This window comes from Oncorhynchus mykiss, chromosome 7 (assembly GCF_013265735.2).
Source record: "Oncorhynchus mykiss isolate Arlee chromosome 7, USDA_OmykA_1.1, whole genome shotgun sequence".
NCBI classification, from domain to species: domain Eukaryota; kingdom Metazoa; phylum Chordata; class Actinopteri; order Salmoniformes; family Salmonidae; genus Oncorhynchus; species Oncorhynchus mykiss.
Window position 1 is genome coordinate 72,231,005 of NC_048571.1, and position 278,415 is coordinate 72,509,419.

Consider the following 278,415-nt stretch of genomic DNA (forward strand, 5'->3'; position numbering starts at 1 on the left):
GCTCCACCACTGCTATGGTCATTGTCAATGTGGTTCCCTGGACCACAACTCGACCAACAATCACCACCACCATCAAGATAACTCACCATGTTGACAATATTTTTATCCAGCAAGTATAAGTGAGTAGTGCCGGGTTCCCCGAACTTGGTCCTTGGGACCACAAAGGCGTGCACCTTCTGGTTTGTTCCCTAACACTACACAACTTGTTAAAATGATCCAAGTTTGATTGATTAGTTGATTATTTTAATCAGCTGTGTAGTGCTAGGTCAAAAACCAAAACATGCACCTCTTGGGTTCTGAAGACCAAGTTTGGGGAACCCTGCCCTGTCGAAAAAATACTTTACATAATGAGCTCACCTACATCGAGGTCAACATAGAACTGGGTTGTTTCTGGCTCCACTTGTAATCCTGTAACCGACCAGAAGGGGGCAGTATTGGTCTGTGGCTTTTGATTGTGGTTACCATAGTAACCAGCGCACCGTTTTCATTCACACCCACAGCTACACAGGAACTGTAGACTGGGTCATGTTCATTCACCTGAGTCACTTGAGAGTAGCTGGGGCAAAATGGTGTTGTGGAAAATGGTAAAGGAGGGGAGTGGACACACACAACGGAGTATGAAAGAGAAGAGAAGAAAATAGTAGAGAAGAGAGAACAGTTGAGACACAGGGGACAGTAAGGCTGTACTGAAGACACTATAAGAGACGGCTGCCACTCGGACCGATATCATTGACGTCCAGAACAGAGACTGTGATGGTTGCCTTGGAACTGACCATGTGGACGACGGGGTTACAGGTCACCGCCAATAGACAGGTCTGACTCAAAGAGGGGCAGGACTCCATGACCACATTAGGTGGTTTTGATGATGTCCCTGTCCCTGGATTCACAGAATCTAGTTCAATCCAGTACAGGCTTAACTGAATGACAACAGAGACTAAATGTAATATTGAGTTTGATTGAATAGTTTGGGGTATGGCCCCATCTCCGAGGAATGCTCATCAGAGCCAGATGTGGATGACAGGTTGCTGGGCAGCTGGTGTCACTATTTCCGCCGAAGTCGGTTCCTCTCCTGTGTTCGGCGGTCGACGTCACCAATCTTCTAGCAATCGGCGATCCACCTTTCATTTTCCATTTGTTTTGTCCTGTTTTCACGCACACCTGGTTTACATTCCCTCATTACTTGATGTGCATATAACCCTCTGTTCCCCCTATGTCTGTGTGTGGAATTGTTTGTTGTAAATTGTTTGTGCACTTCAGACTGGTTTGCGACGGGTTATTTCAACCCGTATTTTGTTGTTCTGGGTGCAGTTTGTATTGCCTCATTAAACTGCTCCGGGAGTTACCCATTTCTGCTCTCCTGCGCCTGACTTCCCTACAGACAGTTACGCACCTCTTACAGCTGGCATCGAAAAAAATTATTTGATGAAACATTGAATATGTTTTTTACTGCTATAGCCCATAGAAACGCTTTGAATAACACATTCACAAACAGACAGTCAAAAAATGTATAATAAGGAAAAAGGTCCTATATCTGAGAGATATAAGAGAAATATAAGAAAAATATTTGTTTTTTGTTTGGCCACGTTATTTTTAGCACATTTTACCCCATATTTTACAGCCTAGTACTGGTTACCGTTAGACAAATTAGAGCAGATCATTATTCATGTTCCTGAGAGTCTACCCTTTCGATATTGGTGACATATTAGCTCCAACGGTTCAGTCTGGACAGCCTGTTTTGTGGAAGACCTCTTTGAAATGAGGACGTCCGCGAGAGAGAGTTCAGACACAGCTTTTGGATGTCATAGAGCTAAACAATCGACACTGTCGTGTTCGCGAGAGTCTCCCCTTTCAATATTGGGGCGGCAGGGTAGCCTAGTGGTTAGAGCGTTGGACTAGTAACCGGAAGGTTGCGAGTTCAAACCCCCGAGCTGACAAGGTACAAATCTGTCGTTCTGCCCCTGAACAGGCAGTTAACCCACTGTTCCCAGGCCGTCATTGAAAATAAGAATTTGTTCTTAACTGACTTGCCTGGTTAAATAAAGGTAAAATAAAAAATAAAAAAAATAAAAAATAAATAAAAAAATATTGGTGACATATTAGTTTGTAGCTCACACTTTTCAGGTTTTAAAGACGATTTCATGACAATTTTCCTGTCCTGATGCTCTCATGTGTCGAAAAAGGACGCTTTCACAAATCTCATGTTATTGGAATAGGCGCAAACTTTATATCGGCGGAGAAAGAGGATTGATCTGCATCCATTACAAGATAAAGTTATGTCAATCTCTAGCCTTAACACACGGGGAGCTATTCAATATTCAAAATATCCACTCTAGGGGGTGTGATATGTTACTGTGATGAGCCATTCAGACCAGCCTTCCTGATTGAACTTTTGCAAACTACATGACCCTGACTATCAACACTCAATGGAAAGTAATAGTTCAAATTACAACTGGATTTGATGTTGTTGACCCTGCATGATGTGTTCTTAACGTTGATATTCTGTACTGTTATAGAGTGGCCACATTGCACAGGATTAAATGACTAATAAAAAGGAGGGGTAGGACATGCTTACCTTATTTCACTCAGTAACATCACGTGTGGACAGAAGTAAGGTTGTCACTCTGGTTGATGGTAAAGCCGTAAGGTGTAGTTGGAAGGACTATGTAGTCGTATGTCAGCACAGACATTTGACACAACATGAACACTTGTGACCAAAGAGAATGGCCCACTATTCTCCTGGATAGAAATGAACTGGCGTCGCTTCCTAGAAGGAAAGAAGATGGGGAAATCGGGAGGCAGCAATGGAATGATAGATTAATTGGGGCGGCAGGTAGCCAGTGTTTAGAGTGTTGGACTAGTAACCGAAAGGTTGCAAGATCGAATCCTCGAGCTGACAAGGTAAAAATCTGTTGTTCTGGCCCTGAACAAGGCAGTTAACCCACTGTTCCCCAGTAGGCCATCATTGATTTGCCTAAAATAAAGTAGGCCATCATTGACTTGGTCAAATAAAATGAGAGATTGCCATGACTAATGCAGGCACTTGTCTCTTGATCTCCATTTCTCTGATATCAGCAGTATGTTGTATTCACAACTTTCACTAGATTAGTGAAAGACAAAAGAACACTTGCTCTCTCCCTAGATATGGTTCCTGCACAAACACAGGGCCCTGTGGCATTAACAGTCAAAAACAGGTTTGTTTGAGCTATGACAGAGACAATTGATCCAACCCAACCTCAGGTTTTGTATTGGATTTACTGTACTGTAAAATAATCAGTAACCAGGAAAATGTAGCTCAGTTGCAGTTGAGAAACCACAGTTGGAAACAGACTTTCTTTCATTTGAAAATGACAATGTTTATCAACACTGGCTTTTGAACTGTAGAATGAAAGAAAACACATCGAACACACCTCCATCCTCAGCAGACACAGATCTTTCCACTGGCTGTCTTGACTGTCCTGCCTAGACAGTGACAAGCCAACACAGCCTCTATGAGTAAAGCCCTGTCTTATCAGAACAGTCTCTTAAAAATGTCTGGGATCTGTGAATTGTTTCTCTTAACTCACTGAGCCTCTCTCCTAATCCTTCTGTCTCTGTTCACCTAAAGCACAGGCAGATGAAAACTACCAAGTGAAGGCTGTTGTAAAGTCAATTAAACTTACATGCAAGTAGAGTTGCAAAGCTACCTATAATTTAGCAAATTTACCAGAATTGTTGGTAATTTAGTTAATCTATGGTAATTTAGATTTGAATAACATAACAAAAATGTGTATTCATATATATATATAGTATTCCTTTTTATATCTGTGTCCATATTGTCCATTAGTTTCTTGTGGACGCGCAGGAACCTATAGAGCCGGCTGAGGCGCGGCAGCCTGGCGAGCTGGCTGAGGTGCTGGGAGCCTGGCGAGCCGGTTGAGGCGCGGGGAGCCTGGCCAGCCGGTTGTGGCCTGGAAGCATGACGATCCTGCCGAGGCAGGCATCTCCGGTTGCTTCGGCAGCGGCACATGGAACTGACGTCACCAGTAAAAAAAAAAAGTATAAGATCCCTGTTGCTTCCCCTTGGTGAGGCGTTGTTCTGTAACATTTGCGCTAATAATCGGAACGCAAGCATAGGGAGTGAATTTAATAAATAAACAAGCATGGAACAAAACAAGAAACACAAGTAGCGTACAGACATGAAACATACAAACAGAACCAATAACGCCTGAGGAAAGAACCAAAGGGAGTGACAGATATAGGGGAGGTAATCAGAAAGGTGATGGAGTCCAGGTGAGTCTCAAGAGGCGCAGGTGCGCGTGACTATGGTGGTAGGTGTGAGTAATGATGACACAACTGGCGACGTCGAGCGGGAGTAAACGTGACAGTGGTAATCTGAAGTAACCAAAAAGGCAACTAGATGTCATCTGACAAAATCCCCCTTCCCATAACGTAAAAGTTACCAAAATTCTGTTAGTTTACTGGAAATACTCTATACCCTCCCTTCGCAACCCTACCGCCATGTTAGCACACTGCAGCAGCAGCCTAAAATCATTCAGCACTATGGATAGCTCTTAACCACTGCAATGTTCATTCAATGCTCCAAAGAGCTTAGCAGTGCTTTGTGTTTCTTTCTTTGAAGACACTGTGGTGAACAGTGAGTGGTTGTTGTTGGCAACCATTTCAGTCAGGCAGTCATTCAGGCAGTCAGTCAGGCAGTCATTCAGGCAGTCAGTCAGGCAATCAGTCAGTCTGGCAGGCAGTCACACCTGCTCCCTCTCTGGCACTCAAGGGCGCCAGGCTGCCCATCATTATGCACACCTGTCACCATAATTACGCGCATGATTGCCCCTTCTATATCTGTCTGTTCCTCAGTTTGTTCCCCGTGTCAGCATTATTGTTGTTGTGTTTTCCCCTGTCCAGACGCTGCACTTGTTTGTTTCTTGTCCATTGTTTATTAAATGTTCACTCCCTGTATTTGCTTCTCGTCTCCCAGCGCCTGTCCTCACACAGTCAGTCAGGCAGGCAGAGAGCAAGGAAATACAGTACAGTGGATGACAAATAAATAACTAGGAGAGATTCTTGATTTTCTCTTTATTATTTTTCCTGATTGGAAAGAAATTGCAGGGTCAATATTTTCATTAATCACATTACATGACATGATTCACCAAAATGTTACTCTATCTGTTTACAGGAATACACTGAATAGAACACAAGGTTTCACAATGGATACACAACTGACGTTTCGCCCATTGCACTTACAACAGTGAATGACTTGAGTTAGACTTTTTCTGGATTTTTTTTGTTGCATTTTCAATTAGCTCTTTCCTCTTATTTCAATCTCTTTTTAAAAAATGGATCATTTCTCATCAACTTTGAAACCTCCCGATAGAATGACAATAGAATGCCTGGATAAACTTTTACCATGTAGGTATTTCTCCTTGTTTTACAAACACAATATGTATAGAAACTCTACACAGACCGAATATGTATCTGAATACAAGTTTATTCCAATGTTGCCAACAGTCAATACGAGCCAGCCAGATACACTATGCTTATTTCATCATTATATTCATAATCATGATATTTAATTAGAATAAATATTATTTTATACACAAAAGCACAAAAGTTGGCAGCAAGTACGGTGTGGGAATGCACAAGACGACCGTACTATGAACTCAAACGCTGTACAGAAGAATCCATCTGTATTTACAGTGAGAATGTGTGTTTGTGTGTCTGTCTGTCTGTCTGTCCATTTGGACAGCTACAGTCAGTGAAGGCTGTCTGGTCTCATGCTTCTCTTATCGACCACAACGTCTCCATAAAGATGGTGAGCTCGCAGCTATCTATACCAAGGTCCCTCTTTGGATTCATCCTGCACTCTCATTTATATTATTACCGTGAGATAACACATTTGTTTTACCTCTCCTTGAAATCAATAACACATATGCTATTGGTGTTACATTTCTGTCTTTACATACCAGTCAGGCTTGTGCTTTAATTATAACATGCCCTGATTGGATGAGTGATTGACTTGGGCTCAGCAGAATGTTGTGTTTCTCTGACCTGATTGACAGTACCCTCTAGATTCCCTCTAGACTAGCCTTGGATATGGAAGGTTCAGTGGTCCACTGATTGAGTTCTAGACTGTTCATTTAAGGGCGAATCCTAATTTCAACTTAAAATGCAATGCATGACTAAGTGGAGGTTAGGATTTCTCCCATTTGTTCCTACAACTACTAATGATACCTTGATGTTGTTCTTTGTATGCAACTTTTAGTGGCTTCAAAGCACATCAAGTTGTTTCCCTCATAATCTATTACTACATGATGCCATTCCTAATGCAGAGAGGCATAAGGAACCATTCTATTTGTTGTACAGTCTGATCAACCAATCAGAAACCTGAAATGAATCCTCCACCCTTCAGGTTATACACTGACAGCCGATGCGCACACTGACTGACATTTTATAATGAGAATTCCTGACCAACCGCCTCACAGGTTTGTATAGCAGCACGGACTGGACAGCTGAACACGCCATGGCAGTGGGGCCCTGGTCAAGCTACACACACACCAGGATTGAATGAGAGCATACAAACAGCCGGACAAAGCCAAGCAAATCATGCTTCAAGCATTAAGATGGACATTCATGACTGACAGTCTACACAGTCAACCCTTTGGCAACAAGTCCCCCCATATGGGGAGTAATGGGGTACTATAAAACATGCCACGAAAATAAGTCTACATTCAATAGTTAAATATTCAGATCCATAAATACAATTAGCAAAGTACAAATATGTTCAGAACGGTTTTCGATGTCTTTCAGTTCACAATGTTGTTGGATTCTAGTGAGTAACATTGGTCATTATGGTATTAAACTTTGTTTTTCGTCTGTTCCAGTTTCAAAATGAATCATTGCATAGAACATTTGAAATGATGATTGCTTCCAGCCACTCCTGCATGTGTGTGTGTTTGCTTGATTGCATGTATGTCTCTGTGTGAGTAAGTGTAAACATAGAGATTTAGGTGTGTATGTGTAGTTGTGCAACTCTCTCAGACATATTGCTGATGTTTATCAACATGTTTCAGATATTCCCATCCATGAATTTAAACAACATTAACACCAATGTGCTGTATATCATTTTATGCATGCTATTGCTTTTAAATCAACCAGAAATTTATTCAAATGTAAGATAATAAATAAGAAAACAATAGACCATAAAATATAAATAGATTTACCAAACAAAAACATAAAACATAAAAACAGAAGTCACATGAATATAAATTAATAAAAACACAAATGAATAATTTACATTATCAGTGTTCTCGATAGATGTATGTGCATACAAAAGTATACAGTTGTGCAAAACGAAATGAAGAAAGGTATGACATGGACGTTTCAAAACATATGAGGTATACAAGTAAAAAATATGTACCGAATAAGGCTCTTCTTTTCAGAATAATATCAGGCAAAAATGATAAGAAATGAAACAAGATGAAAATACTTTTTATATATAAAAAAAATAAATCCCAAGGTGCTCTGGGATTGACAAGTGATGGCTTTGCGATGGCTAAAAGACAGCCATGGTCACGCTTGCTTGCGTTCCATCTGGTCCTCTCTCCTGTGTGGATCTCACACTCTATTGGTGGGCACACTGGTAGCTTCTCCTCTCTTTATCCTACTCGTCTATTAATGTCTGGTGAACCCTCTTCTGGACGTAGTGGTGAAAAAGTGTTAAGAAGGTATGGGTTTCTTTTTTTATTATTATTGTGCGTGCATTCCAGTGTCCACATGTACATGTTGCATTCTGTAGACATCATATCATCACAACATGTGGAGGAGAAATAAAAACACATTCAAAGAAAGGGTCATCGTTCCCTGGAATGTAGAGATCATAGAAACCAAGCATTCAAGTGGTTCATAACCAGGGCATTGTTTGTTTGTTTGTCTGTCGCCGTTTGTTTGTCTTGCCTTGCCTTCTCCAGTGTAGTAGTTAGTGTCATAGTTGGCAGAGGTCTCTTTGGTACTAGTAAAACCTATGAGCTGTGTATCTATCTCCCTCCTCCACTGTGTTATAATGGTGATGGTGTTATAAGGCCCTCTGACCACAAAAGTGTGGAGTCGGGAATGATTCTGGTCAGATGTGGACTCCTCTGAGTCTGCATTACAAATGCCACCCTATTCCCTATATAGTGCACTACTTTTGACCAGATGTGACATTTCCTTCTACATTGGCTCCCATATGGCCTTGTCTTAGAATCACAGAACCACAGCAAGTGATGGGAGAGCTCTGATGAAACTCAGTGTGCTCTCCAAGATGAAAGAGATTTAGGTGAAGAAGCAGCATCCTCCGCTGTTGTCCTTCTGAGCTGAGCGATGCGGAAGCCAAGCCTACGGTGTGTGACAGCTCCCTGTTCTGTTCCTGGATCAGGTGTTATTTCTCTCAGTAAGCAGAGAGACAAACAGGGAGGTGAGACAGACAGGATTGTATCTTCATTCTCTCTTCGCTCTCTGTCTCATTCACTCTCCTACGGGAGCTGTGAGGTAGGCTCTCGTTGGCATTCTGCTGGTGCATCTGAAAACATGAAGTCAAAGTTTAGTGTCTCTCACCTAGAGATAATTTTTACTGAATTTTGGGAAAACCTGGGGATTTTGGGAAAGTTACCGGAATTTTAAAACCCTACGAGATCAATATACACAGAATTTATACGGTATGTGTTGCATTAGGATCCAATGTCACAGACATTTGAATAATATGACAAAGAGGCAAAATACAGTACACAGAGACAGACTGTAAAATGTGTGCATTATTGTCTCATAGATTTCGGGACATGATTACACCTACAGAGGGAAGAGGAGAGCTGTAGTACTGTACTGCTTGAGGGATAACTACCTACATGTGCACACACACCTACACACAGAGACACAAGGACACACATACACACACAATTCCATTCTCATTCCTTACACATGGCTCAGCAGAGCAGAATCCCCTAGAGAGAGAAGGAGAAAGAGACAGGGATAGAGAGCGAGAAATAGAAATAGAGTGATAAAAAGAAAGATATATTGAGAGAGAGAGAGAGAGAGAGAGAGAGAGAGAGAGAGAGAGAGAGAGAAAAGAACCACTGAGCCAGAGATTATGCACCCTGGAGGGTTACCCAGTGGCCAACACCCTAGTGCCAGGCTGTAATTACCATGGGAACCAATCCCACACCCTTATCCCAGTGAATTCTGTGAAAATTCTCTATAATAAATGTTTTCTTTAAAAAAGTAATATTGATATGAGATCAATGTAGTACAGCATCTACACTTTGAAAGCTCTGCATTTTAAAATAGGGCTATAAATACAATTGACTGTACTGTAGCTAATTTACTGAGTTCTGTAACCTTCTCGTCACAGACTAGATACACTATACTTCCTGTGACTGTATAGTAATAGGCCACATCCACCACGAGCCGACACCTCATTAAAACAGACCACATCCCCTATCTAAGACCTCACAACGGTCCCAAAATGGCCACGGTGAGTGCTTCCAGTGTCACTATGTCCCAAGCCCCTCCACCAGGGCGGTGGCAGCCAATCAGAGCCCTGCTGGGATTGTCAGTAATCCTCAGGGCTGAGTAGGCTTACCTGTTGGTCAGAGAGGCACTGAGAAGGTTTTATCTCTAGATCCCTGCACTGGATCTCTCACTCCTACCACACACATCCCCTAACCCCCTTCACACACGCTAGAGATGTGAGGAACCCGGCGTCATGGCCTATGATATCAAACCAAGAGTCAACCCAACCTAGGCAGACCCTATAATAACTGCACTAGCACAATGACAGACAGAGGAGTGTTCAAGGGAGAAAGCGGGGCCCAAATAGTATCATGTGATAGTCATGATGTGTTTTAAATGGGGTCCCAATAAAAATGCATTCAAATCTGTTGTGTTTAGAAAACAATTTAACTATGCTGCTTTCTGTGTTAGCCCATTCTACAATGTAATGAGGGATTTTTTATAGTGTAATGAGTCATCATTCTGTGGGCCCCAGTTTGTGCGTGCGTGCGCGTGTGTGTGTGCATGTAATCCCACGGCTAGTCTGCTTATCCATTGGCTAATTAAATTTTTTCTCCCCAATTTCATGGTATCCAATTGGTAGTAGTTACAGTCTTGTCTCATTGCTGCAACTCCCGTACGGACTCGGGAGAGGCGAAGATCGAAAGCCGTCCTCCGAAGCACAACCCAACCTAGCCGCACTACTTTTTGACACAACGCACATCCAACCCGGAAGCCAGCCGCACCAATGTGTTGGAGGAAACACTGTACACCTGGTGACTAGTCAGCGTGCACCGCGCCCGGCCCGCCACAGGAGTTTCTAGTGCGCGATGAGACAAGGAGATCCCTACCGGCCAAACCCTCCCTAACCAGGACGACGCTGGGCCAATTGTGCGTCGCCCCATGCACCTCTGGTGGCACAGCGATGCAGTGCCTTAGACCACTGCGCCACCCGGGAGGCCCTCCATAGGCTACTCATGCTTCTACATGATGCAGACATGGATCTATATTAATCTATGCAAATATCCATCTGCTACAACGCTTCATCCATTCATCCACCGCAGTGTGGGGCTGTTGCCCAAATGGCACCCTATTCCCTACCTAGAGCACCATTTAGGGAATAGGGTGCCATTGAAGATGCAACCTCTGTATCCTTAACTGCATTAAACTTAACTATTGATGATAGTATTAATGCTTTGAGGGGTGAGCATTTAACTTCGAAAAAGATGAACGCTATTTAAATATTTAATCTACACTCATATACATCATGAAAATATGAAGAGTAAAGTGCAGATTATCACAAATATGGTCAACATTTTTCTCCAAAGACAAGACACACCGCCCCAATGTGTAAAGACATGTATTTATTTCATGAGATACTCACTGATGCACTCAGGTACCCTCCTCCTCCTTCTCCGCTTCATTGTGATAGTGAAATGTATAAAATGGCGAAAACAGTTTCATAGATTTTTCTAGTACAAAGCCTCCAATCCCCCTCCATCGCAACTCCTCATACCCTGCAAGACAAACACAAGCTTCCCCTCACACCTGGGACATCCACAACACACAAACAAAGTGTCAACTACTTAAACCTTACATCTATGAAAAATCACAAAGAAATCCATTGCATTTACCCTCCTTTCTTCCATTCACCAAAATGAAGTGAACTTCTTCCCGAGGCCAGAAATAGCTGTGTAAAAGAAATAGAGAATAGATGGGGTGAAAGGGAAAAAATATTTAGTACAGTATAGAAAGTTAGGACATTAGTCATTTTCACAGAATATCATATTTAGTACAGTGTAGAATGTTAGGACATTAGTCATTTTCACAGAATATCATATTTAGTACAGTATAGAAAGTTAATACATTAGTACTTTTCACAGAATATTGTGTAGAAGGGGTGTATATAAAATAAAGGGTCCATTTTGTATTATGTTCTATCACTAAGAAAGAACATCAACGACTGTCTCACACACACACCCCATACAGAAGAAAAGTAATTGTTAAACAGTAATTCCTTCCACATCAGACTCTGTATGTGTCCCAAATGGCACCCTACTCCCTATATGGTGCACTTCTTTTGATCAGGATCCATAGGTAGTGCCCTATATGGAAATAAGGTGCCATTCCCAGTGTTCAGGTTCTCAGGGCTTTACCATCTCCCAGTTTCCCCGCCTGTTCAGCTGCGCCTCCAGCCCCTCCCAGGATATTGGTGAGAACATTGACGCCCTCTGCTGGGGGCTGGCCTGCCACTGCACTGCCGATCCCACCAGGCCGGTTACCTATCCCTCCAGGGGGGGTTGCTTTAGAGCCTGCAGAGGAACAACAACCGCACTATCAGATGGCACTGTTTGGGTAGTATATACTTTTCTGTTTGAGTAGTATGTCATGTCTGTTTGGGTAGCATGTTGGTCTCTGTTTAGGTAGTATGTCATTCTCTGTTTAGGTAGCATGTCATGTCTGTTTTGGTTGCATGTCATTCTCTGTTTGGGTAGCATGTCATTCTCTGTTTTGGTAGTATGTCATGTCTGTTTGGGTAGCATGTCATTCTCTGTTTTGGTAGTATGTCATGTCTGTTTGGGTAGCATGTCATTCTCTGTTTTGGTAGTATGTCATTCTCAGTTTGGGTAGCATGTCATTCTCTGTTTTGGTAGTATGTCATGTCGGTTTGGGTAGCATGTTATTCTCTGTTTATGTAGCATGTCATTCTCTGATTGGGTAGCATGTCATTCTCTGATTGGGTAGCATGTCATTCTCTGTTTGGATAGCATGTCATTCTCTGTTTGGGTAGCATGTCATGTCTGTTTGGGTAGCATGTCATTCTCTGTTTAGGTAGCATGTCATTCTCTGTTTTGGTAGTATGTCATTCTCTGTTTAGGTAGCATGTCATTTTCTGTTTGGGTAGCATGTCATTTCTGTTTGGGTAGCATGTCATTCTCTGTTTTGGTAGTAGGTCATGTCGGTTTGGTAGCATGTCATTCTCTGTTTGGGTAGAATGTCATTCACTGTTTTGGTAGTATGTCATGTCTGTTTGGGTAGCATGTCATTCTCTGTTTGGGTAGCATGCCATTCTCTGTTTTGGTAGTATGTCATGTCGGTTTGGTAGCATGTCATTCTCTGTTTGGGTAGCATGCCATTCTCTGTTTGGGTGGCATGTCATTCTCTGTTTGGGTAGCATGCCATTCTCTGTTTAGGTAGCATGTCATTCTCTGTTTTAGTAGTATGTCTTTCTTTGTTTGGGTAGCATGTTGTTCTCTGTTTGGGTAGCATGGAATTCTCTGTTTGGGTAGCATGTCATTCTCTGTTTTAGTAGTATGTCTTTCTTTGTTTGGGTAGCACGTCGTTCTCTGTTTTGGTAGTATGTCATGTCTGTTTGGGTAGCATGTCATTCTCTGTATGGGTAGTATGTCATGTCTGTTTTGGTAGCATGCCATTCTCTGTTTAGGTAGTATGTCATGTCTGTTTGGGTAGTATGTCATGTCTGTTTGGGTAGCATGTCATTCTCTGTTTGGGTAGCATGTCATTCTCTGTTTGGGTAGCATGTCATTCTCTGTTTGGGTAGTATGTCATGTTTGTTTGGGTAGCATGTCATTCTCTGTTTTGGTAGTATGTCATATCTGTTTGGGTAGCATGTCATTCTCTGTTTGGGTACCATGCCATTCTCTGTTTGGGTAGCATGTCATTCTCTGTTTGGGTAGCATGTCATTCTTTGTTTGGGTAGCATGTCATTCTCTGTTTAAGTAGCATGTCATTCTCTGTTTTGGTAGAATGTCATGTCTGTTTGGGTAGCATGTCATTCTCTGTTTTGGTAGTATGTCATGTCTGTTTGGGTAGCATGTCATTCTCTGTTTGGGTTGCATGCCATTCTCTGTTTGGGTAGCATGTCATTCTCTGTTTGGGTAGCATGTCATTCTTTGTTTGGGTAGCATGTCATTCTCTGTTTGGGTAGCATGCCATTCTCTGTTTGGGTAGCATGTCATTCTCTGTTTGGGTAGCATGTCATTCTCTGTTTTGGTAGTAGTTCATGTCGGTTTGGTAGCATGTCATTCTCTGTTTGGGTAGCATGTCATTCTCTGTTTTGGTAGAATGTCATGTCTGTTTGGGTAGCATGTCATTCTCTGTTTTGGTAGTATGTCATGTCTGTTTGGGTAGCATGTCATTCTCTGTTTGGGTAGCATGCCATTCTCTGTTTGGGTAGCATGTCATTCTCTGTTTGGGTAGCATGTCATTCTTTGTTTGGGTAGCATGTCATTCTCTGTTTGGGTAGCATGTTGTTCTCTGTTTGGGTAGCATGTCATTCTCTGTTTGGGTAGCATGTCATTCTCTGTTTGGGTAGCATGTCATTCTCTGTTTTGGTAGTAGGTCATGTCGGTTTGGTAGCATGTCATTCTCTGTTTTGGTAGTATGTCATGTCTATTTGGGTAGCATGTCATTCTCTGTTTTGGTAGAATGTCATGTCTGTTTAGGTAGCATGTCATTCTCTGTTTTGGTAGTATGTCATGTCTGTTTGGGTAGCATGTCATTCTCTGTTTGGGTAGCATGCCATTCTCTGTTTGGGTAGCATGTCATTCTCTGTTTGGGTAGCATGTAATTTCTGTTTGGGTAGCATGTCATTCTCTGTTTGGGTAGCATGTCATTTCTGTTTTGGTAGAATGTCATGTCTGTTTGGGTAGCATGTCATTCTCTGTTTTGGTAGTATGTCATGTCTGTTTGGGTAGCATGTCATTCTCTGTTTGGGTAGCATGCCATTCTCTGTTTGGGTAGCATGTCATTCTCTGTTTGGGTAGCATGTCATTCTTTGTTTGGGTAGCATGTCATTCTCTGTTTGGGTAGCATGCCATTCTCTGTTTTGGTAGAATGTCATGTCTGTTTGGGTAGCATGTCATTCTCTGTTTTGGTAGTATGTCATGTCTGTTTGGGTAGCATGTCATTCTCTGTTTGGGTAGCATGCCATTCTCTGTTTGGGTAGCATGTCATTCTCTGTTTGGGTAGCATGTCATTCTTTGTTTGGGTAGCATGTCATTCTCTGTTTGGGTAGCATGTTGTTCTCTGTTTGGGTAGCATGTCGTTCTCTGTTTGGGTAGCATGTCATTCTCTGTTTTGGTAGTAGGTCATGTCGGTTTGGTAGCATGTCATTCTCTGTTTTGGTAGTATGTCATGTCTATTTGGGTAGCATGTCATTCTCTGTTTGGGTAGCATGTCATTCTCTGTTTGGGTAGCATGTCATTCTCTGTTTTGGTAGAATGTCATGTCTGTTTAGGTAGCATGTCATTCTCTGTTTTGGTAGTATGTCATGTCTGTTTGGGTAGCATGTCATTCTCTGTTTGGGTAGCATGCCATTCTCTGTTTGGGTACCATGTCATTTCTGTTTGGGGTAGAATGTCATTCTCTGTTTTGGTAGAATGTCATGTCTGTTTAGGTAGCATGTCATTCTCTGTTTTGGTAGTATGTCATGTCTGTTTGGGTAGCATGTAATTTCTGTTTGGGTAGCATGTCATTCTCTGTTTGGGTAGCATGTCATTTCTGTTTGGGGTAGAATGTCATTCTCTGTTTTGGTAGTATGTCATGTCGGTTTGGTAGCATGTCATTCTCTGTTTAGGTAGCATGTCATTTCCTGTTTGGGTAGCATGTCATTCTCTGTTTTAGTAGTATGTCATTCTTTGTTTGGGTAGCATGTCATTCTCTGTTTGGGTAGCATGTTGTTCTCTGTTTGGGTAGCATGTCATTCTCTGTTTGGGTAGCATGTCATTCTCTGTTTGGGTAGCATGTCATTCTCTGTTTGGGTAGTATGTCTTGTTTGTTTGGGTAGCATGTCATTCTCTGTTTTGGTAGAATGTCATGTCTGTTTAGGTAGCATGTCATTCTCTGTTTTGGTAGTATGTCATGTCTGTTTGGGTAGCATGTCATTCTCTGTTTGGGTAGCATGCCATTCTCTGTTTGGGTACCATGTCATTTCTGTTTGGGGTAGAATGTCATTCTCTGTTTTGGTAGAATGTCATGTCTGTTTAGGTAGCATGTCATTCTCTGTTTTGGTAGTATGTCATGTCTGTTTGGGTAGCATGTAATTTCTGTTTGGGTAGCATGTCATTCTCTGTTTGGGTAGCATGTCATTTCTGTTTGGGGTAGAATGTCATTCTCTGTTTTGGTAGTATGTCATGTCGGTTTGGTAGCATGTCATTCTCTGTTTAGGTAGCATGTCATTTCCTGTTTGGGTAGCATGTCATTCTCTGTTTTAGTAGTATGTCATTCTTTGTTTGGGTAGCATGTCATTCTCTGTTTGGGTAGCATGTTGTTCTCTGTTTGGGTAGCATGTCATTCTCTGTTTGGGTAGCATGTCATTCTCTGTTTGGGTAGCATGTCATTCTCTGTTTGGGTAGTATGTCTTGTTTGTTTGGGTAGCATGTCATTCTCTGTTTTGGTAGTATGTCATGTCTGTTTGGGTAGGGGTAGCATGTCATTCTCTGTTTTGGTAGTATGTCATGTCGGTTTGGTAGCATGTCATTCTCTGTTTAGGTAGCATGTCATTTTCTGTTTGGGTAGCATGTCATTCTCTGTTTTAGTAGCATGTCATTCTCTGTTTAGGTAGCATGTCATTTTCTGTTTGGGTAGCATGTCATTCTCTGTTTTAGTAGTATATCATTCTTTGTTTGGGTAGCATGTCATTCTATGTTTGGGTAGCATGTCATTCTCTGTTTGGGTAGCATGTCATTCTCTGTTTGGGTAGTATGTCATGTTTGTTTGGGTAGCATGTCATTCTCTGTTTTGGTAGTATGTCATGTCTGTTTGGGTAGGGGTAGCATGTCATTCTCTGTTTTGGTAGTATGTCATGTCTGTTTGGGTAGCATGTCATTCTCTGTTTTGGTAGTATGTCATTCTCTGTTTAGGTAGCATGTAATTTTCTGTTTGGGTAGCATGTCATTCTCTGTTTGGGTAGCATGTCATTCTCTGTTTTGGTAGTATGTCATGTCTATTTGGGTAGCATGTCATTCTCTGTTTAGGTAGCATGTCATTTTCTGTTTGTGTAGCATGTCATTCTCTGTTTGGGTAGCATGTCATTCTCTGTTTGGGTAGCATGTCATTCTCTGTCTGGGTAGCATGTCATGTCTATTTGGGTAGCATGTCATTCTCTGTTTAGGTAGTATGTCATGTCTGTTTGGGTAGCATGTCATTCTCTGTTTGGGTAGCATGTCATTCTCTGTTTGGGTAGCATGTCATTCTCTGTTTTGGTAGAATGTCATGTCTGTTTAGGTAGCATGTCATTCTCTGTTTTGGTAGTATGTCATGTCTGTTTGGGTAGCATGTCATTCTCTGTTTGGGTAGCATGCCATTCTCTGTTTGGGTAGCATGTCATTCTCTGTTTGGGTAGCATGTCATTTCTGTTTGGGTAGCATGTCATTCTCTGTTTGGGTAGCATGTCATTTCTGTTTGGGTAGAATGTCATTCTCTGTTTTGGTAGTATGTCATGTCGGTTTGGTAGCATGTCATTCTCTGTTTTAGTAGTATGTCATTCTTTGTTTGGGTAGCATGTCATTCTCTGTTTGGGTAGCATGTTGTTCTCTGTTTGGGTAGCATGTCATTCTCTGTTTGGGTAGCATGTCATTCTCTGTTTGGGTAGTATGTCATGTTTGTTTGGGTAGCATGTCATTCTCTGTTTTGGTAGTATGTCATGTCTGTTTGGGTAGGGGTAGCATGTCATTCTCTGTTTTGGTAGTATGTCATGTCTGTTTGGGTAGCATGTCACTCTCTGTTTTGGTAGTATGTAATTCTCTGTTTAGGTAGCATGTCATTTTCTGTTTGGGTAGCATGTCATTTCTGTTTGGGTAGCATGCCATTCTCTGTTTAGGTAGTATGTCATGTCGGTTTGGTAGCATGTCATTCTCTGTTTGGGTAGCATGTCATTCTCTGTTTTGGTAGAATGTCATGTCTGTTTAGGTAGCATGTCATTCTCTGTTTTGGTAGTATGTCATGTCTGTTTGGGTAGCATGTCATTCTCTGTTTGGGTAGCATGCCATTCTCTGTTTGGGTAGCATGTTATTCTCTGTTTGGGTAGCATGTCATTCTCTGTTTGGGTAGCATGTCATTTCTGTTTGGGTAGCATGTCATTCTCTGTTTTGGTAGTATGTCATGTCAGTTTGGTAGCATGTCATTCTCTGTTTAGGTAGCATGTCATTTTCTGTTTGGGTAGCATGTCATTCTCTGTTTTAGTAGTATGTCATTCTTTGTTTGGGTAGCATGTCATTCTCTGTTTGGGTAGCATGTTGTTCTCTGTTTGGGTAGCATGTCATTCTCTGTTTGGGTAGCATGTCATTCTCTGTTTTGGTAGAAGGTCATGTCGGTTTGGTAGCATGTCATTCTCTGTTTGGGTAGCATGTCATTCTCTGTTTTGGTAGTATGTCATGTCTGTTTCGGTAGCATGTCATTCTCTGTTTGGGTAGCATGTCATTCTCTGTTTGGGTAGCATGTCATTCTCTGTTTTGGTAGAATGTCATGTCTGTTTAGGTAGCATGTCATTCTCTGTTTTGGTAGTATGTCATGTCTGTTTGGGTAGTATGTCATGTCTGTTTTGGTAGTATGTCATTCTCTGTTTGGGTAGCATGTCATTCTCTGTTTGGGTAGCATGTGATTCTCTGTTTTGGTAGTATGTCATGTCTGTTTGGGTAGCATGTCATTCTCTGTTTTGGTAGTATGTCATGTCTGTTTGGGTAGCATGTCATTCTCTGTTTGGGTAGTATGTCATGTCTGTTTGGGTAGTATGTCATGTCTGTTTTGGTAGTATGTCATTCTCTGTTTGGGTAGCATGTCATTCTCTGTTTGGGTAGCATGTGATTCTCTGTTTTGGTAGTATGTCATGTCTGTTTGGGTAGCATGTCATTCTCTGTTTTGGTAGTATGTAATGTCTGTTTGGGTAGCATGTCATTCTCTGTTTGGGTAGTATGTCATGTCTGTTTTGGTAGCATGCCATTCTCTGTTTAGGTAGTATGTCATGTCTGTTTGGGTAGTATGTCATGTCTGTTTTGGTAGTATGTCATGTCTGTTTGGGTAGCATGTCATTCTCTGTTTGGGTTTGAGAGAGTCTAAAGACAGTAATGTATTAATGCAGTGTTAGATTGCGAGGGAGGTGTCAGTCTCACCGATGCCTGTGAGGGGTGGTGTAGCTGTCTTGGGCGGCTGTGCTGCTGCTGCCCCCCCAATCGTTGCTGCAGGTTTCATCCCCCCAATAGCTGCTGCAGGTGTGGCAGAAGTCACCTTTTGCAGAACAGAAAGAGTGGGGAACAAAATTGTTACGGTCCAGCTGTTCACCAATATCATGACGTTGGCCTGGGGGGTAGGTTTATGACAGTCATAAATACCTCTTCCCCCCTGTTTCCTCTCTCTACCCTACTGAGGTTACATTTGCAAAACCTTTGGTTGGTTAACATAGAGATTCTGGGAACATCAGAAGGTGGGGGGGGGGGGGGGGAAATTAACTTTATTTTGGTAATCCGACCAATGGAACATATGCGGTGGTACTAAATTAATATGATGTCAGTTCGGTTGTCATCTGAGACATTCTCATCAATGATAAGATGACAAACTCTACAGTGGAAAGTCTACACATCAGAGTTATCGGATTCACATGGAATTGTTGTTCAATTTAAATGTTTGAATATGAAATTATTCGTGATGAGATGAAATGTGATTTTAGCTTCTAAAATGTGAGATTTGAGTTTTCATAAGATTGAGCAGAGCCCTATCAGTGGCCCGCCCCTGTGAAGGGACATGGGCTATATAACTTTTCAAACACGCCCTCCTCTCCCTTCCTATATAAGCCCTTGACGACAATATAACCTCCTGTTCCGAAGATGTAGGACGACGGTCCTATGTCAGAATGGTTCAGATAATAACTATAGAACGAAGCCAACATCAGCGTGAGCTTTGGTTGCGAATGGTATGAACTTTGAACTCTTATTCATTACAGAAGTGATACCTCCTAGCCGTTGAGTTAGCAACAGCAGATGCAACGAGGGTTAGGAAGGAACAGACAGAGTATCCCGTCTATCACCCAACGACTTTACTCAAACGTATCCAATTGACAACCAGAGACATTCTTCAAAGGACTCGGTTTGGCAACACGGCCTTCCATCTACCACCAACCTACCGAAGCGCAGCTCAGAGTAAATATTTATTGCATTTTCCTTTTCCAAATGGGCAGTAATTTAGAATGCATCAGATACTGTATTTACGATAGCACAGCTTCTCCCTGTGTCCCTCAGTCTTCCCGCTCTTTCACTCAAACCCAGCCCTTTTCCTTTGTGTAACAAGCTGTCATATCTGTTCCGCCCGCTAGGGACGTTTTCCTTTATGACGAAATTTGTAATCAAGTTATGATTTAATAATGTGTATGTGTAATTCTGTGTGATTAGTTAGGTATTTAGTAAATAAATAATTCAACCCAATTTTGTATTGCTGATTCAAATTGTTAGCCAGGGTTTGTGCAGATAACCAAGAATTTACAACTTTAATATTGACTGCTATTGATGTAAAATATTACTAGGTCTTTAAGAGTTTATTCGGAAGATAACAGCTCTATAAATATTATTTTGTGGTGCCCGACTCTCTAGTTAATTACATTTACATGATTAGCTCAATCAGGTAATATTAATTACGGCGAAATTATTTTATAGAATAGCATGTCATATCACTTAATCCGGCATAACCAAAGACACGACACCAAGAAGTGACAAATAAGAGGGGAAAATTACATGGGCCCAGTAATTTCATGAGTATTGCCAGGATACACAATTCAACTTATCTTGAAATACCAAACCCATCTCAGGTGTACTCACGGCTGTGGTTGTTGGCTGGCCTGCGGTAGGTCCGGCTGGCTGCCGGCCTTGTGCCGGAGTCTGGCCAGGTTTAGCCTGCTGTTGTGCCGGCCCTGGTCCTGCTATGGGTCCTGGGCCTGCAGTGACTGGAGTGGCCTGAGGGCCCCCGGCTATGGTCTGGGAAGGCTGGCTCTGCTGTGGAGGCTGCTGCTGCTGGGTACGTTGCTGCTGCTGGGCCGGTTGGCCCCCGTCTGGCCCCTGGGTTCCAGGCTGTCTGCCTGACAGGGGCTGTTGCTGCTGCCCGCCTGGACCCCCCTGGGGCTGTTGCTGCTGCCTGCCTGGACCCCCCTGGGGCTGTTGCTGCTGCCCGCCTGGACCCCCCTGGAGCTGTTGCTGCTGCCCGCCTGGACTCCCCTGAGGCTGTTGCTGCTGCCCGCCTGGACCCCCCTGGGGCTGTTGCTGCTGCCCGCCTGGACCACCCTGGGGCTGTTGGTGCTGCCCGCCTGGACCACCCTGGGGCTGTTGGTGCTGCCCGCCTGGACCCCCCTGGGGCTGTTGGTGCTGCCCGCCTGGACCACCCTGGGTCTGTTGCCCCAGACCCTGCTTGGCCCCTGCAGAAGGAACCCCTTCCTGTCTCCTGGAGGACGAGCCTAGCGGCTTCTGACCCCTGCCACTGGTGCCCTCGCGGTGGTGGCCGGAGGCCGGGTCACGAGAGGAGTAGTCTCCAGAGTCCCGGTAGCCATCCCGGGAGGAGCGTGGTTCCGAGCCTCCCCTCTTCTGGGTGGAGGAGGATCCACGGCCCTCAGAGCGGGTGGATTGGTCTTTGGGGTGTGTTCTGGAGGAGCGGCTGGACGTCCGAGGCTCCTCGCCGGAGTGGCGGGAAGAGGAGTGCCTCCCCGAGCTGCCGCCGCTGCTGCCTTGGTGACCACGGTGGTCGCGGGATGATGAGGTGGACGAGGGGTGGCGAGGTTGGTTGTTGTACTCGTTCTGAGGCCACAGGTCCTGTTCTTCGGGAGGCTCATCATAGTCATGATAGGTGTGCTTCACGTTGGCGCCGGTCTGTTGTCTACCAGTGGAGATGTGCCCTGCGCTCCCATGGTGTCTGGAGCGGTTGGAGCGAGCCTCCCTTGGCTTCTCAAACCAGTCCGTCTCCTCCTGACCCAGATGATAGGCTTTTTGAACAACAAAGATTATCATCAGTCAGTTTACTTTTGCTTTATGATGTGTAGAGAGGAAAAGGAGAGAGAGACATACAGTCTGAACTGAAGCCACGCAGACGAAAGACAAAAAGACGGGCCCAAAGTCTCAAAAACATGGAAAGTCTTTCAGAGTCAAACAAAAAACAGCAAACAACAAAATCACAAAAAAGAAAAATGTTTCAGCAGGCAAAATGAAAAAAAGAAAAACAGGCATATGCGGTTTCATGCATTGGGCACAACATTCACAGTCACAAAACAGAAGAAGCCATCATGCTACTCTGAAGAATCTTGGCATGCATACTCTTTCCAGCAGACAGAAAGACAGAGGAAGTCAGGCAGTTAGTGGCATTCAGCACCAGTTACCTTCACTGTCCGACACAGCAGCGTGCTGATCGTCTACGAGATATGGGTCATCTGGCTTGTACACGTGGCTCCTGGGCAGGTCCTTCATGTGGTGGTCCTGGACATCCGGCAGGGAGTGGCTGGAGCCATACTGGTTCCTCACGTCATGGGGGTCCACTGGTACCCCTGTGCCACCTCGTCCGACCCCCACAGGCTTCCCCACGGGGCTGAGGGGGCTCTCCTCCTCTGAGTTATGGGTGCGCAGTCCGGGCCGTCCGCCACCGCCTCTCTGAGACCGCTCCATGGCTTCCCTCTCGTAGGACTTGCTCCTGGAGGAGTCCCTGGAGCAGATCTTGTCCATGCCATAACCAGTAGACCGGGACCTCCCCGAGCCGTACATCCGGTCCTCCTCTTCCAGGGCTTCCCGGCTTCCCGGGTGGCCACCATAGTACTTCCGCTGGTCGTAGCCGCTCTTCTTCACCCCGGACCGAGACACCACAGTGCAGCTGCCGCCGGTGGAGGTGGTCATGGTGTAAGAGGCCAGGTCGGACTCCACGTCCCGTGCCTCCTCGATGGGGGAGAACTTGGAGATCTTCTGCTCCATACCCTGCTTTCTGTGCTTGCTGCGCTTACCGGAGGAGACAACTGCGGGAGCCAGGTTCTTGGATGGGTGTTTCTGGGTCCCCGGGCGTGTTGTGCTGGGGTGTTTATTATAGTCGTCATAGTAATAAGAAGATCCCCCACCACCTATAGTGGTGCTGGTCCGGGGGTCCACAGAGCCTTGCTGGTGGTAGCCTGTGGTGCCTGCAGACATGTACGGGTCCACAGGCTCATTGCCATACCCAGTTTGGTGCACAGGGCCATTCTCACCATAGCGTCCTGCAACAGGATGTCCCAGAACGTCAACAGACGAGCCTGTGTTCTCTTTGGTCAGCTCGCTGATGTCGTCGATCATGACATAGTTCCTGGGGATGTTCTGCTCAAGGTTTGCGGTGTAGAGGCCGTCTGCAGCGTAGGACGACGTGGGGCTATCCACACCGTGTGTCAGGACTGGCTCCGGGGGGCGGTACTGCCCATAGGCATTGGGCATGGTGTTGGAGGCATAGACTGAGCCAAATCCGGTGTCTGGAGCTGATGTGGCCACCGACACAGCAGGGTTACTGATCACCTCGTAGTTGGTGGGCAACTTCTGTTCCAGGTCAGCCAAGGAGGTCTGATGAGGCCTCTGGTGGACCGTGAGTATCTCAGCCTGCAGCAGGAAGGACATGCCCTGGCCAGAATATGTTCTCTGGCCTGGGTAGGGGTGGTTCTGGCCCGGGATAGAGGGGGTGGGAGGCTGGAAACCCTGGTGGCCATGCTGCTGCATGCCCAGGTCTGTTGGGTAGGAAGTCTGGCCGTAGCCCCCATGGGCTGGGAAGCTTGGCTGAGTCTGGTAGCCTGGGCCTTGGGGTGGGTGGGGCTGGAAGGTGCCTGGCTGGGGCTGGGAGGCTATAGGGTATTGAGGGGGCTGGAAACCGATCTGTTGGTAAGCAGCGGTTGGCTGCTGTGTGGGCGTGGGCTGGCTCTGTGGGTACTGATAGGCCATGTAGGAGGAGGTGGGCGGGTACTGGGAGGCTGGGCCGAGGTCGTTGGGGAACTGGCTCAGCGGCGCCGTGCTGGGCCTCGTCAGCAGACCATTACCGTTGAACGTTCCCGTGGCCGCCACCATCCTCAGGTTATTGAGCTCGGTGTCTGACATGTAGTCGCGGGCGTCGCCCATGCAGCGCATGTAGGCCAGCTCCCTCCTCTCCCTCTCCTTCACCAGGGTCTCCTTGCGCTGATGGATGCCTAGTTCCAGGTACCGCAGCTTGGCGTCAATCTCCTTCTCCTCGTCCTCTAGCTCCTGCTGCTGCTTGCGGAGCTTGGTGGACTCTTGCTCCACGGCCTTCAGCTCGCTCAGCAGGCCGGCCTTGGTGACCCCCTGGGCAGGCCTGGGCAGCACCCTCTGGGGCTGCATCCCCGGGGAGCTGCTGTACATGTGGGACATGGCTGGGGTGACGATGGGGAGAGAGCTCTCCTCTGGAGGTGGGCTGGGTAGGGTCCTCTTCACCTTTCTCATCAGAGAGTTCTGCTGCTGCTGCAGGGTGGCCATCTGGAGAGAGAGGCAGAGAAACACCATCAGGATAACACTCACATAACATTGAACAGAATGCCTGCATGGAAATCAGACTAACTGCACTAAAGAAGATTCTAGTCCAGTCCCCTATTCTTCTCATTACACATTGATTCCCCTATTCTAATCAATATACCTTGATTCCCCTAATCTAATCAATATACCTTGATTCCCCTATTCTAATCATTACACCTTGATTCCCATATTCTAATCATTATACCTTGATACTTTGTCATTTCTATAGCTTAATTCAGAAAATGGCAATGTTATAGACTAATTTAGCATCAATGTAGCCCTTTCCTGCAATAAAATGACCTAGTGGCCTCATGCGTGGAATGTTATCAATATTTGTCATAATTTCATAATTAATAAACATTATTTAAAAAAACAGTTTTTGTTATATTTCAGTCTGCTGTGATGTATATAAAGTGTAATTTTGGGATGTAAACTCAAAATTGAATACATTTCTCTATTCTGACATGGTACAGATGTCTTCTTTAATTGAAGCCTATTGCCATGTGTGAGGTGTATACTTTAGTTTCAGTAGATTTGTTTATGACTACCAAGAAAACTCTGTGACCCTGATTTAGCTCACTGCAGTAAAATTAAGGTAAAATGTATAAATTATATGTTTAGATTTGTGTGGGTCCATTCAACAATACTTTCGTCATAAATAATATGTTTGTTATTAAAATGTACTCTGCAAAAGATGAGTGCTACAATCAGGAAGAATGATGTCTAAGTGAGAGAGAATGGGCAACTTGGGAGCAATTCTCAGCATAAATAATTCACATGAATCATTTTTAGAGCATTAGAAGATTCTAATCATAACATAGTCATACACGTTATCATAAAAAAAATAAAAAAACGTCCTTCATCCTGATCACTTATCTAGAAAACGTATGCCAACAACAAACTAAGAGTAATGATAAACATTCAAACATGGCTAGATTTCTTCTTTCTACTTACAGTTTAGGAGTTGTGTAGACCCATAGTGAATGTATTAAGTATCCGTGAGAATGTCATTTTATAAAAATGTTGATGTATGGCCAGCACAAATAAAACAAGAAATATATGTAAAAATCCTCTTATGATTCCTATGTGTGCCTGTTCATCGGGCAACCCTCACACTGAGTACATCTGACTTTACTTTGAACAGCTGCTAACATGCCGGAAGACAGCAGGGCTGTACCAGGATGCCTCCACATTATGTCTCCCCCTGGCATTTCTAAGGGCTTTGCCAGATATAGCAGGGAAAGAATAAAGGAGAAAGAAAGAAAGGAAGGGGGTGTGTTTACGCGTGTGTGTATGTGTGTGTGCGTGTACGTGTGCGTGTGTGTGTGTGTGTGTGTGAGAGAGAGAAGAGACGAAGAGAAAAAGCAGACTGAAAAGGCAAAGGAGAAAAAAGAAAGGGATATCAAAGAAAGCTATGGAGTGAGAAAAAGAGAGGATGGTATAATGGAGTAGAGGGAAAGCTTGCCTAGTGCCTAGCATGGACAGCTGCTCTCCTGAGAACATTCTGTCTCGTCCTTCGATGCCAAACCCTGTGTGATGCATCTGTGATCTCACACAAGACTAACTAGTCTATTCAGTATCAAACTCTCTTCAGTACGCACTTTCTCTGCTCTCTACTGTATATAGCATAGTCATGAAAAAAATTCTCCTGTCTTGTTCTTTCCTTAATAACTTACACTAACTATTTATTTTCATATCAGGTCACATTATGATTTACTCTTTGTTAATGTTAAAGTTATTGAAGTGAAAGAGAAACAGTAAAAATGTAACTTATTACATACCTGACTGTTGGAGATGGCCTGCTGATGGTAAGGGGAGAACCTGTTCTTGGCAGGGTCTTCTGAGGTGGGGCTGAGGGGTTTGGGGTCCGACATGGAGCGCTGCACACTCTTGATAGGTCTGGGGAGGCTCTGGTGACGCTGAGGAGACTCTGCAGTGAAAGCTTTCTGCTGGGGCGTGACGTGCGCCTTGTTGAGCTTCTCCTGGGAGGCGAAGGTGGTTTCCAGCATCCGGTGGGGCGACAGCGGGGACACAGGGGAGTACAGCACCTGGGGAGACTTGGGAGGCTGGCGAGACGGGGACTCGTTCTGCTGCTGGCTTTGGTAGATGATTTCCAGAGGGTCGGGTTTCCTCCTCTCAAACTTAGCCACCCCTTGGGGAGGAGGTGGGGTGGAGCCCACCATCTGCATAGAGGTGGAATATGGGCTGATGGTGGTGGGGACGCTGAGCTGAGGGGCCACCACCCCCTGAGACTGGGCCTCCGGTTCTGTCTGACAGGCCAAGCTCTCACCCGTATGGGTTCTCTCTGGGGCAGAGATGTAGTGAAGCAGCTCCACCTTATTTGTCTCAGCCGCAGTGATGTGGATTGCAGGTGAGATCCTGCCCAACTGGTCGGCCTCAGTCTGGCATGAGGAGTCGTTGGTGGTCTGAATGGCTATGCTGGAGGAGGACACTTTGGCGGTTCCATCGGATTTGACCTCGCCGCTAGAGTCTGAATGTTTGGATAAGCGTGATCTCCTGCGCCTAACCGGTTGCTCCCAAGCTGCCTGATCCTCGTCGTCTGTCTGGACGCTGCAGTCGGCGATCCGCCTGGTTCTCCTGCCCCTGCGGTTCATGTACCTGTCCTCACCCTCTTCATCGTCCGTCTGCACGCAGCTATCTGCAATCCTCCTCACCAGCTCCTCCTCCGATCCATCCCTAAGACGAGGCATAGAGTTTTGCTTCTTCATGATCCTGGACCCCAACTGATTCTCACTGTTTTTCAAGGACATCTCAGAGGCAGAGCTTGGTATGGGCCTTGGGGTCACCATTGCTTGGACCACCTGCCCTTCCATGTGGGGTTGCCAGAACTGTACACTTTGGCCGTCCTGTTGAATCACCCTACCACTCTGGTCACAGATGATGAAACCTTGAGGAGTTCCTCCTCCTCCTCCTCCTCCTCCGACTACTACCCCTTGTATGGCACCTTGAGGGGTTATTCCTCCGACTACTACCCCTTGTATGGCACCTTGAGTGGAAGTGGCTGCAGCAGATGCTGCTGCAGATGCAGCGGCTGCTGCGGCCGCAGCTGATGCCTCCACCACTGCAGTCTTCTGCCTCTTCTGCTCCTCCAACTGCTGCTGGAGCTGCTGCTGTAGCGACTGGATCTGGTCCAGTTGCATCCTCTGCTGGGATAGCTGTTCCCTCTGCATGACCAGCTGGGTCTCCCTCTCTGATTGTTGCTGATGCATAACATGCTGTTTGATGGTCTGCAGCTCCTGAATCTCGCGCTGCACCAGCATTTGTTCTTTCTCCCTGTGCCTCTGGAGCTCCATGCGGTCTCGCTCTAGTTCCTCATGCAGGCGCATCTGCCGAAGTTTCTCCAGCTCCACACGCTCTCGCTCCATCTGCAGCATCTGCTCCTGTTGCTGTCTCAAACGCTCCTCTATCTTTTCCAGCTCTGGGTCGACCGAAGTGGTGATGGTGGTGCTGGCTGCTGCAGTAGAAGCAATCTGGCGAATGGTCTGCAGATGGGGCTGCACTAGAGCCTGTGAAGCAGGCTGAGTTATAGGCTGGGACTGGGTTTGAGTCAGAAATGAAGCTTGAGTTTGAGTTGCTATTTGTTGTTGCATTTGAGATTGCATTTGTTGCTGTATTTGGGACTGTATTTGTTGCTGTATTTGGGACTGTATTTGTTGCTGCATTTGGACTTGCATTTGAGTTTGAGTATGGGGGTGTGTCGTAACATTCTGCGCTTGGATTTGAGTTTGGGGGGTCTGTTGGTTTGCAGGGACTACTGCAGACTGAATTGGCATTGCAGTAGTTTGTCCACCCATATGAGAAATTGGCTGGGCCAGTGGTAAGGTTGCAGCCGTGTGCACAGAGACGGCTGCAGAAGGCTTCCCAAGGTAGACAGGAGCTTCTTGGGTGGAGGTGCTCGTGGCAGGTACACTTCCAGGAACACCAGCCGTTGTAGTGAACTGGTTGGGAGGAGGGTAACCGTAATGTCCCTGTGTGGACAGAGGCATCTTTGGGGTCATATGAGGCAACCTGGTGAGGCTCGCCAGTGGTACAGCGGTCACGCCTGCAGGGTAAGATCGGTATATTCCTTGTGGCATAGGTTGCAGAACAGAGGAGGGCTGGGTGGTTATTGGCAAAGTAGAGGCTATTGGGGTGTTGATGGTGGAATATGTCATACCGTCAGCTCCTCTCATTGCAGATGGATATAAAGCCCGTATGCTTGCTTGTCTGGCATTGATCAGATTGGTTAGGGCTTGGCCGTGTGCTGTGGGCCTCCCATCAGGGCCATAGAGTAGGTTGGCTCGGATTGATGCTAAGCTTTGCTGTAGGTTGAGCCTGGCTGCAGGCCCTGCTCCAATTCCAGAACCATACTGCATCATCTCAGGGTTGCTGTACCGTTGACCGAACTGGTCCATAGAGTTCAGAGCTGCACACATTCGGCTGATCTCCCTGGCAGTGGTGGCACTATACTGTGCCAGGTTGGCGTCCGGGAAACCTGCCTGACCATAGCCATAGTCTTGGTTGATGTTGGACATGGAGCCATACCTTCGCAGAGGCAAGGGAGGACCTGCAACATCTCCTTGATGACTTAAGTCTGTGTAGGATCCGTATTGTGCACCCATGCCAAGATATCCTCCTTCGTAGGCCTGATTCATGGTGCTCAGATCCACTGCCAGGTCCCCAGGGTCAGTCCTCTGATAGTACTGAATACCTGTATTAGACAGGTTGGTGTCAGACATGGATGGTTGAAGCCTGCCTCCAAGGGGTATAGGGTATAGAGGAACTCCCTGCATCGGTTTACGCTCCTCTGGTGCTCCTTGCATGCTTGCTGCCTGGTAGCCATTATTACCAGGTGGTGGTTGTTGTTGTTGTTGTGGCTGTTGTTGTTGTTTCTGCTGGCCTACACTGTAGTGTGGGGCAGGGGGTGGAAGAGTGACTTGGGAAGATTCAGTGGTAGAATTTTTCTGAGTTAAGTTACCTGCACAGCTACCAGCAAAGGGTAGCTTGTAAACAACGTCACAACAAGCCACTTGGTTCTCTGGTTTCTGTATCTGTCCACCAGTGAGATCCAGGACCTGGGGAGGAGGAGGGTCTTTGACCAGCTGAGTCACAGTGGTCATCTGAGACGCATTGCTATCTTCCAGTTGGACCATCATGACATGGGGCTTTCCCGTAGACAGGTTCATAACTGTGGGCTTGTTCTTCAACTCCAAGGCAAGCCCACTCTGACCATAGTCATGATGATTGTTAGAGGGAGGTAGAACTATAGACGCTGGCTGGGGAGGCATGGGAGATACTCTAGGAATCACACTGACCACAGGCTGGGCACTTCCACTGCTCGTCTGGCTAACCACCAGGTCTTTCTTCAGCAACAGTGGCTGGACCTGGTTCGCTAGGTTATAGCGAGCAAAGGAAGACTGCTGGTGCTGCTGGAGCTGCTGCTCGAGGAGCTGTTGTTGCTGTAGGAGCTTCTGCTGCTGCATCTGGAGCTGCTGCTGCTGGATGCCCAGATCCTCCAGACACGCATCAATCTTAGGAATGGACGGGTCAGTAATGGGTGGCTTAGTTTGTGTAAGACACATTGCTGACCCAACGCCTTGCCCCAGATCCATACGGTTCAGCAGGGGATCTCCGTAAATCACTGGATGCCCCTTCGGCTGAGATATAAACATGGAGGCTGCCACGGTGACGCTGACTGTTGTTGGAGTGGACGCCGAAACGTGCGGCTGCTCTTGTGCATTCAGGTTCACGGCAGCATTCAGTGGCTGCACCGATTTGTGATGGTTGTGGGGTTGTTCAGCATCGAGGGAATACCTTCTTGTATCAGTTGCCAGAGATGTTAGATCCATGCCTTGGTCTGTCATGATGATTGGGGCGGCCTTCATTGGTGCTCTCAGGTCCACTACTGATGCAGGTCTAGTCAGACGCATTTGCATTTGGCCCTGCTCTACGACCCTAGAGGTACCTGGGACATTGGAAATCCTACATAGGGAGATATTTTCCATTGATATTGACCCACGACTGTATGTGGTAGCTGTGGTTGTCATTGTCATGCTTATATCAATATTAACCCTCTCTGCATTTTGGGGCCTCTGTAAACCATGTTGAGGGGATTGTTGCGATAGATGCATTTGTGGGGAAGTTGGAGAGCTTGTTGAAGGAATATATTGCTGATACATGGGTTGACGGATAGCCTGTGTTGGCGAGGACAGGGGAGAAGTGGAGGAGTTTACAGTCAGAGGCCTGGCAGGACTGGTGGTGGTCTTAGAGCCCAGCGTTATCCCCATTACTGGTGAGTCGGAGGAGGACTCTTGTCTTGCAAGGCATGGCGATGCTGTTCTTCGAGGCATCTGGGCTCCATGTTGTTGCGGTGGTACTGGGGAGGTTGCACCACCAGCGCCAGGCTGAGAATCTTGTGGGGACACCCCAGGCCCTGTAGGTCGTAGGGACAGGGAATGAGTGGGACTCTGTGAGGGAGAGGGGGAAGGGGAAACAGGAGGACTGGGGCCTTTGAAATAGGAGAAGAGGGAGGATGCGATGGAGGGTGCTCCAGAGTCAGGAGGAGGCGCCCCCTGTGCTGGTCCCTGAGGACCTGGTCTTCCAGCCACTGGGGGGATAACACCCCCTATTTTGGCAGTCTGCGTCCTCATCCGGTCTTGGGTTTCTTTCGATAGATGCTGTGTCACACTGATTCCTGGTGGGACCCCTTTTCCAGCCCCACATGGGTCGTTTGGGGAGAAGGAAACAGGTGCAGAGATTTGTGTGGGGCTGGAGCCAGGGGTTAGAGGTGCTCCAGTGCCTAGATGATGTTTGCTGCTAGGCTGAGGTGCTCCAGCCGGTTGCCTTTGCGGACTTCCTTGTTGTTGGCCTGGCCTTCCTGGCTGTCTCTGCTGCAGCATCTCTGCTTTCCTCATCATTTCTTCATACACCTCCTCTGCACTTTTCAGTGTCTTGTCCAACGGTGAAGTGGCAGTATGTTTTTCAGTGGGGGAGTAGAGAGACATGAAGGTGGGTAGGTTGTGGTGGCTTCCTGACTTGTAGAGCTTGGAGCTCATCATTTCAAAGCTCTCTGCCTCTGAGTCCATGGAAGGGGAATACTCTGAGCAGGAGGATCTGTGGAGCTCCTCCATCTCCGCTGCCTGTCTCAACTCCTCTGTCGGGGAGGCATCCTCGATGGGCGAGAGGTTGCTGGGGGGAGTCTTGGATCTCTCTCTACGTCTCTGGGCCCTTAGCTCCTCTTTGTCCCTCTTGGTTTTCCTGGCTGTACTGCGGATCCTCTGCAGGTCCAGATCTCTCATCTTCTCCTGCTCTCTCAGAAGCTCCTCTTCTTCTCTCAGCTCATCTTCCTCGGATGAGTCCTCGATGGTGGGCAGGAGTGGGCCGTGGGAGCGGTGGCGAGCCTTCCTCTGCTGCTTGGCTTCCTCCAGTCTCTGCCTGCGGCTGGGGCTGCTGTCACTGTCATCCTCCATGGAGGACAAGGAGGTAGGGGACGTGCCAGATGTGTAACTGGGAGTTGTGGCAGGAAGGGTGGATGAATACTCCCCCCTCGACCGCTCCTCTGGTGATCCAGTCAGACTCTCCATCTCCAGCTCTGGCTCTCTGAGGTCATGCTCTGAGTTGTTCAGCTCAATGGTCTTAAACCGCCGCAGGCCTCCTTGGGAAGCCATCATACCTTCATCTTCTTCGTCATCTACCCCCTTGGTGTCCTCCTCAAAACTACTGGAATGGTGGGTGAGGCTGCGTCGTTTCTCCTTCCCCAAATCCTTTTTGTTTTTTGTTTTCTGGTAGCCGTACCCTTCCTCCTCCTCCATCTCGTCCTCGTCAGCGCTCATTTCTATGATCTTCCTCCTCATGAACTCCTCATCTGTCATTTCTTTATGGGACTTCTTCTGCCTGGGCGGTAAGGGGGACAGACCACTCTCGCTGCTGTCCTCCACATAGTCGTGGCGCAGCTTGGAGCTGAGATCGTCCGACACCTCCCCGTCAGAGTTGTTCTCCCCGCCCTGGTCTGTAGCGGTCTTGGACCTGGACTCCAGCAGTGGCCGCATGGAGCTCTCTAGCTTAGTGATCTCAGAGGGGCTGGAGAGGCTACGTTCACTCAGCTTTAACCCCGGATCCTCACGGATATGGCCTGTGATCTCGCCCACGGAGCCGGAGATCCCATCTGAGGAGTATCCCGTGTCACTGAGGCTCTGCGTGCTGGACTTGTTGGAATCCTAAAGGAAAGAGAGAAACAAGAGAGACAAGTCAGAGGCCAGTATTAGCATCAGTCAGTCCTGTTGCCCCCTGACTGAAATAATTCTGTAGCAAAAAGTCTATTACAGGCAACAGTGCACCCTTTCTTTCCTATCGTTTCACCTACTCATCGGCAGAGTTACTTTTATTTCACAGATGATAGGGGTTGGAATAAAAGCACTGGAGTTTATACAGGCTGTATTACTATTCTGGCAAGACATGAGAATAATTACATTGAAAATAATTCAGTCATCAAAGCACAGGCAAATACAGTTGAAGTTGGACGTTTACATACACTTAGGTTGCAGTCATTAAAACTTGTTTTTCAACAACTCCATAAATTTCTTGTAAACAAACTATAGTTTTGGTAAGTCGGTTAGGACATCTACTTTGTGCATGACACAAGTAATTTTTCCAACAATTTTTTACAGACTATTTATTATTTCACTGTATCACAATTCCAGTGGGTCAGAAGTTTACATACACTAAGTTGACTGGGCCTTTAAAGAGCTTGGAAAATTCCAGAAAATAATGTCATGGTTTTAGAAGTTTCTGATAGGCTAATTGACATCATTTGAGTCAATTGGAGGTGTACCTGTGGATGTATTTCAAGGCCTACCTTCAAACTCAATGCCTTTTTGCTTGACATCATGGGAAAATCAAAAGAAATCAGCCAAGAACTCATAAAAAAATTGTAGACCTCCACAAGTCTGGTTCATCCTTGCGAGCAATTCCCAAACACCTGAAGGTACCACATTCATCTGTACAAACAATAGTACGCAAGTACAAACACCATGGGACCACACAGCGGTCATACCGCTCAGGAAGGAGACGCATTCTGTCTCCTATAGATTAACAAACTTTGGTGCGAAAAGTGCAAATCAATCCCAGAACAACAGCAAAAGACTTTGTGAAGATGCTGGAGGAAACAGGTACAAAAGTATCTATATCCACAGTAAAACGAGTCCTATATCGACATAACCTGAAAGGCCGCTCATTAAGGAAGAAGCCACTGCTCCAAAACCACCATAAAAAATCCAGACTACAGTTTGCAACTGCACATTTTTGGAGAAATGTCCTCTGGTCAGATGAAACAAAAATAGAACTGTTTGGCCATAATGACCATCGTAATGTTTGGAGGTAAAGGGGGAGGCTTGGAAGCTGAAGAACACCATCCCAACCGTGAAGCACGGAGTGGCAGCATCATGTTGTGGGGATGCTTTGCTGCTGAAGGGACTGGTGCACGTCACAAAATAGATGGCATCATGAGGCAGGAAAATTATGTGGACATATTTAAGCAACATCTCAAAACATCAGTCAGGAAGTCAATGCTTGGTCACAAATGGGTCTTCCAAATGGACAATGACCCCAAGCATACTTCCAAAGTTGTGGCAAAATGGCTTAAGGACAACAAAGTCAAGGTATTAGAGTGGCCATCACAAAGCCCTGACCTCAATCCTATAGAAGATTTGTGGGCAGAACTGAAAAAGAGTGTGTGAGCAAGGAGGTCTACAAACCTGACTCAGTTACACCAGCTCTGTCAGGAGGAATGGGCCAAATTCACCCAACTTATTGTGGGAAGCTTGTGGAAAGCTACCTGAAACGTTTGACCCAAGTTAAATAATTTAAAGGCAATGCTACTAAATACTAATTGAGTGTATGTAAACTTCTGACCAAATAGTAGAGTGATTTTTTCCCCCCAGCTTTTATTTATTTCATCACAGTGGAATGTGATGAAAGAAATAAAAGCTGAAAAAAAAAAATCGCTCTACTATTATTCTGACATTTCACATTCTTAAAATAAAGTGGTGATCCTAACTGACCTAAGACAGGTAATTTTTACTACGATTAAATGTCAGGAATTGCAAAAAACTGAGTTTCAATGTATTTGGCTTAGGTGTATGTAAACTTCTGACTTCAACTATATATAACAGAAAATGTAATTAACGTTATTAAAGCTCATGCAACTATAACAGATAATGTAATGAACGTTATTAAAGCACAGGCAACAATTAGACAATGAAATGCACACAAATATGACTATAAAAAGGTTAAGATAAAAAGTGACTAAAACAACAAAACGAAAAACAACAAGAAAACGGCAAGAAAAACCATGATATTTTGGTTACATGCTCGTATAATTAAATGTGCAATGAAATCTCTGCCATTGTTGAAGAATGATGAATGATGGTAAAAAATAAACAAGCTGATCAAAATATAATGATTTGGTTAAAAAAAACTGCATTGCATGTTAGCTAATAACACTGATTAGTCCTGATTACAATATCAGAAAAGGATGACTATAATTTTTATTTTATTTGACCTTTATTTAACTAGGCAAGTCAGTTAAGAACAAATTCTTATTTTCAATGACGGCCTAGGAACAGTGGGTTAACTGCCTGTTCAGGGGCAGAACGACAGATTTGTACCTTGTCAGCTCGGGGATATGAACTTGCAACCTTTCGGTTACTAGTCCAACGCTCTAACCACTAGGCGGATAATACAGGTAATGCAGATCATACAGGCTTAACATTATGATTGAACTAATAAAAACATGAAGAAAAGATACCAAAGGTGATGCATGGTAAACGGCTGATGCTTGGGGATAGAGATGACAAGGAGAAGGGGGATGAGAATGATATAATGATATGCTATAATGATCATAGTGATGATGACGGTGACAACGATGACGAGTATGACGATTACTAAAATGAGGTAAATTAAATTCCGGTGGTAAATCAAGAAGAATTACGGTGGTGAAGATGCTGAAGTTGAAAAGTTGCAGGGAGCTCACGTCATGGTGTTTTGACTTCTGTGAATCTTCAACGAGTTTCTTCTTTTCATCATGTGATGTGGTGATGGCTTCAGGTGCTCCCTTCTTGGGTGAGGCTTTGGCTTCATTTTCCTTATGAGCTTTGGGGACGACTTTAGCTTTATCCTGGCCCTGCTGCTGTTTACCGGCCTGCTTGTTGGGTTTAGGTTGAGTTGGTGCACTCTTAGTAGGAGAGGGTGCACCCTTGGTAGGGGTGGATGCAAATTTAACAGGGGAGGGCTGGGCAGAACCCTTGCTCTGGGCAGTGAGTCCTGTCTGTTTGTCAGAGGAGGGTGTGCCCTTAGCAGGGGTGTATGCTGTTTTAGCAGAGGACAGTGCACCCTTGGCTGGGGAGGGCTGGGCAGTACCCTTGCTCTGGGCAGTGGGTCCTATCTGTTTGGCAGGGGAGGGTGTACCCTTAGCAGGGGTGGATGCTGTTTTAGTGGGGGAGGGTGCACCCTTGGCAGGGGAGTGCGCACTCTTACCTGGGAAGGGTTGTACCTTGGCAGGGGAGGGTTGGGCAGGCCCCTTGCTCTGTTTGGCAGGGGAGAAAGGAGGGCCACTTACTTGGGCACCCAGTGGTTTTTGTTGCTGTTGAGGATCAGTGGGCCATAGCCCTGCCTGCTGATTGGGCCCTTTCTGCTGAGGCTGTTGTTGATTGGCTGGGGCTGAGTGCCGTGGGGATCCCATTGGCTGAGGAACAGGAAGTGGAGCATCTCCCAGGGCCCCAGACAAAGCTCTCTGGGTCTGGCAGTTCAGGCAGAGCCATTCTTTATTCTGAAACACAGATAGAACAAAAAGAGGCCTTTAGAAAACTGCAAGGTACAGGATTGTATCAAAACAAACATTGTCGGTTGACTGCAAACTGAAGATTATTCTATAATGATCATTCAAAAAGGGACAATAACAATGTCAGTCAAAGAACATTTACAATCAAGAAACAATTAATAAAACATAAAGTCAGGAAGGAACATTCAACAAACAGCCCCACACATACCACAGTGACACATAATGTGGTAGAAGTGGGATGGTGGGAGCTGAGAAGAGGTGCCTTACTTGTCTGCTTGAGTAACATTAAGATAAGACAGGACAGGAATAGTACTACCGTTGTCTGCACTACTGCGGTCTGCACTACCGCTGCGCTCACAGCAACACTTAAAAATTAAGCATGTCCTCTTAACTGAAATAATATAAAAACACAACTCTCCAATAAATCAGCTGTCTCGTAGAAGGTTTAAGCCGCTAATTTACACCAACGCCACGTCCCAAATAGCACCCTATTCCCTATACAGTGCACTATATAGGGAATACAGTGGCATTTCGGACACCACTACTTTTCTTTCATCTGGAACAGTCATTCGGATTCCCATGTAAAATAGACTTTAGAGTGACCCATAATATATATATATCACCCATAATATTTTTGGAGGATAGGAATACTCAACATTTTTGAAAAATATATTTTTCTCTCATGGCTAACTACCAGAAAGTTTTAAAAGATAGGCTGAGTGGGAGAGAAGCTTATATTCATGAGCTTGCCTTGACTGACAGCTCTTTGTCAAGCAACTTGAATGCAGCGAGCAGTGTTGCAGTAAAATCATCTCAAGCTAATTTGGTGATACACAAAGCAATGATGTCCATTTTTTAAAATACATTTCCCGTTTAGCATGTCTCTTGTGATGCGGGTCACAGCAGCAGTGATGGATGTGTTGACAGGAGAACTGCGTCAGAGTTTTGGATGACCCTTCACCCTATTTTGTTCCATGCTGGCTGAAGACCTAGCTAGCCAGTAATTAGTTACCAGACACAGATGAAGACCTAGCTAGCCAGTAATTAGTTAACACCAGACACAGATGAAGACCTAGCTAGCCAGTAATTAGTTAACACCAGACACAGATGAAGACCTAGCTAGTCAGTAATTCGTTAACACCAGACACAGATGAAGACCTAGCTAGCCAGTAATTAGTTAACACCAGACACAGATGAAGACCTAGCTAGCCAGTAATTAGTTAACACTAGACACAGATGAAAAGGGAAACATAAGTATCTTTGCCAAAGATGAATAGTGTAAACTATTATATTTGCTGACACCCTACAGTCAAATTTTGGCACCAGTAGAGTAGCTACACAAAATATACAAATGTATGTGGAAATTAGTGGATTCAGCTACTTCAGCCACACCCTTTGCTGTATAAAATCAAGCACACAGCAATGAAATTTCCAGAGACAAACATTGGCAGTAGAATGGCCTGACTGAAGAGTTCAGTGACTTTCAACGTGGCACCGTCATAGGATGCCACCTTTCCAACAAGTCAGTTCGTCACATTTCTGCCCTGCTAGAGCTGCCCGGGTCAACTGTAAGTGCTATTATTGTGAAGAGGAAATGTCTAGGAGCAACAACAGCTCAGCCGTGAAGTGGTATGCCACACCATCTCACAGAACGGGACTTCTGAGTGCTGAAGCATGTAGCGCGTAAAAATTGTCTGTCCTCAGTTGCAACACTCACTACCGAGTTCCAAACTGCCTCTGGAAGCAACGTCAGCACAATAACTATTTGTTGGGAGCTTCATGAAATGGATTGGCCAAGCAGTCGCACACAAGCCGTAGAGCAGTGGAAACGCGTTCTCTGGAGTGATGAATCACGCTTCACCATCTGGCAGTCCGATGGACGAATCTGGGTTTGGCGGATGCCAGGAAAACGCTACCTGCCCCAATGCATGATGCCAACTGTAAATTTAGTGTAGGAGGAATAATGGTTTGGGCTGTGACCCTTAGTTCCAGTAAAGGGAAATCTTAACGCTAAATCATATAATGACATTCTAGATGATTTTGTGCTTCCAAATTTGTGGTAACAGTTTGGGGAAGGCCCTTTCCTGTTTCAGCATGACTATCCCCCTGTCTACAAAGCAAGGTCCATACAGAAATGTTTTTTTGACATCAGTGTGGAATAACTTGAATGGCCTGCACAGAGCCCTGACCTCAACCCCATTGAACACCTTTGGGATGGATTAGAACGCAGACTGCAAGCCAGGCCTAATTGCCCAACATTAGTGCCAGACCTAACAAATGCTCTTGTGGGTGAATGGACACAAGTACCAGCAAGCGATGTTCCAACATCTAGTGGAGAGCCTTCACAGAAGAGTGGAGGTTGTTATAGCAGCAAAGGGGGGACAAACTCCATATTAATGCCCATGATTTTGGAATGAGATGTTCGACGAGCAGGTGTCAACATACACTACATGACCAAAAGTATCTAGCTATATAAACCATGCCCCACTGCAAACATGCCTTCTCTGATGTTTGTAAGAAGGTGGTACTTATTAAAATTAGAGTTAGGGTGATGTCACCCGATACCATTAATAATCTCACCTCATTAATCCAAGTGTTTGAAAAGGGGTGAGGGACCAGTACCTTTTGATCAACATTTCTCAATGTAGAAGCAAGTGTCATTTTTCATAGTTAGATCTGGTTTCATCCAAATATCCTCCAATTTCATGAAAACATGATTTTGGCTGTTCGTGTTCAGGATCTGAACTAGGTTTGAATATTTTCCTGGTATTTTACAAATGTTCCATCTCGAGAATAAATCCCTTTTCTCTCGGGTAACCCGGTATTTCCCGCCAAAACCAAAACCTGTAGTGTCGTTCAAAGGCATCATAAAGCATATAAATATGTCTGGATTTGATTAGAGCTTTGATCAGCATGAAAATTCCAACCTGATGCTACCTGAACCTGATGAGCCCTACATTGACATTTAATGAGCCCAAGCCAGAATGATTGACGTTATCCGATAGGCCTACATATATGATATGCTGCACATTACCCACAACAGAAAAACATAAAAGCCCGTAGATGTAGCTAGCTATATGCTCTCTTGGGTAAATAAACTAGCTCCATCCAGTAGGCTAATCTTGTTGCGTGTGAACTGTATTACTGTACTGTGGTAATGTGGTATTAACGTCATTACCTATACACGCCACCAGGGGGTGTATGACTTGAGTACCGAGGGGCATTCTCTTATTATTTCACCTTTATTTAACCAGGTAGTCCAGTTGAGAACAAGTTCTCATTTACAACTGCGACCTGGCCAAGATAAAGCAAAGCAGTTCGACACATACAACAACACAGAGTTACACATGGAATAAACAAACGTACGGTCAATAACGCAATAGAAAAGTATATATACAGTATGTGCAAATGAAGTAAGATTAGGGAGGTAAGGAAATAGGCCAAAGTGGCGAAATAATTACAATTTAGCAATTAAACACTGGTGTCATTGCTAGAGTATTGAAATGCACTCAAATACACACGTTGAGTGCAGCTGCGACTGCCTGCCTGTTACACCATGCTCAAGGGTTAGTAGTAAAGTAATCGGTGTATAAAGAGCTGCTCCCTCACGCCTTTCAAAGCATTAATAGTTCCATGGGAAGGCACCTAGGGAGTGCTTAGGCAAGAGGCATGCGGGTATACATAACCCGTTGTATTTACTATCTATACACTCTAGGCAAGACCTGGGCGGACCACCCCCCTATATTTTGGTTGGTGCACCAGGTGGTCCTAAGGTAGGTAGGAGAGGGGGCTTTGACATTTTACTTTCTTTGCTTTGGTTCCGTCCAGACCCTTTTCCCCAACATTACCGTGTGACGGAATAAATTCCATGTGAACGGTACCCATCTCTTCCTTTGTCATCCTTACTCGCATCTACAGTCCCATACCTCTTTCATTCCACGGGGAGTGGAGTTATAGCAGGGTGTTGCGTTCCCTCTTCCTAGCGGCGTACGTAACGTTGATAACAGGAAATCCGATAGGCTAAAACACAGGCAGTGACTAGGCAAAGGTGTCGTTTGTGAGGCAGGCAAAACGATCATACACGAGAGGCTTAGATCACAAGGGGGAAACCCGCGCTCCGAATAGACGTGTCACAAAACAAGCAATACTTCGCAAAGAACTGAACTAGTGTGTGATAATGACATACAGGTGTGTGAACAGGTCATTGTTCACACAATGTTATGTGTTTGAGAGCGTGAGCTGCATTCAGGAGATCTATCTACGTGTTTGAGAGTGAGTTGGAAGCAGACGTTACAAGCACAGGTGATTGCGTATTGCGCAAGAGACAGGCTATACATTAGATGCTTATTATGCATAACCCATCAATTAGCTAAATATAAGGCTAATACTGCATTAAATGTATGCCTATATACTTTACGTATCAATCTAGAAGAGTTGATGGAGTGCTCGCGCGTGTACTGATTCAAAGCAACAATATTCGAGTGCTAGGCAGTAGTGTAAAGTAGCTATTTCGGGTATTTGTACTTTTAATATTTGACTACTTTTACTTCACTACTGTACATTCCTTAAGAAAATATTGTATTTTTTACTCCATACATGTGACACCCAAAAGTAGGCTACTTGTTACATTTTGAAATTAGCAGGATAGGAAAATAGTCATTCACGCACTTATCAACCGAACATCCCTGGTCATCCTTACGGCCTCTGATCAGGCAGACTCACTAAACACAAATGCTTTGTTTGTAAATTATGTCTGAGTGTTGACGTGTGCTCCTGGCTTTCAGTAAATAAAAACATTTAAATGGTGCCATCTGGTTTGCTTAATATAAGGAATTTGAAATTATTTATTTTTACTGTTGATTAAGTCTATTTTAAACCAAATACTAGACTTTTACTGGGTGACGTTGTCATTTTCTATTATAGTATCTTTACTTTTACTCAAGTATGACAGTTGGGCACTTTTCCAACACTGGTGATAGGACGTTTTAATACTCTGCAGCTGCAATAAAATAATACATATCTTTACAATTAAAAAAACAAGTTGATCCCCGAAACCCAGATGGAGACGGTCAAATTAGACGCGCATTCGGTCTTTATATTACGTTAGCATAGGCTATGCTGCATAAAATGTAGGCCTACCTGTCACAAGAAAAAAAAGTTACCATGATGAGAAGTCTACATGCATTGTGAACTGCGCTCAATACTGAGATGGGGTGTCTGTCCCCACCCTGAGTGTGGATTCATCATGCAGAGGCCGTAGGGCAACCATATTTAGACATCGTATATCATTTTACAGTTACATTTCACGCCATGCTGTTCAAATACATTTATTATAATTTACAGGTTTCTCGCAATTATTTATCCTGGAAAAGGGGAGTGGTTTTGGGTGGGAAATCCTAGTAAATCTTGGTAACAGGTTCCCTCCTTTCAACACTAATCTGAATTTCTTCCGAGTGTGATAATTTGCCTCAGATTAAAACCGACAGGCAAGGTAGCCTAGTGGTTAGAGCATTGGACTACTGGAAGGTTGCAAGTTCAAAACCCCCAGCTGACAAGGTACAAATCTAGAGCGTTGGACTAGTAACCGGAAGGTTGCAAGTTCAAACCCCCCAGCTGACAAGGTACAAATCTGTCGTTCTGCCCCTGAACAGGCAGTTAACCCACTGTTCCTAGGCCGTCATTGAAAATTAGAATTTGTTTTTAACTGACTTGCCTAGTTAAATAAAGGTAACATACGCTCAACAAAAATGTTCCTTCCTACATTTTGAACCAAATATCTATGACCTTTAAAGTCGGATTAGGTATTTCAAGCATGGCAGTAGCTGCAGTGTGGCCCTTGACAGGATAGGTCAGAGCTGGCTAAAGGACACAGTCAAACCCCTGTAGTTGTACATTTCAAAAGGCTGTCTAAATCAAGTCTTTCATCTGTATGAGAAGGCTTAATCACCAGACATTGTTAAGCGCTTTGAAGCACATGAGATGACGCCACTGTATGAATACAAATCAGTACTATTGTTAATAGTGGTGAGACACAGAGACCCAACTGCAAGTAGTTCCACAGTCAACTGTTCAGATGTAATCCTTCATGGAGCAGATGACACTCATCAACAGAGTTACACACAGACTGTCACCCCTCACATTCAATCAACAAAAGGTACATACAAAATGAAACCCTATCCCTATATAATGTACTACTTTTGACAGGATTCTTATAGGCCCTGGTCAAAAGTAGTTCACTATAGACAATTTCGGATGTAACCCGAGAGTTAGACACAGGCACTCATCCCTCACATTCATACTTCCCACCACAGATTATGTCAACACTCGTTCTGAGAAAAAGGGTGTAAACCTATCGAAGACAATATTAGCAGAAACACATTCCATTTCAGATCAATGGAGCTGATCAATGAGACGGATCTGAAGTTTCCATATTAGGACAGCCTCAGTCTTAGCAGTTGTTTTATTCTCCGACCAATGGAAAATAAAAATGCTTCTATTACCGGTTATGAGAATTGAAAAGGGACATGGTGGCACCATGTTTGTAGCCCAGGGCCTGCATTCAAATGGTCTCAGAGTAGAAACGCTGATCTAGGATCAAGCCTAGATCAGACCTAGACATGGAGAAATGGTGTCTGTGTACTGTAGCCGTCATGTCTTCACTCACAAAGGCAATAATATAACCCGATAAACACCTCTATAAACAATTACCATCTGTACCATAAATCATATCCTGTATATGGTGTCCATAGGAAGACATCATCCTTTATTGTTATGCCTTCTTTAACCTCTGAGGAGGAAATGAAGACTACAACAATATATTACAAAACCATCCCACAGCATAAAGCTCATAAAGGAGAGCACAACACAGGTGTTAATAACGTCATAGAGGACATCTCTGCTACAGTACGCTTCCATAATTCATTGCAGAACATTTTAGATTACATTATTTCACCACCGCTAGATTACATTATTGTAAACTCATTTGAAAAGCATCTTCTTTTTAGAATGTAATATAAAATGCATTCGGTTTTTGGTTACATTGGTTACATTTCAAGAATTCAGTGTGTAGTAGCAGCATGAGAAAAAACAACCTGCTGAATATGTCTGCAACTATAATATGGCAATACAACTCAACAAAAAGTGAGCTACTCTTCTTGTAATGTCTTTAAGCCTGAACTAGTCTCACTCAATTGGTCAGCTGCTCAATTAAATTCTGGGTCCATACGTGTTAAGAGAAAAGATGAAGAGATGCTAGAACAAGAAGTGGAAATGGAATGAGGAGCTCTACCCTATCTCTTTGCAAGCTACGGGCCGGGCGAATGTCCCATCCCCTTCAGAAATTCGAAAGACGCTAACACCTGCAAAATCGTAGTTATTTCAAATAACCAGTGACAAAAAACTCAAACATCAGAATTACTGCTGCTTGTTATCCCACGCATCCCATTCCAATCCCAAAATATTCTATGCTACCAGTTTTGTTTACGTAGAACTGTCCACCTTTCCAAGGAGTCAGTTCGTCAAATTTCTGCCCTGCTGGAGCTGCCCTGGTCAACTGTAAGTGCTGTTATTGTGAAGTGGAAACGTCTAGGAGCAACAACGTCTCAGTCGCCAAGTGGTAGGCCACACAAGCTCACAGAACGGGATCGCCGAGAGCTGAAGTGCGTAGCTCGTAAAAATCATCTGTCCTCAGTTGCAACACTCTACAGAGTTCCAAACTGCCTCTTGAAGCAACGTCAGCATAAGAACTGTTTGTCGGGAGCTTCATGACTTGGGTTTCCATGGGCGAGCAGTCACACACAAGCCTAAGATCACCATGCGCAATGCCAAGTATCAGCTGGATTGGTGTATAGCTCACCACCATTGGGATCTGGAGCAGTGGAAATGCATTCTCTGGAGTGATGAATCACGCATCACCACCTGGCAGTCCTGGATTTGGCGGATGCCAGGAGAACGCTACCTGTCCAAATGCATACTGCCAACTGTAAATTTTGGTGGAGGAGGAATAATTGTCTGCGGCTGTTTTTCATGCTTTGGTCTAGGTCCCTTCGTTCCAGTGAAGGGAAATCTTTACTCTACAGCATACATTGACATTCTAGACAATTCTGTGCTCCCAACTTTGTGGCAACAGATTGGGGAAAGCCCTTTCCTGTTTCAGCATGACTACCCCCCTGTCCACAAAGCGAGGTCCATGCAGAAATAGTTTGTTGAGATGTGGAAGAACTTGACTGGCCTACATAGAGCCCCGACCTCAACCCCATCGAACGCCTTTGGGATGAATTGGAACGCAGACTGCGAGCCAGACCTAATCGCCCAACATCAGTGCTCAACCTCACAAATGCTCTTGTGGCTGAATGGAAGCAAGTCCCCGCAGCACTGTTCCAACATCTAGTGGAAAGCCTTAGGCTGTTATAGCAACAAAGGGGGGACCAACTCCATATTATTGCCCATTAAATTTTTGAAAGAGATTCGACGAGCAGATTTATTATCCATTTGCTCTGGTGGTGAGAGCTACATTTAGCTAGCATAGCAAATATAAAATAAAATGTTATTTGTCACATGCACCAAATACAACAGGTATTCACAATGAAATGCTTACTTACAAGCCCTTAACCAACAATGCAGTTCAAGAAATAGTTAAGATTTTTTTAAACTAAATTAACAAAGTCAAAAAAAATGTCAAAAGTAACATAATAAAATAACAATAATGAGGCAATATACAGAGGCTATATACAGGGCTACTGGTACTGATTGGTCGAGGTAATTTGTACATGGTAGCGGTAAAGTGACTATGCTTAGATATCTAAGGACCTATCATGGTCCAAACACACCAACAGTCGTTAAGAGGGCATGACAATACATTTTCCCCTCAGGAGCTTAAAAAGATTTTGTATGGGCCCTCAGATCCTTAAAGTTCTACAGCTGCACCATTGAGAGCAGCTTGACTTGCTGCATCACCGCTTGGTATGGCAACTGCTTGGCATTCGATCGCAAGGCACTACAGAGGGTAGTAGGTATGACCCTGTACATCACTAGAGATGAGCTCCCTGCCATCCAGGAACTCCATACTAGGAGTTGTCAGGGGAAGACCCTAAAAATTGTCAAAGACTCCAGCCACCCAAGACATAGAATGTTCTCTCTGCTACCGCACAGCAAGCGGTACCGGAGCACCAAGTCTGCGACCAAAAGGCTCCTAAACAGCAGCCATAACACTGCTGAACAGTTAATCAAATGGTTACCTGGAATATTTGCATTGACCCCTTTTTTTTGCACTGACTCTCTTGCACTGTTGGGGAAATGTTAGATTACAGGTTAGATATTACTGCACTGTCGGAACTAGAAGCACAAGCATTTCGCTACTCTCGCATTAACATCTGCTAACCATGTGTATGTGACCAATAACATGTGATTTGGCTCTATCCACACTCACTGGACTCTACCCACACACTCACACATACTAAATCAACACTCCAACACGCACATACACACACACACACACTGCATACGCTCACACACACACACACACACAAAACATACAGGCACAGTTTCACACTCTGTTTACTATCTATCCTGATTGCCTAGCCACTTCTGCATGTACATATTACCTCAATCACCTCAACTACCTCGTACCCTTGCACATTGACTTGGTACCGGTACTCCTTGTATATAGCCTCGTTATTGTTATTTTATTGTGTTACTATGTCCTTTTTTTATAAAAAATATTGAAAAAATTGTAAATTGTCTTACTTTTAACTCGGAAAAGGGCTCGTGAGTAGGCATTTCACAGTAAAGTCTACAGCTGTTGTATTCCACGCATGTGACAAATGTAATTAAATTCGATTTCAACAAAATATAAACAATGTGTGAGGATTAGCTAATCCTGTTTCAGCATAGAAATGACAAGCCACATGTACAAGCGCATTGGACATGCCCACGAGGCCAACACTGATCACATCATATAGTATGTCTGCTTTGCATGCCATAAATAAGCTCAAATCCACTGTAAGCAATGGAACCAAAAGGGTAGAACACAGATAGCAGAGGCAAGAGAAAAATACCCTGACCGGGCAAGGACGCACACCCTAAACAAATTACACTTGAAGGTAGCATGCCAACCACTAGAGGACAGTGAGTGTCGCAGAATGAAACAAAAAGATGCTTACGGTACTCAAATATTGATAAATTCATGATAGACAGGAGACACTACTTAGACTTAGGGGGGATGACATCACATCACAGTGGCTACTAGAACTCACCTTCAGCTCACCGGTGCTACAGTCACACCCCTTTCACCACCTTCTACGCCACCGACAGTATAACTCAGCCGCCGAGTGGGTGATTTGAGTCAGTTTAGCAGAATGAAATACCCCAAAAAACAGTTCTGTGGGTGCTAGATTGACTCAGTTCACACAGTCTGCTCTGCTGGCTGCTGAGGTTTATATGGAGAAGGAGGAGGTCAGTGAGTGTAGCAGAAGGGTGAGTGTGTTGAGGTTGATGCAGAGAATGAGGTCAGTGAGTAGCAGAGGGGTGAGTGTTTAGCTCATGTGAGCTAGTTGACAGGTGAGTGCTAGGCTCTTTCTCAATTCATCCTTCCTCGATTGCTGTGATCTCCTTCTCAAAACCCATTGGAGAAGAAGGTTAGAGGGGAGGGACCTTTAACCTTCTCCTCCAATACAGTTGTGATACAATACAGGTGAGGAGATAGGATGTGAGTAATCAAGGAAAGACAAAGTGAGACAAAGCCCTAGTAGCCATCGTGTGGTGATGTCACCCACCCTGAAACATAAATTACTGTTATCCTAGCCCAACCAAGATCATGGTTTTTGTATCAGCTTCAAATCTGTGCAATATCATCAGACAAAATGAGAGTGACAACTAAATAAAACAGACAAACAGGGAATGTTCAATGACCAAAAAATACACTAAACTTAAAAATGCAAAAATCTCTCAATTTTCCTGGTTGCTAAAATTCTAATAGTTCACATAATTTCAGTTTATGTGACAAAACAAGCAGTCATTGTGTACAGAATCATTGTGCCATCTAAACTTAAACTGGAAAAATATTTGTATTTTCAGTTGTTGGAAGCTGGTGTACAACACCAAAAGTAAAAGATGCAAAACAAAACTTAAGAACGGGAAGCATAGAAATAGCTTACATAGAACAGATCTACCACCTCTTAGACTTGCTTTCAATGAGAATGACAGATTCTCAGGATTCTCAGAATGACAGAAACACACATTTCTACGTGAATTTGGTTGGTTTGCCCCAAAAATGTACATATTGTCACGCCCTGACCTTAGAGAGCTTTTTATGTCTCTATTTTTGGTTTGGTCCGGGTGTGTTTTGGGTGGGCATTCTATGTTCTTTTTTCTATGTTTTTTATTACTTTGTTTTGGCCGGGTATGGTTCTCAATCAGGGACAGCTGACTATCGTTGTCTCTGACTGGGAACCATACTTAGGTAGCTTTTTCCCACCTATGTTTTGTGGGTGGTTGTTTTCTGTTTAGTGGTTTCTGCACCTGACAGGACTGTTTCGGTTTGCACTTTGTTCCAGTGTTCAGTTAAATAAAAAGCCATGAACACTTACCACGCCGATTCCTCCTCTTCAGACGACACACATATTGTAGCTTTAAATTCTAAGAATCAACACTTTATTTAATATCATACAAAGAACACTTATGTATATGGTTAGTTAGTTTAGACATCAATCTTACTCCAAAACAAGAGATTATTGAATATTTAAATGAATACAAATAGATGTCTAATACAAATAATAAGCAGATTGTCAGTGCTGGGCTGGAACAGAAACTTGCACACCCAGTAGCTAGATTTCTAGGAGCAAGGTTGGCCATGCATGTTCTAGGTCTATGCATTGTTACTTTTACCAGTATTGTTGTATTCCTACAACCAATTCGAACAGGAAACCAATAGCCTATATAACCAATTGGAGAGACCATATACCCTCCAGTCTCTCCAGGACTTGGGTCTTTCTTTGGGACCTTCATCCGCAGACAGGGTTTAGTAGCTTTCACAGGTCTCTGGATCTGAGGTTTGGAAACATAACATTTAGACCAGGACTTGCTTCATTATTCTCAAGTGATATAACATTTGATATTTCGTTGCAATTGTGTTTCTGTATTGTCATAGTTCTCTCTTTGGGACTGGAAATCTGTTCATTAGCTAGCTATCATAACTACTAGCGAGTTGGCTAACATTGTTATTTTTAGGTACCGTTTATGTCATAAAATAAAAAACAAATATTAATATTGTCATATTTGATTTTATGACATAAACGGTACCAAATATGAATATTTGTTTTTGATTTTATGACATAAACGGTACCTTGATCTGCTAAAAATAAATAATAGCTAGCTAGCTGACGTTACCTAAAATAGATGGTTAACTTGATAAACAACTTACCCGTGTGCTACAAAACATCCTGGCGTCGCCATCTCCTGCTGCTAAAGTTACTATCCATGCAGGCAATGCAGCCTGCTGCGATGCTTCTTTGGGAAAACTATCAACTTTCCTTTTCAAAAATAGAGCTGTCCCCGTTCGTAAGGACCATCCCACCCACGAATACAATGGTTAAAATGCTTGACCTTGAGAAAACAACTATATTAAGTTAACTAGCTTAGCTAACTTGCTGTTTACAGCCGCGACAGAACAGCTGTTGTTCACAAACACACCAGAAGAACTTTGGGGTTCCAGGGTTTACGTCCACTCCTCCTCAAAAAAATCATTAGAGTAGTGGTGTAAAGTACTTAAGTAGTACTTTAAAGTATTTTTACTTAAGTACTTTTTTGGTTATCTGTACTTTATTTATATATTTGACACCATTTATTTTTACTTCACACATTCCTAAAGAAAATAATGTACTTTTGACTCCATACATTTTCCATGATACCCAAAAGTACTTGTTACATTTTGAATGACGCAAGCAGTAAAATTTGATTTAAAAAACAGATAAAAAAAACACCTTATGAAGAGCGGGACTGTGAAGCAACACAAACATTGGCACAGACACATGCATACACACATGCACACACATACTGTACATACGATAACATACGCACTATACATACACATGGATTTAGTAATGTACATATGTGGTGGTGGTAGAGTAGGGGCCTGAGGGCACACAGTGTGTTGTGAATATATTGTAATGTTTTAAAATTGTATAAACTGCCTTCATTTGGCAGAAGCTAATGGGGATCCATAATAAATACAAATGTTTAGCACGACAGGAAAATGGTTAAATTCCCACACTTATCAAGAAAACATCCCTAGTCATCTCTACTGCCTCTGATCTGGCAGAGTCACTAAACACAAATGCTTAATTTGTAAATTAAATCTGAATGTTGGAGTGTGCCCCTGGCTATCCGTTAATAAATTAAAAAACACAGAAATTGTTCCGTCTTTTTTGCTTAAAATAAGGAATTTTAAATGATTAAATACTTTTACATTTGACACTTAAGTATATTTATAGAGTTAAGAAATAGAGTTAAGAAAATATTTACTAAATAAACTAAGGTGATAAAATAATTAAAGATGTAATAAAAAAGTAACACCAGGAAATTACATAACAATAACGAGGCTATATACAGGGGTTACTGGTACAGAGTCAATGTGTGGGGGGTACAGGTTAGTGGAGGTAATTTGTAAAGGGACTATGCATAGATAATAAACAGCGAGTAGCAGCCGAGTAAAAATAATTTAAATAGTCCAGGTAGCCATTTGATTAATTGTTCAGCAGTCTTATGGCTTGGGGGTAGAAGCTGTTAAGGAGACTTTTAGTCCTAGATTTGGCGCTCCGGTACCGGTAGCAGAGAGAACTGTCTATGATTTGGGTGACTGGACTCTTTGACAATTTTTTGGGCCTTCCTCTGACACCACCCAGTCTATAGGATGGCAGGAAGCTTGGCCACAGTGATGTACTGGGCCGTATGCACTACCCTCTGGAGCGCCTTACGATCAGATGCTGAGCAGTTGCTATACCAGGCGATGATGCAACCTCTGCTGCGCCGATCCTCAACACAGGGGCCCCACAAGGATGTGTGCTCAGCCCCCTCCTGTACTCCCTGTTCACCCATGACTGAGTGGCCACACACGTCTCCAACTCAATCATCAAGTTCGCTGACGACACAACAGTGGTAGGCCTGATTACTAATCATGACGAGACAGCCTACAGGGAGGAGGTGAGAGCTCTGGCGGAGATGTGCCAGGAAAATAAACTCTCCTCCAACGTCAACAAAATAAATGAGCTGATAGTGGACTACAGGAGACAGCAGAGAGAGTGCGCCCCCATGCACGTCAATGGGGCCACAGTGGAGAAGGTCAAAAGCTCTTCACACAGACAGTGTGGTGTAGAATGCGCAACAGTGCCTCTTTAACCTCAGGATGCTGACAGAATTCGTCTTGGCCCCTAAGACCCTCACAAACTTCTACAGATGCACCATTGAGAGCATTGGCCTGTATCACCGCCTGGTACAGCAATTGTACCATCCGCTACCGCAGGGCTCTCCAGAGGGTGGTGCGGTCATCCAAATGCTTCATCGCGGGCACACTGGCTGCCCTACAGGACATCTACAGCACCACGTGTCATATGAAGGCCAAGAAGATCATCAAGGACCCCAGCCACCCGAGCCACGGCCTGTTCACCCAGATACCATTTAGAAAGGAGGAGACAGTACAGAGGCATCAAAGCTGGGACCGAGGGACTGATAAACAGCTTCTATCTCCAGGCCATCAGACTGTTAAACAGTCATCACTAGCCAGCCTCCGGCCAGTACACTATCCAGGACTGTAGACACTGTCACTAACCGGCTACCACCGTGTACTCTACCCTGCACCTCAGATACGGCTTTTCCCTATGTACATAGTCATTGAAGACTGGTCACTTTAATACTGTTTACATACTGTTTTACCCACCTTATTTTTATATACTGTATTGTAGTCAAGGCTCACCCTATATAACTACTACTGGACACACCTTTCTATTCATATACTGTCCATACTGTCTGCAGTGCATTTGGAAAGTATTCAGACCCCTTGACCTTTTCCACATTTTGTTACATTACAGCGTTAATCTAAAATGGATGAAATATTTTTCTTATCAATCTACACACAATATCCCCTAATGACAAAGCAGAAACAGGTTTTTAGAAAAGTGTGCAAATTTATTTTAAAAACTAAAACAGAAATACCTAATTTACATAAGTATTCAGACCCTTTGTTATGAGACTCGAAATTGAGCTCAGGTGCATCCTGTTTCCATTGATCATCCTTCAGATTTTTATACAACTTGATTGGAGTACACCTGTGGTAAATTCAATTGATTGGACATAATTTGGAAAGGCACACACCTGTCTATATAAGGTCCCACAGTTGACAGTGAATGTCAGAGCAAAAACCAAGGTCGAAGGAATTGTCCATAGAGCTCAGAGACAGGATTGTGTCGAGTGACAGTCTGTGGAAGGGTACCAAAAAATGTCTGCAGCATTGAAGGTCCCCAAGAAAACAGTGGCCTCCATCAGTTTTACATGGAAGAATACTCACACCTGTGTTAACGAGAGAATCACTGACATGATGTCAGCTGGTCCTTTTGAGGAAGGGCTGAAATTCAGTAGAAATGTTTTTTGGGGATTCAGTTCATTTGCAAGGCAAAGAAGGACTTTGCAATTAATTGTCACGCCCTGACCTTAGAGATCTTTTTATTCTCTATGTTTGGTTGGTCAGGGTGTGACTTGGGTGGGAAACTCTATGTTCTTTATTTCTATGTTTTGGCTGGGTATGGTTCTCAATCAGTGTCACGACTTCTGCCGAAGTTGGTCCCTCTCCTTGTTTGGGCGGCGTTCGGCGGTTGTCACGCCCTGGTCGAAGTATTTTGTGTTTATCTTCATTTATTTGGTCAGGCCAGGGTGTGGCATGGGTTTTTGTATGTGGTGTGTTGGTATTGGGATTGTAGCTTAGTGGGTGTTCTAGTTATGTCTATGGTTGTCTGAAGTGGTTCTCAATCAGAGGCAGGTGTTTATCGTTGTCTCTGATTGGGAACCATATTTAGGCAGCCATATTCTTTGAGTGTTTCGTGGGTGATTGTCCTTAGTGTCCTTGTAACTGTCGTGTTAGTTTGCACCAGTTTAGGCTGTTTCGGTTTTCACGTTACGTTTGTAGTTTTTGTATTGATTCGTGTTTACGTTGTTTTATTAAACATGAATCTCAATAGCCACGCCACATTTTGGTCCGACTCTCCTTCTACCGAAGAAAGCCGTTACAGCGGTCGACGTCACCGGCTTTCCAGTCACCACCGATCCATGTTTCATTTTCGTTTTGTTTTGTCTTATTCATACACAACTGGTTTCCATTCTATTAATTAATGTTCCTTATTTAACCCTCTGGTTTCCCTCTCTGTTTTGTGTGTTATTGTTTGTCATGTGGGTTCGTTCTTTTGTGCTGTGGAATATTGTGTTTTCCTTGTTGGAACATTACTTATATTTTGAGTAAATTCTGATTATTACTCATATCTGTGTCCTGCACCTGACTCCACATCTTTCCATCTTTCCATTCACCCAACAACCTCACAATCAGGGACAGCTGTCTATTGTTGTCTCTGATTGGGAATCATACTTAGGCAGCCTGTTGTGCCACCTTAGTTTTGTGGGATGTTGTTTTTATACAGCTCTGTGTAGCCAACCGAACGTTACATTCGTTTTCCTTTTGTTGTTTTTTAGGTGTTCATTCTTAATAAAGACAAAATGTACGCCTACCACGCTGCACCTTGGTCCGACCATTTCGACGAGCGTAACATTAATTGCAACTCATTTGATCACTCTTCATAACATTCTGGAGTATGTGCAAATTGCCATCATACAAACTGAGGCAGCGGACTTTGAAAAATGTTATATTTGTGTCATTCTCAACACTTTTGGCCACGACTGTATATACATATAAAAGTATTTAGTCAGCCACCAATTGTGCAAGTTCTCCTCCTTAAAAAGATGAGAGAGGCCTGTAATTTTCATCATAGGTACACTTCAACTTTGACAGACAAAATGAAAAAAGAAAATCCAGAAAATCACATTGTTGGATTTTTAATGAATTTATTTGCAAATTATGGTGGAAAATAAGTATTTGGTCAATAACAAAAGTTTATCTCAATACCTTGTTATACACCCTTTGTTGGCAATGATAGAGGTCAAACGTTTTCTGTAAGTCTTCACAAGGTTTTCCTACACTGTTGCTGGTATTTTGGCCCATTCCTCCATGCAGATCTCCTCTAGAGCAGTGATGTTTTGGGGCTGTTGCTGGGCAACACAGACTTTCAACTCCCTCCAAAGTTTTTCTATGGGGTTGAGATCTGGAGACTGGCTAGGCCACTCCAAGACCTTGAAATGCTTCTTACGAAGCCACTCCTTCGTTGCCCGGGTGGTGTGTTTGGGTTCATTGTCATGCTGAAAGACCCAGCCACGTTTCATCTTCAATGCCCTTGCTGAATGAAGGAGGTTTTCACTCAAAATCTCACAATACATGACCCCATTCATTCTTTCCTTTGCACGGATCAGTCGTCCTGGTCCCTTTGCAGATGTTTCCACCCCCATGCTTCACAGTAGGTATGGTGTTCTTTGGATGCAACTCATCATTCTTTGTCCTCCAAACACGACAAGTGACAAACAAGACAAAGTTCTATTTTGGTTTCATCTGACCATGTGACATTCTCCCAATCTTCTTCTGGATCATCCAAATGCTCTCTAGCAAACTTCAGACGGGCCTGGACATGTACTGGCTTAAGCAGGGGGACACGTCTGGCACTGCAGGATTTGAGACCCTGGCAGCGTAGTGTGTTACTGATGGTAGGCTTTGTTACTTTGGTCCCAGCTCTCTGCAGGTCATTCACTAGGTCCCCCCGTGTGGTTCTGGGATTTTTTCTCACCATTCTTGTGATCATTTTGACCCCACGGGGTGAGATCTTGCGTGGAGCCCCAGATCGAGGGAGATTATCAGTGGTCTTGTATGTCTTCCATTTCCTAATAATTGCTCCCACAGTTGATTTCTTCAAACCTATTACCTATTGCAGATTCAGTCTTCCCAGCCTGGTGCAGGTCTACAATTTTGTCCTTTGACAGCTCTTTGGTCTTGGCCATAGTGGAGTTTGGAGTGTGACTGTTTGAGGTTGTGGACAGGTGTCTTTTATACTGATAACAAGTTCAAACAGGTGCCATTAATACAGGTAACATGGAGGACAGAGGAGCCTCTTAAAGAAGAAGTTACAAATTAAAAATCCTACAATGTGATTTTCTGGATTTTTTTTTCTCATTTTGTCTGCCTCTCTCATCTTTTTAAGTGGGAGAACTTGCACACTTGGTGGATGACTAACTACTTTTTTGCCCCACTGTATATATTTTATTTATTTTATTTCACCTTTATTTAACCAGGTAGGCAAGTTGAGAACTCATTTACAATTGCGACCTGGCCAAGATAAAGCAAAGCAGTTCGACACATACAACAACACAGAGTTACACATGGAGTAAAACAAACATACAGTCAATAATACAGTAGAAAATAAGTCTATATACGAAGTGAGCAAATGAGGTGAGATAAGGGAGGTAAAAGTTTTTAAAAAAGGCCATGGTGGCGAAGTAAATACAATATAGCAAGTAAAACACTGGAATGGTAGATTTGCAGTGGAAGAATGTGCAAAGTAGAAATACAAATAATGGGGTGCAAAGGAGCAAAATACATAAATAAATACAGTAGGGGAAGAGGTAGTTGTTTGGGCTAAATTATAGATGGGCTATGTACAGGTGCAGTAATCTGTGAGCTGCTCTGACAGCTGGTGCTTAAAGCTAGTGAGGGAGATAAGTGTTTCCAGTTTCAGAGATTTTTTAAGTTCGTTCCAGTCATTGGTGGGTGCTGCTATGGTGACCAACGAGCTGAGATAAGGGGGGACTTTACCTAGCAGGGTCTTGTAGATGACCTGGAGCCAGTGGGTTTGGCGACGAGTATGAAGCGAGGGCCAGCCAACGAGAGTGTACAGGTCGCAGTGGTGGGTAGTATATGGGGCTTTGGTGACAAAACGGATGGCACTATGATTGACTGCATCCAATTCATTGAGTAGGGTATTGGAGGCTATTTTGTAAATGACATCACCAAAGTCGAGGATTGGTAGGATGGTCAGTTTTACGAGGGTATGTTTGGCAGCATGAGTGAAGGACGCTTTGTTGTGAAATAGGAAGCCAATTCTAGATTTAACTTTGGATTGGAGATGTTTGATGTGAGTCTGGAAGACGAGTTTACAGTCTAACCAGTTACCTAGGTATTTGTAGTTGTCCACATATTCTAAGTCAGAACCGCCCAGAGTAGTGATGCTGGACGGGCGGGCAGGTGCAGGCAGCGATCAGTTGAAGAGCATGCATTTAGTTTTACTTGTATTCAAGAGCAGTTGGAGGCCACGGAAGGAGAGTTGAATGGCATTGAAGCTCGTCTGGAGGGTTGTTAACACAATGTCCAAAGAAGGGCCAGAAGTATACAGAATGGTGTTGTATGCGTAGAGGTGGATCAGAGATTCACCCGCAGCAAGAGCGACATCATTGATGTATACAGAGAAGAGAGTCGGCCCAAGAATTTAACCCTGTGGCACCCCCATAGAGACTGCCAGAGGCCCGGACAACAGGCCTCCGATTTGACACACTGAACTCTATCAGAGAAGTAGTTGGTGAACCAGGCGAGGCAATCATTTGAGAAACCAAGGAAATCGAGTCTGCCGATGAGGATGTGGTGATTGACAGAGTCGAAAGCCTTGGCCAGGTCAATGAATACGGCTGCACAGTATTGTTTCTTATCAATGGCGGTTAAGATATCGTTTAGGACCTTGAGCGTGGCTGAGGTGCACACATGACCAGCTCTGATACCAGATTGCATAGCGGAGAAGGTGCAGTGGGATTCGAAATGGTCGGTAATTTGTGTGTTAACTTGGCTTTCGAAGACCTTATAAAGGCAGGGTAGGATAGACATAGGTCGGTAGCAGTTTGGGTCTAGAGTGTCCCCCCCTTTGAAGAGGGGGATGACCACAGCTGCTTTCCAATCTTTGGGAATCTCAGATGACAGGAAAGAGAGGTTGAACATGCTAGTAATAGGGGTTGCAACAATTTCGGCAGATAATTTTAGAAAGAAAGGGTCCAGATTGTCTATCCCGGCTGATTTGTAGGGGTCCAGATTTTGCAGCTCTTTCAGAACATCAGCTGACTGGATTTAGGAGAATGAGAAATGGGGAAGGCTTGGGAGAGTTGCAGTGGGGAGTACAGTAAAGTTGACCGGGGTAGGGGTAACCAGGTGGAAAGCATGGCCAGCCGTAGAAAAATGCTTATTGAAATGTTCACTTATAGTGGATTTATCGGTGGTGACAGAGTTTCCTATCCTCAGTGCAGTGGACAGCTAGGAGGAGGTGTTCTTATTCTCCATGGACTTTTCAACAATAGGCACCAAGCCTGAACAATCAACACATCCAAACACAGAGTCTGCATCCGAAAAGGCATCATATTCCCTCTGTACACTTTGAAAAAAGGGTTATTTGGCTGCCCCCATAGGACGGTATTTTCCAACCCTGGTCCCTGAGTACCCCCAACAGTACACATTTTTATTGTAACCCTGGACAAGCACACCTGATTCAAATAATCATCAAGCCCTCAATGAGTTGAATGAGGTGTGTTTGTCAAGGGCTACATGAAACTGTGTACTGTTGGTACTTGAGGACCAGGGTTGGGAAACATTGCCATAGGATAACTATTTTTGGTTCCAGGTAGAACTCAATAGCAAGGGAGCGTGGAGCATGGCATGGAAACAGACGAAACGCACTTTGTTTTTCTCTCCCTCAAGTGCTTTACTGAGGAGCTAAATATAAACAGGTGCAGCCAGGGCTCTCAGAACTAACCATCTGTGCAGTTTGCTTGTACATGGAAAAAGCTCAATGAGATGGAATATGTGGAATATGATCTGAGTGTGTGTGCGTGTTTGTTGCGTTTGTGTGGGTGTGTGTTGGTGTGGATCTGTGTTTGGTTTGTCTTGGTGTGGGTGTGTGTTGGGTTTATGTTGGTGTGGGTTGGGTTGGGCTTGTGTTGGTGTGGGCTGGGTTTGTGTGGGTGTGTGTTGGATTTGTATGGGTGTGTGTTGGGTTTGTGTTGGTGTGTGTTGGGTTTGTGTGGGTGTGTGTTGGGTTGGTGTGTGTTGGGTTTGTGTGAGTGCGTGTGGGATTTGTGTTGGTGTGTGTTGGGTTTGTGTTGTGTTGGTGTGTGTTGGGTTTGTGTGGGTGTGTGCTGGGTTTGTGTGGGTGTGTGTTGGATTTGTATGGGTGTGTGTTGGGTTTGTGTTGGTGTGTGTTGGGTTGGTGTGGGTGTGTGTTGGGTTTGTGTGGGTGTGTGTTGGATTTGTATGGGTGTGTGTTGGGTTTGTGTTGGTGTGTGTTGGGTTTGTGTTGTGTTGGTGTGTGTTGGGTTTGTGTTGTGTTGGTGTGTGTTGGGTTTGTGTGAGTGCGTGCGTGTGGGATTTGTGTTGGTGTGTGTTGGGTTTGTGTTGTGTTGGTGTGTGTTGGGTTTGTGTTGTGTTGGTGTGTGTTGGGTTTGTGTGAGTGCGTGCGTGTGGGATTTGTGTTGGTGTGTGTTGGGTTTGTGTTGTGTTGGTGTGTGTTGGGTTTGTGTTGTGTTGGTGTGTGTTGGGTTTGTGTGAGTGCGTGCGTGTGGGATTTGTGTTGGTGTGTGTTGGGTTTGTGTTGTGTTGGTGTGTGTTGGGTTTGTGTTGTGTTGGTGTGTGTTGGGTTTGTGGGAGGAGGAAGTAGACAGAAAAAAGGGGAGAGTAAAAAGACAAACAATTTCCATATTTTGTATAATATTATAACCTCAAGGGCCCACACGCATACTGTCAGACGAACCCAGACATGCATATTCATTAAACCATCCTAACACAGTAACAAAGCACACACACACGCAATCATACATAGTCCCCCCCCCCCCACCCCCACTGTCACACAGACATCTGGAGGAGTTGGCCTGAAGAGGGAGAGCGATAGAGGCAAACATCACACAGGCCCTGGTCCCTGTGGACTCCTATGTCAGCTGGAAGACCCCATCCATTAACTACAGGCGTATCACTGGCTGACACCCAAACAGCAGGAAGATGTTAATGTAAATGCTAATAAGGGAATGCTATTAAGAATTTCTGGAGCTCGCTTCCTGTCACACGTTTGTGCTGCCCAACATGCCCCTCTCGTGTTCCTTTACTGATTCGGTGTAATGTCACTGTGTGGGAAAGAGAGATATGAGAGAGAGGGGGTGGGGGTTAAAGAGAGAGAGGGAGAGAGGGAATGGAGATTTCAAGAGAGAGAGAGAGAGGGAAGGAGGAGAGAGAGAGAAGTGGATAAAGCGAGAGAGAGAGAGAGAGAGAGAGAGAGAGAGAGAGAGAGAGAGGAGGATAGAGAGAAACCAGAAGACTGGGAAGGAATAATTATTCATGTGGAGTGCTTTGGCTAAAGCCTTTTGAGGGCATGGCAGATTTACGCCCCCTTTGGAGAAATTGGGTACCCCTAGTAAACTGAAAAAAAAAATATCAAAAATTGCTAATATATGCATATAATAATTATTATTGGATAGAAAACACTCTAAAGCTTCTAAAACCGTTGGAATTATGTCTGTAAGTATAGCAGAACTCACAGGGCATGCATTCTTCCAAACTAGTTTTTGTGGCCATGAAAGTTGGAGCAACTTTGACGTCATGGCCCCCACCCTTCCCGACCACTTATGGATCTGGGGACACTTTCCATCTCTTCCACTAGATGTCCTCTTTCTTTAGAGCGTTCAATCGTTCAAATCGCGCGAGAATTGGCCCTATAGGAGTGATTGGAGTAAGTGTCGCGATAAAAAAACCTGTGCGTTAGGGCGCGAATTGGTCACAGCCATTCCTTTGTTCCAGCACTCCTGGGAAGAGCAAACGATGCCCGGTTGAATTGAAGTTTGTTTTGCACGTCTAAAACATCATAAAGCTTGCTTCTGCACTTAGTTTGACCTGTTTAGTCGACATATAATGTGTAATTTTGAAGTTTTGATGCGCAACTTATCCGGACCGGAGGACGTTTTGGGTGCATTTCAGCTGATGTTATTAGCAGTAGCTAATACAAAGACGCAAGACTTGAAACCAAACGATGTATTGGGTAAGTATGAACCCTTCCAGAACATTCTGAACGAAGACCATCGAAGGTAAGGGAATATTTATGCTTAAATCTGTGTTTCTGTTGACTCCAACATTACGTGGAAATGTAGCTTGGAACTGAGCGCTGTCTCAGCATATGAAATAGTGTGCGATTTCTGTAACGTTAAAAATAAATCTAACACAGAGGTTGCATAAAGAAGCAGTGTATCTTTCTAACTATATGTAGAACATGTATATTTAGCCAAAGTTTATGATGTCTATTTACGTTATCTTGCCGAGCTACCTAGATTTCCTGCGGGCATTTTTGAGTAATTTCTGAACATGAGTACACTGTAAATGGACATTTATGGATATATATGGAAGATTTTCAAAAGGTTAGTGAGCGATTTATTTTTTAATCCTGCTTTTATAATTTTATATTTTCTGGGACAAAATGGCTGCCGCTTGTCTTTGTTTCGGTGGTGGTCTAATATAAATGTGTGGTGTGTTTTCGCCGTAAAACATTTTAAAAATCTGACATGCTGGGTAGATGAACAAGGTGTTTATCTTTCATTTGAGCTATTGGACTTGTTAATGTGTGGAGGTTAAATATTTCTAAGAATATTTTTGCGTTCCATGCGCCACCGTTTGAGCTGAACGGGGGGGAGGGTGTTCCTCCAGAGGAACTCCTGGCATCAACAGGTAGCAGCCACCCCCATCTCTCTCGCTCTCTCTCTCTCGCTTACTCTCTCTCTCTCTCTCTCTCTCTCGCTTACTCTCTCTCTCTCTTGCTTACTTTCTCTCTCTCTCTATCTCTCTCTCTCTCTCTCTCTGTGTCTCTTTCTATCCCCATACTCTCTCTCTCTCTCGCTCTCTCTCTATTCCCTTCTCTCTTTCTCTCTCTACCCCCTTGTCCTCTTTCTCTATCCATTTCATTCAATTCAAAGGGGGCTTTATTGGCATGGGAAACATATGTTTACATTGCCACAGCAAGTGAAATAGATAATAAACGAGTGAAATAAACAATCAGTAATTGTTTATTATTTATTTCACTTGCTTTGGCAATGTGTTTCCCATGCCAATAAAGCCCTTTGAATTTTATTGAATTAAATGTTCATAGGAATAGAGATATTTCAAATGTCATATTATGGCTTTGTAAAGTGTTGTAACGATGTGCAAATAGTTAAACTACAGAAGGGAAAATAAATAAACATAAATATAGGTTGTTTTTACAATGGTGTTTGTTCTTCACTGGTTTTCCTATTCTTGTGGCAACAATCAAAATTGAATTTGTTTTATAATTCTTTGTGGTTCTGTGTAATCTGATGGAAATATGTGTCTTTAATATAATCATACATTTGGAAAGGGTTTAGGAAGTGCAGCTCAGTTTCCACCTCATTTTGTGGGCAGTGTGCACATCGCCTGTCTTCTCCCAATAGCAAGGCTATGCTCACTGAGTGGCACGTCACTCCCACTCCCCCTCTCCGGTGCTCGCCGGCCCTGGCCCTGTGTACCCCGAGCCAGACTGAAGGCCCTGCGGTGGACGAGTGGTTCCGGTGAGTAGAGGAGGTTTGGAAAGCTGCCCACGTGAGGCTCCAACAGAAGGAGCAGGTGGACCACCACTGCAGTGAGGCACCCGTGTTCCATCCTGGTGATCATGTCTGGCTCTCCACCAGGAACCTCCCGCTCCGCCTGCCCTGACGAAAGCTGAGCCCCCAGTTTGTGGGGCATTCAAAGTCCTCCGGAGGGTCAATGAAGTAACTTACTAATTACAGCTCCCCACTAACTACCGGATCTCAACACTCTTTTCACCTCAGGCCGGTGGTTCCTGGTCCCCTGCCGGATGCCGTCCCACACGACACCCCTCCGTCTACTGTACTTCCGGTCCCCCTCACCGGCGCTCGATGTCGCCAGTCTACTAACCACCAGTCCTGGCAACCAATCATTACACACACCTGGCAACCTTCATTAGGCACACCTGGACTTCATCACTTCCCTGATTACTCTCTCTTTATCTAGCACTCCCTTGTTATCACCCATCAGACAGTATTGTTTCTGTGTTCATGTTTAGACGCCATTCTTATTTGTGTATTCACTCTATGTTAGTTCTTAATAAACTCTCCAACTGCACCTGCTTCCTGACTCCCTGCGTCTTTGTTACACTGAGTCTGTACATAGTCAAAGCTTTCCTTCAATTTGGGTCAGTCACAGTGGTCAGGTATTCTGCCACTGTGTACTCTCTGTTTAGGGCCAAATAGCATTCCAGTGTAGTCTGTTTTTTGGTTGATTCTTTTCAATGTCTAAAGCAATTATCTTATTGATTTCTCATGATTTGGTTGGGTCTTATCGTGTTGCTGTCCTGGGGCCCTGTGGGGTCTGTTTGTGTTTGTGAACAGAGCTCCAGGACCAGCTTGCTTAGGGGACTCTTTTCTAGGATAATCTCTCTCTGTAGGTGATGGCTTTGTTATGGAAGGTTTGGGAATCGCTTCCTTTTAGGAGGTTGTAGAATATAATGGCTCTTTTCTGGATTTTGATAATTATCAGGTATCATCCTAATTCTGCTCTGCATGCATTATTTGGTGTTTTAAGTTGTACACAAAGGATGTTTTTGCAGAATGGGTTCTATAACAGAAATTCAAGTATTTTTAGCCAGATCCTAATTGCGATGTCGAATTTTATGTTAATTTTAATGGCGTAGAAGGTCCTCCTTGCCTTGTCTCTCAGATTGTTCAACACTTTGTGGAAGTTACCTGAGGTGCTGATGTTTAGGGCGAGGTAGGTATCATTTTTTTGTGTGCTCTATGGCAACGGTGTCTAGATGGAATTTGTATTTGTGGTCCTGGCAACTGGACCTTTTCTGGAACACCATTATTTTTGTCTTACTGAAATGTATGTCAGGGCCCAGATCTGACAGAATCTGTTCAGAAGATCTAGGTGCTGCTGTAGGCCCTTCTTTGTTGGGGACAGAAGCACAAGATCATCGGCAACCAGTAGACAGATTCTAGTAGATTCTAGTAGTGTGAGACTGGGTGCTGCAGACTGTTCTAGTTCCATTGCCAATTTGTTGATATATATATAAACTCAGCAAAAAAAAGAAACGTCGTCTCACTGTCAACTGCGTTTATTTTCAGAAAACTTAACAAAAAATAAATATGTGTATGAACATAGCAAGTATCAACAACTGAGACATAAACTGAACAAGATTCACAGACATGTGACTAACAGAAATTGAATAATGTGTCCCTGAACAAAGGGGGGGTCAAAATCATAAGTAACAGTCAGTATCTGGTGTGGCCACCAGCTGCATTAAGTACCCCAGTGCATCTCCTCCTCATGGACTGCACCAGATTTGCCAGTTCTTGCTGTGAGATGTTACTCCACTCTTCCACCAAGGCACCTGCAAGTTTCCAGACATTTCTGGGGGGAATGGCCCTAGCCCTCACCCTCCGATCCAACAGGTCCCAGACGTGCTCAATGGGATTGAGATCCGTGCTCTTCGCTGACCATGGCAGAACACTGACATTCCTGTCTTGCAGGAAATCACACACAGAACGAGCAGTATGGCTGGTGGCATTGTCATGCTGGAGGGTCATGTCAGGAGGAGCCTGCAGGAAGGGTACCACATGAGGGAGAGGGATGTCTTCCCTGTAACGCACAGCATTGAGATTAACTGCAATGACAACAAGCTCAGTCCGATGATGCTGTGACACACCGCCCCAGACCATGACGGACCCTCCACCTCCAAATCGGTCTCGCTCCAGAGTACAGGCCTCTGTGTAATGCTCATTCCTTCAATGATAAACGTGAATCTGACCATCGCACCTGGTGAGACAAAACCGCAACTCATCAGTGAAAAGCACTTTTTGCCAGTCCTATCTGGTCCAGCAACGGTGGGTTTATGCCCATAGGCGAAGTTGTTGCCAGTGATGTCTGATGAGAACCTGCCTTACAACAGGCCTACAAGCCCTCAGTCCAGCCTCTCTCAGCCTATTGCAGACAGTCTGAGCACTGATGGAGGGATTGTGCATTCCTGGTGTAACTCGGGCAGTTGTTGTTGCCATCCTGTACCTGTCCCGCAGGTGTGATGTCATTTGTAATTTATTGCCCTGGCCACATCTGCAGTCCTCATGCCTCCTTGCAGCATGCAAGCAGATGAGCAGGGACCCTGGGCATCTTTCTTTTGCTATTTTTCAGAGTCAGTAGAAAGGCCTCTTTAGTGTCCTAAGTTTTCATAACTGTGACCTTAATTGCTTACCGTCTATAAGCTGTTATTGTCTTAACGACCGTTCCACAGGTGCATGTTCATTAATTGTTTATGGTTCATTGAACAAGCATGAGAAACAGTGTTTAAACCCTTTACAATGAAGATCTGTGAAGTTAGGTAGGGGTGGTATACAGAAGATAGTCCTTTTTGGTAAAAGACCAAGTCCATATTATGGCAAGAACAGCTCAAATAAGCAAAGAGAAACGACAGTCCATCATTACTTTAACACATGAAGGTCAGTCAGAGCTTTGAAAGTTTATTCAAGTGCAGTCGCAAAAACCATCAAGAACTACAATGAAACTGGCTCTCATGAGGACCGCCACAGGAAAGGAAGACACAGAGTTACCTCTGCTGCAGAGGATAAGTTCATTAGAGTTAAACTGCACCTCAGATTGCAGCCCAAATTCTTCACAGAGTTCAAGTAACAGACACATCTCAACATCAACTGTTCAGAGGAGACTGTGTGAATCAGGCCTTTATGGTCGAATTGCTGCAAAGAAACCACTACTAAAGGACACCAATAAGAAGAGAGAATTGCTTTGTCCAAGAAACACCAGCAAAGGACATTAGACCAGTGAAATCTGTCCTGTGGTCTGATGAGTTCAAATTTGAGATTTTTGGTTCCAACCTGCGTGTCTTTGTGAGACGCAGTGTAGATGAATGGATGATCTCTGCATGTGTGGTTCCCACCGTGAAGTATGGAGGAGGTGTGATGGTGTGTGGGTGCTTTGATGGTGACCCTGTCGGTGATTTATTTAGAATTCAAGGCACAGTTAACCAGCACGGCTACCACAGCATTCTGCAGCGATACGCCATCCCATTTGCACCTAGTGGGACTATCATTTGTTTTTCAACAGGACAATGACCCAAAGCACACCTCCAGGCTGTGTAAGGGCTATTTGACCAAGAAGGAGAGTGATGGAGTGCTGCATCAGATGACCTGGCCTCCACAATCACCTGACCTCAACCTAATTGAGATGGTTTGGGATGAGTTGGACAGCAGAGTGAAGGAAAAGCAGAAAGTCTGGATAAGACTAACACTAGCCAGCAACAACCTCATAATGTAAGCAAGAGAAGGATGATTATAAAGTCAGTAATGTAAGGATAACAATAGGTCACTAGGTAACTTCTCCCATAGGATAGGATGCTTTGTTGCTACAGAAAGTCTGTGTCAGTGAATAATGGCCTTCCTTTACAGAACGAAGCGGCAAACTGAGACAAACACACACACGCACAAACTCCCTAGTATCTCTCTCTTTCTCTGGTGTGAGATGGGTCAGGTAGGTCACTCACTACCGTCCTCTTTTCCCATTGTCTCCAAAACACGCAGGCACACACACACACACACACACACACACACACACAAAAGCCCCTACCCCAAACACACACACACACTATTCACACCTCCATAGACAGAGCAGAATAACACAGATGGTGCTGTCTGTCAGTCATACTGGGTGTTAGATCCACTTCAAAGAACAACACAGGCAGTCCTAGGCAGCCCCTCTCTACATACATTCCACCAGTTCACAAAGCATGATGACAACTGACTGACTGACTGACTCAGGAATGTATCAAGAGTCATCAGACACATTTGTGTTGTTTGATAAGTAGCTTCTCCGGGGCTATTCAACAGATCCATCCCGTTATTACTTTAGCCCTTTGATCAATTCTGAACATTAATAAAATATCTGCACATAAATCCCTGACAAAATTCGACGTTCAGTGCAAATTGACAGATACTATAGTGGATGTCTGTAGTGTGGTTTCTAACGTTTTGTTCGCTTTTTTTAGTGCCTATGTGGCATGTTGATAATTGTTTCTACACATGAAATTGACTCTGGCGTCTGAACAGTTTAAGCTACAAAATATTATAACCCTTCTGTTTTCCCCTCTCATGCTCACAAGGACTAGTTAGAAGGGAGGTTGACAAAAACACACCTAATGACAGGGAAATTAATTTGAAGCAAACTTCCTTCAGAATGGAATTTGGCATTACCTGATTAGACATAACTTTTTGTTTTATATTGAGATGCTTAGTTTTCAGATAATTTTAAAATGACATAATTACTTTAAAGAAGCTGGTTGTTTAAATAAATAAAATAATAATGGCGAGCGAGCATTGCGCCTTTTCCAGAGTGTCAACAACAGAAGTTGAATGATGTATGAAGTGCTATTAAAGACAATAGGGAAGGAGTAGACTACAGAAGGCTATAGGAGTAGAGTACAGGGCTGTAGGAGCAGAGTACAGAGGGCTATAGGAGTAGAGTACAGAGGGCTATAAGAGTTGAGTACAGAAGGCTACAGGAGTAGAGTACAGAAGGCTATGGGAGAAGAGTACAGAAGGCTATAGGAGTAGAGTACAGTAGGCTATAGGAGTAGAGTACAGAGGGCTATAGGAGTAGAGTACAGAAGGCCATAGGAGTAGAGTACAGAAGGCTATAGGAGTGGAGTACAGTACAGAGGGCTATAGGAGTAGAGTACAGCAGGCTACAGGAAAATAGTATAGAAGGCTATAGGAGTAGAGTACAGAGGGTTATATGAGTAGAGTACAGAGGGCTATAGGAGTAGAGTACATAAGGCTATAGGAGTAGAGTACAGAGGGTTATAGGAGTAGAGTACAGAGGGCTATAGGAGTAGAGTACAGAGGGTTATAGGAGTAGAGTACAGAGGGCTATAGGAGTAGAGTACAGAAGGCTATAGGAGTAGAGTACATAAGGCTATAGGAGTAGAGTACAGAGGGTTATAGGAGTAGAGTACAGAGGGCTATAGGAGTAGAGTACAGAGGGTTATAGGAGTAGAGTACAGAGGGCTATAGGAGTAGAGTACAGAAGGCTATAGGAGTAGAGTACAGGGGTTATAGGAGTAGAGTACAGAGGGCTATAGGAGTAGAGTACAGAAGGCTATAGGAGTAGGGTACAGAAGGCTGTAGGAGTAGAGTACAGAAGGCTATAGGAAAATAGTACAGTAGGCTATAGGAGTAGAGTACAGAGGGTTATAGGAGTAGAGTACAGAGGGTTATAGGAGTAGAGTACAGAAGGCTAGTAGAGTACAGAGGGCTATAGGAGGAGGCTATAGGAGAAGGCTATAGGAGTAGAGTACAGAAGCCTATAGGAGAAGGCTATAGGAGTTTTAACACCTGTCACCTATGGAGGGAGCCAGAGACAACACTTTCTCATCTGAATCATAGACAGGGAAATGGAAGCAGGCAGGCAGAGTGCAGACTGGGAAGTACACACACCCATAACACCAACACACAAACATGAATGAACAGACACAAGCATACACAAAGACACACACACAGATGATCACAAATACACATACACAAATCATTACAGACAGCCACATACGCATGCACACATTCACACACATCATCACTGCATTGCTTGTCGACACATTCTCACATAGAAAGAAACAAACAAACTTGGACACAAACACTGGGATATACAGCCTCATTACACACCTGGGACGGTGACACACCTGGGACAGTCACACACCTGGGACGGTGACACACCTGGGACAGTCACACACCTAGGACAGTCACACACCTAGGACAGTCACACACCTGAGATAGTCACACACCTGGAATGGTGACACACCTGGGACAGTGACACACCTGGGACAGTGACATACCTGGGACAGTCACACACCTGGGACAGTGACACACCTGGGACAGTGACACACCTGGGACAGTGACACACCTGGGACAGTGACACACCTGGGACAGTGACATACCTGAGATAGTCACACACCTGGGACAGTGACACACCTGGGACAGTGACATACCTGAGATAGTCACACACCTGGAATGGTGACACACCTGGGACGGTGACACACCTGGGACAGTGACACACCTGGGACAGTGACACACCTGGGACAGTGACACACCTGGGACAGTCACACACCTGGGACAGTGACACACCTGGGACAGTGACACACCTGGGACAGTGACACACCTGGGACAGTGACATACCTGGGACAGTCACACACCTGGGACAGGTGCACTATACTGTGTAGGGAATAGGGTGCCATTAGGGAACATCCAGGCTACTGTACTCCTGGGAGATAACCAGTTCCCAGCAGGACCTTCTCTCCCACATGCTCTCTACTGGGCGTTGGGACACACACTGGGACCATGAAATGTCAGCCACCATTAAATGTCACAACACAGTGGTGGCCCAGTGGCCAGGAATATCTCAGGTGCTCATTATCAATATGTATCATCTCTCTCTCTCTTTTCACACCTCTGGCCCTGCTCCTCATATCTTTCCGTCACTTGTCACTCACAAAATCACTACCGTGGCAGCTAAAAATCACCACTGAAACAGCTTTGTTCCTGATTCATCTGTACAGAGACTGGGGCTGTCCTGACATGGACACCGTACTCATGAGTACAATAGGCCCTCTATAAAGAGTAGCTCTGAGAGGAGGACAAAGCGTTGGTGTGCCTACCAAATGGAACCCTATTTCCCATATCAGGGGCCAAGGTCAAAAGTAGTGTATTACACCATTTGGGACGCACCCTTGGTCAGAGGACCACGTCTGACCCTTCCTGTCCTAACCTACACCGTTAAAGCAACAACAGCTGAGATGGAGTACCTAGTGTATGATGATGAGTAAACAAGAAAGATGGAGGTCATAATTAATGCACAGCGTAGTAGCTGGCCAGGATAATGATGCTGCTCAGCAGAGGAGAAACATCCAGCTGAGAATGAATGGTTGAAGAGTGAAGGTTAGTGTGGCCCAGTGTCACTGTTAATTATTAACATCAGCAGAGCAGGGGACCCCACTGCCAGCCAGGTGACAATGGGGTTAGCCTGAGGTGACTAGGGAAATGTGTCTAACACACACACACTTGGATGTAAGCGTACACACACATGGGCGAACGAACACGCACACACACACACACACACACACACACACACACACACACACAGACAGAGAGCGGGCTCAGCAAACAGAGAGATCCTATCACTACTCTTTCATCACCATAGTAGTAATAGTAGTAGTAGTAGTATTAATAGTAGTAATAGTAGTAGTAGTAGCAGTATTAATAGTAGTAGTAGTATTAATAGTCGTACTAGTAGCAGTAGTAGTAGTAGTATTAATAGTAGTAATACTAGTAACAGTAGTAATAGTAGTAGTATTAATAGTAGTAATAGTAATGCAGTAGAAGTAGTAGTAACAGTAATAGTAGTAGTAGTAATAATAGTAGTAGCAGTAGTAATAATAGTAATAGTAGTAGTAGTCAAAGTAATAGTAGTAGTAGTAGTAGTAGTAGTAGTAGTATTAATAGTAGTAGTAGTAACAGTATTAACTGTAATAATATTAGTGTCAATAGGGGCGGCAGCGTAGCCTAGTGGTTGGACTAGTAACCTAAAGGTTGCAAGTTCAAATCCCCGAGCTGACAAGGTACTAGCTGACAAGGTACAAATCTGTCGTTCTGCCCCTAGTTCCTAGTGCCTTGTTCAAATAAGAATTTGTTCTTAACTGACTTGCCTAGTTAAATAAAGGTAAAATAAATAAGTAATAGTAGTAATATTAGTAATACAAATAAGAGTAGTAAGAGTATTAATAGTAGCAAAATAAGTCAACGTAGTAATAGTAGTAGTATTAATAGAAGTAACAGTAGTGGTAGTAGTAGTAGCATTAATAGTAGTAGTAGTAGTAATAGAAGTAAGTAATAGTGGGATTAGTATTAATAGTAGTAATAGAAATAATAATAGTAATATAGGTAGTTGTAATGATAGTAGTAATAGCAGTACTATTAATAGTAGTAATAGTATTAATAGTTGTAAGGATTGTAGTATTAATAGTAGTAACATTGGTAATAGTAGTAGTATTAATAGTGGTAATAAACGTAATAGTAGTAGTATTAAGAGTAGTAATATACGTAGTAATAGTAGTAATATTAATAGTAGCAATGGTAGTAGTGTTAATAGTAGTAATAGTAGTGGTAGTAATAGTAGTAGTATAGCAGTAATAGTAGTAGTACTAATAGTAGTAATGGTAATAGTAGTTGTAGTCGTAGTATAAGTAATAGTAGTAGTAGTAATAGTAATGCAGTAGTAGAAGTAACAGTAGTAGTAGTAGTAATAATAGTAATAGTGGTAGAATAGTAATAATAACAATAATAATAATAGTAGTAGTAGAAGTAGCAGTAGTAGTCAGTAACACCCTTACAGCACACCTGTGTGTGTGAGAGAGAGAGAGAGAGAGAGAGAGAGAGAGAGAGAGAGAGAGAGAGAGAGAGAGAGAGAGAGAGAGAGAGAGAGAGAGAGAGAGAGAGAGAGAGAGAGAGAGAGAGAGAGAGAGAGAGAGAGAGAGAGAGAGAGAGAGAGAGAGAGAGAGAGAGAGAGAGAGAGAGACAAGGCAAGAAGGGCATTCTATGCCATCAAAAGGAACATAAATTTCAACATACCAATTAGGATTTGGCTAAAAATACTTGAATCAGTCATAGAGCCCATTGCCCTTTATAGTTGTGAGGTCTGGGGTCCGCTCACCAACCAAGACTTCACAAGATGGGACAAACACCAAATTGAGACTCTGCACGCAGAATTCTGCAAAAATATCCTTTGTGTACAACGTAAGACACCAAATAATGCATGCAGAGCAGAATTAGGCCGATACCCACTAATTATCAAAATCCAGAAAAGAGACGTTAAATTCTATAACCACCTAAAAGGAAGCGATTCCCAAACCTTCCACAACAAAGCCATCACCTACAGAGAGATGAACCTGGAGAAGAGTCCCCTAAGCAAGCTGGTCCTGGGGCTCTGTTCACAAACAAAAACACACCCTACAGAGCCCCAGGACAGCAGCACAATTAGACCCAACCAAATCATGAGAAAACAAAAAGATAATTACTTGACACATTGGAAAGAATTAACAAAAAAACAGAGCTAACTAGAATGCAATTTGGCCCTACACAGAGAGTACACAGCGGCAGAATACCTGACCACTGTGACTGACCCAAAATTAAGGAAAGCTTTGACTATGTACAGACTCAGTGAGCATAGCCTTGCTATTGAGAAAGGCCGCCGTAGGCAGACATGGCTCTCAAGAGAAGACAGGCTATGTGCACACTGCCCACAAAATGAGGTGGAAACTGAGCTGCACTTCCTAACCTCCTGCCCAATGTATGACCATATTAGAGAGACATATTTCCCTCAGATTACACAGATCCACAAAGAATTCGAAAACAAATCCAATTTTGAAAAACTCCCATATCTACTGGGTGAAATTCCACAGTGTGCCATCACAGCAGCAAGATTTGTGACCTGTTGCCACGAGAAAAGGGCAACCAGTGAAGAACACACACCATTGTAAATACAACCCATGGTGCCTCGGTTGGTGGAGCATGGTGGCTCGGTTGGTAGAGCATGGTGGCTCAGTTGGTAGAGCATGGTGCCTCAGTTGGTAGAGCATGGTGGCTCAGTTGGTAGAGCTTGGTGGCTCAGTTGGTAGAGCATGGTACCTCAGTTGGTAGAGCATGGTGGCTCAGTTGGTAGAGCTTGGTGGCTCAGTTGGTAGAGCATGGTGGCTCAGTTGGTAGAGCTTGGTGGCTCAGTTGGTAGAGCTTGGTGGCTCAGTTGGTAGAGCATGGTGGCTCAGTTGGTAGAGCTTGGTGGCTCAGTTGGTAGAGCATGGTGGCTCAGTTGGTAGAGCATGGTGGCTCAGTTGGTAGAGCATGGTGCCTCAGTTGGTAGAGCATGGTGGCTCAGTTGGTAGAGCTTGGTGGCTCAGTTGGTAGAGCATAATGGCTCAGTTGGTAGAGCATGGTGGCTCAGTTAGTAGAGCATGGTGGCTCAGTTGTTAGAGCATGGTGCTTGCAGTGCCAGGGTTGTGGATTAGATTCCCACTGGGACCACCCATAAGAACATGTATGCACACACTACTATTATTCACTTTGGATAAAAGTGTCTGCTGAATGGTATTAATCATTTAGCATTGTAAATGCATGGTGTTAATGTGCCTGTGTTGTAAACAAAGGAAAGTGTTCATTAACCATCTCCATTAGGGAAATGCAGCAGGAGTACTGTGCACAAACAACTCAATTACTCAGGTGTTTAGGGTGGGGGATCATCTGACAGCACTTCCTGTTTCTCCACTAACCAGGGTGATTGATGGAATGGAAGAAGGAATATTACGATGGTTACATAAGTGTTTACTGTATCATTCCCAATCTGGAGAGATCATATGTCAGCAAGGCAGGCCCATATTCACAAAGTATCTTAAAGTAGGAGTTCTGTTCTAAGATTACATGGACAGGGGGACCTGATCCTAGGGGACCTGATCCTAGATCAGCGCTCAGTTTTATGAATACAGACCCTGAGCAGACCCTCCTCAAATAAGGTTTTCGTGGACACAAACTCTCCATGGATCAACATTTATCTAATGTTTGCTCATCTGATGTTAGCTAACGTTAGCTGTCAGACTTATTAGCAAGCTCATTTTCACACCATAAACTCAGTTAAACTCGCCATGAACTGCTCTTCAACCGACCACTGCCCGCACCTGCCCGCCCGTCCAGCATCACTACTCTGGACGGCTCTGACTTAGAATATGTGGATAACTACAAATACCTAGGTGTCTGGTTAGACTGTAAACTTTCCTTCCAGACTCACATCAAACATCTCCAATCCAAAGTTAAATCTAGAATTGGCTTCCTATTTCGCAACAAAGCATCCTTCACTCATGCTGCCAAACATAAAACTGACCATCCTACCGATCCTCGGCTTTGGCGATGTCATTTACAAAATAGCCTCCAACACTCTACTCAACAAAAAGGATACAGTCTATCACAGTGCCATCCGTTTTGTCACCAAAGCCCCATATACTACCCACCACTGCGACCTGTACTCTCTCGTTGGCTGGCCCTCGCTTCACTCTCGTCGCCAAACCCACTGGCTCCAGGTCATCTACAAGTCTCTGCTAGGAAAAGCCCCGCCTTATCTCAGCTCACTGGTCACCATAACAGCACACACTCGTAGCATGCCCTCCAGCAACTTTAGCCGCCTTTCCTTCCAGTTCTCTGCTTCCAATGACTGGAACGAACTTCAAAAATCACTGGAGCTGAAGACTCATATCTCCCTCACCTGCTTTAAGCACCAGCTGTCAGAGCAGCTCACAGATCACTGCACCTGAACATAGCCAATCTGTAAACAGCCCACCCAACTACCTCATCCCCATACTGTATTTCTTTATTTATTTTACTCCTTTGCATTCCAGTATCTCTACTTGCACATTCATCTTCGGCACATCTACCATTCCAGTGTTTAATTGCTATATTGTAATTAATTCACCACCATGGCCTATTTATTTTCTTAAAACTTCTTATGGCTGGGGGCAGTATTGAGTAGCTTGGATGAATAAGGTGCCCAGAGGTGCCCAGAGTACACTGCCTGCGACTCAGTCCCAGAAGCTAAGATATGCATGTTATTAGTATATTTGGATAGAAAACACTCTGAAGTTTCTAAAACTGTTTGAATGATGTCTGTGAGTATAACAGAACTGAGGAAAAATCCAACCAGGAAGTGGGAAATCTGAGGTTTGTAGTTTTTCAACTCATTCCCTATTGAAGATACAGTGGGATATTGGTCATGTTGCACTTCCTATGGCTTCCACTAGATACCTTATTTGATGCTTCTACTGTGAAGAAGGGGGGAATGAGAGGGGAATGAGTCAGAGGTCTGCCAGAGAGCCACGAGCTGGTGACACTCGTTCATGTGAGAGCGAGCTCTGTTCCATTGCATTTCTACAGACAAAGGAATTCTCCGGTTGGAACATTATTGAAGATTTATGTTAAAAACATCCCAAAGATTGATTCTATACATCGTTTGACATGTTTCTACGGACGATAACGGAACCTTTTGACTTGTCGTCTGCTCGTCTGCTCGCGCGTCATGAATTTGGATTACTGGGCTGATCTCGCTAACAAAAAGGAGGTATTTGGACATAAATTATGAACTTTATCGAACAAATCAAACTTTTATTGTGGAACTGGGATTCCTGGAAGTGCATTCTGATGAAGATCATCAAAGGTAAGTGAATATTTATAATGCCATTTCTGACTTATGTTGACTACACAACATGGTGGATAGCTGTTTGGCTTGTTTTTGTCTCTGAGAGCTTTCCTCAGATTATTGCATGGTTTGCTTTTTTGAAATCTGACACAGCGGTTGCATTAAGGAGAAGTTTATCTAAAGTTCCATGTATAACACTTGTATTTTCATCAACATTTATGATGAGTATTTCTGTAAATTGATATGGCTCTCTGCAAAATCTCCGGATGTTTTTGGAACTACTGAACATAACGCGACGATGTATACTGAGATTTTTGGATATAAATATGAACTTTATCGAACAAAACATACATGTATGGTGTAACATGAAGTCCTATGATTGTCATCTGATGAAGATCATCAAAGGTTAGTGATTCATTTATCTCTATTTCTGCTTTTTGTGACTCCTCTCTTTGGCTGGAAAAATGGCTGTGTTTTTCTGTGAATAGGCACTCACCTAACATAATTGTTTGTGGTGCTCTCGACGTAAAGCCTATTTGAAATCGGACACGGTGGTGGGATTAACAAGAAGTGTATCTTTAAAATGGTGTAAAATACTTGTATGTTTGAGGAATTTTTATTATGAGATTTATGTTGTTTGAATTTGGAGACCTGCACTTTCACTGTCTGTTGTCCTATTGATCCCGTTAGCGGGATCTCAGCCATAAGAACTCCCTTATCTTACCTCATTTGCACTCACTGTCTATAGACTTTTTGTTTTCTTTTTTTCTACTGTATTATTGACTGTATGTCTTGTTTATTCCATGTGTAACTCTGTGTTGTTGTATATGTCGAACTGCTATGCTTTATCTTGGCCATGTCGCAGTTGCAAATGAGAACTTGTTCTCAACTAGCCTACCTGGTTAAATAAAGGTGAAATAAATAAAATAAAATAAACATTATTTGCTGTAACTAGTAAGTTGGTTGTCTCTTCTGTCTTCAGTCGCGTGGTGCGCTGCATTCTGTTGTTATGTAAACGATTGGCTGAGCCTTGGATACAGCAGCCAGTATTGCTGCAAACAAGCATCACTCGTTCGCTTACAGCCGGTAGTCATCTTTTCTCATTTGATCTACACGGATCACGTAGGTCACCTATTTTGGATTCAAAATGGTGAATTTCGCCGGAAGGTGACTAGTTTACATCCCTGGAGGAGTGGTGCCAACTAGGAGCTGGCCTGTTTCCACTAGCTGCCCATTTAAAAAATGAACAGTAATCATGACACTCACAGAAGTTCCAAAAAAATAAAGGCATTCTATATACAGTGTTGTAACAATGTGCAAATAGTTGAAGTACAAAAGGGAAAATAAACATAAATAGGGGTTGTATTTACAATGGTGTTTGTTCTTCACTTGTTGTCCTTTTCTTGTGTCAAAAGTTCACAAATCTTGCTGCTGTGATTGCACACTATTGCACACTCAAGGTAATGCTCATAGAGTGTCTTATGATAAGCTGTAGACCACACTATCTACCAAGAGAGTTCTCATCTATATTATTCGTAACCGTCTCTTTACCACCAAAGACCGATGCTGGCACTAAGACCGCTCTCAACCAACTCTATAAGGCCATAAGCAAACAAAAAAATGCTCACCCAGAAGCGATGCTCCTAGTGTCCGGGGACTTTAATGCAGGCAAACATAAATCAGTTTTACCACATTTTTACCCGTATGTGCAACCAGAGAAAAAAAACTCTAGACCACCTTTATTACACACACAGAGATGCAAACAAAGCTCTCCCCCGCCCTCCATCTGGCAAATCTGACCATAATTATATCCTCCTGATTCCTGCTTACAAGCAAAAACTAAAGCAGAAAGTGCCAATTGACTCGCTCAATACGGAAGTGGTCAGATGATGCGGATCATACGCTACAGGACTGTTTCACAGACTGGAATATGTTCTGGTGTTCCTCCAATGGCATTGAGGAGTATAACACCTCAGTCATTGGCTTCATCAATAAGTGCATCAATGATGTCGTCCCCACAGTGACCGTGGGTACATATCCCAACCAGAAGCCATGGATTACAGACAACATCCGCATCGAGCTAAAGGCTAGAGCTGCCGCTTTCAAGGAGCGGGACACTAATCCGGACACCTATAAAAAATCCCACTATGCCCTCAGACGAACCATCAAACAAGCAAAGCGTCAATACTGGATTAAGATTGAATCCTACTACACTGGCTCTGACGCTCGTCGGATGTGGCGGCACTTGAAAACTATTATGGACGACAAAGGGAAACCCAGACGCGAGCTGACCAGTGACGCGAGCCTACCAGACGAGCTAAATGCCTTTTATGCTCGCTTCGAGGCAACCAACACTATGTGTGATGGCGCTGACAGAGATAGTCGCTTCGCTTCTGGTCCTTAGGAAACTATGCAGTTATTTGTTTTTTATGTATTATTTCTACATTGATAGGCCAGAAAAACTCAAGAACTATTGGATATAAAAGCAATATCAAATTACCAACATTACGACCAGGAATACGTATTTCCCGAAGCGGATCCTTTGTTCAGGCCTCCACCCTGGACATGGGATCTTATCCCAGAGGCCGACCCAAAACAACATGGTTGCCGCTGGAGAGGCAGACGGAGTGCCCTACCGGTCAGACTCAGAAGGCGAACACACCATCCACCACTCCCGAGCATATTACTCGCCAATTTCCAATCTCTAGATAACAAGGTGGACAAAATTTTAGCCTAGTGGTTAGAGCGTTGGACTAGTAACCGGAAGGTTGCAAGTTCAAACCACTGAGCTGACAAGGTACAAATCTGTTGTTCTGCCCCTGAACAGGCAGTTAACCCACTGTTCCTCGGCTGTTATTGAAAATAAGAATTTGTTCTTAACTGACTTGTCTAGAGGTAAAGGTAAAAATAAAGCCCTTGGTTCACTCCAGACCTGAATGCCCTTGACCAGCACAAAAACATCCTGTGGTGGACTGTACTAGCATTGAATAGTCCCTGCGATATGCAACTTGTCAGGGAAGTCAAGAACCAATACATGCAGTCAGTTAGGAAAGCAAAGGCAGAAAATTGGTATCCTGTAGCTCTAACTCAAAAAAGTTTTAGGACACTGTAAAGTCCAGGCTAGGAAACACCACCGATAAATCCATGATAATCGAGAATTCCAATAAGAGTTTTTCTATGGCTGGTCATGCTTTCCTTCTGGCTACCCGAACCCCGGCCAACAGCTCCGCACCCCCGCAGCTACTTTCCCAAGCCTCCCAGCTTCTGCTTCACCTAAATCCAGATAGCAGATGTTCTGAAAGCACTGCAAAACTTGGACCCGTACAAATCAGCTGGGCTAGACAATCTGGACACTCTCTTTCTAAAATGATCCGCCGCTATGGTTGCAACCCCTATTACCAGTCTGTTCAACCTCTCTTTCGTATCGTCCGAGATCCCTAAACATTGGAAAGCTGCCGCAGTCATCCCACTCTTGAAAGAGGGTGACACTCTAGACCCAAACTGTTACAGACCTATAGCCATCCTGACCTGCTTTTCTAAAGTCTTCGAAAGCCAAGTTAATAAACAGATCACTGACCATTGTGAATCTCACCGTAACCTTCTCCGGTTTCCGAGCTGGTCATGGGTGCACCTCAGCCACGCTTAAGATACTAAACAATATCATTACCACCATCGATAAAAGACAGTACTGTGCAGCCGTCTTCATTGACCTGGCCAAGGCTTTCGACTCTGTCAATCACCGTATTCTTATCGGCAGACTCAACAGCCTTGGTTTCTCAAATGACTACCTCGCCTGGTTCACCAACTACTTCTCAGATAGAGTTCAGTGTGTCAAATCGGAGGGCCTGTTATCCGGACCTCTGGCAGTCTCTAAGGGGGTATCACATGGTTCAATTCTCGGGCCGACTCTTTTCTCTGTAAATAGCAACGATGTCGCTCTTGCTGCGGGTTATTCCCTGATCCACCTCTATGCAGACGACACCATTCTGTATACATCTAGCCCTTCTTTGGACACTGTGTTAACAAACCTCCAAACAAGATTCAATGCCATTCAAAACTTCTCCTGTGGCCTCCAACTGCTCTTAAACACCAGTAAAACTAAATGCATGCTTTTCAACCGATCGCTGCCCGCACCCACCTGCACGACTTGCATCAATAGTCTGGACAGTTCTGACGTCTGGCTAGACTGTAAACTCTCCTCTCAGACTCATATTAAACATCTCCAATCCAAAATGAAAATCTAGAATCGGCTTCCAATTTCGCAACAATTTGCTTACCGCCCCAATAGGTCCACTGACAATGCAATCGCCGTCACACTGTAAACGGACCTATCCCATCTGGACAAGAGGAATACTTATGTAAAAATGCTGTTCATTGACTACAGCTCAGCATTTAACACCATAGTACCCTCCAAAATCGTCATTAAGCTCGAGACCCTGGGTCTCAACCCCGCCCTGTGCAACTGGGTCCTGGACTTTCTGACGGGCAGCCCCCAGGTGGTAAAGGTAGGAAACAACATCTCCACCCCACTGATCCTCAACATCGAGGCCCACAAGGGTGCGTTCTTCTGTACTCCCTGTTCACCCATGACTGCGTGGCCATGCACACTTCCAACTCAATCATCAAGTTTGCAGACGGCACTACAGTGGTAGGCTTGATTACCAACAATGACGAGACTGCCTACAGGGAGGAGGTGAGGGGCCTGGGAGTGTGGTGTCAGGAAAACAACCTCTCACTCAATGTCAACAAAACAAAGGAGATGATCATGTACTTCAGGAAACAGCAGAGGGAGCACCCCCACATTTGTGTATATAAGGCAGTTGTAAATTTGTTAGATTACTTGTTAGATATTACTGCATTGTCGGAACTAGAAGCACAAGCATTTCGCTACACAAGCAAAAACGTAGGCTAACCATTTGTATGTGACCAATAAAATTTGATTTGATTTGATTTGACGCATGCACGAGAGCACCAGCTGTTGATGATGATTGTCTGATAATGCTCTCGATAGCTGATGTGAGCAAGACCTTACAAACAGGTCAACATTCACAAAGCCGCGGGGCCAGATGGATTACCAGGACGTGTACTCAAGCATGCGTGGACCAACTGGTAAGTGTCTTCACTGACATTTTCAACCTCTCCCTGACTGTGTCTATAATGCCTACATGTTTCAAGCAGACCACCATAGTCTCTGTGTCCAAGGAACCGAAGGTAACCTGCCTAAATGATTACTGCCACGTAGCACTCACGTCGGTAGCCATGAAAAGCTTTGAAAGGCATCAATAGCATCCTTCTGGATACCCTAGACCCACTCCAATTCGCATACTGCACCAACAGATACACAGATGATGCAATCTCAATTACACTCTACACTGCCCTTTCCTTCATGGACAAAAGGAACACCTATGTGAGAATGCTGTTCATTGACTTCAACTCAGTGTTCAACATCATAGTGCCCACGAAGCTCATCACTAAGCTAAGGATCCTGGGACAAAACACCTCCCTCTGCAACTGGATCCTGGACTTCCTGACGGGCCGCCCCCATGTGGTAAGGGTAGGAAACAACACATCTGCCACGCTGATCCTCAACACTGGGGCCCCTCAGGGGTGTGTACTTAGTCCCCTCCTGTACTCCCTGTTCACCCACGACTGCGTGGCCAAACACAACTCCAACACCATCATTAAGTTTGCTGAAGACACAAGAGTGGTAGGCCTGATCACCGACAATGATGAGACAGCTTATAGGGAGGAGGTCAGAGAACTGGCAGTGTGGTGCCAGGTCAACAACCTCTCCCTCAATGTGAGCAAGACAAAGGAGCTGTTCGTGGATTACAGGAAAAGGCGGGACAAACAGGCCCCCATTATCATCAACAGGGTGTCCACATCACCAACGATCTATCATGGTCCAAACACACCAAGACATTTGCAAAGAGGGCACAACAAAACCTTTTCCCTCTCAGGAGACTGAAAAGATTTGTCAATGGTCCCCAGTTCCTCAAAAAGGTCTACAGATGCACCATCGAGAGCATCCTTACTGGTTGCATCACCGCCTGGTATGGAAACTGCATGGCATCTGACCATATGGCGCTACACAAGGTAGTGCGTTCTGCCCAGTACATCACTGGGCCAAGCTTCCTGCAATCCAGGACGTATATAATAGGTAGGGTCAGGTGAAAGCCCATAAAATTGTCAGAGACTCCAGTCACCCAAGACATAGACTGTTTTCTCTGCTACTGCACGGCAAGTGGGACCGGAGCGCCAAGTCTAGGACCAAAAAGCTCCTTAAACTTCTTAAGGTATAGGGGGCAGCATTTTCACTTTTGGATAAATAGCGTGCCCAATTTCAACTTCCTGCTACTCATGCCAAGAATATAAGATATGCATATTATTAGTAGATTTGGATAGAAAACACACTGAAGTTTGAATCATGTCTGTGAGTATAACAGAACTTATGTAGCAGGCAAAACCCAGAGGACTAACCGTTCAGAATTTTTGTTGTTGTTGAGGTCTCTGTCTGTTCAGTGAGTTCTCATTGGGAAACAATATTTCTTAGGCACTTATTTTCAGTTCCTACCGCTTCCATTGGATGTCACCAGTCTTTGGAGTTTGGTTGAGGTTATTCCTTTGTGCAATGAAGAAGTACGGCCATCCTGGAAAAGGGTATCGCTGTTGAGAGTTGGCCAAGACTTGAAAAGTAGCGTTAGTTTCCTCTCGTCCTCTATTGAAAACAGATAGACCCTTCTTCAATTTGATCAATTATTAACGTTTAAAAATATCTAGTTGTATTACAAAAGTATTTTGAAATGTTTTGGCAAAGTTTACAGGTAACTTTTGAAATATTTTAGTAGTGACTTTGCGCAAATTGGAAGCTGTTTTGTTCTGGATCAAACGTGCCAAATAAATATACAAAATACATTTTGTACATATATGGACGGAATTAATCGAACAAAATGACCAAACATCCGAAGATCATCAAAGGTAAGCGATTAATTTTACTGCCTTTCTGACTTCCGTGACCAATCTACTTGGCTGCTAGCTGTTTGTAATGTTTTGTCTGCTGAGAGAGATGTCCTTACATAAACGCTTGGTATGCTTTTGCCAAAAAGCTTTTTTGAAATCTGACACGCCAGGTGGATTAACAACAAGCTACGCTGTGTTTTACTATATTGCACTTGTGATTTCATGAAAATTAAATATTTTTAGTAATTTAATTTTAATTTGGCGCTCTGCAATTCAGTGGATGTTGACGAAAATGATCCCGCTAACGGGAAGGGTGAATCAAGAAGTTTTTAAGTTTGGATCAGTCCCAGTGTCACGCCCTGACCATAAAGAGCTTTTTATTTTCTATGTTGGTTAGGTCGGGGTGTGACTAGGGTGGGTCATCTAGGTAATTATATTTCTATGTTGGCCTGGTATGGTTCCCAATCAGAGGCAGCTGTTTATCGTTGTCTCTGATTGGGGATCATATTTAGGCAGCCATTTCCCCTTTGTGGGATCTTGACTATGTATAGTTTCCTGTGAGCACTATAGCAGCTTCACATTTCGTTTAGCATTTATTGTTTTCTTTGAGTTTCACTTCATAATAAAGAGGATGGAACCATACCACGCTGCATCTTGCTCCACTCATTGTAACGATCGTGACACCCAGGACCATCTTGCTTAGGGGACTCTTCTTCAGGTTCATCTCTCTGTAGGTGATGGATTTGTTATGGAAGGTTTGGGAATCCCTTTCTTTTAGGTGGTTGTAGAATTTAACGGCTCTTTTCTGGATTTTGATCATTAGCAGATATCGGCCTAATTCTGTTCTGCAAGCATTATTTGGTGTTTTATGTTGTACTCAGGATATTTTTGCAGAATTCTGCATGCAGAGCCTCAATTTGGTGTTTGTCCAATTTTGTGAATTCTTAGTTGGTGAGCAGAACTCACAACCATAAAGGGCAATGGGTTTTTATAACTGATTCAAGTATTTTTCATCAGATCCTAATTGGTATGTCAAATTGTATGTTCGTTTGATGGCAAGAAGGCCCTCCTTCCCTTGTTTCTAAGATTGTTCAACACTTTGTGGAAGTTTCCTGTGGTGCTGATGTTTAGGCTGAGGTAGGTATAGTTTTTTTGTGTGCTCTAGGGCAACGGTGTCTAGATGGAATTTGCATTTGTGGTCCTGCCAACTGGACCTTTTTTGGAACACCATTATTTTTGGCTTACTGATATTTACTGTCAAGGCCGAGGTCTGACAGAATCTGTGCAGAAGATCTAAGTGCTGCTGGAGGCCCTCCTTGGTTGGGGAAAGAAGCACCAGATCATCAGCAAACAGTAGACAGATTCTAGTAGTGTGAGGGTGGGTGCTGCAGACTGTTCTAGTGACCTCGCAAATTCATTCATATATATGTTGAAGAGGGTGTGGCTTAAGCTGATTCCCTGGTTCACCAAACGGCCCTGTGGAAAGAAATGTGTGTTTTTTGCCACACTTGTTGTTTGTGTACATGGATTTTATAATGTCATATGTTTTTCCCCCAACACCACTTTCTATCTATTTGTATAGCAGACCCTTATGCCAAATTGAGTCAAAAGCTTTTTGGAAATCAACAAAGAATGAGAAGACTTTGCCTTCGTTTTGTTTTGTTCTTTGTCAATTGGGGTGTGCAGGGTGAATACGTGGTCTGTCGTACGGTAATTGATAACTCTCGTGCTGTTGTTTGTTTAGTGTTTTCCATTTTCCCAGAAATGGTTAGTCTATGGATTCTTCAATTACATTGAGCTGATTTCTGACGTGCTGTTCCTTCTTTTTCCATAGTGTATTTCTGTTTTAGTGATTCACCATAGTGAAGGTGATGCTCAGGTTTTCTGGGTCTCCATGTTTTTGGTTGGACAAGCTTCTCCATTTCTTTCTTAGGTTTTTGCATTCTTCCTCAAACCATTTGTCATTGTTGATCATTTTCTTAGGTTTTCTCCTTGAAACATTTCAATTTACCTAATTGTTTTTTGGTAGATTTCCACACTACTTTCCTTCCATCTATAGTATTTCTTAATATTATTACATTCCTTTGACTTTGATGCCTCATGATTGAGTATTGCTTTGTTTAAGTAGACTGAGCTTTTGCTGTGGTCTGATAGGGGTGTCAGTGGGCTGACTGTGAATGCTCTGAGAGACTCTGGCTTGAAGTGAGTGATAAAGTCGTCTACAGTACTACTGCCAAGAGATGAGCTATAGGTTTACCTACCGTAGGAGTCCCCTTGAAGCCTACTATTGACTATGTACATACCCAGCGTGCGACAGAGCTGCAGGAGTTGTGACCCGTTTTTGTTGGTTATGTTGTCATAGTTATGCCTAGGGAGGCATATGGAGGAGGGAATGCTGTCACCTCCAGGTAGGTGTTTGTCCCCCTGTGTGCTGAGGGTGTCGGGTTCTTGTGCAGTTCTGGCATTTATGTCGCCACAGACTAGTACATGTCCCTGGGCCTGGAAATTATTGATTTCCCCCTCCGGGATGGAGAAGCTGTCTTCATTAAAGTATGGGGATTCTAGTGAGGGAATATAGGTAGCAAACAGGAGGCCATTTTTCTATGAGATCATTTCCTTTTGAATTTCTATCCAAATGTAAAATGTCCATGTTTTGATTAATTTAATAGAGTGAGGTCTATACCAAATTAGCATACCCCCTGAGTCTCTTCCCTGTTTCAAACCTGGTAGTTTGGTGGAAGGAACTACCAGCTATCTGTAACCTAGAGGGCAACCAGTGGGTACATCTGCTCTATATCATGTTTCTTGTAGGATGACAATGTCTGTATTTCTGAGTTCTTTGGTGAAGTCCAGGTTCCTGCTCTTTAGGCACATGACCTCAGCCCATGGATATTCCAGGATGAGATAGTGAAGGCTTTGTGCCCCATAAAGTGTCCAATGTTGTTAGTCATGTGGTTTGGCCTTAGACCAATTAGTGTGAGCAGAGCCTACTGAGCATCTGGTACATGCCGTTGGCTTGGGCTAGTGTAAGAGAGGGGATTGGGCCTGTTTGCCTGCTCACGGCCTGGGCGTATGTGTGACTTTCATGTTGAGGTCCTGTTTGCGGGAGTGGGGGGCATGGGCTGGGCAGGAGGGGCATAGGTTTGATCTGAGGGGGCCTATATGGGGTGTGGGCATGGTTGGTTTGAGGGGGTATTGATTGGTGGGGTGTGGATGTGACTGGTGTTGCTGTGGTCTGGATGTAGGTCCTCTCAGCGTGGGTCCTTTATGTGTAGGTCTGGGAGAGTGTACGGCTGGTCTGGGCGGGGTGTCTGTTGATCTGTTGCTCCTGTGTGAGGTGTTGGGGCTGCGGTTGAGGGCGATGTCCTTTACGGTCCTGGCGAAGGTGGGCACTGCTGCCTTGTAGAGGTGGACCTGGTCGTAAAGGCTATTCAAGTCCAGGGTGGAGTAGTGGGCCAGGTAAATATTTGTTTTTGTGGCACAGTCACGGAAAATACTTGCGCTTATCTGCTGAATGGTAGCAGGGTGGAAGTCTTTCCGTGGTATCAGGGGGACGATAACCATTTGTGCGTTGGGGGAAAAAATAAGAAGCTTTTTCAATCACTCCTTTTAGTGCTGTGGCCACCCTTTCCTGCTGTGCTCTCAGGTCGTTTGTGCCTGTGAGTATTATTATGTGGCTGGGTGACCCTAGTTTATCCTCAGACAGAAGGTCTAGGGCGCATGTTTGGGAAAACGTTTACTTGTATATATTTCCCATTTGAGTCCATAAGGAGTACAATCTGTGTGGCTTGTGTATGTCCTCAGTGGGTGTTAGGGGGTTGTCAGGAGGGCTGTCAGGGTGGCATACAGGGGGAGTGCTCAGAGAGGGTGGGATCCCCTGAGCTTGGGGTTTTTCATTTTGTCTGTCCTGCTTTGATGTCGAGGCTATGGTCAGGGTCTTGAGTGGACTGTTCTGCTGTGGTGTCGAGACTTTGGTTAGGGTCTGAGGTGGACTGTTCTGCTGTGGTTTCGAGACTTTGGTCAGGATCTGAGGTGGGCTGTTCTGCTGGCTTCTCTGCGGGGGTGGCCAGCTCTCTAATGGGTTGTTCTCTGTCACATGTCATCTTTCTCACCTTCTCCTCCAGCACTCTCACCTTCTCCTCTAGTGCTCTGTTCTTCCCCTGCTCCTGCTCTTTCTCCTGTTGATGTGGTCTCACCACAGTCCAGTGCAGACATGTTTCTCTCCACCTTCAGCTCTAGTTGAGAGGGTGTTGTTGTGCTGGACTATTTTTTTTGTGCTGGAGTGTGTTCACCTGCTGTTCTCTCTCTCTCTCTCTGTTTTTCGTTCTCTCATTAGACTACAACATAGATTAATACTGCTCACGTGCTCAAACACACACACACACACAGAACACACCCATATTGTACCACTCAGTTGCTTGCCAAGATCCTACATTTAGATTTTTGTTTCTATTTCATGCTCTTAGTATTAAGGTTAATCTGTCAAGTCTGCTAATTTTCAGGGAGTATTTTGAGGATGAATTACAGGGTTTATTTCCCCCCTGCCACAGAGCCAGGCAGCACACACAGACACAAACGCAGGTCAGCACAGATTAGTGATGGGGACATCTCACATGTCTCGTGTTCCGGATTACTCTGAAATATGTCAGTACCTATAATGAATGAATTAAATAGATTTCCTTCCAAAAAATATATATAATTAGGGATGTTAAAAAGCAGCTTTTCTCTTTGACCCTGCCTGGCCTGTTAGGAAACAATGGCATGGCGTGGGCGTATATCAGTCAAAAACTGCTGATTTGCCAGCTCAGCCAATGCATGCGTGCATGCACTTGGATATACAAATTAGGCACCAACTCCATGTGGGGCAGGGCTGCATGTACTGGCTAACAGGCTTGCTTTGTTTTACCTATTAGGCAGCTTAATTAACCAAGTCAAATAGTGTGGATGGATTCAGAATTTGGAAACGCATTAACTACTAGGGCACTTTACTATAACAGCAATAAATACGGACTGACTATTTTGCAAACCTGAGTCGTTTCTGTCCATTGCTTTGTCACTATTCCTGATATTGTTATAGCTAGGTAACTAGCTAGCTAGCTGTGATTGCTAGCAGCTAAGCAAACTACTGCTGCTACCTATATCAGTCAACAACAGCTAACTAGGTTTCCACTGGACATCTAACTTTTAGCTACAAACCACAGGATTTGAAAAAGAAGTGACTGGTGAGAGTGTTGGATAGGTTATGTCCTTTTTGCTAACACCAGCTGTGGATTGCGTGCCTTGCTAGCTACCTTGTGTGTTACAGTGCCTTGCGAAAGTATTTGGCCCCCTTGAACTTTGCGACCTTTTGCCACATTTCAGGCTTCAAACATAAAGATATAAAACTGTATTTTTTGTGAAGAATCAACAACAAGTGGGACACAATCATGAAGTGGAACAACATTTATTGGATATTTCAAACTTTTTTAACAAATCAAAAACTGAAAAATTGGGCGTGCAAAATTATTCAGCCCCCTTAAGTTAATACTGTGTAGCGCCACCTTTTGCTGCGATTACAGCTGTAAGTCGCTTGGGGTATGTCTCTATCAGTTTTGCACATCGAGAGACTGAAATTTTTTCCCATTCCTCCTTGCAAAACAGCTCGAGCTCAGTGAGGTTGGATGGAGAGCATTTGTGAACAGCAGTTTTCAGTTCTTTCCACAGATTCTCGATTGGATTCAGGTCTGGACTTTGACTTGGCCATTCTAACACCTGGATATGTTTATTTTTGAACCATTCCATTGTAGATTTTGCTTTATGTTTTGGATCATTGTCTTGTTGGAAGACAAATCTCCGTCCCAGTCTCAGGTCTTTTGCAGACTCCATCAGGTTTTCTTCCAGAATGGTCCTGTATTTGGCTCCATCCATCTTCCCATCAATTTTAACCATCTTCCCTGTCCCTGCTGAAGAAAAGCAGGCCCAAACCATGATGCTGCCACCACCATGTTTGACAGTGGGGATGGTGTGTGTTCAGGGTGATGAGCTGTGTTGCTTTTAGGCCAAACATAAAGTTTTGCATTGTTGCCAAAAAGTTCAATTTTGGTTTCATCTGACCAGAGCACCTTCTTCCACATGTTTGGTGTGTCTCTCAGGTGGCTTGTGGCAAACTTTAAACGACACTTTTTATGGATATCTTTAAGAAATGGCTTTCTTCTTGCCACTCTTCCATAAAGGCCAGATTTGTGCAATATACGACTGATTGTTGTCCTATGGACAGAGTCTCCCACCTCAGCTGTAGATCTCTGCAGTTCATCCAGAGTGATCATGGGCCTCTTGGCTGCATCTCTGATCAGTCTTCTCCTTGTATGAGCTGAAAGTTTAGAGGGACGGCCAGGTCTTGGTAGATTTGCAGTGGTCTGATACTCCTTCCATTTCAATATTATCGCTTGCACAGTGCTCCTTGGGATGTTTTTTTGTATGGGAAATCTTTTTGTATCCAAATCCGGCTTTAAACTTCTTCACAACAGTATCTCGGACCTGCCTGGTGTGTTCCTTGTTCTTCATGATGCTCTCTGCGCTTTTAACGGACCTCTGAGACTATCACAGTGCAGGTGCATTTATACGGAGACTTGATTACACACAGGTGGATTGTATTTATCATCATTAGTCATTTAGGTCAACATTGGATCATTCAGAGATCCTCACTGAACTTCTGGAGAGAGTTTGCTGCACTGAAAGTAAAGGGGCTGAATAATTTTGCACGCCCAATTTTTCAGTTTTTGATTTGTTAAAAAAGTTTGAAATATCCAATAAATGTCGTTCCACTTCATGATTGTGTCCCACTTGTTGTTGATTCTTCACAAAAAAAATACAGTTTTATATCTTTATGTTTGAAGCCTGAAATGTGGCAAAAGGTCGCAAAGTTCAAGGGGGCCGAATACTTTCGTAAGGCACTGTATGTGCACTTCGGAGCCTGTGTCTCCCGTAGTCTCCACCCACCCAGAGAATAAAAAATACAAAATAGGAAAAAGCTGCTGGACCAATGACATGCGGGTCTGTCTCAGCCAAAGAGAATGATGTCATGTTCCAAATTCATTTCAAGCATTTTTGTTATGTGGACATCTGCTCATCAAAAATCATGGGCATTAATATAGAGTTGGTCCCCCATTTGCTGCTATAACAGTCTCCACTCTTCTGGGAAGGCTTTCCACGAGATGTTGGAACATTGATGAGGGGACATGCTACCATTCAGCCACAATAGCATTAGTGAGGTCGGCACTGATGTTGGCCGATTATGCATGGCTCGCAGTTGGCGTTCTAATTCATCCAAAAGGTGTTATGATGGGGTTGAGGTCAGGGCTCTGTGCAGGCCAGTCAAGTTCTTCAACACCGATATCGACAAACCATTTCTGTATGGACCTTGCTTTGTGCCTGGGGGCATTGTCATGCTGAAACAGGAAAGGGCCTTCCCCAAACTGTTGCCACAAAGTTGGAAGCGTAAAGATTTCCCTGAACCTGAGGGGCCTAGCCCGAACCATGAAAAACAGCCCCAGACCATTATTCCTCATCCACCAAACTTTACAGTTGGAACTATGTTTTGGGGCAGGTAGCGTTCTCCTGGCATTCACCAAACACAGATTCATCTGTCGGACTGCCAGATGGTGAAGCGTGATTTATCACTTCAGAGAACGTGTTTCCACTGCTCCAGAGTCCAATGGCAGCAAGCTTTACACCACTCTAGCCGAAGCTTGGCATTGTGGATGGGGATCATAGGCTTGGCCAATGAAACCGATTTCATTAAACTCCCAACGAACAGTTTTTGTGCAGATGTTGCTGTCAACATGTCAATACCTCTCACAAAGACAAGTAGTGATGCAGTCAATCTCTCCTCTACTTTGAGCCAGGAGAAATTGACATGCATATCATTGATGTTAGCTCTCTGTGTACATTTATGGGCCAGCCTTGCTGCTTGGTTCTGGGCCAACTATAATTTGCCTATGTCCCTCTTTGTGGCACTTGACCACCTGACTGGGCAGTAGTCCAGGTGCAACAAAACTATGGCCTGTAAGACTTGTTTTGTTGATAGCGATGTCAAGAAAGCAGAGAAGCACTTTATTACGGACAGACCTCTTCCCACTCGGGATCCCGAGTGGCGCAGCGGTCTAAGGCACTGCATCTCAGTGATTGAGGCATCACTACAGACACACCGGCCGTGATTGGGAGTCCCATAGGGCGGTGCACAATTGGCCCAGTGTCGTCCGTGTTTGGCCGGTGTAGACCATCATTGTAAATAAGAATTGGTTTTTAACTGACTTGCCTAGTTAAATAAAGGTTGCATCAATATGTTTTGACAATGCAGCTTACAATCCAGGGTTTAAGACTACAAAAAGCTATCAGTTTATTTCAAGTAATAATTTTAACTACAAAAATCTATAGGACAAGTAGTGTAAATCAAATTCAGTCATCAAGGCAGGACCCACTAATTTCATTCATAGTGGCAAATAACAAATGCCACATTATCCCTGTTAATAGGGTGGCAGGTAGCCTAGTGGTTAGAGCGTTGGGCCAGTTTCCGAAAAGTTTTTGGATTGAATCCCCGAGCTGACAAGGTAAAAATCTGTTGTTCTGGCCCTGAACTGTTCCACGGTAGGCTGTCATTGTAAATAAGAATTTATTTTTAACTGACTTGCCTAGTTAAATAAAGATTTTTAAGAAGAATAGTTGGAGTAGGATGATTGCAGAGCACCCTGCCTCAGACTGCCAGGATGTTATTTTATAGCTCACAAACTATATCGCTGTGATGATTTATTTTATTCATTCTTGTCACTCGCTTTTGTCTCCCATGATCTATTCAGCTGTGAGGAGAACCATCCTACTTCAGTTTGAACTCGCCCTGCCGTTACGATATAGACATTGGGACCAGATATGCATTTGCCTGTTGTCTTTTCTTTCTGGGTTCTGTCTTACACAGTGTAGAGTTGAAGAACACCCACTACAGATACATGTGCTTGTTTGAGCATCTTTATCCATTATTGCCTCTCAATTTTGTCTCCCATGATCTATTCAGAAAGTCATGCCGTTCGAGCCAGCCCTGCCGTCACTATTTAGACCAGGGATGGGTAACTTTGGTAGGGGTGGGGGACCAGTGCAACCTGTCATTCAGGGCAGGTGGGGCTCCCAACATTTTTACCCAAAAATACATTGGTGTGAGTATAACAAAGACTCTCAAAGACACTGCTTGACATTCATAATAAAATGTTTGACAACTTGTTGCCAGCACTTTTACATGTGATGATGTTCTCAGAAGGGAGTGATGTCTCTCAACAATGAGAGCAAACTCAAGGGTCTGCGACCAAAATGGCACCATATTCCCTATATAGTGCACTACTTTTGACCAGGGCCCATAGGGTAGTGCACTATGTAGGGAACAGGTTGCCATACCCTAGTAAAGTCAGAGGTCTATAGGAAGATATCAAGGAGATGTATTCATCTGACTGAACATTGGATAAAGAGAGTGCGGTATTAACAAAAGTCCTGTGGTCAGTATAAAACACTAAAACACATTTAACACACCGAGACAGAAAGACATCAATCTCTCAGCAACATTCCACTAATTAATAGAGCAGTACTGTAACGATTGTCGTTAGTGGAAGAAGGTGAGGACCAAGGTGCAGCGTTGTACGTGTTCGCCATTTTATTAAATATAACTGAACACTAGATAACACTAGATAACAAAGTAACAAACGGCACAACCGAAACAGCTCCGTCAGGTGTAACACCCACACTAAACAGAAAATAACTACCCACAACCTATAATGGGAAAACAGTCTGCCTAAGTATGGTTCTCAATCAGAGACAACGACAGACAGCTGTCCCTGACTGAGAACCATACCCGGCCAAAAACAAAGAAATACAAAAACATAGAAAAAAGAACATAGAACGCCCACCCTAGTCACACCCTGGCCTAACCAAAATAGAGAATAAAAAGCCTCTCTATGGCCAGGGCGTGACAAGTACACATTAGATCCACAACAGTAATCTAAGAAAAGACTGATGTTCTGACCTTCCCAGATACATGGACTAAGTGGACTGAATGGAAAAACTGGCTTCAATTTAGATATGAAGAGCCAGAATGGTGGTCCTTCGGGCTAATCTACTGTAATATCCTAGATCCAGGGCCTTGGGACTGACACAAGAGGCAAAGGGAGTTCTGAATGCTCTAATTAGAACTAACATGTGGGCTATTCGAGCCAACTGCATCCAAGATGGTGGCTCTGTTGGTTTGAGGGAGATGTGCTCATAACCAATATTAGCTGTGAGATCAGATTGGACACAGGGGACCTGTGTGAGGGGTCAAAGCCTGTGATCCAGGAAGCTAACAGCAGGTACCAAAATACAGCACTCCTCAGCGGGCAAAACGTGTCAAAATCAGTTTTTTCAGTTTCTGGTTGTGTTAGAAAAAAGGATTCCAAAAGGGCTCATCGGCTGTCCCCATAGGAAAACCCTTTTTGATTTCAGGGTTCCATGTAGAATCCTTGTGTAAAGGGTTGTACATGGAACTAAAAATAATTATTCAAAGGGTTCTCCTATGGGGACAGCCGAATAATAATGTTAGGTTCTAGATAGCACATTTTGTTCCAAGAGTGTAATGACATAATTCTAACCATTTTCGACCAGTTCTGACTGCTGGGTCTGTCCTGCTGGCATTGATGCATCATCAGTCCTGTAGCTACAGCGGTATCTCTATTAAACCTGCACCAAAAAAAGCCCTGTGATCTCACTAATCACTATTAATATTTAATCTTCCTCTAAAAAAAAAGCATGCAGAACCCAAGCCTTCAAACAGAAGAGCAGGCTTAGCGACATCGCCTACCTGAGGGAGCACACTGAATGGGTTGCGTAAGGTGTTATGAAATGTAATGTAATGTAGTATTTTACACGGTTTATAACTGCATTGTGTTGCTGGACCCCAGGAAAAATAGCTGCTGCCTTGGCAGGAACTAATGGGGATCCATAATATGTACAAATTCCTCCATCTTTCTAAACCTAGATTGAATATTACAGTAAGAGAGACAAAACGACTTGACAATACTTAAAGTCACACAATGATGTATTGTCAATGTTCCGGTCCAGCCCTCTGAACACTGAGACACTGCCAGCATCCCAAATGGCACCCTATTCCCTATATAGGGCACTACCTTTGACCCACAGCCCTATAGCCGTGGTCTAAATTAGTGTACTATAAAGGGAATAGGGTGCCATTGGGACAAATCCTCTAGCCCTGTGAAGACAAAAAGGCCTCACAATAATAAAGAATGATTGACTTATACTCCTGTCCTAGGACTGAGCTCTGTGGTCTCCCTCTGTCCCACTGTGGGAGAGATGCACTGCAAATGGAGCTGTAGTGCTCCTACTAATGGAAGTTGTCGGTGATACAGTAGGCCAGTAGACCAGTACTTCTGGTTGAGTGATGCTATAGAGTGCTCTGGACTCACAGCAAGGATTAAAGGGTTTTACATCCCATCTGTATCTCTCTCTCTCTCTCTCTGCACACTCTTGCTCATCTCCTCCTTTCTCTCTATAATAATGCTAGCGTTAGTGGGTGAACAGTTGGGGAAGAGTGCAGATGAGGCGGATGAAATGATGTGAAGAGACAAGGGGACCTAACGGAGGGGTGGGGGGAGGGCTCTGACAGTGGGAAGATACACAGCATGGCCAGGGGCCGCTGGAGCTTGTTAGCACAGCCACCAGGCCTTGCCAATGATGAGTTGTGAAGATGTGATTAAGCCAACGCCGAGATTCCTTATAGGCTCCCGAACCTTCTTCAGATAGATAGATAGAGAGAGGGAGAGAGAGGCTGTCGAAGGCAGACCTGGCTCTCAAGAGAAGACAGGCTATGTACACAAGCACATAAGCACATGTACATAAGGCTATGTACATAAGCAAACATCCCCTCCAGCATTCCCACCACATCCACAGACCCCTGTCCCCGAATACTGTTCTTTCGTGTCTTCCAAATTGCTAATGCCCCTGACACAAAGTTAAGCAAGAGAACTACACCATTTCAACTAAACGTGTACTTTGGCCCAAATATAAACTCTTGGGAAGAGAAAACCTCTCCCATAGCTGAGAACCAACTAGTGATCAGGTCAATCATCCAGACCAACCAGATGCATGTTGGTGGCTATGGCTCCATGTATTATCCTCCATTTAAAGTCAGCTGTCCTCTTTTCAATAGGCAGTTCATATAAACACAGCCAACAGCCTTTTGGGGAGGCACCTGGACCAAACACACCCACCCACCTCGTCGATTTGACCCCTTCCAGGGAAGCAGCACGGGACACTTTTACACAGATTTTGTAATGGTCTTCTTTCTCATGGCCTTGAACTCCTCCAGCTCCGGGTAGGAAAGCAGCATCCCCATGTCCTCCTCGAATGCCCCCGCCGCAGCACTAACCTTCAGTGCAGGGAACACATAATCCAGACCCTCCGTCCACCGATCAGAATTGGAAGTGTCAGTGAAGTAATGGCAAGAAATCGCAGAACCGCCTAGACCTTCCTGAGTAGACGAGATGATCGGATCCCTGCTCTTTCTCCCAGCTCCTCCAACGATCTGCTCCTGCTCCGCATCAGATGACCTAGCTTGGTACACTCCACACCTAACAGGCATGAACGTAGGCTGGCTGAACCCATAGCAACCTTAATCCAATGTTGTCCAGACCAGAAGAAATTGACAAGGGTCCTCTGAAGCTCTCTTATCAGACCCTGTGGCTGTAAAATCATTAGTCTGTGCCACAGGGTAGAGGCGGCTAGATTATTGGCTACCAGCACCCTGGGGACACCTGGGGTAGCATCCATTTCCACCTTGACAATCTGGCACACACTTTCTCCACTACACCCTGCCAGTACTTTTTCTGAAAGACATTGGAGCCTAGAAAACTCCCCAAAGTCTCCATCCCATCTCTGCCCCACTGATTCCCCGATGGTAACCGTGGAGCAGGCCCTTTCTGAAGCTGACCTGCCCACAGCGATTCACTCTTTTTCCAATTGACTCTAACTGAGGGAGGCCCCCTCACACCTTTAAAGTGTTTGAGAGAGCCTTAACATCTTCACCCCCTGTAATAAAAACTGTCACGTCATCTACATTTGCCGACAGTGCTCTCGTGGGATCCTTCATTACCCCTGGCACAGAGAAACCAGTACGCCTCGCTCTTAAAAAACAAAGCATTGGTTCAATTGCCAGACTATATATCTGTCCTGAAATTGGGCATCCCTGCCTGACACCCCTTTGGACGGGGATAGGGCAACTCAAACCACACCCCACCTTCACCATACATGTAGCTCATGTTTTGAACAAGTACTGGTTGTCCACATGGTCAAAAGCCTTCTCCTGATCCAAAGAAAGTAAACCCACATTCACATCAGACAGTTTACAAATGTCTGAAACATCTCTTATTAGAAACAAGTTATCAACAATGGAGCGGTCAGGTACACAGTAAGACTTGTCCTTATGGACCAACAGCCCCATATATTATTTTAACCTGTTTGAGAGACACTTAGATATAATTTTATATTCTGCACACAGCAATGCAACAGGTCAGACTTTTTTTAACCTCTTGAAGCTAGGGGGCACTATTTTTATGTTTGGAAAAATAACGTTCCCAAAGTAAACGGCCTATTTCTCAGGACCAGATGCTAGAATATGCATATAATTGACAGATTAGGATAGAAAACACTCCAAAGTTTCCAGAACTGTCAAAATATTGTCTGTGAGTATAACATAACTGATATTGCAGGCGAAACCCTGAGAAAAATCAAACCAAGAAGTGGCTTCTATTTTGAAAACTCCATATTCCATAGCCCCCCATTGCTCCATTTAAAGGGATATCAACCAGATTCCTTTTCCTATCGCTTCCTCAAGGTGTCAACAGTCTTCAGACATACACTGCTCAAAAAAATAAAGGGAACACTAAAATAACACATCCTACATCTGAATGAATGAAATATTCTTATTAAATACCTTTTTCATTACACAGTTGAATGTGCTGACAACAAAATCACACAAAAATTATCAATGGAAATCAAATTTACCAACCCATGGAGGTCTGGATTTTGAGTCACACTCAAAATTAAAGTGGAAAACCACACTACAGGCTGATCCAACTTTGATTTAAAACAAGTCAAAATGAGGCTCAGTAGTGTATGACCTCCCTACAACGCCTGGGCATGCTCCTGATGAGGTGGCGGATGGTCTCCTGAGGGATCTCCTCCCAGACCTGAACTAAAGCATCCGCCAACTCCTGGACAGTCTGTGGTGCAACGTGGCGTTGGTGGATGGAGCGAGACATGATGTCCCAGATGTGCTCAATTGGATTCAGGTCTGGGGAACGGGCGGGCCAGTCCATAGCATCAATGCCTTCCTCTTGCAGGAACTGCTGGCACAATCCAGCCACATGAGGTCTAGTATTGTCTTGCATTAGGAGGAACCCAGGGCCAACCGCACCAGCATATGGTCTCACAAGGGGTCTAAGGATCTCATCTCGGTACCTAATGGCAGTCAGGCTACCTCTGGCGAGCACATGGAGGGCTGTGCGGCCCCCCAAAGAAATGCCACCCCACACCATGACTGACCCACCGCCAAACCGGTCATGCTGGAGGATGTTGCAGGCAGCAGAACGTTCTCCACGGTGTCTCCAGACTCTGTCACGTCTGTCACGTGCTCAGTGTGAACCTGCTTTCATCTGTGAAGAGCACAGGGCACCAGTGGCGAATTTTCCAATCTTGGTGTTCTCTGGCAAATGTCAAACGTCCTGCACGGTGTTGGGCTGTAAGCACAACCCCCACCTGTGGACATCGGGCCCTCATACCACCCTCATGGAGTCTGTTTCTGACCGTTTGAGCAGACACATGCACATTTGTGGCCTGCTGGAGGTCATTTTGCAGGGCTCTGGCAGTGCTCCTCCTTGCACAAAGGCGGAGGTAGCGGTCCTGCTGCTGGGTTGTTGCCCTCCTACGGCATCCTCCACATCTCCTGATGTACTGGCCTGTCTCCTGGTAGCGCCTCCATGCTCTGGACACTACGCTGACAGACACAGCAAACCTTCTTGCCACAGCTCGCATTGATGTGCCATCCTGGATGAGCTGCACTACCTGAGCCACTTGTGTGGGTTGTAGACTCCGTCTCATGCTACCACTAGATTGAAAGTACCGCCAGCATTCAAAAGTGACCAAAACATCAGCCAGGAAGCATAGCAACTGAGAAGTGGTCTGAGGTCTCCACCTGCAGAACCACTCCTTTATTGGGGGTGTCTTGCTAATTGCCTATAATTTCCACCTGTTGTCTATTCCATTTGCACAACAGCATGTAAAATGTATTGTCAATCAGTGTTGCTTCCTAAGTGGACAGTTTGATTTCACAGAAGTGTGATTGACTTGGAGTTACATTGTGTTGTTTAAGTGTTCCCTTTATTTTTTTGAGCAGTGTAGTTTCAGGCTTTTATTTAGAAAAATGAGCCAGAACGGTAACATCACGTCAAGTGGTCACATGAGTTTTGCTCGCACAACAGAATTTAGACAGCTATTGTTTTTCCCTTTCCTACTGTGAAAGACATTTGCGGTTGAAATATTATCGATTATATACACTGCTCAAAAAAATAAAGGGAACACTTAAACAACACAATGTAACTCCAAGTCAATCACACTTCTGTGAAATCAAACTGTCCACGTAGGAAGCAACACTGATTGACAATACATTTCACATGCTGTTGTCCCTCCCTCCCTCCCTCCCTCCCTCCCTCCCTCCCTCCCTCCCTCCCTCCCTCCCTCCCTCCCTCCCTCCCTCCCTCCCTGTCTGTCTGTCTGTCTGTCTGTCTGTCTGTCTGTCTGTCTGTCTGTCTGTCTGCCTCCCAACACTAATGCCTCAGAGCAGAGTGGGGGGATGGTGTTTATGCTACTCCAAAACCAGAAAACATCTGTGCTGGGTGCCATATTAATCCACACAGGAAGCTGTCAAAGCTGTTTGACACCTCCACTTCCTGTTGTCACCTCCACTTCAAATCACCTTTGGAACAGAGGCGGGCAGGATTACGTAAAGAAAAAACTAAATGGATTTAAGGTGACTGGTTGAAATGGACCAAACATAATAAAATGTATCACCGTGCTGTTGGAACCACCTTAATTATTCATGTACTGTTTGTCCAGAATACTACACAAACACACAGTGCCGCCACAATCTGACTCACTCATCAGACAAATTCATTGTTTCAGCATTGTAGCCCTGCTTAATCATTTTACAAGGCTTACTCTAAACAGTATTCTCAGATGACATGTATTTTTGTGGGTGGATCTTTACAATAGTTTGTTGAGGTTAAGCACCATGCTCAAGGGGATAGCAATATTCCCTTAACACGGATTACACCATCAACACCCTGGCCTATTAGGTCACTCTTCATCAGGGCTTTCTAACCCTGTTACTGGAGAGCTATCATCCTGTAGGTTTTCACTACAACCCTTACCTAGAACACCTGATTCTAATGATTAGCTGGTTTATAAGATTAATCAGGTCAGTTACAACTGGACGGTAGCTCTCCAGGATCAGGGTTGTAGTGAAAACCTACAGGAGGGTAACTCTCCGGGAACAGGATTGGAGAGAAAACCTACAGGATGGTAGCTCTCCAGGATCAGGGTTGTAGTGAAAACCTGCAGGAGGGTAGCTCTCCAGGAACAGGGTTGGAGAGAAAACCTACAGGAGGGTAGCTCTCCAGGAACAGGGTTGGAGAGAAAACCTATAGGAGGGTAGCTCTCCAGGAACAGGGTTAGAGAGAAAACCTACAGGAGGGTAGCTCTCCAGAAACAGGGTTGGAGAGAAAACCTACAGGAGGGTAGCTCTCCAGGAACAGGTTTTGAGTGAAAACCTACAGGAGGGTAGCTCTACAGGAACAGGGTTAGAGAGAAAACCTACAGGAGGGTAGCTCTCCAGGAACAGGGTTAGAGAGAAAACCTACAGGAGGGTAACTCTCCAGGAACAGGTTTTGAGTGAAAACCTACAGGAGGGTAGCTCTACAGGAACAGGGCTGTAGTGAAAACCTACAGGAGGGTAGCTATCCAGGAACAGGGTTGGAGAGAAAACCTACAGGAGGGTGGCTCTCCAGGAACAGGGTTGGAGAGAAAACCTACAGGAGGGTGGCTCTCCGGGAACAGGGTTGGAGTGAAAACCTACAGGAGGGTAGCTCTCCAGGAACAGGGCTGGAGTGAAAACCTACAGGAGGGTAGCTCTCCAGGAACAGGTTTGGAGTGAAAACCTACAGGAGAGTAGCTCTCCGGGAACAGGGTTGGAGTGAAAACCTACAGGAGGTTAGCTCTCCAGGAACAGGGCTGGAGTGAAAACCTACAGGAGGGTAGCTCTCCAGGAACAGGTTTGGAGTGAAAACCTACAGGAGGGTAGCTCTCCAGGAACAGGTTTGGAGTGAAAACCTACAGGATGGTAGCTCTCCCGGAACAGGGTTGGAGAGCCCTGCTCTACATCATCCTCCTCATTGCCCTTTCTCTTCCAATTCATCTCTCTCTCTCTCTACCCCCATCCCTCTCTCTTCCCCCCATTTCAGTGAAACATGGAAAGAGGAGAGGACTGGAGATTATATTCCCTAGACACCAAACGGAAGAAGACGGACCGAAACGGGGAGGGACTACCTGAACTTGTCCAATAAGAAACTGTAATTTTAGTTGCAAAACATTTTGCTACGTTGTGCACTAATGAACACAACCCAGGCCAGGGACCATCCTGTTTTTTTACAGTGTACTAGACCAAGGACTTGAAATAGAAGACCGCATTTCCACAGGATGTCCATGGGATGTGCGCGTTGCGGTCAGTATTTTTCATGCTGCTGGTGGAAGTGGCTGGTCAGACAGACAAATTTGTGATGAAAATATTTTTTGTAGCATCGCAGAGTATTTGGAAACAGTCGTCTTTCAGATTTGAATGTGTTAGACCTACTGTATTCACAGCAGATCTTTGGGACATTATTCACACTCTCAGAATTCGCTGCTACAAGTTCAGTAGCCGACCTCTCCTCTCCTAGTTGGGCATGCAGATCAAATGTGCCTAGTGTATGTGTGGTCTCAATGAAATAAAGTAGGCAGCCTATGCATGGGCAGAGAAGCACGTGACAATTACCTTTCCAAGGAAATCAAATGAAATATGATTACACTATAGTTTACTACAGTGTCTGTAAATAAATAGTGATAATGAGAAGAAGTGGAGGGCGCTCAACCAACGTGAGTCGGGTTGCAATCAAAATGTTTTATCATTGAAAAGGATAGGCACAACGCGCACATAGGCGAGTGAATGTTGCGCCTTTTCATTTTCAATAAATATTGATTACCCTTTCATTTGTCTCTAACTGCAAATCGTTCTCCTAAAAGGTAGGCTATATCCTATATGCAAAGCGTTGCTCAAGAGAAACACCCAAGTGTCCACTCTCATCATTCTTGCTACTTCAAGTTCAGCAGCCATACATGGAGATCAGGTGCGCATGTGGTCGCAATTAAAGAGAATATGCTCGGCCATGGTTTTCCAAACCCTACTTCTTAAGTTATTTTTGTGGATTTTGATGTTGCCTATAGGGCTCAAAATTGCTGGGAACATGGCTGGTTGGGTTTGGGACCAGAGAGTTGGACAGAAAGCCAAGCGGGTGTGGGTGGGTGCGGTATGAAAAGCTGAAGCTGCAGGTGCAGGCGGGTGCGGTATGAAGAAATCTGTCCCGCACAGACTTCTACCATGTAATGTTATTAATGGTGTATAGTTAAGATGTAAGCTAATAACAGCGCTGATGAAATATGTTTCCAATAATGTTATCGGTGTTTGTCCCAAATGGCACCATGGGCTCTGGACAAAAGTAGTGTACTATTTAGGGAATGGGGTGCCATTCTGGATGCCGGCTGGGTTTTATCACAACAGGAGAGTTATGCATGCCAGCAAGGCCTATGATCCCAGAGGGGAGATAGTATGACTTCATGCTCATCTTTATCAATTGGCACAGCAGAACCAGGAAGGTGAGCTCTCTGTGGGACCTGCTATGACGACAGCACAGCCTGCTCGTGTTCTTTGTGTGTGTGTGTGTGTGTGTGTGTGTGTGTGTGTATGTGTGTGTGTGTGTGTGTGTGTGTGTGTGTGTGTGTGTGTGTGTGTGTGTGTGTGAGTGTGTTCTTTGTGTGTGTGTGTCGTTGTGTATGTGTGTGCATGCACGCATGTGTGTGTTGGTGACGGTGTGTGCATATGTGTACGTGTGTGTGCCTCACGGGAATGATGGAAACACACTATATCATCACCCCCCCCACCCCCTCTTCACCTCCCCCCACCCCTTCCCCCCTACTTCCTATGCGAGAGGCCAGGCAGGCTGGGCACAGTGTGGCAGGCCTGGATGGATGGTGCCATGGTGCCGGCAGCCATCTGGCTCAGCATGGGCCTCCTGAGCAAGAGAGCCTAGCTAGTACCAACACTGAGGCAGTAACACTTCCCCATCCCCCATTTTTTCGGGATGTTCCACTATTGTTCCAGCATGCCCCCCCCCCCCCATTGTTCTGGGATGTTCCACTATTGTTCCAGCATGCTCCCCCATTGTTCTGGGATGTTCCACTATTGTTCCAGCATGCTCCCCATTGTTCCGGGATGTCCCACTATTGTTCCAGCATGCTCTCCCATTGTTCTGGGATGTCCCACTATTGTTCCAGCATGCTCCCCCATTGTTCTGGGATGTTCCACTATTGTTCCAGCATGCTCCCCATTGTTCCGACATGTTCCACTATTGTTTCCTTTGTATGCTACCCAGTGACATCACAGCAGCCACTTGACTGCATCCCAAATGACACCCTATATAGTGCAACACTTTTGATCAGAGCCCCTAAAGCAGTGCACTTAATAGGAAATAGGCTCCAGGCTTTTTTCCTTGGTCTTTTCTTTCAATGTGTCACGTTCTGACCTTTGTTCTTTTGTTATGTCTTTGTTTTAGTATGGTCAGGGCGTGAGTTGGGTGGGTTGTCTATGTTAGTTTTTCTATGATTTGCTATTTCTGTGTTTGGCCAGGTAGAGTTCTCAATCAGAGGCAGCTGTTGTCCCTGATTGAGAACCATATTTAGGTAGCCTGTTTTCTATTGTGTTTCGTGGGTGATTGTTTTCTGTTGTGTGTCTGCACCAGCCAGAACTGGTTTCGGTTGTCACTTTATTGTTTTTGGTCAGTGTTCAAGTTCTTTATTAAAAGATATGGACACATACCATGTTACATCTTGGTCCTCTTCTTCCACCAACAACGGCCATTACACAATGGCTATTGTCTATGGTGGCTTTTCTCCCACTTCTAATGGAGACTCTTCGGGTAGGAGTGTGTTGGGTGAATATGTAAAACAAAAAAAGTACAGGTGTTTCTGCAGGAGATGCATAGTGATGTGGTGAATGAAGTCGATTGGTGGAAAGGGGCAAATGTGTTGAGCCATGGGACAAATTTTAGTGCAGGGGTGGAGGTGTTTTTTGTACAAGGTCTGTTCTGTTAAAAATGTGCTCCTTAAAGGAGGTGTGTAGGGGTAGGCTGCTTGTAGTAAAAGCAGAAATTAATAACATGGGTTTTGACTTTATATATGTGTATGCGCCTAACACAGGGAGAGAGAGGGGGGTTCTATATGGGTGTCTTAGACAGGAACTCTCACAGGTAGCGCCCGAGGAGAGGCTGGTGGTCAGCGGGGACTGGAACTATACAATGGATTTTACGAAAGACAGAAATGGGGCAGAGCCTCATTCAGGGTCAGTGGGAGTGAAGGGACATCATTAATCAGTTTGAACTAGTGGATGTTTGGAGAACTAGATATCCTGACAAGAGACAGTATACATGGGTGAAGGTATTTGGGGCTAGGGTGAGTGCAGCTCAACACATGACAGTATACATGGGTGAAGGTATTTGGGGCTAGGGTGAGTGCAGCCCAACACAAGACAGTATACATGGGTGAAGGTACTTGGGGCTAGGGTGAGTGCAGCCCGGCTAGATCGGTTTTACATGTCCAGGAATCAGAGCAATAGGCTGCTGGGCGCTACCATTCTCCTCAGAATGTAGGCCAGTCTGGCCAGTCTGGTGAGATGGGGAATTAGACGAGGATGCCCTCTATCGGGGCAGTTATATACACCAGGCATTGAGCCTTTTTTGGGCCTGCTACGCAGGAGACTACAGGGAGTATACTGGACGGGCATGGGTGTGTTGACAGGCATAGCAGTGTCAGCGTATGCAGATGAGGTTTCTGTGATGGTCAGGGATGGGCAGGATATGCAGGCACAAGAGACTAGTCTGAAGGTGTACAAGGGAGCTTCGTCAGCTAAATTAAACTGGGGCAAGAACAAAGCTCTAGAATGTGGGGCATGGGGGGGCTCTGCTTCCAGCGGGTTTGCAGTGGGGTTGTGAAGGGCTTAACAATTTGGGGGTGTACCAGGGCTCGGAGAGGTGGGTCAGGAAGAACTGGGAGTGGCTGTCACAGGCAGTGGTGTCAAGACTGGCCAGGTGGAGGTGGCTCCTGTCCCAAGTCTCATATAGAGGGAGGGTGCTGATAATCAACAAGCTGGTGGCATCTTCCCTGTGGCATAAACTGGCTGTCCTCAACCGCTCCGCCGGTCTGCTCACAGACCTGCAACAAAAGCTGGTGGACTTTTTTTGGTCGGGCCATCACTGGCTGAGGGCGGCAGTGTTGTACATCTCCGTTCACGAAGGAGGACAGGGCCTGGTGGAACTGGAGAGCAGGATGGCTGATTTCCGACTAAAGGCGGTGCAGAGACTGCTGTACCATACTGATGTCGGCTGGAGGGAACCAGCATGCACGCTGCTGAGGAGAGCTGGCGGATTAGGGTTGGACCGGCAGCTGTTCCTCATGAAGCTGGAGAGGCTGAGTACAGCAGGCCTCTCTGATTTTTACTATGCAGTGCTGAGGGCTTGGCAGCTGCTAAGGCCCACAGGAGAAGGGGGTGTGGAGCCTGGGCTGTAGGTGTGGGAGGAGCCTATCTTCCACAATCCAGCCATCCCTTTGAGATTGGTTCAGTAGGCCACCCTGCAGAGGCGACTGATGGCAGCGGGTTTACTAAGGCTGGGTGACCTGCGACTGCTGGGTGGAAAACCTCGGAAGTCCTGGCACGACAAACAGGAATAACGTCTCTTAGGCTGCTGAAGATATTCCTGGAGGAGGTCCAGGAGGCACTGTCTGAGCCGATAAGGGGGGTGTTTGAGCAGCCAAAGGGGGAGGGGACACCAATGTTTCCGCCACTGCAGGTGAAGGCAGAGATTGGGGACTGGCAAGGGGGTCTGGAGGATTTGTTAGATTTTAACACTCTGACCCTGGGGGAGTTTGAGGGGGTGGGAGGTAAAGCCCTCTACAACCTCTGCATTAAGGTGAGGAACATTAGGAGCCTAACAGGAGTGAAGGCACATCAGTGCCAGGGGGTATGTTGGGCGGAGAGTATGGTGAGTTTTAGATGGAGGGGGCTCTACAAACTCCCAGTACCAAAGAGGTCAGGGGACCTCCAGTGGAGGATTCTACATGGAGTCCTGGCCACTAACAGCTGGTTGGCAAGGGTTGAACTGGGAGTCGTAGAAGTGGTGAGGTTTTGGTTATTTTGATGTGTGGTGTTGTTTTGTATCGTGGTGTAGAGGGCAAGGTGAGTATGGTACATATATACATATATGCAGTACTGCAGTACAGGAGGTTTTCTGGTGTCTTGTTTTAAGGGGGGGGGGTAGTGAGATTCTAATGAAATGAGAATGTTTCATTAAAGAAAGACAAAAAGTCAAAAGTCTCTCTCGCTCTCGTCTACACCTACTAGACCATTCAAATTTGCTCTATCACAGCTGGGCACTCCTGTGTGTTTTGGAGAGGGAGAGAGAGGGAGCGATAAAGGAAGAAAAATAAAGAGAGGGAGCAAAATAGGAAGAGAGAGTGAGAGAGAGGGAGGGAAGGAGAAAGAAAAAGAGAGAGAGGGAGCAAAATAAGAAGAAAGAGAGTGTGAGAGAGGGAGCGAAAGAGAAAGAAAAACAGAGAGTGGGAGCAAAATAAGAAGAAAGAGAGAGTGATACATGTGCCTCCTGTGTCTATGTGAAACAAAAATGGCAATTGAGTGAATGTGTGTTACATTGTGTGTTACATTGTGTGTGTGTGTGTGTGTGTGTGTGTGTGTGTGTGAGCAGTAGGATATTGTCGTCGGTTCCTGGCATTCCCAGACCCTTTTACACAGCCATAATCCCTGGACTACAAGAGGCAAATCAATCCGGCGGGCAAAGGGGCAGTAATCCCTGGTTCAGTCAGCCTTCCAGGCTGCAGCCAATGATCATACTAGCATACCACTTTACAATGCATGTTTATAACATTGTTTAAGTCAGTAGTGTTCTAGACAGGTGCGGATATTGGAATATGGCTATTGTCTACAGCCAGTCTGGACAGGGTCTCTACCTGGAAGGGCCACTCAGGGGCCTTGATGGGACATGGAGAGAAACAGAGGAGCCCTGACAAAGGAGCTCATTAAGTCAAGGTGTTCTGTGCTCTTCATTTACTCTGCAGCTACCTAACAGTGTTCGTACACAATTTTGCGTAACCACGGCATTCAAACGAGGTTGCAATAAAAACTAATGGGACTGTAGCAACTGTGTTGGCATCAAAATCCGGGGTGTGAACTACGCTCTATTCAAGCGTTGATGGACCAACAGTATTTGAGAAAAGATCAAAAAACGGACCCCTCTGATGCTGTACGTTTCATCTTGATTTGCTCTGTCTACATTTTACTTTCACATTAGGCTGGTGGTCTGATATGTAGGAAGACGGGCTCACCGCAGTGGATGAAATGGAATGGATGGAAAGGTATCAAACACATCAATCATGGTTTCGATGTGTTTGATACCATTATTTTTATTTCATTCCAGCCATTGCCACGAGCCCCTCCTCCAACATATCTGCCCACCAGCCACCACTGATATTAAAACTGGTTTCATCTCCAAGCAGAATGGATAGGAGTAGTTCTTAAATAGCAGTGTTAGCCCAGCCCCATAGGTTACCTTGCAAACAGTCTATCTAATGGTCCGAGATGGACAGAAATAGAGATAGTGACCTGCAGGGAGTGTCATCACACATAATTTGACTAAGTCGTCATAGCTACAGATACAAAACCCCAAGCACTCTTGTCATTGGTTGAAATACATCATATGCCCCATGATCACTGTGCACCCAACACACCAGGGGAGATGTTGAAAGAAACCAAAATAAATTCCTTGACGCTAGTGAAACTGCATCTCACACACACACGCACACGCACACGCACGCACACACACACACACACACACACACACACACACACACACACACACAGGCCTTGTGTGACACCAGGGATCAAACACAGCACTCTCCCTGCTCCACATTTCATACACTATTAATAATGTTCTCCGTGCCTAAATTATTGATTAGTTAAATTTTCTATTCCTCTCTCTGCACTTTGTGTACTGTTCTATGAAGGATCTAGTCCCCTCACTAACGACCCACTCAGGGCACATTTCTCGGTGCCATTTTCGGATGGACCCATGTCTAAAGTTGTGCAGACACACACACCCCCACCCCCCCTCCCACACACACGGTCAAACACACATACCCACCACCAACTCCTAGCAGACCCAGATGTAAATTAGACAGTGTGCTCACACATCAGTAGAAAAACTATCCTATTTACAACCAGAAGGACAATGAGATATTTATCTCTAATCTACTCTGAAAAGCAACATGGGGGAAGTAACACACACACACACACACACACAGACATCGTATTCACTAGAGACCTGCAGGAATCCCACAGCTCTGATGGATGTGAATCACCCAGGCTACTGTAACATTACATCCCTCTCTCTCTCATACTCATTATCTGACTCTCACTTTATTTCTCTCTCCCTCCATCTCTCACTTTTATGCTGTATCTCTCTGTCACTTTCTCTCTCCCCCCCTTCTTTCCATCTCACTTTCATGTTCTCTCTCCCCCCCTTTCTCTCCATCTCACTTTCATGTTCTCTCTCCCCCCCTTTCTCTCCATCTCACTTTCATGTTCTCTCTCCCCCCCTTTCTCTCCATCTCACTTTCATGTTCTCTCTCCCCCCCTTTCTCCCCATCTCACTTTCATGTTCTCTCTCACATTGCTTTCTCTCTCCCCCCTTTCTCTCCATCTCCCTTTCATGTTCTCTCTCCCCCCCTTTCTCTCCATCTCACTTTCATGTTCTCTCTCACATTGCTTTCTCTCTCCCCCCTTTCTCTCCATCTCACTTTCATGTTCTCTCTCCCCCCTTTCTCTCCATCTCACTTTCATGTTCTCTCTCCCATTGCTTCCTCTCCCTCTCTTCTCAGCAAACTGTACAGATGAAAATGGAAGCTGAGCCTTCATTTGATATACGGTATGGCACAGTCTGTCTATTCAAAGGCAATGTATTATGCATTATGGTTCTCATGGCCTAAGAGGCATTGTGATTCCATAAATAATACCACATTTTCTACCCTAAAGATTTCCTGGTTTTTCATCAAAAACCATGGTCACATAATTCCTTTCCCCTCTGTTATTTGTACAGTCAACTCAGCCAATACATGCAGTAGCTCCTAGCTAAAACACAGATAGGCCCACACATAGGGTTAGCAAAAGTACTGCACTATATAGTAAATAGGGTGCCATTTGGAATGCACATTATGTGCCTGTCCAGGGCTATAATCACTGGCCCCTATCCTAGATCCACACACAAACCTTCCATTGACATCATGTATTATTTACATGAAACTATGGGTTTACGTGCCCATCTCAACTTAAGTGCTGAACGTGGATTGGCTAGCGGAGCTGTTCGGTGGGGGGTGCTGAATGTGGATTGGCTAGCGGAGCTGTTGGGTGGGTGGTGCTGAATGTTGATAGGCTAGCGAAGCTGTTCGGTGGGTGGTGCTGAATGTGGATTGGCTAGCGGAGCTATTGGGTGGGTGGTGCTGAATGTGGATTGGCTAGCGGAGCTATTGGGTGGGTGGTGCTGAATGTGGATAGGCTAGCGGAGCTGTTAGGTGGGTGGTGCTGAATGTGGATAGGCTAGCGGAGCTGTTCGGTGGGTGGTGCTGAATGTGGATTGGCTAGCGGAGCTATTGGGTGGGTGGTGCTGAATGTGGATTGGCTAGCGGGAGCTGTCCAGGGGGTTGCTGCTGAATACACTCAGAAACACCCTGCCAGGAGAGAAAGGGTGATAGCTACACCTAGGCTCACACTTCTGGTCATAAATAACCCCACGGTAGCATGGACCTCCTTTCCCCCTCTCCACTTCTGGTTCTCTCCTCCTTTCCCTATGCATTAGGCCAATTAGAGCAGCTCACAACCACACCCACAAGAGGGGGGGGGGTACTTCAATACAGGCATTGTAATGTGGTGTTTCACTATAGAGCCAGAACAAGAAACCTAGTATGTGGATGCAGGCTTCACACTGCTGTCCGTCCATAGAGTTAAACAACTACAGTGCAGCTCCTTCTGAGATTGAAACAAGTCCTGCTGAGACTGGGGCTGTCCTAATATGGACACCATACACACAACACACCAGCGAGACATCTCATCACATCACTCTAAAACTTCCTGCTCTCTTTGGACATCTCATAAAACTCTTTGGTAGCTTGGCTCATTCCGCTGCGTCTGTATCCATCCAAGCATGAAAGCAACGCCTGACAAACGATAGCGCTGTGTTTCCATAGCAATCTATCCATCTATGAATGGCCTGTGTCACTGCTGGTGACAGCCAGATGCCGAGGAAGACAAGGCAGGCCAATTAAAAGCCCAACACCAGCCACCAACCCTGTTGTTACTGCCATCATTCAATTGGGCCTGATTTGCATAATTAAGCTGGGTGATTGGCCTGAAAACCTAACAAGAGTCTGTTCTAACCAGCAGTGTTAAGTACCATTGGAGAGAATAAAGGGGTAACTCACACTGACCTGTGGATCCCCACAGGAGAGCATCAGAACATATTTCATTATGACACATTGATATTAATGAATGAGTCATCTTTTAATCAGGAAGGATCAACCCCAATTTAGGTTGTATTGGCCATGTCTGTATCCCTAATGGGATACTATTCCCCATGGGCCCTGGTCAAAAGTAGTGAACTACAGTACATAATGAATTTGGTGCCATTTGAGATGCAGCTAAATCTCTCTGTTCACCACAGGAGGGACTGCTGTGATACTAACAGGTGAGATCAGTCATAGGGCTTCACTTCTGGAGCGAGACAAACTGGTGAGATCAGTCATAGGGGTTCACTTCTGGAGCGAGACAAACTGGTGAGATCAGTCATAGGGGTTCACTTCTGGAGTGAGACAAACTGGTGAGATCAGTCACAGGACATTCTGGAGTGACACCAACTGGTGAGATCAGTCATAGGGGTTCACTTCTGGAGCGACCCTAACTGGTGAGATCAGTCACAGGACATTCTGGAGCCACTCAATCCCACCTGATTACTGAAGACAAACAGAAAGACAGACAGACAGGAAGCAGCATATATTTTTTTGTACCTTTATTTAACTAGGCAAGTCAGTTAAGAACAAATTCTTATTTTCAATGACGGCCTAGGAACAGTGGGTTAACTGCCTGTTCAGGGGCAGAACGACAGATTTGTACCTTGTCAGCTCGGGGGTTTGAGCTTGCAACCTTCCGGTTGCTAGTCCAACACTCGGCTACCCTGCCTCCCCGGCAGGAGCATGCAGAGTGGTGTGCTGGCTGCCAACCCCTGGACCAGAGCAGACAGAGACTGAGGCTTAAACTCAATTAATCGTTCCTTGATTCCTTGCATCCTCCTTCTCAAATGTGTTTTGAAAAGGAGGATAGGAGAGAGGAAGCAAGGAAAGGAAACAAGGAAAGGTGAATTGAGAACGAGCCTGAATGTCCAACAAACCTGATGTATTTTATGTTTCCTTTTCAAATCCAAAGCTTTAGTCAAACGCAGGTCTGAGAAAGACCAAGAAAGGCCAGGGTAGCCAGAGGAAGACATTCTAATGCACTATGACAAGGCATTTTTTGAGGAACCCATCCATAAACCATTCTATCATCTATTTTATCACAGGGCAGTTGACCCACTTTTATCACAGGGCACTTGGCCCACTTTTATCACAGGGTGCACTTGGCCCACTTTTATCACAGGGGACACTTGGCCCACTTTTATAACAGGGGGTACTTGGCCCACTTTTATCACAGGGGGTACTTGGCCCACTTTTATCACAGGGGGTTCTTGGCCCACTTTTATCACAGGGCACTTGGCCCACTTTTATCACAGGGCACTTGGCCCACGTTTATCACAGGGCACTTGGCCCACTTATATCACAGGGCACTTGGCCCACTTATATCACAGGGCACTTGGCCCACTTTTATCATAGGGTGTACTTGGCCCACTTTTATCACAGGGCACTTGGCCCACTTTTATCACAGGGCACCTGGCCTACTTTTTTGGAGCTGCTGCTCCAGTTTCAACTGTTCTGCCTGAGGCTATGGAACCCTGACCTGTTCACCGGACGTGCTACCTGTCCCAGACCTGCTGTTTTCAACTTTCTAGAGACAGCAGGAGCGATAGAGATACTCTGAATGATCGGCTATGAAAAGCCAACTGACATTTACTCCTGTGGTGCTGACCTGTTGCACCCTCGACAACCACTGTGACTATTATTATTTGACCCTGCTGGTCATCTATGAACATTTGAATATCTTGGCCATGTTCTGTTATAATCTCCACCCGGCACAGCCAGAAGAGGACTGGCCACCCCTGATAACCTGGTTCCTCTTTAGGTTTCTTCCTAGGTTCTGGCCTTTCTAGGGAGTTTTTCCAAGCCACCGGGCTTCTACACCTGCATTGCTTGCTGTTTGGGGGTTTAGGCTGGGTTTCTGTACAGCACTTTGTGATATCAGCTGATGTAAGAAGGGCTTTATAAATACATTTGATTGATTGATTGATTGATTGATGAACTCTCGCAAACACACACACACACAGACAAACACACACACACACACACACACACACAGAGAGAGAAGCCACAACCAACTGACGGAAGACTCTGATCTATAGAGATTAGAGATTAGAGCGGCCTTACCTCCAGGTGCGGTGCAGGGTTGAATCCACACAGGTTGCAGACCTGGGCGTGGCACTGGGTACAGGTGTTGTAGTTGGGTGGTTGGGCAGTCACGCCCACATTCAGACTTGTCTTACACAGGGGACAGCAGGCACCTTTATCCTGCTGCTGTTGCTGCTGCTGGGGAGGTGCATGGGGTCCCTGTTGGGGTGCATGGAGGCCCTGTTGGGGTGCATGGGGGCCCTGTTGGGGTGCATGGAGGCCCTGTTGGGGTGCATGGGGGCCCTGTTGGGGTGCATGGGGTCCCTGTTGGGGTGCATGGGTTCCCTGTTGGGGTGCATGGGGTCCCTGTTGGGGTGCATGGGGTCCCTGTTGGAGTGCATGGGGTCCCCGTTGGGGTGTATGGGGGCCCTGTTGGGGTGCATGGGGGCCCTGTTGGCCTGGATGGGGTCCTGGTGGTTTCCCTGCCCCAGCTGCAGGTTCTTGGGGTCCAGCTGGTTTAGGGGCAGGTTTGGGGGGATGTTGCTGCTGCTGGGGCGGGGTGGGTACCGGGTCCACTGATATGAGGGTGCTGGCCTGGTTGAGGAGGGACGCACCGAAGCCACCAAAGCCTCCAAACAGCTTTCCAAAGGTCTGCTCAGGAGCGGCGGCCGGGGGCGGGGGCTGGCGGGATGGGGAGCTCCCTGCGCTGCGGGTGTGGTCCTGGCGGAGGGGCAGGGGCTGGTGGGCGGGAGAGCCACGGAGGTCAGGCTGGGACGGGGCTTTGGCCATGCCTGGGAGAGGGATGGCTCCTGGGGGGAGACGAGCCCCACCCTGACCCTGGGCTGGAACTGGACCCACTGTCCCTCTCTGCTGTTGAGGGGTCTGACCTGGGCCTGGACCAGTCTGTCTGTTAGGGCCTGGTGGGGGCTGGGCTTGTGTCGGAGCCTGGTGCTGGGTTAGAGGCTGTGCCTGAGGTGGGGCTTGGGACTGGGGCTGAGGTTGGACCTGGGGCTGGGGTTGGACCTGGGGCTGAGGTTGGGCCTGGGGCTGAGGTTGGGCCTGGGGCTGGGGTTGGACCTGGGGCTGGGGTGGGGGCTGAGTTTGAGGTTCAGAGATGGGCTCTAGTTTGGCTTGGTGGGACGGAGAGTGGATCTGCTGCTGGCTCTTGGAGCGAGGTGTCTCCATGTCCATTCCCAAAGCTCTCTGCATCTGGCAGTTCAGACACAGCCACTCCTGGACCTATGGCAGCATTAAAGAGGAAATAAAACAAGAGTATTAACAATATACTATACATACTCCACCAACTGAATTCACTCAAATCAATTGAGCAGTGACTGACTGGTTTTACTAACAAAAATACTTCATAGACAATGAATGGAACAAATTGCTTATAAATCATATGTAAAATATACATTGAGCAAGCGAACTGGGACCGAATAACGTATCAAGTATCTCAGAGTATGAGTGCTGATCTAGGGTCAGGTTCCCATTGTCTGTAAAATGTTATTAATTGCGATCTAAAAGGCAAAACTGATCCTAAATGAGCACTCCTACTCTGAGACGTTTCAAACATATGGCACCTGGTGTTGGCTTGCCCCACTAGTAGCATCTTGTTGGTAAACAGGAGTGATAAATGATGATATTTGCAGTTGGGATAAACTGAGCTAGGGGCTCCTTCAATAAAACAAGACGGATCCCCCTGATTATCCAGGCTTTACCACTCTAACTCCTTCTTTCCTTCCATATCTCTCCTCGTCTACCTCTCGATCAGTCATCATCCTCTCTCACGCTATCGTGTCTTGGTCTTACTGTCCTCCTTTCTCTCTTTGCCTTTCATGTCTTCATCCCTTTTAACCATCTCTGTCCCTGCCCTCTCTGTTTCCATCCTATTACACTCTATATCTCCCTCTATATCTCCCTCTCATCCTACTACCCTCTTTATCTCCCTCTCATCCTTCTACCCTCTATATCTCCCTCTTTATCTCCCTCTCATCTTACTACCATCTATAACTACCTCTTTATCTCCCTCTCATCCTACTACCCTCTATATCTCCCTCTCATCCTACTACCCTCTATATCTCCCTCTCATCCTACTACCCTCTATATCTCCCTCTCATCCTACTACCCTCTTTATCTCCCTCTCATCCTACTACCCTCTATATCTCCCTCTTTATCTCCCTCTATATCTCCCTCTCATCCTATTACCCTCTCTCTCTTTTTCCCTTTGTATCACCCTCTATCTCTCCCTCTTTCCCCATCCTGTCTCCTTCTTCTCTTTCCCTCTCTTTATTTTGCTGCCGAGTGGCGCAGCGGTCTAACGCACTGCATCTCAGTGCTAGAGGCATCACTACAGACCCTGGTTCGATTCCAGGCTGTGTCAAAACCGGCCGTGATTGGGAGTCTCATAGGGCGGCACCCAAATGGCCCAGAATTGTCCGGGTTAGGGTTGGCTGAGGTAGGCCATCATTTAAATAAGAATTTGTTCTTAAACGCCTAGTTAAATAAAGGTTAAATAAATAAAATACAAAATATCCCATCCTATATCTCTTCCCATCTCCAGCGCTTTCTACCTCTATCTTTCCTTCTCCCCTTCTCTCCCTCTACCTCAGGCAGATACTGTAAGAAGAATGGAGTGACGCCCCCCTTCTCCCCCTCTCTCCTCTCCCTGTCTCCGCCTATCTCAGGCAAATACTGTAAGAGGGTGAGTGAGAGTGAGAGTCAGAGTGGGAGTGAGAGTCAGAGTAAGAGTTAGAGTGGTGGCCTGGCCCATAGACCTGGTTGATAATTATCATTATGGTGATTTGACAGCTGCTGCCACAAACACACACACACAGCCACCGTTAGTGTCATGGGGTGGCAGGGTAGCCTAGTGGTTAGAGCGTTGAACTAGTAACCGGAAGGTTGCAAGTTCAAACCCCCGAGCTGACAAGGTACAAACAAATCTGTCGTTCTGCCCCTGAACAGGCAGTTAACCCGTTATTGAAAATAATAATTTGTTCTTAACTGACTTGCCTAGTAAAATATAAAACAAAAATGGCTATTACAGAATGAATGCCATTAGGAGAGAATAGAAGGGGAACAGGGACATGGAGGGTGTGGTCTTCACCTCTGACTGACCTTTGGAACAGGACCAAGTGGCCCTAGGTAGTTTCACTCACCAACCATACTTATTCATACGTATACTGTTTACAGACACACACAACCCCAACACTCTCTGGGTTGGGAAAGAAAGGTAGTCATCCCAGACATTCTTGTTTCATTTCATCATCAAAACACAAGTTTTCAGGCTACATCTTTAATTTAATGTCCGTTTATGTGTTTCTGTGTGTCGGTCAGTCAGTCACTCTGACAGTCTATCAGTGTGTGTGTGCATGTGTACGTGCATGTGTCCGTATCAGTCATTCAGTCACAGCCAGAGTTTGAACTCTCAATCAACCAGAAGGGAAGGGTAGGAGGCACCCCTGGGACACTGGGCGTGCTCAGAACAACCGTGGGCTGCAGGGAAAATATATCTAGAAAAAAAACAAGCCAGGGCCTTGATCAAATCAAGTTTTTATCATCGGGCCCAGAGAGCAATCTCACTCACTCACTCACTCACTCACTCACTCACTCACTCACCATAGCTTCAGACAATCATGTTAATCTGATGATCGCTAATCAATGAAATCTGATCTTTCACAGAGAGCCAGCACTTATTTACCAATCTTTCCCTGTTTCTGATATTGATATTACACTGGGTTGAACTACACTCCAATGTATTTTGTAAGAAGATACTTTCACAAGCTGTAATTTGTATTTTTTTTTAACTACATACTTTTCTATACCATTCTTATAGCTGTTCACCATTTTGTTGCCCGCCTTCCCCCTGCATTGGTGTCAGAAGTCTGGTTGCATTATCATGTGATACAGTGGGGCAAAAAATTATTTAGTCAGCCACCAATTGTGCAAGTTCTCCCACTTAAAAAGACAAGAGAGGCCTGTAATTTTCATCATAGGTACACTTCAACTATGACAGACGAAATGAGAAAAAAAAATCCAGAAATTCACATTGTAGGACTTTTAATGAATTTATTTCCAAATTATGGTGGAAAATAAGTATTTAGTCACCTACAACCAATCAAGATTTCTGGCTCTCACAGACCTGTAACTTCTTCTTTAAGAGGCTCCTCTGTCCTCCATTTGTTACCTGTATTAATGGCACCTGTTTGAACTTGTTATCAGTATAAAAGACACCTGCCCACAACCTCAAACAGTCACACTCCAAACTCCACTATGGCCAAGACCAAAGAGCTGTCAAAGAACACCAGAAACAAAATTGTAGACCTGCACCAGGCTGGGAAGACTGAATCTGCAATAGGTAAGCAGCTTGGTTTGAAGAAATCAACTGTGGGAGCAATTATTAGGAAATGGAAGACATGCAAGACCACTGATAATCTCCCTCGATCTGGGGCCCCACGCAAGATCTCACCCCTTGGGGTCAAAATGATCACAAGAACGGTGAGCAAAAATTCCAGAACCACAGAGACCTGCAGAGAGCTGGGACCAAAGTAACAAAGCCTACCATCAGTAACACACTACGCCGCCAGGGACTCAAATCCTGCAGTGCCAGACGTGTCCCCCTGCTTAAGCCAGTACATGTCCAGGCCCGTCTGAAGTTTGCTAGAGAGCATTTGGATGATCCAGAAGAAGATTGGGAGAATGAAGAACACCATACCTACTGTGAAGCATGGGGGTGGAAACATCATGCTTTGGGGCTGTTTTTCTGCAAAGGGACCAGGACGACTGATCCGTGTAAAGGAAAGAATGAATGGGGCCATGTATTGTGAGATTTTGAGTGAAAACCTCCTTCCATCAGCAAGGGCGAAGGAAGGAGTGGCTTTGTAAGAAGCATTTCAAGGTCCTGGAGTGGCCTAGCCAGTCTCCAGATCTCAACCCCATAGAAAATCTTTGGAGGGAGTTGAAAGTCCGTGTTGCCCAGCAACAGCCCCAAAACATCACTGCTCTAGAGGAGATCTGCATGGAGGAATGGGCCAAAATACCAGCAACAGTGTGTGAAAACCTTGTGAAAACTTACAGAAAACGTTTGACCTCTGTCATTGCCAACAAAGGGTATATAACAAAGTATTGAGATAAACTTTTGTTATTGACCAAATACTTATTTTCCACCATAATTTGAAAATAAATTAATTAGAAATCCTACATAACAGGTTAGGAAAATTAATGTAGAAAGTTAGGAGAATTAGGTTAAGCTGTATCCCATCTCGACATGACCCTGAAACAAGACCAATAATAATACCCAGTGTGCATTGCAGTTAATTTTGGTATGTTCATTTTCACATATGCATTTTGATCATTTAGCAGACACTCTTATTCAGAGTGACTTACAGTTAGGGCATTCAACTAAGGTAGATAAACAACAACATATCACAGTTATATCAAGTAAAACGTTTTGTTACTGGCAAAGTTGTTGCTGTTCGAGCTGGCTACTTGCAAATGTATTTCTGTATTTTAAATGACAAAATTCATGTACTTTAATTCAATACATTTCAAAATACAAGAATTTTGTAGTTGAATTCGATATATTGATCTTATTGGCATTTTGCAATGTTTGCCCATCCCTCTGTGTGTGTGTGTGTGTGTGTGTGTGTGTGTGTGTGTGTGTGTGTGTGTGTGTGTGTGTGTGTGTGTGTGTGTGTGTGTGTGTGTTTTTTGTGGGGGTTTTTACGTCACTTTATGTCATTTCCGGTCACAACTTACAGACTTGTTTACGTGTTGCTGTGCGTTTTGTTGCCAACCTATTTTGCTACCTGACAACTTTACGGTTTTTACTTTTTAATGACCGTTTATATTTTTGTTTTTTTTCCCTCAACTTTTTCACTCCGGATGCTTTATCTGGACATGGTTCGTCAGCACCTCCAATAGCCGAAGCTAAGTAGTAACATTAACATGATGCCTTCTAATTGCAGTCGCTGTACTCATAATATACAGGAGAACGATCGCCTTGCTGCGAGGATAGCTGTGCTACAAGCCCAGCTTCAGACGCAATCGTTAGTCAAGGGTAATTTGAGTGTAGGAAAGGATGAAACAGCGTCTGTGCCACCAGTAAGTACACATAGTAACGTTAGTATAAATCCCCTCGCACGGTCCCCGCAGCCGGACAACTTTCTCACGGTTTCTGCAAGGAAATGCTGTAGGAATGCTCAATCGGTGTCGCTCATTCAGCCGACAGAAACGTTCAACCGGTTTTCCCCATTAAGCAGCAAGTCGGAGTCAGAGGCCGAGCCTTCTCTTGTCTCTACTCCTCCCGTTACGGGTCTGAGACGCCGAAGCTTCCCACCATTAGCTCTGACAAATTGAAAACTCTAGTCATTGGCGACTCCATTACCCACAGTATTAGACTTAAAACGAATCATCCAGCGATCATACACTGTTTACCAGGGGGCAGGGCTACCGACGTTAAGGCTAATCTGAAGATGGTGCTGGCTAAAGCTAAAACTGGCGAGTGTAGAGAGTATAGAGATATTGTTATCCACGTCAGCACCAACGATGTTAGGATGAAACAGTCAGAGATCACCAAGCGCAACATAGCTTCAGCGTGTAAATCAGCTAGAAAGATGTGTCGGCATCGAGTAATTGTCTCTGGCCCCCTCCCAGTTAGGGGGAGTGATGAGCTCTACAGCAGAATCTCACAACTCAATCGCTGGTTGAAAACTGTTTTCTGCCCCTCCCAAAAGACAGAATTTGTAGATAATTGGCCCTCTTTCTGGGACTCACCCACAAACAGGACCAAGTCTGACCTGCTGAGGAGTGACGGACTCCATCCTAGCTGGAGGGGTGCTCTCATCTTATCTACCAACATAGACAGGGCTCTAACTCCTCTAGCTCCACAATGAAATAGGGTGCAGGCCAGGCAGCAGGCTGTTAGCCAGCCTGCCAGCATAGTGGAGTCTGCCACTAGCACAGTCAGTGTAGTCAGCTCAGCTATCCCCATTGAGACCGTGTCTGTGCCTCGACCTAGGTTGGGCAAAACTAAACATGGCGTTGTTCGCCTTAGCAATCTCACTAGGATAAAGACCTCCTCCATTCCTGTCATTATTGAAAGAGATCATGATACCTCACATCTCAAAATAGGGCTACTTAATGTTAGATCCCTTACTTCAAAGGCAATTATAGTCAATGAACTAATCACTGATCATAATCTTGACGTGATTGGCCTGACTGAAACATGGCTTAAGCCTGATGAATTTACTGTGTTAAATGAGGCCTCACCTCCTGGCTACACTAGTGACCATATCCCCCATGCTCCCGCAAAGGCGGAGGTGTTGCTAACATTTACGATTGCAAATATCAATTTACAAAAAAAAAATGACGTTTTCGTCTTTTGAGCTTCTAGTCATGAAATCTATGCAGCCTACTCAATCACTTTTTATAGCTACGGTTTACAAGCCTCCTGGGCCATATACAGCGTTCCTCATTGAGTTCCCTGAATTCCTATCGGACCTTGTAGTCATAGCAGATAATATTCTAATCTTTGGTGACTTTAATATTCACATGGAAAAGTCCAAGGACTCACTCCAAAAGGCTTTCGGAGCCATCATCGACTCAGTGGGTTTTGTCCAACATGTCTCTGGACCCACTCACTGTCACAGTCATACTCTGGACCTAGTTTTGTCCCATGGAATAAATGTTGTGGATCTTAATGTTTTTCCTCATAATCCTGGACTATCGGACCAACATTTTATTACGTTTGCAATTGCAACAAATAATCTGCCCCAACCAAGGAACATCAAAAGTCATGCTATAAATTCTCAGACAACACAAAGATTCCTTGATGTCCTCCCAGATTCCCTCTGTCTACCCAAGGACGCCAGAGGACAAAAATCAGTTAACCACCTAACTGAGGAACTCAATTTAACCTTGCGCAATACCCTAGATGCAGTTGCACCCCTAAAAACGAAAAACATTTCTCATAAGAAACTAGCTCCCTGGTACACAGAAAATACCCGAGCTCTGAAGCAAGCTTCCAGAAAATTGGAACGGAAATGGCGCCACACCAAACTGGAAGTCTTCCGACTAGCTTGGAAAGACAGTACCGTGCAGTACCGAAGAGCCCTTACTGCTGCTCGATCATCCTATTTTTCTAACTTAATTGAGGAAAATAAGAACAATCCGAAATTCCTTTTTGATACTGTCGCAAAGCTAACTAAAAAGCAGCATTCCCCAAGAGAGGATGGCTTTCACTTCAGCAGTGATAAATTAATGAACTTCTTTGAGGAAAATATCATGATTATTAGAAAGCAAATTACGGACTCCTCTTTAAATCTGCTTATTCCTTCAAAGCTCAGTTGTCCTGAGTCTACACAACTCTGCCAGGACCTAGGATCAAGAGAGACACTCAAGTGTTTTAGTACTATATCTCTTGACACAATGATGAAAATAATAATGGCCTCTAAACCTTCAAGCTGCATACTGGACCCTATTCCAACTAAACTACTGAAAGAGCTGCTTCCTGTGCTTGGCCCTCCTATGTTGAACATAATAAATGGCTCTCTATCCACCGGATGTGTACCAAACTCACTAAAAGTGGCAGTAATAAAGCCTCTCTTGAAAAAGCCAAACCTTGACCTAGAAAATATAAAAAACTGTCGGCCTATATCGAATCTTCCATTCCTCTCAAACATTTTAGAAAAGGCTGTTGCGCAGCAACTCACTGCCTTCCTGAAGACAAACAATGTGTACGAAATGCTTCAGTCTGGTTTTAGACCCCATCATAGTACTGAGACTGCACTTGTGAAGATGGTAAATTACCTTTTAATGGCATCAGACCGAGGCTCTGCATCTGTCCTCGTGCTCCTAGACCTTAGTGTTGCTTTTGATACCATCGATCACCACATTCTTTTGGAGAGATTGGAAACTCAAATTGATCTACACGGACAAGTTCTGGCCTGGTTTAGATCTTATCTGTCGGAAAGATATCAGTTTGTCTCTGTGAATGGTTTGTCCTCTGACAAATCAACTGTAAATTTCGGTGTTCCTCAAGGTTCCGTTTTAGGACCACTATTGTTTTCACTATATATTTTACCTCTTGGGGATGTCATTCGAAAACCTAATGTTAACTTTCACTGCTATGCGGATGACACACAGCTGTACATTTCAATGAAACATGGTGAAGCCCCAAAATTGCCCTCGCTAGAAGCATGTGTTTCAGACATAAGGAAGTGGATGGCTGCTAACGTTCTACTTTTAAACTCGGACAAAACAGAGATGCTTGTTCTAGATCCCAAGAAACAAAGAGATCTTCTGTTGAATCTGACAATAAATCTTAATGGTTGTACAGTCGTCTCAAATAAAACTGTGAAGGACCTCGGCGTTACTCTGGACCCTGATCTCCCTTTTGAAGAAGACCATTTCAAGGACAGCTTTTTTCCATCTACGTAACATTGCAAAAATCAGAAACGTTCTGTCCAAAAATGATGCAGAAAAATTAATCCATGCTTTTGTTACTTCTAGGTTAGACTACTGGAATTCTCTACTTTCCGGCTTGAATCCTGACTAGAACCAAAAAATGTGATCATATGACTCCCGTGCTAGCCTCCCTACACTGGCTTCCTGTCAAGGCAAGGGCTGATTTCAAGGTTTTACTGCTAATCTACAAAGCATTACATGGGCTTGCTCCTACCTATCTCCCTGATTTGGTCCTGCCGTACATACCTACACGTACGCTACGGTCACAAGACTCAGGCCTCCTAATGGTCCCTAGAATTTCTAAGCAAACAGCTGGAGGCAGGGCTTTCTCCTATAGAGCTCCATTTTTATGGAATGGTCTGCCTACCCATGTAAGAGACGCAAACTCGGTCTCAACCTTTAAGTCTTTACTGAAGACTCATCTCTTCAGTGGGTCATATGATTGAGTGTAGTCTGGCCCAGGAGTGGGAAGGTGAACGGAAAGGCTCTGGAGCAACGAACCGCCCTTGCTGTCTCTGCCTGGCCGGTTCCCCTCTTTCCACTGGGATTCTCTGCCTCTAACCCTATTACAGGGGCTGAGTCACTGGCTTACTTTCATACCGTCCCTGGGAGGGGTGCGTCACTTGAGTGGGTTGAGTCACTGATGTGATCTTCCTGTCTGGGTTGGCGCCCCCCTCTTGGGTTGTGCCGTGCGGAGATCTTTGTTGGCTATACTCGGCCTTGTCTCAGGATGGTAAGTTGGTGGTTGAAGATATCCCTCTAGTGGTGTGGGAGCTGTGCTTTGGCAAAGTGGGTGGGGTTATATCCTTCCTGTTTGGCCCTGTCCGGGGGTGTCCTCGGATGGGGCCACAGTGTCTCCTGACCCCTCCTGTCTCAGCCTCCAGTATTAATGCTGCAGTAGTTTATGTGTCGGGGGGCTAGGGTCAGTTTGTTATATCTGTAGTACTTCTCCTGTCCTATTCGGTGTCCTGTGTGAATTTAAGTGCTCTCTCTCTAATTCTCTCTTTCTCTCTTTCTTTCTCTCTCTCGGAGGACTTGAGCCCTAGGACCATGTCTCAGGACTACCTGACATGATGACTCCTTGCTGTCCCCAGTCCACCTGGCCGTGCTGCTGTTCCAGTTTCAACTGTTCTGCCTTATTATTATTGGACCATGCTGGTCATTTATGAACATCTTGGCCATGTTCTGTTATAATCTCCACCCGGCACAGCCAGAAAAGGACTGGCCACCCCACATAGCCTGGTTCCTCTCTAGGTTTCTTCCTAGGTTTTGGCCTTTCTAGGGAGTTTTTCCTAGCCACCGTGCTTCTACACCTGCATTGCTTGCTGTTTGGGGTTTTAGGCTGGGTTTCTGTACAGCACTTTGAGATATCAGCTGATGTACGAAGGGCTATATAAATAAATTTGATTTGATTTGATTTGTGTGCACGTGTGTGTGGGCGTGGGCGTGTGTGTGTGGGCGTGTGTGTGTGTGTGGGCGTGGGTGGGCGTGGGCGTGTGTGTGTGTATTAGATCCTGCCACCTGTCACTTCCTGCCATTGATTGAAACACAAATTACACAGCAGCGCTTCAGGCATCGCTGCTTTATGGAAAGAGAGAGAAAGCATATGCCTGTGTGCATGTACATATGGAAACAGAATCTTTTAGCAGTGAGGAGCCTGCAGAGAGCTGGATCTATAAAAATCTATTAGAGGGATAGACCACAGCACTCCCACATATCATACTAAACACACACTGACTAAATGCCATATGTCAAAGGTCCAAAGCAGCCATTTTTATCTCAATAACAAATCATTTATGGGTAACAATTAAGTACCTTACTGTGATTGCTATTTTGTACCATTTTAATTTTTAACAAAGAGAAATTTAGCAAGCACGAATGCAGCTAGGACTGTCTGGGAGTGGTCTGAGTGGGGAGGGAGAACTGAAAATTAGCTGTTATTGGCAGAGATGTTTGTAACTCTCTTTGTTATTGTCTATTAAATAATTTACCGTCTGGTGAAGACAAAAGGCAGTCCAAAACTCCATCCCTCCAAAACAGGTGGAAATTTCAGGCAGTTTTTTCAAACAATCTTACAATAAAAGGGCATTATCATAACTTTCATATTTTTCATGGTATTATTCCAGCCTCACACTGTGGAAATACATACAAAACACATGAAATCACATTTTTGACTGCACTGGGCTTTTAATCAAGTCTAATCAGGATCTATCTTTTGTTGGCTGCCATGTCGGTCTAATGCTAGACATAATCTGCCAGCCACACTCTCTTATAAATAGAAAGATACACTGGCTACATCTAAAATCACACCATATTTCCTACATAGTGCTCTACTTTTGTCTAGAGCCGATAGTGCAAAACCTTTGACGGATCCTTGGACCAGATATATAATCAAGCAGGCAGACAAACATACTGGACGTGTCTGAAATGGCACCCTATTCCCTACATAGACTACTACTTTTTACCAGAGTAGTTCACTACATACAGTTGAAGTCGGAAGTTTACATACACTTAGGTTGGAGTCAGAACGCACCCTTGTGGGGCCCCAGTGTTGAGGATCAGCGGGGTGGAGATGTTGTTGCCTACCCTCACCACCTGGGGGCGGCCCGTCAGGAAGTCCAGTACCCAGTTGCACAGGGCGGGGTCGAGACCAAGGTTCTCGAGCTTGATGACGAGCTTGGAGGGCACTATGGTGTTAAATACCAAGCTGTAGTCGATGAACAGCATTCTCACATAGGTACAGTGACTTGCGAAAGTATTCGGCCCCCTTGAACTTTGCGACCTTTTGCCACATTTCAGGCTTCAAACATAAAGATATAAAACTGTATTTTTTGTGAAGAATCAACAACAAGTGGGACACAATCATGAAGTGGAACGACATTTATTGGATATTTCAAACTTTTTTAACAAATCAAAAACTGAAAAATTGGGCGTGCAAAATTATTCAGCCCCTTTACTTTCAGTGCAGCAAACTCTCTCCAGAAGTTCAGTGAGGATCTCTGAATGATCCAATGTTGACCTAAATGACTAATGATGATAAATACAATCCACCTGTGTGTAATCAAGTCTCCGTATAAATGCACCTGCACTGTGATAGTCTCAGAGGTCCGTTAAAAGCGCAGAGAGCATCATGAAGAACAAGGAACACACCAGGCAGGTCCGAGATACTGTTGTGAAGAAGTTTAAAGCCGGATTTGGATACAAAAAGATTTCCCAAGCTTTAAACATCCCAAGGAGCACTGTGCAAGCGATAATATTGAAATGGAAGGAGTATCAGACCACTGCAAATCTACCAAGACCTGGCCGTCCCTCTAAACTTTCAGCTCATACAAGGAGAAGACTGATCAGAGATGCAGCCAAGAGGCCAAGAGGCCCATGGATGAACTGCAGAGATCTACAGCTGAGGTGGGAGACTCTGTCCATAGGACAACAATCAGTCGTATATTGCACAAATCTGGCCTTTATGGAAGAGTGGCAAGAAGAAAGCCATTTCTTAAAGATATCCATAAAAAGTGTCGGTTAAAGTTTGCCACAAGCCACCTGGGAGACACACCAAACATGTGGAAGAAGGTGCTCTGGTCAGATGAAACCAAAATTGAACTTTTTGGCAACAATGCAAAACTTTATGTTTGGCCTAAAAGCAACACAGCTCATCACCCTGAACACACCATCCCCACTGTCAAACATGGTGGTGGCAGCATCATGGTTTGGGCCTGCTTTTCTTCAGCAGGGACAGGGAAGATGGTTAAAATTGATGGGAAGATGGATGGAGCCAAATACAGGACCATTCTGGAAGAAAACCTGACGGGACGGAGATTTGTCTTCCAACAAGACAATGATCCAAAACATAAAGCAAAATCTACAATGGAATGGTTCAAAAATAAACATATCCAGGTGTTAGAATGGCCAAGTCAAAGTCCAGACCTGAATCCAATTGAGAATCTGTGGAAAGAACTGAAAACTGCTGTTCACAAATGCTCTCCATCCAACCTCACTGAGCTCGAGCTGTTTTGCAAGGAGGAATGGGAAAAATGTTCAGTCTCTCGATGTGCAAAACTGATAGAGACATACCCCAAGTGACTTACAGCTGTAATCGCAGCAAAAGGTGGCGCTACAAAGTATTATCTTAAGGGGGCTGAATAATTTTGCACGCCCAATTTTTCTGTTTTTGATTTGTTATAAAAGTTTGAAATATCCAATAAATGTCGTTCCACTTCATGATTGTGTCCCACTTGTTGTTGATTCTTCACAAAAAAATACAGTTTTATATCTTTATGTTTGAAGCCTGAAATGTGGCAAAAGGTCGCAAAGTTCAAGGGGGCCGAATACTTTCGCAAGGCACTGTATTCCTCTTGTCCAGATGGGTTAGGGCAGTGTGCAGTGTGGTTGAGATTGCATCGTCTGTGGACCTATTTGGGCGGTAAGCAAATTGGAGTGGGTGTAGGGTGTCAGGTAGGGTGGAGGTGATAAGGTCCTTGACTAGTCTCTCAAAGCACTTCATGATGACGGAAGTGAGTGCTACGGGGCGGTAGTCGTTTAGCTCAGTTACCTTAGCTTTCTTGGGAACAGGAACAATGTTGGCCCTCTTGAAGCATGTGGGAACAACAGACTGGGATAGGGATTGATTGAATATGTCCGTCTGCTCTGAGTGCCCGGCTGGGGATGCCGTCTGGGCCTGCAGCCTTGCGAGGCAACATCTCAAGATATCAGTCAGGAAGTTAAAGCTTGGTTGCAAATGGGTCTTCCAAATGGACAATGACCCAAGCATACTTCCAAACTTGTGGCAAAATGACTTAAGGACAATGAGGTCAAGGTATTGGAGTGGCCATCACAAAGCCCTGACCTCAATCCTATAGAACATTTGTGGGCAGAACTGAAAAAATGTGTGCAAGCAAGGAGGCCTACAAACCTGACTCAGTTACACCAGCTCTGTCAGTAGGAATGGGCCAAAAATCACCCAACTTATTATGGGAAGCTTGTGGAAGGCTACCAGAAATGTTTGACTGAAGTTAAACAATTTAAAAGGCAATGCTACCAAGTACTAATTGAGTGTATTTAAACATCTGACCCACTGGGAATGTGATGAAAGAAATAAAAGCTGAAATAAATCATTCTCTCTACTATTATTCTGACATTTCACATTCTTAACATAAAGTGGTGATCCTAACTGACCTAAGAGAGGGAATTTTTACCAGGATTAAATGTCAGGAATTGTGAAAAACTGAGTTTAAATGTATTTGGCTAAGGTGTATGTCAACTTCTAACTTCTAACATTTGAGCAGACAGAGACAGAGACAGACATAGCCGTAGACAGATGGAGAAGCCATGCCCTGCAGACCAGTCTTCTGCAGTCTCACCAAGCTGCAGCAGGCTACGCTACATGGAGCTGCTGAGGACTGCAGTTTAGGGAGAAAGGATGATTTCAACTGCTGTTGTTTATTAACTAAAACAGGGCCAATTGACATCAAAAGGACTTTGTAGGCAACACACACTCAAATGAATGAAGACACACACAAACACACATACACACGCACAGACACACACTTTCTCCAAAAGGCATTTGCCTCATTACTAAATGTTGCTAGGCTGGCATTACAGTTATCTAAAGCAGAAACCTTCAGCGGTTAGAAGAAATATGATCATACACGTCCTAAAGGTGATTAGTGGAAACCTCTTGGTGTTGTGAAAACCACATCTCAATGTTGTGCTGCAGTAAATGACAGGCTGTCATAGGCCCACCAGAGGCTCCCACAGGACAAGCATCAAATTGAATAATACACACTCCGACTGACTCAGGTGAGATCCAGAGTATTCTGCTCAGTGGTGGCTGGTGGCACTTTAAGTTGGAGAATGGGCTCATAGTAATGGCTGGAACGGAATGGATTGAACGGTATCAAACATACATACATCCTCCCCTCACCAGCCTCCACTGCTGCTCAGTGTTCTACACCAATGTTTCTCAACCTTGTCCATGTTATGTTGCTGACCGGTCCATGAGCTGGTTAACTGACACTAATTAAAAGGGGCAATCTGGGATTCAAACCACAACAAAGGATCACCCCACAACGTTTTGGGTATAGAGCTGAAGGATGGGGTTGGAGAAATGTAATGACTCTCAAATTCATAGATGGAGATATGGACTGACCATCCATGAGATGAAAACAATAGTTTTAAGTCAGTCCTACAGTGCTATTTGTAACCTAATGCAAGTGCCAAGCAGTCCCCAAAGGAGGATACACAGTATAAAGTATAGTTGAAAGTTGAGAATATAAAGAAAGTTGAGAAACCCTGTGCTTACCAGAGTGGACTATAATCTACATCCCAAATGGTACTCTATTCCCTATATAACCCACTACTTTTTGACCAAGGCCCATAGGGAATAGGGTGACATTTAGGACGCAGACATGGAACGTCTGCCCAAGTAATGCATGGACAGTTCCACTAGGTCAAGAAAGACATGGAATGTTCTATTCAGGTAAGGCATGCAAAATGTTGTCAACGTTAGGCTTGGGATGTGAAGAGATTCTTAAAAGTGTGTAACTCTCTACCAAGGTGAAGTATGGAACATTCTGCAAAGGTGACACATGCATTCAAAGACGGAACACACACATGCACGTGTGCACCCGCAATCACACTCACGCTCACGCACACACAGAGACACGTGCACAAACACACACACTCCAGTCCCCTACCCTGGGCGACAGCTGTCACTCTGTCCCGTGACGGGCAGCCTGTTGTAAATCCGTATGTTACCTGTCACTGAAATTTACCTAACCAACTCAACCAACAGCCTCCTACAGAATATTATAATACTTTTTTTACCTTTATTTTAACAGGGAAAACATATTGAGACCTTGGTCTGTTTCACAAATGCGCCCTGTATAGACAATATAAATATACACATTATACCCACACATATACACATTAAAATACAAAACACAGTCATGCGAAGCACAAACATCATAAATCCCCCTGGAAAACAGTTACATTCCTCCACAAATAAGTCCCCAATAAATACTTTAAATTTGCCGGAATGGCACCAGAACATCAAGATGAAATCTATATTGAATTTTGTTCCAGCAATACAGTGCATTAAAACTAAAAGCAGATTTACCTAGCTCGGTGCAGACCCTAGGAACCTCACAAGTTAACCAATCCTATACATTTTATTTTTATTTAACCTCTATTTAACTAGGCAACTCAGGTGTCTATACTTCAACAGCAAAGTTAGATAAGACAGAACTTTATGAAGTAGGGCCTTGTCATCAAAATGTATTACCGTCAAACTGACTGTCACAAGTCATGAAGACAGTCAAATTCCACATCACACAAATTAGGCTTTTCCAAGCTCTGATGCTGCTGATGGTCATTAGTAGCCTACCAAACTTGCTAACTGCCTGGTACTCAGCACTCGATTGTCCCTCTAATCACTCTGATGCAGATGTATTCAAAAATCTAATCAAACATTTCATGAGAGTCCATGAGCTCATGTTGCGCAACATTTCTATAGGTTATGCAATTCTGTGAGTAAACAGAGTGATGGCCTCTATTAAAAAGAGGAGGATCCCATCAGCTTCTCTAGGCTAGGCCTACTATATTTATTTCGCAACTTTCCTAATATTAAGCACATTCCGTCTCTTTAGCCTACCTGGCTGGCATGAAAATTAACCACGGGAAAATCGTCCTCCATTCGCTATTTAAGTGCATAGATGACATGTATTTTTTTCCGCTGCCCCTGTTTCGAGACAGGTGCATAATAATTGCCCATTCTAAATCAAAACAAACTTCACACATATATTATTTAGCATATGTAAAGACAAGATTAAATCATGAATAGTCTGATGGGTGACAATATTAGCCTATCACTTGTAAATTATATATTATCGCTTGTGAATGATGCCCAGCGTAAGGCAAGAAACAATGCCTTTTTTTGCAACTTTTTCTAATCATAGTCGCACACCTCATGTAGCGTTGGCCATTTTACAATTTTTTATTGAACCTTTATTTAACTAGGAAAGTCAGTTAAGAACAAATTATTATTTACAATGACAACTACCCCGGCCAAACTCTGCCCTAACCCGGACGACTCTGGGCCAATTGTGCACTGCACTATGGGACTCCTGATCACGGCCGGTTGTGATACAGCCTGAGATCGAACCAGATGCAGTGTGTAGAAAAGGCCACTAATCTTTCAATGGTCCTTCGAACCGGATGATGACTGAACCAAAGACAGGTGAAAAGGAAATGGAGGCGGAGAGGGAAGAATTGTCTCCACTGGAAGGAAGAAGAGAGGAGGAGAGAGCAGCTGAGGGAAAGGTCTTGGAACAAAGGAAATATCCAGGAGCTAAGCCTAAATCAACAAAGGCTTCATCCTCAACCACCAGCAGCACCAGAAGAACCAGGCAAGCACCTGGTTATCTTAAGGATTATGTGGTCGAGTTTCTGACATCAAAGGGCAAGCCCACCAGAGCTCAAAGAGTTGATGGATCAACTATACGTTTCAGCCATCAACCATCTCCTTTGAGCCAAGGACCGGAAACTGCTTTGGAGCAGGAAAGTGGTCTACATGAAGAACCTATGGAGGAGGTAACTCCCACCGCACAGGTCGACCAGCTTCCAGAGGCAGGCTCCACTCACCCCTTAACTAATGGGAAATCGTCGAAGCACTCTAGACGGAGTGGGAGTTCGACCAGTGGATACCCCTTTGGAAGTGGCCATGGCAGCCGCCATTCACTAGCCCTCAGCGATTCACAGACCGCTGTCCTACAAGACAGGATGAAACTATTAGCTTTGGAAGAAATTGAGCGTCAGATTGAGGAGGAACGACAGGCTGACGAACGATGTCACCAATTGGATGTGCAGGCCCGTAGAGCTCTACCGGAAAGGGAATTCATTGCCAAGGACCTGGCACAGCAGCGACGGCACCGTCAAGCCAGAAGGGAATTGGAGGAGGCACGGGTGGTCTCATGCTTCCTGGAGAGGAACGAACAGGGAGTTGACCTGACCACCTCTCCACATGGACCTGAACTGTCTGCCTTTCTTTCTCAATCTGCCCCTCTGGTACAGCATGGCACACAGTCCACGGAGGCTCCGGCGTCAACAGCCAACACGGAGCACGGGAGACAGGCCGCTCCGCCAACGCCCTCTATGCCAGTGACACAAGTTAGCATTCCTCCATCTGGACAAAGCATCACTCCTTCGCCTTTCCGCCAATTACCAACCAAGGCAAATATTTCCTTTCGTCCAGGGCCAGGCCAGTCCTCAAACAAAAGGTCGGAGGGCTCTCGCCCAATTCCGGCTGCCACAAATGGTGGGTCTGGGACAGTAGGGGACCGGCCCAATGAGGCCACAGTGGGCTCATCAGAAGTCCCGGGTTTATCCTTCACGCAACCAGAAGAGGGAGCCAACATTATGAAACTTCTAGTAGCCCCAGCCTATGGAATTCCCAGACCCAAACTGCCATACTTTGAAAACGGAAAGGAGAGTGAATTTGTCCTTTTGGAAATGGCATTGGAGAGCCTACTGGGTATTCACAGTCATCTGTCAGAACGCTACAAATACCAAGTACTAATGGATCATTTGCGGTTTCCCAGTGCATACAGGCTGGCCCAATCCTTTATGCACTCCGCAACACCATACACTGCAGCTCTCCAGGCCCTGAAGGCGAGATATGGTGAGCCACATCAGCTAGTCCAAAATGAACTAAACAACATCCTGAATACGTCTCCAATTAAAATGGGAGACCATGCTGCCTTCCATGAATTCTCCCTGGCTGTCCAATCCCTGACCTCGATGCTCCAATCCGTTGAAGGAGAAGACGGGAACGAACTGAAATGTGGCTCCCACGTGGACAGGCTTCTTAGCAAACTTCCAGTGTACCTCAGAGACAGTTTCATTGAACATTGTTTGAATAAGGGCATCCTGAAAGAGGGCTCGAGAAGCACCTATGCTCTTAGAGACCTGGCCGCATGGTTGGAGGTGAAGGCAAAGGCGAAGAGCATCGCTCACCAGATCACAATCTCAGCCATAGCCACCGGGGGAAGGAAGGAATTTGAACGCCAGGAGGGACAGAAAAGGCCAAATCCCACTACCATGTACTTAAATAGTGAGGCCCGGGAGGAACCCGGGAAGAAGACCCCTCTCAAGAGCAAGAACATCAAATTCCAGCCTTCCTGCCCATATTGCAATATGGCTCATGCCCCAGGGTAAAAAAGCTCACTCAAACTCAATTGAAGGCCTGGATCACTTCAGGCGAGCGAAGCTACAAGTGTGCCCATAGCCATAAGGCGGAATCACCTGCACATTGAGGAAACCCTGCAACCACTGTAAAGGAATCCATCTCACCGTGTTGCATGATCTAATTCCGCAAGCACAGAAGGAGCAGAGTATGCTCATGGTAGGAGCTGCAAAGGACCAGCAGAACCGGTCGACCAGCAGAACCGGTCTCCAAGGGTCATGTTGAAGGTGGTCAAGGTCACTCTGAAAAGTGAAGGGAGAAGCATTGATACATTCGCTGTTCTAGATGATGGGTCAGAAAGAACAATCATTCTCACGGCGGCCACCCGTCAGCTTAACCTGTAGGAGACCCCCGAGACCCTTAATCTCAGAACGTTGCGACATGATGTTATCCAAATGAAAGGCTCTGCTGTAACATTTAGCATTTCACCTTCAGGAAACAGGGACGTGGCCTATAACATCACCAATGCCTTCACGGCAGATGGCTTGAATCTCGCAGAGCACTCCTGCCCGGTAAGTGTTCTACAGAAACAATATCCTCATCTACGAGGATTGCCTCTTCCTAACCTGGCCAGAGTAGCGCCACTTATCCTGATTGGGTCAGACCACCCACATCTCGTCACCCCGACTGAGCCTATACGAGCTGGACCAGAAAGAGGGCCCATTGCTGTCCATACATCCTTGGGTTGGGCTGTGCAAGGTCCATCCCATCTACTTCTCTCCACCCAAGCTGTACAGTCACAGCAAGTCCTCTTCACCAGAAGCAATCCAGATGCAGCCACTAACCTCCTTCGGAATGTTGAGATGCTCTGGAAGATGGACACATTCTCCAACCGGAAGCTACAGGCGGTCACTCGCTCGAAACATGCCTCCTATGCATTAGACCTCCTGGAGAAGAGCACCACCACCACTGAAATGGATGGCGTTTGCAGGTATGCAACCCCACTGCTACGGGTGCCCAACCATCCTCCTCTGGCAACCACGACACGGGCTGTACTCCCACTACTACGTGGAACGGAGCGACGCCTGGTGAAGAATCCTGAGCTTGCAGAAGTTCATAACCGAGAGATTCATAACCTTGTGAAGGCAGGCTTGTCCCAACCAGAGAACGAGTGGCCGACAGCCCCCAGGCGTACGGCCCCTCCGCAACCAACTGAAGCTCATGAGTTAAGGAGGTCCGCCCAATGCTACAGCATTTCTACGGAACCAACAACGGCTCTCCCTGACCTAACACAATCCCAAACACTGCCGGATCTGATCACCGCCACAAACCAGACCTCAGATGGGGTGGCTTCTATACCTACCTCCCTCGCGGCAGAGACACTACTCCTCCAGCAAGCACAAGCAGTTAGCTTCCCTGAGGAGTTAAAAGCTCTGAAAGCCGGTAGGGAAGTGGCTAAGGACAGCTGTCTTCTCTCTCTTGCCCCAGAATATGATCCAATCCTTGGAGTGATCAGAGTCGGAGGGAGGCTGCGCCAAGCAGAGGTTTTGGACCCAGATGCTATCCACCCAATTATCATTGACTCCAAACCCTTGGGATATCTCTCTGCAGACATCGCTGACTCCGATCCGGTTACACCGACTATGCTCTTGATGGGACGCCGAGATGCGCCACTTCCTCAAGCCATGTATGCTGATACCAACCTCGTAGGCAGACGCCGGTGGCGACACAGCCAAATCTTAGCTGACCATTTTTGGGCCCGATTAATTCGGGATTACCTACCAAGTCTACAGCACAGAGGGAAATGGCGAAGAGAAATGGCCAGCCTGGAAACTGGCCAAGTAGTAATGATGGTGGACCCTCAGCTGCCTCGAGCCTCCAGGCCGGTGGGCCGTATAACTAAGACTATGCTTGGGACCGATGGTCGTGTTAGATCAGTGGAGATCCAGGTGAAGAACCGGACATATATCCGGCCAGTTGCCCGACTAATTCCTCTCCCTGAGATGACAGAGGACGGGGAGCAATGAGCCTTTTTTGAGGAGTGTGGAATTTAACAAATTTCCGGGGTGGCTGTAGAAAAGGCCCATAGAGTTGGTGGAACACTCCTTTAATTCATTGCCATTTACTCAGCTGGGCCAGGGGCGCTTTAATTAAGTCAGGTGGAAATGTCCAAAAGATCTCAACTCCATAAAAGGAGGAAATTGCCATCGCCTGATCTCGCTGCTTTCTCTTCCTTAACTCCATCTGATCCAGAAGTTCTGTGCGTCCATGAATCCACACTACTCAGTAAATATGCCACTTTATGGTTAAAGGAATTCCTGCCTCAGTCCCATCCATTCCTCTGTCACCTGACACGTGACCACCTGTTCACCTTCACTGTCAGTCATCCTACCTGTCCAGCTACCCACACAGATTCCACTAATCTTTCACAGTGCCTTAGACCGCTGCACCACTCGGGAGGCCTGTGTTTTGATAAGGTCTGTGGCCAAATAACGTCTTAAAATTAAGCACATTTATACATTTCACAAGGGGTGTAGAGCCTAACTGGCATACATAAGCAGCTTGTGAGTTTCACCATAAAAAAACACCTTTATAATAAAAGCATTACATGCATAATCACATATGCGGTCACTTTTGATAATGTTGTTTTCCCGCTAATGGAACATTCGTGCTTATAGCCTACTGCCGTATGCGCATTGCTACACTTATAATGTGAAGAAATTGCTTAATAGTTTATCAACATTTTAAACTAAACGTTCTGATCTGTTCCGTCAACCTCATTGCGTAAAAACTTTTTTCTGATGCTAGTGGTTGTTTTAATTTGGGATCTATCACATCCCACAACTGTCCCAGACTCTGTTTGGAATATTTATTTCTCACACAGAATAGGTAAACTTTTGTAGTATATATATAATTTAGCCTTTATAAGCAAGTCAGCTTAGATCAAATTCTTATTTAAAATGACGGCCTACCAGGAAACAGTGGGTTAACTGCCTTGTTCAGGGGCAGAATTACAGATTTTTACCTCATCAGCTCGGAGGTTCGAACCAGCAACCTTTCGGTTACTGGCCCAATGCTCTATGACATAGGCTAGTGCTTTTGCTGTTGGTTAGGCCTAATCATCTTGTTGGCTGATGAAAAGTAAATGTGGACAGTTCTTCCAATATCTTCAATATGCACCTCGGAATTGGATAAGGACATGTGCAGTTCCGTCCCCAATGTGTCTGTCTTCACTTGTAGCCTGTGAGAAAGACCCAATAACATGATGGAGAGCCATGTGAGTGAGAGGTGCTTCAGGGAATGCAGCAATCAGGGAGAAGCGAATTATAATTATTATATTCGGCCACTTGCCGCAAAAGGCATGGATTTTTTTAGGGGGCATTACGGCCACACAAAGGGGCTGCCCCCGGGAAATTTGAGGCATTATCAAGTGCTTGTCAAATTGTGAAGGAGAGACTGATGAAGTATGTATAGCCTGCGCAAAAAAAAACGAAGCAGAGCTCATGCCTTTCATGTGACTTTTTAAAATCATAATTAGAGTTGAATCATGTAGCCTTACAATATATTGAAATCAAAACATATAGCCCAACGTTTGTAGAACAACTCAAGTTACATTATTAACTCTAAATTAGGAGTAACTATTTATTTGTTAATTATGGATCAGACTCTTTTTTTCTAACCTAAAATGACAAACCCATATCTAACTGCCTGTAGCTCAGGACCTGAAGCAAGGATATGCATATTCTTGTAACCATTTGAAAGAAAACACGTTGAAGTTTGTGGAAATGTGAAAGTAATGTAGGAGAATAACACATTAGATCTGGTAAAAGATCATCATCTTTGAAATGGTAGAGAAAGGTCACAATGCACTATTCCAGGTTAAGCACAATTTTGATTTTGGCCATTAGATGGCAGCAGTGTGTGTGCAACGTTTTAGACTGATTCAATGAACCATTGCATTTCTGTTCAAATGGTGTATCAAGACTGCCCAAATTTGCTTAACTGTGCACTATCCTCAAACAATAGCATGGTATTCGCTCACTGTAATAGCTACTGTAAATTGGACAATGTAGTTAGATTAACAAGAATTTAAGCTTTCTGCCCATATCAGATATGACTATGTCCTAGGAAATGTTCTTGTTACTTACAGCCTCATGCTAATCACATTAGCTTAAGTTCGCTCAACCATTCCGTGGGGGGATACCGATCCCGTAGAGCTTAACCGCTCAACAGCGCACGTGCGCACTCCCTCATCGTTTGGAGAAAATATCACTTCTATTTTACTCAGCTTTGTTCAATTGTATTCTTCGTTATATAAAATAATATATAATAATGCCACAGAATTCTAAGTGAATCTTGCCTGCTAAATGAGCTAGTGTAGCCCACAGCCATATGGCATAGCCAGAGGAGGACCTAACATAAAGACAACTCAGAGTATGGTACATATTTTCTTCATATCATGTTTCTTTAGACCTGTCTAAAATAAATAATGGATTTATTGTGAAGGTTTAGGCTATAGGTCTGCATCAGTGGCTTGTAGGCTATGTGTTCAAGCCAGGAGATGCTAAATGTGCTTGTTAATTATCGGTCAATTACCGTGAGACTGGTTATTTGCTTGACCATCACCTGCTGACATAATTTTGTGACCGCCACAGCCCTAGTAGAGATCTACGGGTAAATTAGCAAAGTCCAGCCACACTTTTGATACAGGATGCAGTGATGAGTATCAAAATTATCACAAATGAAGGGCATTATGGTAGATGGCATCCAAAATCTTAAGAGTAGTAGCAGCTGCACTTTGCTAAATAATAATATCACCATAATCAAGAAAATATAAAAAGGTTGACTGAATAATCTGTACAATCTGGTGCGTATTCGGAAGGGTGATGAGTGGAAGACGACATTTAGCACCACCTCAGGTCATTATGAGTACCTTGTCATGCCATATGGGTTGATGAATTCTCCATCAGTTTTCCAATAATTTGTAGATGAGATCTTCAGGGACCTGCACGGGCAGGGTGTAGTGGTGTATATCGATGATATTCTGATATACTCCGCTACACGCGCCGAGCATGTGTCCCTGGTGCGCAGGGTGCATGGTCGCCTGTTGGAGCATGATCTATATGTCAAGGCTGAGAAATGCTTGTTCTTCCAACAATCCATCTCCTTCCTAGGGCATCGGATTTCCACTTCAGGAGTGGAGATGGAGAGCGACCGCATTACAGCCGTGCGTAATTGGCCGACTCCAACCACGGTAAAGGAAGTGCAGCGTTTTTTAGGGTTTGCCAATTACTACCGGAGGTTTATCCGGGGTTTTGGTCAGGTGGCTGCTCCAATTACCTCACTGCTAAAGGGGGGCCCGGTGCGCTTGCAGTGGTCGGCTGAGGCGAACAGGGCTTTTGGGCACCTGAAGACTCTGTTTACCTCTGTGCCTGTGTTGGCTCATCCGGATCCCTCTTTGCCATTCATAGTGGAGGTGGACGCATCCGAAGCTGGGATAGGAGCAGTGCTCTCTCAGCGTTCGGGTACGCCACTGAAGCTTCGCCTCTGTGCTTTCTTTTCGAAGAAGCTCAGCCCGGCGGAGCGAAACTATGATGTGGGGAACCGAGAGCTGTTAGGTGTTGTAGAAGCCTTGAAGGTGTGGAGGCATTGGCTTGAGGGGGCTAAACACCCTTTTCTCATCTGGACTGACCACCGCAATCTGGAGTACATCCGGCAGGCGAAGACACTGAATCTTCGCCAGGCAAGGTGGGCCATGTTTTTCACTCGTTTTGTGTTTACTCTTTCTTACAGACCAGGCTCCCAGAACGTTAAGGCAGACGCATTGTCTCGGCTGTATGACACAGAGGAGCGATCCATGGATCCCACTCCCATACTCCCAGCTTCGTGTCTGGTGGCGCCTGTAGTGTGGGAGCTGGACGCAGACATTGAGCGGGCGTCACATGCAGAGCCCTCTCCCCCTGAGTGTCCAGCTGGTCGTCTGTACGTTCCGTCTGCTGTCCGCGACCGATTGATCTATTGGGCTCACACGTTACCCTCCTCTGGTCATCCTGGGATAGGTCGGACGATGCGCTGTCTTGATGGGAGGTACTGGTGGCCCACTTTAGCTAAGGACGTGAGGATTTATGTTTCTTCCTGCTCGGTGTGCGCCCAGTGCAAGGCTCCTAGACACCTGCCCAGAGGTAAGCTACAACCTCTACCCGTTCCTCAACGGCCGTGGTCGCACCTGTCGGTGGATTTTTTGACTGATCTTCCACCTTCACAGGGTTACACCACGATCCTGGTCGTTGTGGATCGGTTTTCGAAGTCCTGTCGTCTCCTCCCTTTGCCCGGTCTCCCTACGGCCTTACAAACTGCAGAGGCCCTGTTTACACACGTTTCCGGCACTATGGGGTGCCTGAGGATATAGTGTCTGATCGGGGTCCCCAGTTCACATCAAGGGTCTGGAAGGCGTTCATGGAGCATCTGGGGATCTCGGTTAGTCTTACCTCAGGTTTTCACCCCGAGAGTAATGGGCAGGTGGAGAGAGTTAACCAGGATGTGGGTAGGTTTCTGCGGTCTTATTGCTAGGATCGGCCGGGGGAGTGGGCGAAGTTCGTGCCCTGGGCAGAGATGGCTCAGAACTCGCTACTTCACTCCTCCACTAACCTTTCCCTAATACACATTGAAAAGGAGTATCAGCTGGTTCTGGCTCCTTGGCATCAGAGCCAGACCGAGGCTCCTGCGGTGGACAATTGGTTTAGACGCCCTGAGGAAACCTGGGAGGCAGCCCACGTCCACCTTCAGCGCGCCATAAGGCGCCAGAAAATTGGCGCAGACTGTCGCCACAGTGAGGCCTCAGTGTTCGCACCAGGGGACAGGGTCTGGCTCTCGACCCGAAACCTGCCCCTCCGCCTGCTCTGCCGGAAGCTGGGTCCGCGGTTTGTGGGGCCGTTTAAAGTCCTGAGGAGAGTGAACGAGGTATGTTATAGGTTACAACTGCCCACTAATTACCGTATTAACCCCTCGTTCCATGTCTCTCCTCAGGCCGGTGGTGGCTGGCCCACTCCAGGAGGCTGAAGTGCGTGATGTTCCTCCGCCTCCTCTAGACATCGAGGGGGTCCCGGCGTACTCTGTTCGATCCATTTTTGATTCGAGACGTCGGGCGAGGGGCCTTCAGTACCTCGTGGACTGAGAGGGTTACGGGCCGGAGGAGAGATGCTGGGTTCCGGTGGAGGACGTGTTAGATCCTTCCATGTTATCAGAATTCCACCGTCTCCATCCGGATCACCCTGCACCTCGCCCTCCGGGTCATCCCCGAGGCCGGTGTCGGGGGGGGGGGGGGGTACTGTCACGACTTCTGCCGAAGTCGTTGCCTCTCGTTGCTCATTTTTTCATTTTCCATTGGTTTTGTCTTGTCTTCCCACACACCTGTTTTCAACCCCATTCATTACCTGTTGTGTATTTAACCCTCTGTTTCCCCTCATGTCTTTTTCAGATTGTTTATTGTCAGTGTAGTGTTTTTTGTATAGATGCGCAACGGGTCTTCGTACCCATATTTGTTTATATTAATTTTTCTTATTAGTGTTATGGAGCATGTTACTTGGACATTTATTAAAATACATTTTACACTCCGTTTGACTCTCCTGCGCCTGACTTCCCTGCCACCTATACACATATCTCTGACAGCTATGCCCAGGCCTTAACCCTGGTTTACATTCGAAATACATTTCTCAGATAAAAGAGCAAAGTTGTACATTTACCAAGGATTCAAGAATCTTAGCTAGACAAGGAAGCCTTGAAATGGGTTATTAAGATCATTACTATCCACTGCCTTATGGAGCACAAGAGCTGATTTTCATATTTTTTAAAAATATAACCCTTTCCACAGAGGGTTCTACCCGGTGCCAAAAACGGTATTCCTGTAGGGACAGCCAAAGAACCCTTTCGGAACCCTTTTTCTAAGAGTGTACAATGCCTGGAAAAAATAAGAAATAGGCTGTTCCAAATGACGCACATAGGGCTCTGGTCAAAAGTGGTGCTCTATGTATGGAATAGGGACCCATTTGGGATGCATTCACAGACTGGAAGAAATTAAAAAGAAATGGCACAAGAAAAATAGTAAAAACATATTCAATGGTTCACAGAATATTATGGGGAACAAAAAAATACTTTCCCTTACATGCCTGGTGGTTTCCTTTGTATTGTTGTGTCTGAAAAATTTAGTGTGTTGCATCTCGATGGGATGCTCAACCTATTTAGGCCAGTCTGCTGAATGGAACACACTCCCTCACAACACCTCAACTCTAGTCTGCTCTGGCTTATTATTGCTTGTAGGTTTTCAACATTCCGGTAACCCAAATTCCACAAATCCTGGTTAGAAGATTTCGCATTTCCTCCTTATTCCCTCCTGATTTTGAGAATCTTCCAAATGTGATTTCTGGAAAAAACCTGTGATTGTGGGTAACGTTTTTTCAACCCTTGTGGATAGGTTTGATTTAAAAACATTTTCATTGCATATTAGACATGCGCTACAGTATGAATGTCTTGATATCTTGGATTTACTGTAAAATTCCCTGACGCAACGAGACATGTGTGTACCCAATCGATAATGAGTTATTATAACTTCTAAATATGATGTTTACTATGGTTGGTGTTTAATGGAATTAGGACATGTGGGCTTCTTGGAGAGATAGTAGCAGAAATCCTTGAGCCTCGGGATAGGAGGGTTTAGAGTGCATCCGAAATGGTTCCCTATTCCCATATGGGCCCTGGTCAAATGTAGTGTACTATGAAGGGAATAGGGTACCATTTAGGATGCAAGACATATTCTCAGTGCTGCAGCTAACCCAGTTTTTAGACCAGGCAGTTTTTGAAATAAACTTCCAGCCAAAAGTCAGCAGGCTCGCTCTCCAGCTGGTTTTGATTGTTTGACTAAATCATGAATGTATTTTTTATTAAATCATGATGGTTCCATGTCCGCTCCTTATGTGAATTCTCTGAAATCAGCCAATCCTCCATGGCTTCACAATATGGTTTAACCACGTCCGATTTTTATCCACTTATTCTCTAATTTCATTTCCGCCTTTCTATCGGTCCTCTCTCTTTCTTAGCTTTGTTAATTTTATTGTCTCCAGGCTATTCTTTGCCTCAATTCCATTCAGTTTAATTGTAATGGCTTTAATAATAAAAAAAAACAGTTATTGATGCCATTCCAAAGATATCATGCGATAGAAGCCCTCAAAAAAGGGACAACTATTTTGTATCTTTCTCATCATTTCTATCCTATCTCTCGGGTCTCTCTCTTTTCTGTCTATCCCTTTCTCTCTATCCCCCTCTCCTCTTTGTATATATATTTCCCCCTCTCAACTCTCCCACTCTCTCTTGTACTCTGAAATAATTTCAAGAAGAGAGAGCGATAAAGGGAGATAGAGAGGGAGAGAGAAGGGTAGGGAGAGAGACTAAGAGAGTGAGAAGGGGGGAGAGAGAGAGAGGGGGGGGGGGAGGGAGAGGGAAGGAGAAAGCGGGGGAGAGAGAGGGGGAGAGAGAAAGCACAGGGGGAGAGAGAGGGGGAGAGAGAGAGGGGGAAGAAAGAGAGTGGGGGGGGTCTATAAATAGAGAAGGAAACCATCGTAAAGCAGATCCTTCCCTACATGATGGTTGGTAAGAGACCACTGGAGTGTTTGTGCCACTTTCTCGTTCCTTCTGGCTCTCCATCTCTCAATTTAATTTAAATTTAAGGGCTTTATTGGCATGGGAAACATACGTTAACATTTCCAAAGCAAGTGAAATAGATAAGTGAAATAAACAACAAAAATTATCAGTAAACATTACACTCACAGAAGTTCCAAAATAAATACATTTCACATGTCATATTATGTCTATATACAGTGTTGTAACGATGTGCAAATAGTTCAAGTACAAAAGGGAAAATAAATCAACATGAATATGGGTTGTATTTACAATGCTGTTTGTTCTTCACTGGTTTCCCTTTTCTTGTGGCAACAGGTCACAAATATTACTGCCATGATCATGATATTTCACCTAATAGATATGGGAGTTTATCAAAATTGGATTTGTTTTCAAAGTCTTTGTGGGTCTATGCAATCTGATGGAAATATGTGTCTCTAATCTAATTATACATTTGGCAAGAGGTTAGGTAGTGCAGCTCATTTTTCACCTCATTTTGTGGGCAGTGTGCACATAGCCAGTCTTCTCTTGAGAGCCAGTTCTGCCTATGGTGGCCTCTCTTAATAGCAAGGCTATGGTCACTGAGTCTGTACATACAGTGCATTCAGAAAGTATTCAGACTCCTTGACTTTTTCCACATTTTGTCACATTTTGTTTGCTATGGAAAAATACAATTTACGTAAGTATTCGGACCCTTTCCTCAGTACTTTACTGAAGCACCTTTGGCAGCAATTACAGCCTCGAGTCTTCTTGGGTATGATGCTACAAGCTTGGCACACCTGTATTTGGGGAGTTTCTCCCATTCTTCTCTGCAGATCCTCTCAAGCTCTGTCATGTTGGACTTGAGCTTCACTGCACATCTATTTTCAGGTCTCTCCAGAGATGTTTGATTGGGTTCAAGTCCAGGCTCTGGCTGGGCCACTAAAGGACATTCAGAGACTTGTCCCGAAGCCACTCCTGCATTGTCTTGGCTGTGTGCTTAGGGTTGTTGTCCTGTTGGTAGGTGAACCTTCGCCCCAGTCTGAGGTCCTGAGCCATTTGGAGCAGGTTTTCATCAAGGATCTCTCTGTATTTTTCACCATTCATCTTTCCCTCGATCCTGACTAGCCTCCCAGTCCCTGCCGCTGAAAAACATCCCCACAGTATGATGCTGCCACCACCATGTTTCCTCCAGATGTGACACTTGGCATTCAGGCCAAAGGGTTCAATCTTGGTTTCATCAGACCAGAGAATCTTGTTTCTCATGGTCTGAGAGTCTTTGTATGCCTTTTGGCAAACTCCAAGCGGGCTGTCATTTGCCTTTTGCTGAGGAGTGGCTTTCGAATAGTGGGGAAAGATATACAGATAGGTTTTGGTGGTATTTACAATGTTGTTTGTTCTCTACTGGTTACCCTTTTCTCATGGCAACAAGCCACACATCTTGCTGCTGTGATTGCACATTGTGGTATTTTGTCCAACAGATATGTGAGTTTATCAGTGTTGCATTTGTTTTCAAATTCTTTGTTGGTCTGTGTGATCTGTTGGAAATATGGCTCTCTAATGTGGTCATACAGTACATTCAGAAAGTCTTCAGACCCCTTCACTTTTTCCACACTTTGTTACGTCTAAAATTGATTCAATTGTTTTTTTTTCCTCATCAATCTACACACAATACCTAATAATGACAAAGCAAAAACAGATTTTTAGAAACCCCGGACCTCACAGCCATAGAGGGCATTAGGTTCTACAACTTATTGAAGTATTTTTAGCCAGATCCAAATTGGAATGTCGAATTTGATGTTCCTTTTGATGGCATAGAAGGCCCTTCTTGCCTTCTCTCTTAGATTGTTCACAGCCATGTGGAAATTACCTGGGGTGTTAATATTTAGGCCGAGGTAGGCATAATTCTTTGTGTTCTAGGGCAACATTGTCTAGATAAAATTTGTATTTATTGTCCTGGCAACTGGACCTTTTTTGAAAACCCATTATTTTTGTATTACTGAGATATACTGTCAGAGCCCAAGTTTGACAGAATCTTTGCAGAATATGTAGGTGCACTCCTTGGTTGGGGACAGAAGCACCTGATCATCAGCAAACAGTATACATTTGATTTCTGAGTCCATTAGGGTGAGGCAGGGTGCTGCAGACTGTTCTAGCGCCCTCACTAATTCATTGATATATATGTTGAAAAGGGTTGGGCTCAAGCAGCAGGAAAGAAATCTGTATGTTTATTGCCGATTTTAAACTTGTTGTTAATGTCCATAGATTTTATAATGTCATGTTTTTCCTTCACCACTTTCCATACATTTGTATAGCAGACCCTCATGCCAAATTGAGTTAAGCTTTTATTGAAATGAGCTAAATACAAGAAGTCTTTGCTCTTGTTTTTGTTTATTTGTTTGTCAATAAATGTGTGCAGAGTGTATACATGTCTGTCGTATGGTATTTTGACATTTGCTAATTTGACATTTGCTCAGGACATAGTTTTTACTGAGGAAATGTTGGAGTCTGCTGTTGATGATACTGCAGATGATTTTTCTGAGATTGCTGTTGACACAGATTGCACAGTAATTATTAGGGTCCAATTTGTCTCCAGTTTTGTGGATTGGGGTGACCAGAACTTATTTCCAAATATTGTGGATCAAAGCTGATTTTGTGGCCTGTATTTTTAATAATTTAATTTAGGATACCATCAACACCACAAGCCTTTTTAGGTTGGAGGGTTTGTATTTTGTCCTGTAGGTCATCCAATGTAATTGGATAATTCAGTGGGTTCTGGTAGTCTTTAATAGCTGACTCTACGTTTGGTAAATGATCATGTATAGAAGGTAAGAAATATAGGAAACAGCATCTCTACTCCGCTGATCCTCAACACTGGGGCCCCAAGAGTGCGTTCTCAGTCCTCTCCTGTACTCCCTGTTCACCCACGACTGTGTGGCCATGCACGCCTCCAACTCATCAAGTTTGCAGATGACACTACAGTGGTTGATTTTTTTCACTTTTATTTAACCAGGTAGGCTAGTTGAGAACAAGTTCTCAATTAGAACTGCGACCTGGCCAAAATAAAGCAAAACAGTGCGACACAAACAACAACACAGAGTTACAAATGGAATAAACAAACATTCAGTCAATAACACAATAAAAAAAAGTATATCTACAGTGTGTGCAAATGAGGTAAGGGAGGTAAGGCAATAAATAGGCCATAGTGGCGAAATAATTACAATTTAGCAATTAAACACTGGAGTGATAGATTACCAACAATGACAAGACATCCTACAGGGAGGAGGTGAGGGCCCTCGTAGTGTGGTGTCAGGAAAATACCCTCTCACGCAATGTCAGCAAAACAAAAGAGATGATCATGGACTTCAGGAAACAGCAAAGGGAGTGGATAAGGAGGCAGTGGATAAGGTGGACAGTTTTAAGTTCTTCAGTGTACATATCACAGAGAGTCTGGTGAAGAATGAGCAACAGCACCTCTTCAACCTCAGGAGGCTGAAAAAATGTGGCTTGTCGCCTAAAACCCTCACTAACTTTTACAGGTGCACAATCAAGAGCATCCTGTCAGGCTGTATCACCGCCTGGTACGGAAACTGCCTACAACCGCAGGGCTCTCCAGAGGGTGGTGCGGTCTGCACAAAGTATCAACGGGGACAAACTACCTGCCCTCCATGACACCTACCTGCTGTCACAGGAAGGCAAAAAATATCATCAAGGACAATAACCACCCGAGCCACTACCTGTTTACCCCGCTTCCATCCAGAAGCCAAGGTCAGTGCAGGTGCATCAAAGCTGGGACAAAGAGATTGAAAAACAGCTTCTATCTCAAGGCCATCAGATTGTTAAACAACCACCACTAGCACAGAGCATTGACTGCCTACCTACAGACTTGATATCATTGGCCACTTTAATAAATGAAACACTACAGACTTTAATAATGCCACTTTAAGAATGATTACATATCTCGCATTACTCATCTCATATTTATATACTGTATACTGTATCCTTCACTATCTATTCTTTACTATCTATTGCATCTTAGCCGCTCTGTCACTGCTCATCCATATATTTTATACTTATATATTCTTATCCCATTCCTTTACTAGATTGTGTGTATTAGGTTCTGTTGTGTAATTGTTAGATATTACCTGTTAGATACTGCTGCACTGTCAGATCTAGAATAACAAGCATTTCGCTACACTCGCAATAACATCTGCAAACCATGTGAATTTGACCAATAAAATTTGCTTTGATTTGATAGGTTTTGGGTTTTGGTTCTTTGTTATATGGCCGAAAAGGTTGGAGAAATTGTTATCCATACATCTCCATTTTGGATAGGTAGCTCTTTGTGTTGTTGTTTCCTCCTGTAGCTATAACTAGGAAAATCAAAGTTCCAAAGACTCGGTTGCAGTGATTCCTATGTTGAAGATGTTAAGAACACTTGCTAGTCTGTGGAGTGTAATGAGGAGCAACCAAACGCTGCATTTGACATATTTATGAAATTGCTTATACCAGTTACTAATAAGCATGCACCCATTAAGAAAATGACTGTAAAAACGGTTAAATCCCTGTGGATAGATAAGGGGGATGAGGCAAAAGGAATGGCAAATAAGTCTGGCTGCACAGCCGATTGGCAAACATACAGTAAATTGAGAAATCATGTGAATAAACTTAACAAAAAGAAGGAGAAATTGTACCGTGAAACAAAAATAAATGGCAGGTAGCCCAGTGGTTAGAGAGGGGAGGCAGGTAGCCTAGTGGTTAGAGAGGGGAGGCAGGTAGCCTAGTGGTTAGAGAGGGGAGGCAGGTAGCCTAGTGGTTAGAGAGGGGATGCAGGTAGCCCAGTGGTTAGAGAGGGGAGGCAGGTAGCCTAGTGGTTAGAGAGGGGAGGCAGGTAGCCTAGTGGTTAGAGAGGGGAGGCAGGTAGCCTAGTGGTTAGAGAGGGGAGGCAGGTAGCCTAGTGGTTAGAGAGGGGAGGCAGGTAGCCTAGTGGTTAGAGAGGGGAGGCAGGTAGCCTAGTGGTTAGAGAGGGGAGGCAGGTAGCCTAGTGGTTAGAGAGGGGAACCAGGTAGCCCAGTGGTTAGAGAGGGGAGGCAGGTAGCCTAGTGGTTAGAGAGGGGAACCAGGTAGCCTAGTGGTTAGAGAGGGGATGCAGGTAGCCTAGTGGTTAGAGAGGGGAGGCAGGTAGCCTAGTGGTTAGAGAGGGGAACCAGGTAGCCCAGTGGTTAGAGAGGGGAGGCAGGTAGCCCAGTGGTTAGAGAGGGGAGGCAGGTAGCCTAGTGGTTAGAGAGGGGAGGCAGGTAGCCTAGTGGTTAGAGAGGGGAGGCAGGTAGCCTAGTGGTTAGAGAGGGGAGGCAGGTAGCCTAGTGGTTAGAGAGGGGAACCAGGTAGCCTAGTGGTTAGAGAGGGGAGGCAGGTAGCCTAGTGGTTAGAGAGGGGAACCAGGTAGCCTAGTGGTTAGAGAGGGGAGGCAGGTAGCCTAGTGGTTAGAGAGGGGAGGCAGGTAGCCTAGTGGTTAGAGAGGGGAGGCAGGTAGCCTAGTGGTTAGAGAGGGGAGGCAGGTAGCCTACTGGTTAGAGAGGGGAACCAGGTAGCCTAGTGGTTAGAGAGGGGAGGCAGGTAGCCTAGTGGTTAGAGAGGGGAGGCAGGTAGACTAGTGGTTAGAGAGGGGAGGCAGGTAGCCTAGTGGTTAGAGAGGGGAGGCAGGTAGCCCAGTGGTTAGAGAGGGGAGGCAGGTAGCCTAGTGGTTAGAGAGGGGAACCAGGTAGCCTAGTGGTTAGAGAGGGGATGCAGGTAGCCTAGTGGTTAGAGAGGGGAGGCAGGTAGCCTAGTGGTTAGAGAGGGGAGGCAGGTAGCCCAGTGGTTAGAGAGGGGAGGCAGGTAGCCTAGTGGTTAGAGAGGGGAGGCAGGTAGCCTAGTGGTTAGAGAGGGGAGGCAGGTAGCCCAGTGGTTAGAGAGGAGAGGCAGGTAGCCTAGTGGTTAGAGAGGGGAACCAGGTAGCCTAGTGGTTAGAGAGGGGATGCAGGTAGCCTAGTGGTTAGAGAGGGGAGGCAGGTAGCCTAGTGGTTAGAGAGGGGAGGCAGGTAGACTAGTGGTTAGAGAGGGGAGGCAGGTAGCCTAGTGGTCAGAGGGGGGAGGCAGGTAGCCTAGTAGTTAGAGAGGGGAGGCAGGCAGACTAGTGGTTAGAGGGGGGAGGCAGGTAGCCTAGTGGTCAGAGGGGGGAGGCAGGTAACCTAGTGGTTAGAGAGGGGAGGCAGGTAGCCTAGTGGTTAGCGCGTTGGACTTGTAACCGAAAGGTTGCAAGATTGAATCCCCGAGATGACAAGGTAAAAAACTGTCGCTCTGACCCTGAACAAGGCAGTTCTCTGTTCCTAGGCCGTCATTGAAAATAAGAATTTGTTCTTAATTGACTTGCCCATGTTAAATAAAGGTAAAATGTAAAAATATATATATACAAAAGTATGTGGACACCCCTTCAAATTAGTTGCTGACAGGTGTATAAAATCAAGCACACCGCCATGCAATCTCCATAGACAAACAGTGGCTTTAGAATGGCCTTACTAAAGAGCTTGGTGACTTTCAACGTGGCACCATCATAGGATGCCACCTTTCCAACAAGTCAGTTCGTCAAATTTTTGCCCAACTGTGCTGTTAATGTGAAATGGAAACGTCTAGGAGCTACAACGGCTCAGCCGCGAAGTTGTAGGACACACAAGCTCGCTGAAGCAAGTAAAAACCATCTGTCCTTGGTTGCAACACTGACTACCGAGTAACAAACTGCCTCTGAAAGCAATATCAGCACAAGAACTGTTTGTCGGGAGCCTCATGAAATGGGTTTCCATGGCACACAAGCTTAAGATCACCATGTGAAATGCCAAGCTTTGGCTGGAATGGTGTAAAGCTCACTGCCATTTGACTCTGGTGCCGTGGAAACGTGTTCTCTGGAGTGATGAATCACGCTTCACCATCTGGGACTGTTTTTCATGGTTCAGGCCCCTTAGTTCCAGTGAAGCGAAATCTTAACGCTACAGCATATAATGACATTGTTGACAATTCTGTGCTTCCAACTTTGTGGCAACAGTTTGGGGAAACTCAACAAGAAGGTCTGATTTCATTATTACTTGTCACGGATCCCTCCGGAACATTCATCACGCACACCTGTCGACCTATTCCCACTGATTAGTATTTGTATATATGTGCCCTTTGGTTTCCATTGGGCTGTCGATTATTGTTACAATGTCTGTTGGTGCGTGTGAGTACCTTTGCTGTGTGTTTTGGGCTTTCGTGACCTTGTGGATTGCGCAGATGATTACGGGTCTCGTCCCGTGAGTTAATCATTGTGCGCGTGTTATTTATTCGAGGTACTCCTCGCTCTTTTGTTTGGGTTTCTACCCTGTGTTTTGTGTAATGTTTGTTTGGTCTTCGTCATCGTGCCTTTACACGGCACGCCGTAATTTGTGTGTAATAAAAAAAACTATTACGCATTCCTGTGCATGTCTCCTGATCCTCTATGCCAACGTGACTGAATAATTGACCATTAAGGGAGACAACGGGAATGGCCGACCGAGACGCTGCGACTGGTCCGTCCGGCACCGCCGCAACTTCGGCAGCTGCAACTGGGCCGTCCGATTTCGTCACAACGGTTCCATCCGACGACACCACTACAGCAGCCACCTCTGGCCCGTCTGACGCCATCACAACCGGTCCGTCCGACACCACTGTTACTGGTCTGTCCGACGCAACTTCGGCAGCGGCAACTGGCCCATCCGACGACGACACAACTTCAGCAGCTGCATCGGGTCCTGATCGACCCATACTGCGTTCCTGTGATCGTCCTCGAGACTAGTGTCTTTAGCGCGTCAGGGGGGGATACTGTCACGGATCCTTCAGGAACTTTCATCAAGCACACCTGTCCCCTATTCCCACTGATTAGTATTTGTATATATGTGCCCTTTGGTTTCCATTGGGCTGTTGATTATTGCTACAATGTCTGTTGGATGGACGAGGCAAAAGCAAGGGGGGAAAGTAAGGAACTTGTCTGTCTGCATTAAAGACCAAAATTGGTTAAAGAAAATTGTGATGAAGAAAAATATATACCAGTTTAATTTAAGGACAAAAAAATTGACAGCTGTGCCATATAGATTGCAAAATAGTTGGGAAGAGATTTCTGATGTACCGATTCCATGGCACATGGTTTATGAACTAATACGCAAATCGTCAACGGATTCAAAACATAGAAATGTTCTATTTGAATTATTATATAAAATTCTGGCAACCAATAGAATGTTATATTCTATTCCTGTCTGGGTTGCCCCCCCCCCCCCATGTTTTGGCCGGGTATGCTTCTCAATCAGGGACAGCTGTCTATCATTGTCTCTGATTGGGGATCATACTTAGGTAGCCCTTTTTCCCTCCTTTCAGTGTGGGTAGTTAACTTTGTTAGTGGCACGTAGCCCTGTAAGCTTCACGGTTGTTTTTCGTTTGTTGTTTTGTTAGTGACATTTTAAATAAAAATAGAAATGTACGCTCACCACGCTGCACTTCGGTCCTCTTCTTTCGACGGCCGTGACAGAACTACCCACCACCAAAAGACCAAGCAGCGTGCGCCAACCTGGAGGACGAGCTGGACCGGGGAGGAGAGAATGGCAGGGGACAAGACCCGAAAGGCAGCTCCAAAAATAATTTTTCGGAGTTTAGACCTGAGCCAACTTCCCGTGCTTACCGTTGCGAGCGTCGTACTGGTCAGGCACCGTGTTATGTGGTGGAGCGCACAGTGTCTCCAGTGCGTGTTCAAAGCCCGGTGCGCTACCTTCCAGCTCCCCGAATCGGCCGGGCTAGAGTAGGCATCCAGCCAGGTCGGAGGGTGCCGGCTCAGCTCATCTGGCCGCAAGTACGTCTCTACGGCCCAGGATATCCTGCGCCGGCTCTGCGCACTGTGTCTCCGGTGCGTCTGCACAGCCCAGTGCGTCCTGTGCATGCGCCCCAAAATAACCATCCAGCCAGGACGGGTTGTGCCAGCTCTACGCTCGAGACCTCCAGTGCACCTCCACGGCCCAGTGTATCCGGTGCCTCCGCCAAGAACAAAGCCTCCAGTATGTCTCCCCAGTCTGGTGAGGCCTGTGCCTGCTCCCAGAGCCAGGCCTCCTGTGTGTCCCTAACAGTCCGAAGCCTCCAGTGATGATCTATGGCACGAAGCCTCCAGTGATGATCCATGGCACGAAGCCTCCAGTGATGATCCATGGCACGAAGCCTCCAGTGATGATCCATGGCACGAAGCCTCCGGTGATGATCCATGGCACGAAGCCTCCGGTGATGATCCATGGCACGAAGCCTCCGGTGATGATCCATGGCACGAAGCTTCCGGTGATGATCCATGGCACGAAGCCTCCAGTGAGGACTCATAGTCCGGAGCCCCCAGCGACGGCCTCCAGTCCGGAGCCTCCAGCGACGGTCTATCCTGTGCCTCCTCCAGGGACCAGGCCTTCAGTAGGTCTCCCTAGCCTGGTGAGTCCGGTGCCTGCTCCACGGGCGAATCCAGGGCCTCCAGCAAGGGTGCCCAGTCCGGGGCCAGAAGCGAGGGTGCCCAGTCCGGTGCCTGCTCCACGGGCCAGTCCGGGGCCCGCAGCAAGGGTGCCCAGTCCGGGGCCTGCAACGAGGGTGCCCAGTCTGGGGCCTGCAACGAGGGTGCCCAGTCTGGGGCCCGCAGTGAGGGTGCCCAGTCCGGGACCCGCAACGAGGGTGCCAAGTCCGGGGCCCGCAACGAGGGTGCCCAGTCCAGGGCCCGCAACGAGAGTGCCAAGTCCGGGGCCCGCAATAAGGGTACCCAGTCCGGGACCCGCAGAGAGGGTCCCCAGTCCGGGGCTCTCCGGGGTTGGCGGTGAGGGTCCCCACACCAGAGGCGCCACCAAAGTGGGGTGAGCCAGAGTTGGAGTGTGGTCTACGTCCCGCACCAGAGCCGCCACCGCGGATAGATGCCCACCCGGACCCTCCCCTATAGGTTCAGGTTTTGCGGCAGGAGTCCGCTCCTTTGAGGGGGTACTGTCAAGGCCTGTCCTTAGAGAGACGTTTTATTTCTCTATTTGGTTAGGTCAGGGTGTGATGTGTGGTGGGCATTCTATGTTTTGTTTTCTAGGTTTCTTTATTTCTATGTTTTTGCCGGGTATGCTTCTCAATCAGGGACAGCTGTTTATCGTTGTCTCCGATTGGGAATCATACTTAGGTAGCCATTTTTCTCTCCTTTCAGTGTGGGTAGTTAACTTTGTTAGTGGCACTTAGCCCTGTAAGCTTCACGGTTGTTTTTCGTTTATTGTTTTGTTGGCAACATTTTAAATAAAAAGACAAATGTACACTCACCACGCTGCACTTTGGTCCTCTTCTTTCGACGGCCGTGACAGTGGCGGAGATCTGTGTGGGCTATACTCGGCCTTGTCTCAGGATGGTAAGTTGGTGGTTGAAGATATCCCTCTAGTGGTGTGGGGACTGTGCTTTGGCAAAGTGGGTGGGGTTATATCCTGCCTGTTTGGCCATGTCCGGGGGTATCATCGGATGGGGCCACAGTGTCTCCTGGCCCCTCCTGTCTCAGCCTCCAGTATTTATGCTGCAGTAGTTTCTGTGTTGCGGGGCTAGGGTCAGTCTGTTATATCTGGAGTGCTTCTAAACCTGCATTGCTTGCTGTTTGGGGTTTTAGGCTGGGTTTCTGTATCCGGTGTCCTGTGAGAATTTAAGTATGCTCTCTCTAATTCTCTCTTTCTTTCTATCTCTCTCTCAGAGGACCTGAGCCCTAGGACCATGCCTCAGGACTACCTGGCATGATGACTCCTTGTTGTCCCCAGTCCACCTGGCTGTGCTGCTGCTCCAGTCTCAACTGTTTTGTCTGTGGCTATGGAACCCTGACCTGTTCACTGAGATTATTATTATTTGACCATGCTGGTCATTTATGAACATTTGAACATCTTGGCCATGTTCTGTTATAATTGCCACCCGGCACAGCCAGAAGAAGAATGGCCACCTCTCATAGCCTGGTTCCTCTTTAGGTTTCTTCCTAGGTTTTTGCCTTTCGAGGGAGTTTTTCCGAGCCACCGTGATTCTACACCTGCATTGCTTGCTGTTTGGTGTTTTAGGCTGGGTTTCTGTACAGCACTTTGATATATCAGCTGTAAGAAGGACTACATTTGATTACATTTTTAAATGTTTTATTTTATATATTTGAGGGATACAACCTTCCAAGCTCTGCAGATTTTGCTGCAAAAAGACAGGCATTAGATTATTATTTTGGTACTGTCCATATGTACAATTGAAGTCGGAAGTTTAAAACCCATTTTTTCAACCACTACACACATCTTGTTAAAACCTCTTGGTGTTAGGGGGAAGTATTTTCATTTTTGGAAAAAAACCATTCCCGTTGTAAACGGGATATTTTGTCAGGAAAAGATGCTAGAATATGCATATAATTGACAGCTTTGGATAGAAAACACTCTAATGTTTCCAAAACTGTAAAGATATTGTCTGTGAGTATAACAGAATTGATGTTGCAGGCGAAAGCCTGAGTAAAAATCCAATCCGGAAGTGCCCCAGGTTTTGAAAGCACTGCGTTCCAATGACTCCCTATTCAGCTGTGAATGTACCATCAAAGAGCTTACACTTTCTACGTATTCCCAAAGGTGTCTACAGCATTGTGACGTAGTTTTACGCATTTCTGTTGAAGAATAGCCGTGGGCGGCCACATTGCGTAAGTGGTCACATGGTGGCTCCGAGAGAGATTCTTGCGTAAAATACAGAGGTAGCCATTACTCCAATCGGTCCTAGTGAAAAACGAATTGTCCCGACGGATATATTATCGAATAGATATTAGAAAAAACACCTTGAGGATGGATTCTAAACAACGTTTGCCATGTTTCTGTTGATATTATGGAGCTAATTTTGAATATTTTTCGGCGTTGTGGTGACCGCAATTTCCGGGCGATTTCTCAGCCAAACGTGAAGAACAAACGGAGCTATTTCGCCTACAAAAATAATATTTTGGGAAAAAATTTACTTTGGCTGTCTACCTGGGAGTCTCGTGAGTGAAAACATCCGAAGTTCATCAAAGGTAAATGATTCAATTTGATTGCTTTTCTGATTTCCGTGACAAGGTTGCCTGCAGCTAGCAAGGCATAATGCTATGCTAGGCTATGATAAACTTACACTAATGCTTGTCTAGCGTTGGCTGTAAAGCATATTTTGAAAATCTGAGATGACAGGGTGATTAACAAAAGGCTAAGCTGTGTTCCAATATATTTCACTTGTAAATTTTCATGAATAGGAATATTTGCTTGGAAGATTTATGTCCGTTGCATTATGCTAATTAGTGTCAGATGATGACAACGGTCCCATTCATGGGATGGAGTGTCACTACAGGTTAACAAACTATAGTTTTGGCAAGTCGGTTAGGACATCTACTTTGTGTATGACAACACGTCATTTTTCCAACAATTGTTTACAGACAGATTATTTCACTGTATCACAATTCCAGTGGGTCAGAAGTTTACATACACTAAGTTGACTGTGACTTTAAACAGTTTGGAAAAATCCAGAAAATTATGTCATGGCTTTAGAAGCTTCTGATATGCTAATTGACATAATTTGAGTCAATTGGAGGTGTACCTGTGGATGTATTTCAAGGCCTACCTTCAAAGTCAGTGCCTCTTTGCTTGACATCATGGGAAAATCTCAGAAAAGTCTGGTTCATCCTTGGGAGCAATCTTCAAAAGCCTGAAGGTACCACGTTCATCTGTACAAAAAATAATAAACACCATGGGACCACGCAGTGCAAATCAATCCCAGAACAACAGTAAAGGACCTTGTGAAGATGCTGGAGGAAACGGGTACAAAAGTATCTATATCCACAGTAAAGTATATCCACGGGTCCTATATCGACATAACCTGAAAGGCCGCTCAGCAAGGAGGAAGCCACTGCTTCAAAACCGCCATAAAAAAGCCAGACTACGGTTTGCAATTGCACATTGGGACAAAGATCGTACTTTTTGAAGAAATGTCCTCTGGTCTGATGAAACCAAAATAGTACTGTTTGGCCATAATGACCATCATTATGTTTGGAGAAAAAAAGGGGGACGCTTGCAAGCCGAAGAACACCATCCCAACCGTGAAACACGAGGTGGCAGCATCATGTTGTGGGGGTGCTTTGCTGCAGGAGGGACTGGTGAACTTCACAGGATAGATGGCATCATGAGGTAGGAAAATTATGTGGATATATTGAAGCAACATCTCAAGACATCCGTCAGGAAGTTAAAGCTTGGTCGCAAATGGGTCTTCCAAATGGACAAAAACCCCAAGCATACTTCCAAAGTTGTGGCAAAATGGCTTAAGGACAACAATGTCAAGTTATTGGAGTGGCCATTACAAAGCCCTGACCTCAATCCTATAGAAAATGTGTGAGCAGAACTGAAAAAGCGTGTGCGAGCAAGGGGACCTACAAACCTGACTCAGTTACACTCAATTAGTGTTTGGTAGTAGCTGGTGTGTGTAAACTTCTGACCCACTGGGAATGTGATGAAAGAAATACAAGTTTAAATAAATCATTCTCTCTACTATTATTCTGACATTTTACATTCTTAAAATAAAGTGGTGATCCTAACTGACCTAAGACAGGGAATTTTTACTATGATTAAATGTCAGGAATTGTGAAAAACTGAGTAACACATATACAGTTGAAGTCGGAAGTTCACATAAACCTTAGCCAAATACATATAAACTCAGTTTTCATGAAAAATTCACAGCGGGGACTGTGAAAAGACACACACACACAAGCACACACACACGCACTCACACACACATGCACACACACACACACATGGATTTTGTGTTGTAGATATGTGGTAGTAGAGTAGTGGCATGAGGGCACACACTTAATGTGTTGTAAAATGTGTTGTGAAATGTATTGTAGTGTTTATAAAAGGTTATAACTGCCTTCATTTTGCTGGACCCCAGGAAGAGTAGCTAATGGGGATCCATAACAAATACAAATACAAACCACATTCTATGACCCTGACCACATTGTATAAACCTGACCACATTGTATAAACCTAACCACATTCTCTATTCCTGATGTCCTAACCAGTTCAAACGTATCATACAATATTAAATATACTGACATACATACAGTGGCCATATTAGGACAGCCTTTGTGTCAGTGGGAGCTGATTCAGTCTCAGAAAGAAAACTGAGGATGTCCTAATATGGACACTGTATAAACAAACAAACTCATCAGTAGGCACAGTAGCACATGATCCACTGTTTGTTCCTACCTCGGTGAGGTGCGGGTTGGGGTTGAAGCCACACTGGTTGCACACCATGGATCGGCACTGGGTGCAGGTGCTGCAGTTTGGCTGGTTGTCCTCCGTGGTGCCTGTCAGGTCAGCTGTCTTACAGACGGGGCACAGCTTGCTGCTGGGCATGGGGGCAATCTGGGGCACAGAGTAGGGGGAGGTGGGGGTGATGGCGGGGGACACCGACGGGGAACGTCCCATCCTGCTACTACCCACATCCACCTGGAGGTTCTTACGGGCGGCGTGGCCCTGGCCCTGCTGCTCCCCCTGGGATGCCAGGCGGTCCCCTGTACCAGGCCCAGTCTGGACCCCCGCCTTGGGGCTGGACCCAGGGTCTGGCTGGGGGGGTCTTCCAGAGATGCTGTGGATGACAGATATGTGGTAGACTCTTGTGAGAGGATGTTGTGTTACATCTCAGAACAGCATGGCTTTAAGGCCGGGGCTTTGAAGCAGAGCTTTACAAATAGGACAATACACTTTCAAATCAAAGTTTTGTCAGATGTTTTCGGACCTCTAAAGTAGTCTAATTTCAAAATGAAACCACATCGCACGACATTGATTGTGTAGATGCAACTATACTGCCCTACAGAGCAAAAAGGCAGTAACTGCTCATTTGGTCGACAATTAGTTAATGTCATTTTTGCTACATTAAATACATGCTTAGTCAAGTGGACATGTATCCTGCCTCTATTGTATTGTGTTTTGGAGAAGATGGGGGGTCATGTTTAGCAGTAACTGCATAACGCTACTGTGAAACCAAGGTAAATAAAAGCCATATTTATCAGTTCCATGCTATGAGCAGTTACTGCCTTTTTGCTAGGTAGAGCAGTATATGCCTCAAGCACAAATACACAACCATGTATGGCGATGAATCTTGAATGAAAGGGTTTACAAGTGGGACATTTGCTTTGCCCAATGCCAATATGGGTACATGAAAAAAGAAGAGTGGGTGAGTTGGAAAAATAAACAGTTTTATCTTGATGAGATAAGGATAGAACAGGATTTTCAAAGAGCTGAGAATTTTTCTTCCTTTCTGTTTCACTTCTTCTTCCTCCTCACCCACGCTTTCAGCCTTCTGACCCCTGGCAGTGAAAAAGACATAGGATGTGTCTCAAATGGCACCCTATTCCCTATATAGTGCACTGCTTTTGACCAGGGCCCGATATAGGGAATAAGGTTATATTTGACACAGACAGTTTCCTCACAGTAAAGTTACTCTGGAGGAGGCAGTAGGCAACTAAAGAAACACTCACCCTCTCAATCATACACACACGTACACGCGCCTTTCTAACCCCGCTGTCCGCTGAAGAGCTGAGCTGAGCATGCATACCTGTAGTGGTCTATGTTCAGTTCATATGGTATAGACATGGTAGTGGTCTGTGTTCAGTTCATAGGCCTTCTGGGCCATATACAGCGTTCCTCACTAAGTTCCCTGAATTCCTATCGGACCTTGTAGTGATAGCAGATAATTTTCACATTTTTGGTGATTTTAATATTCACATGGAAAAGTCCACAGACCCCCTCCAAAAGGCTTTCGGAGCCATCATCGACTCAGTGGGTTTTGTCCAACATGTCTCTGGACCTACTCACTGTCACAGTCATACTCTGGACCTAGTTTTGTCCCATGGAATAAATGTTGTGGATCTTAATGTTTTTCCTCATAATCCTGGACTATTGGACCACCATTTTATTACGTTTGCAATCGCAACAAATAATCTGCTCAGACCCCAAACAAGAAGCATCAAAGTCGTGCTATAAATTCTCAGACAACCCAAAGATTCCATGATGCCCTTCCAGACTCCCTCTGCCTACCCAAGGACGTCAGAGGACAAAAATCAGTTAACCACCTAACTGAGGAACTCAATTTAACCTTGCGCAATACCCTAGATGCTGTTGCACCCCTAAAAACTAAAAACATTTGTCATAAGAAACTAGCTCCCTGGTATACAGAAAATACTCGACCTCTGAAGCAAGCTTCCAGACAAAATGGAACGGAAATGGCACCACACCAAACTGGAAGTCTTCCGACTAGCTTGGAAAGACAGTACCGTGCAGTATCGAAGAGCCCTCACTGCTGCTTGATCATCCTATTTTTCCAACTTAATTGAGGAAAATAAGAACAATCCTAAATGTATTTTTGATACTGTCGCAAAGCTAACTAAAAAGCAGCATTCCCCAAGAGAGGATGGCTTTCACTTCAGCAGTAATAAATTCATGAACTTCTTTGAGGAAAAGTTCATGATTAGTAGAAAGCAAATTACTCTTAAATTACTCTCAAATTACTCAAGCAAAAAACTCCTCTTTACATCTGCGTATTCCTTCAAAGCTCAGTTGTCCTGAGTCTGCACAACTCTGCCAGGACCTAGGATCAAGAGAGACACTCAAGTGTTTTAGTACTATATCTCTTGACACAATGATGAAAATAATCATGGCCTCTAAACCTTCAAGCTGCATACTGGACCCTATTCCAACTAAACTACTGAAAGAGCTGCTTCCTGTGCTTGGCCCTCCTATGTTGAACATAATAAACGTCTCTCTATCCACCGGATGTGTACCAAACTCACTAAAAGTGGCAGTAATAAAGCCTCTCTTGAAAAAGCTAAACCTTGACCCAGAAAATATAAAAAACTATCGGCCTATATCGAATCTTCCATTCCTCTCAATATTTTTAGAAAAAGCTGTTGCGCAGCAACTCACTGCCTTCCTGAAGACAAGCAATGTGTACGAAATGCTTCAGTCTGGTTTTAGACCCCAGTGTGGCACTGAGACTGTACTTGTGAAGGTGGTAAATGACCTTTTAATGGCGTCAGACCGAGGCTCTGCATCTGTCATCGTGCTCCTACACCTTAGTGCTGCTTTTGATACCATCGATCAACACATTCTTTTGGAGAGATTGGAAACCCAAATTGGTCTACACGGACAAGTTCTGGGCTGGTTTAGATCTTATCTGTCGGAAAGATATCAGTTTGTCTCTGTGAATGGGTTGTCCTCTGACAAATCAACTGTAAATTTCAGTGTTCCTCAAGTTTCCGTTTTAGGACCACTATTGTTTTCACTATATATTTTACCTCTTGGGGATGTGATTCGAAAACATAATGTTAACTTTCACTGCTATGCGGAAGACACACAGCTGTACATTTCAATGAAACATGATGAAGCCCCAAAATTTCCCTCGCTAGAAGCCTGTTTTTCAGACATAAGGTAAGTGGGTGGCTAAAAACTTTCTACTTTTAAACTCAAACAGAGATGCTTGTTCCAGGTCCCAAGAAACAAAGATATCTTCTGTTGAATCTGACAATTAATCTTGATGGTTGTACAGTTGTCTCAAATAAAACTGTGAAGGCCCTTGGCGTTACTCTAGATCCTGATCTCTCTTTTGACAAACATATCAAGACTGTTTCAAGGACAGCTTTTTACCATCTACATAACATTGCAAAAATCTGAAACTTTCTGTCCAAAAATAATGCAGAAAAATTAATCCATGCTTTTGTTACTTCTAGGTTAGACTACTGCAATGCTCTACTTTCCGGCTACCCGGATAAAGCACTAACTAAACTTCAGTTAGTGCTAAATACAGCTGCTAGAATCCTGACTAGAACCAAAAAATGTAATCATATTACTCCAGTGCTAGCCTCCCTACACTGGCTTCCTGTTAAAGCAAGGGCTGATTTCAAGGTTTTACTGCTAACCTACAAAGCATTACATGGGCTTGCTCCTACCTATCTTTCCGATTTGGTCCTGCCGTACATACCTACATGTATGCTAGGGTCACAAGACGCAGGCCTCCTAATTGTCCGTAGAATTTCTAAGCAAACAGCTGGAGGCAGGGCTTTCTCCTATAGAGCTCCATTTTTATGGAATGGTCTGCCTACCCATGTGAGAGAAGCAGACTCAGTCTCAACCTTTAAGTCTTTACTTTAAGACTCATCTCTTCAGTGGGTCATGTGATTGAGTGTAGTCTGGCCCAGGAGTGTGAAGGTGAACGGAAAGGCTCTGAAGCAACGAACCGCCCTTGCTGTCTCTGCCTGGCCGGTTCCCCTCTCTCCACTGGGATTCTCTGCCTCTAACCCTATTACAGGGGCTGAGTCACTGGCTTACTGGTGCTCTTGCATGCCGTCCCTAGGAGGGGTGCGTCACTTGAGTGGGTTGAGTCACTGACGTGATCTTCCTGTCTGGGTTGGCGCCCCCCCTTGGGTTGTGCCGTGGCGGAGATCTGTGTGGGCTATACTCGGCCTTGTCTCAGGAAGGTAAGTTGGTGGTTGAAGATATCCCTCTAGTGGTGTGGGGGCTGTGCTTTGGCAAAGTGGGTGGGGTTATATCCTTCCTGTTTGGCCCTGTCCAGGGGTATCATCGGATGGGGCCACAGTGTCTCCTGACCCCTCCTGTCTCAGCCTCCAGTATTTATGCTGCAGTAGTTTGTGTAAGGGGGCTAGGTTCAGTCTGTTATATCTGGAGTACTTCTCCTGTCTTATCCGGTGTCCTGTGTGAATTTAAGTATGCTCTCTCTAATTCCCTCTTTCTTTCTCTTTCTATCTCTCGGAGGACCTGAGCCCTAGGACCATGTCTCAGGACTACCTGGCATGATGACTCCTTGCTGTCCCCAGGCCACCTGGCCGTGCTACTGCTCCAGTTTCAACTGTTCTGCCTGCGGCTATGGAACCCTGACCTGTTCACCGGACGTGCTACCTGTCCCAGTCCTGCTGTTTTCAACTCTCTAGAGACAGCAGGAGCGGTAGAGATACTCTTCATGATCGGCTATGAAAGGCCAACTGACATTTACTCCTGAGGTGCTGACTTGCTGCACCCTCGACAACTACTGTGATTATTATTATTTGACCATGCTGGTCATTTATGAACATTTGAACATCTTGGCCATGTTCTGTTATAATCTCCACCCTGCACAGCCAGAAGAGGACTGGCCACCCCTCATAGCCTGGTTCCTTTCTAGGTTTCTTCCTAGGTTTTGGCCTTCTATGGAGTTTTTCCTAGCCACCGCGCTTCTATACCTGCATTGCTTGCTGTTAGGGGTTTTAGGCTGGGTTTCTGTACAGCACTTTGAGATATCAGCTGATGTAAGAAAGGCTATATAAATACATTTGATTTGATATGGAATAGATATGGTAGTGGTCTGTGGTCAGTTCATATGGAATAGACATGGTAGTGGTCTGTGTTCAGTTCATATGGAATAGACATGGTAGTGGTCTGTGTTCAGTTCATATGGTAGTGTCTGCCGCTTATGCAAGGTTTAGGATGCAAACTGGTGAGGGCCCAAAAAGGTGACACTTCTTTTAATGTTGCACTGAAACATGCAAAACATCCCTGCTAGGAGGAAATGCAGGTTTTTAACTAATTAAACAACAAAGAATATGATCTACATGATCAATCTCTGTGTGTAAAATAAAAAGTGATTCATGTGAACCTAACTCACAGCTAGAAAATGTAAAGAAAGCCATCCAATGTTATTTGTTGCCTAGACTTTACTGCAAATGACACTCAAGTCCAGAGAAAAAAACAATACATTAATATTGCAGTTAGCCATGACAGACTTTATAATAGAACACTTGTGATCACACACATCTGAATACTGCACTTGGGGAAAAAAACATCTTAAAGTAGAAACAGAATGAAACAAACAGGCATTCTATTTTTGCTCTATTATAGTGGCCACTATAGTAGACATCGATCAAGTGCACAAGGCTACATGAGTGCAAAAATAACATTCACTGAGTAAAAAATGCAATAATCCCCCCTCCCTCCCTCCCTCCCTCCCTCCCTCACACACACACACACACACACACACACACACACACACACACACACACACACACACACACACACACACACACACACACACACACACACACACACACACACACACACACACACACACACACACACACACACACACGTGTTACTGTCAAGTTCAACACAAGAAAAACAATATCTTTGGGCTACAGTGCAGGTTATTACATTGTACACTTCCTGCCTGTTGACAATATGCCAGCAGCAGAGCATGAGACCCTTTGCTGGCATAATTGATCTCTCAGGCAGAGTACACCTGGCAAACCCCTTTGATCCACTGTATTGGAAAAGTGAGAAAGAGGGAAAGTGTGTGGTGTTCCTTTCACCTCTATAGTGGCATCCAGCTTAGAAACAGAATAAACTCAAATAATTCTGTATTTATTTCAGATGTATCTGTTATATTTTAAGCAATAAGGCACCTTGGTGGTTTGTGGTATATGGCCAATATACCATGGCTAAGGGCTGTATCCAGGCACTCCGCATTGTGTCATGCGTAAGAACAGCCCTAAGACGTGGTATATTGTCCATATACCATAAACCCCTGAGGTGCCGTATAGCTTAAATATAACACAGATACATGCGCATGTGAGGTTTCAAATAATAATGTTAATACTACTAGCTTGCTCTCTCCCTGCTTCTCCTGAACATGTTTATCTGATAGAGCTAGTTGTTATTGTTCTTACTTGCTCTTCCAAAGCAGGCTTTTCTCCTCCTCGCTAGTCTTCAGATGCTTGACTACATGATCAGCATGTTGTGGCTGTAATATGGACATTGCATTAGAACAAATAGATATACTCTTAGAAAAAATTACTCCAAAAGGGTTCTTCAGCTGTCCCCATAGTATAACCCTTTTTGGTACCAGGTAGAACCCTTTTGGGTTCCATGTAGAACCCTTTCCACAGAGGGTTCTACATGGAAACCCAAAAGGAACCCAAAATGGTTCTACTTGGAACCAAAAGGGTTACCAACAAGGGTTATTCAAAAGGGTTCTTCCTATGGGGACAGCTGAATAACTTTATAAGTTCTAGAAAGCACCCCCCCCCCCCCCCCCCAACGTACCTTATTGCTATTAAAACTGGTTACCAACGTAATAAAAACAGTCAACAAGTAATATTGACTCATACCTGTGGTATACGGTCTGATATGCCATGGCTTGCTATCTGTCTCATGCTGTACCGATCATCAACATGAACGAGACTGAATTCTGTTGAATTGTCAACTGGTCTAAATTCTTGTTAGGAAGATGTTGCTGTTCAGAATGACATGTTTATGACTGTTGATGTTCACAGGAATTTCCAAATGCTATGTTGAACGAGCACCACGGATGAAGGATGGGGAGGAGCCCAGACAGCTTCTTTCTACCAAACATACATGAACAACTGCTACATCTGAAATAAATACAGAATTATTTTAGTTTATTCTGTTTCTGTTTTTTTTATGCTGGATGTGAGTAATTTAGCAGGTCTATAGTATAATGTATTGTTTTGAAACGCTCATTAAATATGTATTCAGTCAAAACTCACTTACTATTTTACGTTTGCTAAAGTAAAGGATGTTTTGTACTGTTACTTTTTACATGCTGAAACAGTCTCATTCGTTTTGAGCTAGACTATGATCGAGGAAATGTCTACTGTAAATGTCTACTAAAAAAAAACTTTAAAAAGTTGATGAATGAAATTAGCACCGTTTCTAATAGATTGTTGCTACTGTCTGGTGAGGAAGTGGGCAATATGGAATACATTGGAGGAGAAAGGGATAATTAATTAGAAATCAGAACTTGGACAATGTCAGGGAATAAGTAGGATAAATGTACATCCTATCAATGGCAAAAGAAACGGTGCAGATGTAGCCTTAAGATAACATTAGATATGTTGAACATCTTGGCCATGTTCTGTTATAATCTCCACCCAGCACAGCCAGAAGAGGACTGACCACCCCTCATAGCCTGGTTCCTCTCTAGGTTTCTTCCTAGGTTTTTGCCTTTCTAGGGATTTTTCCTAGCCACCGTGCTTCTACACCTGCATTGCTTGCTGTTTGGGGTTTTAGGCTGGGTTTCTGTACAGCACTTGGATATATCAGCTGATGTAAGAAGGGCTATATAAATACATTTGATATGTGCATGTTATTTACTGTACAGACGGCTAGCCAGCTCTTTTCAAAACATTGGATTACCAACTCAACGTCTCAGTTTGCACCACATTTTGACATGGAGGAAATATACTACCAAACATACAATGTTGATCCCAGACATTTTCCATATGCACAAGAAGCTTATTTATCTCAAATGTTGTGCAGCCTGGTCCTTCCTCCGCTGCCTCCGTAACAGTTAATAAATTCCTTTTAAGAAAAGATTTTAATTCAGCCTTTGTGGTTTGGAAAGTATAGTGACCATTATTGCTTTCATTTATTCATCAAACAAATGGTTTTTTTGAAAAGTAGGTACTTTTCACAAGACAATCCCATCTGGTGGATGGAAAGAGTAATTATTTATATATATATACAGTTGAAGTCGGAAGTTTACATACACCTTAGCCAAATTGTTACGACTTCCGCCGAAGTTGGCTCCCCTGCCTGTTCGGGCGGTGCTCGGCGGTCGTCGTCGCCGTCCTACTAGCCGCTACCGATCCCTTTTTCGTTTGTCTGTTGGTTTTGTCTTATTAGTTTCACCTGTGTGTATTTTGGTTTAATTAGCTTCCCTATATGTAGTAGTTTGACCCGCCCTTGTTTTGTGCGGGATTGTCTTTATGTTACGTGTGTGCATGTTAGGTCATGGTGTATTTTATTTTCTTTACTTGACACCCTGTGGTTTTTGGCTTGTCTTGTATTAGTGTCCTGCACCCTGTATTGTGTTGGGCTTATTATTTTGGTGTGCAAGAGTAAAGCACTTTACTCAGTTACTCTCTCTCTCTCTGCGTCTGATTCCTGCACCCACCTAGTCCCGCGTGACAGAATCCCGCACAACTGATGGAATCAGTAGGAGCAGCCGCATCTCCTCTCCCATCGGTGGAGGATAGGGTCCTCCGTCATACCAGCGTTCTCCATAGGATTGGTTCGGCCATGGACGAAATGATGGAGAAGATGGATCGATGGGAGAGGAGTGGCCTTCCCACCTCATCTCCAGCACCCCCTCCTCCAGCACATCCTGTTCCTGCTACCGCATCTGGCTCCGGGGCTCTTCGGGCTGACGCTCACACGGGAGTATGAGGGAACGGCGGAGGGGTTTCCTTCTACAACTGGAACTGTACCTGGCTACCTTGCGTCCTACTCCCGCGTGAGCACCCTCGTCTCCTGTTTGACTGGGCGAGCTCTCGAGTGGGCCAAGGCAGTGTGGAATGGTCCGGACTCGGCGAGGGATCATTACCCCGAGTTCACCCGCCGATTCCGAGCTGTGTTCGATCACCCACCAGAGGGTCGGGCGGCGGGTGAACGGCTGTTCCACCTGCGACAGGAGACGAGGAGCGCGCAGGACTTTGCCCTGGAGTTCCGGACCTTGGCCACAGGAACAGGGTGGAACGACAGGGCCCTGATAGATAATTTCCGATGCAGTCTCAGGGAGGACGTCCGCAGGGAGCTAGCGTGTCGGGACACCACCCTCACGCTGGATGAACTCATTGACATGGCTATCCGTCTCGACAACCTGCTGGCTGCCCGCGGGCGTTCGGATCAGGTCCTGTCGTTTCCACTTCCCAGCCCTCCTGCCCCTATCCCTATGGAGTTAGGAGGGGCGGCTTCGAGGGGGACCGGAGGAGGAGTGTCCTCTTGCACCAGTTGTGGTCGGCGAGGACACACGCCAACCACAACTGTTTTTTTCCCTCTCTATAGCATGTGGCGTTAGCCGATTCAGGCGCAGCTGGGAATTTCATGGATCGGGGCTCGCGTTAAGGCTAGGGATTCCCCTTGTGGTGTTAGACCTACCTTTCCCCGTGCACTCCTTAGATAGCCAACCATTAAAGTCAGGAGTAGTTAGGGAGGCCACGGTGCCGCTGGACATATCGATTATCGATATAGATTCACCTGCGTTTCCAGTGGTGTTGGGAATTCCCTGGCTAGCTCAGCACAACCCGGTGATTTCCTGGCGACGGGGGGCTCTTAAGGGGTGGTCAGGAGTGTTCAGGCAGGTGTATAGGAGTTGCCGTTGGTGCGACTACGGTGGAGAGTCCAGACCAGGTTTCCACCGTGCGCATTCCCTCTGAATATGCCGATTTGGCTATCGCCTTCAGTAAAAAGAGGGTGACACAATTACCACCCCATCGTCAAGGGGACTGCCTGATAAACCTCCTGGAGAACGCTGCACTTCCTAGGAGTCACGTGTATCCATTGTCCCAGGAGGAGACAGTAGCAATGGAAACGTATGTTGCTGAATCGCTGGGACAGGGGTACATTCGGCCCTCCGCATCACCCGTCTCCTCAAGCTTCTTTTTTTGTGAAGAAGAAGGATGGAGGTCTGCGTCCGTGCATTGATTATCGAGGTCTAAATTCCATCACTGTGGGGTTTAGTTACCCACTACCTCTCATCGCTACGGCGGTGGAGTCATTTCACAGGGCGCGATTCTTCATAAAACTGGACCTGAAGAGTGTGTATAATCTGGTGTGTATCCGGGGAGGAGATGAGTGGAAAACCGCATTTAGTACTACATCTGGTCATTATGAGTACCATATGCCATATGGGTTGAAGAATGCTACAGCCGTCTTCCAATCCTTCGTAGATGAGATTCTCCGAGACCTGCTCGGGCAGGGAGTGGTAGAGTACATCGATGACATCTTTATCAATTCTGCTACACGCGCATGTGTCTCTGGTGCGTAAGGTACTTGGGCGACTGCTGGAGCATGACCTGTATTGCAAGGTGGAGAAATGTGTGTTCTTCAAACAGGCCGTTTCCTTCCTGGGGTATCGTATTTCCACCTCCGGGGTGGTGATGGAGTGTGACCGCGTTACAGCCGTGCGTAATTGGCCGACTCCGACTACGGTGAAAGAGGTGCAGTGGTTTTTAGGGTTTGCCAATTACTACCGGAGGTTTATCCGGGGTTTTGGTCAGGTGGCTGCTCCCATTACCTCACTGCTGAAGGGAGGACCTTTCGCTTGCGCTAGTCAGCAGAGGCGGGCAGAGCTTTCAGTCGTTTGAAGGAGCTGTTCACCAATGCGCCCATGTTGGCGCATCCGGACCCCTCTTTAGCATTCATAGTGGAGGTGGACGCGTCCGAGGCGGGGGTCGGGGCAGTGCTGTCCCAGCGCTCAGGCGTGCCACCCAAGCTCCGCCCTAGTGCCTTCTTTTCGAGGAAGCTCGGTCCGGCAGAGCGAAACTATGACATGGGGGACCGGGAGTTGTTAGCTGTAGTCAAGGCTCTGAAGGTGTGGAGACATTGCCTTGAGGGGGCGAAACACCCTTTTCTCATCTGGACTGACCATCGTAATCTCGAGTATATCCGGGCAGCGAGGAGACTAAATCCGCGTCAAGCTAGATGGGCCATGTTTTTCACCCGGTTTCGGTTTACTATCTCATACCGGCCAGGCTCCCAAAACACCAAAGCCGCCGCCTCTATGATACCGAGGAGCGGTCCGTTGAGCCAACTCCCATCATTCCACCTTCATGTCTCGTGGCACCAGTAATATGCCGCCCCCCCCCCCCTAACTGTCCAGCGGAGGCCTTGTTTACCCATGTCTTCCGGCACTATGGGGTGCCTGAGGACATCGTTTCTGATCGGGGCCCCCAATTCACGTCCAGAGTATAGAGAACATTTTGGGCCCTTCTCTCCTGAGAGATTTCCACCGCCTCCACCCGGATCGCCCAGCGCCTCGTCCTCCGGGTCGTCCTCACCACTGGAAATGTGATGAAAGAAAAGCAAGCTGAAATAAATAATTCTCTCTACTATTATTCTGACATTTCACATTCTTAAAATAAAGTGGCGATCCCAACTGACCTAAAACAGGGAATTTGTACTCTGATTAAATGTCAAGAATTGTGAAAAACTGAGTTTAAATGTATTTGGCTAAGGTGTATGTAAACTTCCGATTTCATGTGTCATGTGTTGCTGCCATGTCTCTCTCTTGACGGAGGGGAGAGGAAAGGAGAGATGAGGAGAGGTGTCACGACTTCCGCCAAAGTCGGTTCCTCTCCTTTTCGGGTGGCATTCGGCGGTCGACGTCACCGGTATTCTAGCCATCGCCGATCCACCTTTCATTTTCCATTTGTTTTGTCTTGTTTTCCGTCACACCTGGTTTACATTCCCTCATTACTTGTCGTGTATTTAACCCTCTGTTCCTCATCATGTCTGTGCGTGAAATTGCTTGTTGTAAAGTGCTTGTGCACTCTGACTGGTTCGCAACGGGTTATTTTGTACCCATATTTTGTTGTTCTGAGTGCCGTTGGTTTTGCATATTAAACTGCTCCGGTTATTACCCAGTTCTGCTCTCCTGCGCCTGACTTCCCTGCAACCAGTCACGCACCCCTTACAAGAGGAGGAGCGGAGAGAAGAGAAATTAAAAAACGAAAAGTGACGAGATGAGTTGAGAAGAACGATGGTTTATCATATGTCTGCAGCACTAATAACTTCTCTTTTGTCTCTGTCATTCTGGCCTGTAGACACCCACGGCCAGCCCGTGGATTAGCCACAGCAATTAAAATAGAAATCATAGCTTTCTGCTTTCTGTCACAACAACAACGCTACGCAGGCCTTGTTTTGTCGCTCACATCTTCTTCAAAGGCCAGTAGTCAGTACTCTGCTCGGCAGCCAGCCACCACTTCCAGGGTGGGAGAAGGAGATGGAAATGAGGGAAGAGAGAATTAAAATAGAATTGTTTGTGACAGTGAGTCACTGAAGATGGGCTGAGCAGAGTAGAGCAGAGCAGCTGGTTGTGAAGCAGCACAAATCACCCAATTCCTCTCTTTCTTTGTCTCTCTCTCTTCAGGAATCATTCTGTTCACCTAAGACCTGTTCACAGAAACACTAGCACTATAAAGGCTTGGCAAAAACTGTCCTTAAAAGTCTTCCTGGCGGTGTGCCATTTCCGCAATAGAATCTATATTAATGAGCCAAATGAATTGAGCTGAGCTAGGCTCCTGGTTACATCAAATACAAATCTTTGAAATTAATTATTTTCTTATTAGAAAACCGCAAGCATTTCGTTCACAATGGACTCTACTACTGCTCTGTTTCTATGACAGAAAGAAACACTGTTATTATAGTGTTGAGTGGTCATTATGGTGATTGTCACGGCCGTTGAAAGAAGCGGACCAAGGTGCAGCGTTGTGAGCGTACATGTTCTCTTTATTAGAAAAAGATGCCGAACAAAACAAACACTACAACACAAACCGTGAAGCTTAAGGCTATATGAGGCTCCGGACTGGGGACCGTTGTTGTAGGCTTCGTGGCATGACTCTTCATTGGAGGCTTCGTGCCATGGATCATCACTGGAGGCTTCTTGCCATGGATCATCACTGGAGGCTTCGTGCCAAGGATCATCACTGGAGGCTTCTTGCCATTGATCATCACTGGAGGATTCGTGCCATGGATCATCACTGCAGGCTTTTTGCCATGGATCATCACTGGAGGCTTCGTGCCATGGATCATCACTGGAGGCTTCTTGCCATGGATCATCACTGGAGGCTTCGTGCCATGGATCATCACTGGAGGCTTCTTGCCATGGATAATCACTGGAGTGGAGAGACACACAGGAGGCATGGCTCTGGGGAAAGGCACAGGACTCACCAGGCTGGGGAGAAATTACAGGAGGCTTTGTCCTTGGCAGAGGCACCGAATACACTGGGCCGTGGAGGCACATTGGCGGTCTCGAGCGGAGAGCTGGCACAACCCGTTCTGGCTGGATGCCCACTTCCACCCGGTAAATGGGGGACGCTGGCACAGAGCACAGCGGCCTGTGAACGCATCACCCCATAACACGGTGCCTGACCAGTCACATGCTCGCCACGGTAAGCACGGGGAGTTGGCTCAGGTCTGAATCCTGACTCTGCCACACTCCCTGTGTGCCCCCTCCCAAAAAAATGTATGGGGGCTGCCTCTCGTGCCTGCTTCGATGGTTAGCCTCCTCATATCGCCGTCACTCAGCTTTAGATGCTTCCAGTTCCTCTTTCGGGCGGCGATATTCCCCAGCCTGCCTCCAGGGTCCTTTCCTGTCCAGGATTTCCTCCCAAGTCCATGAATCTTGAACACGCTGCTCCTCCTTACCACACTGCTTGGTCCGTTTGTGGTGGGAAGTTCTGTCACAGCCGTTGAAAGAAGCGGACCAAGGTGCAGCGTTGTGAGCGTGCGTACATGTTCTCTTTGTTAGAAAAATATGCCGAACAAAACAAACACTACAACACAAACCGTGAAGCTTGAGGCTATGTGCCATAAACAAAGTCAACTTCCCACAAAGACAGGTGGGGCTACCTACCGTGGGGCAAAAAAGTATTTAGTCAGCCACCAATTGTGCAAGTTCTCCCACTTAAAAAGATGAGAGAGTCCTGTAATTTTCATCATAGGTACACTTCATCTATGACAGACAAAATGAGAAAAAGAATCCAGAAAATCACATTGTAGGACTTTTAATTTATTTATTTGCAAATGATGGTGGAAAATAAGTATTTGGTCAGCTACAAACAAGCAAGATTTCTGGCTCTCACAGACCTGTAACTTCTTCTTTAAGAGGCTCCTCTGTCCTCCACTCGTTACCTGTATTAATGGCACCTGTTTGAACTTGTTATCAGTATAAAAGACACTGTCAAAGGACACCAGAAACAAAATTGTAGACCTGCACCAGGCTGGGAAGACTGAATCTGCCATAGGTAAGCAGCTTGGTTTGAAGAAATCAACTGTGGGAGCAATTATTAGGAAATGGAAGACATACAAGACCACTGATATTCTCCCTCGATCTGGGGCTCCACGCAAGATCTCACCCCGTGGGGTCAAAATGATCACAAGAACGGTGAGCAAAAATCCCAGAACCACACGGGGGGACCTAGTGAATGACCTGCAGAGAGCTGGGACCAAAGTAACAAAGCCTACCATCAGTAACACACTACGCCGTCAGGGACTCAAATCCTGCAGTGCCAGACGTGTCCCCCTGCTTAAGCCAGTACATGTCCAGGCCCGTCTAAAGTTTGCTAGAGAGCATTTGGATGATCCAGAAGAAGATTGGGAGAATGTCATATGGTCAGATGAAACCAAAATAGAACGTTTTGGAAAAAAAGTATTTAGTCAGTCACCAATTGTGCAAGTTCTCCCACTTAAAAAGATGAGAGAGGCCTGTAATTTTCATCATAGGTACACTTCAACTATGACAGACAAAATGAGAAAAAAAATCCAGAAAATCACATTGTAGGATTTTTTATGAATTTATTTGCAAATTATGGTGGAAAATAAGTATTTTGTCACCTACAAACAAGCAAGATTTCTGGCTCTCACAGACCTGTAACTTCTTCTTTAAGAGGCTCCTCTGTCCTCCACTCGTTACCTGTATTAATGGCACCTGTTTGAACTTATCAGTATAAAAGACACCTGTCCACAACCTCAAACAGTCACACTCCAAACTCCATCCACTATGGCCAAGACCAAAGAGCTGTCAAAAGACACCAGAAACAAAATTGTAGACCTGCACCAGGTTGGGAAGACTGAATCTGCAATAGGTAAGCAGCTTGGTTTGAAGAAATCAACTGTGGGAGCAATTATTAGGAAATGGAAGACATACAAGACCACTGATAATCTCCCTCGATCTGGGGCTCTACGCAAGATCGGTGAGCAAAAATCCCAGAACCACACGGGGGGACCTAGTGAATGACCTGCAGAGAGTTGGGACCAAAGTAACAAAACCATCAGTAACACACTACGCCGTCAGGGACTCAAATACTGCAGTGCCAGACGTGTCCCCCTGCTTAAGCCAGTACATGTCCAGGCCCATCTGAAGTTTGCTAGAGAACATTTGGATGATCCAGAAGAAGATTGGGAGAGTGTCATATGGTCAGATGAAACCAAAATAGAACGTTTTGGTAAAAACTCAACTTGTCGTGTTTGGAGGACAAAGAATGCTGAGTTGCATCCAAAGAACACCATACCTACTGTGAAGCATGGGGGTGAAAACATCATGCTTTGTGGCTGTTTTTCTGCAAAGGGACTAGGACGACTGATCCGTGTAAAGGAAAGAATGAATGGGGCCATGTATCGTGAGATTTTGAGTGAAAACCTCCTTCCATCAGCAAGGGCATTGAAGATGAAACGTCTTTCAGCATGACAATGATCCCAAACACACCACCCGGGCAACGAAGGAGTGGCTTCATAAGAAGCATTTCAAGGTCCTGGAGTGGCCTAGCCAGTCTCCAGATCTCAACCCCATAGAAAATCTTTGGAGGGAGTTGAAAGTCCGTGTTGCCCAGCAACAGCCCCAAAACATCACTGCTCTAGAGGAGATCTGCACGGAGGAATGGGCCAAAATACCAGCAACAGTGTGTGAAAACCTTGTGAAGACTTACAGAAAACATTTGACCTCTGTCATTGCCAACAAAGGGTATATAACAAAGTATTGAGATAAACTTTTGTTATTGACCAAATACTTATTTTCCACCATAAATTGCAAATATATTCATTAAAAATCCTACAATGTGATTTTCTGGATTTTTATTTATCATTTTTTCTGTCATAGTTGAAGTGTACCTTTGATGGAAATTACAGGCCTCTCTCATCTTTTTAAGTGGGAGAACTTGCACAATTGGTGGCTGACTAAATACTTTTTTGCCCCACTGTAAGTACGGTTCTCAATCAGAGACAACGATAGACAGCTGAGAACCCTACCCGGCCAAAACATAGAAATATAAATAATAGAAAATAGAATACCCACCCCAAATCACACCCTGACCAAACAAAATAGAGACATAAAAAGGATATCTAAGGTCAGGGCGTGACAGTGATACTGAACATCATTCATAAGTGTTCAACTCAAGGCAATCAGTATCTGCATACTATACTTTTCAACTGAACTGTCTTCCTAACAAACAACAACAGTTTTGGAAAAGGGTTATATAGAGGAGTATTAAAAAGTTGTTTTGGGATACTTCACTGTTTAAAACAAATTGTTATGCTTATAACAAAGGCTTGTAGAATGGAATCCCATGTGCTCCTTAGAAAGCCCAACCCTCAGGCATCAAACACACACACACAGGTATTAAACCAAAGGGCACAAATCCACGGAAGGTATAGCAGCGCTTCTCAGCCAGTGAATAGCACTCTGTTGACAGGGCTAGGGTTAGGGCCAGTGAATAACACTCTGTTGACAGGGTTAGGGCCAGTGAATAGCACTCTGTTTACAGGGTTAGGGTTAGGGCCAGTGAATAGCACTCTGTTGACAGAGTTAGGGCCAGTGAATAGCACTCTGTTGACAGGGTTAGGGCCAGTGAATAACACTCTTGTTGACAGGGTTAGGGTTAGGGCCAGTGAATAACACTCTGTTGACAGGGTTAGAGTTAGGGCCAGTCTAAACCACTCATGTATACCAAATACCAATGTCACTGACGATCAAATGATCAGCATTGCTTACCTACACAGGTCAACAGTGCAACTGCAGAAGGTCTACAGCTATTGACCGTATACTATATAAAACAACAGCTATAGTCTCAGTCATTACAAATGAAACTACTTAGTGTATACTCTCAGTGCAGACACAGGGCCTAGCTGCTACATTCAGCACACAGAGCTTCTCTCAGAAGAGACAGAGATTCTGTCACAAATAGCACCCTATTCCATAGTGTACTTCGTTTTACCTAGCCCTATGGGCCCTGATCAAAACTAGTGCACTATTTAGGGACAGGGTGCCATTTGGGATGAACACACAGACAGAGCTGACCTCAGAACAGACACTGGGTTGTTCTCACTAATGACTCTTCATGTGACGCCTTTTAACTGTGAATTATTCTAATCTATACTTAATATACAGTATATTGAACTAAATGGACAGGCAATGAGTGTTTCCTTTATGAACATGGTAGGTGGCAGTGAATTCAATATCTCAGCAGTAGAGGCAGATAGTGCTGGAATTGCATCCTAAATGGCACCCTTTTCCCTTATAGTACACTACTTTAGACCAGGGGCCATAGTCATACTGTAGTTGAGTGACACAACTTATTTGTACTTATCTGTAGAAAATATCATTGGTTCATTGGTTTGACTTGATGATATATACCTGGGGCAATTGACATTCAGGAGAATGGACATTTACAGAATGTTCAGACATAAATCAAATCAAAGTTTATTCGTCACATGCGCCGAATACAACAGTGAACAGTGAAATGCTTACTTACAGGCTCCAACCAACAGTGCAAAAAGGTAGGTGGACAAAAGGTAACTAAAGAAAAAAAACAACAGTAAAAAGACTGAAAAATAACAGTAGCGAGGCTATAACAGTAGCGAGGCTATATACAGTAGCGAGGCTATAACAGTAGCGAGGCTATATACAGTAGCGAGGCTATATACAGTAGCGAGGCTATAACAGTAGCGAGGCTATATACAGTATCGAGGCTATATACAGTATCGAGGCTATAACAGTAGCGAGGCTATATACAGTAGCGAGGCTATATACAGTAGCGAGGCTATATACAGTATCGAGGCTATATACAGTATCGAGGCTATATACAGTAGCGAGACTATAACAGTAGCGAGGCTATATACAGTAGCGAGGCTATATACAGTATCGAGGCTATAACAGTAGCGAGGCTATATACAGTAGTGAGGCTATAGCAGTAGCGAGGCTATAACAGTAGAGAGGCTATATACAGTAGCGAGGCTATAACAGTAGAGAGGCTATAACAGTAGCGAGGCTATAACAGTAGCGAGGCTATTTATTTATTTATCCATTATTTTACCAGGTAAGTTGACTGAGACCACGTTCTCATTTGCAGCAACGACCTGGGGAATAGTTACAGGGGAGAGGAGGGGGATGAATGAGCCAATTGTAAACTGGGGATTATTAGGTGACCGTGATGGTTTGAGGGTCAGATTGGGAATTTAGCCAGGACACCGGGGTTAACACCCCTACTCTTACGATAAGTGCCATAGGATCTTTAATGACCTCAGAGAGTCAGGACACCCGTTTAACGTCCCATCCGAGAGACGGCACCCTACACAGGGCAGTGTCCCCAATCACTGCCCTGGGGAATTGGGATATTTTTTAGACCAGTGGAAAGAGTGCCTCCTACTGGCCCTCCAACACCACTTCCAGCAGCATCTGGTCTCCCATCCAAGGACTGACCAGGACCAACCCTGCTTAGCTTCAGAAGCAAGCCAGCAGTGGTACGCAGGGTGGTATGCTACTGGTATGCTGCTGGCTGCTATAACAGTAGTGAGGCTATAACAGTAGCGAGGCTATATACAGTAGCGAGGCTATATACAGTAGCGAGGCATTAACAGTAGCGAGGCTATATACAGTATCGAGGCTATATACAGTAGCGAGGCTATAACAGTAGCGAGGCTATATACAGTAGCGAGGCTATAACAGTAGCGAGGCTATAACAGTAGCGAGGCTATATAAAGTAGCGAGGCTATAACAGTAGCGAGGCTATAACAGTAGCGAGGCTATAACAGTAGCGAGGCTATAACAGTAGCGAGGCTATATAAAGTAGCGAGGCTATAACAGTAGCGAGGCTATAACAGTAGCGAGGCTATAACAATAGCGAGGCTATATACAGTAGCGAGGCTATATACAGTAGCGAGGCTATATACAGTAGCGAGGCTATAACAGTAGCGAGGCTATATACAGTAGCGAGGCTATAACAGTAGCGAGGCTATAACAGTAGCGAGGCTATAACAGTAGCGAGGCTATATACAGTATCGAGTCTATAACAGTAGTGAGGCTATAACAGTAGCGAGGCTATATACAGTAGCGAGGTTATAACAGTAGCGAGGCTATAACAGTAGCGAGGCTATAACAGTAGCGACGCTATATACAGTATCGAGGCTATAACAGTAGTGAGGCTATAACAGTAGCGAGGCTATATACAGTATCGAGGCTATAACAGTAGCGAGGCTATAACAGTAGCGAGGCTATAACAGTAGCGAGGCTATATACAGTAGCGAGGCTATATACAGTAGTGAGGCTATAACAGTAGCGAGGCTATATACAGTAGCGAGGCTATATACAGTAGCGAGGCTATAACAGTAGCGAGGCTATAACAGTAGCGAGGCTATATACAGTAGCGAGGCTATAACAGTAGCGAGGCTATATACAGTAGCGAGGCTATAACAGTAGAGAGGCTATATACAGTAGCGAGGTTATATACAGTAGCGAGGCTATATACAGTAGCGAGGCTATATACAGTAGCGAGGCTATAACGGTAGCGAGGCTATATACAGGCACCGGTTAGTCGGGCTGATTGAGGTAGTATGTACATGTAGATAATGTACGGTGTAGATCAAATATGACTGTCAGATAGACATATACAGAATAGGAGATTGTGTGTGCTCTATTCATTCAATTTATATCTATGCAATTGCAGATACAGCCCTGCCATTAGTTGAAGGCAGCCAATCCAATAGTTTAAAAAAATGTGTCACTTCCTGAGAAATAGTTTTAAAAAGGGGGATCTGTATTCAAATATTATCCCAGGTATGCTGCATACTGCAATCTATCTATGCTCCCGTGTGCTTTATCCACCCTCATCATGTCTGATGAAGACCAATGGGGAAAACGTTGTCAATAAAGCTTGGATGTAAAGACAGCGAGTCCATGGCTCAGTCACCACCACACATGGTCAGCGGTCCAAATGGCCCCCCTATTCCTTCCTATATTCCCTGTGGGCCCTGGTCAAAAGTAGTGGACCACAAAGGGAATAGGGGGCTATTGAGACAGCGCCAGCGTCTATCTGTTCCCTTTGGATTTGGGACTCCCTGTTTAAGGCAGTTGTCAGGAATATGAGGCTAAGATAGTAGTGAGCCTTTAAACCACCTACTGGGTTTTTAAATGAGACATCACAGTGGGTTTCTATCTTCTATCTCCCTCTCTCTTCTCTCTCCAGAGAGACAGCGACACACATCTATGTTGCAGTCTCGCACCAATTCATTTGCATGGGCTATTGGCTGAGATACACTATATGACCAAAAGTATGTGGACACCTGCTCATCGAATATCTCATTTCAAAATCATGGCCATTAATATGGAGTTGGTCCCCACTCTGCTGCTACAACAGCCTCCACTCTTCTGGGAGGACTTTCCACTAGATGTTGGAACATTGCTGCGGGGACTTGCTTCCATCAGCCACAAGAGCATTAGTGAGGTCGGGCACTGATGTTGGGTGATTAGGCCTGGCTCGCAGTCGGCATTCCAATTCATCCCAAAAGTGTTTGATAGGGTTGAGGTCAGGGCTCTGTGCATGCCAGTCATGTTCTTCCACAACGATCTCGACAAACCATTTCTGTATGGACCTTGCTTTGTGCAAGGGGGCATTGTCATGCTTAAACAGGAAAGGGCCTTCCCAAACTGTGTCCAGTTGCTAGTTGCCAGTTGGAAGCACATAATTGTCTAGAATGTCATTGTATGCTGTAGCGTTAAGATTTCCCTACACTGGAACTAAGTGGCCATGAAAAACAGCCCCAGCCTCCACCAAACTTTACAGTTGGAACAATGCATTCGGGCAGTTAGTATTCTCCTGGCATCCGCCAAACCCAGATTAATCCGTCGGACTGCCAGATGGTGAAGCATGATTCATCACTCCAGAGAATGTGTTTCCACTGCTCCAGAGTTCAATGGCAGCCAGCTTTACACCACTCCAGCCGATGCTTGGCATTGCAGATGGTGATCTTAGGATTGTGTACGGCTGCTCGGGCCATGGTAACCCATTTCATGAAACACCCAACGAACAGTTATTGTGCTGACATTGCTTCCAGGGGCAGTTTGGAACTTGGTAGTGAGTGTTGCAGCCGAGGACAGACGATTGTTATGCGCTACGCGCTTCTGCACTTGATGGTCTCGTTCTGTGAGCTTCTGTGGCCTATCACTTTGCGGCTGAGCTGTTGTTGCTCTTAGACGTTTCCACTTCACAATAACAGCACTTACAGTTGGCCGGGGCAGCTCTAGCAGGGCAAACATTTTACAAACTGACTTGTTGGAAAGGTAGCATCCTATGACCGTGCCACATACAGGCCATTCTACTGCCAATGTTTGTCCATGGAGATGGCATGGCTGTGTGCTCGATTTTATACACCAGTCAGCAACGAGTGTAGCTGAAATAGCCGAATCCACTAATTTGAAGGGGTGTCCACATACCTTTGTATATACAGCGTATCATCATAAAACATAGCAGGAGAAAATGCAGAGCGAACAGAACCAAGCGTCAACCCATCTGTGCTCGTCACCGCTTGGTGATGTGCGAGATACCACCACCATCCTGCAAGTTGGAAAGACACTGACACGTGAGGAATCAATATATTGCACATGTAAAAATAGAACCTGAGTGACAAATCCTTGTCACTCATTGTCATGCCAAACGGACAAGAATAGTCCTACATACATACTGTAACACACAGAAAATACATGCCTTCACACTATACAACAGAGAACCTTTTTCAGCAGACATACAGGCTGTCAGAGGTAAGCTACAGACTGGATGAGGTTACGTCCTAATTGGCACCCTATTCACTATATAGGGCTCTAGTCAAAAGTAGTGCACTATGTAGGGAGTAGGGTGCCATTTGTCATCCAGTCACACCGATGCTAGGGACCATCCATCTGTAGGTAATCTACACATACAAACTCACCACAGACAGGTCTTCATCTCAGCATTCTCTGTGTGTGTGTGTGTTACAATTGAATAATGAGTTGCAAATTAATATTAACAGCAAACACACCATAGGAGGCTACACTGTACAACTTACTAAAGGCCACGTGGGGAGGGAAAGCACTATTCTTCACGTGGGGCATATGATTCACAAAAATTCGGCGTTGTTGTAACATTAACATTAATCATGAATGTAGCTTGTAAACTCGAGTTTGCACAATCCACTTCATTGTCTCGTTTGTGGTAAAATATTGATGTTTCATAAACGATATGGTGTTCCAACAGCACATGCGACCATTTACAATGTGTGGCGATACAAATGATTCAGAGGCTACCGGGAACACACGTTGGCTCCCTATGCTTCCATCCCCTCACCCCACCTCTATAGAATATTAGCCTAATAAAAGTTGTTATTTTTCTAATGGAATAATCTCGATAGGCTATGTGATGATGGATAGTATGCTATGTTTTAAACTCGAGTGAGTAACGGTCGCCTATTAGACAGGCAATTATCAGGCGACTTTGGTCATTGGTGGGAAAGAATAATTGGTCTCATGGATAGCCCATTATCGATATTCTCTGAATCTACGTCACGTGAGAAGGCCACTACGGTCACAGCAGTTGTTTATCGTCACAAGTCACGCCCATCGTGGAATCAAAGCGTAAAAATGTATGGAATTGCTTATCAGCTAAATACAGGTACATGTTTTAGATAGTATCGCTCGTAAAGAAAACGTAAAATAATATGAACAAGGTGTTTCGTTCCATTTTTACAAAGAGATGGCCCCTCTAGTCTAGCTACAATCTGATGGCCCACACTCACCGTGCGAGGGCGGGCGTGGAATCTTCATCAATGAAAATGTTCAGTTTGGTGGCTACAATACGCACGCTGTAAATTACACAGTTTAGAGCTGTGGCCATTCACTATTTAAAATGTCTACTTCCCCTTTATAGCTTATACAATAGCCTTTATCTTACCCGCTTGTTAACGTGAGGTTTTTGCTATTGTATGCATGTATCACATTTGTAAATGTAGCCTATATTCTAAACATACCCTACATTGTAACCAAAATATTAAAACTAGGAATCACCAGGAATCATCAGTATGTGTTACGGCGATATTGTAAATTAATAATTAAAACACCAGCTGTATTTTCTCCACATTCTGAAAAACGGTCACTATAGGCTAGGCTACATGACATTCGCCACGATAAATAAATATCCTCGAAATGGAAACACTCTCGTTTTATTGTCAAGGTTCTGCAGAGAACTGTCCTAGATTGTAGCCTACCTGTTAATCCCCGGGCCGGGTCCGGCCCCTGTACCTCCTGTTGGCGCACCATTGCTGGGTTTGATGAGCTGTCCAGAGCCCGCTGGTGCTGAAATGGAAGATGGAGCACTCGCAGAAGGAACAGTGGAGCCGGGCTGTCCCGGCTGGCCCTCTCCCTCGATGCTGCCTTCATTCCCCATCGTCTCGGGAGATGATTAGGAGGAGAGAAACGATGTAGTAGAGGTTTCTACAGTTAGAATAAAAACTCATAGACAACTCAACGCTGCTCTCCTTCCGCCATCATCACCTACAATTCAGTTTCCTGCACGGAGCTCGCGCACTGGCAGAAAGGGTAGGACGCGTGCTGACGCAAACGGGAGAGCGCTCGTACGGGCGCGTGCCCTAAATCCTAATTGGTCTCGGCTGCCTAAATAGATCCTAGTAGGAGGCGTAGGGGTCACGCAGTGCCCGAGGAGGGGGCAAGACACTTGAACCCACCGAACCACTATGAAAACAGACCTTTTTCCAATATAGAGGAAATTTGATCCATGTGACCTGTTATTCATCTCCATTTTCTAAGGCATGTGTAGACCTAGTGTTTGTTAAAGACCTACTGTATGCTCCATGGGGAGGGTTGTCAGTGGTGCTCTCCAGGTTGTACACCCTCTTATGTGCTCCATGGAGAGGGTTGTCAGGGGTGCTAACCAGGTTGTACTGAGAATGAATCTCTGAGAATGAAAATGAGTAACCACTAAACAGCAGAAAATAAATCTTCAATGAAGCCTGCACGTTCTCTTTCTCTTAAAAGGGTACATTCTCAAAGGGCACTAGACAGAGGATGGATTCCAAAGGGCACCCTATTCCCTATTTAGTGCACTACTTTTGACCAGGGCCCATTGAGTTCTGATCAAAAGTAGTGCACTATATAGAGAGTAGGATGCTATACGTGATGTAGACAGACTCCCTGTCCCCTTCCCCTGTCAGTCCTCTCTGGCCACTGTGTATCGGTGAGGACTGAGGAGTCACCTGATCAGACTATTGACCAGACGCTGTGCTCTGCAGGACCCAAGGGAATAAACATATCTCATTTCCTCTCTAGCCCAGGCTACTCCATCATTGACAGGGCTATCTATAATCTCTCCCCTCAGCACCATTAATACTTCTGTGAAAAGCCAGTCAATGGTTCATTTTGGACCGAATGGGATGAAAGAGATTGGCAGATAGATAGGTTCACTGACACAAAGACAATGATGGATGTGTGGTTGTTGTAAGTAATGGTTAGTGTTTCTGTGTGATCAGCACTGGTGTGCATGTACCTCTGCCATGGAAATGTTAAATGAGCATGTCAAGTCATAATTCATTAAAATGTTTCATCTTCCCTGTAACTTTTCAGGAAATGGACAAACGGGCACATTTTATGAACTGAATGAACACGTATTAGAAAACATCAGAATCTATTTTGAATACCTCTCCTTGGTCCTAAAGTCATTAAATGTTCAGATGTCCCAAGTACATTGAGGGGAGTTACTACGTTCAATTCAGCTCATCTCCCTGGTGTTCTGCCAGTGACATTGAGTTATGAGGGAACATTTTTTGTTGTGACACAATCTAATATTAGATTCTGTTGTTGTGTTGTGTATTTAAAGAAAGGTGTATTGAACCGGCAGAACAACATTTTTAATTGAGGCATATGGGACGAAATTACTTGGTTAAGGTTAGGCTTAGGAACAAGGTTTAGGTTAAAATTAGGTATAATGTCAATGAGAATAAGGTTAGGGTTAAGGAAAGGCATGAAAGTTAGCATTGGGTTAGCATACTGTCGTCCACCTCCATTCATTTTCTGCCAGTTAAATATACACTGCCTAAAAGAGAAAGATAACATCCTTTTTAAATGCCTGTACCAATGTGGTCATGTCACTGCACTGTTGGCCCTGAGTGAGTGTGCTGGAATATCTACATAGGCGTACAGAGGCCCATTATCAGCAACCATCACTCCTGTGTTCTAATGGCACATTGTGTTAGCTATTCCAAGTTTATCATTTTAAAATGCTAATAGATCATTAGAAAACCCTTTCGCAATTATGTTAGCACAGCTGAAAACTGTTGTCCTGATTAAAGAAGCAATACAACTGTCCTTTTTTAGACTAGTTGGGTATCTGCGGTATCAGCAAGTGGGTTCGATTACAAGCTTAAAATGGCCAGAAACAAATAACTTTCTTCTGAAACTCATCAGTCTATTCTTGTTCTGAGAAATGAAGGCTATTCCACGCGAGAAATTGTTCAGAAACTGAAGATCTCGTACAACGCTGTGTTCTACTCCCTTCACAAAACAGCACAAACTGACTCTAACCTGAATAGAAAGAGGAATGGGAGGCCCCAGTGCACAACTGAGCAAGAGGACAAGTACATTAGAGTATCTAGTTTGAGAAACAGATGCCTCACAAGTACTCAACTGACTAGCAGCTTCATTAAATAGTACCCGCAAAACACCAGTCTCAACGTCAACAATGAAGAGGCGACTCCGGGATGGTGGCCTTCTAGGCAGCGTTGCAAAGAAAAAGCCATATCTCAGACTGGCCAATAAAAATAAAATATGAAGATGGGCAAAATAACAGACACTGGACAGAGGAATTGATGGTTGCTGATAATGGGCCTTTGTAGATATTCCATTTAAATTAAATTAAAATAAAAAGTTATTTACAGCTTCAAAAGTTATTTACAACAATGTCTACACTGTATTTCGGATCAATTTTATGTTATTTTAATGAACAACAAAATGTTTGTTTTTTTTAAAAGGACATTTAAGTGACCCCAAACTTTTGAATGGTAGTGTATGATACTATTGGACAATGTGCCTAAAAGTATCCAACCTGGCACTGCATTGGAAGGAATCCATGTGGTGCGAAGCCTTGCTGACGGTGGAGAAGTCTTGAATATATAACTGTCCGTGACAAAAACTAAAAAAAGTTCAGCAGCACTCATCCTGTAATCACAGCTACACCTAGTGGACATCGGCAGCAACTGCACAAAACGCCTGCTTGGCAATTCTCTCAACAAGCATTACTCACTCGCCCCATCGCGCAGTTTTGACTGACAGCTTGTCAGACTTTTCGTAACGGGTTATAATTTACCTTAGCAGGTTGGGATAATCAATGCAGCAGGTTAGGATAATTAGATTAAGAAAAGCGTTACATTTCAACTTTTGATGTTAATTTGACAAAAGCTTCTAGCCATAACCCTGTAGCACTGACTGGCGCATAGCATAGCGCAGCAACAAAGGCTCTTCTCCATTGTGGCCCTGATGTTGTTGTAACTGTCTCGACTGTTCTCCGCCACGTTGTCATGAGCCTCCCCTCTGGTGTCCAATGGACAGCTATTCTTGGAATAGAGTCTGTGTTCTTTCATAGAAACGTGTCCTATCCAGCGCCAGTGGAGTCTCACCATGTATAAAGCGATTCAAGTTAAGAAACAAATGCACTGTCAAAGCCAGGTCCCAGTGATTTTTCAGCTCACCAAAGATGACCCAGACATCCACCTATGACATGATGAGTGAGGTCCATAGTGCTTTTGTTGAGTTTATTGTAGTTATTCATGTGACTAGGATAACCATTTTTTTAAACACTTCCATTACCACTGATGCTGAGCAGACAGATACATACTGTATGTACAAAAACACACTGACAATGCTCTCCAATGATCAGAATCTTAATTGAGAGATTTACAGATAAAACATTAAATGAGTAGATCTCATCTATACAGTTACAGGACCTCCAAAGAGATTTAGATTAAGTCCCAAATGGCACCCCATTCCCTAGTGCACTACTTTTACCAGAGCCCTTGGGCCCTAAAAGTAGTGCACTTGATAGGAAATCGGGTGCCATCTGGGATACAACCACATACAGTACTGCCAAAGCATGATACAAGCAAGCAAATAGTGGTGAACCAGCCCTGCTTGCCAGGAATGAGGATTATATCACGTGACATGATCAGACTAACTCCCAGACTTCCAAGCAGCTTCCTGTGTCCCTCACAGTCAGTTGAGTCACCCCTGGGGTGTGTTCATTAGGCCCCCAATGGAATGACTATCCGGAATTGCAAATGCTTATTTTCCTATTGCAAAACATTTTCTGCCCTAATGAACATGACCCAGTACACAGTGTGATGGCGCAGACAAAGGTCCTTTTAACATGGAGACTAGGTGTTCATCCCAAATGTCACCCTATTCCCTATTATGGTGCACTATTTTGACCATAGCCCATAGGGTAGTGCATGATATAGGAATAAGGTGCCATTTGGGAGTCTAACATGCATTTTTTTTTATGTTACAGGAAAGCATAACGTTACATCATTTGGTTCAGCTAATCAACAGATGGTCCATTGGATGAAAAAAAACACAAAAAAACTCTGACACTAAAATACAACAACATGAATGAGTAATTTTCTCCCTGAATTCCCAGGACAGTGTCGTGAGTGCAACAAGGGTTTTTGCCTTTTCTCTGCCATGATTGGTGCAGAAGGAACCCAAGCAAGCACTTCCTGGGGTCACTGGCGCTTGGCCTTGTAGGGTCGCGAGCGTTTCCTGCGGTCTGGTTTCCTCTGTTTGTGTAAACGTCCGATGCTCACTCCCTGGCGACGACGCACAGAGATATTCTGCTCAACCAGACTGGCCAACATGCCTGCAGACAGAAAGCTGATCAGAGGAGAAATGACAATGACTGAACTCCATTGATTTGATTTAAAAGAGGTTCCTATAAAATTGCCTGAGATATATATAAAAACATTTCCTGCATGAAAACCCTTGTCAGAGAAGAAAAAGCATAATTTATTAACTACTCTCAACCAGCATGGGTCTCAGACTGCACAGCAGGCAGTAGGGGTGAAATATAGAGATGTGCCATTAGTTAATATGAGTGAAAGGAGAGAGGGAGGTAGAGGAAAAGACAGAATGTGCATGAAAATCCACCTAGGTTGCTATACCAAAGGAAAGAGGTGGCCTTACCTTCTTGTGCCAGCATGGATATGAAGGTGCAGATGAACTCGTCATAATTATGGGTCCTCCTCTGGTCATCAATCTGGTCAAAACATGGGTGAACATTGAGATTGGCACACCAACATACAAAACCCACACAAAATGCATAACACAAACACGCCCACATAGATCTGGAGGTCTGATTAAACGTTTTAATGGCTCTGCTTTAGAGCCACTACAATAACCTTGTATTTTTTCCTCTTCTCCACCTCCTCCTTTAGAAACACTTCATAGTTGGCGATGTCAGCCTCCACACACTTGAGCAGAGCAAGCAGCTCCTGCAGGAAACAAGTGAGAAACAACAAATTGTGACACACTCGCTCTCAATTCAGTTAAATTCAAGGGCTTTATTGGCATGCCAATTATATGTTAAGATAAAAGTTAAATAAAACAATAAAAATGAACAGTAAACCTTACACTCACAGAAGTTTCAAAAGAATAAAGACATTTCAAATGTCATATTATTAGCAAATAGTTCAAGTACAAAAGGGAAAATAAATAAACATGGGTGTATTTACAATGGTGCTTGTTCTTCACTCGCTGCCCTTTTGTGGCAACAGGTCACAAACCTTGTGGTATTTCACCCAGTAGATATGGGACTTTATCAAAATTGGGTTTGTTTTCAAATTCTTCGTGGGTCTGTGTAATCTTAGGGAAATATGTGTCTCTAATATGGTCTTACATTTGGCAGGAGGTTAGGAAGTGCAGCTCAGTTTCCACCTCATTTTGTGGGCAGTGTGCACATAGCCTTGCTATTGATAAAGGCTACAATAGGCAGACCTGGCTCTCAAGAGAAGAAAGGCTATGCTCACTGAGTCTGTACATAGTCAAAGCATTCCTTAAGTTTGGGTCAGTCAAAGTGGTCAGGTATTCTTCCACTGTAGTCTCTGTTTAGGGCTAAATAGCATTGTAGTTTGCTCTGTTTTTGTTCATTCTTTCCAATGTGTCAAGTAATTATCTTTTGTTTCTCATGATTTGGTTGGATCTAACTGTGTTGCTGTCCTGAGGCTCTGTGGGGTCTGTTTGTGTTTGTGAACAGAGCCCCAGGACCAGCTTGCTTAGGGGACTCTTCTCCAGGTTCATCTCTCTGTAGGTAATGGCTTTGTTATGGAAGGTTTACATTGTACGCTGGGGAGATTTTAGCATAATTCTTCATGGAGTCTCTCAATTTGGTTGGTCCCTTTCTTGGTTGGTGAGCGGATCTATAACTGTATTTTTTGCCAGATCCTATTTAGTATGTCAAATGTTATGTTCCCTTTGATGGATTAGAAAGACGATATCACTGATATGCTTCCACCTAGACACCGTTGCCCTAGAGTACAAAAAAAAATGATGCATACCTCGGCCTAAATATCAGCGTCACAACGAGCTGTTGCCTTGTCGCTCAGCTCGTTCACAGCTTTGTGAACGAGCTGTGGCGCTGATGTTAAAGCCGAGGTATGTATAGTTTTTTTGTGCGCGCTGGGGCAATGGTGTCTAGATGGTATTTGTGGTCCTGGGAACTGGACCTTTTTTGGAACACCAACATTTTTGTCCTACTGAGATTTCAACTGACTCTGAAAAACACAAAAAGAAAGATGCCCAGGGTCTCTGCCCATCTGCGTGAACGTGCCTTAGGCATGCTGCAAGGAGGCATGAGGACTGCAGATGAGCCCAGGGCATCTGTCCGTACTGTGAGACGCCCAATACAGCGCTACAGGGAGACAGGGTGGACAGCTGATCGTCCTCGCAGTGGCAGACCACGTGTAACAACACCTGCACAGGATCGGTACATCTGAACAACACACCTGCGGGACAGGTACAGGATGGCAACAGCTGCCCGAGTTACACCAGGAACGCACAATCCCTCCATCAGTGCTCAGACTGTCCGCAATAGGCTGAGAGAGGCTGGACTGAGGGCTCGTAGGCCTGTTGTAAGGCAGGTCCATACAAGACATCACTGGCAACAACGTCGCCTATGGGTACAAACCCACCACCGCTGGACCAGACAGGACTGGCAAAAAGTGCTCTTCACTGACAAGGGGTCTCACCAGGGGTGATGGTCGGATTCGCATTTATCATTGAAGGAATGCACGTTACACTGAGGCCTGTACTCTGGAGCAGGATTGATTTGGAGGTGGAGGGTCCGTCATGGTCTGGGGCGGTGTGTCACAGCATCATCGGACTGAGCTTGTTGTCATTGTAGGCAATCTCAACGTTGTGCGTTACAGGGAAGACACCCTCCTCCCTCATGTGGTACCTGGAGGCTCATCCTGACATGACAATGCCACCAGCCATACTGCTCGTTCTGTGCGTGATTTCCTGCAAGACAGGAATGTCAGTGTTCTGCCATGGCCAGCGAGCCCGGATCTCAATCCCATTGAGCATGTCTGGGACCTGTTGGATCGGAGGGTGAGGCCTAGGGCCATTCCCCCCAGAAATGTCTGGGAACTTGCAGTTGCCTTGGTGGAAGAGTGGGGTAACATCTCACAGCAAGAACTGGCAAATCTGGTGTAGTCCATGAGGAGGAGATGCACAGCAGTACTTAATGCAGCTGGTGGCCACATCAGACACTTACTTTTGATTTTGACCCTCCCCTTTGTTCAGGGACACATTATTCCATTTCTGTTAGTCACATGTCTGTGGAACTTGTTCAGTTTATGTCATGTCTCAGTTGTTGAATCTTGTTTTGTTCATACAAATATTTACACATGTTAAGTTTGCTGGAAATAAACGCAGTTAACAGTGAGAGGACGTTTCTTTTTTTTCTGAGTTTATATCGCCAGATATGTTTCTAAGAAAGAGGGAAAGGACTTACTTTAGGAGAGTATTTTTCCCCAGATGGCTTGTTGCTTCCAACAGTTTCTGTGGAGATGACCTTTTCCATGCTGGGTTTGACCTCTGTTGCATCTCTGATCTCTTCCTCTTTCACCTCCACCGATGGTCCCTCCTTCCCCTCCTCCTTCACTCCGTCCCCCTCTACTGCTGGATTGCTACCTTGCTCTATTACCTTCTCTGGAGCGCCTGCCTTCTTCTCTTCAAGAGCTGTATCAGCTGTACAGGCAAGAAACAGACCTATTTAGCAGCTATAAACCAGACCTGGGTTCAAATACTCTTAAAATCTTTCAAATACTTTGAGTGTTTGTTTTAGCCTGCCTGGAATGCAATTAAGCACAGATAGTCTTAAAATAATTCAAATAGTGCTTGAACCCAGGTCTGGTTCCAACTCAGTGATATCGTCTTCCATATGCATCTCAAGAGCGGTGTGACTCTGGTATTAGATTAGTATAATGCAGGTATTAATATGGATAATGTAATTAGGTCTGAAGGTAAACAGATGCTCTTTGAAATGTAATTTACGATGATCTTAATCAAGTGCCCATGTTCGCTTCCCCACAGGTCCAATACCTCAATTTCAATCGCTCTCACCCACCCACGCACACACCCGTCCTTCCTCACCAGGTGGTGGTACAGTGTATATAACCCCGTCCTCCTGTAGGTGCAGCAGGGCGGTGCTGACGGAGGGCCCCAGCTCTCTGACGGCCCGGTTCTGTCTGGCATCCAGCCTCAGCAGACCCTCATCCTCCCCAAACAACACCCGGGACAGGTGGGATGCCACAGGGCTGGAGGGCCGCGTGGCCGCCTGGGAGCGGGCCGGGGAGCGCAGTGGTGAGTTGAAGGCGCTGCCGATCTCCGAGGCGGTGTCGGTGCTCTCGTTGCTGGGTGTGGGCGAGGGTTGGGAGGCGGCTGTGATCACGATGCCCCCAGTGCGGCCCTCGGTACGGACGGAGAGGGGCGTGGCCAGAGAGTCCTTCCTCTGGACTTCCTTCTTGAGTTTCTCGGCCAGGACGCCGAGTGCCAGCTTGGTCTCTACGCCGCTGCCTCCCCCGACACGGCCTGTACGGGAACGCAGCACCCCTTTACGCCTGAACCTACGCACACAAATACACGGACAAATACACAAACATAACCAATACATTTCAAGCACTCCAATTGCTTGGAAGAGAACATTTTGATCCTAGATCAGCACTCCTACACTGAGACGCTTTGTGAATACGGGCCCATGTGATGTGAAGGAGCTGACCTGGTTGGTGTGCCAAGCTCTTCCTCCTCTTCATCCTCATAGTCATCGTCATCAGAGTAGGGGGGCTGGGGCGCACCGGGCACCCGGGGACGACCCACCCCTGTCGCAAGGTCCTCATCCTCCTGTCAGAGAACAATCAGCGACCTTGCCAAGGCAAACATACAGTATTGGCTTCGAGTCAAATCCTAACTTGAGATAGGAGTATGTAAGTCAAGACTGTTGTAAAAATCATCATGCATTAGAGATTTGTATGGAAATGTTGAGTTGTGTCACATCAAAACCCGTCCCCCCGACCTGCATGGGGGACTTGGCGTAGTTGTGGTTGTCCAAGAAGGCTGGTAGGCGAGGGACGATGGGGCTGGTGACAGGCTGGGAGGTCCCCGCTCCCCCCAATGGGGCAGCTGGCTTCCCCATGGCTTTCCCCTTGCCTGAGGAGCTCGCGACCAATTGGGACTGGGCTGCTGTGTCTGCACAACAGGGGAACACATGGTCAGAGTCCATGAATGTCAATGTACCAGTTGAAGCACATCATACCCTGCAACAGGCAGCATCCCAAATGACACCCTATTCCATATATAGTGCATTACTTTTGACAGGGCCCTGGGCAAAGGTAGTGGACAATAAAGGCAATAGGGTGACTAATAAGACTCACATTCTCATGTCTATAAAGAGAATCAACATTGGGGAGGTTCAGAGCTGAATTTAATACTTGTGGGAGGAGTCTGCTCAGCCCCCTGTGATGTAACAGGTTGAGGGTCCGCCTCTTCTTTTTTGATAGTAGGGGGTGTGTCGTCTGAGGGGGAGGAGTCTGGCTTCTTCCTGTCCTGTACAAGCTCTGGCTGGGTGACCCGGATCAGCTGGGGAACAGGTCACACTCATATCAAGTCAATCAGACAGACATTGTGCATGTCTGTATATCTGTGTGTATGCATCTATGGTTGCATTCATTTTAGCTAACCAAGGGAACCAGGCAAGCTAATGCACCCACAGACACATATAAACAGATATACAGACACGCAGTCTCACTGGGCGGTATCAGTGGGCTCCATTGTCTGTGTCCAGATCTACTGTAGCCACTCCAGAACCGTTTGATAGTTATGATTCACACACACTTTAATAATTTTACAGGCACTCTTATCCAGAGCAATGAAGGTTAAGTGCCTTACTCAAGGGCACATTGACAGATTTGTTTTACCTAGTCGGCTCAGGGATATAAACCAGCAACCTTTCGGTTACTGGACCAACACTCTTAACCGCTAGACTCCCTGCCACCGTGCGCTCACACACGCACACACCCCTGTGTCTCCTGACCTGCTGTAGACCCTCCAGTACCATCTGTCTGTTCCTCTTCAGGATCTCCAGTTTTGACTCATACTTCACCCTGCGGTCCGGAACCACTGCCATCAGGTTGAAGCGGATATCATGGTAGGGCTCTCTGGGAGGGGCGAGAAAAGTGTGTGAGAGAGAGTTAGAGTCTGAACATCTCATTCAGTGTTACTGAGGCAGGAGATTGGCCCCTGACTCACCCAGCCGTGGCCAAGCCAATCCTCTCCATAATGACCCGCCGTGCCTTATCCGTCCACTCCTCCTCCTCTCCCCATGGCCCTGAGAGAGCGAGAGAAAATGTAAATGTTTACAATTGACCCCCCTCTAAAAACTGCTTTATAGAGCCCATGAGGTCACTGGAGTGTACACCTAGTGTGTGTCCCAAATGGCACCCTATTCCCTATATAGTGCACACATTTTGACCCAAGCCCTAGCAGAACTGGCCAAGAGTAGTGCACTATACCTGGAATAGGGTAGCATTTGGGAAACAGCCATTGTAGTCTAACAGTAGTCCTCAGGCGTTATATTGTTATATTATAAAGCCACGCTGTAGATTAGAGAAGTCAAGGTGCTTTGAAGGCGCCAGGCTGTCTCAACGTGAGTTAGTGGTACAATGCTGCTTCTCTAAGTCCATCACAGATTGCAGTTCTTACCATGGTCAATGGGGTACGCCTTGAGGCCGTCTAGCTCAAACAGTCGGTCTTTGATGGGCACGTAGCTGACAAAGTGGAATGCTTCCATGGTCCGCACGGCGCTAATCCCGTTCTGCTTCTCCGGCAGGTGCCTGGGCTCCGGTCTCCATGGAAAGAGAAGGAAGAGGTGTGAGAATTGGACAGAGCTGAACATCACTGGTAGCCCTTTCCATTCACTGCCCGCAACCTTGTTCTGTACACCTCCAAAACAAAGGTCATGTGGTTTGGTAAGAAGATTGCTCCTCTCCCCATAGGTGTGATTACTACCTTTGAGGGTTTTGAGCTTGAGGTAGTCACTTCATACAAGTACTTGGGAGTATGGCTAGACCGTACACTGTCCTTCTCTCGGCACATATCAAAGCTGCAGGGTAAAGTTAAATCTAGACCTGGTTCCCTCGATCATCTGCCAAACTAACCCTGATTCAGATGACCATCCTACCCATGCTAGATTACGGAGACATCATTTATAGATCAGCAGGTAAGGGTGCTCTCGAGCGGCTAGATGTTCTTTACCATTCAGCCATCAGATTTGCCACCAATGCTCCTTATAGGACACATCACTGCACTCTATACTCCTCTGTAAACTGGTCATCTCTATATACCCGTCGCAAGACCCACTGGTTGATGCTTACTTATAAAACCCTCTTGGGCCTCACTCCCCCCATCTGAGATATCTACTGCAGCCCTCATCCTCCACATCCAACACCCGTTCTGCCAGTCACATTCTGTTAAAGGTCCACAAAGCACACACATCCCTGGGTCGCTCATCTTTTCAGTTCGCTGCAGCTAGCGACTGGAACGAGCTGCAACAAACACTCAAACTGGACAGTTTTATCTCAATCTATTCATTCAAAGACTCAATCATGGACATTTTTACTGACAGTTGTGGCTGCTTTGCTTGATGTATTGTTGTCTCTACCTTCTTGCCCTTTGTGCTGTTGTCTGTGCCCAATAATGTTTGTACCTTGTGCTGCTGCCATTTTGTGTTACTAACATGTTGTCATGTGTTGCTGCCATGCTATGTTGTTGTCTTAGGTCTATGTCGTGGTGTGTTTTGTCCTAGATTTTTTTATTATTATTATTTTAATCCCAGCCCCCGTAGGAGGCCTTCTGCCTTTTGGTCGGCCGTCATTGTAAATACGAATTTGTTCTTAACTGACTGACCTAGTTAAATAGAAAAATAAATGCAATACCAGTCAATCATGGTGGCAGTGCCACATTTGTATACAGCAGGGTTGTATTCGTTAGTGCACAACATAGCAAAACATTTTGCAACGAAAAATGAAAACAATCGTTTCTTATTGGACAAGTTCAGGTAGGTCATTTCCTGTTTCAGTCTTTTCTTACGTGCCTAGAGAATAAAACCTAGTGCTAGACCCAGAATGAAGGGGCATACACAATAGGGAGGGACAGGTGCAACAGTGTCTCCTACCTGGCATGGCTGTTGTGTGCTTTAGCCAGCTCTGGGGCATTTCCAATGGCGTAGCCTTTACTCTGAAAGAACATAAAATACCATCATGTAAAATTGATTAATCACGACACCACAGTAAAAATTGGAGAGAGGTGTGTGGTGTGTGTACACCTCACCTCTGGGCCGAAGCCTTTAGTGAAAGTCTTCATGCGACTGAGGGTAGTGCCCAACTCAACCCCACTACAGTTCAGGAGCACACTCAGAAGTGCATGGGTGGCGCAGGAGTTTGGGATCAGCTGGACACAAAATTAATAACTGAAAGGAACTCAATGGCATAAAAAGAAAAACAATGCTTCCTAGGACACCGTCGGCACAGTAGGAAATGACGGAATGCACCACTTTCTGACAACAGTATACAGTGTCTTCGGAAAGTATTCATACCCCTTGACAAGTGCACATTTTGTTAGCCTTACTCTAAAAAAAGGTTTTATTTTTTATAATCCTCAGCAATCTACACACAATACCCCATAAATCCAAAGCGAAAACATTTTTACTAATTTATGCAAAATTTCAAAAAACATTTCAGAGCCTTTGCTATGAGACTCAAAATTGAGCTCAGGTGCATATTGTTTCCACTGATCGTCCTTTAGATATACAACTTGATTTGAGTACACATGTGGTAAATTCAATTGATTGGACATGATTTGGAAAGGAACACACCAGTCTATATAAAACATCCTACAGATCACAGTGAATATAAAAGGAAAAACCAAGCCATGGAGGTCAAAGGAATTGTCCGTAAAGCGCAGAGACAGGACTGTGTCAAGGCACAGATCTGGGGAAGGGTACCAAAACATTTCTGCAGCCCTGAAGGTCCCCAAGAACACAATGTCCTCCATCATTCTTCCTAGAGCTAGCAGTCTGGCCAAACTGAGCAATTTGGGGAGAAGGGCCTTAGTCAGGGAGGTGACCAAGAATGGGATGGTCACTGAAAGAGCTCCAGAGTTCCTCTGTGGAGATGGGAGAACCTTCCAGAAGGACAACCATCTATGCAGAACTCCACCAATCAGGCCTTTATGGTAGAGTGGCCAGATGGAAGCCATGCCTCAGTAAAAGGCACCTAACTCGCTTGGAGTTTGCCAACAGGCACCTAAAGACTCTCAGACCATGAGAAACAAGATTCTCTGGTCTGATGAAACCAAGATTGAACGTCACTTCTGGAGAAAACCTGGCACCATCCATTCGGTGAAGTATGGTGGTGGCAGTATCATGCTGTGGGGATGTTTTCCAGCAGCAGGGGCAGGGAGACTAGTCAGGATTGAGGCAAAGATGAACGGAGAAAAGTACAGAGAGATCCTTGAAGAAAACCTGGCTTTGGGACAAGTCTCTGAATGTCCTTGAGTGGCCCAGCCAGAGCCCGGACTTGAACCCGATCGAACATCTCTGGAGAGACCTGAAAATAGCTGTGTAGCAACACTCCCCATCCAACCTGACAGAGCTTGAGAGGATCTGCATAGAAGAATGGGAGAAACTCCCCAAATACAGGTGCGCCAAGCTTGTAGCGTCATACCCAAGAAGACTGGAGGCTGTAATCACTGCCAAAGGTGCTTCAACAAAGCACTACTTATGTAAATGTTTTTTTTTATTTATAAATTTGCCAAAATTTCTAAAATCCTGTTTTTGCTTTGTCATTATGGGTTATTGTGTGTAGATTGATGAGGAAAACATTTTGTTTTATACATTTTAGAATAAGGCTGTAACCTACCAAAACGTGGAAAAAGTCAGGGGGTCTGATAAGTTTCCGAAAGCACTGTAGCCTCCATGCATTCAAATATGTATTAAGGCAAACTGACTGCCCTGAACCGTACAGTGTAGTCAAGGATTAAACAGACTCACCTGGTGGGCAAAGAACATGTCATTAACAATGTCATCATCAATGACAGAGGTCTCATCCACCAAAGTGGAGACTTTCCTCCTAGACCTTCGCTCCTCGATCCACTTGAACAGGAAGATGAAGCCATACACAGGGCTGGGGGGGGGGGGGTGATAGGAGTTAGTCAACAGACAGCGGTCCACAGATTTGGGTCTCTCATACAGTGGGGTTCATTTACATTAGTAAGGCTTTCAAAGAGGTTGTCAGTGTGAAATAGGGCTCTGGTCAAAAGTAGTGCACTATGTAGGGAATAGGTAGCTCTTGATCTTGATTACACATACCAATAATGCTACATTTACATGGTACACAGCAAAGCAGATGTCTGTTTTTAATGACAGCATGACGGTAAATGCTGTCGAGGCTGGCAGTGAATGCTGGAGTTTAAATATCTGCCATAGCCTTGTTTTCTACCGGATGTTTGTTTACTGAAATCACCATAGCAACATATTGATTTTTATAACTAAACCAAGATAGACCACAGCCCGTTGTTTCAAATGGGAACAACTTAGTCATACTAGGCAGAAAAAGCAAAGAGCTGGTCAGAGCCAAGTACGAGCTGGCGTTAGGGAACGCCAACTTTGAAGTGCACGTGCGCAATAACTCAATTCACCTTTACACTCCGAAACAAAAAATAAATAAAAATAGGGCACTTTAGCAAAGAGTCTACAAAATGCTAAGAAAAGTCTACAAAATGTTGTCCTCTCTGTTCATAACATTCTAGTTTTTGGGAAGAGAAAACTGTATGGAGAGCAAATGTTCCATTGATGAGAAAATTTGCAGGATGTCGGCCAAAAGCCATCTCGTTCCAGCTTCTCCAACTGCGGGACACTTCGCTTCCTCTCACTACCATATTTGGTAGTGAGTGGAAACGCCAAGAAGATGCTTCACATCTATACATCTGGTGAAATATCTGTCTCACTGCTCTATCTGTGCCGGGTTGCTTATGCAGTCACAGTCTTTCTTGCCCCGCTATGCTGACTTGTATGACGGTTTTTGCGTCCCACATCTAAACACAGCATAAGTCATTGTACAAACGCATGTTCTGTACAAGTGAGTTTTGTTAAGATGCAGTCTGAACAATTCATCCCAAAGGTGTTCGATGGAGTTGAGGTCAGGGCTCTGTGCAGGGCAATCAAGTTCTTCCACACCGATTGACAAACCATTTCTGTATGGGCCACGCTATATGTAGGGGGAATTGTCATTCTGAAAAAGGGAAAGGGCCTTCCCCAAACTGTTGCCACAAAATTGGAAGCATAGAATCATCTAGAATGCCATTGCATGCTGAGGCATTAAGGTTTCCCTTCACTGGAACTAAGGGGCCTTGCCCAAACCATGAAAAACAGCCTCAGACCATTACTCCTCCTCCACCAGATTTTACAGCTGGCACTATGCATTGGGGCAGGTAGCGTTTTCCTGGCATCCGCCAAAACCAAATTTGTTCGATGGACTGCCAAATAGTGAGGCATGATCCATCACTCCAGAGAACACGTTTCCACTGCTCCAGAGTCCAATGGTGGCGAGCTTAAAACCACTCCAGCCGAGGCTTGGCATTGCCCATGGTGATCTTAGGCTTGTGTGTGGCTGCTTCCATTTCATGAAGCTACTGACAAACAGTTATTGTGCTGCCTCTGCTTCCAGAGGCAGTTTGTAAATTGGCAGTGAGTGTTGCAACAGAGGGCAGATATTTATTACGCGCTACAGAACTCAGTGGTCCCGTTTTGTGATCTTGTGTGGCCTACGACTTCGCGGCTCCTAGACGTTTCCACTTCACAATAAGGGCACTTAGTTTGACCGGGGCAGCTCTAGCAAGGCAGAAATTTGATGACCTGACTTGTTGGAAAGGTGGCATCCTACGAGGTTGCCACATTGAAAGTCACGGAGTTCTTCAGTTAGGACATTTATACTGCCAATGTTTGTCTATGGCAATTGCATGGCTGTGTGCATGATTTTATACACCTGAAATAACCGAATCCACTCATTTGCTGGGGTGTCCACATATATTTTACTATATACAGTTGAAGTCGGAAGTTTACATACACCTTAGCCAATTACATTTAAACTCAGTTTCACAATTCCTGACATTTAATCCTAGTAAAAATGCCCCGTCTTAGGATCACCACTTTATTTTAAGAATGTGAAATGTCAGAATAATAGTAGAGAATGATTTATTTCAGCTTTTATTTCTTTCATCACATTCCCAGTGGGTCAGAAGTTTACATACACTCAATTAGTATTTGGTAGCATTCACTTTAAATTGTTTTAACTTGGGTCAAACGTGTCAGGTAGCTTTCTACAAGCTTCCCACAATAAGTTGGGTGAATTTTGGCCCATTCCTCCTGACAGAGCTGGTGTAACTGAGTCAGGTTTGTAGGCCTCCTTGCTCACACACTTTTTCAGTTCTGCCCACAAATGTTCTATAGTATTGAGGTCAGGGCTTTGTGATGGCCACTCCAATACCTTGACTTTGTTGTCCTTAAGTCATTTTGTCACCACTTTGGAAGTATACTTGGGGTCATTATCCATTTGGAAGACCAATTTGCGACCAAGCTTTAACTTCTTGACTGATGTCTTGAGATGTTGCTTAAATAGATCCACATAATTTTCCTACCTCATGAAGCCATCTATTTTGTGAAGTGCACCAGTCCCTCCTGCAGCAAAGCACCCCCACAACATGATGCTGCCACCTCCGTGCTTCACGGTTGGGATGGTGTTCTTTGGCTTGCAAGCCTCCCCCGTTTTCCTCCAAACATAACGAGGGTCATTATGGCCAAACAGTTCTATTTTTGTTTCATCAGAACAGAGGACATTTCTCCAAGAAGTACAATATTTTTCCCTTTGTGCAGTTGCAAACCAGTCTGGTTTTTTTATGGCGGTTTTGGAGCAGTGACTTCTTCCTTGCTGAGCGGCCTTTCAGGTTATGTCGATATAGGACTCGTTTTTCTGTGGATATAGATACTTTTGTACCCGTTTCCTCCAGCATCTTCACAAGGTCATTTGCTGTTGTTCTGGGATTGATTTGCACTCTTTGCACCAAAGTACGTTCATCTCTAGGAGACAGAACGCATCTCCTTCCTGAGCGGTATGACGGCAGCGTGGTCCCATGGTGTTTATACTTGCGTACAATTGTTTGTACAGATGAATGTGACACCTTCAGCCATTTGGAAATTGCTCCCAATGATGAACCAGACTTGTGGAGGTCTACCATTTTTTTCTGAGGTCTTGGCTGATTTATTTTGATTTTCCCATGATGTCAAGCAAAGAGGCACTGAGTTTGAAGGTAGGCCTTGAAATACATCCACAGGTACACCTCCAACTGACTCAAATTATGTCAATAAGCCTATCAGAAGCATCTAAAGCCATGACAGAATTTTCTGGAATTTTCCAAGCTGTTTAAAGTCGAGGTCGACCGATCATGACTTTTCAATGCCGATACTGATTATTGAAGGACCAAAAAAGGCCGATACCGATTCATCGGCCAATTTTTTTTTTTTTACATATTTGTAATAATGACAATTACTTATTTTAGCTTAATATAATATATACAATATAATACATCAATAAAATCAATTTATTCTCAAATAATGAAGCATGTTCAATTTAGTTTAAATAATGCAAAAACTAATTGTTGGAGAAGAAAGTAAAAGTGCAATATGTGCCATGTAAAAAAGCTCAGAAAATATGAAAGCTGGTGGTTCCTTTTAACATGGGTCTTCAATATTCCCAGGTAAGAAGTTTTAGGTTGTAGTTATTATAGGACTATTTCTCTCTATACCATTTGTATTTCATATACCTTTGACTATTGGATGTTCTAATAGGTACTTTGGTATTGCCAGCCTAATCTCAGGTGTTGGTTTGAAGTCATAAACTTGAAGTCATAAACAGCACAACGCTGGAAGCAGAGAGAAGAGCTGCTGGCAAATGCTCCTGCATTTGTGTGGTGTTTGAATGAATGCTTACGAGCCTGCTGCTGCCTACCACCGCTCAGTCAGACTGCTCTTTCAAATCAGACTTAATCATAATAACACAGAAATACGAGCCTTTAGGTCATTAATGAGAACTTGTTCTCAACTAGCTTACCTGGTTAAATATAGTGCCTTGCGAAAGTATTCGGCCCCCTTGAACTTTGCGACCTTTTGCCACATTTCAGGCTTCAAACATAAAGATATAAAACTGTATTTTTTTGTGAAGAATCAACAAGTGGGACACAATCATGAAGTGGAACGACATTTATTGGATATTTCAAACTTTAACAAATCAAAAACTGAAAAATTGGCCGTGCAAAATTATTCAGCCCCTTTACTTTCAGTGCAGCAAACTCTCTCCAGAAGTTCAGTGAGGATCTCTGAATGATCCAATGTTGACCTAAATGACTAATGATGATAAATACAATCCACCTGTGTGTAATCAAGTCTCCGTATGAATGCACCTGCACTGTGATAGTCTCAGAGGTCCGTTAAAAGCGCAGAGAGCATCATGAAGAACAAGGAACACAACAGGCAGGTCCGAGATACTGTTGTGAAGAAGTTTAAAGCCGGATTTGGATACAAAAAGATTTCCCAAGCTTTAAACATCCCAAGGAGCACTGTGCAAGCGATAATATTGAAATGGAAGGAGTATCAGACCACTGCAAATCTACCAAGACCTGGCCGTCCCTCTAAACTTTCAGCTCATACAAGGAGAAGACTGATCAGAGATGCAGCCAAGAGGCCCATGATCACTCTGGATGAACTGCAGAGATCTACAGCTGAGGTGGGAGACTCTGTCCATAGGACAACAATCAGTCGTATATTGCACAAATCTGGCCTTTATGGAAGAGTGGCAAGAAGAAAGCCATTTCTTAAAGATATCCATAAAAAGTGTCGGTTAAAGTTTGCCACAAGCCACCTGGGAGACACACCAAACATGTGGAAGAAGGTGCTCTGGTCAGATGAAACCAAAATTGAACTTTTTGGCAACAATGCAAAACTTTATGTTTGGCCTAAAAGCAACACAACTCATCACCCTGAACACACCATCCCCACTGTCAAACATGGTGGTGGCAGCATCATGGTTTGGGCCTGCTTTTCTTCAGCAGGGACAGGGAAGATGGTTAAAATTGATGGGAAGATGGATGGAGCCAAATACAGGACCATTCTGGAAGAAAACCTGATGGAGTCTGCAAAAGACCTGAGACTGGGATGGAGATTTGTCTTCCAACAAGACAATGATCCAAAACATAAAGCAAAATCTACAATGGAATGGTTCAAAAATAAACATATCCAGGTGTTAGAATGGCCAAGTCAAAGTCCAGACCTGAATCCAATCGAGAATCTGTGGAAATAACTGAAAACTGCTGTTCACAAATGCTCTCCATCCAACCTCACTGAGCTCGAGCTGTTTTGCAAGGAGGAATGGGAAAAAATGTCAGTCTCTCGATGTGCAAAACTGATAGAGACATACCCCAAGCGACTTACAGCTGTAATCGCAGCAAAAGGTGGCGCTACAAAGTATTAACTTAAGGGGGCTGAATAATTTTGCACGGCCAATTTTTCCATTTTTGATTTGTTAAAAAAGTTTGAAATATCCAATAAATGTCGTTGCACTTCATGATTGTGTCCCACTTGTTGTTGATTCTTCACAAAAAAATACAGTTTTATCTCTTTATGTTTGAAGCCTGAAATGTGGCAAAAGGTCGCAAAGTTCAAGGGGGCCGAATACTTTCGCAAGGCACTGTAAAGGTGAAATAAAAATAAAAAAATGAATATGGTCAAATCCGGAAACTATCATTTCGAAAACAAAACGTTTATTTTTTTCTGTGAAATACGGAACCGTTCCATATTTTATCTAACGGATGGCATCCCTAAGTCTAAATATTGCTGTTAACATTGAAGGTTGTGCAATGTATGTCATAATTATGTACAATTCTGGCAAATTAATTACAGTTTTGTTAGATAGAAATGGTCTTCACACAGTTCACAATGAGCCAGGTGGCCGAAACTGCTGCATATAACCGGACTCTGCTTGCACAGAATGCAAGAGAAGTGACACAATTTCCCTAGTAAAAAGAAATTTGTGTTACAAGGCAATATTAACTAAATATGCAGGTTTAAAAATATATACTTGTGTATTGATTTTAAGAAAGGCATTGATGTTTATGGTTAGGTACACATTGGTGCAATGACAGTGCTTTTTTTCCACGAATGCACTTGTTAAATCACCCATTTGGTGAAGTAGGCTGTGATTCAATGATAAATTAACAGGCACGGCATCGATTATATGCAACGCAGGACAAGCTAGATAAGCTAGTAATATCATTAACCATGTGTAGTTAACTAGTGATTATGTTAAGATTGATTGTTTTTTATAAGATAAGTTTAATGCTAGCTAGCACCTTAACTTGGCTCCTTGCTGCACTCGCATAACAGGTAGTCAGCCTGCCATGCAGTCTCCTCGTGGAGTGCAATGTAATCGGCCATAATCGGTGTCCAAAAATGCTGATTACCGATTGTTATGAAAACTTGAAAATCGGCCCTACTTAAAATCTGCCATTCCGTTTAGTCTGTCGACCTCTAGTTTAAAGGCACAGTCAACTTAGTGTATGTAAACTTCTGACCCACTGGAATTGTGATAGTGATTTTGATAAGTGAAATAATCTGTCTAAACAATTGTTGGAAAAATTACTTGTGGCATGCAAAAAAACGATAGTTTGTTAACAAGAATTTTGTGGAGTGGTTGAAAAAAAATTGTTTTAATTACTCCAACCTAAGTGTATGTAAACTTCCGACTTCAACTGTATAGTGTCTTTCATATTAGCAATAAATAACTTTCAAAAAATAAAACTATACATTGATACCCCTTTATAGGGTTAGTGTTCCCACGCAGCAATGTTACAGCACGTGTTTACGGAAGAAAGAGGGACCATCTATCTAGATAACTCTGAAACATCTGTGTGTAATGGAAGAAAGAGGGACCACTAGCTATCTATCTAGATAACTCTGAAACATCTGTGTGTAATGGAAGAAGGCCGCCAGAAACGTGTTGTCACTGAAAAATACTGTTGGCTATAATGTCAGTTAAAACACTAAGTGTGTATTTTGCATTTGTGAAATTAAAGTAGAGGGCTTTATGTTTCTATAACCATACCACAACGGTGTATCAATTCACGTTTAGATGGAGTATTTGGCTGTTTTGGCAGACAGAGCCAGCCTACCTCTGAAAATAACATAAGGGTATAACGATAGGCTCCTTAAGAATACATATTTGGCTAGAGAATAGGGTGCCATTTCAGATAGTGACAGTAGCCTGATTAGCATGACTCCATACCTTGGACACTTGCTTTGTAGGTCGTATATCTCCTCTACCTGGACCCCCTTCACACCTACATTATAAACACACATGCAAAACACACAAAGGGATGCTCAAAGTATGTGCTGTTCAAACTTATCTAGTACATGTTACTTTAACAACCAGCCTGTCAAATCAACTCACCAAAATCCTCCACCAAGAGCGTGAACAGCCCTGCAAACACCATAGAAAACCCACACGTTAATGGAGCGTTTAACACTATGGCATCGACCATAGAGATTATTATTCCTCCTTGTGCAACTGGCTAAGGAACAATATAGCTATTAACGTTAGCTGTGGTAATGGCATACGACTATAACATGAATTGCTATTATTAAACGTGTTGATGTGTTTAGTGACAGTAAAACATAGATTATAAAATATTTCGATTACAGATTAGATTTGACAACGAATTGATTAATGTTAACTAGCGTTAGCTTCTTACCCGGGTCACTCTCGAGCTCCAGCCACCCTTTGTTCATTTTTGCATGTACACACAGTCAATCGATATTAAATCTAGTCCGCCAGTCCATATTTATAGAATCACTACATATAGTTTATCCAATTAGCTAACGGAACGAAGAAAAATGCATTTCTAAAACGTCGTAGCTAGTTGAGCGATAAACACAAAAGAATGACAGCTCGGACGCCTGAAATCTACGTAATTTAGATGCGACTTCGATAGAGTCGCGTTCAAGAGGTTTTCCACTAGATAGCCGACCTAAAATTGCTCTATTATACAAATTCATGAAAACAAAATGTGCTTTTTGGTCTTAATATAAGGTTAGGGTCAGATATACGGTTAGCGGTGAGGTTAGGTTTAAAATCAGATACATTTTAGAAATAGACGGGGTTTAGACAAAAACAATACAGTGGGAAACTGGTTTAGCCATAATTATTACTTTGTGGCTGTGGTAACTAGTGACGACCGTCATTCAATCCATTTATCCAGCAGATGGCGCCATAATATACTTTCTCGTGGTGTGCATTTATAGCAAATTACATAAATGCTCTAATTACTATGCTATTATCATTGAGTCAATTATTTCGTGTTGCTGAGTACAACACAAACTTAAATAAAATAGGAATTTTGGGCCCTGCCTGAAAGCAGTTTTGGGCTGCTTTTAAACCGTTTTGGGGAATTCGAGTGTTCCTCCGGAACTATGTTCTGGCGTGTTGTTTTTCCATGCGTGCAGGGAACATTGTTACTGTTACCCTTGAAGAAACTGTGAGGGGGGAATCAAAAAATAGCTAGCTACACTGTTTATAAAAAAAATATTAATCATTAACATATCGTCACTATTTCCTAAGGGAATGCAAAATGTAAGTACATAGTTTGGCACGTTTTTGTTTCGAATTTAACTTGTTTTTCAGTAACATAGGGGGCTTTCTAGATTAGCCATCCCCTGGACAATAGACGTTGGCTGAAAACAGCGATTTGTATGCTAACATGATGCTAGCTCGCTAACAACAAGCTAGCTGCTCAATCACGCACGAACTAGCTGCTATCTGGCTGTATTTAGTACGACTTATTTGTTCATATTCATAGAAATCGTTCAGATTTAGCTAGCTAACTAATTGTGGCAAAACAAAAGATAGTAGATAATCTGGTTATAGCTATCGCGGTAGCTAGTTTACCCAGCCTTAGAATAATACTGTCTTTTGAATGGGCACGGTAGCTAGTGCTAACGTTTGCTAACTAGCTATTTCTTAGCAGTGTTCCAACCCAGATTAGCGTTCAAAAACCCAGTATCTGATTTGCTTGCTAATATTCGTAGATTCTACATTTTTTATAATGTTGATGTTCGCTAGCTAATAACATATTAAACGTTAGGAGGGTGGGTACAGAAAACAAGTAAGCCAGGTATCGGCTACCTATTTATGGCTGTTCGTCATAGCTACTTACAGAAGCTAGAGTTGGATATAATATTTAGCATTTATTAAGCATGTTTATGTAACACACTGCACTATGGCTCAGTAGTAGTGTGTGGGAGAGGAAGTTATGTTTTCTTAAATCTAAATTCAAATAACACACAATTATTGCCTTGGGATCATAGTTTGATATGCAGGAGGAGAGGTATTATTACATGCTGCTCAGTGTAGTGGCCATACAGTTAATATTTTGTAAGCAGCTGTGCAGGAATGTATAAATATTTTATGCTGGACATGCATGTATTATTGAAAACCTTATAATGTATCGGCTGACTCTATCTGGGTTCACCATGGATACAGATCACAAAGAAACTGAATGTTGAGATTCTTGAGTTTGAGAGGCAGGCGGCGATCTGTGATTCTGACTGTGTTCAATGCTGCAGCTTTCTTCCTCTGTCAGATTTGACACTACATTTAGTTTTTTTACACAAGGTTTTCACCTCTAGTGTTCTCTCAATCAGCTCTATCCACAAAGCTGGTCTATGATCAGTTTAGCCTTTTATATAATAATTTATGAACAGTGGGAACCTGATCCTAGATCAGCACTCCTACTGTGAGTTGCTTTATGAATACAGTCCCTGTTAGCCTACATAGAAAACCTGAATAACACAGCTAGTGAGATAGATATAGGCAATTCCACAGTAACATAATTACGATTTGACTCATTTGTCACTTTAAAATGCATGCCAAACAAAAGCCATTGATTTTAAGTTTAACAAATCATACAACTTCTCTACTGTGTTGTCCAAACTTGTGAAACATAGACGTCTATGATTGGTTCAGATTCGGTCTGGTCAGGGCTGACACCAGATTTCAACTACTTTTCAGGATGCTTGTTACAGTAAATGGAATGAGGGTAGGTGACATTAACTGGTGAGTGAGTGAGAGGGAGGGTTGTCCAGACTGTTTTCACAGTCTTGCTTTGAGCACCAGATGACAGAAATAGAAGAAGAAAAAAACGTATGAGCTGTACATAACAGTATGTCAGTGGGAGGACAGTGGCAAACTGTGGTTTGTGACTACTATGATTACCTATTGTAGCTAATTCAATGCCGAAATTCTGTTACTGATTTTTGGGGGGGAAATTAGAGTTTTAATCACTTAATAATTCCTAAACAAAATTGATGTCAGGTCCCCTGAGTGGCGCAGCGGTCTAAGGCACTGCATCTCAGTGCTAGAGGCGTCAGTCACTACAGACCCTGGTTCGATCCCGAGCTGTATCACAACCGGCCGTGATCGGGAGTCCCATAGGGCGGCGCACAGTTTGCCCAGCTTCGTCCGGATTAGGGGAGGGTTTGGCTGGGGTAGGCCATCATTTTAAAATTAGAATTTGTTTTTAATTGACTTGCCTAGTTGAATTAATTAATAAAAAAATCTGCAAAACACTACAATTAACTTCTGTTACTTCTGTGAACTTTCATTATCCTCCACGAGGGAGAGAAATTAGAACATTTCTGAGACATGGGTTTTTGGTAACAAAATTACAAGGCACAAAGCAATGTTTCTTAAACTTACTGAAGGCAAATAATTTATCCCCAACTAAATACAAGTGTTGATTTTAGTTGACAGGGGTCTTTACTTCAACATTGTGTTTTTAATATTTAAATAAAATACATATTTAAGTAAAGTGTCATCTCTGCATTACACAAGCCTCCTTTTATGATTTCTAGGAATGTTTGCAAATGTATTGAAAATGAAATACAGAAATATCTCCGTTTATATGACTATTCACACCCTTGAGTCAATACATGTTAGAATCACCTTTGGCAGCGATTACAACTTTGGACACCTGGATTGTACAACATTTACACATTGCTCTTTTTAAAATTCTTAAATCTGGTTGTTGCTCATTTCTAGACAGACATTTTCAAGTCTTGCCATTAATTTTCAAGCAGATTTAAGTCAACTGTAACTAGGCCACTCAGGAACATTTGGTGTCGTCTTGGTAAGCAACTCCAGTGTATATTTAGCCTTGTGTTTTAGGTTATTGCCCTGCTGAAAGGTACATTTGTCTGTTGGAAAGCAGACTGATCAAAGTTTTCCTCAAGGATGTTGCCTGTGCTTAGCTCTATTCCATTTATTTTTATCCAAAGAAAAAACCTCTCTTGTCCTTGCTGATGACAAGCATACCCATAACATGATGCAGCCACCACCAGACTTGAAAATATGTGGAGTGGTTACTCCTTGATGTGTTGTGTTCGATTTGCCCCCCAAACATAACGCTTTGTATTCAGGACATAAAGTTAATTTCTATGCCACATTTTTTGCTGTTTTTTTTATTTATTGCAAACAGGATGCATGTTTTGAAATAATTTTATTCCATACAAGCTTTCTTTTCACTCTGTCATTTAGGTTAGTATTGTTGAGTAACTACAATGTTGTTGATCAATCCTCAGTTTTCTCCTATCACAGCCATTAAACTCTGTTTTAATAAAGTCACCATTGGCCTCAGTGAAATCCAAGAGCGGTTTCCAGGGTCTGTATGAGTTAGCAAGGACGCCTGTATCTTTGTACCGACTGGGTGTATTGCTACACTATCCAAAGTGTAATTAATTGACCTCACCATGCTCAAAGGGATATTCATTGTCTGCTTTTATTTTATTTTTACCCATCTACCAATAGGTGCCCTTCTTTGTGAGGCATTGGAAAACCTCCCTGTTTTTTTGGTTGAACCTGTGTTAGAAATTCACTGCTTGACTGAGGGACCTTACAATTATTTGTATGTGTGGGGTACAGAGATCAGGTAGTCATTCAAAAAAAATCATGTTAAACACTATTATGGCACACAGAGTGAGTCCATGCAACTTATGTGACTTGTTAATCACCTTTTTACTCCTGAACTTATTTATGCTTATCATGACGCTGGGTTTGAATACTTATTGCAGTGTTTCCCAAACTCTGTTCACGGGACTCCATGGGGTGCACGTTTTGTTTTTTGCCCGAGCACTACACAGACAATTCAAATAATCAAATCTTAAAGTTTAGTTGATTATTTTAATCAGCTGTGTAGTACTGGGGGCAAAACCAAAACTCGCACCCTTTGGGTTCCCGAGGACTGAGTTTGGAAACACTAATTTATTGACTCAAGACATTTCAGCTTTTCCTTTTGAATTAATTTGTAAAAATGTTGAAAAACATAATTCCACTTTCACGAAATGGGGTATTGTGTGTAGGTCAGTGACACAAAATCTAAATGTAATCCATTTTAAATTCAGGTTGTAACACAACAAAATGTGGAACAATTCAGGAGGTGTGAATTCTTTCTGAAGGCACTGTAGTTTGCCCGTCAACTCTTATGACCAAGTATGAGCCTTGCCAAGTTTGCTACTCCACACATTTATAAGAGACATGACATAAAATATCTCATTTCTAGCTTTGCAGCACACTCTGCATCTTTCATTAATAGGAGAACAGTAGACTTGAAGTGCGTGAGAGAATGTCTGTCTTGCGTGTGTGGGCGGGATCTGTGACACTCGGACCTGACACAGTCGTTTCATAACCATCTGAAGGAACCGTTTCGGACCTGCCCTGAGACTGTATGTAGGCTTTTGTATGTGAGTGAGGTGAGAGAAAGGGGCAGAGAGACCATGCTCTGTGTGTCTACTGGGTTAGCCTGTTCAAGGGAAGGCACAGCCTGAGTGGCAATGGCCAGTTATGTAACTTAGGTCTTATGTAATTGGCCAGCTCGCTCACGTTCTCTCTGTCTCTCGCTCACACACATAAATACACACACACACACACACAAGCTCCTTTTACTCTTTTTTTCTCTGACTCTTTGAGAATGCAAGCTTTAGAGGCAGAGTAAAGTGATGACAGTTTATCATTTACTGTATTGTTCTATTGCAAGCACTTCTCTGTCTTAGATGACGAAAGTGAAAATGAAACCATGTGATTGATAACGATCTACTTGCTGATGTGATTTATGTTATCATGCTTTTGTTGTCTTTCCACATTTTCGTTCTATTTTCCAACCCCCAACAAGACAGCCCACTTCACAACAATAAACTCTGCACATTTTGCCAAGCTTAAAGAGAGTTCGCCAAAATTACATATATGTTTCTTTACCCTGAATTGGCCTAGGTCACCTACCCCTTTAAATGGGGTCTCTGCTTTGTTGTTTGACATAATGGCTAAAGGGGTGTGTACTCTATTTGATTGCAGGTACCCCAAGTGAGGATGTGTAGGTAATGCTCTGTGGGACGCCATGTCTGAAGAATCGATCTCAGGAAGTGACCTGGACCCCAGCGTTAACAGTGAAGAGGAGGATCTGGAAGAGGAGGAGATTGATGATGAGGGTGACAACGATGGGGATGATGAAGATGATGCAGTCGGTGAGTGGCGGGGGGGAAGGTGTCAACTCCGTAGATTTGCCTCTAGTTTACTACTCACAATTAATACCACAATTAATACATTCTAAAAGTAATTCTAATTCACTTTAAATACTATATCTGTTAAAGGTAGAGTAGGTGATACATAAAGTAAACAGCACTTGTCCACTGTTGTGCTGCAGCTAACACGTTGCAGCAGAGCGAACCGTACCCATCCACATTGGCAGATACTCTGTGCGAGTGCATCTTCTTGCATTGCGCTCAATATTCTCAGTTCATCCTGCTGCTCAGGGCAACGTCATATCGCGGAGTCTGTTTTAAAATGGTTGTACAGCAGTCTGACGCAAAACATCTTTATTTAAAATGTGAACTTATGTAGTCAACCAATCAATTACACAGAGAACGTGTCCCCAATGGCACCCCATTCCCTACTTTTGACCAGGCCTATGGTACCTGGTCAAAAGTAGTGCACTACTGAGGGAATAGAGTGCCATTTGGGACACACAACAGTCAGGTAGTGAGCCAGGCACTTGGAGAGAGTCTTCGGAGCCACCGTGTCCCACATTGTTACAGACGGACTAGTGTCAGCAACATGTTAGAACAGACAGAACCACAGGCAGAAGAATGCAGGTTCTGATGAATGCTGCTGGAATGAAACTTCCATCCTGGAGCTGCCTGCATCTGCTCTGAGGAACGCCTCCAAACTATGTGTTCAATGCCAAGAATGTGAGAGGCTTCCAGGGGTAAGGAACACCAGGCAAGGCCCCACTAACTCTCACAGCCTGGCTGCCTAGAAGGATGGGAGACTAATGAAGACACTGGATGCATCCCAAATGGCACCCTATTCTCTTTCTAGTGCTGTACCTTTGACCAGGGCCCTAAGGGCTCTTGTAAAAAGTAGTGCACTATTAAGGAAATAGGGTTCCATTTGGGACGCAAACACTGTATGTAACATGTCTTACTGGGGTCATACAGTAATAGCAATGAATGAACCATAGAGAAAATGATTATTTGGCTCATTAAAGAATACAAGAGTTAGGATTAAAGGACGATTTCCAAGACACATCATTAAGCCTGATCTTGGACTTAGAATGTTGTTCAATTGAGATTCTCCATTGAAAGTACCCCAGAAACTGATCAACCAATGCTTCTGTAAGGGAAAGGGGGATATCTAGTCAGTTGTACAACTGAATGCATTCAACACCATTCAATAGTGTCCAAGGGGGATTGGAGAAAGTTCCCAACAAACAATGCTTTCCCAAAAGGGTTTGTCTATTTCTCTAACCCTATTGGCCAGTTTCCCAGACACTGATTTAATAATTAGTTGACTGATTGATGTCATTCTCTGCTCCTCTGTCCCACAGAGCGGCCAGAGAGTGGCCATGGCAGTACAGAGATGGAGACCCAGGGAGGGAGGGACTCCCCCTCAGCTACCTCACCCTCGGAAGAGCCTACCTCTGGGCCCCCGTCTCAGCCTGCCTCCAGGCCTTCCTCCCAGCCCAACTCGAGACCTGCGTCTCGCTCCAAGCCCCCGTCTGGCGATGGCTCCCAGCCCCCATCCCGTTCTGAGAGCCCCAGTCAGGACAACCCCTCTGTGGACAAAAAGCCCGCCTCCAGGCCTTCCTCTCAGCCCAACTCGAGACCTGCGTCTCGCTCCCAGCCCCCGTCCCGTCCTGAGAGCCCCAGCCAGGACATCCCCCCTGCGGGCAAAAATAAAAAACCAAGGGCCTCCAAGGCTTCAAAGTCCCGGGCCCCTTCGTCCGGTCCTGAGAGCCCCAGCCAGGACAAGACCTCTGTGGGCAAAAAGAAGAAACCAAGGGCCTCCAAGGCTTCAAAGTCCCAAGCCCCTTCGTCTGGTCCTGAGAGCCCCAGCCAGAACAAGCCCTCTGCGGGCAAAAAGAAGAAACCGAGGGTCTCCAAGTCTAAGGACCCTAAGCCTGCTAAGACCTCTAAACCAGCACACATGAGGAAGAACATCAGGTATTTGTTTGATAGGGCGGTGCCAATGTATAATGCACCCTCTTCTAACCTATCCCCCTCTTTTCCTCTGAACCTTCCTCCTTTCCTCTGACCCCTCCTCCTTTCCTCTGGCCCTTCCTCCTTTCCTTTGACCCGTCCTCCTTTCCTCTGGCCCTTCCTCCTTTCCTCTGACCCGTCCTCCTTTCCTCTGACCCGTCCTCCTTTCCTCTGGCCCGTCCTCCTTTCCTCTGACCCGTCCTCCTTTCCTCTGACCCGTCCTTCTTTCTTCTGACCCGTCCTCCTCTCTTTTGACCAGCTCCCCTGTCCTCTGACCTGCCGTCCTCCTCTCCTCTGACCCGCTCCTCCGTCCTCCTCTGACCCGCCCCCCTCCGTCCTCCTCTGACCCGCTCCTCCGTCCTCCTCTGACCCGCCCCCCTCCGTCCTCCTCTCTTCTGACCCGCCGTCCTCCTCTCCTCTGACCCGCTCCCCTCCGTCCTCCTCTCTTCTGACCCGCTCCCCCGTCCTCCTCTGACCCGCCCCCCCCTCCGTCCTCCTCTCTTCTGACCCGCCCCCCGTCCTCCTCTCTTCTGACCTGCCCCCCTCCGTCCTCCTCTCTTCTGACCCGCACCGCCGTCCTCCTCTGACCCGCCCCCCTCTGTCCTCCCCTCTTCTGACCCGCTCCCCTGTCCTCCTCTGACCCGCCCCCCTCCGTCCTCCTCTCTTCTGACCCGCCCCCTTCCATACTCCTCTCTTCTGACCCTCTCCCCTGTCCTCCTCTGACCCGCCCCCCTCCGTCCTCCTCTCTTTTGACCCGCCCCACTCCGTCCTCCTCTCTTCTGACCCGCCCCCCCTCCATACTCCTCTCTTCTGACCCTCTCCCCTGTCCTCCTCTGACCCGCTCCCCTGTCCTCCTCTGACCCGCCCCCCTCCGTCCTCCTCTCTTCTGACCCGCCCCCTTCCATACTCCTCTCTTCTGACCCTCTCCCCTGTCCTCCTCTGACCCGCCCCCCTCCGTCCTCCTCTCTTTTGACCCGCCCCCCTCCGTCCTCCTCTCTTCTGACCCGCCCCCCTCCATACTCCTCTCTTCTGACCCTCTCTGCTGTCCTCCTCTGACCCGCCCCCCTCCGTCCTCCTCTCTTCTGACCCGCCCCCCTCCGTCCTCCTCTCTTTTGACCCGCCCCCCTCCGTCCTCCTCTCTTCTGACCCGCTCCCCCGTCCTCCACTGACCCGCCCCCCTCCGTCCTCCTCTCTTTTGACCCGCCCCCCTCCGTCCTCCTCTGACCCGCCCCCCTCCGTCCTCCTCTCTTTTGACCCTCCGTCCTTCTCCCTTCTGACCCGCCCCCCTCCGTCCTCCTCTCTTCTGACCCGCCCCCCTCGTCCTCTTTTGACCCGCCCCCCTCCGTCCTCCTCCCTTCTGACCCGCCCCCCTCCGTCCTCCTCTCTTCTGACCCGCTCCCCCGTCCTCCTCTGACCCGCCCGCCTCCGTCCTCCTCTGACCCACCCCCCTCCGTCCTCCTCTCTTTTGACCCGCTCCCCCGTCCTCTTCTGACCCGTCCCCCTCCGTCCTCTTCTGACCCTCCGTCCTCCTGTCTTCTGACCCGCCCCCCTCCGTCCTCCTCTGCTCTGACCCGTTCCCCTCCGTCCTCCTCTGTTCTGACCCGCCCCCCCTCCGTCCTCTCTTCTGACCCTCTCCCCCGTCCTCCTCTGACCCACCCCCCTCCGTCCTCCTCTCTTTTGACCCGCTCCCCCGTCCTCCTCTGACTCGCCCCCCTCTGTCCTCTCTTCTGACCCGCCCCCCCGTCCTCCTCTCTTTTGACCCGCCTCCCTGCGTCCTCCTCTCTTTTGACCCGCCCCCCTGCGTCCTCCTCTCTTCTGACGCGCCCCCTCCGTCCTCCACTCTTCTGACCCGCCCCCCTCCGTCCTCCTCTCTTCTGACCCGCTCCCCTCCGTCCTCCTCTCTTCTGACCCGCCGTCCTCCTGTCTTCTGACCCGCCCCCCTCCGTCCTCCTCTGTTCTGACCCGCCTCCCCCTTCTCCTCTGACCCGTCCTCCTCTCTTCTGACCCGCCCCCCTGCGTCCTCCTCTCTTCTGACCCGCCCCCCTGCGTCCTCCTCTCTTCTGACCCGCCCCCCTCCGTCCTCCTCTCTTCTGACCCCCCGTCCTCCTCTCTTCTGACCCGCCCCCCTCCGTCCTCCACTCTTCTGACCCCCCGTCCTCCTCTCTTCTGACCCGCCCCCCTCTGTCCTCCTCTCTTCTGACCCGCCCCCCTCTGTCCTCCTCTCTTCTGACCCTCCGTTCTCCTCTCTTCTGACCCGCCCCCCTCCGTCCTCCTCTCTTCTGACCCGCCCCCTCCGTCCTCCTCTCTTCTGACCCGCTGTCCTCCTTCTCCTCTGACCCGTTCCCCTCTCCTCTGACCCGCCCCCCTCCGTCCTCCTCTCTTCTGACCCGCCCCCCTCTGTCCTCCTCTCTTCTGACCCTCCGTCCTCCTCTCTTCTGACCCGCCCCCCTCCGTCCTCCTCTCTTCTGACCCGCCCCCTCCGTCCTCCTCTCTTCTGACCCGCTGTCCTCCTTCTCCTCTGACCCGTTCCCCTCTCCTCTGACCCGTCCCCCTCTACTCCCCCCCTCCCTTCTGACCCGTCCCCCCTCCCTTCTGATCCATCTTCATCCTCTCCTCTGACCCGTCCTCCTCCTCCTCTAACCCGTCCTCTTCTCCTCTAACCTGTCCTCCTCTCCTTTAACCTGTCCACTGTCCTCATCTACTTTAACCAGTCTTCTGTGCTCTCGTCTAACAAGTCCTCCTCTCCTCTAACCTGTCCTCCTCTCCTCCGAACAGGAAGCTGCTAAAGGAGCACCAGATGGAAGCAGTAACCAAGGCAGCCCAGCAGGAGGAGTTAGAGAGGCTGAGGCGTCTGGAACAGCAGAGGAAGGACTATACAGCACCACCTGTCACAGATTGTCCTCCCCCAGGTGAGAGTTCTACCCCAAACCACCTTCTGGACAAAGAAAATACATTTTTTTTGGGGGGGGGGGGGGCTTCAATGGAGATGCGCTTGCGAGAGATCTCTGCTTATTTCAGCAGAAGAGTGGGGGAAGGGTGGGGGCCAGTGAATGTGACAGTCAATGTGTGTAGGACTAAGAGAGAAAGTAACCAAACCGAATCGTGCAATTTAGACTAATTTGTTGCGGCCTGTCTTTGCTGTATAAAATCGGTGTAAAGAATCTAGCTAGCTACAGTAGCCAACTAGCTAGCTAAAGTAGCAAGGCTAATTAAGGCTATTTTGAGGCGTCCTTGTCTACAACAACTATTGATATGAAACGACCTACTTGTTGGTTGATCATTGTAGCCTACGCCTTCTTATTTAGCCAACTTCATTTGGTTATTTAAATTCCATTTACCATTGATTAGAAATCTCCCACTTGCTACACATGGAGCCACTGACTGTAGCGCCACTTCTACCGGTGCCTCTTTTTTATGGGGTGCACTCAAACTGTTTTATTAAAATTTAGATGGGGCAGAGGTATGTGTGGGGTTGTGATTATGAATGTCTAGATAGCTAGCAAGAAGCTGCAATGTGGGGAATTGTAGGTGGCACTTTTCAGCTAGTTTTATCTTGTTCTAGATACCATGTTTTGACTCGTCACGTCTATGCTAATACGGCAAAAATTCACTAGCTAGCTAACCAACAACTATAACGATATATTTGAGACAACAAGTGCTCATTGTGCAAATGTATTTGGGTTTTCAGTAAACATTGGAGACAAAATGTAGTTGGTATATTGTCAACAATCTTAGCCAACCCCGTCTGTTTTGCCCCATAGTTGTGCTTATGTCGGTTTTCTTGCGAAACAACCAACCCACCTATGTCAAATAGATAATTTTAGTACATTTTAGACAAAGCCCCCGCAAAAAATGTAATACTTTTTGATGTACTGTGCTCATCCCTTCTCTTTCGATCTTTCACTTATACCCTTACTACACTGCTCGCGTCACAAAATAAATGTAGGAATCTATGTTATTCAATTATTGCACCCACACTGCTCGCATGGGTGATTGAAAGACGAACTGTTGCCGGTTGTTGTGGTAATACTATGAAAGTTTAGATGCCAGTCACCATATAAGTTAAATTATGAAAAGGCCTGGAAGGAGGAGAGATGACTCGAAACGATTCGGTTTACCGTTTTTTTTATGTGTGGATCAATTGTTGGAGTAGAGGACCTTGTGCATTTCACGTAAAATAACAACCTAATGTTTATATCCCAGGACAAATTGGCTAAAAAAGGCAAGCTAGCTAAATAGGACAAATTAAGCTAGCAAGTGCAAGCTAAATTGCCATAAATGTTTAATGCTTTTCGACCTGTCCCCAAATTAATATCATTGGTTCAAAGTTTGTTTTGATATTTTAACCTGCGTGTCGTGATCACGTTTGGTGTAGGGGGACAAAATAAATGTATGCACGACGGCGCACGCGCGCAGCCGGATTGGGTTCCGTGTTACCCGTATCCTGCTCTGCCTGCCTGCCTGCCTGCCTGCCTGCCTGCCTTCCTGTCTGTGTCTCTCTCTCTTTCTTTCTCATTGTTCTCAGTGCATTTCCCTCTCTCCTCCCATAGAATCGGTGTTGAGGCCTGGGGAGGAGGAGTGTCAAGGTCAGGGGTCGTTAGAGGCTGCTTTCCTAGCCAGGCAGGACGTCATCTGCCTGGACAGCAGTGACAGTAGTGAGGAGGAGGAGAAGCAGGAGGATGTCAAGCCACCAGCTATCCCCATTATCAGACTGGCTATCAGACCTGCTGTCAGACCTGCTATCAGAGACGGTAAGGCTGTAGGAGGACTGCTCAAACAAAGGGAACAACCACAACTCTCTGGCTGTGTCCCAAATTGAACCCTGAGACTCTATGCACTTGTGGAGATCTGAGACTATTCGATTGGTGTACATAGTCTTTGGGGAAGTTACACCATATTATCTATCAGAAGGTAAGGCGGTGCTATTAACATATTTCTTAGACCTGTCCAATCCTTTCAGATCTCTAGAAGGGAAAAGAACGTTATAGGTAGAACCTTGAAGTTATAACGTTCCTTGGTTGGACTAACAGGAATATATATATACACAGTAATTGGTTAGCTGTCAGGTTACGAACGCTTAATGGCATGAACTATGAATATCAATTTTCCTGCTCGGAACTAATGATGCCTGCTGTCTTCCAGGACCACAGTGGAAATAAGTGTGTTATTTTGATGTTTTTAACTGTGTCGTTGTTTACCCGAATAATAAATACATCTAATCGATCAAATTCCTCCCAGACGTGATCGAGCTGAGCTCTGGGGATGACGACGCCCTGCAGATCAGCAGTGAGTCGGCCAATGAGGAGGAGGACGAAGGTGTGGGGGGCACGGCGGAGAGCAGCGGCGCGCATATCAACGACTCGCTCAACCAACCAGATGCCCAGGGGAGGGTTCTAGTTAATATCAACCACCCCGCAGAGGAAGAAGACCTGTTCCTTGCCCCACAGCTGGCCCGGGCCGTCAAACCTCACCAGGTACGTTAACTAATGCACGCGCGCACACGCATACACACACACACTGCAGCACCCTGCAGAGGAAGAAGACCTGTTCCTCGCCCCACAGCTGGCCCGGGCCGTCAAACCTCACCAGGTACGTTAACTAATGCACGCGCGCACACGCATACACACACACACTGCAGCACCCTGCAGAGGAAGAAGACCTGTTCCTCGCCCCACAACTGGCCCAGGCCGTCAAACTTCACCAGTTACTTTAACTAATGCACGCACACACACACACACACACACACACACACACACGCATACACACACACACTGCAGCACCCTGCAGAGGAAGAAGACCTGTTCCTCGCCCCACAACTGGCCCAGGCCGTCAAACTTCACCAGTTACTTTAACTAATGCACGCACACACACACACACACACACACACACACAAACTTCAGAGGAGGAAGAACTGTTCCTCGTTCCACAGCTGGCCCGGGCCATCAAACCTCACCAGTTACGTTAACTAGCTCACGCACACACACGAACACACAAGCGCACCCACACACAGACTGCAGCACCCCACAGAGGAGAAAGACCTGTATCTCACCCCACAACTGGCACGTGACGTCAAACCTCACCAGGTACACTAACTCACTAACACTGCATGCGTTATTTAATTGAGTTCATTCTCTCTTCCTCCATCCCTCATCTCCTTCTCACTCCTTCCCCCCACTTACCTCCCCCTTTCTCGCTCCATCTCTTTCCTCCCCCTTATTTCCTACCTCTCTCCCTCCCTCCCCAGGTTGGTGGGATCCGGTTCCTCTATGATAACCTGGTGGAGTCTCTGGAGCGCTATAAGGGCAGCAGCGGGTTTGGCTGTATCTTGGCCCACAGCATGGGTCTGGGCAAGACCCTGCAGGTCATCTCCTTTATAGACATCCTGCTCAGACACACCGGGGCCCACACCGTACTGGCCATCGTCCCTGTGAGTAGACTGTTAAGGAGATGATGAGTGTGTCTCGCTCTCTTCTCTTGCTTTCTGTCTCTATTCTCCCATTGCTCTCTGTTCATCTCCCCTGTGTGTCGCTGTGTGTGTCTGTCTGTCTGTGAGCACAGCTGTGTCTTTATCTCTCTCTTTCTCCCCAGGTGAACACCCTTCAGAACTGGCTGGCGGAGTTTAACCTGTGGCTTCCCACCCAAGAGGCCCTTCCCCCTGATAGTGACCCTGCCATCGTCACAGGACGCACCTTCAGAGTCCACATCCTCAATGACGAGCACAAGTATGTGACATTTTATATAGTTAAGCTGACTAACACACTGCACTGTGTCAATTGTATACTGCCATGTGTGTGTGTTCTGCCGTGTGTGTGTGTGTTCTGCCGTGTGTGTGTGTGTTCTGCCGTGTGTGTGTGTGTGTGTTCTGCCGCGTGTGTGTGTGTGTTCTGCCGCGTGTGTGTGTGTGTTCTGCCGCGTGTGTGTGTGTGTTCTGCCGCGTGTGTGTGTGTGTTCTGCCGTGTGTGTGTTCTGCCGCGTGTGTGTGTGCTGCCGCGTGTGTGTGTGCTGCCGTGTGTGTGTGTGCTGCCGTGTGTGTGTGTGCTGCCGTGTGTGTGCTGCCGTGTGTGTGTGTGTGTGCTGCCGTGTGTGTGTGCTGCCGTGTGTGTGTGCTGCCGTGTGTGTGTGTGTGTGTTCTGCCGCGTGTGTGTGTGTGTGATCTGCCGCGTGTGTGTGTTCTGGCTCGTGTGCGTTCTGCCGTGTGTTCTACCGTGTGTGTGTGTGATCTGCTGCGTGTGTGTTGCCGTGATCTGCCGCGCGTGTGTGTGTGATCTGCCGCGTGTGTGTGTGATCTGCCGCGTGTGTGTGTGATCTGCCGCATGTGTGTGTGTGTGATCTGCCGTGTGTGTGTGTGTGATCTGCCGCGTGTGTGTGATCTGCCGCGTGTGTGTGATCTGCCGCATGTGTGTGTGTGTGATCTGCCGCATGTGTGTGTGTGTTCTGCCGCGTGCGAGTGTGTGTGTGTGTGTGTTCTGCCGCGTGCGTGTGTGTGTTCTGCCGCGTGCGTGTGTGTGTTCTGCCGTGTGTGTGGGGTCTGCCATGTGTGTGTGTGTTCTGCCGCGTGTGTGTTGCCGTGTGTGTGTGTACGCGTGCGTACTACCGTGTGTGTGTTGCCGTGTGTGCTGCCGCCGTTTGTGTACTGCCGTGTGTAAGGTATAGCCATGAGGTACTTAATGACAGCCCTGACGTGTGTACGGTATAGCCATGAGGTACTTAATGACAGCCCTGACGTGTGTACGGTATAGCCATGAGGTACTTAATGACAGCCCTGACGTGTGTACGGTATAGCCATGGGGTACTTAATGACAGCCCTGACGTGTGTACGGTATAGCCATGAGGTACTTAATGACAGCCCTGACATGTGTACGGTATAGCCATGAGGTACTTAATGACAGCCCTGAGGTGTGTACGGTATAGCCATGAGGTACTTAATGACAGCCCTGACGTGTGTACGGTATAGCCATGAGGTACTTAATGACAGCCCTGACGTGTGTACGGTATAGCCATGAGGTACTTAATGACAGCTCTGACGTGTGCCTGTGTGCGAGAGCATGTGTACGTAACACTGCTTACGTATGATTGTGTGTGCCCTACAGAACCACGGTGGCTCGGGCTAAGGTAGTGGAGGACTGGTCCAGGGATGGAGGTGTCCTCCTGATGGGGTATGAGATGTACCGCCTGCTGTCCCTGAAGAAGAGCTTTGTGACAGGCAGGAAGAGGAAGTCCAAGAAGCCCCAGGGACCCGTCATCATCGACCTGGACGAAGAGGAGAGGCAGCAGGAGCTCATGAAAGGTAAGGGGTCAGTGGTTAGAGGTCGCTGCAGGGCCCACTATAGGTGTTCTGGGGCCGGAGTAGTAGTAGTTTCAAATTAGGAGTGCTGATCTAGGATCAGGTCCCACATGTCCAGCTAATATTATTTATTGTGATCCTAAAATGCAAAACTGACTCTGAGAAGCTTTATCAAATCAAATCAAATTTTATTTGTCACATACACATGGTTAGCAGATGTTAATGCGAGTGTAGCGAAATGCTTGTGCTTCTAGTTCCGACAATGCAGTAATAACCAACAAGTAATCTAGCTAACAATTCCAAAACTACTACCTTTATAGACACAAGTGTAAGGGGATAAAGAATATGTACATAAAGATATATGAATGAGTGATGGTACAGAGCGGCATAGGCAAGATACAGTAGATGATATTGAGTACAGTATATACGTATGAGATCTGAGTATGTAAACAAAGTGGCATAGTTAAAGTGGCTAGTGATACATGTATTACATAAAGATGCAGTAGATGATATAGAGTACAGTATATATGTATACATATGAGATGAATAATGTAGGGTATGTAAACATTATATTAGGTAGCATTGTTTAAATTGGCTAGTGATATATTTTACATCATTTCCCATCAATTCCCATTATTAAAGTGGTTGGAGTTGAGTCAGTGTGTTGGCAGCAGCCACTCAATGTTAGTGGTGGCTGTTTAACAGTCTGATGGCCTTGAGATAGAAGCTGTTTTTCAGTCTCTCGGTCCCAGCTTTGATGCACCTGTACTGACCTCGCCTTCTGGATGATAGCGGGGTGAACAGGCAGTGGCTCGGGTGGTTGTTGTCCTTGATGATCTTTATGGCCTTCCTGTGACATCGGGTGGTGTAGGTGTCCTGGAGGGCAGGTAGTTTGCCCCCGGTGATGCGTTGTGCAGACCTCACTACCCTCTGGAGAGCCTTACGGTTGTGGGCGGAGCAGTTACCGTGCCAGGCGGTGATACAGCCCGACAGGATGCTCTCGATTGTGCATCTGTAGAAGTTTGTGAGTGCTTTTGGTGACAAGCCAAATTTCTTCAGCCTCCTGAGGTTGAAAAGGCGCTGCTGCGCCTGTTTCCTGAAGTCCACAATCATCTCCTTAGTTTTGTTGACGTTGAGTGTGAGGTTGTTTTCCTGACCCCACACTCCGAGGGCCTTCACCTCCTCCCTGTAGGCCGTCTCGTCGTTGTTGGTAATCAAGCCTACCACTGTTGTGTCGTCCGCAAACTTGATGATTGAGTTGGAGGCGTGCGTGGCCACACAGTCGTGGGTGAACAGGGAGTACAGGAGAGGGCTCAGAACGCACCCTTGTGGGGCCCCAGTGTTGAGGATCAGCGGGGTGGAGATGTTGTTGCCTACCCTCACCACCTGGGGGCGGCCCGTCAGGAAGTCCAGTACCCAGTTGCACAGGGCGGGGTCAAGACCCAGGGTCTCGAGCTTGATGACGAGCTTGGAGGGCACTATGGTGTTAAATGCCAAGCTGTAGTCGATGAACAGCATTCTCACATAGGTATTCCTCTTGTTCAGATGGGTTAGGGCAGTGTGCAGTGTGGTTGAGATTGCATCGTCTGTGGACCTATTTGGGCGGTAAGCAAATTGGAGTGGGTCTAGGGTGTCAGGTAGGGTGGAGGTGATATGGTCCTTGACTAGTCTCTCAAAGCACTTCATGATGACGGAAGTGAGTGCTACGGGGCGGTAGTCGTTTAGCTCAGTTACCTTAGCTTTCTTGGGAACAGGAACAATGGTGGCCCTCTTGAAGCATGTGGGAACAACAGACTGTCATAGGGATTGATTGAATATGTCCGTAAACACACCAGCCAGCTGGTCTGCACATGCTCTGAGTGCGCGGCTGGGGATGCCGTCTGGGCCTGCAGCCTTGCGAGGGTTAACACATTTACATTTTTTCCTCACGTCGGCTGCAGTGAAGGAGAGTCCGCATGTTTTGGTTGCAGGCCGTGTCAGTGGCACTGTATTGTCCTCAAAGCGGGCAAAAAAGTTATTTAGTCTGCCTGGGAGCAAGACATCCTGGTCCGTGACGGGGCTGGTTTTCTTTTTGTAATCCGTGATTGACTGTAGACCCTGCCACATACCTCTTGTGTCTGAGCCGTTGAATTGAGATTCTACTTTGTCTCTATACTGAAGCTTAGCTTGTTTGATTGCCTTGCGGAGGGAATAGCTACACTGTTTGTATTCGGTCATGTTTCCGGTCACCTTGCCCTGATTAAAAGCAGTGGTTCGCGCTTTCAGTTTCACGCGAATGCGGCCATCAATCCACGGTTTCTGGTTTGGGAATGTTTTAATCGTTGCTATGGGAACGACATCTTCAACGCACGTTCTAATGAACTCGCTCACCGAATCAGCGTATTCGTCAATGTTGTTGTTTGATGCAATACGAAACATATCCCAGTCCACGTGATGGAAGCAGTCTTGGAGTGTGGAATCAGATTGGTCTGACCAGCGTTGAACAGACCTCGGCGCGGGAGCTTCTTGTTTTAGTTTCTGTCTGTAGGCAGGGATCAACAAAATGGAGTCGTGGTCAGCTTTTCCGAAAGGAGAGCGGGGCAGGGCCTTATATGCGTCACGGAAGTTAGAATAGCAATGATCCAAGGTTTTTCCAGCCCTGGTTGCGCAATCGATATGCTGATACAATTTAGGGAGTCTTGTTTTCAGATTAGCCTTGTTAAAATCCCCAGCTACAATGAATGCAGCCACAGGATATATGGATTCCAGTTTGCAAAGAGTCAAATAAAGTTTGTTCAGAGCCATCGATGTGTCTGCTTGGGGGGGAATATATACGGCTGTGATTGAATATGAGATAATGTATCACCAATATAATGATACAATACTGTAGGCTGACAGCAGTTCACTAGACACTGGGTGAGTAATGCCTTGTAAAAAAACGCCATAAATGACCATATTAAAATGTCAAGGCTGATGAATTGCAATGACATTCTACTACTAATAATAGATCAGAGAACGTTATTATTTTACCCATTCATCATCATTAATGTTATTAGTTATGTTATGTTACTCTTTTTTTCTCACACACCTACAAACAGACACACACATTCTCCTACCTTGTGTTTTACTCTCTCACTCCTCCTCCTTCTAGGTATGGAGAAGGCCCTTGCCAGGCCCGGTCCAGACGTGGTGATCTGTGATGAGGGCCACCGCATTAAGAACTGCCATGCCAGCACCTCGCAGGCCCTGAAGAACATCCGCTCCAGGCGACGTGTGGTCCTCACAGGATACCCCCTGCAGAACAACCTGATAGAGTACTGGTGCATGGTGGACTTTGTCAGGCCTGATTTCCTGGGCACCAGGCAGGAGTTCAGTAACATGTTCGAGAGGCCCATTCTGAACGGGCAGTGTGTGGACAGCACGCCGCAGGATGCCAGGGTGATGAGATATCGAAGTCACGTCCTCCATAGTCTGCTGGAGGGCTTCGTCCAGAGGTGAGAGCAGAGAAGACTATTTTTTTTATTTATTCACCTACCTCTCCTCACCTTTTGCTTTTTATATCGCTCTTTCTGTCTCTCTCTTTCTCGATTTCTCTATCCTCTCTCAGTCAAATATGGTTTCTCATCCTAAATCAACCCCTCACTCTTAGCCCCTACTCTCTCCTATAGATCTGTGAAGGATTGGTTAGGTGTATATGCAGTCTGATAATAATCTGTGTCTGTCCCAGGCGAGGCCACGACGTACTGCGGGACCAGCTCCCCTCCAAGGAAGAGCATGTGATCATGGTGCGCCTGTCACCCCTGCAGAGGGCCCTTTACACTGAGTTTATGAACCGCTTCAGAGAGGCAGGCAACAGCGGCTGGCTGGGCCTTAACCCACTCAAGGCCTTCTGCGTCTGCTGCAAGGTGAGGCTGAGATTGCTGTACTGGTGCTGTGGAATTAGACGGAGACAGACAGGCAGGCAGGCATACCACAGACCACTCAAACTCAACTCTGGACCTCAAAGTCAGTTCCACTGCATTTTTTCAAATCAAATCAAAGTTTATTTGTCACGTGCGCTGAATACAACAGGTGTAAACCTTAATGCAAATAGTCCGGGTAACCACCTGTTCAGGAGTCTTATGGCTTGGGGGTAAAAACTGTTGAGAAGCCTTTTTTTCCTAGACTTGGCACTCCGGTACCGCTTGCCATGTGGTAGTACAGAGAACAGTCTATGACTGGGGAGGCTGGGGTCTTTGATTTTTAGGGCCTTCCTCTGACACCGCCTGGTGTAGAGGTCCTGGATGGCAGGCAGCTTTGCCCCAGTGATGAACTGGGCCGTACGCACTACCCTCTGAAGTGCCTTGCGGTCGGAGGCCATGCAATTGCCGTACCAGGCAGTGATGCAACCGGTCAGGATGCTCTCGATGTTGCAGCTGTAGAACCTTTTGAGGATCTCAGGACCCATGCCAAATCTTTTTAGTTTCCTGAGGGGGAATAGGCTTTGTCGTGCCCTCTTCACGACTGTCTTGGTGTGTTTGGACCAATCTAATTTGTTGAGGAATTTGAAGCTCTCAACCTGCTCCAATACAGCCCTGTCGATGAGAATGGGGACGTGCTCGGTGCTCCTTTTCCTGTAGTCCACAATCATCTCCTTAGTCTTGGTTACATTGAAGGATAGGTTGTTATTCTGGCAGCCAGGTCTCTGCCCTCCCTATATGCTGTCTCGTCGTTGTCGGTGATCAGGCCTACCACTATTGTGTCGTCAGCAAACTTAATGATGGTGTTGGAGTCGTGCCTGGCCATGCAGTCGTGGGTGAACAAGGAGTACAGGAGGGGACTGAGCACGCACCCCTGGGGAGCTCTAGTGTTGAGGATCAGCATTGCAGATGCTACCTACCCTCACCACCTGGGGACGGCCTGTCAGGAAATCCAGGATCCAGTTGCAGAGGGAGGTGTTTAGTCCCAGGATCCTTAGCTTGGTGATGAGCTTTGAGGGTACTATGGTGTTGAACGCTGAGCTGTAGTCAATGAACAGCATTCTCACATAGGTGTTCCTTTTGTCCAGTTGGGAAAGGGCAGTGTGGAGTGCAATAGAGATTGCGTCATCTGTGGATCTATTTGGGCGGTATGCAAATTGGAGTGGGTCTAGGGTTTCTGGGATAATGGTGTTGATGTGAGCCATTACCAGCCTTTCAAAGCACTTCATGGCTACGGACGTGAGTGCTACGGGTCTGTAGTTATTTAGGCAGGTTGCCTTTGTGTTCTTGGGCACAGGGACTATGGTGGTATGCTTGAAGCATGTTGGTATTACAGACTCAATCAGGTACATGTTGAAAATGTCAGTGAGGACACCTGCCAGTTGGTCAGCACATGCTCGGAGCACATGTCCTGGTAATCCGTCTGGCCCCACAGCCTTGTGTATGTTGACCTGTTTAAAGGTCTTACTCACGTCGTCGGCTACGGAGAGCGTGATCACACAGTCGCCTGGAACAGCTGATGCTCTCATGCATGCCTCAGTGTTGCTTGCCTTGAAGCGAGCACATAAGTGATTTAGCTCGTCTGGGAGGCTCGTGTCACTGTGCAGCTCGCGGCTGTGCTTCCCTTTGTAGTCTGTCATAGTTTGCAAGCCCTGCCACATCCGATGAGCGTCTGAGCCGGTGTAGTATGATTCAATCTTAGCCCTGTATTGACGCTTTGCCTGTTTGATGGTTTGTCGCAGGGCATAGCGGGATTTCCAGGTTAGAGTCCCGCAATCTTGAAAGCGGCAGCTTTACCCTTTAGCTCAGTGCGAATGTTGCCTGTAATCCATGGCTTCTGGTTGGGGTATGTGCGTACAGTCACTGTGGGGACGACGTCCTCAATGCACTTATTGATAAAGCCAGTGACTGATGTGGTCTATTCCTCAATGTCATCGGAAGAATCCCGGAACATGTTCCAGTCTGTGATAGCAAAGCAGTCCTGTAGTTTAGCATCTGCTTCATCTGACCATTTTTTCATAGACCGAGTCACTGGTGCTTCCTGCTTTAATTGTTGCTTGTAAGCAGGAATCAGGAGGATAGAGTTGTGGTCGGATTTACCAAATGGAGGGCGAGGGAGAGCTTTTCCTCTGGTTGCACATTTAACATGCTGATTGAGATTTGGTAGAACTGATTTAAGTCTCCCTGCATTAAAGTCTCCGGACACTAGGAGCGCCGCCTCTGGGTGAGTGGTTTCCTGTTTGCTTATTTCCTTATACAGCTGACTGAGTGCAGTCTTAGTGCCAGCATCTGTCTGTGGTGGTAAATTAACAGCCACGAAAAGTATAGCTGAGAACTCTCTAGGCAAGTAGTGTGGCCTGCAGTTTATCACAATATACTCAACTTCAGGCGAGCAAAATCTTGAGACTTCCTTAGATTTTGTGCACCAGCAGTTGTTTACAAATAAGAGACTGATTTAGTGGGTGCAATTAATTATCAGGTAGAACAGAAAACCAGCAGGCTGCGGACCTCATAGGGTAAGAGTTGAATACCTCTGCAATAGACCATAGTGACGATAGGGTACTGCTGTGGGTTAGTTAGCATAGCCAGGAATTACACCCCGATCTTAACCTGGAATCAGTAACATTATTAAAGTCAGTCCATTGATGTGTGCGTAGATCTGGAACCACCCTGACGTGCTGTACGAGACCCTTCAGAAGGAGAACCTAGCCAACGAGCAGGACCTAGACCTGGATGACATCACGGCGGCCTCCAACCCTCGCTGCCCCGGCGCCAGCCTGAAGGCCAAAGTTGCCGACTCAGCCAACAGCCGGATCAACGTCGCCCTGCCCCCACTCAACCCCATCCAGGAGAGAGCCAATCAAGTCATCACCTACGAATGGGTACGTAACGCCACTCTCTCAACCCACAGGCTAGCATGGGTACGTATCACCACAACACCACTCTCTACCCACAGGCAGGCTGGGAACTTGTTAGATACTTCTTCTATGTTAGCCTGGGTCCTATTCATTAGTAAGAAAACGGGCCGAAACGGGTAGAAACCTATAGCCTCACCTACCTGAGTTTGTCCAATAAGAAATGCTTGTTTTCATGTTCAGTTGCAAAGCATTTTGCTGCGGTGTGCACTAATGAATACAACCCTGGTTAAACCAGACTGAATGCTGTTCTCATTATTGCATGAATTTCCACTGTAAGGATTCTGAAGTTATATTGTAAAACCTAGGGATGTAACGATTCACCAATACGCATCGTTCCCCGGATTAAATGTTTAAGATATGAGCGCATTGGTACACGGGACCCCAAACCGATCCAAATGTAGCATTCATCGGTCAGAACCAATTCAAACGTTACGAATCGCCTGTTCATAATTTTTTGGGGCTGCTCAAATAACTTTCTACCTTCAGAAAATACCTAATCTTTTGTGACCACTGCTTCCTCTTCTTAAGGGTCGAAGTAAGCATGCCGTTATGTTGACAGTCATTGATCTACACGTCATTTTGCATGCCAAACAACCCCAGGCAATATTAGTAGCCAAGTCAAACTGCATGCTGTGCGCCCATCTGACACATCTACGTGTCACAGGATAGCATTCAAATGTTTGTAAAATTGCTTGCTCAATCTTAGTCTTGATTAGTTGAGTGACAACCAGTGTAATTTGATAGGTCATTTTTATATAATGCGCTTTGAAAATGGTGATTTACCTGAATAAAAGTAGCTTAAGCTACTGCCGGAGACACAACTCATCTGGCTGTACATGCTGATCAGGGTTTACATTACATTTTATTTCCATTGTTCAGGTTCACCATCAGCAATAATTATGCAAGTTTTACTTGAAGCAATCAGTATATGGTCATTTGTAGATATACAGGGTAAAGTTGATCATTTCATAACGAGGACAGCAGTCACTTTCGACCCGCACTACACGGTCGAAGCGGCAGAAGAAGAGAATCTCACTAACCATTCGATTATTAGATGGGGGTGGAATCCAAAGTTGTGCTATATATTCATTGGCTATGTCATAGCTAATTTTACAGATAAATGTTGGTACATTACTTGCTGAAACACTTTTAATCTGCAAAAATGACATTCATTCATGGGTGATGGTGGGGGGAGACAAAAAGCAAACATTGCCCCCCAACTGGTAGTGTGTTGGTAGATGCCAAGTTTCCCTTATGGCTCAGCTCAGGTGCCTACATCCACCATCTACACTACCGTTCAAAAGTTTGGGGTCAGTTAGAAATGTCCTTGTTTTTAAAAGAAAAAAATAAAATAATTGTCCATTGAAATAACATCAAATTGATCAGAAATACAGTGTTGACATTGTTAATGTTGTAAATGACTATTGTTTTTTTTTATGGAATATCTACATAATGAGCCTCTGTACACCTGTCAGCAACCATCACTCCTGTGTTCCAATGGCACTTTGTGTTAGCTAATCCAAGTTTATAATTTTAAAAGGATAATTGATCATTAATTAGATAACCCTTTTTCAATTATGTTAGCACCTGTTCTGATTAAAGAAGCAATACAATTGGCCTTCTTTAGACTAGTTGAGTATCTGGAGCATCAGCATTTTGTGGGTTCAATTACAGGCTCAAAATGGCCAGAAACAAATTACTTTTTTCTGAAACTCATCAGTCTATTCTTGTTCTGAGAAACTGACACCTCACAAGTCCTCAACTGACAGCTTCATTAAATAGTACCCGCAAAACACCAGTCTCAACTTCAACAGTGAAGAGGTGACTCCAGGATGCAAAGTTCCAGTGTCTGTGTTATTTTGCCCATCTTAATCTTTTATTTTTATTGACCAGTCTGAGATATGGCTTTTTCTTTGCAACTCTGCCGAGAAGGCCAGCATCCCGGAGTTGCCTCTTCACTGTTGACGTTGAGACTGATGTTTTGTGGGTACTATTTATTGATGCTGCCAGTTGAGGACTTGCGAGGCGTCATTTTCTCAAACTAGACACTTTAATGTACTTGTCCTCTTGCTCAGTTGTGCACTGGGGCCTCCCACTCTTTCTATTCTGGTTAGAGCCAGTTTGCGCTGTTCCACGAAAGGAGCATTGTACGAGATCTTCAGTGTCTTGACAATTTCTCGCATGGAATAGCCTTCATTTCTCAGAACTAACAAAACGTGCCATTGGAACACAGGAGTGATGGTTGCTGATAGGTGTACAGAGGCTCATTATGTAGATATTCCATAAAAAATCAATAGTCATTTACAACATTAATAATGTCTACACTGTATTTCTGATCAATTTGATGTTATTTTAATGGACCAAAAATGTGCTTTTCTTTAAAAAAAATACAAAAATAAAAACTTCTAAGTGACCCCAAACTTTTGAACAGTATGGTGGATGTAGGCACCTGAGCTGAGCCACAAGGGAAACTGGGCACCACTACCAGTTGGGGGCAATGTTTGCTTTTTGAATGTGTTTATGAAACAAATGTTAGTGCATCGCATTGAACCTAATCTTTTCAAACAAAAAAGTATCGTTCCTGTATCCTATCAGAGCCCATGTATCGAATCATCTTGAAAGGGAAAGATGCACATCTCTAGTAAAACCTAAGATGTCCTCGTTTGTGTGAAAGAATGACCTTCATTCACCCATCTCCTGTCCTGTATCTCTGTCACTCCAGGCCAAGGACATCATGAACAACTACCAGACTGGGGTTCTGGAGAACTCTGCCAAGATGCTGCTGCTCTTCCACCTGATTGACGAGAGTGTGAGCAGAGGAGACAAGATCCTGGTCTTCAGGTTGGACCTCTCTTTATGTTTGACATGGAACACTTCATCCAAGTCATACTTAGACTTTATTGTCCTTAGAGAGACTGGAAATGTGTGTTTTTGCTTTTCACCTCGAAGTATCCATGTGATACTAACTGACTTGAATGTATTTTTAATGTGTGTGTGTTTGACGTATGTCCATCAGTCAGAGCTTGTCCACCCTGACGGTCATTGAAGGCTTCCTGTCCAGACGGCCGTTGCCAGCAGGCCGAGTCTCCCCTGACAACCAAGGCCAGAACCAGACCTGGGTCCGCAACATCAACTACTACAGTGAGTCATCATCCACACAAACACACACACATGGCACAACCCTGTTCCCATGGCAACCACTACTACCCAGACCCTGTCATCATTATTTCCATGGCAACCCTTTGACTCTTCATTTGTGCTAGCTCAGCTGTGATTTGAACCCAGATCCCACTAATGTACTCTGTTGTTCCAGACTATTAGACTAGTTAGCTTGTTTTCACAGCATCCTTGTCCTGTGGAATATTTTGGCTTCAATCCGCTAACTGAACAAATCTACTCTCACTTATGGTCTCTAATCTCAATCAGTCTTTCAGTGATTCCTCATATCCTATATAGGGATGCACAATATATCGGTGAACATAACGGAATCGGCCGATAGTAGCTAAAAATGCCAACATCGGTATCGGCCCGATGTCTAGTTTAACGCCGATGTAAAAACCGGTGTCAAAGCTACCGTGCATACCTATATAACGTAGGTACATGATGTAATGATTTGTAACATTTTGCGCTACACGTGCAGCACAGCATTCCTAACCTAGCCCACACAAAGTCTGCTGTGTGGATCGAGCAGTCATTTGAAAGAGTAAGAAAATTTCAGCACGACAACTCAAAGGTGAAAATCCATTAAAGCCAAGATAATGGAATTCATTGCCCTTGACAATCAACCTTTCACTGTCGTGGGTGATGTTGGCTTTCACCGACTGGTCTAACACCGGTACACACTACCAAGTGCTCTATTTTTCAGATGTTGCCCTATCGGAGTTACACAGTAATAGCGTCACTGCTATTAGCTTCATGACATACATACTATTGAACTCCGTTTGGGTCTTTGCGTGTCATAAAAGAGACAGTAGCACTGTCAAAGCTGTACAAAATAGTCTACAAACACAGGCCACGAACGATGTGTTTACAATACCACGTTGGTAATAAAGAATCATTTGTTGGACCGCAACTTCTGGGGTAGCTAGCTTTAGCTTGGTACCACGCTAGCAGAAACTGAAGAATACGAGTGATTGTGTAATAACTACGTAAAAGATTTATGAATGCGTTAAATTATTATGTGACGTGCAGTCATATTCAGGTCCTGATTGGTCAACAAGCTTAGTTGACACGTCAAATAGTGTTATTTGTGTATCTTTTTTGACATGCAAAGAACCATACGCCATTCCATAGAAATCCTGGTTTCGGAATGAAACGACTGAATAAATTAACAATGAAACAGCACAGCAAGTAAGTGAAAGAAATAGGTTTTGATTATGTTTTACTGGTAATGGGGACATATGTAAATGTAATCAAAATAACTTGTGTGTGTGTGTGACCTTTATTTAACTAGGCAAGTCAGTTAAGAACAAATTCTTATTTACAATGACGGCCTGGACGACCCTAGGCCAATTGTGTGCTGCAGTATGGTACTCCCAATCACGGCCGGATGTAATACATCCTGGATTTGAACCAGGGACTGCTGTTACGCCTCTTGCACTGAGATGCAGTGCCTTAGACCGTCTGTGTCCGTGTGTGTGTTAACTATTTAACTGTATTAGAGGGCTTAAAAGGCAGCTAAAATGTTAAATATCGGTATCGTATTGGGGGTTTTTTGGCAAGGAAAATATCGGATATCGGTATCGACCAAAAATGTCATAGCGGTGCATCACTATCCTATTTCCTCGCCTCCTTCTCAACTGTCTTGTACGGAAAGGTCCAGGGCCTCCATCAGATCTTCTTCTCCAATGGGTTTGGAAATGGAGGCAATAAGAGACAATGTGAGAAATTCATGAAAGATGAATTAAGAAATAGCCATGCTTTTTCTCAGCCATCTCTGGGTTAATTATTTAAATCTACTGCCCCCTACTGGATTGGCTACCACACTACACTAGATAGTGTATGTGTCCCAAATGGTACCATATTCCCTAAATAGTGCACTACTTTTGGCCAGACCCCTATATGAGCCCTGTTCAAAAGTAGTGCACTACATAGGGAATAGAGTACCATTTGGGACATCACCTATTTGTCTGGAATCGCCCCATGATGCTTATGTAGTGAATGTGTCGGTTGTCTCCCCCAGGGTTGGATGGGAGTACGTCTGCCTCCGAGAGAGAGAAACTCATCAACCAGTTCAACGATCCAGAGAACACCTCCACATGGGTCTTCCTCTTGTCAACAAGGTAATAGACTGTACAGACACACTGATACACACACATAGAAATGTAAGTGAAATTGCTGTGGTCTGATGAGCTCTGCCACTTCTAGTAATTATATTTATGTGCTTATATATTCTTCACTCAAATACACAACAAACACTGTGTTTACACAGGCAGCCCAATTCTGATAATTTTTTTCACTATTTGGTCTTTTGAACAATCAGATCAACTCTTTTGCCTATAATTGGACAAAATATCAGAATTGGGCTGCCTGTGAAAACGCAGCCATATACACTCAATTAGACACACCCGTGCACACAAAGATATTTATTCACACACATTGGATATATTCTCCCTCCCTTTTACATACACTTTGATCAGCCATTCACTTACACAAACACACTTGCGCATGTTGTTAATAAGCCTGGGTTGTGACTTGCAGGGCGGGCTGCTTGGGAGTGAACCTAATCGGGGCCAACCGGGTGGTGGTATTTGACGCGTCATGGAACCCGTGTCACGATGCCCAGGCGGTGTGTCGGGTGTACCGCTACGGCCAGAAGAAGCGCTGCCACATCTACCGCCTGGTCTGTGACTTCACCCTGGAGAAGAAGATCTACGACCGGCAGGTCTCCAAGCAGGGCATGTCTGGTAAGAGAGAGGGAGGGAGGGAGGTTGGGAGGGAGAGAGAGTGGGGGGGGGGGGGTGACGGTGATGATGCTCCTGTGTGTGTGACAGGGCATGTCTGGTAAGAGAGTGTAGTGTGTGTGTGGTTAAATATATTGAATGTGGGATGGCATGATATTGAAGTTGAAATGCAAATGGCGGCATAGTACAGGGGAATATCAGTGGTCAGTAACACACTGTGATTGGCTATGTCCAGTGGTCAGTAACACACTGTGATTGGTTGTGTCCAGACCGCGTGGTGGACGACCTGAACCCAGTACTGACTTTCACCCGCAAGGAGGTGGAGTCGCTGCTGCACTTTGCAGAGGAGGAGCCTGACCCGGCCAAAGCCCCTCTGCAATCTCACGAAGAGATGGAGACGGTCATCAGCCAAGCCTGTCAGATCTACCCCCACCTCATCACTAAGGTACACACTCACACACACAGATACACACTCACACGGTTTATTAGGTACACCCGGTACTAGATTGGTGTACCTAGTAAACAGGCCACTAAATATATATACACACGTCATGTCATGGATACTGTATTAATATGGTACACACACCACCCACACTAACATCCCTGTTGATCTGTACCCCACCAGGAACCCTTCCATCATGAGTCTCTGCTTGTAGACCGGAAGGAGTCCAAGCTTACTAAAGCAGAGAAGAGAGCTGCTAAGAAGAGCTATGAGGACGAGAAGCGTGCCTCTGTGCCCTATTCTCGCCCCTCCTACGCCCACTACTACCCAACCAGCGACCAGACACTCACCAACATCCCAGCCTTCAACCAGCGCAACTGGCGAGTCGTCCAATGAATTCCTTATCCTACCCCTATCACACAGCATCCCTAACCAATCCTTCAACAGCGCTGTGTAAGCCTGTTAAGCAGGCCTAAACAACAGCCTATCCATACAAATGATCCTTCTAACCTCCAAACTCAACCATGCCATCTGCAGATATCATCAGTCTAGAAAACTGTCCCACATCAGACTGTGTAATATGATCCTCATGTGTTTTTGAATCCCCTAGGCGTCCCATAGCTCGGGGTGATGAGAAGCCCATGGCCAGCGTCCGACCCGTCCAGTCCACCCCCATCCCTATGATGCCTCGCATGGCGGGCATGGGCATGGCCGGCTCCAGCTCCGGGGTCAGCTTCCCGGTCAACTACCTGCAGAAGGCCGGTGTTTATGTCCAGAGGATCGTCACTACCACTGGTACAATACATATCCCTGCAGGGACAATAACGTTTTAATTGAATTGGTACTGATAGACACTGATACTCTTGGTAAGGGTTCATTAGGGCACATACGTTCATTAGGGCACATCGTGTCAAAACGTTTTGTCACGTACAATGAAAATTAGCCTTTCTTATTGGACAAGGTCAGATGGTACTTCCCTGTTTCGGAGCGGTTTCTTCTGTTTTGGGCCTAATGAACACGACGGGTTAGGAATAACTCCTGTCTTGGGTCAGGTGAAATGCTTTGGGGCTGCATTAGGATAGACCAGTGATATAGGAGCTATGTCCCAAATGACACCCTATTCCCTATAGGGTGTATACTACTTTTGACCAGGGCCTATAGAGAATAGGGTGTATTCGGGATACTCCCGTGGTATTGTTTGGAAATAATTTAACTCTTTCTGTTTGCCCCTTCAGATATAGTGATCCCTGGAGCCAACAGCACCACGGATGTCCAGGCACGTATCGGTGCAGGAGAGAGCATCCATGTGATCAAAGGGTCAAAAGGTGATAATAACATATACAGTAGAAGATGTACCTCCTATCTACCTGCATGTGTAGTTCAATTCATTCTCTACATACTCTAATTGAAATACTGTGCACACCTTGGAGAGCGGTTTACAATATCCACATGGACACCTGAATTCCCAGGTTGTTATCTCATTTATATAAAGGGCTCGGTACTTTAACCTAAGAATCAAAACTGACTGGTGCTTCCCTGCATGCTTATTTTTATGTTTCTTACGTTGCCTTGTTTTTTCCTGAATATTTGTATAGTTATATTAACTAATGTCATGAGAGGAGAGCATTCAAGTAAGCATTTCATTGCATTGTGCACACTTCTCTGTATCCTGTGCATATGACAAATCAAGTTTGAGTTGATATCCGCCATTAACTGCTGTCTTCCTCACAGGTACCTACATCAGGACCAATGACGGGAGGATTTTTGCTATCCGCTCAGGGAAGCTCAGCAGAGCAGTGCAGGGAGGATCTGCTACTAACAGAGGTGCACTGTACATACACAAAGTACTTTACATTACATGATGAGGAATCCATGTGACAGGATATGACAAAACAACGTGACTTGGTGTTCAGACTACATAGATAACCAGAGAGGACCTATTACGGAGCCCTGCGGGACACCTGTGGTGAGACAAGATCAACATGCTCAGTTATGGGAATAATTACTCTTTTTACCCTCCTCTTTGCCGCAGGTTCCCAGGCTTCCCTGCTCCACGCCATCGGTAACGGCTGTTTGTCTCCCATGGAGCGCCAGCGGCTGAGCCCCGACAGCGCATCGCGTCCCTCTACCCCTGAGAGCCCTGAGATTCTCAGAGAGCTCAGCCGCTACGCCGTCAATGTGGATACCGTCGCCATGGGCAATGAGCTGCCGTCGCCGTCGGACATGGTTACAGGGGATGGAGAGGGAGGGAGCAGAACGCAGCAGTACAGTCAGAACACGGAGTCGGACCTCAGCCGGCAGCTCAGAGAGGACATCGGAATGAGCATCAGCGAGGCTCTGCGATGCTCCAAACGCAAGATGGCCGCAGCAGCGGGTGGACACAAGCAGGCGGGGGGCAAACGCAGCTCATCTGCAACCGGGTTCCCGGGTCTCTCCCTGGGTAGTGGAGGGCTCAGCTTCCCCCCCCTGAACCAGGCCCTGCTGGGGGGACACATGAGCCACCCGATGCTAATGGGAGGCAGCTCCTCGTCCCCGTTCCTCCAGTCAGCAGGACAGACTCTGGGAGACCTGCAGACCATGTTCCCCTCGGCAGGGGCGGATCTCCTCAGCCATGCCTCCTCAGCCACAGGAAACAATGGACACCTCCCCTCATCCTCCACCTCCTCCTTGTCCTCCACCTCTTTCTCCTCCACCATTAACACCATGCCCATGTCCTCGGCCTCAACATCCACCTCCTCCTCCACCCTTCCTCCCTTCCTGATGAACCCCAGCGTGACTGGTCTGCTGTCCCCAGGCTTCCCTCTGAACTACAGTCAGTCCCTCCTGCCTGAGCCCACGATGTACCCCAACACCCTGGGAGGAGGCCCGGCCAGCACTGGAGGAAGCTCCAACTTTCTCTCCCACTACCCCTCTTCCCCCTCCAGCCTCCTGGGTGCAGCGCTCAGCCAGCCTGACTCCCACCATCTAGCCACGGAGAACGGTGGCAGCAGCTCGGACGATGATGTCATTGAGGTGACAGGACAATGAGCATTCTTAGACTCTGACAACCCCCCATCCCAGCTCTAACATGGCTAACCTTCATAGCCCCCCCTACACACACACACAGACTCTCCCATGAGCGAATGAGTGAGAGAGAATGAGTTGTACCTCATGTGCTAACCAAGACAGAGTAACAAATCCTTATGCTGAATATCTTACTGAAGAAGAGACTGAAGATTTGCCCGAGCCCCTGAGGTTGGTGAGGCTGAGCACTGGAGACCATGGATGGGAATGGATTAACGTTTTGTTGAGAGGGACCAGTTGAGATGAACATGGGGCTTCCAAGCACTCCCTCTCCGGCTATATCTTCTAGCATTGCCCGCCATCCCCTTATTAGACCCCCATGACGATCTCTGAGGCCAGTCAGGACACTGTCTGAACTGAGCTCACATCAGATGGAACGATGTAATCATCTGTTGGACCGTTTGCATTAAAAAAAAAAGTGCTTTTAGAGTCGTTAGCTGTTTGCTAGATATTGTAGCGTCCCCCTGTTGGAAAGGATGACAAGACAATACAGTATATGTGACCTGGATGTTTTGATTCTACTAATATTCTAAACTGATCTTGTTGATATTTTGTAAATGGTGGTTATAATCATTAGTTGTTTATACAGAGAGTTCAGACTGGGCCAGGGTTGAGTTAAAAGTTCAAGGGGAAGGGTTGGATAGAGAGACAGTATGTTCTTATGATCAAGTTGTCATAATAACGGCGGCGCCCTTAGGTTGGTTGCCGAGGCGGCCATTTGAGTTACTTTTATTTCAAAGAGAGACCTTAAAAGGTCAAATGAATGTACATCCATGTCAGCCTTTTGATAACACAGGGGGCTGACCTGGGTGGGTTCGGACAATGTGTTCTCATTTGTTCGTTTAGCCTTAAACGACACTAAGGGGTCTTTTTCTTGAATCTTAGCATTTACACCTTTAGTACACCCTTTCCCCTTCGTAACGACTTCAGACAGAACTACTGAGCATCCAGACAGGTTGGTTTCCAACTCAAGGGACAGGCTCCACTAGCTCTAGTCCAGAGCATTATGTGCAGCTTGCCAACACTCTGCAAGCTGCACGTAACACCCTGGACCAGAGCTACAAAAACACTAAGACACTTGCACTATACAAATAGGGATATGGATCATATACAGTCACAAACAGTTTATAGTTCTGGGCCCATATTTATCAAGTGTCTCAGTATGAGTGCTGATCTAGAATCAGGTCCCCTTGTCCATCTAATGTTTTCATTATGATCAAAAAGGCAAAACTAGCCCTAGATCAGCACTCCTTCTCTGAGACCCTTTTATGAGTACAGGCCCATAAAGCATCCATTGGAGCCATAGGTTTACTCTGTAGCATGACTTGGGTGTATACCTGCAGAAAGCGACACACCCACAACCATTTAGCTACAGTAGTTAACAATGACTACGGTAACCCACCATGTGGCCATTTGTGTGGCATAGTTAAGCCAGCCCGTTGTGTGGGTATGGATGGATTGATGGCCTTACCCAATGAGAAGCAAGCAGCACACAGGAGTAGCCTGTCTGAGGTAGCTAGGTGTATCCCTGACCGCACGGCAGACAGACAGTCCGTGTAAGTAGCTTCTCTCAGTAGTGTATCTCTGTAGCTCTACAGTGCTTTGGGTCTGTCTGTGCTGGTCTGTGCTGTTCTGTGGTTGGTTGATACGTTTTTCTTTCTGTGATGTCATCTCAAAGTCATAACGTGAGGGGAATGGATCGGGCCTCCGAGTTATTTTTCTCCACTGGAATTGTACGTGGAACTCAAGTTGGGCTACAGGAGCCAGGATAAATGTCTGATATATATATATATATATATATATATATATATATATATATATATATATAAATATATATATTACCCACGTTTGTGTGGAGTTTCAGTTTTGTTTGGACTATAAAAGAATGGGGGATTCCACCACACACCCCTCACAACCTCAACTCTACCCACCCACTACTGCTTACTTACCTGTCCTTATCCTTACAGCCTGTTTCTAGTCGATCATGTATGTTGGATGTTTTCCTCCACCTCACCTCGCAACCTCCTTAACCTTTTTCTAGTTGGCCCGGTCTTGTGTCCATCAAATGATTCAGCCAATCATCCCAGTCTTTTTCATAGAGATGATTATTTCCTTGGAGGAAGAAGCCCCATCCTCCCTCCCAATCAGAATTGTTTTACTGTGCTTCTTTTTTGTTTGTTTTAAGTGTCATCATGAGGAGAACTCCATATCCATATGTTATTTTTAGTTTTTTTTTAGTAGCAGTGTTCTTTTTTTAACATCTTGATGTTGGCTCGCCTCTACTAGTTTGTCCTTTTATTTCAATGTATGAATTTACCAAAATTATTTATTTATATTGATCTAAATGAATTCATCTGTCTTTTTTTTGTACATTATACTCTCATTTTTTATTCTCTTTTTATCCACGTTGATCTTTTCACCAGTGTCTGTGAAAGAGCAGACCAGTGTCGCAAACTGACTGTGTGAGATCAGGAAGTCAGTCACCACATGTATCCAGCATAGAGGCGAGCATAAAATGACGACTGTGTTGCTTTGTTAATATCATTTTAACAGTGAATAAAACACTTAACTTGCGTTATTACATCATTTTGATTGTGTATTACACTGACGTGATGCTCTTAGCACAGATGTTTTTTGAACATATATTCACATGGAAACACAAACCAATATGCTAAATGTATTTTTATTGAAATTGCAAGAATTATGTTCAACTCAACCTTCAATTGCACTCTTGCAGCTGGGAATCTGTGAAGGATAATGGATTTGGATATGATGAAAAATGATGCGTATGTCCTCATAGTAAGACAGGTGCGGGAGTTACAAATAGGATGGAAGCAAATACTGCACAGCTTTTTGACACTACATTGCAGTCAGTCTTCCACATCAGTAAATATGACATCTTACGTATTTGGCTGGAATTTCATACCTGAGTGTTAAAACTAGTACAATATTAGCAGATATCTGGTCCTCTGGTTTCAAGACCTGCCATTTGGGGGGCACTGCACAAGTGTCAACTTTGGAGAAAATAAATGAATCGCAAGAAATGTGCATTGGTCCATTCAAGCCTAAAGGCAATGCAAAGAAAACAAAGCAGCAACATCATTATCAACAACCAATATCACCACTTCCTGAGTTTTAGACACAAAACCGACTGTCCTTTTCTCCTAGGCTCTCAGATACAAAATACTACTTTTACATTACTAAATACTTCCAAAGACCACCCTCTGCTGGCCACCCAAAAGAACCGTGAAGGAGATGAAGAACTGAGGCCTGTCATTAAAAAACATCCCCAGAAAGGCAGATGATCGGCAGCAACAGCGCTGTCTCATGGACGCTTTGTGTTCCACATATGAAGTTAGTAAGTATACACTACTACACTACTGTGTAATTCTCTGCCATACAACACTTTTCTACTAGGCCATGCTGACATGTGCTATCCAATTCTATCCTTATTGGTGATTCCATACCACTTCTTTGCTCAAAGTAAAGTTAACACACAATTTAAAACAATTACCAAGCTATGAAATGCTCTTCCACTTTGACATTAAAACTAGTTCAGGAGTAGATGTGACCAAAATAAAGTTGCACTAATGTAAGCCACTGATAGTTTTGGGCACTAGGCAGAATGCATGTTGGTCCTCCAAACCTTCTATTAATGCTTTAAAGGAGAAGTTCACCCATTTTTACATGTGGCCTTATCTTCACTCTTTCTGTGCTTGTAGTTGATCCCCCATCTCAGTTTTTTTAATATTTTGTTTCGTTACAGAGAAAATCGGTTGTCACATTTAGCTGAGTCATCACATGCTATATGAACTACAATGCATCATGAAAATGTGTCTAAGCATGTTATAAACAGTAGGTGTGTGGGTAAAAGTACTGGGGAACCCAAGCCAGAAGAAAATGCCATTTTACAACCAATGTGTTGTGATAATTGCGTTGTTTTCTTTATAACCTGATCATTTGCCTTGCCACTGTGATAAATAGGCCTAAGGCAGGGACAATAAGAAGAAACAGTGGCAGAATAAATTGAACCGCACATTTTTTTTCTATCACAAAACCGGAGAGCTACCTAGGTCCGGTAAAGTCCAGAAAGCATATTGCATGTAACGGTTACATGACCGAGCAAGCAAGTTAATATTTACATTTTCAGACTACTAAAACAACTATTCATTTATAAACACGGAGAGTTACCTCAAGTCGGAAAGAAAACAGGAACAGCTTCCACTATTCCAGCACCATTTCAACTTCAACATTTCAACATCAAATCCCCTATGCTCACAGTGACAACTAAAAGAATTGAAAAAAAAAAAATTGGCCAATCAACATAAGCTAAATATGATGTGGCTGTCCATGGTTCTGATTTCTCTCCGTATGTGTGTGTGCGTGCAACTAGAAAAAACATGTTAACCCTACTTGTAGAGAAACACCAATGTCATCCTCCTCTCTTTCATGTTGACGAAACAGTCTATGACTCTGGCATACAGTACACACTTTTAGTTGTTGTTCTAGGCTACCTGACTAAAATGCTTGCTCTCTAGTCTAACTTCCTTTCATAGGCAACAATGAACCAAATAGTTAACATTAGCCTACTACATCTAGCCACATTTTGAACTTCCATCCTCTTCAGACAGGGGCACAATGTATGAATTTATGGTTAGATCAGAATCACCGTTATAATGATTGGCCAGTATGGAGAAATAATTAAAACCATAAGTCCAAATCCCTATCTCCGTTCATGGCTAATTTAGGAAAGGGCTCATTTTAGCCATCGGATGACAACAACACAATGAGATGCAACAATTTAAGTTTTCTGTCTGTCGTTTGGTATTTTGATGTGATGTGTTTGGAGTGAAGATAGATCCAAACTGGCTTCCCTTGACACCTTTGTTTTGGTGTGCAGAACCATTCACAGTTGAGCTCACTCAGTTTAGCTCAACGCTAATTGGATATTATTTTATACTTTTTTTTTATCAAGGGAGGTTAAATGCTTACTGGCTTCCCTTGCATTCAATGCTATGGGAGGCAATAGTGTCATACTCTTTTTGACCAGACAACATCAGATGGGCTGCACATACAGAAAGAGGGGGGCGCTGTTTGGCTCGCTCGGATGCTTTCTCTGGTGAGATACAGTGCCTTGCGAAAGTATTCGGCCCCCTTGAACTTTGCGACCTTTTGCCACATTTCAGGCTTCAAACATAAAGATATAAAACTGTATTTTTTTGTGAAGAATCAACAACAAGTGGGACACAATCATGAAGTGGAACGACATTTATTGGATATTTCGAACTTTTTTAACAAATCAAAAACTGAAAAATTGGGCGTGCAAAATTATTCAGCCCCTTTACTTTCAGTGCAGCAAACTCTCTCCAAAAGTTCAGTGAGGATCTCTGAATGATCCAATGTTGACCTAAATGACTAATGATGATAAATACAATCCACCTGTGTGTAATCAAGTCTCTCTATGAATGCACCTGCACTGTGATAGTCTCAGAGGTCCGTTAAAAGCGCAGAGAGCATCATGAAGAACAAGGAACACACCAGGCAGGTCCGAGATACTGTTGTGAAGAAGTTTAAAGCCGGATTTGGATACAAAAAGATTTCCCAAGCTTTAAACATCCCAAGGAGCACTGTGCAAGCGATAATATTGAAATGGAAGGAGTATCAGACCACTGCAAATCTACCAAGACCTGGCCGTCCCTCTAAACTTTCAGCTCATACAAGAAGAAGACTGATCAGAGATGCAGCCAAGAGGCCCATGATCACTCTGAATGAACTGCAGAGATCTACAGCTGAGGTGGGAGACTCTGTCCATAGGACAACAATCAGTCGTATATTGCACAAATCTGGCCTTTATGGAAGAGTGGCAAGAAGAAAGCCATTTCTTAAAGATATCCATCAAAAGTGTCGTTTAAAGTTTGCCACAAGCCACCTGGGAGACACACCAAACATGTGGAAGAAGGTGCTCTGGTCAGATGAAACCAAAATTGAACTTTTTGGCAACAATGCAAAACGTTATGTTTGGCGTAAAAGCAACACAGCTGAACACACCATCCCCACTGTCAAACATGGTGGTGACAGCATCATGGTTTGGGCCTGCTTTTCTTCAGCAGGGACAGGGAAGATGGTTCAAATTGATGGGAAGATGGATGGAGCCAAATGCAGGACCATTCTGGAAGAAAACCTGATGGAGTCTGCAAAAGACCTGAGACTGGGACGGAGATTTGTCTTCCAACAAGACAATGATCCAAAACATTAAGCAAAATCTACAATGGAATGGTTAAAAAATAAACATATCCAGGTGTTAGAATGGCCAAGTCAAAGTCCAGACCTGAATCCAATCGAGAATCTGTGGAAAGAACTGAAAACTGCTGTTCACAAATGCTCTCCATCCAACCTCACTGAGCTCGAGCTGTTTTGCAAGGAGGAATGGGAAAAAATTTCAGTCTCTCGATGTGCAAAACTGATAGAGACATACCCCAAGCGACTTACAGCTGTAATCACAGCAAAAGGTGGCGCTACAAAGTATTAACTTAAGGGGGCTGAATAATTTTGCACGCCCAATTTTTCAGTTTTTGATTTGTTAAAAAAGTTTGAAATATCCAATAAATGTCGTTCCACTTCATGATTGTGTCCCACTTGTTGTTGATTCTTCACAAAAAAATACAGTTTTATATCTTTATGTTTGAAGCCTGAAATGTGGCAAAAGGTCGCAAAGTTCAAGGGGGCCGAATACGTTCGCAAGGCACTGTACATTCAACCTCTTGCAAATTGAAGGAAAATTATGAAACACAGAGAGACTGGTTATAAAACACTCCAAACTACCTCATATTACAACAGAATCTCATTCTGGATAATGTCTCTGCACTCAATTTTTGTTTTCCACTGTTCTATGAATCCATATTTGCACATTTTAGTTGTTGTAAACTGCATTATTCAAACATTGATTTATGTCACAGTGAGAAAAAAAAGTGTGAGTGCAAAAGCATTATTCAGATTGAGAGTGTGATGTAATACGAGTTGGTTTGGAGTGTTTTATTACATGCTTTAGAAACATTTTCACAATGCATTGTAGTCTACAGCAAAATCTGACAACCAATTTTCACTGTAACATAAAATCAAGAAATACATATTTGGGGGATCAACTACATGTAATGGATGTACACAAAATAGTCCAAATTGGTGAAGTGAAATGAAAAAAATAACATGTTTCAAAAAATCATCATCATTGCTATTCTGGTGCAACCAATTACCTTCAGAAGTCACATAATTAGTTAGATTGCACACAGGTGGACTTTATTTAAGTGTCACATGATCTGTCACATGATGTTGTCCGACGAACCATTAAACAGGCAAAGCATCAATACAGGACTAAGATCAAATCGTACTACATCGGCTCTGACGCTCATTATGTGGCAGGGCTTGCAAACCATCACAGACTACAAAGTGAAGCACAGCCTAAAGCTGACCAGTGACACGAGCCTACCAGATGAGCTAAACTACTTCTATGCTTGCTTCGAGGGAAATAACACAGAAACATGCATGAGAGCACCAGTTGTTCCGCAAGACTGTGTGATCACGCTCTTCGCAGCCGATGTAAGAACTTTAAACAGGTCAACATTCACAAGGCTGCAGGGCCAGACGGTTTACCAGGACGTGTACTCCGAGCTGACCAACTGGCAAGTGACTTCACTGACATTTTCAACCTCTCCCTGTCTAAGTCTATAATACCAACATGTTTCAAGCAGACCACCATAGTCCATGTGCCCAAGAACACTAAGGTAGCCTGCATAAATTATTACCGACCCATATCACTCACATCTGTAACCATGAAGTGCTTTGAAAGGCTGGTCATGGCTCACATCAACACCATTATCCCAGAAACCATAGACCCACTCAAATGTGCATACCACTCCAACAGATCCACAGATGATGCAATCTCTATTGCACTCCACACTACCCTTTCCCACCTGGACAAAAGGAACACCTACGTGAGAATGCTATTCATTGACTACAGCTCAGCGTTCAACACCATCGTGCCCTCGAAGCTCATGAATAAGCTAAGGACCCTGGGACTAAACACCTCCTTCTGTAAATTGTATCCTGGGCTTCCTGACGGGCTACCCCCAGGTGGCAAGGGTAGGTAACAACACATCCGCCACGCTGATTTTCAACACAGGGGCCCCTCAGGGGCGCGTGCTCAGTCCCCTCCTGCACTGCCTGTTCACTCATGACTGCACGGCCAAGCATAACTCCAACACCATTATTAAGTTTTCCGATGACACAACAGTGGTAGGCCTGATCACCGACAATGACGAGACCGCCTATAGGGAGGAGGTCATAGACCTGACCATGTGGTCCCAGGACAACAACCTCTCCCTCTACGTCTTCAAGACAAAGAAAGTGATTGTGGACTATGATTTGGCATGGGTACTCAGTTCCTCTGTCACGTTCGCTGTCTTCAAACTCCCTATTATAAATGAGCCAAGACGCAGGGTGCATCTAATTCCACATCTTAAATCGAAGTGAAACCTTTCACAAAAAAACAGGTAAATCAGAACGTGACGCAACCGTGGCGCACACAAACAGTCATAGAAAATAAATAATTACCCACAAACACAGGTGGGAAAAAAGGCTGCCTAAGTATGATTCCCAATCAGAGACAACGATAGACTCTGATTGGGAACTATACCCGGCCAACAAAGAAATAGAAAACTAGAATTCCCACCCAAATCACACCCTGACCTAACCAAAGAGAGAAATAAAAAGGCCCTCTAAGGTCAGGTCGTGACATATTCAAAATGTTCTACAGCGGCACCATTGCATCACTGCCTGGTATGGCAACTGCTTGGCCTCCGACCGCAAGGCACTACAGAGGGTAGTGCGTAGTGCCAGAACAAAGGAGACGATTGTGGACTACAGGAAAAAGAGGACCGAGCACGCAGTTTGAGAGCTTCACGTTCCTTGGTGTCCACATCAACTACAAACTATCATGGTCCAAACACACCAAGACAGTGGTGAAGAGGGCACGACAAAAGCTATTCCCCCACAAGAATAGCGCCAACTGAAAAGAGCGCCAAGTCTGGGTCCAAGAGGCTTCTAAACAACTTCTATCCCCAAGCCATAAGACTCCTGGATACCTAATCAATTGGCTACCCAGACTATTTGCATTGCTCCCCCCCTTTTACACCACGCTGCTACTCTCTGTTGTTATCATCTATACATAGTCACTTAAATGCTCTACCTACATGTACATATTACCTCAACTAAACGGTGCCCCTTCACATTGACCCTGTACCGGTACCCCCCTGTATATAGTCTCGCTATTGTTATTTTACTGCTGCTCTTTAATTACTTGTTATTTTTATTTCTTATTCTGATCCATATTTTTTTTAAACTGCATTGTTGGTTAGGGCTCGTAAGTAAGCATTTCACTGTAAGGTCTACCTACACCTGTTGTATTCCACGCATGTGACTAATAAAATTTGAATTGATTTGAACATGAAGACACACTGCAACCAACTGTCTGTCTACTTACATGTGCACACACCATGTGCTCTCTCGCTCGCTCAATCAATCAATCAAATTTCAATCAAATGTATTTATAAAGCCCTTTTTATGTCAGCAGATTTCACAAAGTGCTATACCTAAACCTAGCCTAAAACCCCAAACAGCAAGCATTGCAGATGTAGAAGCACAGTGGATAGGAAAAAGGAAGAAACCTAGAGAGGAACCAGGCTCTGAGGTGTGGCCATTTATGGCCAGATTGTTCTTCAAGATGTTCCAGTGTTCATAGATGACCAGCAGGGTCAAATAATAATCACAGTGGTTGTAGAGGGTGCAAAAGGTCAGTACCTCACAGAGTAAATATCAGCTGGCTTTTCATAGCCGAGCATTCAGAGGTCGAGACAGCAGGTGCAGTAGAGAGAGAGAGAAAGTCGAAAACAGCAGGTCCGAGGACAAGGTAGCACGTCCGGTGAACAGGTCAGGGTTCCCTAGCCGCAGGCATAACAGTTGAAACTGGAGCAGCAGCACGACCGGGTGGACTGCGGACAGCCAGGAGTCATCAGGCCAGGTAGTCCTGAGGCATGATCCTAGGGCTCAGGTCTTACGAGAGGGAGAGAGAGAGAGAATTAGAGGGAGCATACTTAAATTCACACAGGACACCAGATAAGACAGGAGAATTACACCAGATATAACAGACTGACCCTAGCCAACCGGCACATAGACTATTGCAGCATAGATACTGGAGACTGAGACAGAGGTGGGTCGGGGGACACTGTGGCCCCATCCGATGACACCCCCGGACAGGGCCAACCAGGCAGGATATAACCCCACTCACTTTGCCAAAGCACATTCCCCACACCACTAGAGGGATATCAACAGACCACCAATTTACTACCCTGAGACAAGGCTGAGTACAGACCACAAAGATCTCCTCCACCGCATGAGCCCAAGGGGAGCTGGTGCGGTCTCTCTCTCTCTCTGTCTATCTCTCTCTGTCTCGCTCTCCGTCTCTCTTTCTCTCTGTCTAACTTTCTCTCTGTCTTTCTCTCTCTCTCTCTCTCCCTCTCTCTTCCTCTCTGTCTGTCTGTTTGATTATACACTACTTGTATCTTAGTTTCTATTTCAACTGTGTACAAATGGACAGGAAGGAAACAAGCTGTTTGTCATCATTACCTTTTCCTCTTGCCTTCTATTTGCTTTTTCAAGAATGAGAAAAAAACTGTTTATACAACGCAACACATCAAAAGGTAGGAATACACTTTCTTGTAATTCATAAAATGGTTTCGGTTCAGGATTTCCAACTGGGTCAATATTAATAATCCAACATATTTCTTGTGAATCAGTTTTGCATCCTGTTAATTAATGTTGGTTTCCTCTGCAGAAAATAGCCTACTCTGATTGATTAATTGAAATGAGGGGATTCATTTCGGTTTTCAGCAGCCATAGCAAATCAGAATTGAAAAACAATTAAAAGTGTGTTTTTTTTTCCAATGGGAGAGAAGTAGAGGATTCCTCCCACTATTGTGACCCACGGCCTCTCTGAGTAAGGAAGAAGATCAAGGATGAACATAAACTCATGCTGGGCGCAAACCATAAACAGCAGGGAACATGATAGTGTATAGGCCAACCATGCAGATCACTATAGGGGGGTCTACCTCCCCATAGCCCACACCTACTGTTTATCACTTTATCACACATTCATCTTGTTCTATATATTGCCTTTAAAATTCATACAATATAGCCTAACGTCTCTGCTTACATCTCCACTGTGTGTTTTGGAGAACACGGCTCCATATTTCTAATCCGAGGATTCTCTTCGGGTGATCTCCAAAACATTGAACATGTTAATATTTAATCAGTCAGTGTAAGGGTTTTCCTGTGGTGAAGTAGAGGCGGACCAAAACGCAGCGTGGTTATATTGATTCATGTTTAATAAAAACAGATAAACATGAACACTACAAAACAATAACCGTGGAAAACCAAAAACAGCCCTATCTGGTGCAAAACACAGAGACAGGAACAGTCACCCACAAACACACAGTGAAATCCAGGCTACCTAAATATGGTTCCCAATCAGAGACAATGACTAACACCTGCCTCTGATTGAGAACCATATCAGGCCAGACATAGAAATAGACAAACAAGACATCCAACATAGAATGCCCACTCAGATCACACCCTGACCAACCAAAACATAGAAACATACAAAGCAAACTATGGTCAGGGTGTGACAGTCAGACAGCCAACTTCTCTATAGGGCATTTGAGCTGCAAAATCTGGACCCCTACAAATCAGCCGGGCTAGACAATCTGGACCCTTTCTTTCTAAAATTATCTGCCGAAATTGTTGCCACCCCTATTACTAGCCTGTTCAACCTCTCTTTCGTATCGTCTGAGATTCCCAAAGATTGGAAAGCAGCTGCGGTCATCCCCCTCTTCAAAGGGGGTGACACTCTTGACCCAAACTGCTACAGACCTATATCTATCCTACCATGCCTTTCTAAGGTCTTCGAAAGCCAAGTCAACAAACAGATTACCGACCATTTCGAATCTCACCATACCTTCTCTGCTATGCAATCTGGTTTCAGAGCTGGTCATGGGTGCACCTCAGCCACGCTCAAGGTCCTAAACGATATCTTAACCGCCATCGATAAGAAACATTACTGTGCAGACGAATTCATTGATCTGGCCAAGGCTTTCGACTCTGTCAATCACCACATCCTCATCGGCAGACTCTACAGCCTTGGTTTCTCAAATGATTGCCTCGCCTGGTTCACCAACTACTTCTCTGATAGAGTTCAGTGTGTCAAATCGGAGGGTCTGCTGTCCGGACCTCTGGCAGTCTCTATGGGGGTGCCACAGGGTTCAATTCTTGGACCGACTCTCTTCTCTGTATACATCAATGAGGTCGCTATTGCTGCTGGTGAGTCTCTGATCCACCTCTACGCAGACGACACCATTCTGTATACTTCTGGCCCTTCTTTGGACACTGTGTTAACAACCCTCCAGGCAAGCTTCAATGCCATACAACTCTCCTTCTGTGGCCTCCAAATGCTCTTAAATACAAGTAAAACTAAATGCATGCTCTTCAACCGATCGCTACCTGTACCTACCCGCCTGTCCAACATTACTACTCTGGACAGCTCTGACTTAGAATACGTGGACAACTACAAATACTTAGGTGTCTGGTTAGACTGTAAACTCTCCTTCCAGACCCATATCAAACATCTCCAATCCAAAGTTAAATCTAGAATTGGCTTCCTATTTCGCAACAAAGCATCCTTCACTCATGCTGCCAAACATACCCTTGTAAAACTGACCATCCTACCAATCCTCGACTTTGGCGATGTCATTTACAAAATAGCCTCCAATACCCTACTCAACAAATTGGATGCAGTCTATCACAGTGCAATCCGTTTTGTCACCAAAGCCCCATATACTACCCACCATTGCGACCTGTACGCTCTCGTTGGCTGGCCCTCGCTTCATACTCGTCGCCAAACCCACTGGCTCCATGTCATCTACAAGACCCTCCTAGGTAAAGTCCCCCCTTATCTCAGCTCGCTGGTCACCATTGCATCTCCCACCTGTAGCACACGCTCCAGCAGGTATATCTCTCTAGTCACCCCCAAAACCAATTCTTTCTTTGGCCGCCTCTCCTTCCAGTTCTCTGCTGCCAATGACTGGAACGAACTACAAAAATCTCTGAAACTGGAAACACTTATCTCCCTCACTAGCTTTAAGCACCAACTGTCAGAGCAGCTCACAGATTACTGCACCTGTACATAGCCCACCTATAATTTAGCCCAAACAACTACCTCTTTCCCTACTGTATTTTATTTATTTATTTATTTTGCTCCTTTGCACCCCATTATTTTTATTTCTACTTTGCACATTCTCCCATTGCCAATCTACCATTCCAGTGTTTTACTTGTTATATTGTATTTACTTTGCCACCATGGCCTTTTTGCCTTTACCTCCCTTATCTCACCTCATTTGCTCACATTGTATATAGACTTGTTTATACTGTATTATTGACTGTATGTTTGTTTTACTCCATGTGTAACTCTGTGTCGTTGTATGTGTCGAACTGCTTTGCTTTATCTTGGCCAGGTCGCAATTGTAAATGAGAACTTGTTCTCAACTTGCCTACCTGGTTAAATAAAGGTGAAATAAAATAAAAAATAAATAAAATTTGGTGAATTGGAAATTACACACTGTCTTGGAATATCATATCTGATTAATATTTTAATATTCAAAATTACATACCTAGTCTAGTATTTTAATATCACATCTCATAAAATGGACTGTCTTACTTTCTCTCAGACCTTGCTGCTGATTGATTTCAGCACCTTCAGCACTGGACAGCTTTCTATTGGCATGTACTTGCAACTTGTTTCATGTGAACAATTACATTTTTAAAAAACCTTCCAGGAATTTGTAGCCTTTGGAAGTAGTAAATGTAGACATATTCTGCTCTGTTTGATGGAGAAGAAGCTATCCGGGTAAACGGATGAGTGGGAAACGACATGAAACAGGACCGGATTTAGGCATCAGTAATCTCTCGACGACAGTGTGCATGCGCAAACATTGATGAGATTGACAGTTTTGGGGGGAGAAAAAAACGAACCTATGGCCCTAAACCTTGGACCCCAGTCAACATTTGCCCACGGTTAATACGTAACCAATGATGAGGAGGTGAACACAAAGAGAGGTGAGCAGACTTCCAAAATCCTCTTTTACGAACGTAAAGTTTGTGGTGCATCGTCAGGTCACTGTCTTTTTCTTTGTAAATATCCATTAAAAAATGATGCCAGCTGATTCATGATTTCGACTGGCTGAGAAACGCTGCCTGCTCTCTCATCCTGACTCCCGACACGTTCATTACTATGGGAATGCTGGAGATCTAATTTGAATATTGAAACAATGTTGCAAATGTCAGAGAAACAGACAACAAGGTTTATACAAACCTTCGCTGTTGAAAACTACATGTTAGTCTAAAAGAAATGTGAGATTAATGTCTCGATGCTTAAAAAATATATATTATTTCACCTTTATTTATCCAGGTAGGCTAGTTGAGAACAAGTTCTAATTTGCAACTGCGACCTGGCCAAGATAAAGCAAAGCACTGTGACACAGACAACAACAGAGTTACACATGGAGTAAACAATAAACAAGCCAATAACACAAACAAGTCAATGACACAGTAGAGAAAAAAAGTCTATATACAGTGTGTGCAAACGGCATGAGGAGGTAGGCAATAAATAGGCCATAGGAGCGAATAATTACAATTTAGCAGATTAACACTGGAGTGATACATGAGCAGATGATGATGTGCAAGTAGAGATACATACTGGTGTGCAAAAGAGCAGAAAAGTAAATAAAATAAAACAGTATGGGGATGAGGTAGGTAGATTGGATGGGCTATTTAAAGATGGACTATGTACAGCTACAGTGATCGGTTAGCTGCTCAGATATAAATAAAAGTCTCCAACTTCAGCGATTTTTGCAATTCTTTCATTCACTGGCAGCAGAGAACTGGAAGGAAAGGCGGCCAAATGAGGTGTTGGCTTTGGGGATGATCAGTGAGATATACCTGCTGGAACGTGTGCTACGGGTGGGTGTTGTTATCGTGACCAGTGAACTGAGATAAGGCGGAGCTTTACCTAGCATAGACTTATAGATGACCTGGAGCCAGTGGGTCTGGCGACGAATATGTAGCGAGGGCCAGCCAACGAGAGCATACAGGTCGCAGTGGTGGGTGGTATAAGGTGATTTGGGAACAAAACGGATGGCGCTGTGATAGACTGCATCCAGTTTGCTGAGTAGAGTGTTGGAAGCTATTTTGAAGATGACATCGCCGAAGTCGAGGATCGGTAGGATAGTCAGTTTTACTGGTGTGACGACCCCCCCACTCTGTCTGCCGTATTCTCTCTTTGTTCTTGTTTCCTTATTAGGATGTCGGTGGGCGGGTTGGGAGGGTCGTCAGCTACATGGGAAACACTTGAGCCCGGTGTGTCCCAGGATAAATAGACCTCTTCCACATTCATGGAAGAGACTCTCTCCATGCAGACACCTTTGTAGATTTTGTTGTGTTTCTTGGTGGCTTTGATTGGTTGCTTTGGCATCTTTCAACACCCTGCATTATCACATTCATGCATGCAAAACACCCACTTACACTACTGATTACTGATTACACACACCATTGTATATTATACTTAGTTACTGTATTTAATAAATATATGCTTTGTTACTCCTTATCTCCACGTTGTCTCCCTTTTGTTACGGGCTTTGAGACGGTTCATGACAAGTTTGGCGGTATGAGTGAAGGAGGCTTTGTTGCGAAATAGAAAGCCGATTCTAGATTTGATTTTGGATTGGAGACGTTTAATATGAGTCTGGAAGGAGAGTTTACAGTCTAGCCAGACACCTAGGTATATATAGTTGTCCACCTATTCTAGGTCGGAACCGTCCAGGGTGGTGATGCTAGTCGGGCGGGCGGGTGCGGGCAGCGAACGGTTGAAAAGCATGCATTTGGTTTTACTAGCGTTTAAGAGCAGTTGGAGGCCACGGAAGGAGTGTTGTATGGCATTGAAGCTCGTTTGGAGGTTAGTTAGCACAGTGTCCAAGGAAGGGCCAGAAGTATATAGAATGGTGTCTTCTGCGTAGAGGTGGATCAGGGAATCGCCCGCAGCAAGAGCGAAATCATTGATGTATACAGAGAAAAGAGTCGACCCGAGAATTGAACCCTGTGGTACCCACATAGAGACTGCCAGAGGTTCGGACAACATGCCCTCCGATTTGACACACTGAACTCTGTCTGCAAAGTAGTTGGTGAACCAGGCGAGGCAGTTGTCAGAAAATCCAAGGCTATTGAGTCTGCTGATAAGAATACAGTGATTGACAGAGTCGAAAGCCTTGGCCAGCTCGATGAAGACGGCTGCACAGTACTGTTTTTTATTGATGGCGGTTATGATATTGTTTAGTACCTTGAGCGTGGCTGAGGTGCACCCGTGACTGGCTCGGAAGCCGGATTGCACAGCGGAGAAGGTACGGTGGGATTCGAAATTGTCAGTGATCTGTTTATTAAGTTGGCTTTCGAAGACTTTAGATGGGCAGGATGGATATAGGTCTGTAACAGTTTGGGTCTAGGGTGTCACCCCCTTTGAAGAGGGAGATGACCGCGGCAGCTTTCCAATCTTTAGGGATCTCGGACGATACGAAAGAGAAGTTGAACAGGCTGGTAATAGGGGTTGCAACAATGGCTGTGGATAGTTTTAGAAAGAGAGGGTCCAGATTGTCTAGCCCAGCTGATTTGTACTGGTCCAGGTTTTGCAGCTCTTTCAGAACATCTCCTGTCTGGATATGGGTGCAGGAGAAGCTGGTGATGCTTGGGCGAGTAGCTGCGGGGGAGGCGGAGCTGTTGGCCGGGGTTGGAGTAGCCAGGAGGAAGGCATGGCCAGCCGTTGAGAAATGCTTATTGAAATTTTTGATTATCATGGATTTATCAGTGGTGACCATGTTGCCTAGCCTCAGTGCAGTGGGCAGCTCGGGGGAGATGCTTTTGTTCTCCATGGACTTTACAGTGTCCAAAAACTTTTTGGAGTTAGAGCTACAGGATGCGAATTTCTGCTTGAAAAACCCAGCCTTTGCTTTGCTGACTGACTGCGTGTATTGGTGGGGACTATTCGATGCTATGGCAGTCCGCCACAGGATGTTTTTGTGCTGGTCAAGGGCAGTCAGGTCTGGAGTGAACCAAGGGCTATATCTGTTCTTAGTTCTGCATTTTTTGAACAGGGCATGCTTATCTAAGATGGTGAGGAAATTACTTTTAAAGAATGACCAGGCATCCTCGACTGACGGGATGAGGTCAATATCCTTCCAGGGTACCCGGGCCAGGTCGATTGGAAAGGCCTGCTCGCAGAAGTGTTTTAGGGAGCGTTTGACAGTGATGAGGGGTGGTCGTTTGACCGCGGACCCATAGCGGATACAGGCAATGAGGCAGTGATCACTGAGATCCTGATTGAAAACAGCGGAGGTGTATTTGGAGGGCAAGTTGGTCAGGATAATGTCTATGAGGGTGTCCATGTTTACAGATTTAGGGTTGTACCTGGTGGGTTCCTTGATGATTTGTGTGAGATTGAGGGCATCTAGCTTAGATTGTAGGACTGCCGGGGTGTTAAGCATATCCCAGTTTAGGTCACCTAACAGAACGAACTCTGAAACTAGATTGGGGGCGATCAATTCACAAAGGGTGTCCAGGGCACAGCTGGGAGTGGAGGGGGATTGATAGCAGATGGCAACAGTGAGAGACTTATTTCTGGAGAGGTTCATTTTTAAAATTAGAAGTTCAAACTGTTCGGGTACAGACCTGGAAAGTATGACAGAACTTTGCAGGCTCTCTCTGCAGTAGATTGCAACTCCTCCAACTTTGGCAGTTCTATCTTGACAGAAAATGTTGTAGCTGTGTATGGAAATCTCATAATTGTTGGTGGCCTTCCTAAGCCAGGCTTCAGACACGGCAAGGGCATCAGGGTTGGTGGAGTGTGCTAAAGCAGTGAAGCATGAAACCAAGGTTTTTTCGATCACATAAGTCAACAAATGAGGGTGCCTGGGGACACGCGGGGCCTGGGTTTACCTCCACATCACCCAAGGAACAGAGGAGGAGTAGGATGAGGGTACGGCTAAAGGCTATGAAAACTGGTATATACAATATTATAATATTATATTATTAATATTACAATATAATATACAATATTCTAAGCCTGTGTTTACCACACAACTTATTTTCTGTTTATCCAAATACCCTCCAAAAATGCCATTCATTTTCTCCATAGGCTTTATCCAACAAACCATGACAGAGATTGTGCCAACAAAAAGACACCATTGCTATTTGTCTCTATTGGGCTCATGAAAGTTAAATATGTGTAGATAGTATGGGGCTGAATACTGTAAAGTCTGTTTATCCAAAGCCACTAATTCATTAGACTTGCTTGCCAGACTCATGGCGGCTGTGGGATGAGACTCATTCATAGTTGATGTTATGGACAGAATCAACAGCAGAGGGCAGTGAAGACCTACAGTGAGGAAAAAAAGTATTTAGTCAGTCACCAATTGTGCAAGTTCTCCCACTTAAAAAGATGAGAGAGGCCTGTAATTTTCATCATAGGTACACTTCAACTATGACAGACAAAATGAGAAAAAAAATCCAGAAAATCACATTGTAGGATTTTTTATGAATTTATTTGCAAATTATGGTGGAAAATAAGTATTTTGTCACCTACAAACAAGCAAGATTTCTGGCTCTCACAGACCTGTAACTTCTTCTTTAAGAGGCTCCTCTGTCCTCCACTCGTTACCTGTATTAATGGCACCTGTTTGAACTTATCAGTATAAAAGACACCTGTCCACAACCTCAAACAGTCACACTCCAAACTCCACTATGGCCAAGACCAAAGAGCTGTCAAAAGACACCAGAAACAAAATTGTAGACCTGCACCAGGCTGGGAAGACTGAATCTGCAATAGGTAAGCAGCTTGGTTTGAAGAAATCAACTGTGGGAGCAATTATTAGGAAATGGAAGACATACAAGACCACTGATAATCTCCCTCGATCTGGGGCTCTACGCAAGATCGCAAAAATGAGCAAAAATCCCAGAACCACACGGGGGGACCTAGTGAATGACCTGCAGAGAGCTGGGACCAAAGTAACAAAGCCTACCATCAGTAACACACTACGCCGTCAGGGACTCAAATACTGCAGTGCCAGACGTGTCCCCCTGCTTAAGCCAGTACATGTCCAGGCCCATCTGAAGTTTGCTAGAGAACATTTGGATGATCCAGAAGAAGATTGGGAGAGTGTCATATGGTCAGATGAAACCAAAATAGAACATTTTGGTAAAAACTCAACTTGTCGTGTTTGGAGGACAAAGAATGCTGAGTTGCATCCAAAGAACACCATACCTACTGTGAAGCATGGTGGTGTAAACATCATGCTTTGGGGCTGTTTTTCTGCAAAGGGAGTTGAAAGTCCGTGTTGCCCAGTAACAGCCCCAAAACATCACTGCTCTAGAGGAGATCTGCATGGAGGAATGGGCCATAATACCAGCAACAGTGTGTGAAAACCTTGTGAAGACTTACAGAAAACGTTTGACCTCTGTCATTGCCAACAAAGGATATATAACAAAGTATTGAGATAAACTTTTGTTGTTGACCAAATACTTATTTTCCACCATAATTTGCAAATAAATTAGTTAAAAATCCTACAATGTGATTTTCTGATTTTTTTTTCTCATTTTGTCTGTCATAGTTGAAGTGTACCTATGATGAAAATTACAGGCCTCTCTCATCTTTTTAAGTGGGAGAACTTGCTTAATTGGTGGCTGACTAAATACTTTTTTTCCCCACTGTATATCTGCTCTGCTGCTGCTGACACCAATGACACTCGATGATATTGAAAAATTGTCAAAGACGCCAACCAACCTAGTCATAGACTGTTCTCTCTACTTCCACATGGCAAGCGGTTCCTGGAGCGCCAAGTCTAGGTCCAAAAGGTTTCTTAACAGCTTCTACCCCCAAGCCATAAGACTCCTGAACAGCTAATCAAAGGGCTACCCAGACCCCTTTTTTACGCTGCTGCTACTCTCTGTTTATTATTTATGCATAGTCACTTTAACTCTACGTACATGTACATATTACCTCAATTACCTCGACCTACCGGTGCCCCCGCACATTGACTCTCTACTGTATATGGCCTTGCTATTGTTATTTTACTGCTGCTGTTGAATTATTTGTTACTTTTATTTTCTATTTATTTTTTACTCAACACGTTTTTCTTTTTTACTTCTTAAAGCATTGTTGGTTAAGGGTTTGTAAGTTAGCATTTCACTGTAAGGTCTACATCGGTTGTATTCGGCTCATGTGACACCTGTCACTACCAATGTCGACCGTTTATCCAGTTGGATTACATCACAGATAGAAGGCTCCTCACTACCGAACAAACGGATGTTTCTGAAGACACCATGGAGACAGATACTAATGTGGATGTGGTAAGTAACCTTCCGAATGGCGTAGCAGTCTAATGCACTGCATCTCAGTGGTAGAGGCATCACTACAGACCCTGGTTAGATTCTAGGCTGTATCACAACCGGCCGTGATTGGGAGTCTCATAGGGCGGCTCACAATTGGCCCAACGTTGTCCTGGTTAGGGGTAGGCTGTCATTGTATATAAGAATTTGTTTTTCAAAACAAAATGTATTTGTCACATGTGCCGCATACAACAGTGAATTTCAACTTACAGTGAAATGCTTACTTACAAGCCCTTAACCAAAAATGCAGTTTTCAGAAAAATACGAATTAAGTAAAAAAATAGATAAGTAAAAAATGTAAAATAAAAGTAACAAATAATTAAAGAGCAGTGGTAAAATAACAATAGCGAGGCTTTATACAGGGGGTACCGGTGCAGAGTCAATGTGGAGGCTTTATACAGGGGGTACCGGTACAGAGTCAATGTGGAGGCTATATACAGGGGGTACCGGTGCAGAGTCAATGTGGAGGCTATATACAGGGGGTACCGGTGCAGAGTCAATGTGGAGGCTATATACAGGGGGTACCGGTGCAGAGTCAATGTGGAGGCTATATACAGGGGGTACCGGTGCAGAGTCAATGTGGAGGCTATATACAGGGGGTACCGGTACAGAGTCAATGTGGAGGCTACATACAGGGGGTACCGGTGCAGGGGCACTGGTTAGTCGAGGTAATTGAGGTCATATGTACAAGTAGGTAGAGTTAAAGTGACTATGCATAGATTATAAACAGAGAGTAGCAGCAGTGTAAAGAGGGGGGGGGTTGCAAATTGTCTGGGTAGCCATTTGATAAGCTGTTCATGAGTCTTATGGCTTGGGGTAGAAGCTGTTAAGAAGTATTTTAGACCTAGACTTGGCACTCTGGTACCGCTTGCCGTGCGGTAGCAGAGAGAACAGTCTATGACTAGGGAGGCTGGAGTCTTTGACATTTTTTAGGGCCTTCATCTGACACCACCTGCTATAGACGTTCATGATGCCAAGCCGTTGCCATACCAGGCAGTGATGCAATGCTCTCGATGGTGCAGCTGTAGAACTTTTTGAGGAACTGAGGACCCATGCCAAATCTTTTCAGTCTCCTGAGGGGGAATAGGCTTTGTCGTGCCCTCTTCATGACTGTTTTGGTGTGTTTGGACCATGATAGTTTGTTGTTGATGTGGACATCAATGAACTTGAAGCTCTCAACCTTTTCCATTACAGCCCGTTGATGAGAATGGGAGCATGCTCGGTCCTCCATTTCCTGTAGTCCACAATCATCTCCTTAGTCTTGATCACGTTGAGGGAGAGGTTGTTGTCCTGACACCATACGGCCAGGTCTCTGACCTCCCCCCTATAGGCTGTCTCGTCATTGTCGGTGATCAGGCCTACCACTGTTGTGTCATTTGCAATCTTAATGATGGTGTTGGAGTCGTGCCTGGCCATGCAGTCATGAGTGAACAGGGAGTACAGGAGGGGACTAGGCACGCAACCATGAGGGGCCCCCATGTTGAGGATCAACGTGGTGGATGTGTTGTCACCTACCCTTACCACATGGGGTGGCCCGTCAGGAAGTCCTGGATCCAGTTGCAGAGGGAGGTGTTTAGTCCCAGGGTACTATGGTGTTGAATGCTGAGCTGTAGACAATGAATAGCATTCTCACATATGTGTTCCTTTTGTCCAGGTGTGAAAGTGCAATGTGGAGTGCAATAGAGATTTCATAATCTGTGGATCTGTTGGGGTGGTGTGCAAATTGGAGTGGGTCTAGGGTTTCTGGGATAATGGTGTTGATGTGATCCATGATCAGCCTTTCAAAGCACTTCATGGCTACAGATGTGAGTGCTAGAGGTCGGTAGCCATTTAGGCATGTTACCTTAGTATTCTTGGTCACAGGGACTATGGTGGTCTGCTTGAAATATGTTGGTATTACAGACTTAGACAGGGAGAGGTTGAAAATGCCAGTGAAGACACTTGCCAATTGGTCAGCGCATGCTTGGAGTACACATCCTGGTATTCCGTCTGGCCCAGCGGCCTTGTGAATGTTGACCTTTTTAAAGTTCTTACTCTGCTGCCAATGACTGGAACGAACTGCAAAGATCTCTGAAGCTGGAGACTCTTACCTCCCTCACTAGCTTTAAGCACCAGCTGTCAGAGCAGCTCACAGATCACTGCACATAGCTCATCTGTAAATAGCCCATCCAATCTACCTCATCCCCATACTGTATTTATTTATTTATCTTGCACCTTTGCACCCCAGTATCTCTACTTGCACATTCATCTTCTGCACACCCTACCATTCCAGGGTTTAATTGCTATATTGTAATTACTTCGTCACCATGGCCTATTAATTGCCTTACATCTCTTATCCTACCTCATTTGCACATGCTGTATATAGATTTTTCTATTGTATTATTGATTGTATGTTTGTTTATTCCATGTGTAACTCTGTGTTGTTGTATGTGTCGAACGGCTTTGATTTATCTTGGCCAGGTTGCAGTTGCAGCCTACCTGGTTAAATGAAAGTGAAATAAATAAACATTGGCTAAAGAGAGCATGATCACGCAGTTGTCCGGAACAGCTGATGCTCTCATGCATGTTTCAGTGTTACTTGCCTCGAAGCAAGCATAGAAGTAATCTTCTTCACTGGGAAGCTTGTGTCTGGGCTTTCCTTTGTAGTCTGTAATAGTTTTCAAGCCCTACCACATCCGATGAGCGTCGGAGCCAGTGTTGTACGATTCGATCTTAGTCCTGTATTTGCCTGTTTGATGGTTCGTCAGAGGGCATAGCGGGATTTCTTGTAAGCTTCCCGATTAGAGTCCCGCTCCTTGAAAGCGGCAGCTCTACCCTTTAGCTCATTGCCGATGTTGTCTGTAATCCATGGCTTCTGGTTGGGGTATGTACGTACTGTGGGGATGACGTCATCGATGCACATATTGATGATGCCAGTGACTGATGTGATGTATTCCTCAATGACATCGGAAGAATCCCTAAACATTTTCCAGTCTGTGCTACCAAAACAGTCCTGTATCTTAGCATCTGCTTCATCTGACCACATCTTTATTGACCGAGTCACTGGTGCTTCCTGCTTTAGTTTTTGCTTCTAGGCAGGAATCAGGAGGATAGAATTATGGTCAGATTTGCCAAATGAAGGGCGTTAAGCCGTTGGACCTTGGGTAGTTGGGGCTGGAGGTGTTGTGTCGGAATCCCCAATCGTTAGCAAACGATCGGAATTCGGAACTTGAGAACTGCGGGCCATTGTTCGAGTACAGTTCAGATGCAACCCCATGTCTTGCGAAGACTGATTTCAGGTAGGTGATTACAGCTTTGCTGGAGGCAGTTGGCAGTGTTGCTACTTCAGGGTAGTTTGAGTAGTAGTCGGTAACAACAATGTGAATCCAACTTTGTAGTAGGGTTTGTTGGGTACTGGATAAGGCATTAGCGGCTCTGCTTGCTGCTTTGGCCTGTATGTCAAATACAGTTCACATGAAACAGTGGTCTGCCTGATTTCCTGGTTCTTTCTTGGCCAGTACATTAATTCTTGTGCTTGTCGTTTGCATTTTTCCTCACCCAAGTGGCCCTCGTGTACTTTCTGTAGCATTTCTTTGCGTAGTGCCATGGAAATTACAATCTTGTTGCCTTTGAACACTATGTCATACACAACGGTGAGCTCTGCTCTGCACATCCAGTAATCTTGTATTCTCCTTGGACAGTTGTTTTTCTGTTGCGGGCCATCTTATCAGTATTGTTTCTTTCAACCCTGTCATTGTTTAGTCAGCTGCGGTCTCTCTTTTGATCTGCTCCATTCTCTCAGAAGACACGGAAGTGATATTACGATCATGTCGACGTAGGCCTGAATCTCAGTGTTTTACTGTGTGTCGAAGCTCTCTTTCTTGTAGACTGCTCGAGAAAGAGCGGCGAACATGAACTTTTCCAGGGCATAGATGATCTTCACATCCTACTTTTGCAGTTTGATCAACATTCTCTGGATTCTCATTGGACAATCATTCAGTGGCTTAGACATGATTGACACCAATGGTTTGTGGTCGGTTTCTACTTTGAAGTCTTGTCCGTAGACATATTGGTGAAACCTTTTGCATGCGTATGTGCGCGCCGTAGTTCTTTCTCTATTTGTGCATAACTTGTCTCTGTGCCTGTCAAGGCTCTGGACACATAAGCGACGGGTTGCCATGTGTCGTCATGCCGTTGCAGAAGAACTGCTCCCAGGTCAAACTGTGACGCGTCTGCAGAAATTCTTGTGCTTTTCTCTGGATCATAGAACCTGAGCACTCTTCTGTGATTGTCTTCTTTATGTTTTTGAAGCAGTTTTCCTGCTCATGGGACCATTCCCATTTGTTTTTCTGTTCCAGAGACATCTGAGTGGAGCGGACTGTGCTGACAGTTGATGTATGAACTTTGTAAGGTAGGTGATCATGCCCATGAAGCGTCTCACGTTGTCCTTGTTCTTCAGGTGCACCATGTTGTTGATGTTTTCCTCGGGTCTGGTTTGACTCCATTCTCTGAAAGTACATCTCCCACGAAGGTAAGTGTTTTCACTCCAAACTCGCTTTTGTCCTGGTTTAGTTTTAGGTTGACCTTCCGTGTCAGGTCCAGCATTTGACTCACTCTCGCGTCGTGTTCTTCTTTTGTGGACCCCCAGACGATGAAGTCATCCATCATGGTCTCCACTCCTGAAATGTGCTCGAAGATCATGTGGATTGTCTTGTGGTAGACCTCTGGCGCTGAGAGAATCCCATATGGTAGACGAAGAAATCTGTACCTGCTCTCAGGTGTGTTGAATGTGCATAGCCTTGAGCTTGCATCGTCTAGCCTCATTTGCCAGAATCCTGATGAGGCATCAAGCTTACTGAACCACTTTGCTCCAGCAAACTGCAACATTATCTTTTCTCTGGTTGCCAACTTGAAATGCTTTCTCTTGATTGCTTTGTTGCGATCTCTTGGGTCTAGACATATCCTGAGATCACTGTTCTTTTTCACCACAATAACCAGTGAGGTTCATCCATTTTTCTGATGACATCCATCTTTTCCTTGCGTCCCAGTTCCTCCTGAACTTTTTCCTCAGTGCAAATGAAACTTTTCTGCATGCATGCACAACTGGAATAATTTTGTCATCAGTACATATTTTGTGCTCTCCTGGTAAACATCCAAGACCCTCAAACACATCCTCGTACTCAGCCAGTAGTAATTTTTGCTCATTTTCAGTCTGTGATGTCACTACATACACTCTTTTCAACAAATTGAGCTTTTCACATGCAATGAATCCTAGAATAGTCTGTACAATCTTTTTCATGGTCAGCAGCTGTACTTTGAAGTTTTTCTTTGTGCTGTAAAGTTACTATACAGCTAGCTTCCTTTGACTGGTACGTTATCCCCAGTATAACCAGTAACCTTGATTAACCTTGAACCGGGTGTATTTTGCTCTTCACCTTCAGTGTTTTGTAGTTATCCAGCGACAACAGGTTTACCTGTGCTCCAGTAACAAGCTTGAATGGTATTATAGTTTCATTCACCTTCAGTGTTTTGTAGTCATCCAGCGACAACAGGTTTACCTGTGCTCCAGTATCAAGCTTGAATGGTATTATAGTTTCATTCACCTTCAGTGTTTTGTAGTCATCCAGCGACAACAGGTTTACCTGTGCTCCAGTATCAAGCTTGAATGGTATTATAGATTCATTCACCTTCAGTGTTTTGTAGTCATCCAGCGACAACAGGTTTACCTGTGCTCCAGTAACAAGCTTGAATGGTATTATAGTTTCATTCACCTTCAGTGTTTTGTAGTCATCCAGAGACAACAGGTTTACCTGTGCTCCAGTATCAAGCTTGAATGGTATTATAGTTTCATTCACCTTCAGTGTTTTGTAGTCATCCAGCGACAACAGGTTTACCTGTGCTCCAGTAACAAGCTTGAATGGTATTATAGTTTCATTCACCTTCAGTGTTTTGTAGTTATCCAGAGACAACAGGTTTACCTGTGCTCCAGTATCAAGCTTGAATGGTATTATAGTTTCATTCACCTTCAGTGTTTTGTAGTCATCCAGAGACAACAGGTTTACCTGTGCTCCAGTATCAAGCTTGAATGGTATTATAGTTTCATTCACCTTCAGTGTTTTGTAGTCATCCAGAGACAACAGGTTTACCTGTGCTCCAGTATCAAGCTTGAATGGTATTATAGTTTCATTCACCTTCAGTGTTTTGTAGTTATCCAGAGACAACAGGTTTACCTGTGCTCCAGTATCAAGCTTGAATGGTATTATAGATTCATTCACCTTCAGTGTTTTGTAGTCATCCAGCGACAACAGGTTTACCTGTGCTCCAGTATCAAGCTTGAATGGTATTATAGTTTCATTCACCTTCAGTGTTTTGTAGTCATCCAGAGACAACAGGTTTACCTGTGCTCCAGTAACAAGCTTGAATGGTATTATAGTTTCATTCACAGTCAATGACACAATCCATTCAGCATTTACTGCATTGCATATTTCCACAGAATCAACAAATAATTCTTCAGTCTCCTCCTTGATTGTGTGAACCTTTTTCTTTGCAGCCTCAGCTTTGCAGAATTTTGAGAAATTATTATTTTTCCCACAGTTGTTACATGATTTTCCATTTGTAGGGCAATTTTTTGGCTTGTGGATACATTTTCCACATGTAGTGTTGTGATTTCTTTCTTTTGCTTGTTTTTGTTTTGTAAGGTGTTTTGTAAGGCGTTATATATAAGGTGTTTTGTAAGGCGTTTTGTAAGGTGTTTTGTAAGGCGTTATATATAAGGTGTTTTGTAAGGCGTTTTGTAAGGTGTTTTGTAAGGCGTTATGTGTGGTGCTCCTCTCTTTTTTATTGCATGCACTGACGTCTACGCAGCTCTTTAGCTTGTCGTCTGGTGGTTTCAGCTGCTCAACACATTCACTGCTTTATCCAAAGTTAACTGTTGCTCACGCAGCAATCTCTCCTTGAGTCCATTATAAAGTATGCCACAGACTATCCTGTCTTTCACCAGTGAGTCTTTCAGATTTTCAAATTCACACGTTTGGCTCAGTGTGTTCAGCTCAGCCAAATACGGGTTAGAACTAACTCCCTGTTTCTGATCATGAGAGAAACTTGTATCTCTCAAACATGACGTACAGGCTTGGTACAAAGTACTCCTCAAATTTAGCCATTAGCACAGTCAATGTCAAGTTTGCCTCTTCTAGCTGAAAGCTATTGTAAGTGTCCAATGCATCCTCTCCAATAACATGCAGAAAAATGGGAGCTTTCAATTTGTCATCATCTCCCCCTGCTCTACTGGATGCTAGGTATATATTGAATCTCTGCTTGAATCTCTGCTTGACGTGTCCGTGTCTGTGACGTGGCTGTATTTCTTTTTGTAGTCCGTAATTTCCTGGAGACCCTGCCACATATGTCTTGTGTCTGAGCCGTTGAATTGTGACTCCACCTTGTCCCTGTACTGGCATTTTGCTTCTTTGATTGCCTTGCGGAGGGAATAGCTACACTGTTTATATTCAGACATATTCCCAGACCTCTTTCCATGGTTAAATGTGGTGGATCACGCTTTCAGTTTTGCGCAAATTCCGCCATCCATCCATGGTTTCTGGTTTTAATAGTCACAGTGGGTACAACATCTCCAATGCACTTCTTCATAAACGCACTCACTGAGTCAGTGTATAGGTTGATGTTGTTGTCTGAGGCTGACCGAAACATATTCCAGTCCGCGTGATCAAAACAATCTTGAAGCATGGCTTCCGATTGGTTGGACCAGAGTTGAATGGTTCATCACTGGTACATCATGTTTGAGTTTCTGCCTATAAAACGGAAGGATCAAGATGGCGTCGTGGTCAGATTTTCCGAGGAGGTCGGGGGAGGGCTTTGTATGCATCGCAGAAGTTAGAGTAGCAGTGGTCAAGGGTATTGCGCGTGTATTCAATATGCTGGAAGAATTTCGGCAGACTTGTTCTCCAATTTGCTTTGTTAAAATCCCAAGATACAATAAAGGCAGCCTCAGGATGTATGGTTTCCAGTTTGCATATAGTCCAGTAAAGTTCCTTGAAGGCTGTCTTGGTGTGTCTGCTTGAGGGGGAATGTACACAGCTGTGACTAACTGACGAGAATTCTCTTGGTAGGTAAAATGGCCGGTACATGATTGTAAGGAATTCTAGATTGTGTGAGCAGAAGGACTTGAGTTCCTGTATGTTGTTATGATTACACCATGAGTCATTAATCATAAAGCATACACCTCCGCCATTCCTTTTCCCAGAGAGGTGTTTATCTCTGTTGATGTGATGCATGGAGAAGCCCGGTGGCTGAACCAATTTCGACAACATATCCCGAGAGAGCCATGTTTCAGTGAAACAGAGAATGTTACAATCTCTGATGTCTCTCTGGAAGGCAACCCTTGCTCGAATTTCGTATACCTTGTTGTCAAGAGACAGTAGTATACTCGGGAGCGGTGTACGATGTGCACGTCTATGGGGCCTTGCCAGGTGGCCACTTCGTCTGCTCCTTCTGCGGTGTTGTTGTTTTGGATCGCCTACTGGAATTAGCTCCATTGTCCTAGGTGGTGGTTCGAACAGAGGATCCGCTTTGGGAAAGTCGTATTCTTGATCGTAATGTTGGTAAGTTGATGTTGCTCTTATATCCAATAGTTCTTCCCGGCTGTATGTAATAAGATTTCTTGGGGTAACAATGTAAGAAATAATACATAAAAAAAATACTGCATAGTTTCCTAAGAACTCGACGCTCGAACCATCTCTGTCGGCGCCATGCTCTCTCACCACCTCCTACTGCATAGGAGTAGGGGGACTAAGTCTATCTATGACGGGAAACAGGTACAGTGTCAATTTCTCTTACTTCGGTATGTTGCTCATCAACTTGCTTGTCAACAGATCCCAATGCAGCCTCGCTCTCGCTGCTGCGGCTCGTTGCCATCGCTCTTGCAAGCTAGCATCTTTAACTACTCACGTCACTTGACTTGTGGCAGAAAGTTCAATTTTCGTCACAGAAATTTGCAGTTACTCCTTTCTTTTCTCTGTCTCATCATAGCGACTACCAATCTGACACCATGTTATGTTTGCTTCTTGTATAATGACAAACTGTGGGGTAGGTTTAACTACTTTTAATGAACATATACAGTTGAAGTTGGAAGTTTACATACACTTAGGTTGGAGTCATTAAAACTTGTTTTTCAACTAATTTCTTGTTAACAAGCTATAGTTTTGGCAAGTCGGTTAGGACATCTACTTTGTGCATGACACAAGTAATTTTTACAACAATTGTTTACAGACTGTAACAATGTGCTGGGTTCGTTGTCTGAGTCAGGCTCAGGACACAGGTTTGAGGAAAAACACAAAAGTCTTTACTCAAAATATTAATACAAAAAAAAAATTATATCTCCAACAAGGAAACATCACATCACGAGAACCCTCAACACACACGGTAACACAAAACAATCACGGACAAAACAGAAAGGTAGACGAGAGGTTAAATAAGGAACATAATAAGGGAATAGAAATCAGGTGTGCGTAATCAAGACAAAACAAAAGGAAAAAGGAAACATGGATCGGTGATGACTAGAAAGTCGGTAACTTCGACCGCCGAACGAACAAGGAGAGGAGCCGACCTCAGCCGAAGTCGTGACACAGACAGATTATTTCACTTATAATTCACTGTATCACAATTCCAGTGCGTCAGAAGTTTACATACATTAAGTGCTTTTAAACAGCTTGGAAAATTCCAGAAAATGTTGTCATGGCTTTAGAAGCTTCTGATAGGATAATTGACATAATTTGAGTCTACCTGTGGATGTATTTCAAGGCCTACCTTCAAACTCAATGCCTATTTGCTTGACATCATGGGAAAATCAAAAGAAATCCTCCAAGACCTCAGAAAAAAAATTGTAGACCTCCACAAGTCTGGTTCATCCTTGGGAGCAATTTCCAAATGCCTGAAGGTACCACGTTCATCTGTACAAACAATAGTACGCAAGTATAAACACCATGGGACCACGCAGCCGTCATACCGCTCAGGAAGGAGACTCATTCTGTCTCCTACAGATGAATGTACTTTGGTGCGAAAAGTGCAAATCAATCCCAGAACCATAGCAAAGAACCTTGTGAAGATGCTGGAGGAAACAGGTACAAATGTATCTATATCCACAGTAAAACGAGTCCTATATCGACATAACCTGAATGGCCGCTGAGCAAGGAAGAAGCCACTGCTCAAAAACCACCAGAAAAAATCCAGACTACGGTTTGCAACTGCACATGAGGACAAAGATCGTACTTTTTGGAGAAGTGTCCTCTTGCCTGATGAAACAAAAATAGAACTGTTTGGCCATAATGACCATTGTTATGTTTGGAGGGAAAAGGGGGATGCTTGCAAGCCAAAGAACACCATCCCAACCGTGAAGCACTGGAGTGGCAGCATCATGTTGTGAGGGTGCTTTGTTGCAGGAGGGACTGGTGCACTTCACAAAATAGATGGCATCAAGAGGTAGGAAAATGATGTGGATATATTGAAGCAACATCTCAAGACATCAGTCAGGAAGTACAACCTGACTCAGTTACACCAGCTCTGTCAGGAGGAATGGGCCAAAATTCACCCAACTTATTGTGGGAAGCTTGTGGAAGGCTACCCAAAACGTTTGACCAAAGTTAAACAATTTAAAGGCAATGCTACCAAATACTAATTGACTGTAATTGACTGTATGACAGTTTGTGCTGAAACTGCTATGGTGCACATTCCTGCAGTAAGCATGCCAATTGCACATTCCTGCAGTAAGCATGCCAATCTGGGGCATTGTGTTGTGTGACAAAACAGCTAGAGTGGTCATTTATTGTCCCCAGCACAAGGTACACCTGTGTAATGATCATGCTGTTTAATCAGCTTCTTGATATGCCACACCTGTCAGGTGGAGGGATTATATTGGAAAAGGAGAAATACTCACTAAGAGGGATGTAAACAAATTTGCGTACAAAATTTGAGAGAAATAAGCTTTTTGTGCGTACAGGACATTTCTGGGATCTTTTATTTCAGCTCATGAAACATAGGGACAACACTTTAAATGTTGCATTCATATTTTTGTTCAGTGTATGAGTTCCTCAGGCACGTTGTGTTCTCACTGTATTGACATGCCCATTGACAATCCATCTAAGGACTTATGTTCCTGTATCCTTTTTTCAGAACTGAGACGGATCATACACTGGCTTCATCAGGGTCCTTTTAAAGCTGACTCGTCCCGTGTCACTCCCACCCCCTTGGAAGGCGTCTTCACCACAGGAATCGGGGCAGCTGGATGGGGGAATGAAGTGCCGGACCTCTTTCTACCTCCCCAAAGATACAGCCAAACACCTGCACATAGGCTCCCGGACACAGGTACGAGAGGTCATAGAGGCCCTGCTCAACAAGTTCACTGTGGTGGACAAGCCGGCCAAGTTCGCCCTGTTTGAGCGAAGTGAACATCAAAACCAGAGTTAGTGTCCATAGGCAATATAACCTAAATGCACTGTCATGAACGTGCTCAAATCATTTCACTTAATATGATACCGAACACAATGTATGAACATGTCCTCTCTCTCTCTCTCTTTCTCTCTCTTTCTTTCTTTCTCTCTCTCTCTTTCTTTCTCTTTCTCTCTTTCTTTCTCTCTCTCTTTCTCTTTCTCTTTCTCTCTCTCTTTCTCTTATTTATTTGCATGGGAAACATGTTTACATTGCCAAAATGTAAATAAACAATAAAAAATGAACAGTAAACATTAAACTCAAAAAAGTATCAAGGGAATAGAGACTGTTCAAAGGTCATATTATGGCTATGTATCTCTCTTTGTTTTACTTTTCTAGTATACCTCCGTAAGCTGTCTGATGACGAGCGGCCGCTCCACCTGCGTCTGTGTCGGACCTAATGAGATAGTCCTCAGTCTGGTGTTGAAAGAGAATGAGACTGGGGAGGTCAATGTGAGTCATCTTCAAAACCATAGAAATAAAACATATTTCTATGTCCAAAAAATACACAAAGAGGGCTCTCATATGCGCAATACTGAAAATGAAGTGTATTGTAAAGTGTTGACAGAGTAATTACTCTGCTACGCTCTGGGCAGGGACAGGGTGAAGGAGGCAATGGCCAACATCACCACCCCAGGCTGATGTGATGTAATGGCATCATGGTGGAGAGGCATGCACACTATTGACCAGCAGCCACCAGGAGCATGGTACACAATATGCCATATGTTCAAAGGTCTTTAGAGCTGTCCTTGATGTAGCAGATAGAGCACAGCACAACAACCTCTGCAGCTTTTGATGGCAACTACGGCCAAAGGGGGTTAGATCAATCATGAACATGTCCTTGAAACAGACTTTGGCCATGTTCGAGAGGATCAACATTGTAATGTATCATGGGTAAATTGTGACTGACGGACTGATCTACAAATAATAATGAGTCGTTATTTGTAGATGAGTTAGTCGGCAGTCGCCTGCCGACTAACTCAGCCCAGGGACATAGTAGTGTAAGCTAGGAGAGAAGGTAGAGATATTTAGAGCAAACATGTGGGCTACTACTATGGGTGCTGTGAGGCCTGGATTGGGCACTACTGTGAATGACTGGAAGAAGTTGTCTGAGGAGTGAGGACCGACGATAACGTCATTGGCTGGACACCCAGGAGATGTCCTGGAATGGACATGGCTTAACTGGAGAACTGGAGTTTTTCCACTGGGAAAATTTATTCTGCTGCTCAGATGTTGGGGGAGGTTGCAATAACTGAAGATTTAATTGTATTGAGCTGTTGTTACTCCAATAATTCCCCTTGTTAATAAAGGGATAATTGAATGCGTCTGACATGCCAATCTGTTGTGAGCTTTCTCTAGATTTCTATCTTAGTTTAGGGACGTGTGATGAAACATGACAACTGTTTTAGACCAGGGCTGTGTTCAGTAGGGCATACTGTAGCAAAAATGTATTTCAATCAAAAACAAAATTCTGTGTTCTTACAGGGACAGTTTAGGTCTCTCCCTGTTTAAAAAAACATTTTCTTCCTACTGCACATGGCCCAGCTTTCTGGGAAGACATTTGTCAAAATTACTCAGATAAATCCTTTAAACTTTTAATTAGCCAGTGTCATGCATGTTTTATTATGGGAATTACATATCTAAGGAAATAAATCTATTTTGCAGTGTTCATATTTCCAATAATAAAAAGATAAGTCATTGAATATTTATTTTGTTATCAGTGTTGTTACTTTGACTTAACGTTACATCACCCACTTTAGAGTAGACTATTTTGCTTATCTGCTCTCTTTCCTCATCTCCTTTCCTTCCCAACAAGGAAAGTAATACAAAAAAAAAAAGACTGGAAGTGACGCAGAAACATTCCCTCCATTTGACGGAAGTGAGGGAGAGGCTGAAAGCTGTGTCTAGCTTTTTCAGCGTGAGAGAGCTGTTTGTGTTTTGAAGGCATTCGTCGTCAAAGGATGTTACCACTTCCTAGATTTCAATCGACATCACGCTGAAATTACTCTGGGTATGGCGATAGTGAATGCGCTTTCAAGCATGTAACAATCAAATGGAAACGTGACAGCACGTATGGCGTTTTGTAGCTAGCTATCTGATATTCTGAAGGGCCTTAGCTACGACTAGCATATCACCGCCTCACACGCTGGAATGTTCTGCCAAGCTCAATACTTCAACCTGTTTCAGATATGACATGCTGCTATTTAACAGGAAAGTTATAAGTGAGTTGTCGGCTAGATAGCTACGGATGATGACAGGACGTCGTTGGTGTAAACAGCTCGCTAACAGCTAGCTAAGCTATATTGGTTTGGGAAACTGACGCCAGCCTCAAATCCTACCATGCTCGTTTTCTATGTTTTAAAAAATAAATAAACTGGGTGGTTCGAGGCCTGAATGCTGATCGGCCGTGGTATATTTAAGCAATAAGGCACGAGGGTGTGTGTTTATATGGCCAATATACCACGGCTAACGGTTGTTCTGAATCACGACGCAACACGGAATGCCTGGATACAGCGCTTAGCCGTGGTATGTTGGCCATATACCACATACCCCCAAGGTGCCTTATTGCTATTATAAATTGGTTACAAACGTAATTAGAACAGTAACAATACATGTTGTCATGCCCGTGGTCTACGGTCTGATATACCATGGCTGTCAGGCAATTAGCATTCAGAGCTGAACCACCAAGTTTATAATTAAGCTATAATGACTGGTGTTTGGAGGTTATATTGGCATGGGGTGTTAGGAACGAGGCAAAGTATTTTATGCAACGGGTTAGCAACATATTCAAATAATGATTGACATGTTCATGTTACTTTGATTAACTTATTCATACTCTTTCATCCTTCCACAAGCTATAGTCCTGACAATTTGTGTTGCTATCCAAGCTGGCTGGCTGGTCTTTCGTTCTATCAGTTCGGTTGCCAGAGACGCGACCCAGTCATTCAGTATTTTTGTTCTGTATCTATGGACGCGACCCAGTCTTTCGTTCTAAATGTTCCATTACCATACTGGCTGGCAACGTTCTTATCCCTTGCTTGCTGGCTAGCCAACCATGGCTAATTTAGTTACGCCAAACAGTGCAGCCAGAATAACAACAGTAGCTGCATTTGTTTAAGCAGCTTTCTAGTGACATTTATTTGTCTACATCCATAACAATGAGCAAATGAGACGTGCTTTCGCCTGGCATAGAAAATGTGCTCTCTTCACGTCACTGTTGTTGATAGGAGCTAGCCAACAACACAAACACAATCACTTCAAACTGAAGCTGGAAAGTGTAAACAGTATTTTAGTTTCGTTGTAGCTTTTTTCAATTGACATTTCTTTGTATATATCCGTAAAAACAATACATGAATCTGATTCATGATTTCTACTGGCTGAGAAAGGCTGTATCTCATCCCGACTCTTGACGTTCCCATTACAATGGGAAAGCTGGGACTCCCAATCACATCCGGTTGTGATACAGCCTGGAATCGAACCAGGATCTGTAGTGATGCTTCTAGCACTGAGATGCAGTGCCTTAAACTGCTGTGCCACTCAGGAGCCCATAAATGTGAGAATGTCTAGACGCTTTTTATAGTGGGGATCAACTTTATATATTGCCCGGCTGGGTTGATGAGACAGTGGATTGCGTAGTCACATGGAATGGGCATGAGTAAATGGGCATTTTAACGTCAGATTTAGCCGGTGGTAATTTGTGGAATAGACACCGGCTGGAAAGTGGTTTTAACCAATTAGCATTCAGGATTAGAAGCACCTGTTGTATAACAGACCGTATACCACGGGCATGACATTTATTTTTACTGTTCTAATTTCGTTGGCAACCAGTTTATAATAGCAATAAAGCACCTTGGGGGTCTGTGGTATATGGCCAATATACCACGGCTAAGGGCTGTATCCAGGCACTCCGTGTTGCGTTGTGATCTTGAACAGCCCTTAGTCATGGTATATTGGCCACATACCACACCCCATCTGGCCTTATTGCTTGAGTATAGAATACTAGATGAAAGACCACTAACTCATGCTAAATAGTCACAAATGGCTAGCTAGCTAGCAAAAGATGTCAACATAGCTAAGACTGCAGGTAATGTGGTCTCTCGCAAAACCAGCAGCTGCCAGGGAAATGTTTGTCACCATTCATCCATATCTAGCTTCTAGTAACTTCCTTTCTCTGTAATTCCTTTAGATTCTAGCTAGCTACTGTCTTCTACTTGATTAACAACGTCCCTGTCTCGAACTGTCAACACCTTCATCGAGCACCAACTAGCTACAGCTCCTGGGTGCAGTCTGGCCAAGAAAATAATGTCCTACAGTTGAAGATGGGAGGTAGTGGCTCCAAAACCAAGGGTTATTGGCCTTTTGCTGGTTCAGGCAGTGTTGATGGTGATCCAACCAAAGACGGAGTCGACGAACAGTCGCTGGCGAGGCTCCGAAGTTTCCAAAGGGCGACGCCCTTCGTGTTTACCAGACAAAGGTAAATACAGCATCATAAGTACCTATAGTGCATTCGGAAAGTATTCAGACCCCTTGACTTTTTCCACATTTTGTTACGTTAGACGTATTCTAAAATAGATTTTGTTCAAATTCCCTCAATCTACACCCACAATACCCCATATGACAAAGCAATAACAGGGTTTTAGAAATTGTAGCATACCCCTTCTTCTTGGGTATGACTCTACAAGCTTGGCACACCAGTATTGGGGGTGTTTCTCCCATTCTTCTCTGCAGATCCTCTCAAGCTCTGTCAGGTTGGATGGTGAGCGTCGCTGTGCAGCTATTTTCAGGTTTCTGAGACTTGTCCCGAAGCCACTCCTGCGTTGTCTTGGCTGTGTGCTTAGGGTCGTTATCCTGTTTGAAGGTGAACCTTCGCCCCAGTCTGAGTTCCTGAGCGCTCTGGAGCAGGTTTTCACCAAGGATCTCTCTCTGTACTTTGCTCCGATCATCTTTCCCTCGATCCTGACTAGTCTCCCAGTCCTTGCCGCTGAAAAGTGTGCAAAGCTGCCATTAAGGCAAAGGGTGGCTATTTGAAGAATCTCAAAAACAAATCAAAATGTATTTTATACAACACTTTTTTGGTTACTATATGATTCCATGTGTTATTTCATAGTTTTGATGTCTTCACTATTATTCAACAATGTAGAAAATAAAGAAAAGCCCTTGGTAGGTGTTCTGAAACAGGTAGTTTTTTTTTTTTTTACACCTTTATTTAAGGCAAGTCAGTTAAGAACAAATTCTTATTTTCAATGACGGCCTAGGAACAGTGGGGCTGTTCAGGGGCAGAACGACAGATTTGTACCTTGTCAGCTCGGGGATTCGAACTTGCAACCTTTCGGTTACTAGTCCAATGCTCTAACCACTAGGCTACCCTGCCGCCCCCAAATCTGTGGAGAACACCTAGTCTGATTAATCACGCTGTTAACACAATTAATTGGTATATACAGCCTCAAACTAATGCTTCCAAAATAATTAAAATCTTCCTTACAAGAAAGAATGTTGAATAAAATTACATTTTAAACTTATTCTACTGGTTGTCTGTGTGGTTTGATCTTCAGCTGCTTGAAATTTGACCAAATATCTACAGGAAAGTATTGTTTACTCAACTTTTTAGAGAGCCATTAGGTGTATGGTTCGGTTCATCACCAAAGTAAAGTTTGTTTTATGTTGGATATTTGGTTTTCTCTTGTCAATAGCCATTGAACCAAGCATGCCATGACAATGAACATGTATATATTCTGAATTGGGAGGATGGAGAACAATTGAAATTGGCATACAAAAAAGGTGTCTATTTGTTCTCCATCCTCCCCTAATTCAGACTGGTCAACTGTTCATTGTCATGGAATGCTTGGTTCAATAGCTATTGATGAGAGAACAGAATATTGAATATAAAACAAACTTTTCTTGGTACTGAACCAAATCAACCCGGCTCTCTAAAAAGTTGTGATAAGCAATACTTTCCTGTGGATATTTTGTAAAAAATTTAGAGCAGCTTGCGGATAAACCTCACAATTGGTAGAGTGAGTTTAAATGATATTATATTCAACATTCTGGCTTGTAAGGAACATTTACACGATTTTGCAGGAATTAGTCCAAGGCTGTATATACCAATTAATTGTGTATTACAGCCTGATTAATCAGACTAGACCACACCCAGCAGTAACCCTTATGTCTTATCTGCTTTCAGCTCCCTGTACTTTGACGAGGATGGAGACCTGGCCCACGAGTTCTATGAGGAGACGGTTGTGACGAAGAACGGCCGCAAGAGGGCCAAACTGAAGAAGATCCAGAAAAACCTCATACCTCAGGTAACGGCCCCCTCTGTCAGGTAACGGCCCCCTCTGTCAGGTAACGGCCCCCTCTGTCAGGTAACGGCCCCCTCTGTCAGGTAACGGCCCCCATTTGGAATACAACATTCAGGGGTGTATTTGCTAGCAACCAAAAGGGTGAAACAGGGAAGTTCCTGTTTGCTTCCAATCTGAATTTCTCCATTAGAAACTCTATTGGACACCCCCCTAGTATGCATGATGAAAATTGTCCCACCCCCACACCAGTATATCCGATATGGTGAAATCCAATATCCTGATCTCACATCTGAATGTTTAGGTAACTAATGAATGATCATGTGCTTTAGTTTTAGTTGTGTTCATCATTCTGTCTCTTTTGTTTTTTTTCCATATAGGGAACCATAAAGCTGGAGCACCCCTGCATCCATGTGGATTTCCCTGTCGTTCTCTGTGAGGTTTGATGAAGTCTGTAGCCACGTTTTGAGACCAGACTCAGACTAGCCAATGTGTCAACTCCGTCCCCCTGTTTCCCTCTCCACCTGTACTTTACCCTGAAGCCCTCTAAACCACCGTGGTCTCCCTGTGATGATGTTTGGCCGGAGCCCTGACCTGTGATGATAGACAGGCTGTCTAAACACATTATTGTGTTGAGCCCCTGCATGTGGACTCTGTAAAGTGTGGCCTGTGTGAAGTCACGTTACACAAAGTAGTACCTGGCCACTTACGGAGACCGTCGATGATCTGTGAAACACGTCAGTTAAGATGGCTGAAGACATAATTATTGCTCACGTTACCCTCAACCTATTCAATATATACAGTATGTGTGTTAGTGGATATGGAATGAAGTGTGACAACAGCTTGTCTGGCTGTCTCACAGCAGCAGTGTGCTCTGGTAGGAGGATCCATTGTACTTTGTAAGAAGAATGTAATGGGACAATTTGAGTTGAACCATGGGCTGTTAAGTAGAGTCCCTCAAAATAGGCCGGCAATCCTATATCTTTAAACCCTGCCCTAGAGAGTTAATTTACCATCTGTACGCATTAAGGGGTGAGATTTTCCGATACCTGTTCAGTCTTCAGAGCTTCCAGAGTAATGATAGGGCTTCAGCTATTAGGGCCATATCCTGAGGTTAGAGATATAGGAATATTTTATGCACATTTTATGTTTACAAGTAAAACAAAAAAAACATCATGGCTTGATATAATTTCCACCATGCGTGACGATGGCTCTGCTTCTCATTTCCCCATGATGGAGCTAGACAATTGGTGGCCAATGTGATCTAAGCTTATCTTAATGTGACGTGTTGTAATGTTTGACTGGCTGTGGTGATCATGGTGTCAAGACCAGGGCTTTATGAAATGTTTGAGTATGGGCTGATCTAGAATCAGTTTTAACCTTTGAGATCATCATAGTGAATCACATTGACATTAAAGGGACGGGGGACGGGCTGGGGTTTGATCCTAGCTCGGCAATCCTACTGAATAGCTTTTTTTTTTTTTGCACGTGCCCAGGCCTCAGACACATGTACAGAGAAGCACGAACTTTAGTCCCCTGGGAAAGTCCTCTGTTCCTTCACTGCTTTAGCGTGATACATTTCACTGTTAATTTATTTTAACTGTTATAATGGCATTATTTTTTAATTACAACTCAAAATGTATCCAGTTGGGTCGTGGTCCCTTTGTCTTCTACATACCATTACACGAACTGATGTCTCCCTCTTTCAACTGTGGAATTTCTGTGTTCTCTTCTCCCCATATCTGTGTTCATGGATAGTGTTATGGAATAGGTTACTTAGTTTAGACAGCTCACTTCCACACTCCATACCCCCGTCAGGGGGCAGCAGCAACCTTGTCCAGGTGTTGAGCCTGGTTGATAAGCACATCAGGTGCTGCCAATTCAGTTGGTCAATAGTCGGTGTCCCAGCTTGAGAGCCATGAGGCTGCTGGGTTGGTTTGGTGGCCATGAAGCCTTTCGTTTTGATGTTGTCTCTTTAGTTTAGGTATGCCTGTTTGTAGTTTTTTATACATTTGTTTCCGTCACCATCTGAACATAATAATCCGCTTGGGCTCGCCAACCCAAAGGAGTCAAGTCAGAGCTGGACCTAAGGCAAGGTTGCTGTCTTCCTGGGCACATGTGCACCCAACACGGTCCTCAAACACAGATTTCTCATACAATGAACAAAAATAAACCCAACATGTAAAGTGTTGGTCCCATGTTTCATGAGTTTAAATAAAAAATCCCCAAAAAGTTCCATATGCACAAAAAGCTTATTTATTTCGTTCTGTGCACAAATGTGAGCATTTCTCCTTTGCCAAGATAATCTAACCACCTGACAGGTGTGGCATATAAAGAAGCTGACTAAACAGCATGATCATTACACAGGTGCACCTTGTGCTGGGGGCAAAAGGTCACTTTAAAATGTGCAGGTTTGTCACAACACAATGCCAATGATGAATTGAATGTTAATTTCTCTACCATGAACTGCCTCCACTGTCGTAATAGAGAATTTGGCAGTACTTCCAAACAGCCTTCCAAACAGCAGACCACGTGCAACCATTTCAGCCCAGGACCTCCACATCCGGCTTCTTCACCTGCGGGATCATCTGAGGTGGGGTGTGGGTGTGCTGAGGAGTATTTCTGTCTGTCGTAAAGCCCTTTTGTGGGGGAAAACAAATTCTCATTGACTGGGCCTGGCTCGCCAGTGAATGGGCCTGGCTGCCAAGTGGGTCGGCCTATGCCCTCCAAAGCCCACCCATGGCTGCACCCTTGGACAGTCATGTGAAATCCATAGATTAAGGCCTAATGAATTTATTTAAATGGACTGATTTCCTTATATGAACTGTAACTCAGTAAAATCTTTGAAATTGTTGCATGTTGCATTTATTTTTGTTCAGTATATAAACACACATTCAATCACGTTACAGACCATGTAACTAGGCCTGAGACCACTATACAAAGGGAGTGCAACAATATCAGTAGGCTAGTTATCTGTTTGGTAACAATAGTTGTGCCTGATTCAGCCACAAGGGGGAGTATTTGTCATTTGATCTTTGCCCTTTAGCCTCCTGTACTAGTGATTGGCTCAAGCTTTTCCCCTAGCGACCCCAACAGAAAGGCAATTCCCTCTGCCCAATACAACATCATTGTACTGACCAACTGATGAGAGCATTGCTCCAAGGGAAATTTTCAGACGTTGTACTTTTCAGATTACTTTATCGGCCAGTCATATTGAAGTGGTGGAAGCCTGCCCTATCTAACGGGTGTATACTTCCAGACCTTTGCCTAAAGTGGAAAAGATCAACATTGGGCCAGAGCACATTCATGTTCACAATGGCACAATCTGTTTAATCACCATGTCCACAGACACGCACCTCTCTAGCCTGCCTCTCAGGGGGACGTTCATTTAATTTCCGAGCCCCCATTGGCTACTCACCCACACACGACAGACTGAGATCCCTGCAGACAGCAAGATAGGTTTTAATTGGGTAAGGGGTGGGAGTTTCTAATCTTATAATCTACGCCATATGGGCCCATCATGTCTGTCTGTTTCATGGGCTTTTGTCTGATGAATTGCTTCTTGTATCCTCAGTTAACTCTGAGCTCCATGGAAGAGGTATACATAGTGGTAAAATCTAGCTAGACATGACGGGAGCCTTCTAATGTAAATGTCTCTATTGTAAATAGAAGGCTCTGTACATGACTGTGCTTGAGTTCTGGGCACAGATGACTCCTGCAGTGTCAAGCCATATTATAAAAAATCATTTTACACTGTTAGGAAAGTGATTGGGCATGTTTGACATTGCAGCCGATGTGATGCATTTTCAGTCAATTGTGACTGAATGATCTACAAATAATATTGAGTAATTATTTATGATGCAAGGTTATTTGTAGATCAGTCAGTCAGCAGTCTCATGCAAGGCTGGCTGCAGTTTCGAACAAGCCCAGTAACTCATTGTTTGACAACCAGGGTGGTACAGTGTCTGGGAGGATAGGATGGAGTTCAGCAATCATGTGAGGGTGTGTTTCTACATATTATAAATAACTTCTAAAGTGGTCCTTCCGCTCTGTCACTATTCTAGGTTTGTTTGTGTGTGTGTGTGTGTGTGTGTGTGTGTGTGTGTGTGTGTGTGTGTGTGTGTGTGTGTGTGTGTGTGTGTGTGTGTGTGTGTGTGTGGTGTGTGTGTGTGTGTGTGTGTGTGTGTTTTGCACATAGCATGCCGTTCTGTTGTAAATTGTGTTTGTCTGATTGCTAGCAGATGACCCACAGTACTTACGCTGTGACTTCATTAAACTTCAGAGTAGTGGATAGATGCCACAGACGCTGCTTCTGCTGCAGTTTCTATACTGAGCATGTGTCATCTGGAGAACACTACTTGAAAAGTTGTAATTGTCATCCACTAAATTGTGTCTATGAAAAGTGAATTGTAGATATTGCATAGAACTTTGTTTCACTAAGATTACTAAAGGCACTACTTCAAACATTATTTCACTACAGAGGTTAACATTAGATCTGGTTGACAGGCTTGAGAGACATTGTTTTGCGTCTCACATTATAAAACTATTGAAGGCTGTGAAGCTCTGTGTTCACACGAGTGTGAGTCTGTGTGTGCCCTTGACCTTGGCGCATTTGGCAGCTGTAGATTGCTCCCAGGGCAATACCACTATGTTCAGCAACAGCATGTGGCATGTCCTTGGCCCTGGTGTCACAATAGCGGGTACTCTGCTGATGTGCGGTCAACTTTGTCACGCTGTAGTTGCAGCCACAGTCCACCAATGTTGTTATGGAAGGCGTCTTCCTGTCCCCCGTCCTCTATGGGTCTGGACATTCTAAGAGGGGAAATTGAAACTTGGGAAGGATGTCACTGACACAGAGTGGAGGAAACAACCCCAACTACACTCCTAGAAAAAAGGCTTCCAAAAGGGTTATTCAGCTGTCTCCATAGGACAACCATTTTTGGTTCCAGGTAAAAACCCTTTTGGGTTCAATCTAGAACCCTCTGTGGAAAGGGTTTTATATGAAACCAAAAATAATTATTCTAAGGGTTTTCTTATGGGGCAAACCAAAGAACCCTTTTAGGTTCTAGATAGCACCTTTTTTTCTAAGAGTGTACTGCACAGGAAACAGCAGAGGCCAACTCCCACCAGGGGTGTTTGAGCAGGTATACTGGTCGGTGTGTTGGTGTTCGTGGGGCTACCTTTCACTCTCATACTTTTTCCTATTTATTACTCATGAGGAAGGTGGGTCGTTCCACCTTCAAAAACCACAATAAAGAGTTTTTCTACGGCCACATCTCAGATTGTTCTGAAAGTGTTTCTGTTGTTAGAAACAGTTAAGATTAGCATTTCTGCAACATTATTTTGTTGAACATTTTCTGAGAAAATAAGTTGATTGCACCCAAATATGCCATTTTAATTTAACCTAACATCTGGTTTGGACCAAGCTTTTTTCTAACAGTGAGGAGGAATCCAGAGAAATTGACAAAAGCCACCCAGGGTCATTGAAGTTGTTAGGTTTATGTCCCATTCTACATCCTACATCACCTAACAGCAGAAACAGCACCATCTAGTCAGACCTGGTAATATCAGTATGTAGGATGGGACATAACTTCAATAACACATTTTTCTGAACAGGGCGGGAAAAAACGTACCAAATTCACTGAGAATACATTACATGAATAACAAATTCTCAGAGCCGCAGCTGCATACTAATTCTCCGACATAGAGAACTGATGTTGTATACTCATTGTTAGGGTAGTATTGGTGTGGGTGGCTTTCGACAATTTCTTTGAATTCCTCATGTCTTACTCACTGTTAGAATTGGATGTTAGGTACTTTATTTATTGAATATTATATTTCTCATATAAATGAAAATGGCCAATTTGTGTGCAATCAATTAGCTTAATTTCTCAGAGATCAAACTATATTTCAACAAAATAATGTTGCAGGAATGCTAATCTGTTTCTAACTACAGAAATGATTTCAGAACCATCTGAGATGGTGGGTGTCATGGCTTGTTGATATGACATGGAATAACTCAGGTGTCTTTTAGCACCCTGTTCTTTGCCCATCTGAAAGTGTATGTTGAGTGTGTTTGTTTGTCCTGCAAAGAAGTCTGTGTTATTGTCTGCTTAGAGGATAAAAGAATGCTGTGTCATGGTCCACTTCACTTTATTGCTTTTATACAAGGTTTTGTTCTTGTCTTTTCAGCCTTCAAAAAACTCTGCTGTGAGTCGCTGTGTGCACTGCGTCACAGGAGGGAGATTAAACAACGGTTAATAGTTTGTTTTATCTCTGTACTTTTACACAAAGCTGCCATAATATTCCAGAGGTTTGGTGAAGGGCTATGCACAGGTGAGATGGAAAGTTTTGTTTTTTTGGTAGGTTGTGTTCTGAACTTCATAATCTTTCTTTGGGGCTTTCAAGAAACCCCAAATTCTCTTTGGGTCCAAAGAAAAGGGATAATGAGTGTCTTATTTGTTCACGTTGGCTTTTATACAAGCATATTGTTTTTATTTCACATATTGTAGGCCTTATTGTGGCAGTCTCTGAGTATTTATGAGGAAACTCAATGCCCATTCCCTCTGGAGGACATTTTTATTTTAGTTTAGGGAAAGAACAAGTATTAGTAGAAGAAGAGCTCTTTCTAGCATCACACTTCGAGAAGGGAACCATTATTTTTTCTGTCCCTGGCTGTCATATAGCAAGGTGCTCACTTCAGAATGTTTTGCATAGTACTTATTGTAATTGTCATTTCAAAGATTTTTGCTTAATGTTGCAATTAGTGAATTACCATGAAACATGTTTGTGGGTGGGACTGGAGCCAACCAAACTGTAAACAAATGTAAACACATCAGAAAGCCAAAGGATAGGAAAGAAAACGAAAACCAAAGAAAAACTAGAAGCTATTTGGAAAGCCAATGATTCAAGGAGCCATTTTCCACATCCTGGTGTGGCTTTTCTGTTATCCCTGGCCATCTCGTATGTCCTAACAGACCTGTGGTTTTATGGGGATGTAGATTAATGCAGGGTCAAAGGTGACATTCTCCCAGCTGGACAGTCAGACCGGAGTCTTTGAACCGGCCCTGTCTCTCGAGTTACCTCTTCAGAGTTGGGAATTCTAAACTGTTACATTGTGCATGAGCGGAATGCAAACCATTTTGATTGGAGGCATCCGAAGGCTCTTCCCAGTTCTATCCTATAGTTATGTAATGTGAAATATGATGGTGGCAAGGAAAAGGATAATTACTACCATCACTAGCAGTAGCTACACATCCATAACACAAGCTGAAAGTCTGTACCAAGATAGCCTTGACTCCAGTCGTTCTATGTTTATCCATAGAAACAAACTAGAATATTGTGTGATGTCTGGTAGCACGAGACTAGTACAAAGTTCCTGCTAAACCCTACATATATTTCAGACTGAGTAACCTGATGAAGGTCAGAACTTGATGATCATAGTTAACATAGTTAATACTGTGATTGTTACCCTAATTTTACCCTTATCCATCTCACTTCAGCACCAACCCCACTAACTGGCACTAATGATTATTCACAAGCCTAGCTTCTTAGTTTAGTGACTGTTATTGGCTTTGATCTATGACCTTGCTTTTGCCCAGCGTATAAAAGCAGCTTTTGTTTCTGCCTATACAGGGACACACTAAGGACAGTGTCTATCACGCAATGAGAAAGTGTCTATTATATAGGGCTCAACACAATGCAGCACAAAGTGGCAATGTTCCTACCACAGAGGTCTTTTGTGTCAACAGTCACCCAAAATACCCAATGCAAAGAACAGTATGTACATTCATGCTCATTTGAATGTACTTTCAACAGCATTTAAAGTGCTGATTAGACTAAAAACTATGGGTGGCAGGAGACGTTTCACGCTAGCCCCAAGCGTTATCGTGTGTGTGTGTGTGCGTGTGTGTGTGTGACCCCAGGCATACTCTTTCCCCCAGTACAGGGTCAGAATTAACTTTATACCCTGAGCAGGACAATAGCTGGACAATGGGAGACGCTTGAGGTCATACTGCAGTCAAAAACAAAGGAAACCCCCGGCTTCGACACTAAACCCTAACATGTGCCTTATCTCTCTCTTTCTCTCTCTCTCTCTCTCTTTCTCTCTCTCTCACACACACACACACACACACACACACACAAACACACACACACACACACACACACACACACACACACACACACACACACACACACACACACACACACACACACACACACACACACACACACACACACACACACACACAGGATTTTTGTAGGGTTTGGGCATTGTCTTCTAATAATTAGTCTAGTAAAATAAGTAATATTCATGCCTCAGAATTGATACTTACAGTGCCTTGCGAAAGTATTCGGCCCCCTTGAACTTTGCGACCTTTTGCCACATTTCAGGCTTCAAACATAAAGATATAAAACTGTATTTTTTTGTGAAGAATCAACAACAAGTGGGACACAATCATGAAGTGGAACGACATTTATTGGATATTTCAAACTTTTTTAACAAATCAAAAACTGAAAAATTGGGCGTGCAAAATTATTCAAGGGATTGTCAATGCAGGGGGACCCAGGACACTTTAGCCAACATTATAGTGGGGAAAGAAACTGGTCTGTACAACACATCCAGTCCTCTTCTGTGGATTTGCAAGGAAAAGGAGTCT

General features: G+C 44.8%; 4 protein-coding genes across 8 annotated transcripts; 2 read left to right on the top strand and 2 right to left on the bottom strand.

Annotated features, from left to right (window-relative positions):
- Positions 1–5,053: 5,053 nt before the first annotated feature.
- On the bottom strand, positions 5,054–177,127 carry LOC110528438 (protein bassoon). Its single transcript, XM_021610503.2, has 12 exons — positions 176,819–177,127; positions 152,954–153,335; positions 109,403–110,602; positions 35,059–35,853; positions 25,811–32,245; positions 21,884–23,993; positions 20,343–21,493; positions 18,648–18,762; positions 11,673–11,828; positions 11,151–11,206; positions 10,901–11,033; positions 5,054–8,551 (listed from the first exon to the last, which is right to left on the bottom strand). The coding sequence occupies exons 1-10, from the start codon at positions 176,995–176,997 to the stop codon at positions 11,166–11,168; spliced, it is 12,564 nt and encodes a 4,187-aa protein (XP_021466178.2). The 5' UTR covers positions 176,998–177,127; the 3' UTR covers positions 5,054–8,551; positions 10,901–11,033; positions 11,151–11,165.
- Positions 177,128–180,354: 3,227 nt separating this feature from the next.
- On the bottom strand, positions 180,355–199,461 carry LOC110528439 (ubiquitin carboxyl-terminal hydrolase BAP1). Of its 3 annotated transcripts, none has more exons than XM_021610507.2 (17): positions 199,020–199,455; positions 198,719–198,748; positions 198,554–198,608; positions 191,215–191,347; positions 189,495–189,614; positions 189,340–189,401; positions 187,869–188,011; positions 187,416–187,494; positions 187,201–187,324; positions 186,599–186,746; positions 186,184–186,356; positions 185,890–186,011; positions 185,265–185,737; positions 184,624–184,859; positions 182,012–182,104; positions 181,797–181,869; positions 180,355–181,487 (listed from the first exon to the last, which is right to left on the bottom strand). In XM_021610507.2, exons 1-17 carry the CDS (start codon positions 199,054–199,056, stop codon positions 181,417–181,419), a joined length of 2,172 nt encoding a protein of 723 aa, XP_021466182.2. In that variant the 5' UTR covers positions 199,057–199,455; the 3' UTR covers positions 180,355–181,416. The 3 variants fall into 3 exon arrangements, 2 of the variants coding, with proteins under 2 accessions (XP_021466182.2, XP_021466181.2); XM_021610506.2 differs by having other exon boundaries at positions 180,355–181,473; positions 199,020–199,451; XR_002474252.2 differs by having other exon boundaries at positions 180,359–181,473; positions 185,239–185,737; positions 199,020–199,461.
- Positions 199,462–199,746: 285 nt separating this feature from the next.
- Positions 199,747–232,523, top strand: LOC110529021 (helicase ARIP4). The gene is made up of 22 exons (XM_036984018.1): positions 199,747–199,897; positions 204,668–204,837; positions 206,199–206,814; positions 209,626–209,759; positions 211,401–211,601; positions 212,089–212,324; positions 213,095–213,277; positions 213,439–213,572; positions 214,941–215,137; positions 218,265–218,607; positions 218,841–219,018; positions 221,730–221,954; positions 224,713–224,831; positions 225,007–225,131; positions 227,173–227,272; positions 227,691–227,896; positions 228,163–228,338; positions 228,519–228,715; positions 228,946–229,130; positions 229,571–229,660; positions 230,067–230,159; positions 230,368–232,523. The coding sequence occupies exons 2-22, from the start codon at positions 204,711–204,713 to the stop codon at positions 231,360–231,362; spliced, it is 4,860 nt and encodes a 1,619-aa protein (XP_036839913.1). The 5' UTR covers positions 199,747–199,897; positions 204,668–204,710; the 3' UTR covers positions 231,363–232,523.
- Positions 232,524–265,312: 32,789 nt separating this feature from the next.
- On the top strand, positions 265,313–271,991 carry LOC110528440 (tumor suppressor candidate 2). Of its 3 annotated transcripts, none has more exons than XM_036984020.1 (4): positions 265,313–265,470; positions 267,646–267,933; positions 269,641–269,761; positions 270,136–271,991. In XM_036984020.1, the coding sequence occupies exons 2-4, from the start codon at positions 267,779–267,781 to the stop codon at positions 270,199–270,201; spliced, it is 342 nt and encodes a 113-aa protein (XP_036839915.1). In that variant the 5' UTR covers positions 265,313–265,470; positions 267,646–267,778; the 3' UTR covers positions 270,202–271,991. The 3 variants fall into 3 exon arrangements, with proteins under 3 accessions (XP_036839915.1, XP_036839916.1, XP_036839917.1); XM_036984021.1 differs by lacking the exon at positions 265,313–265,470 and adding an exon at positions 265,479–265,681; XM_036984022.1 differs by lacking the exon at positions 265,313–265,470 and adding an exon at positions 267,322–267,543.
- Positions 271,992–278,415: the final 6,424 nt, after the last annotated feature.

Bases quoted from the DNA above. Each gene is read 5' to 3' on its own strand.
- LOC110528438 (XM_021610503.2), bottom strand. From the start codon at position 176,997: ATGGGGAATGAAGGCAGCATCGAGGGAGAGGGCCAGCCGGGACAGCCC. The intron at 32,246-35,058 runs GTGAGCTCCCTG...TCTTTCCTTTAG, and splicing joins AGAAGTCAAAACACCATGAC to GATTCCAACAAGTCCAGCAC. The intron at 18,763-20,342 runs GTGAGTACACCT...GTTCTGCAAAAG, and splicing joins GCCAGCCAACAACCACAGCC to GTGACTTCTGCCACACCTGC.
- LOC110528439 (XM_021610506.2), bottom strand. From the start codon at position 199,056: ATGAACAAAGGGTGGCTGGAGCTCGAGAGTGACCCGG. The intron at 189,402-189,494 runs GTGAGGTGTACA...ATGTTCTTTCAG, and splicing joins CTAAAGGCTTCGGCCCAGAG to AGTAAAGGCTACGCCATTGG. The intron at 181,870-182,011 runs GTTATTGTAGTG...TGTTTTGACCAG, and splicing joins AGAAGAGGAAAAAATACAAG to ATTGATGACCAGAGGAGGAC.
- LOC110529021 (XM_036984018.1), top strand. From the start codon at position 204,711: ATGTCTGAAGAATCGATCTCAGGAAGTGACCTGGACCCCAGCGTTAAC. The intron at 213,573-214,940 runs GTATGTGACATT...TGTGCCCTACAG, and splicing joins ATCCTCAATGACGAGCACAA to AACCACGGTGGCTCGGGCTA. The intron at 229,661-230,066 runs GTGATAATAACA...TCTTCCTCACAG, and splicing joins TGTGATCAAAGGGTCAAAAG to GTACCTACATCAGGACCAAT.
- LOC110528440 (XM_036984020.1), top strand. From the start codon at position 267,779: ATGGGAGGTAGTGGCTCCAAAACCAAGGGTTATTGGCCTTTTGCTGGT. The intron at 267,934-269,640 runs GTAAATACAGCA...ATCTGCTTTCAG, and splicing joins TTCGTGTTTACCAGACAAAG to CTCCCTGTACTTTGACGAGG. The intron at 269,762-270,135 runs GTAACGGCCCCC...TTTTCCATATAG, and splicing joins AGAAAAACCTCATACCTCAG to GGAACCATAAAGCTGGAGCA.